This window comes from Lynx rufus, unplaced genomic scaffold (assembly GCF_022079265.1).
Source record: "Lynx rufus isolate CCGP_SWC_20201006 ecotype Redwood Valley unplaced genomic scaffold, mLynRuf1.p SCAF_7, whole genome shotgun sequence".
Classification (NCBI taxonomy): domain Eukaryota; kingdom Metazoa; phylum Chordata; class Mammalia; order Carnivora; family Felidae; genus Lynx; species Lynx rufus.
In genome coordinates, this window is record NW_025814889.1 from 72,440,687 (window position 1) to 72,729,044 (window position 288,358).

Below are 288,358 nucleotides of genomic sequence, written 5' to 3' on the forward strand. Positions count from 1 at the left end.
AAACCACATTAAAGGGACAGCCTCCAAGAGATTGCAACTTCCATGCAGGATGCCCTTAGGTAGAGGATGGGCAAGAGGCTCACTCTCGCTGGTCACCCAGCAGGTGCACCGTGGCACTGCCACTCTAGGGCAGGAACAGCTGCCATCCTGCCCCACCTTACGACACCATGGATGCACGCACATGACCCCGACCTTCCCTATGCCTGTGCCTACGTCCTCTTGGTGCTAGTGGTCCTGGTCTTGGGTAGGGCAAAAAGGAGCATGGGCAAGGCTGAGACCCTATCCCTGGGAGGCAGAGAGGCAGTGTGGGGCAGGACTGTATGAGAACTAGCACACTTCTCTGTCTCACTGAACTCCAGATATAAAACAAAAATTCAAGATAATGTTATTAAGAATTTTAAGCTGGCAACCACAGAGCATTAAGACCCCAAGCATTAAATCCCTTTGAGCGCAGGAACCTCTGTAATTGAACTGTTCCTATGCCCATGAAACTGGCCCTGTTTGGAAAAGATGGTAAACTTGTAAGACTGAATGGCTTCAATAGGGAAAGATGAGAAGGAAAAGGGACAGGATCAAACCCAGAGAAGCAACAACATTTAAGAAATGGGCAGAGAAAGGGCATCCTGTGGTGAGGCAAAGGTTATAATTAATCAGAAGACCAATGAAGGAGAAAATACTCGGTCTACCTCCCCTGATTTGGAAAAGCTTTGCAAATCCAATAACCTGGCCACATATTATTAGGCACATTTTATTTCACTAACTATCACAATATAATGATAGTTTTTCAGGGTCAAGGGTGTGGTTCTTACATAGGCCTATTACCTTGATTATGTTTGAAGCATATATTATTCAGTTGGGAAAAAAATATTGCATGAGAGAAGCTACAGGAAATAAAATAGATTGATTGAAAGAATGGAATTTACCAATGATCGACTCATAGGTAACCTAAGTAAATAATTAATTTCCCTTCCAGCAACAACAGTTACCTTTACATGTAAGGCCAGCAATGTCTCTCTGCAACATTTATAAAGTACCAAAAATGTAAACCCTAAAATCTATGAAGAATTTCAAATGACTCATGGGACCTGTTACAAAATCTACCACAAGAGTTTTATAACTACTAATGGAATTTGAGCAGTCTTAGGCCATACAAACCAGACCATTTGGGGAGAGAACTATGGCAGAAAGTTGATGAGACTTTAAAAGCTTACAATTGGTGGGAAAAAAAAGTGATTTTTTTTTTTAACGGATTCAGAATGTCTCTGGAAGTGGTTTACAAAATGGCCAAGAGCCCAGATTCTAGATGCTTGGGTTAGAACCCCAGCTCTGCCACTTACTTCCTATCTGTGACTGATTTTGGATTATTCAGTCATCCTGTGTTTGAGTAAATGTGGTAATAGCTCCTAGGGTTGTTATAAGGATTAAATGCATGAATATAAAACATTAAAAAAAAAACTATGCCTGGCACATAAAAAGCACTATGTACACATTTGTTAAATGGAAATTGTGATAACTGATCATGTCACTAAAATGTGTTGGGAATTTCTACTTTAGTAGGTCCCATAAAGCTTTGGGGAGAGAGTTGACTAAGAGAAAACATTCTTTTTTCCCTCCTTCTCGTTCTTTTTTTCTTCTTTATTCTCCCAGCCCTCCCCCCTTCAGATACTGGATATTTTCTTAACAGTAATTTCCACATGCCTTATGGTGCATATTCATGGCTGTTCTCCACTTATGATTGCTCTCAATGCTTTATTTCTTTCATACAGAAACTCAAAAAATAAGTATATGCGAGCATATGATGCACAGTAGACTTAGTGTTATCATAATAATCATAATAATTCTGGTACATTAGTGGAAAAAATATAACAAGTTTCTATGGGAAGTGTTAGACAATGAATGCAACAAGGATCTCAAATATAACTTCTAGCCCTTTTGACAAGTCAAAATGGACCCATCTGAATTCGTCAGCTTCTTTGAAAACAGTTCTGCAGACTCACAATCCCAGACACCTGCAGTTCAAAGTACCCCCGTGTGTCTTAAAAGTAGAAATCCCTTTGTATTTGTCTTATTGCTTCCTTTGGTCTCCGGGAATACATTCTTCCACTCTGCCTCAATTTTACTTTAGTACTTTCTTTGTTTCCTCTGGTTATTATAGTTCCCTCCCCGCCCCCCCCCCCCCCCCCCCCGCCACCTTAGAGTTTCCACCTAACCATTGTCGAGTTCTTTGGCCTCGTTTGCATTTTTGATACGGAGGACTGCGCATTCATGGTCCAAACGGGCTGCAGGATGATCCTCTTGCGACCACTCCCTGCGTGTGCTCCCGCGGGCGGGGGTAGGGGGCGCTTTTCTCGACTACTACCTCTCTATGCGGAAATCTTCCTGCCTTTTGTGAACACGCTTCTTTAGATCCCTCTCTCTCACTCTTTGTCTTTTTTCTTCTGTTGCTTATTCTCTACGAGTTTGCCTCTTTCCTGTATAATCTCCCTCTCCCTTGCCCCCCGTGGAATACACGTTCCCTCACTTTGGAAGCAGAGTAATTGATGCTTGAAGATCCTCCATTGGCTCCACGGAGCCTTTAACCCCGTTCTGGCGTGCTCGTCTTCAGGGTTCTTCACCTGAGACGTGGTGGCGTTTACTGCAGAGGCAGTAACACACGTCAAAGAAAGCAAGCCCCAGTATGTGTCCATATATGACCTTAGAGCAGAATTCGGGGAACCCTGTCCACTCCCACCCTCGTGTGCTCTCCCCCCTCCGCCCTTCCCCGAGGTCACTCGCGGGCAGAACGCGAGCGCCGACTACTCCTTTTCGCGTCCCGACTTCCTTCTGAGAGCCCAATAAACCCTGGGGAAGTTTAATCATTCCGCAGCGAGCCCGGGCTCTCTCACTGGGCATGCTCAGTGGCCGGGCCCCGCTCGGCTGGCGAGTGGTTCGTCTGGGGCGCAGGGCTCGGGTCGGCGGCCGCCTCGGCTGGCTTCCAGGAGCGCGGGCTGGGCACTGCGGGCCCTGAGCCGGGAGCCAGAAGCACCCCGCGGTCCTCGCCGGGACGCAGGGCCCCGCCAGAGCCGCGGCGTTCCGGAGCCCGGGGGCACCCAACTTCGCGCCAAGTTCGGAACCGCCTTCTGGGGGAGCCATGCAAATGATGACCAGGGACGTTCTGCTAGAAATGGATCAGGAGGAGGAGGACGACGACGACGGGGATATCGGTGAGCGGGGGGTTCTTCGGCGTGGGCCGGGGCCGGAAGAAGTTGGGGACTGCGCGCGGGCGCTGCGCTCTGCGCGGGGGCGGCAGCGGGGACCCGCGGGCGCCGGGGAGGTGGGAGCCCGCACCGCCGTCCCGGGGCCGCAGTGCGGCCGCTTCGCCGCTCGGCTCTCAGCGGGCCGGCGCCGGGTGGAGGCCGGGGAGGCGCGGGGCGCGCACGGGCCCCCGACCGCAGGATCTGGGCGGGCCGCGGACGCAGCGCCTAAGCACTCGTGCTGGATACCGGGAAGTCTGTGGACTCTGAAGCGGCAACTCTTGGGTCATTTCCTTCGCCTGGAACCTGCACTGGGGACCCGGCCCCGTTCAGAGAGCAGGGGTGTGACCCACCTGCATCCGCTTTAAAGTGAAAGCAAGGAGCCGCTCTGGGGGGAGGGTGGGGCGCCTCGGTAACAGATTTGTGGCCGCGGGTGGCAACCCGGGATCCTTTTTTCAGCCGCAGAGCCCGCGGGGGAAGTGATTGGAGGAAGAAGCCCTTGTCCCGGGTGGGGCTGGGGGGGATCTCTGAACATTTCCTGCAAGTCCAGAGGGCCCTGGCGCTTGGCGGGGTGGGGAGTGGTTGGGTGGGGCAAGCCTGGGGTGTATCATTTCTAGTTTGAGTTAAAAATGTTTAGAAGTTGTAGACGGAACGAAGGGAGAGCTGTTTAAGAGTGAAATAACTACAGCAACAAAAGGGATTGGAGGAGGTGGGGAAGGGGAAAACAATTGGAGGAGCAGGGAGAACATCACTGTCAGGGAATGATGACATATTGGGTCTCTCCAGAAGACTGGCAATTAAATTACCGTGCTGGTCTGTTCAGCGACTCCGAGTCTGTTTCCTGCACGCCAAATCAGTTTAAAGCGAAACAGTTCCTGCTCAGATCCTGAAGTCCTATTCTTCACTAATAACAACTTTAGAAGTAACTTAATTCTAGGAGCTAGGTGTGGTTTTTCTTTATCATTTTATTTTTTTTCCAGCTGTATTGAGCTACAGTTTACATAGAATATTTTGCAAGTTTAAAGTGTACAACACGTTGAGTTGATACGGTTACATGTTGCAAAATGATTACCACTATGGCTTTAACCAATACCTCCATCAGCTCACAAGTAACTGTTTCCTTTTTGTGGTGACAACATTTAAGGTCCACTCTCTTAGCAACTTTCAACTACATGATACAGTATTAATTATAACCACTGTGCTGTACCTTTCATCCCCAGGACTTGTCTTATGGCTGGAAGTTTGTGCCTTTTGACCAACATCTTCTCCCCTCCACCATTCAATTTCACCTATAAGTATTTGTCTTTGTGAGACTTATTTCACTTAGCATAATGCCCTCAAGTTCCATCCATGTTGTCCCAAATGGCAGGATTTCCTTCTTTCTCATGGTTGAATAATATTCCGTTGCCCACATGCGAGGGTGAGGAGGTTGAGGAGGGTGCTGGTGGTGGTTATTATACACACACACACAAACACATCTTTATCCATTCGTCTATAGATGGACAGTTGTTTTCATATCTTGGCTATTATAAGTATTGTTCACTTAAATCAAGAGAACGTGGTAATTTCCTTGTTGATGAGGAACAAATTGAATAGAGGAGCTTATGCTCCACGATTTAGCATAATTGTTCTCATTTGAGAACAATTTATTAGATGGAGGGAGCAAGTAGTGTTTTTTTATTAGAAAGCTGAAGCTCACAGGTTGATCTGCCTAGCTTTTCACATAGCTAGTAAAGATTCAAAACCAGGTTTTCTGACTTGCAAGACCTATGTGGATTAATCCCCTTTCCACCTGGTCACCAGCAGTCAGATAATATATAATGCTACTATTTAACAGACTTTACTGGTAAATCATAGTTACATAAAAATATAAATCATAGGAGCAGACTGTAAAAAGTTACAGTAAACTAGCACAGTCTATTTCATAGGAAAATACTCTTGCCTGTTATGGTGAGGTATCATCACTGTTTATACTGAGTATTGTGAAGAAATAGGGTAAAAACCCAAATGGTAACTGAAATAAGAGACTCTGATCTTTGTTTGTTCCACTGTGCCATCAATAGATCTCAGTTTAGAAAAAAACGACTTTGGTCTAGTCTGTGTTTACCAGATGAGGCATCATAAAGTTTATCTTAAGTGTGTGGCAATAGGTTATTTTTATTTATTTAAGTTTATTTACTTGAGAGAGCGAGCACACGCACATGACCAGGGGAGGGTCAGAGAGGGAGTCAGAGAATCCCAAGCAGGCCCCACACTGTCAGCACAGCGCTCAACTCAGGGCTTGATCCCAGGAACCATGAGATCACGACCTAAGCCAAAAATCAAGAGTCCATTGCTGAACCAACTGAGCCAACCAGGTGTGCTGGTTCTTTTTATTTTTTATTTAAAAAAAAATTTTTTTTAAGGTTTATTTATTTTTGAGACAGAGAGAGACAGAGCATGAACAGGGGAGGGTCAGAGAGAGAGGGAGACACGGAATCTGAAACAGGCTCCAGGCTCTGAGCAGTCAGCACAGAGCCCGACGCGGGGCTTGAACTCACAGACCACGAGATCATGACCTGAGCCGAAGTCGGACGCTTAACCGACTGAGCCACCCAGGTGCCCCTTATTTTTTTAATTACAGATGTAATTTATGCTGGTTCTATCAAGTCAACCAGTAAATATGTTTTAAAAAGTTAAATATCTCGGGGTGCCTGCATCTGACTTCAGCTTAGGTTCATCTCGTGGTTCGTGAGCTCGAGCCCCGCGTCGGGCTCTGTGCTGACAGCTCGGGAGCCTGGAGCCTGCTTCAGATTCTGTGTCTCCTTCTCTCTCTGCCCCTCCCCTGCTTGTGCTTTGTCTTTCTCTCTCAAAAATAAATAATAAACATAAAAAATTAAAAAATATTTAGAAAGTTAAGTATCTCTATCCCTCCATCACCCCTCCCTCTGTGGGCTACTGATGATATTACTTTACTGTGTGTAGGGGTCAATTCAACATTATGTTAGGCAACAGATATCATTTAAGTAGGTCTCCACAATTTTTGTTTGTTATACAAGCTCAATGTGGATTGCAGTGATTTTATATCAAGTGGAAATGTTTACCATGTCAATAGAAAGTTTATGACATTGTAAAGTAGGTAAGTCTTTTTTTTAAAGGTAGAAGTAGGCTGATGGTATATAGTCTTTTACAAAATAATTGTAATTTCAACTTAGGGGAGGTTGTGGTGAAATGACGATTATAATTTTAACTTGTGCCCCTAGTTTCATATGCAGAACTATGGTTAAGCTGTTGACATCTTTCTCCTAGTACTTGATTGTCATTACTGATAGTTGTATAATTTAAAATCCACTCAGGTACTGAAGATTTCTACGTAATCCCTCTATCAATATTAACTTTATAATTCAGAACAATAGAGTTATTTTTGACATAGTTCCTGAGTAAAACATTTATCATCGGCTAATTTACAAAGGATGAAAAGAGAATCTTTTTAAACTAGATGTGGTCCCTGGTTATATCATATGAATGTTTTACATACATATATGGAAGTGTTCCTGTAGTGGACTGGGACTTAGCCCCCCCCCCAGCCAGTGGGTTTCTGCTTACCTTTACCTTTAAAGCACTATTCAGTGCTTTAAGTGTAAGGATTACCTCCTTGTTTGACATGAACCTGTCTAAAGAGTCAAAGATGGTAAATGTTACTATGAGCGTCTTTTCCACATTTGCTTAACTCCTTGCCACCAGAAATTGGTCCCAGAGGTTTGTGAATGAGGCAGCCTGTTGGTATAAGAGCATTTTTTCAAAAGACCACTTATTTTCTAAATCAGCTCCAGCAACCGAATGCAGTTGTGATCCCTGGGCACTGGTGGCAGGAAATATGTGACTTTTAGCCCTTATTTCACTCATGCTGGTGGAGATCACATGGCAAGGCAGGTTTTGTGCACTTGGTGTGCAGAAGAGCATTCCTGGCTGCCTTTCTCCCTCCTCCCGGCCTTTAATCAGTGAGTAGAACGCAACATTTCTTCCTGTTCGTGTAGAAAGTGACAGAAAACTCTTTTACGGCCAAAATGTAGATATTTTGTGTGCTGTTTTATTTTGCGTATGTGTGTGGTTGTTTTGTTTTTGCATTTCTATGGTTCAGACTTCGCTTAGAGAGAAAAAGTGTTCTCAGGAATAAGTCATGTAGTTCAGGCAAAAAGATTTTGTTTAGATGCTTGGCTGGTTGCTTTGGGATCCCAGTCTGTTTATGATAGAGTTTAACTCTCTGATCCCCACAGCTGATGGTCATGTCATTGATTTGGGGAGTTGTAGGAAGAAGGTCCAGCTGTATCTCTCAAGTGTCCTTATTGGCTCCCTTTTCGCTTTTGCATTTTTACAGAGACTTCTTCATGATTTCTATCCCTTCACTATAAAGTTTGTTTAATCACCTACAAATGTGGTCCTAGCCTCAGTTTTGCTTAATCAGTATTAACTGAGAAAACTTTCTGTGCCGGGTCCAGGATTAGGTGCTGGGCTGGGTGTTGGGAAACTAAAAATAAGTGTTGCACCCCTTGGCCGTGGAGACGTAGGTTCGATGGAACCAGCCACTTGCAGTAAGTGCTATTACTGAGGTATGTACACAGCTGTGGGAGGATAATGGGAGACATTTTCACAGAAGAGATTGCTGGGCTGGGTACTGAAGGACCAGGCGGGTGCAGTGGCATAGCAGAAGGAGAGTCTGGATTTCCACGTAGTTAGTTCCCTGTGGTGGAAGGCAGCCGCTACAAGGCTAGGGAGGCAGGCAGGGGCCACACCATGAAGAAGCCTCTGTATGTTTTAAGGATTTAGGATTTGGAGCTACTGAAAGATTTTAAGGAAAGGAGTGATGGGATCAAACTTGCCTTAGGAAAAGATCTCCCTGGCAGCATGTTGGAAAATGGGATTGGAGAGGGGACATTGTAGAAGTAAGTCTTTCTAGCAGTCGGGTTTGGAAATGCCTGTAGTGGCCATGGGAATAGAGGGGAGTGGTCTGAGAGTTTAGGAAAGAGGTGACATCTCCGAGGCATCAGACCCATGGCTTCCAGAAACAGCGTGACTCTTAGACTTCAGCTGAGTGATTAGGTAGAAAATGGTGGCAGGTGTGCAGGGGGGAACTTCTATTGTTCCAGTAAGTCTTAATACTTTTCCCCTCTGCTTTGGCTCAGACCAATTCCTTTCTTTGGTAATACCAGACTTACCTCCTCTGTTTTTCAGGAGGAGCCTGTCACAAAACCCGGAAAACTGTTACTGATCTTCATTGTCCAAAGTGCCCACTAATGAATTGTCGCACCCCTTCTTTTTCTGTGCTACACAATCAGCACTCACTTTGTACTTTGTCTTTGTTGTTCATTATCTTTATCTGCACAACTAGAGTGTAAATTTCTTGCATTGGAACTAGGTCATCTGAGCCTTCTAGAGATCATGCAAAATATCCCAAACATTGTAGACATTCATTGCTATAATTAAAAAACAATTTCTCTTCCTCACCTGCCTCTAACATATCATAAGCTCCCTGAAGGCAGGTGTCGTGTGTTTTGTGTTCCAAGCTATGTCCCTCATGCCTAGAATGGTGCTTGCTATTGAGTAGAAGCCAAGCCAAGCATTATTGAAAGAATCAAGTGAATTGCTCTTTTTAAATAATTTGATTAACATTCTGCTGAGTGGTTTTATGGCCCTAGTAGAATTCCCTTCCATGGCACTTTGAGATTCCCTACTATCTGTTACAACAATGTTGATTGTACCTACTCTGCCAGGTTCCTGGGTCCTTGACCCACTAGTACCTCACTATCTCAGAAGGAGGCAGAGACATGAATAGATAATTGCAGTAAGTCTGTGATTAATGCTGTAATCAAGATGTGTACCCGGGTGGTGGTGGTACCAAGGAGATTCTCGCTGCAGGGACTCCAGATACCAGCCCTGGGAGGGATGAGAAAGAGATAAGGGGCTGGGGCTAGGACAGCGTGGCTCCAGCATTCTTAAATGTGATTTCTTAGAAAGTAAGCTTTGGTGCTACCTTTGCCTTATTTGCTGTGGCAAGGGGATCATAGATATATTTTCTACCAGGAGAATGATAGTTAACAAACAAAACAAAGTAAACTATCCTTACACTTTTTTCTTTGAGTATAGTTTTGTCCTTTTTTTTTTGTTTTATAAACCTGTTACTTTCAGTTTCAAGTCCTTAGTCACAATTTATCTTATGTGTTCTAACTTTCAAGTCCAAGAATTGCTTTCCAAAAGGTTTCTCGTCTCCTTTTATAATTCCCATTGTTCTTTAAACCTGACACAAACACAGCTCTAAAAAAGTTCCACATGACATTCCTTTCTTTTTTATCCAGTAGTTTCAATAGTCACTTATGTTGATTGCCGTGCGTGTGTGTGTGTTTGTGTGTGTTTTCCTTTTGGAAACCAGTAAATGTAGACCAAAAGCTCCTGTGAAGGTTTCTGTCAGATACTATTTAAACTCTGACATTCTTGAAGGGAGATTATAATACATTATTAAGAATCTCACAATCTAGCTTGAAGTTAAAAGTTGGCCTTAAACATTCAAAGGGTGTTTGTAGCAGTTTAGATTAAAATGATTACATTTTAATAAAAGTTTCTACTCCAGCTAATAATTGAGGTTTTCTTCTGTTATCGGTGCTTATCAGTTTTGTGTTTTGTATTCTAGCTGATTCAATCATACATCTGAAGGTAAAGCTTATATAGTCTTAGAGGGAGAAGTGCTGTTACCTTTGTACTTCACAGCCTGCATATCATAATGCTTTTCACATAGTAGATACTCAACAAACATTTGCTAAGGGACTGGTTTTAAGGTTTTAATGGAAGCTTTGTATGCTGTAGATTAAAGCTTGATCTGCTTTTTTTTTTTTCCTTTAACATTTATTCATCTTTGAGAGAGAAAGAGGGCAGGGGAGGGGCAGAGAGAGGGAGACAGAGGATCCAAAGCAGGCTCCGTGCTGTGAGCGCAGATCCTGATGGTGGGCCCCAACTCATGAACCCTGGTTCATGACCTGAGCAGAGCTCTTATGTGAGCCACTCAGCCCTTTGAACCACCTGGGCGCCCCAGCTTGATCCGCTTTTGATACATTGATCCGCTTTTTGATACAGGCCTGAGTCTGTGGAAAAATCACCAGTTTTAGAACAGAAAAACATCATTTCCAATTACTTTCAACCAAGGAAATGTACTTCTTGACTGGTAACTCATGTAAAGACAGAGATTGTGAAAATTTCATGCAATCAAGTGATTCTCTCAAGTCGTTATCATTATTACTGCTCTTCCTTTAGTTTTGCCTTGCTTTATAATACTGCAGCTAAAATTAATTAGACTCCATCCCAAGAAGTAGCCTATTGAAGAAATACTGGATGCAAATGTCAACAATAGCATATTGTGGATGTGTACCAAAGAGCAGTTCAGATACTCCTCAGCCAAAATATCAGATGGAACGTTTGCATAGGAGACTAGTCGAAGGGTTGATAGGCAACTTTCTCTGCCATGGTCTTTACTACTGCTCTGGCTACGGGTCCAAATGCTGACTGGGAGAGCTAGCTGCAGGCAGTTATTCAGTAGGTAAAAATCCGAATGAAAGAAAATATATTCTTTGGTGAAACCCAGATGTTGTTTTATATTTAATGCTTGTAATCTAGGACATTGAAACTATACTGTTTCCCACATTATTTAAAAATACAAATACTTGAAATTGGAAGGAAAAGGATACGGATCTTTAAAATTATCTTTTTTATAATTTTAATTTTAACCTTGGCAGAACGTTAGCCATTGGTCAGGCGTGCAAATAGATGTTCTTTTGCAAAGTACAATTATGCAAATTATAGGCTTGTTTATAAAGCTTGTTTTATATAAACTGAGATTGTATTTGTATAATTGAATTTATCACAATTTCTCCAGACATTCTATCTAGATATTTGAAAAATAATCTTTGGCTTGGCACAGACAAAATGATGGCTAAATTTTTCTTGTGGCATTATATAGACACAACCTTAAGTATGTTTTTTTTTCTCTGATTTGTGCTTAGATTTTAAGAAAACTAAATTCTAAACAAGAATTATACACCCTTCTGACATATAGAACTCAGACCTTTAACATTATTTTACAAGTTTATATATAATAGGTATATTATACAATAATTTTTTTCGTTTGTATCATTTTATTTCTTCCTACTGTTACTTATTAAATAAACAAGTCTTAGATGCTTAATTTGTGTAAAAGGTCCTCTTTTAAGAAAAAAGATTTTTTTATTTATTTATTATTATTTTTTTTATTTATTTAAAAAAAAAATTTTTTTTTCAACGTTTATTTATTTTTGGGACAGAGAGAGACAGAGCATGAACGGGGAAGGGGCAGAGAGAGAGGGAGACACAGAATTGGAAACAGGCTCCAGGCTCTGAGCCATCAGCCCAGAGCCTGATGCGGGGCTCGAACTCACGGACCGTGAGATCGTGACCTGGCTGAAGTCGGACGCTTAACCGACTGCGCCACCCAGGCGCCCCGAAAAAAGATTTTTTTAATGTTTACTTATCTTTGAGAGAGGGAGAGATAGTGAGTGGGGGGAGGGGCAGAGAGAGAGGGAGCTACAGAATCTGAAGCAGACTCCAGGCTCTGAGCTGGCAGCACAGAGCCTGATGTGGGGCTTGAACTCAGGAACTATAAGATCATGACCCGAGCCAAAGTCGGAGGCTTAACTGACCAAGCCACCCAGTCCCCCCATCCTCTTAGTAATAAAAGAAAAATCAACAAACAAGACTGACTATTGTTTTTAAGTGATACAAATAATGAAGAAATAGCATAAATTGACTGATGGTAGATGCTACCTAGGAAAAGTAAGAGATTTTAAAGAGAAAGGGTGGAAAGTGAATCCCTGAAGAGGAGGGCAGGGGGAGGGAGAGTTTGTGAAAGCAGTGTCGATGCAGAGTTGGGAGATCAGGAGAAGAGAAATGGGGAGTGGGAAAGGAAGGGCTGGCAGTCAGAAGACCTGAATTTGTGGTTGGCTTTGCCAACCTGAGGCAAGTTTCTTGGCTTTTCTGAGCCTGTTTCTTCAGCCCCATGGGGTTGCTAGAAGGATGCAAGGTATATGTACAGTGCTAGGTATTTCCAGTCACACTCCATGAGTGGCACTTACAGTGTCACCATCATAATGAATTCATATATTTAAAAGCAGTCATGGAAATGGCTACTGTTTTAATTTTTTAAAAAAGATAATCTTATTTTATTTTATTTTAATTCCAGTGTAAGAAATGGCTACCCTTAACGTCAGAGATCTCTAAGTCCTTTCCTCATAAACATTGCTGTCTGTTCTGTGTTGCTTGTGTCACATTATGCGTGCAGAAAATGCCCCCTAAGTGTCAGGTTAAGGATGATCGTGACAGTGGCTGTGCTGCAGGCACATGTGTTTAAAGATAAAGGAGTTGAAGAATAGCATGTGGGTTCTGCAAAGAGATAGTTATTGTGTGTGTTTTTTCCTCTCACAGATCTTCAGACAGATGGACAGTGTCCTCCAAATTCTCTCAGGGAATCCTAGCAAAAAATCCTAAGGGCTGACACTTAGTAGGCTCCCAGTAAATGCTTCATAAATTTAGGAATTGTTTTTCCATCGGGAGTACCTGTGGCTTATCCCATTCTCTAATTGCTGTCAGGCAGTTCTAGCCCACGTATGTGTGCTCCTGTGTGTCACCAGATAATTGTATGTGCTGTAAGTGAGGAAGGAGACATTTAAGTAGGAAGTAAATAGCTTTTATTACCAATTGAATATTGTAGAACAGAGGAGAGGAAGATCAATGATGAGATTCTCAGTGGTCAGGGTTCTCCATGACTCTGGTACTACTACTGAGATGTGGAAACATGGAAGATCATTCAGAGATGTTCTCCATTCAGTGAAGGGAGGGCAGTCATGTGGCACATGGTGGGCATGGTTGTTGACTTTATATTAAAAGCCCATTTGACATGGGGCTCCTGGGTGGCTCAGTAGATTGAGCATCTGACTCTTGATTTTGGCTAAGGTCATGATCTCACAGTTTGTGGGATTGAGCCTCATGTTGGGCTCTGCACTGACAGTGTGGAGCCTGCTTGGGATTCTCTCTGCCTCTTCCCTGCTCATTCTCTTTCTCCCCTCCATCTCAATCTCAAAATAAATATTTAAAAAAAATTTTTGACTCTACATCCTTCCCATTGCCCTCACCCCAGTTCTTGACCATTGTATATGCAGGCAGTCAGTATTGGCCCCTCATTTTCTAAATGTCTTTAGAATTGGAAATGACCTTGTGTCCTGAGCGAGGACCTTCTCAGCTACCTTGTTATTCCAGCACACCCAAACCCCACTCTCTGATGGTTTTGGGGATGCCTTGGGAAGCTACATCCATGTGGGTCTGAAGGGGAAGGGGAGAGACCTGGCCCTTTGTTTCCCTGTCTGAGGGATCCACCCTCTCCCCTCAAAGCCCTGGATAAGTCTAGGTATTAGGGATCAGGTGAAAGTGCTTATTTCTTTTTTTATTAAAAAAAAATTTTTTTTAATGTTTATTTTTCGGGAGGGGGGAGGGGCAGAGAGAGAGGGAAACACAGCATCCCAAGCAGGCTCCAGGCTCTGAACTGTCAGCACAGAGCCCAACATGGGGCTCGAATTCATGAACTGTGAGATCATGACCTGAGCCTAAGTCAGAAGCTTAACTGATTGAGCCATCCAGGTGCCCCAAAAGTGCTCTTTTCATGCCTTTGGATTTACAGGTGAAAACCTGAATTTGATTAGAGGTAATTATACTGGAGCTTAAAAGAAAAGGATGACTCTTTCCTATGTTGAAAGATTACTTCTGCCATCTGTCATAGATTGCCTTACGTTGGCCGAGGGTGTGGACTGGCATCTCATACCGTGGCTGCCTATGGTGAGGAAGGAACGGGCCTCTCTGCTGGCCTGTGTTCCTTTTTGTTCATCTTCCATTGGCTCCTCCTCCTGCTCCTCATTTGACCATCCTTCTCCTTAGAGTCCTGTGTTCAACCTCTGGCCCAGTCTTCCCATCGGACAGATGGGCTTGCACAGAGATAAAGACCCCTACCGTTTACACTTCAGTTTTACACAGAGGTGATTCAGAGTCTAGCCCAGTCATTCACTAGCTGTGTGACCTTGAGTGATTAACATAATGTTCCCTTCTGCACAGTGGAGCTACTGTTAGAACTGACTTCTAGGGTGACTGTGTCAATAATGACACAATTAAAAAAAATCTTACTTTATAGGGTTGTGATACTTGACACACTGAAAGCCTCCATAATTAGATGCTAATGATGCCAATATTATGGGGAGCTGTTTTTACTCATATCTCAACCCAGGTTTACCTCTCTTGTTTTCCACTAGAGGTTTTAACCTTTCTCCCAAGGCTGTACCTTCCATTTATTATTTTTTTTTTTTTTAATTTTTTTTTTTCAACGTTTATTTATTTTTGGGACAGAGAGAGACAGAGCATGAACGGGGGAGGGGCAGAGAGAGAGGGAGACACAGAATCGGAAACAGGCTTCAGGCTCTGAGCCATCAGCCCAGAGCCTGACGCGGGGCTCGAACTCCCGGACCGCGAGATCGTGACCTGGTTGAAGTCGGACGCTTAACCGACTGCGCCACCCAGGCGCCCCTGTACCTTCCATTTATATAGCTCATTGTATTTGTCTTTTTTTTAAATGTTTATTTACTTATTTATTTTGAGAGAGAGAGAGAGAGAGAGAGCGCGAGCACAAGTGGGTCAGGGGCAGAGAGAGGGAGACAGAGAATCCTAAGCAGACGTCACGCTATCGGCTCAGAGCCTGATGCGCGGCTTGAACTCACAAACTGCGAGATCATGACCTGAGCTGAAACCAAGAGTTGGACGCTTAATTGACGGAGCCACCAGGTGCCCCTGTTTTTGTCTTTTTCATTAAACTGTGAGCATGTTGAGAACTGTCCCCTCATTGAGCAGCACAGTGTTGGGCACATGCCAGGAGATCAGTAAATTCTTACTGAATGACTAAATGGATGAAAGATATTTATTTTTTATAATAAAAATGTATTGTTGAGGGTTTTTTTAAGTTTATTTTGAGAGAGAGAACGTGAGCAGGGGAGAGGCAGAGAGATGGGGAGAGAGAGAGAGCAAGCTAGCGAATCCCAAGCAGGCTCCACACTGTCCACACACAGCCTGACGTGCGGCTCGAGCTCACAAACCATGAGATTATGACCTGAACTGAAATCAAGAGTCGGATGCTTAACTGACTGAACTACCCAGGCACCCCGAAACATACTGATTATTGAAGGACTGTGCTAGATTGGAAAGGTAGGCCTTTGTATATAGACTGATCCTTGGGCAGGTCTTTATAACTTTGGAGCGTTGGTTTCCAGATCAGAAAAATGTCATAGAGATAATATAGAAGGGGGAATGATACTTATATTATAGAATTGTTAGAAGGTTTAATATATTAAATATATTAATATACTGTATATGAAAGGACAAGGGACAGTTCCTGGCACATAGTAGACCAACAATAGAGTCATTAAAAAACAACCAAAAATGGAGAAATACAGTATAAATGACTGGCGTAACTTAAGTTAGATTTTCCAGTAGATATGTGTCACAATATAAGTGTATCATCCCTTGGAATGTATATAATTTTAGTAAGAAAGGTAAAAGAATATACTATAAAGGTTCATAATGGAAATTTAAATGCCTTTGATAGTCTTTACACTAGAGAAAATGTGAAAGAAATAACATTTCTTAATCTAGCAAACTTAAGATTTTAAAAATATCTTGTATTACAGTCTAAAGAGTGGTGTTCTTGATATTGAGCATGTGAAATTTTGATAAAATAAACCTTTAATAAAATATGTAGTTTTAAAATATGTAATATCACTTGAATGGTCAGTTATTTTAAATGGAGAAATTCTAAAATGTCTAATTTGCCCACAGGGCTAAAATTTCTCTTCATTAAGTATTATTAGAAAATTTGAAGTCAATAAAAACTGTTAACATATAAATGATACAGAGCAAAATGATACAACTGAAGACAAGAGCACACAAAGAAATCATTAACTTTATGGTTTGAATTGTTTTGAATTTAGTGATATAAAATAAAATAATCCCTACCTAATTTGCAAAATAGGTATATGAAATAACATTTTTCTTTTTGTGTTTTTGAGGTTTGGGAATGATTCAGCCTATATCCAGTTGTCAGAACTTAACCCCGTCAGACCCCTTCCAGCAGCATCAGCCCTAAAAAAATTAGATATGCCATTTCATCTGGGTAGACCAAAGCAAGATGAAAGGAGGAAGCCTGTTTTTTTGTTTTGTTTTGTTTTGTTTTGTTTTTTGAGAGAGCATGAGTATGTGAGAAGGGGGAAAGGCAAAGGGGTGGGGGGAGGGAGGGAGGGAGAGAGAGAGGGAGAGAACCTCAAGCAGGATCCACACTCAGTGCAGAGCCTGGTGTGGGGCTCCATCCCACACCTTGAGATCATGACTTGAACTGAAATTGAGAGTCAGATGCTCAACCAACTGAGCCACCCAGGCACCCCAGGAAGGCTGTTTTTATCCCCAACCAGAGTTAAAATTTCTTTATAGTTAAGTGTTGATAGAATTGACTTTCCAATTAAAGTTAAAATTTCATCTTTTGGTTACTGCACTTGGAATTGCAGTTCTTATTGCCCATGGATTTCAACCTATATTCCATCCAGAAGATTGCCAGACTGTCCCATATTTCTTTCATCTGTTTAAATTTAAATAGTATATAGTACCTGTGGGGTGCATACTTCTATAATGAGTACATTGCAGCTTACAAATCACAGAGGAGATGTGAACATTTCTAACAGGCCTTGTCATCTACTCTAAGGGCAAGCAACACAGCAAATGCCTTTTGAGCAATGGGGTAATCATGGTTTTCCTGAGAGTTACAGTTGCCTAAACTGTGGCTAGTGGCTTGTTTCATACTCCAGGATACTTATTTTGAAGAGTTCAATCACAATCTTGGCTAAGTTATTTGGCACACATACAAAAATCCCTTTGAAGGCTGATTGCAGAATTTGCTACTAGTGGTCTTCATAAATCAGGACTATTGCTCTTTTAAAAAGTCATGTGCATAGAGATTTCATTTAACTCAGAGCACTAGATTGATCTCTTCTCGCAATCTTTATTAATTCAGAAAATATTTACTGAAGACCTCTTGTGGGTCATGTACTATTTAAGGTCGGAGGGTACAGAACTAGATAGAATTCCATCTTTAATGAAGCTTGTTTTCTAGTAAGTGATAAAATAAAGCCCCAAAATGCATGCAGAAATTCATTCATTTACCTAATGTCTATTCAGCACCGTCTACATGCCAGGCATTTTGTTCTGTGCTAGGAATTCAGCAGTACACAAGCCAGAAATGGCCTCTGCCCTCAATGAGTAGGCTGACTGGCAGGGAAGACAAACATGCCAACGGATTACCAGCAAATTATATTTAAAGATTGTGAAAAGAGACTCAAGCAGGATGGCACAGCTGAGAACAGGACTTGGGTGTTTCCAAAGCCAGTTGCCGTCACTGGGGGATGACATGTGCAGCTGTTATTCTCATAACTCTAAAAATAACATGGCCTTAGACTGGAATCTTCGGAAAGTAGGTCTATGAGAAGGCTCAAGATGTACATTAGATGAATGTGTAAAACACCACAAATGTTTTCAGGCTCACAACTCCACTTGTGCTGTGCTGGGGCAGTCCTCCCTGAGGAAGCTTTGTTCATTACTGATTTCTGCAGCTGTTAGTGCACTTGAAAAAGCGAGCAAGTAGCTTTGTTGCTGTTTGGTCCTGTGCCCCTTTATTCTTGGTACATTGGCCAAACTATTAGCACTGGGTTGGAAAGCCACAAAATCCAGTAGGTCACTCCCAGTTCCTTTAATTCTTCCTTTATAGCTCAATTTAGCACGCTATTCTCCCTTTCTTAAGTTAAAGAAGGGGCTGAGAGGTTGGGCTGCAGCGATTCTTCGCAGTTTCCCTGTGTTGACAGAGGAGGAGGAGGAACAAGAAGGAGCAGGTACATCCCCCCCCCCCCCCCCCCCGCCCCCGTGCTCCACCTATTCCTCTCCTGACTGGAATGGGTCAGGGAGCTAGCAAAGAACACCTTTCTTGGATTTTCAGCCAGGAACTGGTTCTCCAGCCATCCTGCCCTGCTTTGCTAAGGGATGTGACTCATTCAAAGTGACTGGCTTTGGCTGGGAGTTCTAACCAAGTCCCTGAGACATGAATCAGAATTTCTGTGAGGGTGGGGAAGCCCCACAGGGACCCTGGTGTGCTCCCTCAGGGATTTTCCTCTTGAGAAATCCTAATACCAGAGAATCACCCTCTACAAGTCCTTCTCTGTAAATAGCCAGAGTACCCTGGTAATGGAGTAAGTAATAGGGAATATGCAAATGAAAACTTGTTTTGTTTTCAGTTGCTAGGGCAGAAAGAAATGGATGTGAATGCTGTTTTCATTTACTATTTAAAAATCCTGTTTCTTCTATGTGTTAGGATCTTTCATACATGACTGAAGTCCAGCAGGCACCGTGACTGCATTATTAAACTGTTTTAGCCATTGCCTCTCATTCCTTCCAAATTGGGAATATTTTCTTTATAAATGCCACAGAGATCAAGTAGAAGAGATACTACCATTAACCCTTTGCCATGCTTTTACCTGAGCCCTCCGTTCTTACTAATGTTTGTTTAGTCCTGTGATATTTTTTTAACATTTAAAAGGCATATTTTACAGACAGGAAAATGCATAGTTAACTGTCCAGCTTGCTAACTTTTGACATACTTTTATAAGCACCACCCACAACAAGATAGAGGACACTTCCTTTGCTCTTTCAAGTCCTGCCTTCCTCCCCCAGTCCAGGTGAACACGGAATGACTTCTACAATAAATTGGTTTGCCTGTTCTTGACATGCATGTAATGAAACCCTATAGAATGTGTGCCTGACTTCTATTATTTTTGGAGATTCATTCATGTTGTGGCTATCAGTCATACTCCAATATATTTTACATATAAGAATATCTGGAAAAACATTTTGAATTAAATTGTGAAGCCGTACATCTCTCATAGGTGACTACCTAATGATTCTTAACCTTTTAATTCTGTCTTTGTGCTCGCTTCGGCAGCACATATATTAATTCTGTCTTTAATGTCAAGTATTTTTTTGGTCTTAGTTATTTTTATAATTCTTTTAGCAGTTCACACAGTGCCTTGCCCATGATAGGAAATAAGCAAATGTTTTCTTAAGTTGGAAAGGAATGTGTGAGGAAAAGTAACTCATATCTCATTTTATAGAAATTTAGATTTTAATTGCTGTGTTGTGATTGTGCAACAAGAATGCACATTCATTCTGAGCATTAGCCCACTGACGATTTTACTGATGAGTGTGATACCATTCCAAAGTGGACTCTTTGTGGATGCTTTCCTTCCATGCAAGGAGTTCAGGTGTAGTCATTTGTTTTTCCCAAAGGTCAGCTTTTATTGATGTTTTTGACTGGTAAAAATATTCCAAACAGATATTATTAGCCTCAGTTGGTAACTGAAAAGCTCTGAGAATAGAAAAGTAACGGCGACCTATCCAAAATGAGGGAGTGGTTCAATGTTGGTACAAGATATTAGATTCCAAATATTTGTTTGCGCACATGTGCTCCAAGTTCCCAGAGAAGTTATTGACGCTGACGTTGTTTCCCTTAAGGATGACTCATAATTTCTTGGGCCTGGTTTCCACTGTTAGTCATCTTCACGGCTTGGGTTAAAGCAGGCTTTCTGCCTGGATTCCAGCCTTCACAGACCCCACTCCCCACCCCCTTGATTTCCACCTCCTGGCTCAGCCAAACAGCAGTCTCTGCAACCAGTTCTGACTCTAGGCAAGAAGGATCTTAAACTTCAGCATTTAGTAGCAGCCCAGCACTAACCTTGTGTTTGTTTTTCCATTTTGATCATTTGGCCTGTCTTTTTTTCCGAGTTGCCCAAACTCCTATCTCAGAAACATGCTTAGGATCCCAGTCTCTATTCTTCAGGTCCTGTTTTATTTAGCAGTGTCATCTAATTGCCCTCATTCCCTGGATGTGAAGGCCTCCTCACTCCCTGGGGGGTGCTACCTGCCTGTGCTTGTACAGACCCTGGTAATGGCCTGCCTGTCTCCCCAGGTGTTTTTTATTTGTTTATTATTTTTGAGAAAGAGAGAGCCTGAGTGGTGGGGGGTGGGGAGGGTGGTGGGGTGTGGGAGAGGAGAGGCAGAGAGGGGGTGGGGCCAGAGGATCCAAAGCAGGCTCTGTGCTGACAGTAGAGGGCCTGATGCGGGGCTAGAACTCACAAACCATAAGATCATGACCTGAGATGAAGTCAGATCCTTAACTGACTGAGCCACCCAGGCGTCCCTGTATCCCCAGATTTAATGACTCAAGCTCTACTTCTGTTTTCTTCTTTAGCTGCTATACTAGTGGTACCTTAAATCTTAGGCCCTAAATTGTGAACAAAGTGCTGTTTATTTTCATGCCACTAACTTAGTTATGCTGCCATGGCTGCTGAAAGCGGGGCTGTAAGAGTGGGATACAGTTTCCCACAGTAAGAGATAGGAGACTTCACTTCAACCTGACACATAAGAAAGATCAAGTGTTTACTGGAATGTGAGAGAACCGCCTCCCGGGCATAGTAGAAATCTGTGCCTCCAAGTAAACAATTTTATTCAAAAGCAGTTCCCCAAGGTTGGGGAGTGACCTAGTTGAGCAGCAGGGTATCTGAGCAAAGCTAGCTCTCAGGAGGGCTGTAAGCCAGCCCTCCCTGTTATTCAGCATGGGAAATAGATATTTTCTCAATCTTGTACAGACACAACTTAAAAAAAAAAGGCCCCTATTTAGAATTTCCAATATTTGAAAATGTGCAGGGAATCACACAAGGAGAACCATCAGTCTTGCCTTTTTCCTTCTCTCCCTGATGCTGGTGTTGTTCCTGAACTAGCCTGCCTGTCTCTACATTTCTCGGTTACCACATCCTCTCTCAGGTGGCCTTCCTCCTGGCTCCTGCCCTGGGTTTATTCCCAGGCCCTTGGTCTGCCCTTGAGGCAGGCTTCATTCCTCCCAGGCAGGCTCCAAACTGTAGATCTTAACTAAAGTTCTCATTTTACCTGGCCAGCCCATCTTGGGAAATGAAAGACTGTATACGAAGGGAAGAGAGATCTTGTAATCCTTGAGAGAGGGAAATCAGTTCTAAGTGATTGCACAGGCAAAACAGCCCTAACCTTGTTGTGATAGAACCTAGATATCCGGTTTAAATTTTAAGGGGGAAAAAAATGGTAAATGCTCTGCTTAGGTGAACTGTAGGCTTGTTGTGCAACTAGAGCGAGCATATGCCACTATCATTTGTTTTACTAAGCTTTATGAACTCTTCAGAATGGATTCAGAAAAGTTCCCTTCTGAAAATTTTACTTTATAAAATAAGTAAGGTTACAGTGTTTCACATGTCTTTCAGTAAAGTTGATTGTAGTGGCTCAGTCAGTTAAGCATCTGACTTCGGTTCAGGTCATGATCTTGAAGTCTGTGAGTTGGAGCCCTGTGTCAGGCTCTGTGCTGACAGCTCAGAGCATGGATCCTACTTCAGATATGTTTCCCTCTCTCTGCTCCTTCTCTCTCTCCCTCTCTCAGAAATAAATAAGCATTAAAAAAATTTTTAAAAAGATGAAAAAAAAAGTCGATTGCGACTTCTGACTTTTAGTTTTTTTTTTAATGTTTACTTATTTTTGAGAGAGAGACAGACAGAGCATGAGTGGGGGAGGGGCGGAGAGAGAGGGAGATACAGAATCCAAAGCAGGCTCCAGGCTCTGAGCTATTAGCACAGAGCCTGACGTGGGGCTCCAACCCACAGACCATGAGATCATGACCTGAGCCAAAGTCAGACGCTCAACCAACTGAGCCATCCAGGTGCCCCATGACTTCTGACTTTTAATCTGCAACTAGTGTATCAAAAATATACGAATCAATATTTTACAAAATAGGTAGAAGGTCCATTACCTGTGCCTTCTGTGTCCCATGTTAATTTATCCAGTAGGAGTGAGGGACAATTTAAATAATAAAATAATTGTGATAAATTGCTTTGTAGCTTTTTAAAGTCTGAGTGAATTTGTTGCACATAGGAGTTACCTTGGCCATGCATTCTGAACTTTTAAAACCACCACTTTCTAGGGCACCTGGGTGTCTCAGTCGGTTAAGCATCTGACTCTTGATCTCGGCTCAGGTCACGATCTCAAAGTTGGTGAGATTGAGCCCTGTGTGAGGCTCTGTGCTGACAGCACAGAACCTGCTTGGGATTCTCTTTCTCTGCTCTCTCCACCCCTTTCTCTCTTGCATGTGCACACATGCTCTCTCTCCTCTCTCAAAATAAATAAACTTTAAAAATTAAAAAAAAGCTAAAACTACCCCTTTCTCAGTCTTGTCTAGCCATGACAACCTGGACTAAAGCATTTAATTTTTCTACGTATCTCGCTCCTGATATCTAAAGCCGTGATTGAATTTACCTGCTTTTAGGTCTTATTAGAGATGTTTACAGATAAATTTTTAGTATAATTAATTACTGCTGATTAAATTGGAGAGATTCAGACATAGTACAATTGCCTTCTCCTTTGTAGCAAGTTACCCACTGGAAATGTGCAGTACAGAGAAAATAACTTAAAGCTCATTTTCTCGTAGGAATTGTGTATAAAGGGAGATTATACCAAGGGCCCTTTGTCCTTTGTTTTATAGAAATAATTACAGATACTTTATATAGTATAATATAAATGCTATGCAAAGCTTTCCCAGGAACTTAAAAATTGATGGGACAGGGAAATATAGTAGTAATATAAAATCACATTTGATTTTTTGAATAGTAAAAGTCTCTGTTCATGTTCTTCATGATTCCTGCCTTATTTTTATTATAACCGTTAGAAGGTGAGTAGATGAAAGACTTTTTAGAGGCGAATATCTGTGAAGCATCTTTGAGGGGACTTGTGGGAGCTTTAGACATAGAGGATGACCTTTTTGAGAAACTGATCAGAAAGACGCTGGTCACTCCACATCTGTTTCTCATAGCACCCATGCACTGGTCCTATGTGGGTTCTTAACTGGGGGTCTGTAGGTCTTCATGTGTAGGCTTGGGGGCAGGAGAGTTTTTCAGTCCCCAGACTGTATGGGAACCGTATTTATTTGGATATTTCTAGGTCTCTGGTGAAGAGAATCCATCACTCTCCTCAGATTCTTTTTTTTTTTTTTTTAAATGTTTATTTCTGAGACAGAGACAGAGCATGAGGTGGGGAGGGGCAGAGAGAGAGGGCGACAGAATCGGAAGCAGGCTCCAGGCTCTGAGCTGTCAGCACAGAGTCCGACGCAGGGCTCGAACTCACAAGCCGCGAGATCATGACCTGAGCCGAAGTCGGACGCTCAACCGACTGAGCCACCCAGGTGCCCCTCTCCTCAGATTCCTAAGGGGTTCCTTGATCCAAAAGGACTGAACTGCCAAAACTGGGACAATTATGGTACAGATCTCATGAGCTAAGGTTTGTCAGCTGCAGAGTGGTGTAAAATTGTTAATCCACACTGCTGCCTTTGAAACTGAAAGCCTGTTTTCGTGTGCTGTCCTCCTCAGCAACCACACTGACAATTCCTGAGGCCCACCACCTGCTTTACAATGTGTGCGCTATAATGGATTTCCTGAGGTGGTGGTAGTGAGGGAAGACTAGAAAAGGAACGGAGAATGCTGTTATGTTTTTCTGTTTCTTGATGTGTGCATTGCTTTTTTAATTTGGAGTCTTTGGTCACAGGGGACAGAAAGCCAAGTCGAATGGCCTTGATAATGAGGGAATTTATTAGTGTAATAACTGAAAGGTTCAGAGGTACTTTGAGCTGCAGGACCCAGCTTTGCCCTCAGGTTTCATGGCAGGGATTCCCCCTGGCTCCGTCGTTGTACTTGCCGCTAAGTGGCAGCGGTGGTTTCCCACCTGTTAATTCCCTTTCACCATGTCATCCAAAGGAAGAAAGAGTTCTGGTAACTCCTCTTCCCTAGAAATCTCAGCAAATAGCTCTCATGGGATTATAAGCCCATCCCTGCATCACCATCCTGATCATGAGTTGCAGGTGTTGTAGAAGTCACTTTAACCACATCAATGACAAAGGAGACTGTACACACTTCTTTTGAACTTTTGTATTATTACCTTCTAAAACTAAAATGGCAGCGAAATGTATCTGTCAGTTCACTGTACTGAAATGCAGCATTTAATATTCAGAATTAATAGTTTTATATTTGCTTTTTTAATGTAAACATTGGAGACATCAGATATATTCTGTTGCTCTGTCTTAAAAACAAAATACCTGGGGCGCCTGGGTGGCTCAGTCGGTTAAGCGGCCGACTTCGGCTCAGGTCATGATCTCGCGGTCCGTGAGTTCGAGCCCCGCGTCTGGCTCTGTGCTGACCGCTCAGAGCCTGGAGCCTGTTTCAGATTCTGTGTCTCCCTCTCTCTGACCCTCCCCCATTCATGCTCTGTCTCTGTCTCAAAAATAAATAAAAAATAAATGTTAAAAAAAAAATACCTGATTTTTTGGGTGGCCCTCATTAGAGTCCTCTTCTCTCATTAAATTGGTGGTGTTGGCAGCTCCTTCTAGAAAAGTTATGGTTAAATCTGCTCTGTCACTGTTACCACAAATGTTTTTCAATTATTTCACTAATACAAAGCAGTAGAAAAGGCTTGTTGGGAAGGGTTTCTGATGTTAGCATGAGAAAATTAAAATCTTTCCTCTGATACGTACTGGTTGTGTAAACTTAAATGAGTTGTTGAATCTCTCTCAGCCATTCGTTCTCATTATAAAGATAAAATGAGATAATGCACTTAAAGGACTTACTATAGTGCCTGGGAATAGTAGCTGTTTCTACTAGCCAAACTATGCAAATCTCATGATTTCAAATAACATTATTATAATATGTACAAGAACTTAATTACAGGCATTCATGAATGGCCCCATGGCTAATTACTATGGCTATAGAATGAATCTATTCATAGTAGTTTTCCATGGATTCTCTTGGGTAGGATTCCAGAAGTTAGATTGACATTTTAGTCAAAAAAACCAAGAAGATTATTAAGTTGACAGAGATGGCATATGGTACATTAATATTGCTAATAAGCATTACTTGTGGTAGTGAATTAGGTCTGAAAATATCAAGAGGGAAATTAGCTTAAAGCACTGAATTTCCAAGTCTGTCTGAATGTAAGTACACAGTACGTCTTTAATTGATTTTATTCCTCAGGTGACTTTATTCAGTTTATACTGGGGCTCAATTTTCATAATTTTATAATATGAATGAATAAAAATGAATATATTTACTTTTTATAATAAATAGTTCCGATTAGAATTGTTGAATTAGAGACCTTCTTTGGAGCCACGACTGAAACCTATTGAAAGTTTACTTTGTGGTTTTTGGTTTTCTTGTACTTTCCAGTGTAATCCTTTTTGAATTCTTCAGGATTTTTTTAACCTGGGTCAATATAGTGCCTGAAATATTTCTACACTTGGGAATTCAAATCAAAATAAATATTGCTGTTAGGAAAAACTAATGGGACCAAGGTTGCTGGGCTTTGAAAAAGAAAGTTGACTTGTAGACTATAATGTAGAGAGGCCAGCTGTGGAAATGGGTAGAGAGGGAATCCTAGTGGAATTAGGGAATTCATTCTTATAATTAACCTAGTGGTACAGATTGTTAAACACTTGATGAAGTCCAAATATAGACTTTTTCCTAAGAATGTTTAAAAATAGATAAGGCAGTGATTGGTCTGACTTTGATACAGTGCTGCTTCAACTGGGGCTAGACCAGATGGCTTCACATGGGTCAGTTCTATTCTTTCTGTTTTTTTTTTCTTTTTAAGTTATTTATTTTTTATTTATTTATTTTTTAGAGAGCGTGTGTGTGCATGCAAGTAGGGGAGATACAGAGGGAGGAGGAGAGAGAACCTCAAGTGCTCCACACCCAGCAAGGAGCCCATCATGGGGCTAGGTCTCACTACCTGTGAGATCATGACCTGAGCCAAAATCAAGAGTCCTGCACTCAACTGACTGGCGTCCCAGTTCTATCCTACTTTCTAGTGAAATCCATTAACCCAGGATTTAGGCATCTGCTGTATGTCTATCAGTGATAAAAACTTAAGAAGGTGCCTAAAAAGAGTAACCTATATTAAGTGCCAAGTATAATTATAAATATGTCATATGTATTCACATGTTTAATAGTTGATGCAATTAAGTAGGTGCTAATAACCTTTTTATGGATGATAAAAATTGAGGGTCAGGAAAATTAGGTAACTTGCCATAGTCCCACAGCAAGTAAATGGTGAAGGCAGGATTGGAATTTTGGCTCAATCATTAAGCTGATTCCTAGACAGTCTAGTCATGGGTACAAACATGAACGATAAGAGCAGTGTAAATATTTGATTAATAAACTGGGGATTATGAATCTTCATAATCTATAGAATCTCATTGCCATTAATTTTGTTTCATCCACTTGAAAATCCTACTAATTTTTCCTAGGCAGAAGGCTGATTTAGATATGACAGTACTCCTTAGAGTTAATGGAAGGAAAAAGTTTGATAAATACTACTGTAGAGTTACTTTTTTTCTGACGTGTGTATATAATGGTAATAACTTCATTTTGTATGGCTGTGGTACTTTACAGTTAACAGGGTACTTGTGTTATTTGATTCTTATACAACTACGTACAGCTGGCAGGACATCTGTTTTATGGATGACGAAACTGAAATGCTAAGTCACCCTGAACTTTTGCTATTACACTCTTCTGTTCCCCAGTTTAGAAACTTTCCACCAAGTAGTACAGTTGAATTTTCTTTGTGTCTGTAGGGAATATACATGAGGTGATAAAGCAAGTGTATTTCACGATTATGAAACTTTTTAGAAAAAAACAAAACCAAGAATTTGGGAGTCAGTTGACCTGAAGGAATATGGAGGAAGACTCTGGCAAAACTCATTTAAACAAAGCGTTGTGCCACTAACTAGTACATGGTCCCACTGACTCAGTCTTAGAACGCTATTCCAATTCAAGGACATTTGGTTTGGGCCCATGTGGCCAGCCTTAGCCAAAAATAAGACCCACCATGTATAATACCTCTTTCTTTTGGGATGAGTCTGCTGCAGAATTGGAAGCTGTTACCCTGAGTCAGGGTTGTAGTCTGGTGATGTAGCTTAACCTTTCTTGTCTAAAAGTTGTCCCAGGGGCGCCTGGGTGGCGCAGTCGGTTAAGCGTCCGACTTCAGCCAGGTCACGATCTAGCGGTCCGTGAGTTCGAGCCCCGCGTCAGGCTCTGGGCTGATGGCTCGGAGCCTGGAGCCTGTTTCCGATTCTGTGTCTCCCTCTCTCTCTGCCCCTCCCCGTTCATGCTCTCTCTCTGTCCCAAAATAAATAAAAAACGTTGAAAAAAAAATTTTTTAAAGTTGTCCTAAAATCGTAATAATATGTATCAGTGGTACCACAAAGGACTTTTTGTAAGAACAAAATGATAAAGTAGATGTTAAATTGCTTTGAAAGATTTTGAATTGTAGGCTGATAGAGGACGTCATCCCAACTGCGATAATGTCCTGGTCTTAGAATGCTTTTTTTTTTTTTTTTTTAATTTTTTAAATGTTTTTATTTATTTTTGAGAGAGGGAGCGAGCAAGCGAGAGCGAGTACAAGTGGGGGAGAGGCAGGGAGAGAGGGAGACACAGAATCTGAGGCAGGCTCCAGGCTCCGAACTGTCAGCACAGGGCCCAACGTGAGGCTTGAACTCCTGAACTCCAAGATAATGACCTGAGCTAAAGTCACTTTAAAGATGCTTAACCGACTGAGCCAGCCAGGCACCCTGGTCATTGAATGCTTCATAAATACAATAACTTAGTTTCTGAAGCTGCAATTTACATATCAGAGAAACAGAATCACAAAAATGCATGATTAAAAAGTGATTATCTGATAATAGGAAAGAGTACACTGTATCATAAATTTGCTTAATTTGTATCCTGTTCATAAGATGTTCACAAATACCATTTTTTAAGTTGTGATCAGCATTTCATTTTGAGCAGTTCTTCTGAGCTGTTTATTGCTTTGGATTACAATCTGCCATTTTGAATTTGGTTTATTAAATATTCTGCAAGTGTATAAAAGGTTTCCAAATTCAGAAAATCCTTTGTAATGTAATAGAACTCTTCCAGTTCTCAGGAGTACAGTCATGCATTTGAAAAATAAATTTTTTCTGAGGGCAAATTTATTGGCAGGACAAGCCATTCCTATTGTGAGGCGTTTCAGGGGTCTCTTTTTTGTGTGGAGGATAGGATATCAAAGGTATAGTTTTGTTTAGGGAAGAAGAGGACATCCATCAGGTAATAAACTTGTTTTTTCAAAAATCTTGATAATATTTCGTGTAAATTTAGAGTAAAGCTTCTGGTGGAAAATGTTAGACATTGACAGTTCTCCAAATCATTCAGGCGTTTGTGGTCATCTGACCTTTAGATACTTACAACGTGCTAGTTGCCTGAATGCCTATATCTTAACCACTTTTATTTTTAAATGTTTGCTAGAACTTGTTTCTTGATCTTTGGAATTGTCATCTTTTATTTATTAACAGTTTAATGAACACGGTATCCAAAAGACTAAGGTACTTAACGAGAAAGCTTCTTACCTAGCAGATCATTAATCTGCTATTTCAGGTTCATATGGAGCCTAACAGACATCTGAAACATTTCCTGTAAACATTCACACAAAAGGCTTGGGAAGCTCGGTGTTGCTTTTAATATGTATTTCAGCTAACTAAAGAAATGAAACTCAAGAACCGTGTTACTAGATCCAATAAAAGGTCATACTTTTTTTTAAAGAAGCTGGGATAAAATATTGATTGTGTAAGTACTGGAGAAAGTAACACCAAAGTTTACCTGAAGATATTTCATGTGAAAAGAGAACAAAGAGGTGAAATCTTATGCATAGGGTTTGAGGTTAACACTGTTTTCCACATGACTGCAGCAAATGTTGGTCAGAACTTTTATTCATGCTCTCCAAACAGTAATTCTTCCCCAGTTCCACTGAAGGAAAGTGTTTAAGATAAAGGCATAAGAAAGAAAATAGGTCAGAATTATCCTTAACTTTTATTTTTCTAATGTTTATTCATTTTTGAGAGAGAGAAAGAGACCGAGCATGAGCACGGGAGGGGCAGAGAGAGGGAGACATAGGATCCGAAGCAGGCTGCAGGCTCTCAGCCATCAGCACAGAGCCTGATGTGGGGCTCGAACACAGGAACCATGAGATCATGACCTGAGCCGAAGTGGGATGCTTAACCAACTGAGCCACTCAGGTGCCCCTCCTTAACTTTTAAAAATAAGTAGAAGAGGGGCATCTGGGTGGCTTGATTGGTTAAGCGTCCACCTCAGATCATGATATCACGGTTTCGTGAATTCGAGCCCCACATTGGAGCCCTGTGCTGATGGCGTGGAGTCTGCTTGGTATTCATTCTGTCTGTCTGTCTGTCTCTCTCCCTCCCTCTCTCTCCCTCTCTCCCTCCCCCCCTCCCCTGCTTTCTCTCTCTCTCTCTCTCACTCTCTCTCTCTCTCAAAAATAAATACATTTAAAAAAATAGGTAGAAGAAACAACTTGTAAGAACATGGACTGGTACTTTTTGAGTTCACGCATAACAATAAAAAGGTGGAGGTGGTTTGTGATGAAACCCAAGATGGACTCTTGAAAGAACAGAGCTGGGAGCCTGGAGACCTGGGTTCTAGTTTTATCATGATTGCTAACTAGTGACCGTGGATATTTAACCAGTTTGGATCATAGTTTCCTCAAAGCAACCACTGTTTCACCAGCAGATCTTGAAAGTCCCTTTCAAATTCTGTGATTCTCTGTGTTGCATAGCAAACTCTCTTAAAGCTTAGTGACTTAAAGCAACAACGATTTTATTAGATCTCTTGATTTACACAAAGATTTAGCCAGGGTTTGGCTGAGTAGCATTGAGTTGGCAGGAGGTCTCGTCCAAAAAAGCTTCACTCATGTTTCTCTGACCTAGGTAGAGGTGTCTAGAAGGCTGAGCTTAGCTGGGGCTGTTCATCAAGGCCTACTTGCAGCCTCTTCAGCATGCTGGCCTTAGGGTAGTGAGAGTAACCCATGGCAATTCAGGGCTCAGAGAGGAGCATTCCAGGGAACAACACAGAAGCTGCATGGTCTCTTAATGACTTAGCCTTTGATGTCACAAGCACCATTTCCATTGTACTCCATTGAAGGAAGCAGTCGTAGGCCTGTCTGGACTCAAGAGGAGGGGATATGAGCCTCTACCACCTAAGGAGAGGAGTTTCCACGAATTAATGGTGATATTTTAAAGTTGCTGTAGTCCTATTCACCATGTATGGTGAAGTTTGTTCAACTGTGCTGTGTAAAGCGTGCTGTTTTAAATTTAGCCTTCTAAACTCTTAACAAGATGGAAAAGTCATCCTTATTCTCTAGGACCAAAATTAATATCCTTCTGGTCCTTCTTTCTTGCCCATTCTCCTGTAGTCTTTGCTTATTATTTGATATTTTAAACTTTTATTTGTTCAGCCTGTGGCTCAGAGTCCCCCAACCACCACTTAAGCTTTTTAAAATTGTTATTTAATATAAAGAATACTGAGATCTTGAAAAGTACAGTTTGAGATCATTTTCTTTTTAAGTTTATTTTTTTATTTTGAGAGCGAGTGTGTGTGAGCAGTGGTGGGGGAGAGAGACAGAATCCCAAACAGGGTCTGCACTGTCAGGTTGGAGCCCAATGTGGGACTCGAACTCATGAACCATGAGATCATCACCTGAGCCGAAATCAATAGTTGGGCGCTTAACCAACTCAGCCACCCAGGTGCTCCAATTTAATTTTATTTTAATTCAAGTGTAGTTAGCAGTTAACATACTGTGTTATATTAGTTTCAGGTATACAGTATAAGTGATTCAACAATTCTGTATATTATTCAGTGCTCATCAAGATAAGGGTACTCTTGGGGCTCCTGGGTAGCTCAGTTGGTTAAGCGTCTGACTTCGGCTCAGGTTATGATCTTACGGCTCATGGGTTTGAGTCCCATGTTGGGCTCTGTGCTGACAGCTCAGAGCGAGGAACCTGCTTGGGATTCTGTGTCTCCCTCTGTCTGCCTCTCCCCTGCTCATGCTCTGTGTTTCTCTCTCTCTCTCTCTCAAAAAAAAAAAAAAATAAATAAACATTAAAAAATTTAAAATAGAAAAAAAGATAAGAGTACTCTTACCATCTTTTATTTCCCCCATCCCTTCACGCACCTCCTCTCTGGTAACCTTCTGTTCTCTATAGTTAAGAATCTGTTTTTTGGTTTGTTTTTTTTTTCTTTGTTTTGTTTCTTGAATTCCATTATGACTGAAATATGGTTTTTGTCTTTCTCCGGCTGACTTATTTCACTTAGCATAATACTCTCTAGCTCCATCCATGTTGTTGTAAATGGCAAGATTTCATTCGTTTTTATGACTGAATAATATTCCATTGTATGTTTACCAAATCTTCTTTATCCATTCTTCTTTTGGTGGACACTTGGGCTGCTCCCATAGTTTGGCTATTGTAAATAATGCTGCAGTAAACATAAGGGTGCATTATATCCTTTCAAATGGATATGTTTATATTCTTTGGGTGAATACTAAGTAGGGCAATTACTGGATCATTCTGTTTTTAATTCTTTGAGGAACCTCCCTATGTATCCCATAGTGGCTGCCCCAGTTCGTTGAGAGCGTTTTCCATGACCTGACTTGGGGTGAAGCGCATAGGACATTTCCCAGCCTTTTCATTTCCAGTAAGTGGTTGCTTGAAATAAAGAAGCTGATAATAATGCTGACATCAACTGGCAGAGCACGTAGACAATCGCACAAAAAATAATTTCAGTTAGAAAACAGTAATTTATGATTAAACAACCAAACTGCCTGATGTGATTCATCCTCTCTTTCCATAATTTTGAAGTTATGTGAAATGCTTTGAGCTAATCTCTCCTGGAGACCTGTATTTATCTTGACTATAACAGGTGGTGGTGTAAAGGTTTTAAAGAAATTATTAAGCAGATATTACAGGAAAGTGGTCAGAAAATTCTAAACATAAACATATCTGCATCTCCAAAGACGCTTAATCGTTTTTTTGAAGCCTAGGGAATTTTTTAAACTACTGTTTTTAATAGCTGCAGTTTATAAGAAATGACATCTCTCCATTGTTTCTTAGGGGCACATGCTGAAATTTGGCTGACAATCGGTGTTCTCATTAAATTCTCATTTCACTGCTGTGAAGGAGTTTTGTTACCCAGGTCCATCAAGCTTAGAGTTGCTAGAACATAATTACATAAAGCGGTATACTTGGATACAGGTTGGGAACAGCCTTCACAGTAGGTAATTTACCCTTCTATTAGGTCAAAACAATTCTCACATTTATGTGAATCTCAATGTTAACTATAAGGAGGTGGTGGGGGGAAATCAGCATTTATTTTATTTTTTTTAATGTTTTTTTTTTTTTTACATTTCATTATGTTTTAAATATATGTTTTAAATATAGTGGTTTGGTCATTGACACATTTAAATGTAAATATAAATTTCAGCTCTGAGAGTTAAGTCACAGTAAGGATAAGATCTTTATAATCTCTGTAACTTTGGAGATTCGTGGAAACGTCACACAATAGGGAACTTTAATTCTTGACTCATTTGAGAATCAATGCCTTTTTTGTCTTTTTTTCCTTTTTTTTTTTTTGAGAGAGAGTGTGTGGGGGGGGGGGGGTGTGGGGAGAGCAAGCATCCTGGATGCTTAACCAAATCAGTCACCCAGGCGCCCCTCGGTGTCTTTCCGCTGAGGCTTCCTCCAGGAAAAAAGTTACCACTGTATTGTTTTTGCATACTCTCTGCAGGTGCTGACATAATTAATACTGCTTTATTAAAGGCTTATTGTGTCTATTTTTTAAAATGATAGCTTTTCCTTGTTCTGTGAAAAAAAAAAATTCTTCACTATATTGATAGTGAGATATTCCAGAGGCGTTCTATAGACATTCTGTAGATTGAGGCATAACCTCAATTAAGATCCTTACAGGAAGTAGTGAGCATTCTATAATTTGGCCTGTTTAACATCACATTTATTTAATTGCATAAGTATTACATAGGCACAGGTTTATATCGAGAATGAAATAAAAAAATCTTTAACAGTCCATATGGTGCCAATACAGGCACCAACTAATCAGAATGAGCTCTGGCCTTACATAACACCTACTGTCTGGTTAAAATTGGTCTGGGGTTGTATCCCTCTGAGTGTTTGCACATTTGTAGACTTGCTACATATATTTTAAACAATCATCTTTATTACCATGGCCCTCCCTACCCCCATAAAATGTTTGTAGGCTTCGTAGGCTGATTCCACCAACTAAATGTATGTATGAGAAATAGAAGTTGAGTCTACAAAATTGAAAAAAAGATTATTTACTTACCTATGAATTTCCTTTTCACTTATCGTGTTAAACATATAAGCATGGAAGATTTCCATTTAGTAAATGTAAGGTGACATGTTCATCCTTTTAAAAGCAGAGCACATTTTAGGAAAAGAAGTTTAGTTTTACAGATTATCCTCTTCCTGCTCATTCCTACTGGGCATTCCCATTTGAAGTCAGTGGGAGTCCAGAGCTTGCTTCTCATCTCCCTCCAAGCCTCCTGCCACAGCTCTAGTTGCAGAGAAGAAACAAATAGAATTCAGAAATCTTTAAATATATAAAATTATTCGTTGTTTGAGCTAATTTATGAAAGGCATGTTGATGCCATTAATAACAATGAAATGTGAAATCGAGGTCCATGGAAGAAGCTCAAGATTTAAAAAGCTTAAATATTATCCCAAGTCTGTTCATGATTGTAAGTTAGAAGATATAACAATATCATTAACAACCTCAATGGTTAACCTTTTGTTATATTAGAACATGAAAATGTATAATTAAGGTGTTATTTTCAAGCCACATGAATGCATTAGATTACTTTGAGTCAATTGTTATTAAAAAATTTTTTTTAATGTTTGTTTATATTTGAGAGAAAGACAGAGCCTGAGTGGGAGAGAGGCAGACAGGGAGGGAGACACAGAATCCAAAGCAGGCTCCAGGCTCTGAACTGTCAGCACAGAGCCCGACGTGGGACTTGAACCCATGAGCTGTTAGATTGTGACCTGAGCCAAGTCAGACATCCAACCGAGCCACCCAGGTGCCCGAAGTTAGTTGTTATTTTAGTTATCAGTGATCATCAATATCCTAGTTCTTTTATCTGTGAAATGAAAGGTTTGGACTACACTATATCCAAGAGCCCTCCCCAACTTGCTCATTCCATAGTTGTACATTAGTAACCCTGACAGTGAGGCTAGAAACGTTTGGTTTATGCTTTAGGTATTTGCAAAAGATTTTCAGAGATTTCCATGTAATAATTCCAGATATCTCATCAATCTTATAAGTGATCATGGAAATTAATAGGTGCTGGATGGTACAGACAGGAGAAGGCAGTAGGGAAAGACTTATGAATTATAATTTGGAGAGCTAGGGAAAAGTTATTCCAGGATTCTGGAAACCCAAATTTGTAACACATTCGTCCACGTCTCCTGACGGTGAGTCAGTAAGGGAGAGAGGAGGATGAGGGCATTGTTGATGATTATTGCTGGGGAAGCAGTACCTGCTAGATCATGACTTTGGCCCAGTGAGGATGATTTTTTTCTGCCATGTTTTCACACCAGTGTCATGGGCGTCCAAGGAATCTAGGCCACAACACTACATAATTGTATGTTTTGAATATATCTTCTTTGTTTTGACTGTCATCTATGGGGAAATATTTACCTTGGTGGGTTATTTATTTATTGGCTTATTTTTGCAGCTGTTGTAGTTTGCTAAAAGCCTGCTAAAATTAGGGGTCACCATGAGAGGGAGCATCAACATGAGTCAGAACACTCATACGTGGGAATTTCCTGGTCCAGTCCTGTGTCTACCCCTCACTAGCCTGGGGCTAGTAATTGTCTTTTTATAGTTCACCAAAAGCATGCGTAGGTCTTACATTTTAATTACGGTATGCTGAAATATGGTATTATATTATTATTGGTTAGCCCTGAGCACTCAGGCATGAATTGATTTTTGTTGAATGGAAAGCCCACGAAATAGATGACAGCTATAATAATGAGGATGATGATGATAATAGTTATAATCAGACAATATTAGGCCAAGCCTTATTGAACATGTACTGTGTGCCGGGGCTCTCCTAAGTGCTTCACATTCATTCGTATACTCCTCACAACAACTTAGATTGGTATGCACTGTTATGATCCCATTTTTACAGTTGAAGAAACTAAGGCACAGAAAGACTAAGTAACTTGCCAAAGTCATATGATTAGCAAGTGGCTGAGCTGGGAATTGAACTGAGGCCATCTGTCTCCAGCATCCATGCCCTTGACCACAGTGCAGTACCCTGTCCTAGCAGACAGGTCTACAGTGGACTGGGCAAGTTTGTTGAAGGCATCGTCGATACCAACAACTGCTTGTAGTTATAGAACCAACTCTATCATCACATTTCAAGTTTGTTTTTGGGAAATAACATTAGTACGGTTTAGTTTGCATAATTTGTTTTTGTTTTATTAGAGGGAGCATGAGCTGGAGAGGGGCTGAGGGAGAGAGAGAGAGGCTCCACATGGAGCCTGATGTGGGCTCAATCCCATGACCAAGAGATCGTAGCCTGAGCCAAAATCAAGAGTTGGACATTGAACCGACTGAGCCACACAGGTGCCCCTGTTGTTCCGTTTTTAATTTGGCTAATTAAGTGTTTATCACACTTTGGAGGGAGCATAAAATGGTGATACTTAACTTTTTTCGTTAGGTTTACTTAGAATTAAATGAGTTGTGGAAATTTTCCAGAATCATAAATACAGAAGGTTAGAACTAGTTATCATCAGTTGAAAGTGAGGTAGAAATATGCATTATGACCAAGTTCTTCTTAAAGAAACTCAACATATTTGTTTTTTTTATTTTTCTTATTTTTTTATTTATTTAGAGAGATAAAAAGTACAGCACAGGAAAGGGCAGAGAGAGGGGAGAGAGAATCCCAAGCAGGGTCAAGGCTGCCAGTACAGAGCTTGTGTCAAGGGGGCCTCATCCCACGAACCGTGAGACTATGACCTGAGGTGCAATCAAAAATCAGACGCCCAACCTATTGAGTCAACCAGACACCCCTAAACTCAATATATTTGAATGCATAAAGCAAAGTTTCCTGGTTCTGTTGTTTAATTATGTATTTTTACCCGAATGTGATGCCATAAAATAAATCACTTTTTAAAATAACTCTGATTAAGATTTGAGTCATCAAGTTTTTAATTCCCTAACATAGTTTGTAATTGAGAATAAGCTAGTTTGTTACTTAAACATGCCATATGTAGTGTCTCTTACATTGTAAACACTGACAAATTAAGTGATCATAGTTTTTGCATGTCTAGATTACCAAGCTCAATAAGACTTTACTCCTATTTACCACGGTTTTCTTAATTTTCTAGTATCTACTTTGTGTCATTTATTTGTTTAATCCTTTTTTCTCTCCTTCCTTTCCTGCTTTTATTATTCCGGTCATTTGAGTGTTTGATGTATTGGAAGCCCTTCCTGTTGTTCACCTTTGAAAATGTAGAGAAGATTAGCCATCATTATCGCATTCTCTCTCTTCCTTGGAATTCTCTCCTCCAATAAAAGCAGAAGTGTTGCTGGAGAAGGTTGAAATGGACATTACTCATTGGATACCACCATCCTGAAACCGTAGGATTCTCCTCAATTTAGAAAGAATCACCCCAAAGTCATTTTCGTTTTCTTGAATTATAGTCTCTCCTAGTAGTGACTCCCAGTTCTGGGTGATCGTTAAGAAGTGAAATTGTGACTCCATGACTTCCTCCTGGATAAACATCTCTGGCATCTCCCTCTGGCCCAAGTCTCTCCACTGTAATCTGGAAGTTCTTGTGTCTCATCTTCTGATTAGGATGCTGTCAGTAGGTTTGTGCACATGCACATGCATGCACAGTGTTGAGAAAGATGACAAAAAAGGAAGAATCCACAGTATTTTGCCTTTCCTGGCTTCATCAAACTCTGCCGCAGTAATCATTTCAGATTCTGGTGCTTTCCTGGCTTTCTAAACCACATTTAGAAAGGTCATTTATTTTCATATCTGTCTGTCATTGCACTGGTCCTTTGGAAGGGCTAGTGTTTTCCATTTATTTGTTACTACTGTTAATCATTACAAAATCTTATTATTACTGCCCATATATAAATCAGGAAAAACAAATTTGATTTCTAGCATTTTAATGTGGTTAAAAAAATTCATGAATAGAGGAAACTTCTTATGCAAATATAAGCAACTGACAGAGAATAAATATGGGCACAAACTCTTGCTATTATAATCATCTTTTGACCTCAGCCACCCTCTGGATAGCCAAAGTAATGACTGTTTGATATTTATTATAAAGCATATTAAATTCCTTGATTAACTGAACCTTTCATTCCTCTTTTTTGTTTCATGTAGCAGTGAAAATAGATTGTTCTATTATCATTCTTGCCAGGACATTTATAAAATGTATAAAATTATTCATAAATGTATTTTAAACTGGAGATATATTAATGTATTATTGGGTGTACTGAGCAGAAAACATTTCTTTTCACATTTGAATGGCAGGCACCTGATTATAAATTCACTTCCTACTGAATATTAATCATCAACTCCATATGGCTGGTGGATAAAACTCTAAGAGGCACAGCCAAGAGATGTAAATTCTTACCCTCATCATGGACTTTTTATGTGATTTTGTTTAATTTTTAAAATAGACCGAGTGACCTTTGAATTAAAAAAAAAAAAAAAAAAGTCATTCCTCCCGAGAAGTCCAAGGGCAATATGATCTCAAGATGGGTTGTTATTTTCTTCCACTCCCCTTTTGGCTTCTGTGATCTGGCTCTCTTGGCCCTCTTCCTACATCTGACTGTTCCTTCTTGGTCTCCTGCTTCTTCTGCTCTGCTTAAAATGCTCGTGTTACTTAGAGTACGAACCTCAGTCCACTTCTCTTCTTGCCCTTGTTTTCTCAGGGCTTTCCCATTCACACCTGCAGTTTAGAGGTTCTGGCCTGTTCTTCGACTCTGGAGACCTCCCTGCCCCCAGGCCATTTCCACTGGGATGCCCTCCCTTCTGTACTTCCTTCTTTCTCCTTCACTCTGTTACCCCCACTCCACCTGTCCTGTGATGACCTCAGTGGCTTGACTGCCGACTCCCCAGGACTCAGCCAGGCACTGGCATAAAGTCGGCACTCAGAATGTGCTCAGTGATTTAATGTCCACGGTTGAACCCCTTATCCTCCTGTGTCCAGTAGGCCCACACGCAAAACACATGTCTTCCTGTGTTCTCTTTCTGAACGAATGGCATCACCATCCAGTTTCCCCTCCGACCTCTCTCTTCTCACACCACCCTGCTGCTGCTTTTTTTCCACATCCAGCCCTTTCGATTTTTTTTTCTTTTTTTGTTTATTCATTCTGAGAGAGGGAGCATGTGTGGGAGGAGGGGCAAAGAGAGAGGAGAGAGAGAATCTCAAGCAGGCTCCATGCTGTGCTGTTAGTGCAGAGCCTGACACGGGGCTTGAACCCACAGACTGTCAGATCATGACCTGAGCCGAGATCAAGAGTCAGACACTTAACTGACTGAGCCACCCAGGTGCCCCAAGACCTTTAAATTCTATCTTATGTGTTTCTGAGTCCATTCCCTTCCTTCAGTCGCAAATATCACTACTGTGGTCCTTGGCTTTCCTCTCTCTCACCTGGACTGTGGTCATATCTCTTTGTATTTTAGCCTTCCAGTCTTCTCAAATCATCTTTCTTCAGAATACTATTGCCAGATTAATCTGTCCAAAGAACCTATGTGAACATGCCACCCTCCTACACTTACAAACCTACGAGGAAGAAAACTGCAAACTTTACCAAGACTACAAAAAGAAATAAATGCCGGGCGTTTTCTGTGCTCCCCGTATGGGGTGACAGTAGGAAAGTGTTGATGCTTTGTAGGCTTGTTTTTTTTTTTTTTTCAGTTTACTACAGTGCTAATCAAGAACCCAAAGGGAGTTTTCTGAGAAAATTGGATAAAGTGATTCACTTATCTTATAAAATAAATGTGTGAGAATAAATATGAGAAACTAAAGTATAATTATCGCCTTTGAGGTAAGGAAACTTGGCGTTGAACCTCAGCTCTGGTACATATGGTCTTGTGCACTTACCCCCTGCCCTTTACTATGTCTTCTCTTGAAAATGGCATTATGGTAGAAACCACCTCTAAGAATTTTTGTGAGGATTAAATGGCATAGTGGCAGAATGCGGGTAGCATATTTCACACAATGTCTGGTACCTCAGAAATGCTTCATAAATATTAGCAGAGGCAAAAGAACATGAAAACCACAGCCACATACACATACATACATGTTTACATAATATATAAAGATGAAAGAATAGTAATAGTGGTTGTCTCCATATGGTGGGGTTACAGATTTTTCTTATTTGTACCTTTTCTCCATTTTCTATAACTATCATTTGTCACTTTTTTAAAAAAAATTTTAATATTCATTTTTGAGAGACAGAGTGTGAGCTGGGGAGGGGCAGAGAGAGAACGAGACAAAGAATCCGAAGCAGGCTCCAGGCTCTGAACTGTCAGCACAGAGCCTGATGCGGGGCATGAACCCACGAACTGTGAGATCATGACCTGAGCTGAAGTTGGAAACCTAACCAACTGAGCCACCCTGGTGCCCCTGTCACTTTTTAAACAGAAATCTCTCAGTGACTTTCCACCTTTATGCAATAAATCCAGATTCCCCTACACTTCATTCAGTGCCCTCCATAACCTCATTCTGTTTTACTTCTCTCTCCTCATTGATTATGACTTTTTCCTGCCTACGTTTGAAGTCACCATGAATCCTGAATTACCTTACTCCCTGTACATATGGTTTCTTGCCTGCATGCCTTGCTCTCTCCTCTGTCTGTAATGTCCAATCCTGGTTTTGTCTTATTTGCTGTAGCTTCTCCTTGAAGATTTAGCTTATAGTCACTCATCAGATGAAGCATTAGGAGCACCGTGTTAAAAGTATTTGATCTCGTGTCTGTTTTCCTCAGTGCAGTATTTTTCTCCTGAGTGAGGATTTTACTGGAATCTGGAAGCAAAAGTTGATTACATTATAGTCCGTACAGTCAGGTTGCTTATAATTAGCAGGAGGAGAAAGGGATAAATACACGAAGGCAATAAATATTGTAGGATCTCTGATACAAGTACTTGCAGAGTTCAGTAGGGCAGAAAGAAGGGTGCAGGTAGTCCTTCTGGGGGCAGGTGAATTAGGGTGAAGAGTTCATGAATGTGTTCATTCAAGAGGTGATGCTTAAGTGGCTGAATAATGTTTCCTGGGCAGAACACATGGGGACAGGTGTTCTAGGCAGGGTGTGGGAGAATGATGACGAGTTGTGTTTGAGGTGGGTCACCATGGTGCTTGGCACCGTAGAAGCTCAAAAATATTCAAACTGAACTCTATGCTCCCTCCTAGTATCCAGTGATTCGGAAGTTTGTGAATCCCCAGAAGTTGGATACCATATTTTATGTTTATGTGCTTCTGAGAATTTTTCTGGAGAATTTCACCTGATTTTCCCAGACAGTTGCACGGCCAATGAAAGGTTTAAAAATGTTTGACAAATATTATAGCACAGGAAATAGGGGAAGTGAGGGGTGGAGGATAGAAAATGATGTGCAGATAAGCTGACTCATGCTGCAGCTGGTGGTCATGCCCCTGGCATCTACAGGGCAGTTACCTGCTGGAGCCACTGATAGCCTGGTCATGCAGGCACTTCTTGTAATAGTCCCACACACTCTCTTCTCGCTCCTTTCACCAAGCAGGCTCATTCCTGTCTCTTCATTTGCTCCCACTGAGCCATTACAGTGTTGTCTCCCTGAGAGTCAAAGCAACTCTCCAGGGCAGGAAACATTATGGGGTTGAAAGACTGGGGAGAGAATGGAAGCACCATATGTTTTATTCTGAAAATAAAGTAAGGAGGTGAATATGTGAGAACAAGAAAGCAAATACAGTAACCAAAGCAATTTGGAGGAAATGGTATTAAATAGACTGCATTAAAAGACTGCAATGGCATTAACCCCCCAGAGACACTGTGGGTCAGCTCATTCATTCCTCAGAGCTGGCCAGTAAAGAGATGTGTGAATTATCCAACTCTTAGAATCCTCTTAGAATCCTTAGAATCCAACTCATAGCAGATCCAGGGTCCTCCTTCTCTACCCCTCTGTGCAGCTATAATAAAACCCTCTATTATACCTTTGTTCTAGAACATATTGCACCATGGTGGTGTAATTGTTGATACTCTTTTCTTGTATAAGGCATGACTGTCTTATGTTTGAATGCCCAGCATTTAGTGTTGGGCTCAGTTCATGTTTGTTAGAAGAATGAACTTGAGCTTTCTAGCCTGAAGGGAGTAGAGTTCATGGTTTAGCCTGCACACACCCATACACACAAACCCAAACAGCTGAAGATTTCCATTCCTCCTTTGCCTAAGGAGGCCCTCAAGTAAAAGCACTAATCAAGGAAGGGAGCAGATCTTTTGCAAAGACAGGGGCTGTTCTTTTGAAGGGAGGTATTTGGTGCAGTATTGAGTCTGATGCAATATCAGATGCCGTCAGCTTGCTAACCAGTTTTGGTCAGCACAGGCAAAGCAAAGGACAAAGGTTACTGGAGCAGACACAGCGGGCACTGTTGGTCACACTTGGATCTGCCTCAGGAGCACCCACACACCCTCATCTGTGGCCCAAAGTCAAGTAACCTTCAGAAGCATAATGATTATGTAGTTGTATTTTTCAAAGCTCAGCACTCCAGGCATGAAGCAGGCGGCTGGTTGCCTTGCATGATGCTCAGCTCTGTTCAGAGGCATTCAGAGGATCCCCAGCTAACAGGGTGTGTGGGGAGCTTGCCGAGGGCTCAGGGGAGTCACAGATGTGTTTAAAGGAATGGAAGATTTAAAAATTAGAATGTCAAAGAAGGAACTGAAGGGGCGCTTCATGGTCTCAGGCGTATGAAGTACACAGAGAATAGTGATTAGTATTTTCCAATTACTGAGGAACAAAGAACAGGAAAATTGTTCTGAACTATATCATGAGGGCTTCTGAAACGATGGAGTGTATTTGAAGATTATTGAAAATATCTTGATATATCTCTATCATGTTACCTTTATTAGTTATAGATAGCTGGTCATTTTAGACATTCAATTCATTTACACTGTTGCTTTCCCAGATTAGACACTTGCTGTAAAGAAGGAAAGGAAAATAAACTAGGGGTACTGCCTGAGCATCTCCTGACAACAGGCTCTGGGTTTTCCAACATCTCTGATTTACAGACATCGTACAATTTTAATGCCTGAGGGGTAGGTATTACCATCCCCATTTATTTATGGGGAATCTGAAGCCAGGAGCATGCAAGGTGACAATCAGAGGTGGCAATCCTCAGTCTATGTTATATGGTACTTCAGTCCTAAGTCTGTGTGACTCCAAAGGCCTTGCTTCTAACTTGTCTGTGAGATACAATGAGTCTAGTTTTCCTGAGGCTGTCTGGATGCCTCATTCTCCATGAGGAGAGACCTGGCCTGTCCCAGGTCCTGAAAACCTTCGCCTCGGAGTATAACTGTGTGTTTGTTCCAGTTTGGCATTTACATGTCCAAAACAAGCATCTATTGCCATTTCTCAGCCTAGGCAAAGGATACTTACGGAGTAGCAAATCTGTAGTGCATGTTTTCTGGCATAGCAAAAAGAAAAAGAAGAAAAATAAATCTAATAAATAAATATCAAATAAATAAATCTAATAAATATCAAATAAATCTAATAAATATCAATAAATCTAATCTAATAAATATCAAATTTTGCCTCCACTGGCATGCCTGTGGATGATCTCCACCGTGAAGGCAAGCAGAGGTGGTATGTGGTATGTAAGTACATCAAGGATCTTAGCAAGGTGAGTGATTCCCATGGACGTTGAGTTTGCTGGTGAGCAAACCTTCCTATCCCTGACGCTTGCTGTCCATATCTTTTTCTGATTGTATGCATTATACATGGGCATTTGTGGATATTTTGGAAAACACGGAAAATTTTAAATAAAGCAAAAATCCACCCCCCTAGTGCAACCACCCTAGGATAAACCAAACATGAGTACCTGAGTATGCTACTTTCTAGCCTTTTAGAAACACAGATGTAATTTCATGTCGTTTAGACCTAGGGTACCCCACCTTTTCATTTAACTTGCCTCATAAGCATTCCCTAATTATTTTATTTTTCATCATGGTAAAATATACATAACGTGATATTGGCCATTTTATCCATCTTCGAATGTGTAATTCAGGAATATTAGATAGTCACTGTTCTGTGTAACCATCGTTGCTGTGCATCTCCACAGCTTTTTTTTATCCTTGGTATTCTCTATATTTAAAAATGTTTCACAAACCACACTTAAAACTGCATAATATCCAGCCATAGATAACTTACTTGAAAGCATTTACTACCAAACTTTGAACAGATGCTGATTTTTGTGCTCACTATGATGTAGACTTTATGGCTAAGGTAGTGAAGCAAATGTGGTTTTTGCCTTCTTCTTGGACCTTAAGCCTGGTGAAGGAAGTAGCCAGAAGTGGGCAGTTGGAGTCCTGCACAGGGTGAGCGTGGGGGCCGGGGGTGCAAATGGGAAGAGAGCCCCTAACTTAGGTATAATTTACACAATCTTTCCTTGATTATTGTAGATCTAGTGTGTAGCAGATTTTTTTTTAGCTGTTATAAGTAATATTGTGAGATATTTGTAGGTGTGTAGCAGATTTTTTTTTAGCTGTTATAAGTAATATTGTGAGATATTTGTAGGTGTAAATATTTGTTCACATTCAGATTATTTTATGAACGTTTTGAAAAGTGGAATTACTGAACTACTTACTACAACAGCAAAGTAAGAGGTATTCTTTTGGAGCACTGGTTATTGTTAACCCAAACTTCACCATTCTAAAGGTTGGGAGCTGCCACCAAGCATTTCCCTTGCCTGTTCCATCTTGTGAGCTCTACTGACCTTTTTAAATAAATGTATGTCTGACTTGTAGGATTATATGAAGAGTTGGGGCTGAGAAGTGAGTGTATCCAACTGGGAAGAGCTAAGGAGAACAGGGGCAAAGGGAATATGGCTGAGGTTGACATTTAGTGTCACAGGTGACATTTGAACTGTCCAGCTGATTGACTTCCGTCAAAGGCCTTGGTCTGACTCCTGCTTTAGGGCTGTGCTCTATGTGTGTGCTGACAGAGTTTGGCTTCCTTCTGTGAAATTCAGACTTGCAGACTTGAAGCTCATTGTGAAGTAAAAAGCGTATAAAAAAACAAAGTATCTGTTTATCATCTAAACAGAAATTTTTGGTCTATTATCAGCTGGAAGAGACTTTTGGATAGTATATAATCTTCCCTGTTCAGACCATAGATGAAGCTTCTGAGGTTTTGAAAACTTAAGAGACATTCTGAAGGAAACCAGTTGGGTAGATAGAGAAATCTCTCTTGAGTTCTCTTGTGGTTTACTCCATAACCTGCCCCGTGTTTTCTTAGCCTTTGTTCTTGTCCTTGGAGTTCTTCTCTTCTGTCTTTTAAATTCCTGATTTGGCTTTCTGCCATTTTCTTCTAAGATGCTGTTCATCTTCAGTGTTGCATACATATATGTGTTGGTTGCTGTCTATCAATAGTCATCACGTTCTGCTGAAGTGTTTGCATGCCTTTTTCTGTGTCGGTCTTAGCCTACTAATTTGTTTGCCAACTGCCGTCTTCATCTTGGCCTAGGTGTTTATTGGAAAGTCCCTGTTGGCTCTGGCAAAAGTACCCAGTGATGTTTTATTTTTCTCCCTTTGTGTTAGCCCTTTTGAGTAATTTTGTAGGGTTTTGTTTTTTTTTATTCATGTTAAGTAGTACAACTTCCGGTGATGTAGTAAATATGGAAACCTGGTCTGGGGCCAAAGAGTAAATAGTTTTTAAATAGATCATTAATATTGAGAATCAAAATAGTACACAGATCTCTGATGTATTTATTTTATGATGACCGATAGATAACAATTAAGTTGGTAAAGCTTTACCACAAATACACATCGTTATATACATGTGCATATACTTTTTTATGTATAGTAAATCTTGTAAGGTCAAACTTACAAAAAAGTTAACATTGCTTTGTGTTTGACAAAGTGCCATTATCTTCAGTAGAGCTTCATATCTAATGACTCTAAATATAGGACCAGAGGCCAGCCCCCTGACAATAATTAAAAAAAAAGAACTTGAAAAGCCAGAGCACCAAATTTGGGCTGAGGCTGTCAGCCCCAGTATGAAGTGATTATTATGTAGTTGGAAAATCTGTAGCTTAGATCCTAAACAATTTCTCGTAATCCATAGCTCAAAATAATTCACAGAGTTATCAGGATCTTTCATTTTTGAGAGAAAGGAATGATTTCTCATTTATCTTAAGTCTTTTATGTTGGCAATTCCATCCTTAATTAAAAAGGCGTTGGCATTTTCATTATGAAAATGGTTTTCCTGGACTTATAGCTGAGTCCATTAATTTAGTGTTTCAAAACTGATTGGCATTAGCCTGTTAGTTACTTTTATATAAAAACAACTTAAAAATTCATTTTCGAGTGTCTTGATTTTAAAGACCATTCCAGACATCTGTTCCTCCTGGGTCTACTGGATCGATGTGTTAAGTTCTGGAGAACTAGGGAATAAATATAGCACACTCCACTTCCAAAAAAGATGACAGCCATTATCACTGTTTAAGGCACTTGAGGAGAGCCTAAGTAGACGCACCCTAGATGAATACCTTACACTTGTTCTCTCTCTCATTTTCTTCCATATCTTTCAGTGTAGAGAGATAAATGTAATAGCAATGATATTTCCTTAAATGCTTACTGTCAAGCCATGTGTTATGTCCTGTTAGCATTCATAACAGTCCTATGAAGATAGGTAGTATGATGCCCATTTCACACATTGGGAGGCTGAGACTCCCCAAGAGGTCACCTGATTAACCCCCTGACACCTCTTGATTGATCGATCCTTGTCATTCCCTTACCACCTCTGTTCCCTTCTGCACATCACTGCTGGTCCCATCTGTGTTCTTTATAACATTCTCCTCCAGACACACCTTCTAAGAGTCCACACTGCATAGGGATAAAGCCCAGATTTCCACATGTGTACAGGTTGACCCCGACTTCTTTGACTTTATACCCCACAACCTCCTTACAAGAATCTGCACTAGATTCTTACACAAAGGTGTACTTCCCCAGCTGTTTCTCCTGCAAATGGCTATTATTTGCCAGACACTCCGTTAGGATCGTAGGTAAAGTTCTTACCTTCAAAACTTTAGACTAGTAGCAAGGTAGATGTGCACATACATCACTTCTCCTTAACTTTTATGTATCTAATCGCAGATTGGCTTACAGCATTTGCCCTTGGTGAAAGTTTCCCGTACCATTCAAGATAAAAGTTGATTCCACCTTTCTCTGAATGAAGCCTGAACTGACTGTACCAAATATTTATCTTCAAGTTTTAATCTTATTTTCATGTGCCTGGATCTTAGCCCACTTCTCGGTTATAGACTCTATAGACAAAGTCTGTGATTTTAATATATCTTTGATTTTTAAATTCTATTTTTAAAGAAAAGATTAATTTGTAAAAAAATCTATAAAATGTAATAAAGAAATTTCAGCATTGGGCCACCATATTTTTAATATATTGCATGATGGTCTGAGACCACATGTGTTAAAGTATAAAAAATTAGGTTGGCACACAAAAGTGGCATGTCATTTGTTTTTCTGGATGTTTAAAAAAAAACTCTGGCACCAAGGTTTTTTTTTTTTAATTTTTTTAATTGAATTAATAATATTACTGTGATACCTTCCTTTTCACTAGTTATCAGCACAGGAAGAAAGCCTTTTGAATATGAACCAGGCCTTTAAAAGACGCTAATAAATATCTTGAGTGCTAGTCCTTCAAGTTACGGGACTTGTTAAAAATACCATAAATGGTAAGTGAATGAGCAAATGGAGTCCTGACTAGGGAGTTTGGAAACCTGTTCTATTCCTGACACAAGCCACTTAAAGGGGGGTGACTCTGATGTCAGCGGCACAGTGAGCCCCGATGTCTTTGTGTGCCAAATGTGGCCCCGATTTCTTTGTCCGCTATGATGCATGCCAAAGGATGCATCATAGCAGACATTGTGGGTTTTTGACACATTAAATACTTTTATGGGTGCCTCTCCCCATGTTGTGTTAGTTGAACTTCATTCATCTGTTGGTTTACAGATAAATTTATTTTCTCATAGTTCTGGAGGGTGGAAGTCCAAGGTCAAAGTGTTGGCACATTTGTTTTCTTCTGAGGCTTCTCTCCTTGGCTTGCAGCTGCCACCTTCTCGCTGTGTCCTCATATGGTCTTTTCTCTATGTGTGCATATCTTTGCGTGTGGGGTCTCTCTGTCTGGATCTTCTCTTTAAAGCCAGTCAGCTTGGATCAGGGATCACTCAAATGGCCTCATTTTAACTTCATCACCTCTTTAAGGTGCATACAGTTATATTCTGTGTATGGGGAGTTAAGGCTTCAGCATTTTGAGGATTTTGAGGAGACACAATTTAGCACATAACATCTATTTAAAATAACCTTCATTTATTTTATATAGAGACTAGTAAAAAGAAGAAACCAAAAATAGCCTTCTACCTAGTTAGTGCCTATTGTTAAAGAGGGAGGGTAAGAACATGAAAAGATAATTCAAACTGTATTCAAGGTTATAAAAGGAAATTGAATGCTCTCCTAGTCCCTTCCTTCCACACTAAGGCAACCTCTTTAAATATATTTACACAAATGTTTACTATGCGGAGTCCAGGTACATTTTTTCTCTGATCTTAATGTATCACACAAAACACAGATCTTTCGGTATCTACACACCCTCTGTATGACTACATTGTATTCCATTGTATATGTCCTGTATTTTAATGTAACTAGTGACCATTTAATGGGCATTTAAGTTGTTTCTAGGTACCTTCCCCAACCCTTGCCTCCATTACAAATAATGGATTTGGATTCCTTTTAAATACACATTATGGAGAGAAGAGGGATGAGCTACCTAATAAAAACAACTGGCATTCGGTTTGGGTAAAGGCAGCCTTTTTTTTCACCTTCCAGTTTATTGGCCCTTATTAGTTGCTGTGAAAGGTATTTCAGTCTTTCTTACCCTCCAGCCCCTGACCATATGCCACAACGTCCTTCCTGAATAATGTGGAAGGAGGGGCTTCCCCTGGCAGCATTAGGTCATATCACGCCGCTGTCCTTCCTCCTACAGAAGAAAGGTCTATCTGAATCATGAACAGGCAGAAACTATTTTTAGTTAAGTAGAACAGTTTTTCTTGTAAGAATTGCTGTTTCCGTGCCCACGATGGCACATGAATCCTTTCTGGCTGCTTCTACCCTTTGGAGAGGGGCCAGCTTTCTAATGGAATGTAAGCAGTCTTACTGCTAATCAAGATTTACAGCTGAGACTGAGATGCCCGGCCGCTCATTGGATTTGCAGACCCTCTAAGCTAGCAGCAGCGACTCAGACGAAGTGCAGTGCAGAGGCCACCCGTCCTGTTCTCCAGGCCCTCCCTCCGTCCTGAGGCCCGGCCTCTCAGCCACGGGTATCATCTGGCATTATTTTGTAAGCTGTGCCACGGTGCAGATGTTCTTTGCTGAAGAATTACTTTCATTTCTGACTCATTTCAGGAAATGAGGCAGTCTATCAGAGGTGTTCTTCATTTTCAGACCCATGGAGAATTCATTTTCTCCTGGGATTTCTAACCACATGTGGGCAGTGCTTTATTTACCCAGATGTGAGAAATAACAGTAATGAACAGCCCTCTTCCAAAGCAGGCCTTCCTTCCCGGCAGAATCCAATGTGAAGACCCACAGGAGCTTATGCTCTTATTAATGTAAATATTTCTGAGGTTTTGGTTTTGTGTGATGCTTGTGGACATGCTGTGTGTATGGGCTTCGGTGCAAGAAAAATATAATTTAGCAACAGAGTTAAAAGGTAGTCTGGAGTGTTTCTAATTACTGTTTGTTTAGTTCACCATTGCCCTAGTAAGTGGATTTAAGTAACCTTGGGGGTAGGGAATGTAATGTTCATATTCTAGTCAGCCATGCAAATCAAATTCTAACTCAGTATTGCAGAGAACACGCCATGGAGTCATTATATATGTATTCCACTGAATTTTAAATTTAGAACTGAGAGCATTTTGGAATGGGCATTTTCTACCTGTCCTGCATCGGCATGAATTGTGTACAGGTCCAAAATCAACTCTACTGTGTGCTACAACCTTATTAAAAATTTTTTTTCAACGTTTATTTATCTTTGGGAGAGAGAAAGAGAGAGAGAGAATGAATGAATGAATGAGCAGGGGAGGAGCAGAGAGAGAGGGAAACATAGAATCTGAAGCAGGCTCCAGGCTCTGAGCTGTCAGCACAGAGCCCGACATGGGGCTCGAACCCACAAACTGTGAGATCATGACCTGAGCTGAAGTCAGATGCTTAACCGACTGAGCCATTGAGGCACCCCACTACAACGCCATTTAAAATCCATCAGTGGTCTTTGACATTCAGTTCTCTTTTTAATTTGAAACAAAAGAGAGGGAGGGACTTAAAAGTTTCTCTTTCCTTTTTTTCCCCATCCTTCAGTGGCTGTAATAGGAAATGGAAGTATTAAGGGGACCTAGAGCAGTGGTTCTGTCAACCTTGGCTGCACCTTGGAATCAGCCTGGGAACTTTAAAAACTACAGATGCCTGGGTCCCACCCGCAGAGATTCTGGGTTAACTGTTTGGCATGCAACCTGCCTTGGGATTTTTCAAAAGCTCCCCAGTGGATGTTATTGTGCTCTAGATGCTGAGAACCACAGACATGAGAGACCTCTCATCCAGGGGTTCCCAGCCCTGGCTGCAGACTAGCATCACCTGGAAGGCTGTTGAAAGAAACACAGATGCCCCCCAGTTGAAACCACATTTCTAGAGGAGGGAGCCAGTATTGCTAGAAAGCCCCCAGATGATTCTGATGCACAGCAAGGGTTAAGGCAAGCTGACATAATCTAACCATCGCATATCACAGGTGAGAAAAACATGGTCGTATCCCAGTTGTTGCAGGAGCAAGTTTGGGACTCAGGTCTGACCCTCCAACTGGTCTCTGCTGCTTGACACCACCCCCTGGTATTTGTCCGTTGTATTTATTGATGCTTCCTCATCCTTCAGGTGATGTTCCTGCCTCCAGGAGGCCTTTTCTGACTCCTCATACTCTCCACTCATCCAGTCGGGGTAAGATGCCCTTCTTTTATATTTGAACAGTGCCTCGAGCTCTCCTCTAAGACTGTCAACTCTGGGATGACAGGAGTCGTCCTTTCTGTAACATGCTGGCAAGGTGTAGGCTCCCAGATAATTTGTTGAGTCGAGGTTCCCTGATTCTTTATTTTTCAGTTAGTCCACATGGACTGCTAACAAGAATCCATTTCTATATGTTAGCTTCTGAAAATAGCTTCTGAAAGCAAAAGTCATTTATTTTTCTAGGGCCCACTGTCCTGTGGGTCAAGATCTCATACACAAGGACTCCCCATCCCTACCTTCCAGAACAGAGGTTTTGGAGAAAAAAGAATTCACGGGGCTTTTGATAACAATGAAAATAAAATTTCAGTGACTTCACAAGTTGTTACTTAAAACATCTGGGGACTTTTGGATAACGTACTTATGAGTGTGTATGGCATCAGTGGAAGGGAGTGTGGCATTTATTTTAAGACAAAAAGTTGTATGACGAAAATAATGCTATTTCGTGGAAATATGTTTTAGGGATTAAATTATGTCCTTTATCATACTGCATATAAAACTCTGAGAAGCCACGTTCTGTTAGCATAGCTGAATTAAATCCTTTGGCTTCTCTGGATTCATACATTAAATTCTTTTCAGTTGATTTAAAAAAAAAAAACTGTCTTCTGTCATCCCACTTTACTTAAGGTCATGCTTGGTCAGTGTCTTATTTTTATTTGAAAAACATTTCCAGGTTTGCAGTATTTGTGTTTATTCTTGTAGCTGTACCAGAGATTTGTCTCAGAAAGCAGATTGCAACTAGTATCTCTTCAGTTGAAGAGGCCAGGAGGCTGCACACAGGAGTAACGGAGAATTTGAGGCTTATGTGGAGAATTTGAAGCTTTTGGAGCCTAGACTATAAACTGGACTGAGTTATAGGGTAAATGTGAAAATGATGTTAAGACGTTGCAGCCAGGAGAGAATGATGGGAGTGTGTGGGCTCGTTCTGAAGTCTTAGACTTCTAGGCTACTGCTTTATCCATTCAGGTCATGATCTCATGGTTTTGTGGGTTCGAGCCCCATGTCAGGCTCCGTGCTGACAGTGCAGAGCCTGCTGGGATTCTCTGTCTCCCTTTCTCTCTACCCCCCCCCCCCATTCACAATGTCTCTCTCTCAAAATAAATAAATAAATAAAAACTTAAGAAAAAGGAAAGTGGCAGTGTGGCAGCAGGTAAGTGAAGCCACCATATAGTCGGGAATCTTCCTTAAACAAATATTCTTTTTTAAAAATTTTTTTTTTCAATGTTTATTTATTTTTTTTGGGACAGAGAGAGACAGAGCATGAATGGGGGAGGGGAGAGAGAGGGAGACACAGAATCCGAAACAGGCTCCAGGCTCCGAGGCATCAGCCCAGAGCCTGACACGGGGCTCGAACTCACGGACCGCGAGATCGTGACCTGGCTGAAGTCGGACGCTTAACCGACTGCGCCACCCAGGCGCCCCTAAACAAATATTCTTAAAAATTTCAGGAAAAAGCTAAGTCATTTAGCTGGAGGGAAATGTAAAATGGTTTTACATTAAAATATTTTTGATTATACTGTGGAATATAAAGTGCAACCTTTTGCATGACTTTTTTTTTTTAAAGGTGAAATATGAAATTTTAGAGAAGCACTTCTGTCCAGTCTCTCCTTTGCTGCTATTTGGGTGGAAAATGAATAGACTGATACAACTTTGCTAAGGAACCAGCCTCTATCATGCTAATTTCAGAGGCTCAGCAGTATACTGTGGAAGAGAAGGGGAATGGGGGAGAGGAGATTTATTAAACACATAAGACACAGTGTTCAGTGTTTCAGCCATGTTGTGTCATCAAATCTTTAGGACTACCCTGCAAATGAGGACTTAATTCACACCAGCTTTTATGTGCGAGGACATATATATGCACCTGTCCACTACGGAGCAGAGCCAGAATTTAAATCCAGGTCTGTCTGATTCCAGAGTCCCTGTAATTTTCTTACTAACAGGACCTCTTAGTCATGAGAGTGGAAAAGTCTCCAGAGGACAGTATTTACTGGTACAAGTGGGCTGACTTTCAGCTTCCTTTACAGTTGTTATTGAACATTAATAGGTTAACATTTATAAGCTTCTGTGACATGGTTAAAAGCACTTCTTCATAATGTTCTATAAAGTTCTGACTTTAAAACGGCATGCCGTTGCAGTGGTGTAGAGTTCAGGTGTATTCATCACCATGATTTGAAGAGGGGAAAGGAATAGTCAGCAATGACCATTTTTGGTCCAAACACAGGCAGAATTTTGTAAATTCATCTCTCAGATGTCACGCATTTGACTTGAGGGAGGCAGCAAAGCAAAATGGTTGATAGTTTGCACTTTGCCATGTGATTCCTGGGTTTGAGAGGCCTGGCCCTGTTGCCTGCTAGCTGTGTGATCTTGGACAAGTCACCTAACCCCTTGGTGCCTTAGTTTCTTCATCAAAAAGGCAGGGATAATAATAACTTGATTAAACTTGCTGTTTTGAGAATTAAATAACATAAGGCATATAAAGAGCTTGGAACATTGTGTGAGAGAAAGTAAGTGCTCAGTAGATGTTTAGCTATTCTCAGTGGACAGAAGCTAGATGCTACATGACCCAGCAACCCCACTGCTAGGTATTGACTTGAGAAATGAAAACCCGTGTCCACAAAAGACCCTCTAGTGAAAGTTTATAGAAGTTTTATTCATAATTAGCAAAATGTGGAAATAACTCAAATGTCCACCAGCTGGCAAATGGATAGGCTATGGTACATCCACACAATGGAATAGTGTTCAGTAGCAAAAAGGACCAGATTACTGATCCAGGCCAACAACATGGATAAATCTCAAAAGTGTTCTGCTTAGTGAAAGAAGCCAGATAGAAGAGGCTGCGTATGATTTGATTCCGTGTATGTGACATTCCGAAAAGGCAAAACTGTAGGGAGACATCGGATGGTTGCTTGCCAAGGACCAGAAGCAAGCAGAGAAGATTGAGTGTGGAGGGGCAGGGGAAGGCTCTTTGGGGTGATGGAAATACTCTGTATCTTAATTGTCCTGGAGGTTACATGAGTACACATTAGTCAAAATGCATCAGACTTAGGGTAAATTTTTTCCCGTGTATAATAAGTTAAACCTTAGTAAACCTGATTAATAATAATAATAATAAAAAGTCAGGTGCTGCATCATATGACAAATAGTGGGAGAAAAGGGATTTAGAAACAGTAATCGGAAGTGGCAGAAACTGAAGATATTTTGCAGTTTCAAGGACTATGGACGATGGGTGGAATGATTTCATTAATTTTTCTCTCACAGGCTGTGAGTTAGAAAAATATAGAAACCTGTGGAATGGTTCTGTCCTACCCAAGCACACCTGATTCTCTTTGCTGTGCGCACTGGTCTGCTACCCCATTTCTTTTAAGCCTACCGACGAGAGCTGCTTGTATTTCTCAGGCCTGGGGATCTCCTGGGTTGCTTCCCAGGAGAATCCTGAAGGAGAGAGGGCTGGCTGTGTGATGAGGCATTCATGCAAACAGAGCGTTGGTGTTCTAGATGAACTGAGGGTTACTATTCTAGTTTATTAAGTAGTCTGAGTGCATTTATGGATAAGATATGTTATCTCAGCGCATTGTTCATTCATCATGAGTCATGGAGGCCCTGGCCCTTGATCACGGAGCTCATGCTTATCGTTAGCAGCACTGGGCACAGCTGACCACTCCCTCCTTCCTGAAATTCTTTCTGTGCATGGCTTCTGAGGTGCTGCTCCATTTTGATTCCGCTTGCAACCGCGCTTTTCTTTTCTGTCCCCTCTGCTGGATCCTTCTCTTCCCAGTCCTGGCCTCTAAACGTTGGAGTGCCAACAGCTTTGTGCTCTGGCCACTTCCCATCTCAGCTCACTACTTAGGTGATAGTCATTTCCATCTATTTGGTGATGACTTCCATATCTGCCGCCCTGATCACTGTCTCTCCCTGGCTTTTCAGCTGCCTGCTTTACCTCTCCACTTGGCTATACTCTTGCAAACATGGCATCTCCAAAACCAACTTCTGGTTTGTTTTCTAAACCTACACTTCTTCCTCTTTTCATCATCTCGGCAGTGACTTCACCCAGTTGCTCAATCCCTCAAACCTAAAGTCTTCCTGGATGGCTGCCTTTCCTTCACACCTCATGTCGGACCCATTAGCATCTATCCCAAGCCCAAGCACTCCTCATCTCCCAACTCGTACCTGAGTCTAAACCCAGGCCTTCACCATGTCTTGTTGGGACTTCGAATCACTTCCTCAGCCCTCTTCCTGCCTCTATTCATTACCTTATGGTCTGAGTTCACACAACAGCCATGGGGATTCTTCTGTATTATACTTTTATACTAGGTGCAGTGGCTTCTCTACAAACAGTATGAAGTGCAGGCTCCTAACCGTGTACCGTAAGACCCCCGCCACCTCCTTGTCCCCATGTCTTCTTGCCATGCCTGTCTCTCATGGTGCTCCAGCTACACCAGCCCCTCACTGTCCCTTGATGTGTCCCCCTCCTTCCCGGAATGCTCTTCTCATCCTCCTCTCCACCTGCTCTCACCTCCCAACCCTTTTCTGTCTAGGATTCTTGCTCTTGGGGCTTCATTCAGTTCTCCTTCAGATGCCACCCCTTAGAGCTCGCTGTCCTCCCTTACTCATCGATCCCAAATAGCACTGTTAACTCTCTGTTCCCTTCACGTGCTTTATTTGACTTCAGAGCATTTATCTCTACCTGAAATTAACTTTGTGTGTTTTGTTTATTGCCTCTGTCCCCCAGTAGGTCATAAGCTGCATAGGAACACTGTTGTGGTGCTCAATAAGTGTCTTTTGAATGACTGAAGGAATAAGTGAATTAATGCTCAGATACCCCTATATTAAAAATTAAAGAACCTTCCTCAACCCTAATATCCCTCTCCGTCTCTCACCCCATTTCTCTGTCTTTGTTAAGGGAGAATCCCTAAATGTTGTATAGGTATACTACCCATTTCCTCTTCACTCTGCTGCGATCTGGGGTCTTTTCCCTTCACTCTGGTGAAATTTCTCAGGGTCATTCAAGCTGTATGTGTTGCTGCTTCTAGTAGATACATTCCTATCCTGTCTTACATTTAGTTTTTTTTTTTTAAGTTTATTTATTTTGAGAGAGGCAGAGATGGCACGAGCAGGGGGAGGGGCAGAGAGAGAGAGGGTGAGAGAGAATCCCAAGCAGGCTCCGTGCTGCCAGCACAGAGGCTGATGTGGGGCTCGAACTCATGAACCAGGAGATCATGACCTGAACTGAAACCAGGAGTTGGACGCTTAACCAACTGAACCACCCAGGTGCCCCTTACGTTAAGTTTTATTATGGAACATCAGTTTCCTGAAAAGGGACTTTTTCTGTGTTGTTACCTGTTAATGTCTTCTGCATCTCGCGCAGTGTCTGGCACATAATAGGTGCCAGAAGTGGTGTTCTTGTGTTTCTACGTGTCGTGTCCTGTTGTGAGATGTTTGACATGAGTCCTCACTTCCAGTTTTTGTAAATGGAAAAAAAATTTTTTTTTACTTTTGGCAAAGTGTTGTATAGAATTATTTTTTAAAAGTTTATGTAAGTAGACAAGTGAATAATACAAGATTTGTTGTGAAAAAGAACATGTCCCCCTCCAGTTTTTGTTCCTGAGAGGCAAGTATTTTTAACTGCAGCTGATTATGTTAACAATCACTTCTATATCTTTAATTAACATAAATTAACGTTTCAGTGGTTATCTACTGATGAAAAAGTTTAACCCGGGTTCATCTACCCCTGCTCCTCTCCCCTCTCATGCAAATTTCCCAACCCCCATCCTCCCAATATTGTAATTGCAATTTTGGTAAGATCAATATGCAGCATTTACTTTGTTAGAACTTTGTCGTACTTTCCACAGAGGAGCCCTGGAATGTAGTTTGATTACTTTTCCTCACAAAACTACACAGTGAATACTGTACTGACTTTTTTTTTTTAATCTCTTCATTTTGGATGTACTTAGGAATATTCAACCTGAGACTCTACCCCAGTTGTAAATCTCTCAGTCGACCACATAGTGAATGCACCAAGTTCATCTGTTTGGAGTCAGTTCCTCTCAGACCCTTCTGATCTTGTCTCTGTCTAGGTTGCTTTCTTGGCCCCCAAACAGCTAGGGCTTCCACTTCACTGCTCTCCTGCAGACTCCTTTTGCCTCTCTTGTATCGGAGCCACTGGTCTCTGGAACTTAATGACTTACTCTTTGTTGGTTCACTGCTTCACACAGTCTCCAGTTCCTTATGGAGGAAAGGTGTAAGAAGAGCTAAGTTTTTGAGACTTGCAGGTCTGACAATGCCTTTGTTCCCCTGGCTTTTAACTGACGGCTTGACTAACTTTATAATTCTTGAGCAGAAATCATCTCTACTGAGAATTTTGAAGCCTCTGCCTTCCAGTGTTGTTCTTGAGTAGTTCCTGCCATTTGGACTTAAAATCCTTGGTATGAAAAACTCTTTTGGGAAATTCCATTATGATGTACCTTGGTATAGTTGTTCTCTTTGCATTTAATGTGCTGGAAACTCAGCCTCCTCGCTGTGGAAACCCGGTCCCCTTCCCTCTCCTCATTCTTGTCTTATCTTTAAAGGGAAAACAGCGTCCTTTAGTTTTGGGTGAAAGATGTCCTCCAGTCCTGGGGGGAAAAATGCCCTTTGATGCTGGGAAATTTCTTTCCTTTGCAATCACTTCCCCTTCATTTTCTTTGATGATGAACACTTTATTTTTTGGACTTGGCTATCCTGAATTGTTCCCCAAACTTTCCAGCTTTCCAGCTTTCCATCTCTGTTTTTTTATTCACCTTTCTTGGCCATTTGCTGAATTGTGTCTTTCAAGCCTTCTATTGACTTTTCAATCTGCCATCATTTTAATTTCTAAGATTTAATATTTTTATTTCTCTTTCTCTCTTTCCGATAATATCTTGTCCTTATTTCATGAATGTACTTTTTCTCAGATATCTGAAGATGCTAGAGTTTTGAATTTTTTTAAACTTTTTTCTTCCTGTGATTTTTGTCCTCCAAGTTGCTTTGTTGTTTCTCTGTTAGGTGTTTTACCTAATATCCAGAAAGTCTTATTGTTCCCTCCTGTTTTAGATTAGATATCTAAAAGGATGACTGGAGGTTCTTTGATAGCATATTGTGTTTAGCTTCATTCTAGGATGACGTGGCTGAGGTATTTGTTTTTGTTTTGTTTAGGAAATCCTAATGTTAGTATTTTTACGTTTTTCATTTTTCATTTTTATTTGTTTATTTATTTTTTGTTTGTTTGTTTGAACTGACCAGATTCTCCAGAAAAAAAATGACTAGTGAGAAAGCCAAGTACAAGGCTAGGGTGTCTCAACATTCAGTAACAATTGTAGCGTGTAATCTCTCTTCAGTATGGAATCCCAATCCTCATTTATGCCTAGAATCCTCTAGTCCAAAAATCCCTTACTTACTCTTTTCAGACCAATCTTCTAGGTGGGGCATGGGGGGTTGGAGGCAGTTACTTCAAGGAGTGAGGGAGAGAATTGGGTCTCTCTACTTCTTAAATGGACTTTAGCCAATTCTGTGCCCCACCTCCACCCCCACTTCCAGAGGAACCTGATGCTACCAGTCCCTCAGCCCCTTTATGGTTTATAATTTAAATGAAATTGCTTCTAGATAGTCCTGGTTTTGGATTGAGCTTTCTCCAGTCTGCTGAGCCATTGGCCATTAGTCTTTTTGTTCTCCGGCTTCCAAAATTGTGTTACTATCTCTTCTTCCTGTTCTCTTTATATCTGTTTATTTTCCAGTGGCGTTGAGGTTGAAGCAGGACTCTGTGCAGGTGTTTCATAGTCCACCTTTAAATGAAATCCTCACTTGACGTGTTTTTCTTTGTTGTTTATGAGGCATTTGATCACACTTGTGAATCTCTATTTTCACCGACTCTAGTTCTTTTCTTACATACAGTTGGGGTTGAGTGTGGTGCAACGCTCCCTGGACCATGAGTTAGGAAGCTTGGGTTCTGTTCCCAGATTTCATACTTAATCCTGTGCATTCTCTCTCATCATTGTTTTCTCGTCTGTCATTCCAAGGCATTGAAGTAGATGATTCTGAGATCTCTTTGTACCCCAAAATTGCTTTTATTTGTAAGTTGAGATAATCATGTGTAACTGAACACCAAATTAGGAAACAGAGTTGCAGTAGCCAGCTGAAGAAATGCACGAGTTCAGCCTTTCCCTGTATTAGTCTCTGTAACTCTGGTATCTTAGAAGTCTCAAGTAAAATTGCAAGCCACATTTCATGAACAAGAAGCTGTTAAAAGGTTAAAAATTCTGAATTTTGTTTTCCTCTGCACTATTTTCAGCTGATACTTGGATCCATGTTCTCGATAGGGAGATAAAGTGTCAGTTTTGAGCCAGAAGAACAGGGAAGATAATAGAGAAAGAGGTCTGCTTTTTTCCCTTTTACGTTCTAGCAGGGATGGCCATTCTTGGTAGCACCCCACCAGGAAATTGTCCTTCCTATGGAAGCCATGTGTGAGTACATGATAGCCACATCTGTATTTTCTCTCTCCTCCATGTTGCTATTTCTTGTTAGATGGAAAGACAGAGTGGACATTGCATGTCACTGTGGTTTTGACTGGCTGCTTCGATCAGTAACCCAGTGTGCTCAGCAGTGGTCATTACGGTGACTGAGGAGAAAATGTGATCTGTGAGGCCAGTGACCCTGTGGGCCAGAGACCAAGGCGAGGCTCCTTAAGGCAGTGCTTCCCAAACTGAGTTGCACACCAGAGCCACCCCTGCCCCCTGTTACTAACACAGAATCTCTGTGGGGTGGGACACAGGAATTGTTTTGTTAGAGTTTCCCAGGCTTTTAGGATACGCTTAATTCTTATACTGACTCTGGGGAACTATTGTCTTAGGGACAGGAGGCCAAAAAGAAAATCAGACTCTTGAGCGTTTGCAGAGCTCCGGAAAAAAACCACAGAACAGAACCTGAGCCCTGCACACCTAGCCAGCTGACACTCGTATCAGTCCTGGAAAGGATTTCCGACTCTCGCTGCTTTTCTCATGTTCATATTTCACACTCTTTTCCCTCATTCTTTGTAGATCATCTTGCTTTTTAAAGCGCAAAGGGAATAGAAACCCTCAGGAGATGCTGCCTCAACTTCTTTTCTTCCCTCAAAAAAGAAACTGTGTGTGTGCAATGTGTAATGCACAGATAAATTTATGTTTACACTTAACTTTGCTTCCCCGATTAAGGTTAACCCCTCTGCCTGTGCCTCTCTCCATCAGTGACCCCTCCTGTGTATTTTTCTTTTACTCTTTCCATCAGTATTTGTGTGTGTGTGTGTGTGTGTGTGTATGAGTATGTGATATATGTAATATGAATACATATTTCATCTTACAGGACAATGTGCAACAACAAAAATATGCCTTCCTCAACTCTGTGGCCAGCCTAGGTTTATTCATTCAGTCATTCATCTGGTTAGGCCATATTTATTAGAGCCAGCCATGTGCAGAGACCTGGCCAGGCACTGGGCTTCAACATCAGACTAAACAGACATAACCCCGGCTTGCACGATGCTTATGGTCTCTTTGTAATCAGAGTCCTTTAAAAATTATCGTTCTTGGGGTGCCTGGGTGGCGCAGTCATTTAAGTGTCTGACTTCGGCTCAGGTCATGATCTCACGGTTCGTGAGTTCGAGCCCTGCATCGGGCTCTGTGCTGACAGCTCGGAGCCTGGAGCCCGCTTCTGATTCTGTGTCTCCCTCTCTCTCTGCTCCTCCCCTGCTCACGCTGTCTCTGTCTGTCTCTCAAAAATAAATAAATGTAAAAAAATAAAAAAAAATTAAAAATTGTCGTTCTTACTTTCCCCCTTTACAGAAAGAACACATGCTTGTGATCATAAATTTGAAAATAGCTTCCTAATGGGAAGCCACGAAAGGGTTTAAAGCAGAAGAGTACTGAATTTCGTTTTCAGAATTTCATTTACAAAGGTCACTGAGGCTACCGAAGGGGGAAAGGATTGGGAGGGGGTGGAAATTGCTGGCAGGCGATCGGTCAGGGAATTTCTGCTCCAGCCCAGATCAGAGCTTGGCATTGTAAGGAGAGAGGAAGACAGACTCCAGATCTGTTCAGCATGATAGGTTGGTGAATATTTGGTTGTGGGGATGAAGAAGGGGGAGTCCAGGATGACACCCAGGTTTCCGGCTTACCCAGCTGCGTGGGTAGTAGCGCCATTTACTGAGACAGGAAATAATGGAGAAAGAGTAGCTCTGTGCGTGTGTATAGACCTAAGTCCTGTGTGAATGCTCCGTGAGTCTGACATGTCTTGGAAGTTTCTAGGTGGAGGGGTCACATAAGCAGCTGGATGTATGAATCTGGAGTTGAAAAGAGACCACTTGAAATAGAGCAGTGCATTTGGAACCTTTAGTCCAAAGCTGCCAACAGATGCCGTGGGTAGATTACAGAGGAGCAGGCCACAGGTGGCCACCTGAATATTTTCAGAAGTCAAGCTCCAACCAGGAAGGATGCACCAACAGAGGGGACCAGAGAGATGAAAGAACCTCTAAGGGAAGAAAAGCAAGAGAAGGTGTCTTCAAAAACGGTTACAGTCAGCTGTGGCAAAGGTTGTTGTGATGTCAAATAAGGCACAAATGTAAAGCAGATGTTAGGTTCAGCCACGTGAAAATCGTGGATGATCTTAGCCAGAGTCAGGTGGCAGGTGGTCACAAGTGGAGTCCCTGGGAGAGGGGTGCCAGCTCATCTAAAGCCCTGGCAAGAGTATTAAGGATTTTGGACTGTGTTGTAATGTAGTAGGTGCAGTGGAAAGGCTGATTAAAGTTGTTTTTCCTTTCTATGATAGCCTCTTATCTTTATTGTTTTATTTTGGTTATCAGAGCAATATGTACTCATTGTAAAAGTTTAAAACATGTAAAATATGACTCACAGTGGAGCGTCTGACTCTTGATTTCAGGTTGGGTTGTGGTCCCAGGGTTGTGGGATCGAGCCCCATGTTGGGCTCAGTGCTGAGTGTGGAGCCTGCTTAGGATTCTCTCTGTCTCCCTCTGCTCCTCTCCCCTGCTCACATGTCTGCTTTCTTTCTGAAATTAAAAATAAAAATTAAAAATTAAACACAAATATGACTGACAACAATCTTTATAATTGCATTCCCTCATATATAACCACCATTAATAGTTTGGGGTATATCCTTGCAGGTTCTTCTGTGAATGTGCTATCACATACATACATTGATACACATTTACTTTCCAAAAATTTGACTTATTGCCATATAGTCTGCTAAAGCTTGTATTTTTACCTGTGTATTCCAGACCTTTCTTCACATAAAGCAGATGTATGTAGTCTGCTATTGTGCTGTAGTATATTCTCCAAATTTTTGAGTTTTATTTGGAAATCTTTGCTTTCTCACACTATGCTATACTGAACATACTTGTACATATTTACCTGTGTTTTCCTTATATATGTGTGTGTGTACAGGAATCTTTGTAGAATAAGTTCCTAAAATGGAATTGTGGAGACAAAGGACATGTGCATTTGACATTCTGATAGTGTCACAGTGCCCAAGGAGAGGGGCTTTTTCTTCTTTTCTTTTCCTTTCCTTTCCTTTCCTTTTTCTTTGCTTTGCTTTGCCTTGCCTTTTCCTTTTCCTTTTCCTTTTCCTTTTCCTTTTCCTTTTCCTTTTCCTTTTCCTTTTCCTTTTCCTTTTCCTTTTCCTTTCTTTCTCCCTTATCTTAGTTGGAAGAATTTTGAGCATGAAAAATGTCAACAAGGAGCAAATGAAGAGCAGGTTGAAGTCACAGGAAAAAGTACTGAATGTCTTCTAGGAAGAAGCCAGTGGGAACGGGAACCAAAGTGTGGGAGGAATCTTCAAGCCAAGGAGGAGAGGGTGGGAAGCAGGGTCTTCAATCACCGCAGCAGCCCCAGAACCTTGATGGGTGCTGGCACCAAATACTTGGTGGTTGAATGAATAAATGAATGTAGTTTGGTTGATTTGGCAGTGGAACTTCATGATGTTTCTCTCTGAAAGCATCTAGTTTTGTACTTTTTCTACAAATCAGAAGGTTAAGATTTCTTACTGAAACCGGTAAAGGAGAAGTTGGAGATTTGAAAAGCCCTTCTTGCTTAGCGAACCCAGTTGCCCAGGTCAGGCAGGACTCCCAAGACAGGGTGTCTCTAACCTTCCTTCCCAGTCGCCTGCAGGGCCTGTTGATTTTAAGGCCTTAATATCCCTGGACTCCGTCTAATTCTGTTCATCCCCACTACCACCATCATTATATTAGTTCCAGCCTGGATTTTCTTAGCAGCTTCTTAGATGGTCTCTTATGTCTTGTACATGGCTCAGAACTTGGTGTAGGGACCACCTACCTCCTCCAACCCCCCAGCCAGGCTGGCTCAGGAGCACCTTCCGAGCCTTGTGTGGCATCTCTTCTCCCTGGATGGTCACTTGTATGTTGCTTGCTTGTTTGGTTTTTTTAAATCTAAAACCTTCATATGTGAATGTCTTAACATTTTTACATCTCTAACACCTATAATGCTTAGCTCATGTTGCATGCTGCAAAAATGATTGATGTTATTTTGTGTGAAAGCCTGATGCTTATATAAACTTGGTACACAGAAAAAGGGGAGGGGATAAGGACAAAAGCAGGCTTGAGATGAACTCACAAAGGACTGGTAATTTAAGACATTTGATCCTGGAACCATCCTCAGGATTATTACTCCCTAGGGAAAGGCAATCTGCTCTAAGAGTCATTTGTATTAGTATTTCTGTAATTAGCATGTTAAATGCAGATTTTGAAAAATTGGAAATACCTCACATCTCTAAGGTGATTTAGCTACATTCAGGTGATCTGTTTAGTTTTACAATCTCAAATAACTACTGTGTGGTATTTTCTAGAGTAGAAACACTTGAACCTCTTTAGTTGCATCTGGCCAGCTGGAGGATAATCACATGATTGAAGTCCCTGATGGGATTCTAAAAGAAATGGCCTTCCAGCCCATTAAATTAAGAGTTTCCAAATTAGGATTGGAATGTTCCTGTTTCTGCCTGCTTCCCCACCCCCATCACTGTGCCCCATGTCATCTATGGGAAGAGTACTGGGAGATCCTTACCAGCTGGTATTTCAAGTTACAGAATCAGAGTGTAATGAAAGAAAGAGACACACAGAGTTGGTTATTTTTCTGTGGAGCAGAGGGCCTGGGTTCATTCCCTAGGACCGTCTGGAGGGCGCTTGTCTGAGGGGTGCTTCTTGCTGTGATTCCTCTCTCCCCATCCAGGGTCTGTTTCCCTCAAACGGCTACCTACTCATAGCACATTCCCTGCATCCTCTGCAGTTAGGATGGCCATCCCTCCCACCACTGCTTCAGCAGAAGGGCATGACTGGAGCAGGGTCTGAGTGCTCACTTCCCCGAAGGCCACTGGGCTGTAGAAGAGTAAAAAGCAAGAGGATGAGGTCTTTGCTGCTAGGGTTGCACTTGACTCTGTCGTGTTTCTGCTGAGCAGTGGCAGCACAAGGGACAGTGGCCAAATATGAATTTAAATCACCTTAACCATATAGACATTTGGGTCTCTTTAGCCTAAAATAATATGTGGCACTATTAAAACTAATCCATTTGGAAGGAATTTTTGTCCTCCCAGTTTCTTATTTAACCGGCAGCTTAAAAAATATGCCCATACATCCAAAATTTAAGTTAGGAGCATGATTTAGAAATATTTAATAATACAGTAGAGAATGCATAAAAATGGATTTACATGTTTCTTGAATCCTCTTTGTTTTCCATATTAGACTAAATTTACAGACACTTAACCAATTTTTTTCACGTTTGTTTTTTTTGTTTATTTATCAATTATTTGAGAGAGAGAAACAGAGCTCGTGTGCAAGCCAGGCAGAGGAAGAGAGAGAAACATGCTCAGTGCAGAGCCCGACACGGGACTTGATCCCATAACCCTGAGATCCTGACCTGAGCTGAAAGCAAGAGTTGGACGCTCAGTGACTGAGCTACCCAGGTGCCCCACTTCCTAATTTTTGATGTAACAGAACATTTAATAAACTGCTGTCAGCATTCTAATTTCTTGGCATAGTCCAAAGGCTGTAACCCTTTTTAAAAAAAATGAAAACTTCAGGAAGGTTCAAACATAGCATTTTCCCCCCTTTCATTATATAATACGTGTAGCTAATATTCATCTAGTATTTATATGTGTAGGTACCATGCTAAACATTTCACATGCCACAACTTATTTCATGTTCAAAACAACCCCAAGAGTAAGTACTGTCATTCCCATTCTTCAGGTGTAGACTTCAAGGCATAGAAAGGTTGAATAAACTTCTCAAAGTCATAGTTAGGAAGTGGTAGGTCTGGGATTTGAACTCAGGTCTGTCTGACTCCAGCAGCCAGCTATATAGAAGTTATGCATCCATTTGGTAAGTCATTCAGCAGGTAACAATGGAGTACCTAACGTGGCCGAGGTACTGTTCTAGGGAATTCGGCTGTGCTTGGGATTCAGTTAGAAACAAGGTGAAGTCTTTTCCTCATGGAACTCTCACAATATATAATAATGAAGCTATTGTTAGGTACTAAAGGAAAGTACAGCAGGGCAAGGTGGCAGAGAACAGTGGCTCTTCTTTAGAGCTGGAAAAGTTAGGATTTCAGGGACAGCCTTTCTGAGGCAGGGATATTGAACAGAGACCTGCGTAATGCAAAAGAGCAACTTCCTAAGACCACAGGGCAGTGTCATATGGCTACAGGCATAGTTTATGAGCTTCTAGGTTCAAATTCTGATTCTCCTGCTCATCAGCTGTGTGATCTTGGACAAAATATGCAACTTCTCTCTGCCTCTTCATTGGTGATGTAAAGGTAAATATAATATTTATTAAAAGAACTTAGCTATAAAACAAGCACTGGAATGTAACACTCTTTAAGTGTTAGCTGGTAGTCTCTAGGCACTATGGGAATCGTGAGAAGTAGCTGCTTTCTGGGTCTGTTATTTAAGTAACTTAAATCAGGGACGCCTGGGTGGCTCAGTTGGCTGAGTGACTTTGGCTCAGGTCATGATCTCATGGTTTGTCAGTTCAAGCCACCCTTATGGTTCTGTGCTAACAGCTCAGAGCCTGGAGCCTGCTTCTGATTCTGTGCCTCCCTCTCTCTCTGCCCCTCCGCCACTCACACTCTGTCTCTCTGTCTCTCTCTCAAAAGTAAATAAACATAATTTTTTTTAAGTAACTTAAATATTAAAATTTGGGTAGTCTTTGAAAATTCAGCTGACAGGATTTATTGAGGAATTAAATGCAAGGGTATGGGGGAAAGGAGCCAGGGATGACTCCAATAGTTTTGGTCTGATTAATTTGGTTGATTTGGGGGCCATCTACTGAGATGGAGGAGATTTGGGTATAGCAAGTCTTTTTTGGGGGGGAGAAGGTATACTGGAGGGTGACAATCAAGAACTTGGCTTGTAGTTAAGATTGAGTAACTTCTTAACACGTTCATGTTTTTTATTCACTGTAGAAAATTGGAAAACGTAGACAAATAATAAGAAAATGAAAACACTTGATATCTCATTACCCATTATCTTTTGCTTAAATTTATTCTTACCCCACAGAAATTTAGATCATACAGTATATATAGGGTTTTGTTTGTTTAAAGTTTATATATTTAGAGAGAGTGCGAATGGGGGAGGGGCAGAGAAAGAGGGAGAGAATCTCAAGCAGGCTCATCTCGGCTAGCATGAAGCCCAGTGTGGGGCTTGAAATCATGAACCATCAAAAATGACCTGCACTGAAACCAAGAGCCAGGAGCTTAACTGACTGAGCCACCCAGGTACCCCTTTTGTTTGTTTTATATACACTTCAGTTTATTGGAAAATGGCCCCTGGCAAAGGGGAGAGGTAAAATATAGGCAAGGTGATAAGAGCCCTAGCCCTGTGAAAGCCCTCTACACCTGCCATCACAGACAGCAGGTATGGACTCAAGCCTTCAAAGAGCTCTCCAGCTAAGGAGGGTGGAGCATATGATAGATCTTGTTTCTGCTCTTCTGTCTTAGGACCCCCAGCACCTGCTAACCTGTACAGTTTCATCCACAATTGTTAGCAGGTTGTTGTTGTTGTTGTTGTTTTTAAACTATACAGTACTTTGTTTTCACTGTGGAGAGGGCACATCACCTAAAACTTACCATTGTGGCTATTTTTAAATGCACAGTTCAGCGGTGTTAAGTATATTTACACTGTTGTACAACGGTCACTAGCATCCATCTCTGGAATTTTTTCATTATAGAAAACTGAAACGCTATACCCAGTAAACACAATTCCCCATGCTTCCCTCCTCTTAGCCTCGACAACCACTGTTTTACTTTCCGTCTCTGAATTTGACTACTCTAGGGATATCAGATAAGTATTTGTTCTTTTGTGACTGACTTATTTCTCTTAGCATCATGTCCTTAGGATTCATCCATGTTGGAGCATGTGTCAGAATTTGCTTTTTAAGGCTAAATAATACTGCATTGAATATTTTGTTTATCCATTCATGTGCAGGTGAGTACTTGGTCTGCTCTTACCTATTGGCTGTGGTGAATAATGCTGCTGTGAACAGGGTATATGGATATTTGTTTGAGTTCCTGCTTTGAATTCTTTCGGCATATACTATATGCAGTTAAAAATGTTTTTTAACGTTTTTATTTATTTTTGAGAGACAGAGAGAGATAGAATGTGAGCAGAGGAGGGGCGGGGAGAGAGGGAGACACAGAATTTGAAGCAGGCTCCAGGCTCTAACCTGTCAGCACAGAGACTGATATGAGGCTTGAACCCATGAGCAGTGAGATCATGACCTAAGCCAAAGTTGGACGCTTACCTAACTGGGCCACCCAGGTGCCCCTAAATGCAGTTTTATAGTCTGCTTTTTTTTTTTTTTACATTAAAGTATATTGTTAGAATTTTGTGTGAATATTTTTCTACAAAATTATTTTAAATAATTGCACTATATATTATCAGTAGCTATATTTTCTTTTTTTTTTTTTAATTTTTTTTTTCAACGTTTATTTATTTTTGGGACAGAGAGAGACAGAGCACGAACGGGGGAGGGGCAGAGAGAGAGGGAGACACAGAATCGGAAACAGGCTCCAGGCTCTGAGCCATCAGCCCAGAGCCCGACGCGGGGCTCGAACTCACGGACCGCGAGATCGTGACCTGACTGAAGTCGGACGCTTAACCGACTGCGCCACCCAGGCGCCCCTCAGTAGCTATATTTTCATTGACTTAAGCAAGAATTGTTTCCTGGAGATAGAATTGTAAGGCAAAGAGTATGACTAATATTAAAGGTTTTGCTACATTTGCCAAATTGCCAACCAGAAACTCATACAACCTGACATTAGCAAAATCTGTATGTATTCCACGCTCCTTTGCTAATACTAGGTATTGGTCATTATTTTCTGTCAATTTGATAATTTAAATCCTGGTTTTCCTTTTATGTAAAGTTAAGGTTCACTTTCTGAGTTTTTTTTTTTTTTGTAGCCGATTACTGGGAAGATACTGATTTGGTAAACGTTCAACTTGTGAGATGATGACAGATGATGGCCACCCATGGGATTCTTCCTAGTCCTTAATTCTCAGGCAGTTGCAAGCCTTTTGCTCTGTGTATATATGACAAGCTGTGTAATCAGGTTTTGAGTTCTTCTGTTTTGTGTGCTAAATACATTCTTAATAGTTAAAATTTCACGGTTCCTTATTTAGAATTCAAAAATCTAAAAAGTGCTGAAAAGAGGGCCACCTGGGTGCTCAGTTGGTTAAGCGTCCAACTTCAGCTCAGGTCATGATCTCGTGGTTTATGGGTCTGAGCCCCTCATCCAGCTCTGCACTGAGAGTGTAGAGCCTGCCTGGGATTCTCTCTCTCTTTCCCTTTTCTCTCTGAACCCCTCTCCCCTCACTTTATCTCTCTCTCTCTCTCTCAAAATATATAAAAAACTTAAGTGCTGAAAAGAAATTTTTTGGTAATTCATTTGGTTATAAAACCTAACAGATAATAACACTGTGTGTCAGCTATACTCAGAAACAAACACCTGACAGATCTGAACTCATTTGGTGGAGAAACCCGACCTCCACCAGCATGAGACTGTTAATATATTTTATTTATCCCATTTAGAGTGACTGCTCATATTTTTGACTGCAAAACATGACTTTGTTTGAGTAGGGGTGCTGTCCCAGATCCCACTGAGAGTGCATATAGTGTATACATATTGGTTATTTTGAAACACAGTGGTTTGGGCATCAAAGATTTTGGATAAGGGTGTATGGACCTATATATTTTTTTTCTTGCATTTATATGTTCTTATCCCTCCTAGGCTTCAGAAACTGATTTTGAAATCAGACCTACTCTGGTAGGTTAAGCGTGGAGTTACAACTCAATGTGCTTTAAGTTTAAGGACAATAGAAATTTAAGTGGGGTATCTTCTTTGATCCCCAGGGCATGTATAATCACTATAATCTGGGAACTGACAGGTCAGTGACTAGAACCAGGTTTTAGCTGAACTATAACTAACTGCAAACTTAGGGTAGCATTCAGCTGGGAACCCTGAGGGTCTTAGGAGGAGACCAGTTGAACTGTGAAGTGACAGTAATAGCTTTCCAAGATTGGAACTTTCCAATTGTTGGAACATATTTCTATAATTAATACCACTTGTCCTTTATAGAACATAAACCGTCTTAGCCAAGCTTTTAAAAAACAATATCAAATTGGTAAAATTAAATAAAATCACTCTTCAGTTATATGATTATTACTCATGTTCTTAAGTCTACATTTTTAAAAAAGTATTTATTAAAATAGTGAAGGTTGCAGAAATGGAAAAGCTGACTTGAATTCATATGGAATTGTAAGGAGCCCTGAATAGCCAAAACAATTTTGAAAAAGAACAAAGTTGGAGGACTCACATTTCCTGATTTCAAAATTTACTTCAATGCTACTATAGTAATCAAAACAGTGTGGTAATAACATATGGGTAAACATCTAGACCAGTCCAGAAGTAAATCTATACATCTACAGCCAATGGATTTTTGAAGTGTGCCAAGTACATTCAGTGAAGAAAGAAGAACCTTTTTATTTATTTATTTTTTAAATTTTGTTAACAGGTTGGTGTTCTTCCTGGTTCGTATTTTTATTTATTTTTTATTTTTTTTAACGTTCTTATTTATTTTTGAGACAGAGAGAGACAGAGCATGGACAGGGGAGGGGCAGAGAGAGAGGGAGACACAGAATCAGAAACAGGCTCCAGGCTCCGAGCTGTCAGCACAGAGCCCGATGCGGGGCTCGAACTCACAGATCGTGAGATCATGACCTGAGCCGAAGTCGGATGCTCAACCGACTGAGCCACCCAGGCGCACCAAGAAGAACCTTTTTAACAGATTATGTTGTGACATCTGGATTTCCACATGCACAAAGAATGAAGTTGGACTCAACCTTACATCATATACAAAAATTAACTCAAAATGGATCAACAACTTAAATATAAGAGCTAAAGCTGTAAAACTCTTAGAGGAAAACAGGGGTAAATCTTTATGACCTTGGATTTGGCGGTGGATTCTTAGACATGACACCCAAATCATGAGCAACAATAAAGTAGATACATTGCTGATGGGAATGTGAAATAGTAGAGCCACTGTGGAAAATAATTTGGTGGTTCCTCAAAAAGCTAAACATAAAATTATTATATGATTTAGCAATCCCATTACTAGGTATATACACAGAGGAATTGAAAATGAGACTCAGATACTTGTATGCCATTGTTCACTGCAATATTATTCATAATAGACAAAAGGTGGAAACAACCCAAGTGTCCATCAACAGATGAAGGAATGATAAATAAAATGTGGTTTATTACACACACACATACACACACACACACAGTAGAATATTCAGTCATAGGAAGGAAGGAATTTCTGACACATGCTGCAACACGATGAACCTTGACATCATCATGCTAAGTGAAATAAGCCAGAAACAAAAGGTCAAATATTATATAATTCCACTTACATGAAATATCTAGGAGGCAAATTCATAGGGTCAGGAGTAGATGAGACATTATTATGGCCTGGGCGCAGGGGGAAGTGGGAGTTACTGCTTGGCAGTTACAGAGGTCTCTGATGTGATTAACAAAAAGTGTTGGAAATAGCGGTGATGGTTGCACAATTTGTGAACAGAATGCCACAAAATTGTACACTTAAAAATTGTGAAAATGGCAGTTTTTCTGTTTTTTGTATGTTACTACAGTAAAAATTTTTTAAGATGGTAAAGGAGCTGAGTTGGAATCTGAGAGGTTTGTGACATACATTGGGCTTTTCTGTAAAAGCATTAGCTAATCTGGGTGGGATGTGAGAATGAATAATGTGATGATTGTTCCCAGCTCTCCAAAAGGAGACAAGTTTAACTTCCAGGTATATTTTTGGGGCTGAATTATTGAGGGAGGGTTGTGGGAACAGGGAGAGGCAGTGCATAAGAGGAGCTAAAACACTAATCCTAGAAATATAACAAGACGAAGAAAATTATGCTTATCAGAGCTCTTCTCGGGGATAATATAATAATAATATGTGTCGATGGAAGAAATCCTTAGGGCTGCCACCAGGATAGGGCTGGAAGGGTGAGATGCCCTAGCATCAGATGCCCTCACTGAACTGTGTGAGAAATAAGTCCACCGACCCAACCAAAGAAGGGACATGGAGACTCGGAGCACAGTGAAGTGAGGCTTAATCAGTGTTCTTGCAAGAGCGGGTGTCTGATGATAGGCACACTCGGGGCAGTTACAGCAGACAATATATCTCCTAGTGTGCAAGCCTCCCCTCATTGGCTGAGTACTACAGAGGTGACAGCCTTGCCCGGAAGTTGCCTATGCCCATGTAAGGCAAAAAGTAGTCTGATTGGAATAAATGTACATTCCTGTGAGGTGACGCAGGGACTTCGGTTCTTTGGTGCCTGCTTATTTTAAAGCCCGTGAAAATAAGCCTGTGAAACAGAGAGGGGAAGAACCAGGAAGTGAAATGTCCAAGGGTTGGGGACTCCGTTGTGGGGTAGCGGTGTTCGTACATATTTCCAATAGGTTGTAAACCTATTGTTAGCTAGACAGCACAGCTTTTGTTTGGTATTTCTGAAATTGAATCATCACCCTTTGTCCCTCTTTTGTTTTTCTGTGGAGTCCCTTGTCCTGTGGGAAGAAGCAAATTCCTGTTTGATGCATTGCTAGAGCAGTGGGCAGGTTGGAGGAGAGGCAGAGATCCTCCTTTTCATAAATATCATCAAAATATTTGCAGAATATTATCTTGGAGGGACAGTATGTTATTAGCCTGCTCTGAGTGTGAACATACCTCCCTGTGGCCCAGTGCACTATGTTTCTGGAAGTGCAAAAACTCTTTTATCATTATGTAAGTAATTATATTACATTCTGAAGAATTGAAGAACACTAGTAACTTTTCTAGAATGACAAAGAGTTTATAATTCATTCCATTATTGGTTCACTCACTTATGGAGCCTCTGTTATATACTAGGTATTGTTTCAAATTCTGAGGAGACAAAGTAGAATAAGACCATGACTTTTTGTCTAGGAGCTCATGGTCCAGTAGTGAAGAAAAACAAGTCAGGACCATACACTGTGATGGGGGGGGGGGGTGGACCCCTATGTTTTCCCCAGATTTTGTCTTCTGTGGTGGTGGCCAATTGTGAATGAGTAACTACTATGTGATTATTTAATACCCTGTTCAGTGTAAGCTGCAAATTTGTTTATAATCATTCATTTTTATTTCTCTCTCTTCCATAGTCTAGAGGTCCAACTGAAAAATACTGTATTTTAATAATCAGCAGTTGAGTTTTTGGACACCTATAGTGGTCTGACGGGTTTTACTAGATAATGCAAAGTACTATAGGAGCATGAAGTCGAGGCAAGTAACTTAACTTGGTACATAAATGGTGACATTGAAATAAAAAGGTAAAGAAAGGATAAAATGTGTATATGGGTCAGGGAGAGGGTGAAAGGATGTGCATATCCTTAGGATAGAATATCCTTAGGATGAGGTTAAGTATAAAAAGGATAAAATCTGGTGACCCACCAAACGTCAAGTGACGGAAAGAGAAAAGTGAAGAATGGCTCCCGCTCTGGCTTAGGCAGTTGAATTGATGCCAATACAATACATTAATCAGAAAAGGCAAGCCCAACAGAGGGAACCTTCAGAACAAGGCCATTTTTACCATAATGTAGGAAGAATATGTAGTAATTTTCTAAATCACCTGATGGATAGGACTGAGTTTCAAACAGAGTCAAAATTTGCTTACCCTAACAAACTTGGCATCTTCATGAATGACTTTTTTCCTTTGCCTCTTTTTCTTTCCCCTTCAGCTAATCATCTGAGAGGGAGAGCACTACAAGAGAGCGAGGGAGCGCACTTTTGCCTTAAGAGGGGAAAGGTAGAACTCTAATAGAAACCATCAACTTGAATTTGAAATTGCATTGCAGAAATGATTTGAGGATAATGTCATTTTTTCCCCCATTAAAATATTACCATCATTGAGTGGAAATGCCAGTAATAAACTGGGGTAAAAAAAAAAATGATCCATCCAGATTCAGAAAAATAAGGAAACATTTCCTGAGTCCTATCTCTTTTCATTTCATCGTAAGTAGTAGCCAACAGTGCATAGGACATTGAGGTCATTAAAAAAATATTTGCTGAATTAATGTTATCTTTTTTTACATTTGAATTTATTTTATTATTAACAAAAGCAAATAGTCCAGATAAAAAGTGAGGAGGAAAAATTGGTGCCTAACAAGGTTAAGAATGCCAGAATTTATTAAAGATTGAAGTAAAAAAATAATAATAGCCAATATTTATATAGTACTTCACACTTTTCAGGTCACTTTTATATATGTATCAGTTAATTTGTTCTCTACAATGACCTTGTGATGTAGGAATTATAATTTGCACTTTTATTGATGGGGAAAACAAATTTAGAGTTAAGTGGTGTGCCTGAAGCCACAGAGTTATACTGTGTAGAGGTCTTACAGTTCAAGTCTACTCTCCTGTGTGGTAAAACACAGCCATCTTAGCCTTGAAAGAAACTCTTCTGTCTTTATGTTTTATGTTTCATTATTAACTTTCTTTTCATTTATGGTGACTCTTTGGCCTCATTTTAGAATCTCATTTAACACAACAGGGTCTGTAAGCTACAGGCTTACAACCTCTGGATAATATGGGAAATAGATTTTCCCCTACCTAATTGTCACCAAAATACAGTAGATCCCGCTAGACTGAGGCCAGAGAAAGAGGTACTGGAACCTGGGCACCAACTATGGCTACCACAGGATGACGGTGATGTGGGTTGTAAGATGAAGTGGGTCCACATAATACCTGGAAAGTATGAAGTGATAGGAAATGGTGGCTCAAGTGTGTAGTTAACTTTAAAAATAGTGGTGGTTGGGTAGTAGCATTCAGGTCAAATATCAGATATGTGCTGAGACCAGTTTTCAGAGGCTTCTAGACAAATGGGAGAAGAGTTTCAGGTACAGGACTGCCTGGCACATCATTAGGCATCCTTCCCAATCAGGATGTATGAATATATCCTCATTTTCTAGGTGAATGGGCCATTCCTTTGATATTTCTTTAATTGTACATTGACTAGATCGTGGAATTCCTGAAGACAGTTTCTGTACTTTTTTTTCATCTTGATGTTTGTACTCCTGTCACCTGGTTCCATCCTTGACACATGCCTGTCTTTAGCCATTTGCCTGAGTATTGTATCTGTTTTCTTATTTTGTGGAGCTTTTCCATTAGTTCTAATTGTGCTGGCTATATCAATAAATTTCACTATTCTGTCATTAGTTTTTAAGATACGTTAGTCTGTTATTTGTTAATACTTAGTTGACTTATGTGTGCAATACTATCTTAATTCCTTATCAGGTTACATTTAGCAGTGGTGAGCCCCTTGGAATTATTCACAGCAGCCCAGGAGACAAATCAGTATATTCAAAAAGATGTTCAATTGTGGAAGTGGACAGATTCAGATTCTCATTGTGTCATTTCTGGTCTATTCTGGTAGTTGACTTTAGGCAACTCATAACCTCAAATTTTCATCATCTGTGAAAACAAAGACAAAAATAGGATTAAATAAGATCAGACATTTAGAAGTGCCAGGCACAAAATAAGACACTCAGGAGATTTCTGTTTACATTTTTTCATATCTCTGAGTCTGTGTACATGAACTTAATTTATGGTTATATGCTGCTGTATTTTTTTTTTTACAACATGCTTTTGAATTGTCATTTGTATCCTTTGCACAGCCCCGTGAGATAACAAGGGAAAGTAATTTTACTACCAGCTCCATATAAATAAACTGAGACTAAGTTAATGGCTAGGGGAATGTAGTTAAATTGTAGAATCAGGACTTGAACTCAGTCTGTCCCCTTAAACCATGTCCAGTGCCCTTTGCACCAGATTCATCTATTTTTATCTGCCGTCTCTCTTACGTTCATTGTGTGTCTGATCCTTTCAGTGGCAGCGAATCACCATTTAGACCCACTGACTTCCATGCCTGTCCTCTTAGATAAAGTGTTGAATGCCTAATTCTGATTACTTTTATTGCTAGGGCACCGCTTATCAGGCACTTTGTTTTTTACTTATTAGTTTCCTGAAAGGCTTTTTTGTGTTTTCTGATGAATAATAGATGGTCTATGTTTTAAAATTATAGATAATGGCTCCTTTTATCCCTCACTTTAAATAAGTCTCCAATTGGCTTTGCTGTAGAAGTTCTTGATTTTGCATATGAAATAAAAAGTGTTAGTTACTCCATTTCTTCTAATTGATAGACAAATACTCCTATGAATTGCAGCTTTCTGGTGAGGTTTCCACTGTGTTGTTAGGAACCCATTAATGTGACTAGACTTCTAGATAGTGGGCCCTTCATTTTGTTCTGCCAAATAAGTCAGGACTGGTACCACCAATGACCACATTGCTTTAACCTTATTATTACTAACTGTATTGATAGTTTTTAAAATATGCTATTCTTTTGCTTTTAACTAATTGTGATGTGATTATAAAATTTAGGAAAAGTAGAAATTTAGTGGGTTTCTTTTGCCCCAAACCCTCAATTATTTGACTTGTACCTACACAAACCAGTTGCTAAGTGTGTGTATAGTATTTTCTATAGTATTCCTTTGGCACTCCATAAATCTGTCTAGCTTATAATTAGCTTAAAATTAATATTCATCATGTCTCCATTTCTTTTTCTCAAGAAGAGGGAAACTTGCTTGCCTGGTTCTTCACCAGGGCCTAACAGCACAACGGCTGTGTAAAATTATAAACAACGTAGTGAATGTCAGTTGAACCTGACTTTCAGCTGTCTTTTCATTGTACATCCATACAAAATTCCACTGACAGGTCAAGACTAAAGTTTTTTCACGATACTGGAATAACTAGTTTTTAGTTCTCCAGTCAACTTTTTAACGAAAGTTAGATACAATAGAGGTCCCAAAAACATATTTTTATGTTCCAAATGCTTGAAATTAAATGAACTAATCACGAAGCCATTCAAGTGGTACTTGGGTTGTATAAAGTGAGTCATGGTGACAATACTAAAGATACATTTCAAAATAGTGCATGAAAAATGATTGACATAAGGAAAAAAATAAAATTAACATTTTTACCTTATTAGAATGTTTTTTCCCTGATTCTGCCCTATTTTTCACAAAAAGCCCTCAAAGTGTCACCTTGATTTTGACTATTTTTGCTGAGAAATGAACTTTTTCAGCTGTGTTAGATTACCAGAAATGAGACTATCAAACAGTAACGGGAGCCCTCAGTAGTGGAGGTATAATTATCATATTAGCATCATAAATCATTTGCTTCTCAGCACTGTATTAGGTCACGAGAGCAGCAGCTGCATCTTTGTTCTACCTAGATGATGTTTCACTAAAGCCATTTCTGTTTTTATTCACTCAAATTTACAGTTTCTCCTTTGTGTTGACAGTGAATCTATTAGTTTCCATTACCAGCAGAATAGCTAAAACTATAAATAGTTCTATATTTTCTCTCACAAACCCTTTCACACTGCATAGATACCTTTACTTTGATAGAACATCTGGGCAAATACATCTTGTTTCTTCTCTGTCTTTAGGCAAATGCAAACTTTCTTAAGCCTGCCCTTAAGAAAAAAAGAAAAAGGAAGAAAAGAAAAGAAAAATCCATAGCAGCTCCATCCTATCTTTTGACCTCAGATTCCTGATAGATAAATTGGGCATCTAATTGTAAAGTAATCCAGATAAGATGCAAAAGTCCGATCACTCCATCAGATTTACAATACTCCTTTAAAAAATATCTGCATTATTATGTTTCATTGACTTGCTGGCTCTCCCAAAACACCAATGTATCCTAAATACCACATACATAATTTTTCCATATCTAAATATTATAAAAAGGTTAGCTTTTTTTCTCAATGTAGACCAAGCTGCAAAACACCAGTTTGAAAGAGTGTCATAGCCACTAGTATAAACACATTTTAGCAAGTTCTAGAGGCGGCTTTCAAGAAGGTAATTATCTTGGACCACTGTTGTTCTGATGTTGGAATAAACCAGTTTGCTATGGTACAAGTTGTCTAAGTGTGACAGACTGTGCAGTAACTGCCATAGTTCTCATAGGGTTCTCAAAGGCAAGCACCCTAATTCTGGCATTGCCTGAAGTTCTGTAAGCCTTGGTTCACCTGATCTGTTTCTTGTTTCTGCCTTGGTTTACTTTTAGGGATCCTGTGATGAAGTCAGTTTTTAATCACTTGTTTATGTTGTCTTTATCTACTGGCATTTTTTTTTCCAGTGCATAGGTATACAGTGATCAGATACAGTGGGCAAGATTCTGAGTAAATCTGAAATCTAATCTAGATATTGAGATGTGCCAAACCTAAGATGTGCCATCTTAATGATGTGCCAAACCTAACTATTTGGTAGCTGAATTGTTGGCTGATGTTTTGATTATGTTAAACAGTCACTTAGAAATCTTTTAATCAATCTTCCTGGTTAAGGTTTCTTTTGGGCCACTGAAGGGAATTTTTCTGGATTGATAGGGACTCAACCTTTTCCTTCACAAAAGCCTCTAGTGGATTTTTTTAAATTAGTATGCATTAAAAAAAAGTCACTACAAAGCCAAGATTAACATCACACTTCATAATATTAAAAGTAATTTCTTAACATAATTTAATGCTTATTCCATACTCAGTCTTCCTATTTTTGATAAATATGTCCTTTCCAGCTGGCTTGTCCAAATTAGGATTCAGTTGAGTATCCCATATTGCTAATGGTTTTTGTGATATTGTGATTTATAGTAAGAAATATATATTTGGTCTTCCTCAGTTCCTGGCACAGAGCTCCTACAACTCACATAATTTCCTAAGTGATGAAGTAGGTAACGGTGCCTTTTGTTATGTTGATGAGGTGACTTTGGGAAAGCCTCAAGGTAGCCCCTGGTGGAGGCTGGTTGCTAAGGGAACTCATCACAAGATTAGAGGGTTGAACCTTTCAGTCCCACCCTCTGACCTCCAAGGAGGTGAGAGAAGAAAGATTCAGTCAGTTGCCAAAGGCCAGTGATCAATCAATCATGCCTAAGTAATGAAGCCTGAGTAAAAACCCAGAAGGACTGGATTCGGGGAGCTTCAGGTTGGTGAATGTGTACAGGTATGGGGAGAGTAGTGGCCTCAGAGAGGGCACTGAAGCCTTGTGTCTCTTCTCACATACCTTGCCCTTGTACCTCTTTATCTGGCTGTTCATCTGTGTCCTTTATAATTAATTGGTACATGTAAGTAAATGTTTCTCTGAGTTCTGTGAGCCGCTCTAGCAAATTAACCTGAGAAGAGGGTGGTGGGAGCCTTTGATTTATAGCCGCTCAGTCAGAAGCACAGGCAGGTAACCACCTGGGACTTACTGGTGGCTGTCTTGGGGGACTAAGCCCTTAACCTGTGGAATCTGGTGCTATCTTCAGGTAGATAGCATCAGAATTCAGTTTAATTCTTTGGTGATGTGGGGGGGGGGGGGGAACATACATTGGAGTTATATTCTTTTGGCTGTTTAAATCTCTGCCTTTTTTATGTGGTTGATTTATTGAAGAGGCTAGACCTGCTGATAAATTAGAACATTTATTTAATTTACTTAAATGCTTAAGGTTTATTTAAACACATTTACATATTTAAGAATATTTAAGTTCTTTTAATTAAGAACATTTTCCTACATAGCCCAGATTACATTGTTACACTTATTGATGAGGTTTGGGGTGATAATGAGGTCCAGAGCTGACAGCCAAGAAAGAATCCTTGAAGAGGTCATTGGTGCAAAAAGGTGATTTTATTAAAGCATGGGGACAGGACCCGTGGGCAGAAAGAGCTGTGCTGGGATTGTGAAGAGTGACTGGTTTTATACTGTGGAATTGAGAGAGGTAAAGACCAAAGGGAGGCTTCCAAAGGGACTTTGATACAGTAAAGAGGACTCGGTAAAGAGGACTGGAAGATACCTCAGGCCTTGCTGTTGTCAAGCTAAGGTTGTTTTTCCTCTAGTAAGGCCTTAACATCAGGACGGTAGGGGGTTCCTGGAGAAACGTTTTACTCTGTCTGCCAGAAGTATTTGTCAGTGGGCTGCAGGTTATAAGGAAATTTAATGGTTTCTGCCATTTCCTTCTTGCCTTTGTTCCCCATATCACTATGGAGGGTGATGTTGGGGCTCCAGGAAACTGAGTCTACAGGTTACTGGAGATTAGTCTATTGATAAGATTACCTTTTTCTTATAATTTACCAAGACATTTGTAGAGAGACAAATGGAGACTCGTGGAGAGTCATGGAGACTCATGGCCTGCATGACTGTGATCTCTGTCAGTTAACCATTTGTTTCCTTTCCTTTCCTTTGTCCTTGGGCAGCCAGGAGTGCCTGAGGAATATCACCATATCTCCCCTGGGGTGGGGGGTGGCTGCTGTTAGCTTGTACTTTGCCCTTAGGCTGCCTTATGCTCCCTCATCACTTATCAATACTAATAATTCCTGAATATAATCCAACACAATCAATATTCACATTTTTCTAATTTGTTTTTAAGTCTTCTATATCTGGTCTGTTTAAACCAGGATACAGTCTAGAAGCATGCACTGCAAATGGTTGTTTTGTTTTCTCCATATCTTTTCATCTGGAACAGTCCCTTTTATTTATATCAGGAACTTGTAGACAAGGTGAGACCGGTGTCTCACAGAACAACCCAGCTTCTGGATTTGCTTCCTTTATCCCTTCCACAGGGTGCAGTGACCACTAATCACATGTGGCTGTTAACCTGTTGAAATGTGGCCAGTCCAAATTGAGATGTGTTGTGGGTATAACATACACATTGGCTTTCTAACACTTAGTATAAAAAACGTAAACTATTTCACTAATAAATTTTTATATTGAATACATGTTTATTTTTTTGCTATTTTTTTTAATGTTTATTTAATAATTTTTGAGAGAGAGAGAGAGAGAGAGAGAGAGTGAGTACAAGCAGGGGAGGGGCAGAGAGAGAGGGGAGACACAGAATCTGACGCAGGCTCCAGGCTCCGAGCGGTCAGCACAGAGCCTGACAGGGGGCTCGAACTTGCAGACTACAAGATCATGACCTGGGCTGAAGTCAGACACTTACCTGGCTGAGCCACCCAGTGGCTCTTCTTGAATATATGTTTTTTTGTTTTGTTTCGTTTGTTTTGATATATTGTCAAGTTGGCTAACATATAGCGTATACAGTGTGCTCTTGGCTTTGGGGATGGAGTCCCGTGATTCATTGCTTATATACAACACCCAGTGCTCATCCCAACAAGTGCCCTCCTCGATGCCCATCACCCATTTTTCCCTCTCCCCTCCTCCTCCCCATCAACCTCAGTTTGTTCTCTGTATTTAGATTCTCTATGGTTTGCCTCCCTCTCGGTTTGAAACTATTTTTTACCCCTGAATACATGTTTAAATGTTAATCTGGGTATATCAAGTTACAGAAATCATTTTGCTAAAATTAATTTTACCTGTTTATTTTTCATTTTCTTGATATACCCTACTAGAAAATTTTATTTGGCTCCCAGTGTATTTCTATCCGTGCTATTCAACAGATTTTAAAACAGAAAATTGCTACCCCAAAATGACTCCACATCAGTTCCCTGAGATGTAGTTGAAAAAAGAATATCAACAGGCTGAAATGTTCCTAAGCTAGAGTTTTGTGACATAGTTGTAAACATAGTTGCTGTGTCCTTCCATGTAGAAGGTAAATGATTTTGCATAGATTGAGCCTACAGCTTTTTAAGACTGAGTATCCTAGAAACATGGCCTTGTCCAGTGGATGAAATAGCTACTGAAGATTTTGAGTGTCCCTGATAACTGAAAGTGTTAAATAATGTAAACTTAGAGGTGTGCCATAAATGCTAAATACAGTTGTTAAGCCTGTACTGATGATTTAAAGGCAAAAAAAGTGTATGAGCCAGTGAAAGTTATGCTTTATTTATTTGTTTATTTTTAGTGTTGGAAAACCTTGAACAGACAGTTGTCTCCAGTTTTGGAACACTGGAAAGTCAGCCTGATTTCCAAACCCCAGAATTTGTAAGTACTCCTACTCTATCTTAAATTTGAATTGGTTAGCGAGAGATTTCTCACAAAATGGAGAAAAGGGTTTTTTGTGAAATCTTGCCTTTGGCGCCCATAGATCTGGCACTGTCTCACTTGCAGTGGCTGTGTATTTAAAGCTCCAGTTCTCTGGGGGACAAGTTACTGAACTACATACAGTGCCTTGGCATCATGCTCTGTATGCTTGTTCTTCATACTGCTTGTAAATAGCAAATGGGAACTCTTTCTGCAGGAAAGTAGCATTGTTACTGCCCAGACTCCTCCTTCGTTCGTTAATAGCCTTGGTATCCGTTTCTGCTGTTAGCAACTCTGGAAACCAGTGTTTACTGAGCACATATAGGTGCATTGACCAGTCTGATTCCCATTTCACTCTGGAGCCTACAGTCAGATGTATCTTCTAGGGCTAGGAATATTTTATTGGTTGTTCCTACCAAGAGGGGAACTAAATGCTCTCACTAAATTAGACTCATTAAAGATTAGCCATGGTTCCTACCCTCGAGGAATTAAAAATCTTATTAGATGCTACTGTGGTTTTATTAATGCCTTGTTTAAAGAAAATTAAGCACATAGGATGCCTTGTGCAGAATGTCCTTACTAAATAGATTTTATATTAGGCTCATTTGAAGAGGGGGATGGGAAGAAGTGTTTCTCTGACTCATGTACCATATTATTGCCCCAAATGTATAGGAAAAGCATGCCAGGATCCACCTAGATTTACTTATTTTTGCCCCTTGCTGTAAATGGTTCAGCTACCATGTTAGTAATGCAAAAATCTTTTTTTTTTTTTTTTTGCTTTCTTTTCAAAGTGTGATATACGGTCGCCACTCTAGTAATTGGCAGATCACAAGTGTATTATTGATAAAGACACACAAAAAAAGAACTCATTATGTGTTTTTCCTCTTCTTACTCATTCTTTATGGATTACCTACTCAATTGAACCAAGAGTAAGGAAACTAGGCAGTGCTCTGGACTGAAAAGGGATCGCCCATAAAACTATATCCACAATGCCACTTTATTTCACAGTGTGGGACTCCTGTGGTGTACTAGCAGATTGCCTACTGTGAAAAGCACTTGGATATAATAGAAAGACATAGTATTCAATGACTTCCCTGTTATATTCAATGAGATTTTCAGTGAAGGAAAATTGTGAACGCTCACCAATATTCCCGTATCTTAAAGTAGCAGAGCGACTTTGCAGTTTTTCTAACTTCTACAGTTAGAGCCCCTAAAGCAGAATTGACACAGATGTGTCACATTTGAATGTGAAATTGGCACAGACTCGTGGAGCTGGCCCTTTCTTGTTTCATTTTCTAACTGCTTCTTATTGGTACTCTTTAAACACTATAGGTAGTCTAAAAAGAGCTGTGTGCAATAAAGTGTCGATGTGCTTGGTAAACACCTATTTAGTTCACACTGATTCCCTGTGCAAAAATAAAAGTATTTTTCTCAAGAACAGCTTTTAGTAGGTGATGATGTTTGAGATTGGCGTGCCTCAGCAAAGCCTTTGCAATAGATAGTCTACACTGGTAATTACACTGGTGATGTTATTCAACCTTCAGCATTAACTTCTTGACTCTACTGCATTTTCCTTTCCAAGGGTGAAGCCTAAGCGAGAATAGTCAGGCGTCAAACTTGAGGAGTGCAGAATATACTTCTATTTTGAGAGATTTGTCCTAACAATGGGTCTGAGAACACCCAAGCTGAAAGGAGATTTTTAAGTTAAATCCCCATATTTTTATTTTTCCTTGTCATACTTCAAGAATATCTAGAATCATTAGACCACATTAGTGCAGGTAAAGCTGTTAATAATGGTTTCCTTATATGTGTGGTTGATAACAAGATTTCTAAATGCAGCTATTCTCTTTCTCTAATTGTGTGTCCTACCATGTGTAGTAAGGAGTCTGTGATTTTCTGGTGCTTTATAGATGTTCACACATCCCAAAGAGGGGGAGAGAGGGAGAGGGGGAGAGAGGGAGAGGGAGATGCGTGCCACATCTTTGGGTTACATGTACATGGCTGCTGGTATTTTCTCATCACATCACTGGAGCCCCTGCACTTCCAGTTCCCCAGTAAACGTGTATTTCCCAAACTGCTGTCTCCTTGGAAAACAAACAGGAGATGTATAAAGTGCCTTGGGAACCGAGTACTCTAGGGAATCCAGCATGATGTTTAAGGGTAGCCTTTTTTGTAGGCAGAAAGTTGCAGCATCAGTGAGAACGGGTCGTTCCAGCGTGTAGGCAGGTGGATTGGGCAGATGCCAGGACAAAACCAGGTAAGCTGATCCAAACCAAAAAATTTTAATCAGAAACAGGGGCAAGAGTACAAACCCAGGAGCAGAGGGAGCCTGGCGCAAAGCAAAATTGAAAACAGAAAGAAGGTGGGGAAGGTGGTAAAAGGAGCTGAAATATCAGTGCTGTTTCTCCGTCTGGCATTTGGAAGGTGCATCTTCCGTTTGCGGAGGTGAGCTGAAATAAAGTGAGGCACAGACCGTGCTTGTTCAGACCTTATTCTCAAGTCGTTCAGATTTTAGAAGGATGTTTTCATACAGCGGAGTGTATTTATATAGTCTGGCCAACGTGGAGAACAAAATGCTTATCATTATTTGTTTCCTTCAGGATTTCTGTTGTTCTTTCATTTAAAACAAGGCCTAAGTGAGCAGTGCTGGTCAGGGCGCCTTGGTTACCGGCGTGAGAAGCACATTAAAGCTTTCCTTCACAGCTCAGGTGTCTGTAATGTGACTAGTCAGGCAAAGCCATTGTTGCTGATAGCCTGCGTGAATCATGGGTAAATAAATGCCACTGTGAAGCTCCTGGGTGTCTCCAAGACAGACAGCAGGCCGCCTTTCTCGGAAGGGCCCACCCCGACGCTCCTTCTCAGGGTCCCTGCAGGGTTTGTCCATCGATGACAGGTCCCCTACGTACCTGTGTTGTTCCTCTCCGCCTCTCATTCCACTTCGCAGACCGAGGAGAGTGAGTTTTGCCAAAGTATCTGAAACGCTAGGCTGTGAACAGAGATGTGGACCTAAAGTGCCTGTGTTCTTGCTACCCCAAAGCTTGTGACGTAGCCCCACCTGGAGGTGGGGTGGGTGTGTGGGTGGGGCTCAAGGTGTAAGGGGCCTGGCTGAATGCTGACTTTACAGAGAGTAACTAGCTGATCTCGTTGTGGTAGGACACCATCTTGATCCTGGTTTGTTATTTTGTTCAAATCCAGTGGAAACCTGTTTATAATCTGCTTTATTAACTTAATATTTTATCCTGAATATTTCCCACACTGTTGTTTTTCCAGTTGTATTGGGATATAATTGACATGTAGCACTGTATAAGTTTAAGGTGTTCAGCTCCATGCTGTGGTTTTTTTTTTTTTTTCTCTGACATTATTGTTATCTTCTCTAACATCTGTTCTCTTTTGTTGATGAACTATAATTAATCAACATTGTAATTTTCAGAGCAATTAGTTCAAGGGAGATCTAGTCAAGGAAATGGTGACATAGCCAGATGTTCTGGAACCCTGTGATTGGTGGCCATCATTTAGGGACATGTGTCCTGAAAATAAACTGGCTTCATGATGACAAGCATCAGCCTCTGGAAAAGGAATTTGGCCAAAGTGAGGCTGGGGAATGGTTACAGATAACCTTGTAGAGTTCAGACTTTGAAGTAGAGTCTGCAGAACTAGGCAGGCTGAACCAAGAATAAAGAGGGGCATCTGGGTGGCTCAGTCAGCTGAGCATCTGACTCTTGATTTCAGCTCAGGTCATGGTTCCAGGATCATGGGATCAAGTCTCACATTGAGCCCTGTATCAGACTCCATGCTGAGCATGGAACCTGCTTGAGATATATTCTCTGTCTCTGTCTCTCCCTCTCTCTCCCTTTCTCTCCCCCTCTCTCTCCCCCTCTCTCTCCCCCTCTCTCTCCCCCTCTCTCTCCCTCTCTCTCTCTCTCCCTCTCTCCCCCTCTCCCTCTCCCTCTCTCCCCCTCTCCCTCTCTCCCCCTCTTTGGCCCTCTCCCTTGCTTGTGTGTGTGTATTCACTCTCTCTCTCCAAAATTAAAAAAAAAAAAAAATGAGGATGGGAGCACCTGGTTAGCTCAGTAGGTTAAGCATCCAACTCTTGATTCATGGTTCATGAGATCAAGCCTCGCATTGGTCTGTCTGCTGTTAGCACAGAGTTTGCTTCAGATCCTCTGTCCCGTGCCCCTTGGCCCCTCCCCTGCTTGTGCTGTCTCTCTCTCAAAAAATAAACATTAAAAAAAAAATGAGGATGAGGAGCCATCCACATGGTAATGGAACAGATAAAGGTTTTTCTGCATTGTGGTAGCATTGCAACCTAGGTTTCCCCTGGTACTGTTAATTTCAGGTCTGCTTAAGAGCAAAGGCAATCTGAGGGGTTAGTCCAGAGGCTCATCCGTCATGGCTGGCCCAGAGGACCCCAGGTTCTCTCCAATCCCCAAGGAGTGGGAAAAAAGTAGGGGGAATGTAGGGGAAAGGTTGAGTAATGGTCAAGGCTCTTTCTAGAAACCCTGACTCTGCTGGTACTGACTCAGGAATGCTAATGGGCATGATTGACTTGAGTACACAAGGAGTGAAGAATGTGATGAGGGGAGGAACTCTGTGGACCGGTGAGGAATCTGCTTGTAGCTGGCTGGATGGAAACTGTGGTCCACACAAAAGCACAGAGAAGGAAAGGCAAGGCTGTGGAATTATATTTTATGAGCTGGTTCTCACTAGTAATATCCCCTTTTCCAGCCTTGCCAGAACTTAAGGTTTATGTATAACTCTTCTGGCTTTTTAGAGGCAGGACGATTCTTAACCAGCTCTTGTTTCATACCAGTTGATGAGGTTTTCCTTGGTTTAGCTTCTGCCAAATTTGGAGTAGATTATAGGAGTTTGGGCTGGCAAAAGAATATTAGGATTATCATGGAATAAACCAGGGAAGATGATGAGAGACCACAGGATTTAGGAAGACTAAGCTAAAACATAGACTCGGGAAGATGAGGATCAAAGTGGAACAAAAATACGTCCCCTTCATTTCTCACCTGTGGTTATGTAGAGAGAAGGAGGTCTGAAGAGTCATTATCCTATTTGGGATTTTGTGTAACTGGCTCCCTTTTTGAGGGAATATACTACTTTACAAAAAATACAGTTGATTTCCTGAAATTCAAGTTTGATTGTCTTTAACTAGATGAAAAGACATGTGATCCTTAAAGAGTAAAATGTTAATCTATTTTAGGCACTGTAGTGAATAACAAAAAAATCCCTATACTTGTGGAGCCTACATTTTGGTGGGAGAGACGTAAAAGACAAAATAAATAAGATATATAACATGCCATAACAGGGTAAGTCCTTTAGAGAAAAGTAAGGTAAGGATTATAAGTGTGTGTTAGGGGTGTGGGGGTTGGCTACAGTTTTAAATAGAGTGTTCAGGTGATTTCTCACCAATAGAGTGGTCAGAAGGTGATGAGTCAAAAGACCCGAAAGCAGGAGTGCTGAAGCAGACTATTTGGAAATCTAGATGAAGGGCATTCCAGGCAGAAGGAAGAGCATAGACAAAGGTTCTGAGGTAGGAGTTTGAGATATGTTTGAGGGAATGGAGGGAAGCCAACATGACGAGCAGAATGAAAGGTGGTGAAAATCGTAGATACTGGGGACTTCACTGTAAACACTTTGGTTTCACTGTGACTTGGGAGATCATTTGAGGTAAGCTTTGGGAGGATAAACTGGGGGGTTTTGAGCAGAAGAGGGCCTTGACCTGCCCTGCCCTGTGTTTTAACAGGACCGCTTTGGCTGTGTTGAGAATAGACCATGGAGGAACAAGAGCAGAAGCAGGGGGACCAATGGGACTTTTCAGGAACCCAAGTGAGAGGTGGTGGTGGCTTGGCCCTGAGTGTGACTTATATGGCATTAGTGAGACATACTCAAATTCTCAGTATGTTTTGAAGAACCAATAGGATTTGTTGACAGAGCAGGTGTGAGGTGTGTGAGAAAGAGCAGTCAAGCATGACTCCATGGGTTTTGACCTGGGAGGGGCTGGGGAAGGAGCACTCTGAGGGGAGGGGAGGCGGCGGAAAATAAAAATTCTGTTTTCAACATGGAAGATTTGAGACATCCAAATAGACATGTCGACGTGCAGTAAAATATATGGGTCTGGAGTTAAAGAGAGCTAGAGATGTGGGAATTAGCGCACAGGTGGTGTTGAAAGCTGTGGACTGAATGAGAACAGCAAGAGGCAGGGCGAAGACACCCCGGACTGAGCCCTGGGGACTCCAGTGTTCACAGGTCAGAGACAGGAGGGAGCAGCAGCAGCAGAGTCTGAGAAGGAGGAGCCAGTGAGGCTGGAGGAAAACGAGGAGAGTCCTGGAAGCCAAATGAGGGAAGTAAAAAGTCCGGGGGGAGGGGGGGGGGAGAGTGACCAAATCTGCTGATGAGGATGGGAAATTGGATTTCGCGGTGTGGAGGAGACCTTGACAAGAGAAGGCTCAGCTGAACGGTGGGCTCCAAAACTAGGGAGGATTGAAAACAGGATGGGAGAAAAGGGACTGGATACATAGCATTTAGATAACACTTTCCTTTTTTTTTTTTTTTCTTCTGAACACAAATGCAGAGCAAGAGGTTATTATGGATTAGGATGAAGAGAGGTTTTGTTTGCCTTGTTTTTTGTTTTTGTGTATAGTTAGTGTTAAGATGGCAGGAATTGCCCCTGCCCCACCAGCTGGGTTAGATTGTAGGGCCAGGATGGCGGGCAGAGCTGGTTCCAGGCCCGTGCTCTGCCTGCCTGGGAGCCCTACCAGAATATCCTGTCTTCCTCGGTAAGAGCTGTGGCAACATGCTGTTGTTGGATGGTGTCATCCAGTGTACAGAGGAAGGAGTTCTCCTACCAGGAGATGGCAGCCAGCCTGTGCCTCCCCTGCAGCCATCCCAGCCCATGCCAGGTGCTGACCATTGTGTGTGGGGATGGGGGTGCCCTGCAGGCTGTGGTGAAGCGTTCCTCTGGGGAGTCCGTGGTCCGGTGTGAGATTGACGAGGATGTCATTCAGGTCTCTAAGAAGTTCCTGCTGGGCCTGGCCGTGGGCTCCTCCAGTGCCAAGCTGACCCTATACATGGGCGACGGTTTTGAGTTCATGGAACAGAACCAGGGCACCTTCAATGTTATCCTCACAGACTCCTCAGACCCCATAGGCCCTGCCGAGAGTCTCTTCAAGGAATCCTATTACCTGGACCTCATCGAGGAGATGCGGCAGTTCTGTAGGTCGCTCTTCCCTGTGGTGGCCTATGCTTACTGCACTGTCCCCACCTTCCCCAGTGGCCAGGCAGTCTTCATGCTGGGCAGCAAAAATCTGAGCACCAACTTCTGGAAGCCCATGCAGCAGCTGACACAGAAGCAGGTAGAACAGATGCAGCCGAAATACTACAACTGGGATGTGCACCAGGCAGCCTTTGTCCTGCCCGAGTGTGCTGCCGAGACCCAGGATGATGTAAGCTGAGCCCAGGTGCCACTGCCCAGGACGTTGGGCCAGGGAGCCTCCAGGACTCCTGGGCATGACCAAACCCTTTTGCCCTGCCTGTGTGCCCACCAAGCAAGTGTTACAAGCCCCAGAATGCTGCCCGGTGGGCCCGGCTGGGTGGACGGTCTCTCAATGTGGTGTTCAGCCTCCAGGCTTATACCAGCTGTATATAGCCAAAAACAAACAAACAAACCACAGGAATTACTGTTTGTAAGGTGATGGGAATAATCCAGTAGGGAGAGAAAACCTGACGATGCAGGAGTGAGAAGGAAAAATTTGTGGAATGACATCCTTGAGAAGGCAAGAAAGGAATGGAATCTGGTCCATAAGTGGAGAGGTTGGACACCCTTCATTGCCGTAGAGACCATTCATTCTTATAAAAACACCATATGGGGACCCAGGTGGAATTAGTTCAGTAGTTTTGCTAGTAGGATCTTGTTGCTTTTTCTTGACTGCTTCTTGTTTACCCGTGAAATGAGAAGCAAGACATTAGCTAAGATTGAGGAAGGAAGAGAGGAAGAGACCTGGAGAGAGAGGAGAAGGTGTGACACAGTCATCTGAGAGTGAATGTTCTGGGAAATGTAGTATAATTTCCTGGCAGCACTGAGAGCCCACTTGAGGTTCCTGGTCATGATGAGTGCATGCTTTTCCCATTCAAGTCCAGCTTTGGGGAACAGGTGTACAGTAGGCAACGAGTTTGATTTCACCAACTTGGGGGTTTCTCCCAAGTCAGTTCAGTGAAGCAAGACAAGGTTAAGAGAGTTTCAGGGTGTTTGCAAGAGAGCAGAGGACCAGGGACAGGAGCAGGGTGAGACAATAGGATCAGGAGAGTTAGACCTTAGTGGGGCTTGATAATTTTTGCAGTTGGGGTATTGGAGAGAGTAAACTGGAAAAATAGGAAGAGTTGGTTGGAGAATCTAATCTTTCTCACTGAGGAAGGAATTACAATAACCAGTACAGACAAGGTCTGGGATATGAGCATTGGAATGAGGGGCTGGGGCAATGTGGAGTTGCAAGGACAGGGTGGTGGAAGGATCACATGTGCATGTGGAAATCCGCAAGAATTGTGTCAGGAGAGATGTCTTGGAGAGGTTAACAGTGAGGCAGGGCTTAAATCTTTAAGGAATGAGGGGTGGTGACTCAGGAATGAGTAGATGGCTGCCAAATGAGATGACCAGAGGTAGGAGAGCAATCTGAAGAGGGGCAGGCTAAAAACCAAGAAACAGATGGAAGTGGTGAGTAGCTTTAGGAATTCAGTCTTATCAGGATTTCTCACCCTCAGCACCAAATTTTGGGCTGGATTTCTCTCTGTTGTGGGAGCTGTCCTGTGCATTGTAGGCATTGTAGGGTGTTTAGCAGCATCCTTGGCCTCTACCCATGAGATGCCAGGGTTCTTTACCCACCTGTGACAACCAAATATGCCCAGACATTGATAATGTCCCTGGGAGCAAAATTGCCCTCATTTAAGAACCAGTGAATTACATGAATACTGAAAAAGCATTGGGGTCCCTGGTGTCCTTCCCTAAAGCTCTTTCTAGGGAGTGCCGGGGATGCCATTCTAATCCAGATTAGAGCAGATTATGCAATGAGCAGGAGAAAAAACAAAGTACCTCTCTTTCTAGGAGTTTTACTGTGAAGGGCTGGAGGATGAGAGCGCAGTAAGCGGAGGAGACTCTGGAGAACCAGAGATGATTTCCTTCTGTGGGTCAGATGGAGCCATAAACAGATTTAAATATTGATGAGAAGGATCCATGTGAGGGGAACAACTGACCTAGAGAAAAGAGCGGTCTGAAATGGGCTGTGGAATGGTTTGTAGATGTGGAGGAGTCAACGTTAGATCAGAGGAGCAGCATCTCCAAAGATCCAGGAGCAGCAGGTGGATGCTGCTGGTTTATGATTTGTTGGAGAGAAGCAGAGGGAGTTCTCATCCAACAGCTTCCATTTTCAGCTGCTGAGAGTGAAGAGAACAGTGAGTGCAGGGGCGGAGGTGGGGGGGAGTTGGCACGTTGAACCAGTTGTGAAATAGGAGACCAAGCTGGCTTGGAAAACCTAGGAAAAGTTCTAGGATGTCTGGGCAGTGGCGAGGGCCTGTGTGGGGCTAGCGACCTGAATTTACAACTAAACCAACCTGTGCTGCTGTGCTTTCTCCAGCATCACTCAGACACCACGAAAGCAGGTAGCAGGATTCAGCCCAAGTTAGGGCTTTGCTAGATGGTTGTGATGGAAAGAGCAGAATATTGGCAAGAGTGCTATTAAAATGATGAGCTGGGAAATGTAACTATACAAAAGGAGGGGAGGGAAAGAAATGCAAATCTGCAGATTGGTTAGAAAATGTCACAGGGCCTCTGAGGTCATTGTGCAATTAGGACAGGATGTTAGTGGTGGTCAGAAAGGGGGATTCCTGAGTAAGTGATTTTGGAAAGGCAATTTGTCAAGTAATAACAAGGTCTAGGTTGGGACCGTGGAAGTTAGTGCATGAAAGGGAGAACATCATTGGTGATAAGAAGTCAAGTTACTAAGGGGTCAAGGTGGCCCAGTCATGTCTGTGGATGCAGATGTCCTTCTGGATGAGGGAAAACTTGGAATGGAGAGGGAAATGTGAGCCAGGGGCCAGATTTTCTGTGGGCCGGGAGCGTCAGCTGGCAGGTAGGAGACGATAGGCTCTAGGAAACTCTGGGGTCATACTCTGCTTGCATGGACCTAAGGGGAACTATTTTCATCCCAAGAACATTGAGGACTAATGGTCTGGAAGCAACATATAGAATGAGGTGAATGTCAACCTTACTTTCTTGCCCCGAGTGTGAAAGGTATAAAAGAATAAACAGAGCCAGCTCCCCATATGTCTGCATATTTTTGTTTGCAGGCTTTGTTTCAGAGTGATTGATCAAGTTTTATTTCAAGGTGGGTTCCCACCTTCATCCCCTCCCACCCCCCCTTCCAAATCCAGACGTCATTTTGGTTATTTCTAGCCTAAATGGCCCTGAGGCAAATGAATTGATGCTGGGGCTATTGAGAGATTATAGTTTATTTTATGGGCTGTCCAGAGTCTTTCTGGCTAATCCCAGAAATCCAACTGAAGTACCAAGATCTGCCTCAAGCTCACAAGATCTTCTGGATCTGGAAGACTGGGAATAAGGCAGGGAATCAAGCATTTCTTTACTTGGATTTGTGCTCTTGTATCTTCTACAAAGAAATAGGATGGCTTTGCCTTGTACCTTTTGGCACTAAGTTCACCAAAATAAAAAAGAAAAGGAACTAAACCAAAAAAGGAAACCAAACAAAGGAACGGTGATTTGGCAAAAGGAACTCTCAAAAGAAGAAAGGAGACCAAAGATAGGCTAGTAAGAACTGCTCAGTTGGCCCATTTGCTATGGGAGCAATTCACATGGCATTTCAACTCCGAAAGCATTTTGTACATTTAAGAGCAAAGGGTGAGGGAATGTGTACTTTGCCTGAATATGGAGGGAAGGGGATGTACTCTTTTGCTTTATGTGGCTGATTCCAAAGCTACATTTGTTGATTTGTTAGGATTGGAAGGTAGGAACAAGAATAGGCGGCAGTCCAGCATACAAAATCTCAGTCAAAAATCTTTCTGACTCACTTCTTTGGAATGCAGAATGTATTTTCCCAGAGAAACAGTCATAAATGGTGATTGGACTTCTGGGTCCAGCCAGCCAGACTAGCTAAAGCCAGTTTAACTCAGAGTGCTAACAAAACTGTCATCCCATAATAATAGTTCGCTGAAACACTCCAGTCTTATTTTTTCCATTATTATTAAAATTTTAGAATAAACCTCAAGTCCAGAGTGAGTGCATGAGTGGAACCTTGTGGAAAAAAATGCTTAGCATGATGAGTGGAAGAGAGGATTGGTTTTGAGTTATTTAGATTCTGAAGCAGTGTTCTGTCCAGAATTTGAGGAAGACAGTGTAATGGTATAAGATAACAGACAAGAGCTTATCAGCTTCCATATTCCTTTTGTCTTTTCTGCTAGTGAAGGTGAACTTTAGATTGAAAGGTTCAAGTCCTGGGAAGGAGCTGTAGAAGTCCATGCTAGAGGTGCCTGGGTGGCTGTCTGTTGAGTGTCTGACTTTGGCTCAGGTCATGATCTCACTGTTCCTGAGTTTGGGCCCCATCTCGGACTCAGTGCTGACAACTTGGAGCCTGGAGCCTGCTTCAGATTCTGTCTCTCTGTCTCTCTAAAAAATAAATAAACGTTAAAAAAAAAAAAAAAAGAAGTCCTTGGGACGCCTGGGTGGCTCAGTCGGTTGAGCGTCTGGCTTCGGCTCAGGTCATGATCTCATGGTTCGTGGGTTCAAGCCCCGCATCGGGCTCTGTGCTGACAGCTCGGAGCCTGGAGCCTGCTTCGGATTCTGTGTCTCCCCCTCTCTCTGCTCCTCCCCTGCTCATGCTCGCGCTCGCTCTCTCTCTCTCTCTCTCTTTCCCCTTCAAAAATAAATAAAAACATTAAAAAAAAAAAGTCCATGTTGCGTGAGACTGTTGTAGGAAGGTATATCATTATTCCAAATGAGTTTAAATTTCTTAGCTAGAAAAATTATGTATCAACCAGGGTATTGAAAGAGCAGGTGAATTCGCTCGTGGAATCACAGTTGCTAATGGAGGTGATATGAGGGCTGGGGCAATTACCAGAATAATAGAGGGACAAATGTGACAATTTTCCAGAAGGGGTAGGGTTAGGGTAGAAGTTGGACATAAACTAAATTCTGATAAATGGAGACATTGACACCGGAGTATTACTCTCCAGGAATATCACAAGATGAGATTTTTAAGTGGGTGGTTTGTGAATGTTAGAAAAAGGAAAGGTCATCAGGAGCCAGTGCAAGTTCAATATAAATAAGTCATGTCAGAGCACATTACCTTTTTTTTGTTTTTTAATGAGGGTGATTATAATGGTAGAACAGGAGAAAGCCACAGACATGTTTGTGTTTTTTAAAAATTGGAGTATAGTTGACACATTTTTGTGTGTTTTGAGTTTAGCAAATGGTGTGAACAAAATTGGATTTAAATACAGAATGAAGAAATGTGGACCTAGTGAGAGTATACTTATCTGGGCAATTGATCTTGGTACCAAGACTGTGGAACAATGGCTGGAAATCAATTTCTAGAGGAGACAAAAATCAATATGAATTAAAGTAACGGCCTGCTCCTGATTCACAAATATGTGCTGCCTAAGTACAAATCATAAGAGCTGAAGCTAATGACTGATTATGTGAAAAGACTAGGTGTTTGGCTAATTAAATCTTAGTATGAATCAAGCATGTAATAACAATGTCAAAAAGTTTATGCAAGTTTAGGTTGCATTTGCACCTATGTGTCCAAGACAAAGAAAGTACTAGGCTTCTCCCATTCAGTGTTGGTAAAGCCACTTGGGCCCTCCATTTTAAGGAGGGGAGGCCATGTTGATTGGGGAAAAACAAGTGGTAGATCCTGACACTTAGGCAAAGCAGGACATCAAGTTTAAATATTTGATAATAGCAGTTGGTGGATGGAGTTGCAAAATCTAGTATTAAGACCTATGAATCGGAGGTATAGATAGGCAGACATTTCATTTTAGTGGAAAGATGTTTAATGCTTCAGAGGAGTTTAAATATAGACAGACTGGATAACAATCTAGGCAGATGATGTATGCCTTAACCAGGATGTATCAGTGGGGATGGGAAGGAAGAACATACATGTTTTATGTGTAGCAGGACTTGGTAGCTGATGGCAAGCAGGGAATGACAGAAAGACAGGATGTTTCTGGGAATATAACACCCTAGTAAGTGACTCACTGATGAATCTGAGTTGCTTTTGTTTTATTCCCCCCCCTCTTTCAACCTATTGTCATCATCAGCCACATTTCCTCCTTGTAACAGTGTTCATTCTACTGTTTTTTCCCCTATTTTCAGAAAGCCTCCACTGAAATGCCTTGTGAATTCTTGCCCCACGCAGTATCCCATTTGAAATTCAGTGATCTATCCATTATCTGGGGAAATGTCAACATTAATTTGACAAAAACAGGCATGAGGAAAGCAGGGAGCCCTGGGCATTCTGAACAAAGATGTAATATCAGTATTTACCATGGAACTCATTTGATTATAAGTCATCTAGAAGCATGCCACGATAATGGCCAGAAAAGCCCACAGAAGCGAAAGAATCAAGTTAAAGTTGAGAGTCTGCTGGTAAATAACCTGACTGCCGTGACCCAAAAAACAGCACTAATGGAAGAAGTTGTAATAAAAATTTAAAGAGAAACACAGAACTTGGCAGAAATGTATACACACAATGGATTCACAGGATTCCTGAAAATTGAAAAGGAGAGAGATCTGTAGGATTTCAACTATAGCTATCCCTCCCCCTGTACCCCAAACCCCCATATTTTGAATTTGTAATTAGTTTGAAAGGCTTAAGGGCTCTGGAAAGATCATTTAAAATCCCTTTATTTCTGAAGTCCTACTAGCTAATTGCAATTTTCCTTGTTTTGACAAATTAATAATAAAGTGCATCTTTACTGTAAGTCTCAAATGTATTCCTTAAATCTGTCTCTGGTTAAAAAAAACAAAAACCTGTAAGATAGGTTTTTAATCAAAAAAAAATTCTAATGGCCCCTTCAAAAGGAAAATGCATTTACAGTTCCTTCTCCCAAGGCACTTTTTGAAATGTAGATTAATGTGACCTGATAGATTGTAATAACGACCAAAGAGCATTTTCATTAATTATAATGAGCAAACCAATAATATAGATCTTTACAGTGTTAGTATGAATTAGAATATATCAAGACAATACTTGCAGCTGGAGTAAAATTTGACTGCTAAGTCCAAATCCCTTAAAATAAAAACACATAATGAAAATTTTGACAGATTATTCAGTGATGCTAATGGTATCACCACCATTTCATAATTTTTAACACAGTCTTAAGTGTTTTTAAAAAGTAAATACACTGTCTTGTGACATAAGTAGTAAGAAGGTTGAAGAAGAGAAAAGTGAATGAGAGGAGGTACTTCTGAGACTTTGAAAAGTGTTTTTCTGTTTTTTTTTTCTTTTTTCTTTTTTGTTAGAGTCATTTCTAAAGGTCCCCTCCCCCCCAGGAAGTTGAGCATGAGGTAGAATTCGAGGGATTTAGAAGCCCTCTTCCGGTTCTGCTCTCAGTCCCCTATGGGCTTTTTCTTTTAGGACCTCAGTCTCCTTATGTGAAAAAGCAGAAAAATCAGCAGATTTCCTCACTGGGGTGTTGTTCAGTGACTGCATGCACAGTGATTGAAAAGCATTTTAGCTATCTTAAAAGCATATTCATAAAATAATAATACAGTGAGAAGCCTTATCTAAGATTTATGGATGCTTATAGCCGGCAATACAGATTGCAGGCACGGGGATAGCCAACCTTCAGATGACCACAGCCCCACATTGCTCACCCCAGCTGTACCCCTTCCTGTTTCCTTTCAACTGAAATCGGATGGTGTTGGCATCAGAAATTGGTTCTGTTCTCCATAGAAGAGCACACGGGCATTTGTGACTCAGTGCTTCCGAGAAAGTAGTTACAGGCATTAGATATCTACCAAGTTTTCAATGGGTTGAGAATTAATCCTACTCAGCAATATTGTAAAATACCAACAGTACAATCTTATCAATAAATAAATATGTTGGGCACTTACTAACACTTGCTAATAGGATTTTCAATTGAACTAGAAATAAGAGCTATTTAAATTATGCACTATTTTGAATAAACCGCTATCAGCTTCACTAAATTTTGCCGTGAAATTTTCATGTATTCATTCATTCAATATTTATTAATCGAAGTGCTTTGAGGAATACCAAGCAGTATATCTCAACGTTTCTCCTCAAGGCCAGGAGTGGGTATACTGTTGCCTCTGGCCCCCTGCACAGTGTCTTTGTATCTGACAAATGTTAGTCCTGCAACCGCTGCTGGTTAGTTGGTTGAAGGAGAGAATATCAGGCAGTGTGCAGTGTTTGGTGACTTCCAAAGGCACACACAGCAAAAGTGCTGGAGGAGTTCGGTTAGGATGGCAGTCCTCAGCTCTGTTGTGCATCAGAACTCCCCAGAGAGCTCTTTAGAAAAGTGAAGGTCCAGGCTGACCTTTATGTGCTAATCCTGCTCTTGGTTAAAACCTGAATGTGTTTAAATAAAGTTTATGAAGGTGACTCTAATGTACAGCTAGTTTTAAGAGCCATTTTCTTTGAAAAATTTGTAATTAAAATTTTTTCTTTTAATTTTTTTAATGTTTGTTTATTTTTGAGAAAGAAAGAGTGCAAGCAAGGGAGGGACAGAGAGAGAGAGAGATACACAGAATCCCAAGCAGGCTCCAGGCTCAGAGCTGTCCGCACAGAGCCTGATATGGGGCTCGAACTCACAAACAGTGAGACTATGACCTGAGCTGAAGTCGGATGCTTAACCGACTGGGCCACCCAGGCGCCCCTAGGTTTGTAATTTTAAAGGAGGTGGTGGTATATAGCTCAACCTTGAAGGGTACATTTCACTAGGTACTGAAACCTGTACCGAAAGGTGTACCAATCCAGAAAACAGAATCAGTAGTATATATATATATACATAGGTACACAGAGGTGCACACACGTTCAAATGTGTATGTATCTATACATACACAGAGATTTATTAAACAGATGTATTTATTTTTAGAAAGAGAAAGCACAAGTGGGGGAGGGGCAGAGGGTGGAGAGCAGAGCATCTGAAGCAGGCTCTGTGCTGACAGCAGAGAGCCTAATGTGGGGCTCGAACTCACGAACCGCAAGATCATGACCTGAGCCAGACGCCTAACCAACTGAGCCACTCAGGTGCCCTTGATTTATTAAACAGAGTTAGCTGAAGGAATTGGTTTATGCAGCTGTGGGGTATAATCCACAGAGCATGCTGGCAGGAAGGGCACGGGCGGCTGCTGCAGTCCATAGGTGGAACTTCTTTTTTTTTTCAGAGAAGCCTCAGGATTTTTTTTTTTTTTAAGACCCATCAACTGATTAGGTGAGTCCCACCTAGATCATTGAGAATAATGTCCTTTCCTTTAAAGTCAACTGACTGTACATGTTAACCACATGTATACAATTCCTTCACAACAACACTTAGATTAGTGTTTGATTTCATAACTGGGTCCTGTAGCCTGGCTAAGCTGACACACAAACCTGACTGCCACAGTGGATATATTACAGAGGGTATCCTACTTGCATGGGCAAATGAATGGAAGTGGAGATGAGGAAGATGTATCCAGTTTGTATCCAGTTGATCTAGGGTAGTGGGAGGAGATGAAGTTAGTTTAAGGCTAAATGTAGCTGTATTGGACTTTTGAGCTGAAAAGACAAAGCAATGCTATAGCAGCACTGTCCCAACAGAATTTTCGGTATGATGGAAATGTTCTGTCTCTGTGGTGGCCACAGCACCATAGCCCCTTAGCCACGTGCGGCTGTGGAGACACCTGAAGGGTGTTAGTTCCAAACCTCCTTGGGACCTTCCTGGGTAAAATCTGAAAGTGACGCCGTACTTGAAGAGAAGGAGAGACTAAAGAAAGAGGCCACTCCATATCAGGAGGTGGACAGTTTAATGAGCAAGGAGCCTCTGATTGTTGGAGTCCAGCTCCTGGGTCAATCAGCGGTCATGTCCTCTCAGTGACCTACCCTAACATGTGATTAGTGATACAGAGGAACTGAATTTGAATTTTTTAAGGTTTATTTATTTATTTTAAGAGCGTGAGAGAGAGAGAGTGTGTGTGTGTGTATGCATGCAAGTGGGGGCAGAGAGAGAGAGCAAGAATCTCATGAACTCACACACCATGAGATCATGACCTGAGCCAGAATCAAGAGCCTGACACTTAAGCTACTGAGCCACCCAGGCTCCCCACAGAGGAGTTTTTAATTAATTTAAGTAGCTCCGTGTGGCTAGTAGTTACTGTTGGACAGTGCAGCAGTACAGAGGTCAGTCTGGCAGGGGGTATACAGGATGCACTGGAAGGAGAGAAAGAAGGCAAGCAGTCCAGTTAGTAGACTAGTCGTACCATCCCAGGCAGGGCGGGCAGTGCAGGAAGAGGGAAAGAAGGGAGAGTGATGGGAAATGGAGGAGAAGGGAACCAACGATGATCTTAGGGTTGGCCACTTCTACACCTTCTTGCTTTCCCCTTGTCCACCTAAACCCTTCCTGTCAGGCAGATGTCCGCAGCTCCTCTTTTCTCGCTGGCTGTCCTCACATGGGCTTCCCTAGCTTCAGTTACCACAGAACTCTGTGTTAACAGCTCCCAAGATTCTACTCACAGTCTTAGCTCTTTCCTCTCAACCTCAGGCCCCTGATATCTCCACTGGGAAGTCTCACAGACTCTTATTGGTCTCCCTTCCTACCCATACTGCTTTTTCAGTGTTGTGCATTTTGGTACATGCACAAAATATAATCACCATCCTCTCAGCTGCTCAAGCCAGAAACCTCAGACTCCTCCTGATACTGTTCCCAATCTGCTGTTTCTTTAAATTTATTATTTATTTATTTATTTATTTATTTATTTAGAGCATAAGTGGGCGGGGCTGAGACAGAGAATCCCAAGCAGGTTCTGTGTGGTCAGCGCCAGCGCCCGACTTGGGGCTTGAACCCACAAAACCATGCTATCATGACCTGAGCCGAGGTCAGGAGTGGGACGCTTAACCGACTGAGCCACCCAGGTGCCCCTAACCTGCTATTTCTAAGTGTAAGTTACAGCTTGTCTGTCTCTGTGTCTTCATTTCTGTTGCTCCCCCCTCAGACAAGGTCACTCCCTGTCTTCCCTGGACTCTCACAGTCCCGTCGCCACTTTTGCCACCCACATCTCTGTTCTCTAACCACTTCCTTGAAAAGCAGAAATCAGATACTTTCTTCTGTGATGTGTAACGTAATCCCCCCCCGTTGCTTTATCTGTAATATTACAAAATATCACAGGATAAAGGGTTAATTAATTTCAGTTGATTTATTTAATAATATTTATCCATTTAGTATTTCTATAACCCTATTAAGCAGGTACTATTGGGAAATATCACTGAAATATCCCTTGGGGCATATATTCTAGTGAGAGAAACAGACATTAATCAAATAATTACACGAATAACTACACAATTAAAATTGTGACATTTAAGGAGGAATATAAGGTGCTCTGAGGGTATATGAGGAGGAGAGCTAAGCTAGCCAGGGAGCTCAGGGAAGGGCTCCGTAAGGAGGAGTTGGCTAAGGAAAGGGAGAGATTCTAGGGAGTGGGGGCCACATGTGTAAAGAGAGAAGGGAAGTACTTTATTTCAATGGAATACAATGTAATGATTAAAAACTTCAATGGAATAAAGAACCTGACAACTGCATAGGGATGGAATGTGGTCTTAAATTTTTCAAGCCATCTGGAGCAGCTTTTGGAAACCAACCAAACTTGTATAACATGGTTCTGTTAAACACTTTTGACTTGAATGTGATCTCAAGTCAATATAGCAAGTATCTGTCTGGTGGCTTACTTTCCTGGGGGTTATAAGTTAAAAAGAAAAAGCAGGATTTTTTTTCTCTTTATTGTTATAATCCAATAAAAATGATAATATGCATACATAAAAATAGATGACATACTCTATAGGTATTGTATCATACTATTATTATAATTTATATAATGGAAAATTAAGAGCCAGAATGAATGGTATGAAATGGTGGTTCTAAAGGTTTTATATTCTTACACTTTATACTCTTAAAAGTATGGACCCCAAAGAGCTTTTCATGTGGGTATATTGATATTTACTATAGTAGAACTTAAAACTGAAAAAAATTAAATGTATTAATTTACTTAAAACTAATAAACTCAATATATATAAACATAAAACATTTTAATAAAAAATAACTTTTTTTTTAAAACAACATAGAAGAGTGGCATTACACATGTATTTTACACATCTCTTTAGGAGAAGGCAGCTGGATTCTTAAGATCTGTTTCTGTAGTTAAAAGTTCCAGTGTGTTGTTTTGGTTGAAGTATATGAAGTAGACCCAACCTTACACAGATAGGTGGTCAGAAAAGAGAGTTTATGTCTTTTCAGGTAATTCTAGCTATTCTTTGATACCACATTGAAACTTGACAGGTAGTAGCATCTTAAAGGTTCATTGTAATATGAAATGTGAAGCCATATCAACAAATTTTTGTATATTAAAAACCTGTCTTGCATTTTGAATGGATCTTTACCCAAGCCTAATTTTTATCACTATTCACAGGGCAGTTGAAAACATTGGTTCACTGAGTTAAGTAGCTCTTACAAATGTTGACCCATTTTGTTATACAAGGTGAAAAAAATGACGTTTGTTAACACAGCCCCAGTCTCACCAGTGAAGCTAAGGAATATTGGGAAGCTGTGAAGTGCACAGTGGTGAATACAAGTTGTCCTAAATTCTAATACTTGTTTGAAAACTTGAATTTTATCATAGGCAATAAATATTGTCAGTTGTTTCTCCTGAAATGACAGTTGCACTTTGTTCATTTTCTGCAAAATATCTACCAAATATCCAAGTCTATACAACTGAATTTTGTTAGTAATCTGTCAAGTGAAGTGGTATCTGTGAAAAAAAATTGGCAACTGGAAAATTATATAAGCACTTTTCCTCAAGACAGCCATCATACTACAGTGTGCATCAGAAGTGCTTTATGGGTACTTCCATTTCTTCACACAGAATGTTGAAAAGCCCGGTACTCAAGGGTCAGGATTTAATAACGTTAGTCATTGTTACAGCTTCATCAAGAACATTCTTAAGTGGAGTGACTCTACTGTATGCAGTGGTAAAGAATACAATGACAACTAGGCCAGTTTGGTGCCACTGCTGAGTTTGCTAAGATGCTGGGAATTTTACCCGCCATTGTTTTTGCACCATCATTGCAGGTGTTAACACAGTGAGGAAAATAGATAACATCTTAGTATTATAAAAATGGTTGTGACCCTATGGGCCCCCTGAAAAGGTCTCAGGAATTCCCAGAGGTCCTCAGAACACACATGCGTTGCCATAGACAGTAGTGTAAGAAAGAAAGAAACAGAAACCCATTGTTAGGAAGGCTTCATGAGCGAACAGACTTAGACCTTAAAGCAGAATTAAGATTTTGATTGGTGGGAAAGAGAAGGGAAAGGGATTTTAGGAAGGCAAATCATGTGAGTAAAGGAGTAGAGGCAGGAAGCAGCATGATGTGGCCAAAACACTGATGAGAAAGAATGGTTGGGTTGGAGGGTTAGGAATGGAGAGTGAGTGATTATTTATAAAATATGGGATATGATGATATTACGGGGGAATCTTGAATACCTATCAGAAAAGTTTGCATTTTTTCCAGAAGTCACAGGGAGTAATTGAAGGTTTTTGAATCCTGTGACATGAACATGTTGGTTTAGGACCATCCATACGGCGAAAGTGTATAAGGTAAATTTGACAATCAGGACAACTGGATGCAAGGAGACTGATTGGAATATTAATTTAGTTTGTGAGCGTCAAGAATACAGACGAGAGAGGGGTGCCTGGGTGGCTCAGTTGGGTAAGGGTCCGACTTAAGCTCAGGTCATGATCTCCCAGTTTGTGGGTTCGAGCCCCGCGTCAGGTTTTGTGCTGACAGCTCAGAGCCTGGAGCCTGTTTTGGATTCTGTGTCTCCCTCTTTCTCTGCCCCTCCCCCGCTCACGCTCTGTCTCTCTGTAAAAACATTGGGGGAAAAAAAAATACAGGCTGAAGAGATGGCAGTAGATGGACCAGAGTGAAATGTAGACCAATTGCTTCAAAAGTAGAAGTGATATGAGAACTAAAGAAGAAAAAGTCAAAGGTTACTTGCATATTATATCTTATAACCCCATTTCCTTGCCAAGGACATTGTTAGGGAAATGAACAAAACTGGGTGTTTCTGTATAAGGTCTCACTTGAGACTTTTTCCTCTCCCCAAAATCAGAATGCTTCCCTTTTTTCTGATAGCAAGAACTGGATCATTGAACACATTTCCTTTTTGACCTGGAGCCAGGAGGCTTTGTGCCAAATATCATATTAAAATCATAACAATTACACTTGTCCCAGTGGTTAGTACATTTCTTACTTCTTCTTTCTCTGGCCTGATTCTCTTCTCTCTTTCTTTATAAATTCATTAATCTTACTATTTTCATTCTATTTAATGCCAGATATCAGAAGACCTTTTTTGAAAGAGGTTGACAGTGGGAGAGTCTTTTAGGGTTCCTAATACCAATTCCAATGTGAAGGGTTATTCCCCAATGCCCAAACACTAAGTGCTTCTTGCACACCAGTTGGGTATCAGAGAATTCAAGTCAATTCTGACACTGTCTACCAGGAGATACCATCAGATTGCACAGGTTAAGGACTCAGTCCTACAAAATTGCTTTCCACATTCCACTTCAGACTCCAGTGGCAAACCTCAGGCTGTTACCGGTGCTTCTGACCAACTGGCTACAGATTGGAGCTTCCAACAACCTCCTTTTTAGGTTCAACTAATTTGCTGGAGCAGCTCACACAACTCAGGGAAACATTTACTTATATTTACCGGTTGATTAAAGGACATGAATCAACAACCAGATGAGGCGATACATAGGGCAAGGTAGGGAGAAAGAGCATGGGGCTCCTGTGTCTTCTCTGGGTATGCGACCCTCCTCTCATCCCCATGTGTTCACTGACCCAGAAGCTCTCCAAACCCAGTTCTTTTGGTTTTTGTGGAGACCTCATTGCATGCCCATGATCGACTAAGTCTTTGGCCATCGGCCAATTCAAACTCCAGCCTGTCCCCCATCCTTGGAGGTGATGGGGGGGGGCCTGAAAATTCCAATTCTCTAATCACATGGCAGCCAGTCCCCCACCCTTGGGTGGGGTCCAAAAGTCACCTTCATTAATAAGATACCCATTTCGCCTTTATGCCTGTGAAGCATTTTCAGGAACCGTGGATGATTCTTAAATCATTATATCACAGGGAGAAGAATATAATGTAATGATAATCTATTAATCCTTCACATATTTTGTTCATTGATAGGATAGGACTCTACATCAGTCGCATTTTACTGAGAACCTTAAGAAAGCTAAAAAGACTCTGACATTGAAAACCAAAGTACCAAGGTTAAATTTCAAATTAAATAAATTCAGTTATTCTGGTTTCCCAATTCAAAGCAGATGAGAAGCAGCAAGTAAAAGGGTAGTGAAATATCTACTAAAAATAGGTAAAATGAGAGTGTTTCAGTCAGTTAAGCCTCTGACTTCGGCTCAGGTCATCATCTCACGGGTTTGTGAGTTCAAGCCCTGTGTCAGGCTCTGTGCTAAACAACTCAGAGCCTGGAGCCTGCTTCCCATTCTATGTCTCCCTCTCACTCTGCCCCTCCCCTACTCTTGCTCTGTCTCTCTCTCACTCTTTCTCTCAAAAATTAAAATAAAAAAAAAAATAGGTAAAGTGATACCAAACGAAATGACTATTCATAACCAGAATAATGTCAGAAAAAGCAAGATGCGGGTGCAAATTCCTCAGGATTATAGATTATGTGAATGCACGCAACACAGCTAGTAATTAATAAAGAACTGTCACATGTTAGAGAAAACTAACAGCTCACATTTCTTGTGCTTTTACTATGTTCCAGGCTCTCTGCTATTGCTTTTCATGTATCATTGTACTTAATCTTCACAATAACCATGCATTTCTATGATTTTCTCCTCTTCACAGATGAATACTTTTAAAGAAATAAAATATATACACAAAGGTACACTGCTTTGTATGTGGCAGAGTTGTATTTTGAAATGGGCTCAGCTGGATAACAAAGCCTATGTTCTTTATTCTTATTTGGGGGCTTCCTTCATGTTTACCTCAATAATAATAATAGCTAAGTTATGTTCAATATCCTTTTAAAAGATCTCAAAAAATACTGTTACTGTGTTTGAGAAAATTTAGAGCACAAAAAGGCTAAAGTAACCTTTTTTTAATTGGTATAATGTTTATTTAAAAATACATTTCCTCAGAGAACTTTATTTCTTGAAAATTCCCAACAATGGGCTGGAAGAAGTTTTGTAAAGTGTTATTTATTATCTACAGTCAGTTTCAAACTTTTGTGCCATTGTTTTATTATTTTTAAAATGTTTTTAACGTTTTTATTCATTTTTGAGAGACACAGATGGAGTGCTAGCAGGGGAGGGGCAGAGAGAGAGGGAGACAGAATCCGAAGCAAGCTCCAGGCTCTGAGCTGTCAGTAGAGAGCCTGACACAGGGCTTGAACCCATGAATGGTGAGATTATGACCTGAGCCGAAGTTAGATGCTTAACCGATTGAGCCATTCAGGTGCCCCATTTGTGCCATTGTTTTGAATGAATCCTGTGGTTTTTTAAATTTTGTTTTGGAAACCTCTGTGTATCCTCATTTTCATACCACGAAGAACAGCCATTCTTGTAAACTACTAGTGAGTTAAAGGAAAAAAAAAAGTTCTATCTCTATAAAACATTAACCAGCTGATAGGCAATGTCACAATTCTTTGCTTTGCTGGGCACTAGATGCTCTGATTTCTTTTTCTTTCTCTCGCTTTGAATGAATTTGTAAACATCAGTTGTCAGAGAAGTAGTCTGAGAAGATTATGGACATGGGACATAACAGTCCATGGGGGAGTAACTGTTGATGACAGGACTCTAGTGGTGCAAACTCAGAGCAACTGAAAAGCTAAAAATAACCTGGGGCAATTCTTAGACTAGAAATGGAAACATCCTGTGAAAGATGAAGAGCCTCTGGGAGTGACGGATTATAACTTTAAGGGAGTCTGCAAAAGAAGAATTATACATGATCCTAGTAAAGAGTATGATTCATTGCCTCAGTTACACCCTCGGTGATACCTTTGTTAGCTTCCTCAGCTTGACAGTCTGAATGGCCAATTTGAATCTCCATTTTCTTTTCATTTTCAGATTATAATCACCCGCTAGGGGATAAGGTTTTCATTCACAAGCATGCATATTCAGGGACTGGTCACCCTGGTCACATGTGACTCAGGTGACTAAGAAAGGAGAGTAGTTCATAGCCATGGATATGGTAACTACCAGTAAATATTTTTTCATCATAACTGGGTAGTTTTCCAAGTACTGAAAGTACTTACATGTGTGAAAGCCAGTTGAAGTGTGTGGTTGACTAAGTGGAATAGGAGGGAAGGTGGAAGGAAACCTGTGATTACGAAGTCACGTGAAAACTATTTTACCTTGAGACTAATGATCTGAACATTGTAGATGGAATATTGTGAAAGTCCGCTAAATCATGAGGGATCTGGTTGTAGCAGTATTATTTTGGTTCTGATTCCAGAATAGAAGATAGGGAGTTATTTCTTAAAGGTCCAAAAAGTGTAATTTAGGACAGCCATCCTGCCTAGGTGGGAAACCTATACAACATTTTTCCTCAAGAGGTAGTACAAACTGAAGATGCTAACAGATTCAAGACATATTTAAGAATGTTAAATACATAATGTGGTATTAAAGCAAAAGCAGGACACTTTGGGGATGTTGAAACCTTAAGAGGTTAGCCTCTAGGAGGATAATCATTCCCTTTCAGAAATATCCTCATACATCACTTGTCTTGTTTTATCATGTCTATCACTTTATCTAAGACTTTATTGGGAATATTTTGCAGCTTAATCTCTCCCACAGTTCACCACTGCTACCATTATCAGATGAGAACTGTGCAAACAGGTGATGGCTTCTTCTAGAAAAGGAAGAATATGAAAATAACCACTATAGGCATTTTCACACTGTTTTTTTTTTCTTTTGTGACTTTTCTTCTTCTTTTCTGCAGATCACCTTTAAAGAAGGCTAAACAGGGGTTTTAAAATGGTGGGAAAACAGGAGAGCAAAAACAAACCAACCAACCATCCGTGTAGTCTTGTTAATAAAAAATCCCAATCCCCTGTCTCACATTTGACTGTGGGGTTGAGGAAAAGGTTCAGGCAGAGTCCCTCCCCTAGGAGGACCCTGCTAACTGAGGGACCCTGCTAACTGAGCATCTTCCTGCAATCTTCCTGAAACCCTAGTTACTTAACTCCTTTTAAGGAAGTCTTATTTTAAAGGTCATTACAAGTTCTATTTTCATATTTTGTCAAACTTGCTTCAAAAATTTTAAGAATATTTAAAGCCATATGAGAACTTTATTTAATCAAACTACTGTTTCCATGTCATGGCCTGCAGGGAAATACTTAACAATAATTATGCTTCAGGTATTACGGCCTTTATACTCACCCAGCATCTTAAATGTGATGTTCTAATAATAGAACTCCAGAGTTTAACACAAGCAAAAGGAAACAAAAGCAAAATGCATGTACCAAATGAAGAGGCTGCCGGCATGTGAACATTCCCTTGTGTGTATAACCAAAAAAAATAAAATAAAAAGAAGCAGCAGCATCTTTAGGCACAATCTAATGATATTTATAAGTGAACCATATCCCTGTGGACAAATTATGGAAACTAGTAAGCTCAGCTATTTGGGAACTGGTTATAGCCATGCAAGACAGTTTTTTAGGAATTTGTGCATCAATTTTTGACTTTCAACAAAAATCGCTTATAAGCTAAATAAGTATTAAGTTCTAAAAAAGCTTTGAGGAAAGATATATAACTGATATGTGGTAGTTGCAAAGGTGGCATGGAAGCTGTAAGGGAAAGTATGTCAATCTGGGGCAGTGATCTCTAAAATTTGTATCAGCACACTCCAATTCCATGTCTGAATTTCAGACATGTCTACGTTGTTGAACCCAGGACTGATTGACAGTACCCTAAAATATTTGTCCCTTTTCCTTTTTGGGATTTAGTTGGTAATTTTATGGACCCCCTTTATATCGCCATTCATCAACTCGCCCCATTTGCCTGCATGGTTTTTAGGATCTCATCAGTAAAACCCAAGAGAATCTACTGAATAGAGATTAAATAATGAGATAGTTCATTTAGGTCAAGAATGGTAATTGGCATTTCACAAAAGCAGTAATTCATTTGGGCAGTACCCATAAAAATGTTGGTGCTCCCTAATTAAAAAGTACAAATGAAAAAAAATATTTTGACTCTCAAGGAGACAGTGAAACTAACAGAAATCTGGTAAGGGTGGGAAAGGAGACTTTCATGTGCTCTGCTGGTGGAAGTGTTCATTTATTATAAATATCACGGATGAAAATTTGGCAATGTATACATCAAAAGCTCTTGAAAAAGCCGTGCCACTTAAAATCTGCTTCTAGAACTTAGCCTAAGGAAATAGTAATTGAACATGTGCACAGATACATATGTACAAGGATGCTCATTGCAGCGGTGTTTATAAAAGCAGCAAATTGGAAACAATTTATGTGTTCATCAGTGGAGGAAATGTTTATATTGTAGTGATTAAGCATGACTCAGAGCTTTAATATGAAGCTAGAAAAATGTGATAGATGTTTATAAAACAGTATGTAGGGTATGGTACCATTTTGGGGAGTGTGTATGTGAGAGAGAGGGAAAACCTGAAAGGATGCAAAACATTAAGCTCAGCTCTACGAGGTTGGATTACGTATGACTTCTGGTTTTTCCCTTTCTTACTTTGCTGCATCTTCAGAATTTTTTAGCAGTTAGTATATATTACTTTTATTATTGGGGGAAAAAAGAGGTTATTTTTATTCTAAGAAAAAAGTAAACTGAGCTCCTGCTACCTGCAATGCTCAGCAGAGAACTCAGGGTTGGAACAAGACCCGGCCACTAGTCTTCAGAAGCTAATAGTGTGGATAACAGAGTGGGGAAAGAGACTGTGATCTGTACAAATATTCTGGGTCACTCTTGAGTACACCTTGATCATTACAGAGTCACCATCAAGGGATGTTCATGGAACATTCTGACATGCTTGACTCTAAAACCAACCTAGAGTCCTCGCTTCTGGATACCCCCTCCTCCTTGAATGGGCCCTCTGTCCACTGCACTTCCCTCCCATCAACATTCCTGGACGCCTGAGTCCAGTCAAAAAACACGCTTATTCATCCCCAGTTACTGAGCTGGTTTCCTCCTTGGCTCCCATGTGTGTCCACATATGTCTCTTTATCCCTGTTAACAGGTTATTTCCTCTTCTTCAACCCTGCTCCCCACAATACTAGTCTTTCTACCTTCAGCATCAATCCTTGTCATTTTTCTTTCTACTTTGCATTTTCTCACTATTACATGTTCTTACGGGCTGAGGAGGAGCTCTCCTCAAAGGAACAAATTGGTCCTGGTCTCTTCGCTTTGTGCACAATTGTATAAAGTAAAAATGTCCCACGATTACTTATGCTTTGAATCTGCCTGCACTCTCCCACAGTTAGGGAAAACAGAGTATATCTCATTTATAACTGTATGGCCTGCAAATAAAGTTTCATTGTGCTCTGTGTTTTGTGAGATCTAAATATTTACACAAAGGCTTTTGCTTCAAAAGTTTGGTTTCCCTAGAACTTGCTACATGCATGGATTCAGGGTTTACTGAAAAATCAAAGATCCGATATTTTCACTTTAGTTCTCTGCCATGATTAAAGTTTGCTTTTTTTCCTGTTGTGTCCTTCTTGGATTTAGTTAGTTTTGTTTTACTTAAGGAGGTGTTAAAGACTACAGAGAGCCATGTGTTTTTTCCACATTTACATATCAGTTGCTCTTTAATTGTGTGAGTGTTTTGATATTGTTTATTTTTCGTCATGTAATTCCTCAACTATTATCGTTAGATCTTAAGCCTTTTTTGTATCCTGCTTTGTATAAAGGTCGACACCATTGCCCAAATGAGCTTGGACTACTCTCCAGTATCATAGTAAATGACAACCATATCAGATCAGGAGTAGACTATTTGAAAATTCTGGAGATACAATCAGAATATCACTTGCTGTCCAAGGCAAGTTTCAAACACCCTCACACATAAATAAGAGTTTGAGCAAAAATACCAATTACACTGCTTTTTATGCAGATCTTGGACAAATAACTTAAGTTCAGCATTTTAAGCTCTCGAAATTAGATGCCTCTATTGTGAAAGGGAACTTCCAGTCTTGTGTTTTGCAGGGTTATTTGGGGACCTGATTTTGTGGACACTTGAGAAATATGAGATTGAACAAATGTTAAGCAGCAAGTTATGTTGTGGATTTACCAAGTGCTGATATCAGGGATTCCAGGAGGGTGCTTAGTGAGACAGGCTGCTCACCTAGAACTAACCTAAATGCCACAGAGCAGTGACACTCAGGAAACAGTGACGCCTGTTTCCTAGGTCCTCTCTTACCCTGGTCCTTCTTTCCCCACCTAGAAGAGAGACCTCATCATGTCACCCTTCATTTGCCTGAAGCATCTATTCAAGGAGAGGTCTAATGCCTCATTTCATTCAGAGATTACTTATGAGAAATTTTCCTACTAAGTAATTACCATCTTTGGATCTGTCTTTGTGTCCACTAGGACATTCTTTCTCAATCGCTTGTCCTATACTATGGAGGTCTGAACCGGGCTCCAGGTACAGGACCAGCACCCACTCGTACTTCTTAGCCAAGAGCAAAAAATTTTCATGTTCTTAAATTCACGACTGTAGCTTGAAAGCACTGGGCACAGTATTTTGTTGCTTGCATTTTTTATCCTGATTTGGTTAAGGAGGATCCTGCCCTGTGGGGCTCTTTTGTTGAAGGAGCCGCCCCATAAATAAAAGGAGGAGAGAAGCCAGCTGAGAGGAGGGAGGCCTGGAAAACATCGCTTGTATGAATCACACCTGACCTCCCTACTTATTCCCTCTCCTGCTCTCCTCAGCCAAGCTGTTACTGCTCAGACCTGTATGTCTCCTCTGCATCCCAAGTGTGAAATGTCAAAGGCAGCAGCCAAAGGCAGAGGTAGTCAGGTCACTATTTCACAGTGGTTGCCACCAGTTCTGGTGTACTGACAATGAACGTGGGTGTTTGTTGTTTTTTTTTTTTAACCTCTGTAGCCTTTAACTTTCAGTGCAGCGTTAGGTCAAGTGGCTACCCAGGAGTAACTGAATGCTAGGTGGGTGAGATCTAGCATCTTCGGAACCAGAGAGGGCATTGGGTATAAACAGGTAGAATATAGTGTAGACTCCAAACTGTAATTGGATATTTATTTGATATTTTTCCAGAAAGACATGAGTATTAACAGCTAGAGACTGTTTACTTCCTCGACATTTGAGACATTTGCCTAACACCCTAGTGGGGTCGTCCAGGTGGGGAAGTCAGTAACCATACAGAAGCCATGATCTCTAAAATAATTTTACCTGATAAATTTTCAACCTCTCTTCAAGTGTTTTTAAACTTAAGCTGCTGAACAGGAAAGATTGGCCTTCAGGGTATTTTTGTTTTTGTTTTTCCAAGTTTTTATTTAAATTCCAGTTAGTTAACACAGTGTAATATTAGTTCCAGGTGTAGAATTTAGTGATTCATCACTTACTTACAATGTGTGGTGCTCATCATAACAAGCGCCCTCCTTATTACCATTCCCCCCCACATCCCCTCCAGTAACCCTCAGTTCTCTTTAGTTAAGAGTCTGTTTTCTGGCTTGCCTCTCTCTTTTTGTTTTCCCCTATGTTCATCTGTTTTGTTTAAATTCCATGTATGAGTGAAATCATACGGTATTTCTCTGACTTATTTCACTTAGTATAGTACCCTCTAGCTCCATCCACGTCATTGCAAATGACAAGATTTCATTCTTTTTGATGGCTGAGTAATATTCCATTTTGTGTGTGTGTGTGTGTGTGTGTGTGTGTGTGTGTGTGTATACCACATCTTCTTAAATTTTTTTTTCAACATTTATTTATTTTTTTTGGGACAGAGAGAAACAGAGCATGAACGGGGGAGGGGCAGAGAGAGAGGGAGACACAGAATCGGAAACAGGCTCCAGGCTCCGAGCCATCAGCCCAGAGCCCGACGCGGGGCTCAAACTCACGGACCACGAGATCGCGACCTGGCTGAAGTCGGACGCTTAACCGACTGCGCCACCCAGGCGCCCCTGTATACCACATCTTCTTTATCCATTCATCATTTGATGGACATTTGGACTCTTTCCATAATTTGGCTATTGTTGATAATGCTGCTATAAACATCGGGGTGCATGTATCCCTTCGAATCAGTATTTTTGTATCCTTTGGGTTAATACCTCCCTAGTAGTACAATTGCTGGATCCTAGGGTAGTTCTATTTTTAACAGTTTGAGGAACCTCTATACTGTTTTCCAGAGTGACTGCCATCAGTTTGCATTCCCAACAACACTGAAAGAGGGTTCCCCTTTTTCTGCAGCCTCACCACTTGTTGTTTCATGTGTTGTTAATTTTAGCCATTCTGATAGGTGTGAAGTGGTATGTCATTATAGTTTTGATTTGTATTTCCCTGATGATAAGTCATGTTGAACATCTTTTCGTGTGTCTGTTAGCCATCTGTATGTCTTCTTTGGAAAAACGTCTGGTTCAGAGTTTTTGTATTTCATCTTGATGCCATTTGACTTGGTAGAAGAGTAAAGATAAGGTTTTGAGTAGGTATCAAGAAAGGCATAGAGGTCAGGACTTGAATAATTCATCACTGAATAATCAGTCATTTAAAGAAGTGTATCAGTATTTATCATGAGAGACTATTAAAATTTTACTTCATATAAAGCAAAACTGTAGGAAAGGAATTGCTTTTTAGTTCTCTATTATTTCAGTGTCCTGATGGGTGAGTTAGGCCTGGAGTAGAATTACTACTGAAAAATCCATCCCTAAAAAAAAAAAAAAAAAAAGTCTTGTTTATAAGTCAGTCTTTTAAAATTCAGACCAGGCCAGATTTCTTTTTTGTTATGTATTCTTTCCAACCCTACATTGAGTTTCTCCCTTTCTCCCAGTTGCCCAGCAGGGCCTTCTGCCAAGCAATGGGAAACCTGGATTTCACAGCAGCACAAACCTGGTGCCCTTTTCCCTAGCATTGCATTCCAGTAAAACCATATCAGAGTTTGACCTAGTTATTTCACACAGACAACTGTTGCCAGGTCATTGAGGCTTTCCTCCAAATAAAGGACCATGGTCTTCTGTCACACAGGAAAGACGTGCACGCAGACCAGACTATCCAGGAGCTGCCAGCCAGCCTGTGTGGCTGAGCAAGGGCCATGCAAGGGAGAGTGCCTAGAGCCGTGTGCAGATGTGGATCTTATTCCAGATCTCCTCCTTCAGACCTTCGATGAGTCCTGCTGGATGCCACCAAAGGCAACAGAATGTGGGCTACAGAGAACAAGTGGCTTTTGTATACTTTTCAGACATCTGTAATGATGACCAGGTTTTCATGACTAAATTCCACCCCAGTTCACCTCCCCCTTTGTCACTGCAAGGAAATTTTTCATTTTTTCCCCCTTCTATGTAAAAGTTTCCTCTAGCAACTGCCCTGATTGTCACCAATAGTAACATCCTCATTGAAAGGAAGAGAAATCGGGGCACCTGGGTGGCTCTGTCAGTTAAGCGTCCGACTTCAGCTCGGGTCATGATCTCACGGCTTGTGGGTTTGAGCCTTGCATCATACTCTGTACTGACAGCTCAGAACCTGGAGCCTGCTACGGAATCTGTGTTTCCTTCTCTCTCTGCCCCTTCCACACTCATACTCTGTCTCTCTCCCTCAAGAATAAACATTTAAAAAATTAAAAAAAAAAAAGAAGAGAAATGGAAGGAGCCTGAAGGACTTTGTGGCTGAATTGAAAAAGACAGGGCTTAGCATTTTTGTATAGCTTTAAATACTCTTCAAGTTTATGGGTGTTAAGTAGCTGCAATTTTAAATAAAAAAGTTGGGGAGTGGCCCCAGCCTAACACACTGTTGTGTCTGTTGTCCTGGCCCCTCCCTGCTCCCAGCTATAGGGTCTCAAGGCAAAGTCACACTGTTTGTGATTGGAATCCTTGGTTAAATGGCACTGTGATGGGGAGTGTTCTGAGTTAGGTCAGCAGCATGCACTCCACAGGTGAAGGAACCTGCTAAATGGGATATGTTTTGAATACTAGCAAGAAACCTGCCCCCACTCCGTGGTGGAAAAGACAGGAATGACAAGTATCAGGCTGTATACCCTCAGCAAAAGATCTGTCTTTTCAAAAGTGTGAAGTAAAGGAGGAAGGAGTGATTAGGTGATTTTTTTATTAATTGATGGTAAATGCAGAAAAGAATTAATCGCATTTAATGACTAAGTGTTTCCACCAAAGGACTGCAGAATGCAATCTCCCCATGAGTTTTTAATGGAGAAAGAAGTTAAAAATTTTTAAATATTACCTATCAGTTAAAAAGTAGTCTGATTCTTAAACAACAGCAACAAAATTCACATGAGCATCCTGACAAGCTGTGTGAGAAACACAAACCCAAGTTTTTGCTTAGAGCAAATTAAAATAATTCTGTCCAAATCCACATGGTAATAAAAGTTGTTTGACTCTAGTAGGTCCGAGTTCTGCCATTATTTCTTTGTTTTTAAGCCATAAAGCTTTTATGCTCTGAACTAAAGGCTTATTTATTTATTGTTGCTGCCAGGGTCATTTGTTTATTTGTTTTGTTTGCTGGGAGTGAAGGGGTATCTTCTGTGGATTCAGGAACATATACCAACAACCATTGTAGCTTTTGTGTTTATCAAAACACAAAATGTGTTTATGCATCATCTGGCATATGTTTAGGGTTATACAGTGGTACCTTCTTAAAGTGGTGAGGTCCAGAGAGAAGCCATGAAAATATGGCTTAGGAAGGATGGGATTTTCATAAATAGTGCTTTGTCTTAGATTTTTCTTCTTGCTAAATGAACCTCCGTACTTCAGATAGGCACCTCTGGTTATTGTGTTTATTTGCAAACATTATTCTCCTTTGCTGTTCGAGGAGGGAATAATTCTGAGATGATTGTGTTTACATACATAATACTGATAGTTTCCCATGTGTTTGTAGAATAATCATAAACTGCTTAATTCAAGGACTTCTTTCACCCAGAACAAACTGTGCTCGCAAAGATCATGGTGACCGCGACCTCTTAGTTAAGTAACTAGCAGTGGATTTCTTTTTCTCAGTAAACACGATGATGTATCTATTAAAGCTAGAAAATAAACACTTATAATTGACACTTTGAAAAAATTATATTAAAATTTGTTTTCCCACACAGGAAGAATTTAATGGAAAACCCGACTCCCTCTTTTTTAATGACGGTCAGCGAAGAATCGACTTTGTTCTAGTGTATGAAGATGAAAGTAGAAAAGAAACCAATAAAAAGGGTTCAAATGAAAAACAAAGGGTAAGTTTTTTGTGTGTGCTATTTTCCGTTTTATTTCTTATAATATCGTGAAATGAAAAAAAAGTGCTATTTTTATGTAAGCAATAAAGTGAAACTGGTATTTGAAATATGATATACCAAACATACTTTCATATTTTCTCTGCTCATCATTCCCTCAAGGCATGTTAACAGATATATATTTTTTTAAATTTGAAGCAGAAACTTCCTCAGGCTCTTAACCTCAGTTGGTTTCACAGCCAAAGGCAGACTTTATTCCAAGGAATTGCATTTTCTATCTGTAGAAGAGATTTACATTAAAATCATACTTGGCTATTTGCAACTAGGTTGGGAAGGGACGCTGATGATTAGTGATGACAGCCAGTGTAGTAACCACTAGCCTTCAGTGTGCTCTCACTCATGGATGCTGGGTGCCTTTTGCATGCATTGTCTCGCTTAATTTTTACATAACCTACGGAGGTGCCTTCTGTTATCGGAGGTGCCTTCTGTTATCGTACCATTGTAGATGACCGAGTTGACCCTTAGGTTACAATGACTGCCCAAGGTCACCAACAAATAGTGGAGCCATGGTTCAAATTCTTGTCTTGAATTTAGAACCTGTGCTAGTCACCTCTTCCATTTTCTATCACTTACTTTTCCTTCCTTTTCATCCGTTGCCATTCAAGCTGCTCCTCCTTCCCTTTCCTCCTCTTCAAGTTTTCTTAAGTAACAAGAAACATTTTTATCTTGAGATATTAAACCATTTAGTAGCCTAGGGTTATAACATACCTGGATCTCCTTTACCTGAACCCAAACTGTATTAAGCTGAAACAGGACAAAAAGAAGAAAGCATACATAGGTCACTTTTCCCCCACTTTGAAAACAACTCCCTCATTCTTTGTTTGTTTTTCTCACATCTATGCTATTCATATACACAGCTTAAATTATTCTCTCTGGACTTTCTCTCTGAAATACATCATTCTTAAATCTATTGATTTCTGCTCATTATTTCAAACCAGCTGATGAAACCTGCTTAAAACGAAGCAATCATGCCTGTTTTCGTGTGTTTATTTTGGAAGGGGTAAGTTTCGTGTTTTGCATTCACATGGTATCACAGAGTAAACGCAGGCACTGGAACTTAACATTCACATTCTAATTCTGCCACTCCAGTTATTTGGAGTAATTCTAGCTGATATGATAAACTAGTTCTGAATTACAATGTCTTAACATAATAGACGTTTACTTATTTCTCATGTCAAATCAGAGGTAGCATCCCTGTTTGGCAATATGGGTGTAGGGGTACGGGTAAGGCTAGGTCCCTTGCAGTCATTCAGGGACCCAGGCTGACACAGAAGCTTTGCTATATTCAACCAGGTAGTTTCTAAAATCATCCTAGGAATCAACATAAATAATAATTTAAGAGGATGGAGAGGATGTGCTTCGTTACCACTTTGGCCTGGAAATGACGTCAATTTTGCTACATTCTATTGGTCCGAACTCTGGAAAATGGAAAATGTATTTTCTGGCTGGACAGCCATTTCTCTGTAGGAACTCCACATTGTAGAAGTGGAACATGAATCTTTGGTGGACAGCAGGCTAGTCTTGGCCATACCTATTAACTGGCTATATGACTTGAATGAATTTTCTGGTCAGTATCATATTTCATTATCATTTTTGAGATGCATATTATTTTTACATTTTGACATCTTTCAAATCAGGGTATGTCTTACAAATGGCATATCATAATTTCATTGGCTGAATTTTTCTTATGGATATGTAAAATATTGGTTCATCACACACTAATGGCTTCTTAGATTCAGGGAATGGGAATTCCAATACCTAGTCCATAGGCTTATGGTAAGGATTAAGTAAAATATTATGTAGAAATGTGATATAAATTGTTAGCACATATTAAATCATATTAGATAATAGTAATTCCTATGCCCTTACTCTTATTTGTGGCTTTCTTAAAACAGTGTGCTAGCATGAAAGGCATGACTCCTCTTTTGTTATTATATGATTTCATCACTAGAGGAATGTAGCTTAGAGTGTTTTATCATTTTCCTGTGGACACTAAGATATATTCTGTGCAGTCATAGTCACCGTCATCAAATATTCATTAAGCACCCCTATGCCAGTGGAACTGCACTAAGCACTATGTAAAGTAAGTTAAACAAATCTAATCCATTAAAGTGTAAAGGAAACAGTTCTGGTTTTAGACAAGAGCTTCACTGCCATGGTGAAGGGGCCCTAGAGCTGCTTACATTATTAATAAGTGCTGCATTTGCTTTACCCAGAAACAGGTCCCAGGGTAACTCTCATAAATCAGGAGAAAAAAAGTCATTAATTTGGCAGTCTCTGAACTCATGGATAGATGTACCATGATGTTGGTTTTTCTAACCCGTGCTTTGAAGTGCTTTGAGACCGTGTTTGTACATATTCCTTAGACTCCACCAGAATTTAAAGCTCAGCTTTGGAATCACATTTTTATTAATCAGAAACACATTTGTGAGTTCCATCATACCCTCTGTCAGGCCTTATTCAGGATTTAGGACTCCACCAAGGAAAGGCAATTCGAAAATCCTGTTTTCTTTGAGAGAAAAAAAAAATTATGTGTAAATCATACTGATTTCCTAAAGCAACACCAAGGTTGACTTTGTCAGTGGCTGATCTAAAGAGTATTGTTAAATACTTTTCTAGAAATGGAGAAAGAAGTAATAGGGCCACAAAACATAGAGGAGTAAAAGGCTACATCTTCCCATGAGCAGAAGAGAAAATATTTTTTCTAGCTAAATCTCCAAATAGCATGTCACTTTGTCCCTTGATATTAGTGAAAATACCTCAGGAACTTCACACCTTCCTTTAAAAAGTACAAATCAGGGTACCTTGGGTGGCTCAGTGGGTTAAGTGCCTGACTTTGGCTCAGGTCATGATCTCATGGTTTGTGAGTTCGAGCCCCATGTAGGGCTCTGCTCTGACAGCTCAGAGCCTGGATCCTGCTTCAGATTCTGTGTCTCTCTTTCTACCATCTCTTTCCTGCTTGCACTCTGTCTCTGTCTCTCTCTCAAAAATAAATAAACATTAAAAATATTTTTAAATAAGATCAAAAGTGTTAATCATTTAGGCATGGGGAATTATTATAAGTTGTTTCAATAATGCATGCCCATTTAGCCTACACTATCCTGGGCACTGAATCAGTTTGAAGGGTTTTTGTTTTTGTTTTTTGTTTTTCTGCAAGAACTCAAAATGTCTTAAATGCTAAAGGAAATAATTTTCTCACTTAAGAAATAGCCCTCCATAAAAGCATCTGGGCACCTGGGCAGCTCAGTCAGTTAAGCATCTGAATCTTGATTTCAGCTCAGGTCATGATCTCACTGTCGTGAAATCAAGGCCCAAGTCGGGCTTTAAGACAGAGCATGGAGCCCACTTAGGATTCTCTCTCTCCCTCTCCCTCTGCCCATTCCCCATGTGCATGTGTGTTCTCTCTCTTAAAAAAAAAAATGTAGCCTAGAGGTAAAACCATTTCTGGGTTGGATAATTTATTGACTTTAAAGAGGTCGTCAGGAATTGAACTCATAACATCCTTTGCCCTGCCGGCCTCATTATGTTTCTGTTCTTAAACTGACTTCACTTGGTTACAAGATGGCTCTTGTACTCAAGGCATCTGGAGGTGAGAAGAGGGAATGCCCTTTTTTAAGGGGGAAGAAAGCTCCCCTAGAAGGGCCCTAAGCAGACTTGCCTTCACAGTTCATGGTCTGTCACAGTCTGTTCCAAAACTTCTTGTTGGCAAGACAATGGAATTACTACTTCCCATCATTACCACAGACACATGAAGATTAGCCTTTCATCTTTTATTTATTTATTTATTTATTTATTTATTTATTTATTTATTTATTTTTAAATATTTATTTATTTTTGAGAGACAGAGCGAGACAAAGTGAGACTGGGGGAGGGGCAGAGAGAGAGGGAGACACAGGATTGGAAACAGGCTCCAGGCTCTGAGCTGTCAGCACCGAGCCTGACGCAGGGCTCGAACCCACAGACTGTGAGATCATGACCTGAGCTGAAGTTGGACGCTCAACCGACTGAGCCACCCAGGCGCCCCTAGCCTTTCATCTTTTAAATTGCCTGATCACCCAATACCTGGAAAACCATCAGGCTTTTCTTAGCAGTGAAGAAGGGGGAAGTGACTGACTGTTCAGTAGGTAGCCAGCAGTGTGTGGCATAGTACATGATTAGTGATATCTAAATATGTTCCATGTACATTATGAAGAGCAGAGATGTCCTAAATAAAACAAGTTTCTGTATTTTTCTCCAACCCCTTCTGCTTAGTTTTGTTAGCAATGCTTCTTCCACTTCCTTTTGCTAGAACTGCGAACAAGTGGCAGAATCGATCTATTTTGAATTGTGTTTCATATGACCCTTGACTTCCCTTCCAACATATGAGTTTATGACCAAGTAAAGGTAGAATTCGGGGGATGGTAAAGAGGGTGGAGGGGTCTAGGTAGCATAAAGACCATATAAGCAATCCTGACTAAGTGTTTTATTCATTTAATTTTTTATCTGCACAAGCCATTCCTAAAAGTTAACAGAAAATTCATTTCCTTGAAGTTAGATGAGAATTTTTGTATGGAAATGTAAATTTGTATTTCATATCTGACTTTAAGAATTCTTTAGTATGCAGCAGAAGAATCTGGCTGGTGGACACCATAGAATGTGAGGTTTTTGAGAAATGAACAATCGAACTAAATTGTATCCAAACTTTAAAATAATGTGAGACAGCTAACTAATTGGTTCCAGATCCTGTGATCTTTTTAAAACTGTTATCCATTGTTTTAGATGAGTTATCATGAGGCTGGAAATGTTTGCCTAGAAGCCGGAAGAGATCTCTTTGGACATGTTTCAAAGTTCATCAAAAAGTTCTACTACAGTGAACACATTATATCTCTCCATTTACTGAGGTTTTATACATTTTTTTAAGTTTTTTTTTTAATGTTTATTTATTTTTGAGAGAGAGAGACAGAACATTAGCTGGAGAGGAGCAGAGAGAGAGAGTGGGAGACACAGAATCTGAAGCAGGCTCCAGGCTCTGAGCTGTCAGACCCCGATGCAGAGCTCAAAGTCACAAACTGTGAGATCATGACCTGAGCTGAAGTCGGACGCTTAACCGACTGAGCCACCCAGGCACCCCTGAGGTCTTATATTTTTTAGTAAACTTTTATAACAGTGTCCATGAAGATCTTGTCCATTTTTAATTTCAGGTGTACAATTTAGTGATTCAAGACTTAGATACCACACCTGGTGCTCATCACAATAATTATAATCCTTAATCCCCATCACCTATTTAACCCATCCCACTCTCCTCCCCTCTGGTAACCATCAGTTTGTTACCAGTTTGTTCTCTGTAGTTAAGAGTCTGTTTCTTGGTTTGTCTCTCTCTTTTTGCCCGTATGATCATTTGTTTTGTTTTTTAAGTTCCACATATGAATGAAATCGTATGGTATTTATCTTTCTCTGATCTTGTACATTTTTACTATTCTTTTTTAAAAAAAATTTAATGTTTATTTTTGCAGACAGAGGATGAGTGGGAGAGGGGCAGAGAGAGAGGGAGACCCAGAATCTGAAGCAGGCTCCAGGCTCTGAGCTGTCAGCACAAAGCCTGATGCGGGGCTCAAACCCACGAACCATGAGATCATGACCTGTGCTGAAGTCAGACGCTTAACCTACTGAACCACCCAGGCACTCCTTAACTATTTTTATTTTAAAATTTTGTTGATATTGTCAGAAGCACTTTAAATTGTGGTTTGTGATTTATTGTGTATAAAGTCCATTGGTTTTCCTAAGTTCTACCAAGAAACCTTGATAAACTCTTTTTAGTTCTAACAACTTGCAATGGATCTTTTAAGTGTTCTCAGAAAAAGACCACATTATCTATGAATGATGAGAGTTTTGCTCTACCTTTGCCATCTTTATACTTCTTTCCTTTCCTTGTCTAGGTGCAATGGCTAAGACCTCTTGAATAAAACCAGGAACACATAGTAGTCGCTATTATAGGGTTCCTGATTTTAATGGGAATGTTTCTAAAGTTTCCCCATTAAATATCACAACTGCTATCAAGTTTTGGCAGTTTTCCTTCAAAAAAGTTAAAGGAGTCGCCTTCTAGTCCTAGATTGCTAGGAGTTTTATAACTGGATTTTCAATTTTATCAAATGCTTTCTTTTGTATCTATTGAGGGATCACATGGCTTGACTCCTCCTTAAGTCTTATGTGCATTAAATATATGGTCATTTGTGGCCAATAGATGATAACAGTATAGATAACTCAAAAATCATTTATTATTGACTTCAGCTCGCAATGTACGTTTTTCCCAGTCATTAGCTCCTTACTTATGCTAATACTACATTAACATAGTTTATTTATAATTCATTATAAAGTATTTGAGGTCACTTACAGAAATAATATCAAGAATGAAAAGTAATTAGATGAGAAACACAGAGTGACAAATGTAAAGTCCAAGAAAATAAAATGAAGCCAGGTGTCAGAGTAATAAAGTGACTTTTTAAGTAACCATAGGTCCTGTTCAGAAGTTAGTGTTGAGCTATAAATTTGCCTCTGAGTTTCCTAGTAGCCAAAGAAAATGGGAGATGTTATTAATAATACAGTCTAATGTCTTAACACAATAAAAATAAAACTGTCCAAAAGAAACATAATGTTTTGATAATCTCCCAGAAAGAAATTTATTCCATGGAGCCTCATAAAAGGGAAGCCATGATTGACTAGACTTAACATTGGCCTATCTTCTCCAAATTGAAGAACCAAAGGGATGGCAGAAGGGGATTATGAAGAATCAGAACAGTATAAATTAATTCCTGGAAATGACATGTTCACCACAGATAGTCCATGAATTGGAAACCTGAGGCTCATCTTAGGATAGGTTAAGAAGAAATGATGGTAACCATTGTTGGCTGGTTTTACCTTCCCAGATAACTTTTGGTAAGTGTCCTCTCTTCTATTGTAGGGAGCAAAATCAGGTTTAGCTTCAACTCGTTAGCATTTTAGACTAAGGTAGGGAGCCCTTTATATTTTTATCTCCTTTCTTTACACCCTTCTTGCTTATACTAGGATTGTAGGTTAAAAGGAATAAAGTAAACTAGAATCAGCAGTTTCACATCACAGCTACAAAATGTGTCGCCTGGTATAAGCATGTTTGGTTTTATTTTTGAGTACTCAGCGTAAGAGCAATGAACCCAAATCTTCTTATTCCCAAAATGGGAAGTGTCCTTGGGCCCAGACTGTCCTTAGAACAGAAAAACAAAAAGGACCGTGAAATCCTAATAAGTAAAACCTGATTCTTCCATTTCATCTCACAAAGATGTGGAGAACAGAAAATGCTTTCCTTTCCCTGCCTGGTCCTTCTGAGATCTGGCCTTAGGTTTGAAGGAAGAAGCTGTCGTTTGCCCTGTCCCAAACATACACATGTGTCTCACTTTTTAAAAGGTATAAGATGGGGAGAAAGAACTATGCTGAATTTTCATAAGGATTAGGCTTGAAAGGGCTAAACCATCACAAAAGAATAGCTGCTGTATATACATAGAGAAGGCGTGTTTTAAAAGCAGTGTTTCTTAATTTTGTCTGAGAAGAGGCACTTGTTTTGCTCCTTGAAAGTAGATTGTTCAGACAGCATTGTGTACCTACTGAGTCAGAATCTCCAGGAGAAGAGCCCAAAAATCTGCATTTGAAGCCAGTGCTCCAAGTTGTTTGTATAAGTAAGTACATTTGGAAAACCTTGCACTAAAATGTTACAGTAGTTATCTCATCAGTGAGATGTTATTAGATGATAGTTTTCCCCTTCTCAAAAAATTTCTGTTTTCTAAGTTACCCACAAAGAGCATTTGTTTCTTTTATAATTACACCTAAAATGTTAATTTATAAAGAAAATTTGAAGTGAATTTCAGCTAAATATTCGCTTCCATTCCATGCTTATTATTTAGAATGCTCATCTTTTTTCTGTCCCCTAGAGAATACACACTACCTACTTGAGTAAATTCCTCATCAGATCAGTCCACTCACATTAAATATTTTATCACCAACATGTGAACTTAAATTAAATCCCAATTAAATAATTTATTCCACTTACCAAACCTTGAGCACATGATATATAACTAATAAATAGCGTTTAGAGTAATTAGACGGTAATTTTTTTTGTACAAATTAAGTACCTTTAACTTATTCCTCATTCATCTTTGTAGGCTTAACCAAGATTGGCAAGTTGAAAAATACACTGACAGCATCATCAGTACTTTGCCTAACAAAGCTGTAAGAATATGTGAAATTAATCTATGCATGTGTTTCATTAATCCCAACTGATTTGCGCTTTATTATCATTACAGTGTGTTCAGTAATTTCACTTTGTAGGCATTACAACCCCTATTTTTTTTATCCTGAAAAAGCTGGGTGACATAAAGAAAATAGTAGATTGGTGTTTACAATCAGTATTATTGCTGTGTAATTCACAAGCCAGTCTTCCCCACAATGACTTTATTAAGCCAAATGAGATGTGTAATCTAAGGTGCTTAGGGACAGAAAGCTTCCTTAATTATGCCCGTCTGTCCTTTGTGATTTTGATTGCTTTTATTCTTCATTTCTCTGACAGCTGTATTAACCTCTCAAAAGAGATACGAATAAAATTCCAGGTTCTGGGGTGGAATAGAGGTTCTTATCCCCCAGCATCATTCTCCACCAGTAGTAATAGAATCACATCCATCTTTTTCATGATGTACACAGATCCTCAATGATTACAGTCATTTTGGCTTTACTAGAAGTAGGTTAAAAAAAAAAAAAAAGATCCAGGTTACAATGCCGCTGAATTTGTTCCCCTAGAGACAGAAGAATTTATAGCACAGTCTGAAGTATGACTGGGCATTTTTCAGAGCCAAAAGAGTCTAGTTTGGTTATTTTGTGCTGCTAAATACAAACTGTAGACTATAGAGCATGGCACATAGTTTAGGTTCACATATGTAAGGCTTTCCAACAAGGCACATAGATCACTTTTAGTTAGAAATTGTGTGACCTTATATTTCATTTTTTCAACAAGTATTTATTGAACAATGGCCATGTCAGGCAGTATGCAATATTAACTTTCTTTCATTTTAACATGGAGGACAGCGCTACCTTAATTTTTTTTTAAATGTCAAGAATGCTGTTGCTTATCTAAGTGTAAATTCTATGGAGAAGCAAAGATGATGATTTTATATTAAACAGATTTAAGCAATCTTAAGTAGTCTTTTCCTGATATGTGTCTGTTTGACAAATACTGTGCATATGCTAATTTACTTTAGCTTCCTGACAAACCCAGAAAACTGGTTTGATCAATTTTTAAAATATTCCACTAGTTCTTTGTGAATTGCCTTGCCAAAGGAAAATAACAAGAACTGTCTTATTAAAGTAACTCCAAGGTGATAGATTAACATGTTTAAGCAAATAAAAATGTCCTATCCTTGATTCAGCTGTTTAAGTATTTATAGTGAGTGGTAAAATAGAGGGCATTATAAACCAACTCCAAGGTCTACCAATTATCTTGAGAGAAATCAGGTAAATATCTCAGGAGTTCTTTGTAAAGAACTAGATAAAAACTAAAATAGGATAAATTAGTACAACCTTTCTGGAGGGAAGTATGGCAATACATATTAAAGAACTTAAAATTGCATGCGTTCTTTGATTTAACAATTCTGCTTCTAGGACTTTATCCCAAGGAAATAATAATGGATGCACAAAGACTGTTCTACAATGATTTTCATAATAGTGAAAATTAGGAACAACCTAAATATCCACCAATTTGAGATTTGTTAAATAAATTACAGTACATCTCTCCAAGAGAATATTACCAAGTCATTAAAATGAGACTGAAGAAAAGTATTTCTAAGGTTTTCTGCATCTATAATATTCACATGTGCTGTATACTCTTATCAGTGACCTCCCTTATTATACACAGAAATGAGGGAAAAGCAAGGAAATGTAAAGATGTATTCACAACTTTCAGAGAGTGAAGAGGACACACACACACACACACACACACATATTCTCTTACACACATATACACATTCATCAGATATCAGAAAAGGTAGTCTGAGGACCAGGATGACCAAGCAATACAGGAGAGTCAAGAAGAGGGCTGAGTAATTCAACATTAAGGTCCATTTCTTGGAGTTCCAGTATAACAGTGTTATTGGCGACCCACTGGAGGATTAGGGGGTCACTGGTGCACACAGTGTGGAGGCCAAGTGGATTGAGGTTAACTAGTTTTGTTTAGATATTAAGCATTAAAAAAGAGAGATGGACCTCTAAAGCCTGCAGGGGAAAGAGAGTTTTATTATTTATTTTTTATTTATTTAATGAAATAAGGGAAGTTGAACAAATTTAAAGGCAGAAAAAGAGGATATGGCTAACATGTCTATAAGGTTTATTATGGGTCAAGCATGATGCTGAGGACTGTTTACTCATGATCATATTCAATCCTTAAAGAAACCTGGGATAAAGCTATTTCTTGTCCAATTTTTGAAATGAAGCCACTGATACTGGTATGATTTAGGTTATTTGTCCAATGTCACAGAATCTGGGTTTGAATTTTGACTCTGCATCTAACCATTATGTCATTATTTTCCAAATGGAAAACCAAATTGGTAGGAGCTAAAGGGGCGATTTGGTAGAGTAAAATCTGAGAGGAGAGAGTCCCATGAAGCCATTAAGGAGTTGTAGCGTCAATTTAGGCATTCCATAGAGGAGGAGACATGTCTTCTGCAGTTCAGCATGTTACCACAGTCATGGTGATACAGCTGATACAACCAAGACAGGAGTGGTTTGTGTTTGGTATGTTGGATGACAGAACCGCTCTCCTTTGAGGTTGGTTCATTTCCAGTTCTCTAAACCATCCCCCTTTGTCATCTAATAATTCAGACTCCAAGGTATCTGGAAATCACTTGATACTCTGGATGTCCCTGAGCTATCTTGTGCTAGCACACTCCAGAATTAAACTGTATCTCTTCTTTGTTATACTCTATAATAATTGTAAGTAAAAGTTCGTGGAACATTTTGCGGGGGCTCAGGAAAGGGGAGCTCAGTTGCTACAGTCAGTAGCAACTCAATCCATTCCTGTATAATAGGCAGCCATCGATCCACCATCCACTCAATTTATTCATTCATCAAGCATTTATTGCAGGTTTTTTATAGGTCTGTTCTAAGTGCTGAGGATCTCAAGATTAAAAGACACATCTCTAGAGGCAGGGATGGTAATCGAAGAGTAGGTAGGGCCATGGAAGGATTTAATATTCTTTTATAATTTTTTTTTTTTCAACGTTTATTTATTTTTGGGACAGAGAGAGACAGAGCATGAACGGGGGAGGGGCAGAGAGAGAGGGAGACACAGAATCGGAAACAGGCTCCAGGCTCTGAGCCATCAGCCCAGAGCCCGACGCGGGGCTCGAACTCCCGGACCGCGAGATCGTGACCTGGCTGAAGTCGGACGCCCAACCGACTGCGCCACCCAGGCGCCCCGGAAGGATTTAATATTCTTAAGGATGGGAAACGTTTAAAGTGTTTGTTGGCTGAGGAGTAAGAGCAATGAAGAGGAAAGAATAAACAGAAAGAGAGAAGATATTGCTGAGAGCTCAAAAGAAGATAGGAAAAGGATGTAGTCTTGTTACTGCAGGAGAGATGGCAGCTAGCTATTGATAGGTAGAAGGGAAGACACTAGCAGGGGTTCACGTGAGTGGCTGCCATTTTCTCTGCAAAGAAGGAGGCAGGGTCACTTGCAGAGTGTGCAAGTCTAGAGTTAGGTGTGGAGTGTGAGGATTACCTTGAAAGTTTGGAACAGCTCCCTGGTGGATGAGTAGGGGCCAGGAAGGAGTGGACCTAACTGTAGTGGTAACTGTGAATTTGTAAGAACGCCAGTTAACACAGGTGATTTCGTAATGCCAGCACTTATTAAAATAGCCATTTAGTCACCAGGGAAGTCCCTCTTTTGACGGATTCTCCTGCTCTTCTAACTAGAAAGACATTTGTCTACAAGAGTGAATATCTTTGGGCCTGAGCCTTCACGTTCTAACTGAAATTTTTCCTGACTGACTTATAAGGGATACAGAAGACACAGTCATGGATCCTGTTAATGAGACAGTCTGGGTTGCCCTTTGTACAGCTTCAGGATGAGTCATCTTCCCTGAAGGAGAAGAAGTCAGAGTGTCTGGTCTACTCAGAATACCCACCCCCTCCCCTGTACAGTGATTTAGGTTTTAGGCTAACAAGTTTTCCCTAGTTATGGTTACTGTATCAGTCAGGATTCTGCCGGCAAGTAACAGAAATGAGCTCTAACTTAAGCAGACAATGAGTTCTTCCGAAGAATGTTAGGGAGCTCACAGGTTCTTCTGAAGGGTTAGACAAATAAGCCTGGAAACCAGGTATTCAGGAGCAGCACTGACCGGCAATGATGCCCACGATCTGCCATAACCTCTACTTCTGTTCTCTCTGGGACCGGCATTCACTCTCCCAATACCCAGCAAGATGAGTTCTGCTTGGCCCAGCTTCTTTGTGTTGCCAGCTTCAGAGTGAGAGTCTGGAGTGCTTGGTCTGATGGACAAGGCCTAGCTCGTATGCAAATAGCTGAACTTCACAGGAGACCAGGAAGGAGAGTGTCTGAGTTTTTATCTACTCTAATGGACATGGGCTCTGGGGAGAGTTGAAATGTTGGGTGGCCATAAAGAACAACAAATGCCCATTACAGTATCATGAAACACATGAAGAAATGTTTCAGCCCTTCCATATTGGAAGGTCGTAGGTCACTGGGTGCTGGTTTCTCTATAGTCCCCCTATAGCAAACTATTTTAGATTCTTCTTTTACTCTTCAGTACTTTACAGGATGCCTCTCAGGAGTGTTTGTAGAATGAATTAAGAAGCATTTGTTGAATATGTTCTTTCAACAAGCATGTATGGAGCAAATACTCTGTGGCAAGCACTATGTTAAACATTGTTTACAGGATCGAAGAATGCTTTTAAGCAATAGTAAAGAAAGGTGCAGTCAGGTACAAGGACTGGACCACCATGCCAGAATGAAAATGTGGGTTAGGATCTAGACTGAAGAAATACTGCTTAGGTAGAAGCAGGATGAGTCTGAAGGAGCTTCCCAAGTTGAAGCTGGGGATATGGCAGGTCAGGTCGCTTGTTCATATTTAGGGAAGTTGGTAGCACTTGCTGGGTTTTCTCTAAATGACCATTGCACGCTCAAATTGTAACAAGCAATTAAAAGTATTACATTTGGAAAGCCCTTAGACCGGTCTCTGCCATGTTGTAAGTACTGTATAACCGTTTATTAAATAAATAAAAATTAAAGCAATGTTCTGTTTCCATACTTCCACAAAATATGTTAGGATTCCATTTGGACTCAAACTTAGCCAAATACTAGGTATATTTTTTTCACCTTTGGTCTTTGTCATACAGCACCCTCTCTTTTCTATTTATTAGCCACTTTCCATGTTCTAGGCACTTTGATAGCACAGCAGCTCAGCCACTGCTCTGCCCCTTCACAATTGGCAAGTTGTGAACAGTGCTCCCTGGGCAAAGTCGCCTGACTGCTGGATTACCAAGGCCATGATCCACTAATTCCCCTATCTTGTTAACTGCTGAAATAAAAAAATGTCTATTTTTAAAATATTTTCTTAACGTTTATTTATTATTGAGAGACTGAGAGAGACAGCATGAGCAGGGAAGAGGCAGAGAGAGAGGATGACTCAGAATCGGAAGCAGGCTCTAGGCTCTGAGCTGTCAGCACAGAGCCTGACGCGGGGCTCGAACTTACAAACCATGAGATCATGACCTGAAGTTGGACACTTAACCGGCTGAGCCACCCCTAAGAAATATCTTTTTTTTTTTTAATCTAGCTTTTTCAGTTGTCTTCAGTGGGAGCATTGGTCCAATTAACTTTCTGTGATGACTAGAAATGTTAATTCTAGTATATGTGTTTTGGGTGGTTTAAATCATACAATCCTCATGAGACCCTCAAAAGGAAGAGTGAGGTTTTTTTTTCCATTCTAAAGAGGAGGAAAATGAGGCACAGAGAGTTGGTTTCCTGCCAAGGGTCAAGGAGCTGATAAGTAATGGCACCAGGATTTGAACACAGGCAGTCTGCTTTCAGGGTTTGTATGCTTCACCCCGTCTTCACTCATTTTCCTGCTTTCATGAAGCACTATAGCTGTGTCATCCTCACAAGTGTTCTTTTAAAAGGTTAAACAAGTTTCTACCTCGACATGATTTCCTTACAGCTTAGGACACAGCTTGACAAAAGCCTAGCCAGGTACAATTTAATATCAACAAATACAGTATATTCTGCATCTTTTCAAATAGCTGTGTAACATGGATGGAGTTGTTATTGATGAATTAGTTCCCAACTTTTGTAGATTTAGAGGACTGTATCTTCATGTGCATTTCAGTCTTGCAGAGAAACATTCCTTTGAATTTTGTCAAATTTGTTTGTGTTATTTTATTGAATTTGTTCAAGGCATGTAGAGATGAAATATACATATCCAAAAATTGGACCATTTGAATGTCTGATATGTCTAGAATGTCAGATCTGGGCTAACTGGTAAATAACATCAGTGAATGGGACTCAAACTCCATTTGTGTGCCAAAACGCTTATAAGTTAAAAAAAAAAAAAAAGTTTCTGGAATTGTGCTGAAGCCACAGACTTTTATGCATCCCAAATAGCCAGAAATCCATGGAGACAACCAGGGCCTTCCAGAGTGATAAGTGAGTCTAAGTATACTCCGTGGCATTTCACCTTGGAATCTAATACCCACAAATCACCAACAGCCAGAGCACCTTCATTGCTTATGTGCCATTTTGAGCAAATATATCTCTTCCTCAGATACAAACTGGTTTTGTTTTTTTCTTCTTTGTAAATTTATTTTGAGAGAGAGTGCATGCATGCATGCACAAGCTGGGGAGGGGCAGAGAAAAAGAGAGAATCCCTACCAGGTGCTACGCTGTCAGTGTAGAATCCGATGCCAGACTCAGTTCCACGAACCCTGAGATCATGACCTGAATTGAAATCAAGAGTCCAGCACTCAACCAGCTGAGCCACCAAGCCACCCCTGGTTTTGTTTTTCTTAAAAAAGACTTTTTCTGCCCTTGGTAAAACTAAAGGGCCTAACATAGTTTCCAATTTCTTTTGACAGAGAAAAAGAAGAGCATATGAATCTAACCTCATCTGTGGTGGCCTGCAGTTAGAAGCGACAAGATCGGTAAGTGTTGGACCCTTCCCAATCTTTGGCTGACTTTTGCTCTTGGGAACCTGCGTGTGTTTTGCATTTGAAACTTGCAACTCCAGCCAGGCCCTAGTTGTAGGCTGGGACAGAGAGTCCGTTAAAATCTGCGTTATAGAAGGTGTGTTTGTTTCTGATCAAAGTCAGCACATCTTTTTTAATAGCCAGAGAATGTAATACTGAATGCATGTATAAGTGATTGTTTTCTTCTTTTATATACAAAAAGCAATCATTTACAAAAAAAATAGAAAATGTAAGAATAGCAAAAATAAAAATCCTTTGTATTTTAATCATCCATAAATAACCTTGTGGTCCTCCTAAATTCTTTTATTACCCAAAATATATACATTTTTCCCTTTCAAAAAGGAATTATTTCATGGTTGTATAATTTGCTTTTCTTCCTGTTAATGTGTAGTAAATGCATTTCTACATCAACATCTTTTTCTAATGAACACATAATATGATATTTAACAGATATATAATACATTGAAGAATCTTATAATAGGTTAGAAATTTTTAAATTATCATTAAACTAACACTGCAATGAATATTCTAGTGTTTTTCTTTTTAGTCACCAATTTGGATGGAATGATGGGCAAATTAACAAGTTTGTTTTTCTTTACTTAAAATAGTAGTAATTTGGGGACCACCTGGATGGCTCAGTCGGTAGAACATCTGACTCTCGATCTCAGGGTCGTGAGTTCAAGCCCCACATTGGCATGGATCCTACTTTAAAAAACAGTAATTTTATGAGGGGAGTATGATAAGGAGTGTTTAATTACTTGCTCAATAATTTGAACCCAGAAATTATCTTTAAGGCAAATATGTATGATGGCAGGCAAGACGGTTTTTATTTTATCTCCACTTTTCCCAGTGTCCTGTGTTTTAACTGCCAGCAACATAAGAAAAATCCGTGTGTTTTAAAATTATGAAAACAATTGTTTGGTTTCCTGGTTTGTGTGTTTGTTTTTCCAATGTAGATTTTGGATGATAAGCTTGTATTTGTAAAAGTACATGCCCCATGGGAAGTGTTATGTACGTATGCTGAGATAATGCACATCAAATTGCCTCTGAAACCCAATGATCTGAAAACGCGGACCTCAGCCTTTGGTAATTTCAGCTGGTTTACCAAAGTCCTCCAAGTGGATGAAAGTATCATCAAACCAGAGCAAGAGTTTTTCACTGCCCCATTTGAGAAGAACCGGATGAATGATTTTTATATTCAAGATAGAGATACTTTCTTCAATCCAGCCACCAGAAGCCGCATTGTAAGTCTAAACCAAGTTCAGTTGCTGTCTTGGAGTGATTTGGAACATGCTGTTTGAATAATTAGTGGTCTGGTTTGCTTGGTTTATTTTTGTTTTTAAAAACTGCCCCCCGCCCCCCAAAGAAAACAGATTCTAGTTACAATAGTAAAAAATGGTTTGTTAGTTACACAGAATAAAGCATGCATTCTATTTTGGAATTTTTTTTAGGTTTACTTCATCCTCTGTCGGATCAAGTATCAAGTAAGAGACAATGTTAAAAAGTTTGGGATTAACAAACTTGTCAGCTCTGGGATCTACAAAGCTGCTTTCCCTCTCCATGATGTAAGTCAAATGGCAAAAATGAAATGAGAGAAGGGCTAATCTTCTTGAGCTTGAGTTTCTTCTTCCGTAAAATGAAGATAGTATATTGCAAGACTACAAGCTCATTTAGGGCAGGAACCAGGGTGTTTTGTTCACAGCTGAATCCCAGGCAAAGAGAAGGCCCTTGGTTTAAATGAGTGAATGAACGAAGGAATGAAACCATAGCTGTCCCATAGTTCACGTGGAAAGCAGTGCAGTTTAACAGTTAAGAGCATGGACTCTGGGCCTTGCTCTCCCACTGTCTAGCCAGATGACCTTATAAAAGTCATTTAGCGTCTCTGTTCTTCAGTGTCCTCATCAGTAAAATGGGGATCATAATCATACCTACCTAATAGGGTTAGTTGTCATGAGGATTAGTGAAATTAATCCATGTCACATGTTACAGCCATCCTTGGTGTAGAGTAAGTACAATGTAAGCGTTGGCTACTTTCCTAATTACTGACAGATGTTATTATCAACCAGAAAAGTATTCAGTTCTTTTAAAGCAAAATATGTGTTAGATCTTCTTGTGTATCATTTTCTGTCACAGACGTTTTCCCCCTGAAATATCTTCTCGCTGTGCCCTGGAATATCACAAGGCTTTTAAAAAGGCATCTGTCAGAGTTCTTGTCGTGATGGCAGTACTGCATAGTGTTGACATTTTTTAAGGACTGCGCTCGGAGATGACAGCAGCTCCTCAAATTCAAGAGCACTTCTCTGGCCGATAACATCGTTCATGAAATGAAAATTTTAAAATGTGGCTGCTTCAGACCCTTAATGATTCCATAAATGCAGGGATGTTCTATCGAAGCTCTTTAAATAAATTCTGTCATTGAAATAAATTAAATACAATATTATAGTGCACGGTTGCCTTGTTACATTCACGATCATTTTATCTGAATCTCTAAGACCAAGAAAGCCAAGAGTGAGGTTGATCATTGCTACCGTGTAGTACATGTTCTTGTGGATGAAGACATTATTGAAATGTACTGTATATGATAATAAACTAGGACACAAAAGAGCCACATGATACACATGTGTAAATAGAGAACAGCGAGCTGAGTGGAGAAGGTTCTGAGCTTCCTGGCTAAGAGACCCAACATGGCAGCCCGGCCTGACAGTCCACGTGTTTTAAATTTCAACCCAGAAAAATTAGTGATTATAACATGACATGAACTTTGGGGACACTTGCAAATAGCTGTCATGAATATTAATCAGGGATGCCAGAGTTCAATGGTATTCAGTTGGTATCTGCCCATGCCCAGTTCTTTTCCACAAAAGCTTCTTTTAGGTGCAGTGATCCCAAATCCAGGCTAAGGAATGGCCTCCTGTAGTATTTGGAAGGGAAGTGAATGGTAGTCAGGACCCATGTGAAGGCTTAGCTGGTACAAGAGGAAGGAAAATGAGTCAGATTGGAAGAGTGACTGAATTTATGTAGACGCAGGAATCTTTGTTTCTTTGAATAAGCTAAGTGTGTAACATGTCAAAGTTCTTTGTGTTTTATATTCTACGTGTTGTCACAGAATAACTGCTGAATTGGGGGGGGGGCGGGTACAAAGATGCTGGGGTTTTAGAATTGACCTTGGCACTAACTAGTTAAGGCCCTGGTTCCCCCGGGCATCTAAGGAGGGTGCTGGATTATCAGGTGTTCCTGCACTGTGGCAATTTGGGCATTTGAATAGCCCAATTTTTAACTGTTTAGGAGTGGCACATTTATAGGACATAAAGCCTCTCTGGGTCTCCCACCAGGTACCTGAGGTGTTCTCCAGGATTGTAACAACCAAGCATTCCTCCCCACCCACATTTTCAAATGGCCCTAAGTGATTAATAATACCATTGGTTGAAAAACACTAAAAATTAGATGATCTTCCAGTAAGTGAGTGCCCCTTATTCAAATAAATGCCTGTGAAGTCTGAGTGCCACATTGACTGAACAGATTTGTGAACACATAGTGATTGTATGTTCCCTTGTTTGCTTCTGCTTCATAGTGCAACTTCAGCCATAAGTCAGAAGATCTCAGCTGCCCGAACGAACGGTACCTTCTGTACAGGGAGTGGGCTCATCCTCGAAGTATATACAAAAAGCAGCCCTTGGATCTTATCAGGTGAGGTGTTGTAGAGAGCATGCCAGTGGGAGGACTCAGGATTGCTCTAATGGCATCTAAGGATGACAGTATACAAAGAGTATGGCCAACCGGGGAAGCTCACCCGCTGAGCTTCATTGCCTAGGGTTTTTACTGAAGCTTCATTATGTAGGCATGACTCATTGAATCACTGCCCATGTGGCTCGGTCTCCAGCCCCTTCCTCTTCCAATATGCTATGGCTCAAAGCTCCAACTCTCTAATCACATGGTTGGTCTTCCTGGCATGGCCAGCCTGCATCCTGAGTAATCCCATTAGCACAAACTAGGGGCCCTCCATGAGTCACCTCATTGGCATAAACTGTTAGGTGTAATCCCAAGGGTTCATCATGAATAACAAAGATATTCCTATCTTGGGAAAATCCAAGGTTTTTTTTGTTTTGTTTTGCTTTTTAACATTTATTCATCTTTGAGAGACAGAGAGAGAGAATGAGTGAGAAAGGGGCAGAGAGAGGGAGACACAGAATCCGAAGCAGGCTCCAGGCTCCGAGCTGTCAGCACAGTGCCTGACGCGGGGCTCGAACTCATGAACTGTGAGAGGAAGCTAAAGTCAGACGTTCAACTGACTGAGCCACCCAGGCGGTCCAGGAAAATCCAAGGTTTTAGAGGTTATGTCTCAGGAATTGGGAATGAAGACCCACCATATTCTTCATTACACAGGAGTAGATGTTAGATTTAGCTTAAATTGTATGGTGAGGTATACAAGTTTTCATGGCTTTCCTGTATCTGCTATTAGAAACTATTTCACTATATCTAACAAGGTGTAATGACTAGCTCAGCGCTTGTTTTTCTCAAAGCACTAATGTCAGCTGCTCTCTAGAAGTTTTTGATGTTCGGATAAGGCTGCTGGAGATAGACCAAAAATAACCAATAAATAAAAATAAGGAAGTAAACAAAATTTCTGATTGCAATGAAGAAAATAACAGTGATGAGGTGAAGGGAAGGGGGTGAAAAAAGTTCTGTTTGAGCAGGTGACATGAACGGACACATGGATAGTGAAAAGGATCCAGAGTTTTGTGGATTTAGAAGAAGTCATTCCAGGAGTAGGGGCAGCTTGTGCAGTGGCCCAAGCCACAGGGACATCGGCAAGTTTGAGGAGATATTGCAGACCCGTGCTACTTGAGAAAAGAGAATCATGAGACACAGGTTAGAAGGGGGTAGCAGGAGTGTGGAAAAGCATTTAGACATTAAGTACAATGAGAAGCAGTTGTGATATTTTAGATATTCAAATAATTTTACCTGATTCACATTTTGCAAAGATGGTGTGGAGAATGGATGACGGGGGCCACAGGAAGCAGGGAGCCCAGGGGGTAAGCTGTGAGGGTGGCTAGTGAAGAGCTTTTGGGAGCACAGTTGGAATGTGTTAGAGGGGGAGAGTTGACAGGTCTTGGTTATGGGTCAGATGTGGAGAGCGAGGAGAGTCTGGTTTCCCCCAGGTTGGCCTAGGGCCCAGGGCCTATTCTTTCTACCATACGTCAGTACCCACCTACTTGGGAAAACCACTTGACCTTAAAAGTGAGAGTTTCAAAACACTGAATAGTTTTTGTTTTGCTTTGTTTTACATTTTATTATGGGAAATTTCAAACATCTACAAAAGGAGAGATAATAATATAGCAAAACTGCATATGTCTCCCCCAGCTCTAAAATTGTGAACCCATAGCTAGTCTTGTTTCATTTTTATCTCTGCCTCCTTCCCATGCCTTTCCATTGAAGCATGTTGAAGAAAATCCCAAATATTGTTATATTTCATTAGTATCTATTTCTAAATGGCAGGGTCTCTTTTAAATGCAACCTGAATATTTAAAGTCATCAAATAATCAGTGTTCAGATTTTCCTGATTGTCACAAAAACTATTTTTTTAAACAGTTTTTTTTTTTGTTTAAATCAGAGATCCAAACAAGGTCCAAATGTTGCAATTAATGTATCTCTCAATTGTCTTCTAATCTATGAGTTTCCCCTATTTCTTTCTTATTTTCTTATACTTGAGGAGGTTCTCCATTCTCTATATTGCTGATTTCATTCTCCCTTGTGGTGTCGTTGGATTTGTTCCTGTGTTCTGTGCATTTGCTTTCGCTAAGTAATTTGAGCCTCATTTAAAAGTTTGATCTGGGGGCGCCTGGGTGGCTCAGTCGGTTAAGCCAGTTAAGACAGCTAAGTCGGTTAAGACAGTCTCTCTCTGTCTCAAAAATAAATAAACATTAAAAATAAATAAATAAAAAGAAATAAATAAAAATTTGATCAGATTGCGGTTTACTTGGTACAAGAATACTTGGTGTGGGAGTTTCATACTTATGCCAGAAGGTATATAAGATCCTGTTTCCTTTTGTGTGTGATGATAGCAGCTGTTAATGGTCATTGCTTAGATTCATTTCATAAAGGATTTTATTTTGCTATTTCATTTGGTCATACTCGAACTTCTTCATTTTTTAACTAGATTACAATTATGAAGACGCACTTTGCTCTCAACTCTGGGTATCCTATAGAATAAAAATTTAAAAGAAGATGATTGTACATGTGTAAACATTTGAAGCTGACATTCATGTGAGATTAGTTTGCTTTTTTTTTTGTTTAATGTTTATTTTTAAAGCGAGAGCATTCACAGAAGCGGGGAAGGGACAGAGAGAAAGAGAGAGAGAATCTCAAGCAGGCTGCACACTGTCAGTGCAAAGCCCAGCCTGGGGCTTAATCCCACAAACAATGAGATCATGCCCTGAACTGAAATGGAGAATCCATGCTTAACTGACCTAAGCCACCCAGGTGCCCCAGATTAATTTTCTTTTACGTTAAACCTGTAGCATTGGCAGGGTGATGGGTTTGATGGGTTTTTAATCATTCTTTATGGGGTTGTTGTTTTTGTTTTTCTGGTAAAAGAACAATTTCCCCACTATTTTAAGTATATTTTGCTAAGAAAAATACATTTTTTAACTATTCTGTGTCCCTGGTCCACATGCTCCGTTCATTGCTTCTCCCTAATAACCCCTGGAGCATTCAGGCTGTTAAACCTTCATCTATGGTCTCCAGGGATTACCAGAAGGGAAACGAGTTCTTTCCCAAAAAGCAAACCAAACAAACCAAAAAAAGCAACCTGGAGGAAACAAGATTTAAAAACAAGAAATTTTTTTAATGTTTTACTTATTTTTGAGACAGAGAGAGAAAGAGCATGAGCAGAGGAGGGGCAGAGAGAGAGGGAGACACAGAATCCAAAGCAGGCTCCAGGCTCTGAGCTGTCAGCACAGAGCCCAACACGGGGCTCGAACTCATGAACCGCGAGATCATGACCTGAGCCGAAGTCAGACGCTTAACTGACTTGAGCCACCCAGGTGCCCCTGGAGAAAACAAGATTTTGCACAGGAAAAGAAAAAATTTCCCCCCAAACTGCCATTTTTACCCTCAGAGTGAGAAAAGAAGCTGTGATATTCGTAATGCAAAGACAGGAGTTGTATAGGAAAGGGTCATTCCAAAGGTAAAATGTAACTCTTGAAATTAAAAATGTGATAGATCGGAAAAACCCCAATTGCAGTGTTAGAAAATGAAGTTGAAGAAATTGTACAGAATATAAAGCAAACATATAAAGAAATAGAAAATAAAGGGGTAGGTGCAAAATTAAAAGATCAGGACGTGCAGTGAACAAATAATAGCAGTAGGAACAAGAACAGAGATAATGTAGAGAGGAAATCAGGTGTCTGAAGAACTGTATTAAAGAACTATAGAGAGCATGATGGGGTCACTCATGTTAAGCAATGATGTCGGGAATCAGGAAGACAGCCAAAGGTGATGAGCTGAGGATAGACAGCACCAGGACATGCTGGTGGTACCAAGAATCAATAATTAGCAAAGCCAAGAGATGATGGAAGAACCAAGAACTGATAATCACTAGAACCAGAAGAGGCCTGGAAAGGCTAAAAAGACTGATTATACTCCTTTAAAAAGGGAAAACTTCTGCAGCGAACTGTCAGATTCTCCAGATTTGGACTCTTCCTTGCCTGACCACATTTGAAAGGCAATGGGCCCATTGGTCTCTGAACATAACAAAGACCCTCCTCGGCTTGCATATAAGAAGCAGTAACTGGGGCGCCTGGGTGGCGCAGTCGGTTAAGCGTCCGACTTCAGCCAGGTCACGATCTCGCGGTCCGTGAGTTCGAGCCCCGCGTCAGGCTCTGGGCTGATGGCTCGGAGCCTGGAGCCTGTTTCCGATTCTGTGTCTCCCTCTCTCTCTGCCCCTCCCCCGTTCATGCTCTGTCTCTCTCTGTCCCAAAAATAAATAAACGTTGAAAAAAAAAAATTTATAAAAAAAAAAAAGAAGCAGTAAGTGACTCGAAGGGGCTGGGTCCACATCTCAACTGTGCGCTCATGGACTGACTGCATTTGGTTCATTAATTTCTCACCCTCATTGTATCTTGTTTGTTGTGTGATTTTGTATCGTATCTTGTCCCATGTGGCATGTATGGAGCCAAATTAAATGCATAGTGAAATGTCATTGAGTTTGGAGTCCTGAACCTGTTACAATTGTGCAAATCCTGCTTTATAATGAATAAAGCTAACAGTAGGGAAAGACACAACTCATGTGTATGTGGCTTTATAGCACGCTCAGGACAAGAAGTAAATGTGATGAGTCTCCAGGTGGAAGGATCCTACTGAGTACTGAGCCCAGAGGATAAAAATAGAGCCAGCCAGTCACCACACCATAACATCTCAGGACACTGACGACAAAGAGAAGATCCTGAGAACCTTCAGAAAGAGAAACAGCCTTCATTTGAAAGAGCAGGATTCAAAATAACACTGAACTTCTCAATGACAACACTGCAGGTAGAAGAAAAGAGAGCAGTAATTTCAAATTTCCAAGGGAGTTGATTTTTCACTTTACAGTTCCATGTATGGTCAAGCTGTTAATTAAGTGCAATGAATTTTCACAATTTAAATGTGCAAGGTAATGCTCCACCAAGAAAGAGAAAAACATGGCTTTAGTAAACAGAGATTCCCAGCATGAGAGAGGAACAGAGAGATCCCAGGTGACAGCTCTGTGGCAGGGCTAGAGAATCATTAATCCAGATTGGAGAGGATCTGATAGGATTTATTCAAGGAGGTGAAACTGATCAACTACCTCATATGTTTGAACGTGCTGAGAAAGTTACACCTTAGGTCAAAGTCTAGGGCTGAATTGTTGGTAAGTACACAGAAAATTAAGCAATGAACCGCCATGACAATTACTAGAACAATTTGGCCCTTACTGAATATATATTTATAACTCTGATTAAAAATCAAAGCTCAGTTTTTAGAAATTGGTGTTAAGAATTGGGATGTTTTTGGCAGAGAGAGATAATGATCAGAGTATCACATTTGAAGGGATCCTTATTATACCCAGCCTTTCAGCAAGAACTTGGAAGCAGGTTTCTGTTTGAGATTAAAAAGTTCTTTCTGATCTTTTTTCCTGCAATATAATGTGGATGCCTTTAGAAATAATGAACTCCCTGTCACGGTAAGTATCCAAGCAGGGACTGCCTTACTAGCTCTGTATAAGGCAGAATATTTTTACTACCAAGGGACCAGTAACTTCTAAGATTCTTTCCACTTTTAAATGTGGCATTTCCAGTGTGAATGGTTGATAAGAGCATATTTCAGAAAGCCTAACAGCCAAGATGTTGCAAACCCATTGCCAAGCTTTTCTTTCTCAGGCACTACCCTGAGCCTGTCATTTGCCTGCAGTCTCTGAGCCAGACGGCAAAGCCCCAGTCACATAAAAATGGAACACTTTGTTCACCCTGACTCCTGATTCCATGTCTGTGTCAGCCCTTCCTTATCCCCAGGGATGTGGCCTACACTCAGGCAGGCTACAACCTATGGAGCTAGTTTCACAGTTTCCCTGTGACCACGGGTTCAGCCCAGAGATGTTCCTGTGTGAAATCCCCCAAGACTCCAGGTTATTCTCAGAGCTTAGTCCCTACCAGGCTAAGTCCAAGGACCTCAGCCCAGCTCCATACTGAACAGGAAGTCTCACATAGGCCTCTAAGTAAGCTAAGAGCTTAAGTAAATCTACAGCTTGTATGGGCCAGTAATGAGCCAAGAGAGAATCCGTCTAAGAAAGCATCCGCAAGAGTCACCAAAACAATCACCTCGCTGTGCTCTTCTCACCCCTGTGCACTTTCTTTATGCCTAACTGAAACTGTCTCCCTCTCAGGAACAATGTGGCAGGCACTACTTCATGCCCTGCATCCTTTCTTCCAGTTGTGCCTCCCTGGCCTCTTTTCATTGACCAGTTTTTAAAACCTAGAAAAAATGGAAGTGCTAGATGTAAGGAGTCCAGGGCAGGGGATTCCTCAGTCATTATTAGTGACTGATCAGTCACTTTCTTGTTATAATTTGTGATTTACATTACATTTGTTCCAAGGAGGTTCCCTAGATAAGCAAAAGCCGGTAACTGGGAGCAGATTGTTCATGTTTACTTGTTTCATGCATATTAAAAATAATCTCTTGGAGAACGTGTCAAATGTGATAGTCTTTACAAAGAACGACGGTAACGTTCTCTATTTGCTCACCGTTTAGCAGTTTTTCCTTCCTTTGCCCTATTCTAATTAACTTGGCTTCACCAATCTGACCAGTGATCAGTACTTCTATGATATGTAAAATACTTGTTTCCTAGTGGAATTTGGGGTCTCTATGAAAATGAATATTTTTTTAAGCATGAGTCAAGTAAGAAGTTTGAGCTTAAAGCCTCCTGTATTTAAAATCAGACATTAATATTAGAATGAACCTGCAGAGGGGTTCCGTGTGACTTCTAAAGCCAATTTCTGTCTTCAGGAAATATTATGGAGAAAAGATTGGAATCTACTTTGCATGGCTGGGATATTACACTCAGATGCTCCTCCTGGCAGCGGTAGTGGGAGTGGCTTGCTTTCTCTATGGATATGTTAATCAGAACAACTGTACATGGAGGTAAGTCGTGTTTATTCCTTGTTACCATGCTGAAAAGTTGATTGGACATAAAATTAGTTTCAGGGTCTTAGACTGTTTTTGGTAAAAGAAAACTCACAGAGCACTTACTGCCTTGGATGATCTATCCCTTTTGTCCTGAGCATAATAACTAAGTGAAGTGGAATTTTTTTTTTTTTTTTTTTTTTTTTTTTAAGATAATGCAGCCCAGTTTCTGACAGGAATATTACCCTTAGGAAACATTCCAATTTTTTAAGACAATACTTTGTTTGAAAAAGAGAGGCGGTCTGGAAGGAGAATTGTCCTTGAACTTCTGGCCCCCAGAGGAATGCTTCACTCAGCCCTACAGATTGTGAGCCAAGAGCAGCTTTGATTTCTTCAGGGTTTCAATAGCAAAACTTGATAAAATTGGTGTTTTTGTGCTTTTTTAGAAATAACTTTTTAATATATATTAGGAAATAGATGTTTAAAAATTCAAGTAAACAGTACTTTTGTTTCTGTTTTACTTTTTGAAAATTAGCCCTTACAGTGTTATGGAAAAAAAATAAGTGATAAACAATTAGTTTATGCTTGATGTTAGAATTAAAATACCAGCTGCACTGTTTAAAGGGAAATGGATGCCAGAACACTGAGTATCACCATTACTATTCTGAATTGTGTCATTATTCCTCTGCTTTTGGTAGTCTCAACCTTTAGAAGGGATGCAGCACTGAACCAGGCGTTTTCTTGTGTTCACCTGGCCTCTCTCCAGCTCTGACAGCCAGATCAAAATTTCTGGGCACCAGCAATGAGCTAGCTGATGACCAGATTTTTCTAGCCCCAAGCATATCAGCCTGGCTCCCGAGACAGGAAGCTTACATGGCAGCTCTTATGTATAGGCATAATTATCCATTCTATTTAACAGCGAATTCTGAGCATTTTGTACCTATTATGGCTTCTTAGCTAGAAAGCTGCAGATGGTCTTTGAAGTACTCTTATCTCTTCACTGAAAATAAGAGTTCAGGGCCAAAGGCTGAATTTTGATACCTTGTGCCTAAATTTGTCTTTGACTTCTCCATTGTTTTATATACTGTTCCAACCAAAAAAAAAAAAAAAAAAGAAAAGAAAGAAAGCCATCTCAAAAATATACTTTCAAAGTGCAAGAGTAGCATTTTTACAAGGTTCTTGCATTGTGGCTGTTCTCATTACAATTCATTTTATAAAATCACCCTGACAGTCACACCATGTGTTTCTTACAGTTTCACACAGTTGAACTTACAGAAATCCAGGGGAGGGTCTTGGGGATAACTCCCTGTGCTCAGAATTATTGGGGCTTTAATTACTTACATGAAATATTTTTAAAGTATTCTAAGTATGTGCATTTAAATATTTTCAGTTAAGTTTATTGCATGCTGAGTAGATTCCCAGGAATAGAAAATGTATTGAAGGTATAAGGAATAATGATCTCTTACCAGTTTAAGAAAAAGAATATTACCATTACCCAAGCAAAGTGCTTCCTTTGACTGCAGTCCCTCCCTTTGCACTTTGCAAATAAGAACTACCCTAAATTTTGATTTTTATCATTCCTTTACATAGACTGTATATTCTTTATCACATATATTTGTCTCCCTACCAAATATATTTCTGTGTGCTTTTGAAAATATGTATGCGTAAGTGGAGGACACTATAGGTATTTCCTCTTGTATAAAAGGTCTGTTTGAACTTTATGTCCCCTTTAAACATAACAGCTTTATTGCAATAGAATTCACATACCGTAAAGTGCACCCTTTCAAAGTGTACAGTGGTGTTAAGTACATTCACAGAGTTGTGCACCTATCCCCACTATCTAATTGTGCAACATTCTCATCACACCCAAAGGAAATCAGTACCCATTAACAGTCACTCCCTAACCCCCTTTCTCTCAGCCCTTGGCAACCACTAATCTACTCTCTGTCTCTGTGGACGTGCTTATTCTGGACATTTCATCTACGTGGAGCCATACAGTAGGTAGCCTTTTGTGACTGTCTTCTTTCATTTAGCGTACGCTTTTTAAGGTTTATTCATGTTGTAGCTTCGATCAGTGCTTCATTCCACTTTGTGGTCAAATATGCCATTGTGTGGATCATACCATATTGTTTACCCATTCACCCATGTCAGTTTAGGCTGTTTCCACTTTTTGGCTATTATTACTAATTCTGGTTTGGACGTTCATGTACAAGTTGTTGTCGAAGAATATGTTCTCAGTTCCTTTGAGAATATATTTTTAAAGAAATGGAATTGCTGCAACAATGCACAGGAACTCTATGTTTAACATTTTGAGGAGCTGCCAAAATATTTTTCGAGGTGACTGCACCATTGTACATGTGTAATAGCAGTTTATGAGGATTCCAATTTCTCCACGTCCTCACCAACACTTGTTTCTGCTGGGTTTCAAAAATGCATATGTATTAGTCATCCTGGTGGGTACGACATGGTTGGTCATTATGGGTTTGTTCGTGTCTCCCTAATGCCTTCTGATGTTGAGCATCTTTTCATGTGCGTATCTGCCACTTGTATATCTTTGGAGAAACGTCTCTTCCTCCTCTGCTTCTCTTAGTTGTGTTGTCTTTTTATTGTCTGTTTTTAACTGTTCCTTATCCTGGATAAAAATCCCATATCAAGGGGCGCCTGGGTGGCGCAGTCGGTTAAGCGTCCGACTTCAGCCAGGTCACGATCTCGCGCTCCGTGAGTTCGAGCCCCGCGTCAGGCTCTGGGCTGATGGCTCAGAGCCTGGAGCCTGTTTCCGATTCTGTGTCTCCCTCTCTCTCTGCCCCTCTCCCATTCATGCTCTGTCTCTCTCTGTCCCAAAAATAAATAAACGTTGAAAAAAAAAATTTTAAAAATCCCATATCAAATACATTGCAAATGTTTTCTCCCATTCTGTGGATCGCCTTTTTCACTTGCTTGGTGGTGTCCTTCGAAGCACAACCGTTTTTAATTTCAATGAGTTTAGTTTACCTAGTATTTTGTTCCCTTACTGTTTGTGCTTTTGGTGTCATATCTTAGAAAGCTTTTGTAATCCAAATTCATGAGGATTTTGTGTTTATCATCTATAAGTTTTATAGATTTAGGTTCAGGATTCATTTTTTCTGGGTGTATATCCAGGTGTCCCAGCACCATTTTTAAAAAGACTGTTCTTTTCCTATTGGATTGTCTTGGCTCCATTGTCAAAAAACCAATTGGCTATAAGTGTAAGAGTTTATGGACACTCAATTCTTTTCCATTGATCTTTATGTCTGTGTGATCTGTATTTTTGCAAATACACACGAGATCGATTACTGTAGCTTTGTTAGTAAGTTTTGAAATTGAAAACTTTTTTTTTCTTTTTCAAGATTGTTTTGGCCATTCTGGATCCCTTACATTCCATGTTCATTTTAGGATCAGCTTGTCCATTTTTTTAAAAAAGCAAGAATTGGGGCGCCTGGGTGGCTCAGTCGGTTGAGCATCCGACTTCGGCCCAGGTCATGATCTCGCGGTCCGTGAGTTCGAGCCCCGCGTCGGGCTCTGTGCTGACAGCTCAGAGCCTGGAGCCTGTTTCAGATTCTGTGTCTCCCTCTCTATCTGGCCCTCCCCCGTTCATGCTCTGTCTCTCTCTGTCTCAAAAATAAACGTTAAAAAAAAAAAAAAAGAGAAGGAGAATAGCCAACATTTATTTAAAAAAAAAAAAAGCAAGAATTGCATTAAATTATTTTTAATTCTATTAACAAACTGTTTTGTATTTTTCAGTGTATAAGTTTCACACTTCATTTCTCAGATTTATTCTAAATATTTTATTCTTTTTTGATGCTATTACAAATGAAATTGTTTCCTAAATTTTTGGATTACTCATTGCTAGTGTATAGAAATATAATTGGTTTTTGTATATTGATTTTGTGTCCTGTAACCTTGATGGGCTGGCTTATTAATTTTAATAGTTCTTTGGTACATTTCTTAGAATTTTAATACACACTATATGTCATCTGGAATTGAAATAGTTTAACGTATTTCTTTCTAGTCTGGAGGCTTTTAGTTTATTTTCCTTGTGTAGTTGCCATGATTAGATTCGCCAGTACAATGTTCATCTTAAAAGGAAAGCATTCAGTCTTTCACCAGTAAGGATGACACTTGCTGTGGGTTTTTCATGAATGTTCTTCATCTAGTTGAGGATGCCTTGTTTTTCTTGTTATTCTGTTAAAACGGTGTATTAAAGGAGTTGATTTTCATGTGTTGAACTATCCTTGCATTTTGGGATACATCTCACTTGATCACAATCCTTTTTATATGTTACTGGTTTTGATTTGCTAGTATTTTTTTGAGGATTTTTGCATTTTTATTCATAGGAGATAATAGTCTATAGTTTTCCTGGGATGTCTTGGTGTGGCTTTGACATCAGTGTAATTTTGGTCTCACAAAATGAATTGGGAAGTGTTCCCACCTCTTTATTTTTAGAAGGGTTTGTGAAGCATTGGTGTCAGTTTTCTATAAATTGTTGATAGAATTAGTGAAGCCGTGTGGGGCTAGGCATTTCTTCACTGGAAGTTTTTGTTGTTGTTCTTTTAAACTACTAATTTAATCTCTTTCTCTTGATCCATTCAGACTTTCTGTTTCTTCTTTTCTTCTTGAGTCAGCTTCAATTATTTATGTCTTCCTAGGAATTTATTCTGTTTCATCTAGATTAATTTGTTAGCATATAATCACTCATAGTATTCCCTTATAATCTTTTTTACTTTTTTAAGGTCAATATTAATGTCTCTCCTTTCACTTTCACTTCTGAATTTGAAACTTTTTTCTTTTTCTTGATTAGTCTAGCTAAAGATTTGTCAGTTTTGTTGATCTTTTCAAAGAACCAACTTTTGTTGATTTTTCTGTTGTTTTTCTATTCTCTTTTTTTGCCTTTTGTTGGAATGTTTAATTCATTTAAATTTAATGTAATCTTTAATAAAATTGGATTCACATCTATTTTGCTATTTTATATTTGTCTCAGGTCTTTTCTTCCCTATTTCTTTATCACTATCTTTTTTTGTGTAAAATAGAGATCTTCTAGTATACCATTTTAATTCCTATTTGTTGTTTCTTTTACTCTTTTGTTGTGATTGTTATTTTCTTAAGTGGTTGACCTGAAGATTATAATTAATATCTTGTTGTAAAGCAATTTCATTCAGTTTTAATGCCAGTTTATTTTCAGTAGTATGCAGAAACTTTGCTTTGGTATGGGTCCTTTCCCTCCTCACTCTTTTGCGCTATTATTCTCATAAAAATTACATCTTTTATGCATTATAAGCCCATCAACATAGTTTTATAATTAATGTTTCATGCAACTGTCTTTTACATCAGATAGGAGAGAATGATTACATGCAAAAATATATTTATACTGTGTTATTTGCCTGTGTAGTTACCTCTGTCAGTGTTCGTTATTTCTCAGGTGAGTTTGAGTTACTGTCTAGTAATTTTTATTTGAGCCTGAAGGACTTTCCTGAGTAGTTCTTGTGGAGCACATTAGCTTGCAACATGTTCTTTCAGGTTTTGTTTATTGAGGAATGTCTTAATTTCTCCTTCATTTTTTGAAGAATAGTTTTGCTAGATATAGAATACTTTGTGGACAGTCTTTCAGCACTTGGAGTATAACACCCCACTGCCTTCTAGTCTTTATGGTTTCCAATAAGAAGTCAACTGTTTATCTTACTCAGGACCCCTTTGTACATGCAGAATCACTTTTCTCTTTCTGCTGTCAAAATTCTCTTTGTTCTCCTCTTTGGACACCTTGAGTCTGATGTGCGTATGTTTGGATATCTTTGAGTTTATCCTACTTGGAGTTTGCTGAGCTTCCTGGATATACAAATTAACGTTTTCATCAAATTTGGGAAACTTTCAGTTGTTATTTCTTCAGATATTCTTTCTAACTCCTTTCTTTCCTTTCCTTCCCTTCCCTTCTGGGACTCCCATTATGTGTATATTGGTATTGTTGATGGTGTCCTGTCTCTGAGTCTGGGTTCATTTTTCTTCATTCCTTTTTCTTTCTGTTACTCAGACTGAATAATCTCAGTAGACCTAGTTTTGAATTAGCTGTTTTTTTTTTTTTCTACCAGTCATCTGCAGAGGAACCTCTCCAGTGAACTTTTCATTTTAATTATACTTTTGTATCTCTAGAATTTCTACTTGGTTCTTTTTAACAACTTTATTGATATTCTCTGCATGGTACAATGTTCACGTAGTTAATTCTTTAGCAGAGTTCCTATCAGTTCTTTGAACATACGTTTAATTGCTTATTTTAAGTTTTTTGTCCAATAAGTCCAACTTCTGGATTTCCTCAAGGACAGTTTCTATTGACTCCTTTTTGCCCCCGTGTTATGACCAAAATTTTCTGTTTCTTTGTGTATCTCGTCATTTTCTGTGGAAAAGTGGGCATTTTAAATTTTATAATGTGGCAGATCTAGAAATCCTATTTTCCCCTCTCTTCGCAGTTGTTGCTTCTATTGTCATCACTGCCACTGTTGCTGTTCACTTAGTTACTTTCCTGGACAAATTCTGTAAAGTCTTCATTCTTTGTTGTGTATGGCCATGAAGTCTGTATTCAATAAGCTTAGTTGTCAGCTAAGGGATAGTGATTCCTTTAAATGCTGGGAACCAGTCATCTGAGCCTTTGCCAGGTGACTCTGTGTATGTCTGTGGGGAATGCCCCCAGCACTTTAGTGGGCAGTTTGCACTTCTTCCTTAGCCTTTATTTCCTGCTTATGCAGAACCTCAAAGCCAACCAGAGAGGAGGGATTAAGGTTTTCTCAGGTCTTTCCTGGCCACCTGCACGGTCCTACATGTGCACATGGCCTTCTACAATCCTAGGAATTTGTTAGAACTTTTTGAAATCTCCCATGGATACCTCATTTCCCAATTTTTCCTTTTAGGTTTTTTGGTGGGCACCTTGTTAGCCCTTACTGGTGTTGCTGTCTTGGGCAGCTGTAATGTTAAATAATTTCTGCTAATGCTTTCAACAGGCCCTCTGGGGATAGGATTGCTGGCACAGTAGGAGCTCTGAGACAGGTCAAAAATGACAAATCCTGAGAATGGAGTTTTTCCCGGGAGCTTCCAGACTCATCAAATAGTGACAGTTCTCTGGGGATGGGTTTTTGGTAGCTTCAGATCACTTCTGCCTCCTTCAGTGGCTGCTGTGCTACCATGGTCATGGGGCTATTGTCTAATAACACCACCTTTAGGCCAAGGATATGGGGATGGGGATAGGTCAAGTAAAAAGGTGACTAAGCTCACTATTTTTATGGAGATTTAGCTGTTTTTACTCCTCAGATTTCTGTAAGCCCTTGTTTAATTTCCAGAGTTCTGCAGAGGTTACTTTTGACAAATTTTGCCAGTGTTCTCATTGTGTTTATGAAGGAGCAGGTTTTTTCCAAGATCTTTATTCAGATATCCTAGAAGTGTTTTCCTTGCCCATTTGTTTTTAACTGAGTTATTTGCAAGGCTACCAAATTCTGCAACTCCAGTCCCATTCACATAGGAGTCCATCTTAATGACTTCTCCTAAGGGGAGCAGTTTACAACCTGTTGTAAGCTTGTTAGTTTTTTTTCTTATTTGTAGGAATTATTTAAATACTCTAGTGAAGAGTCCTTTGTCATTTTTATGTGTTGCAAAACTTCTACCAGTTTGTGGCTGTTTTTTTCTTCTCATCCATTATCCATTAACGGTCTTTTAATGAAATTCTCACTTTTACACGACTTTGAACCTATCACGACTTTGAATATATCAGTATTTTCCTTTATGATTTATACCTTTTTGGTTTCTCATTAGTGAAATTTCTTACCCCAACTCCTTTTTTTTTTTTTTTAACAAGTTCCTACTGCTACATTCCTGTTTTCTACTTGGAGTTGATTTATATGTGATAGGATTTAGGAGTTCAGTTTCACATTTTTCCATATAGATATTGGATTGCAGCAGCCCCATTTGTGGAAATGTCACTTCTCACCTTACTGGTTTGCTGGACCAGCCTTGCCCTAAGTCAGTTTCTGAATATGTAGAAGATTGTTTATGAATTCTATTTTTTTTTTCTTGCTCAGCTTTTCTTAACTTATGTCAGTAGCACTTTGTTCATTAGGAATGTCTTGACTGTTCTGAGCCTTTTGCCCTTCTATTGAATTTATGGCTCAAATGGGGGACGAATAACATCTTCAGATATTGAGTCTTCCAAATTATGAACATGATGATGTGTCCATTTATATAGATCTTTTTCACTCGTTCAGAACAGTTTTATCATTTTCCCCCTATAAATCTTATACATCTTGAATTTGATTTATTCCTAGGCTCTTTATTTTTTTAAGCTGTTTAAACATAGTATTTAAAACGATTAAGTCCATGGGGCGCCTGGGTGGCGCAGTCGGTTGAGCGTCCGACTTCAGCCAGGTCACGCTCTCGCGGTCCGGGAGTTCGAGCCCCGCGTCGGGCTCTGGGCTGATGGCTCAGAGCCTGGAGCCTGTTTCCGATTCTGTGTCTCCCTCTCTCTCTGCCCCTCCCCCGTTCATGCTCTGTCTCTCTCTGTCCCAAAAATAAATAAACGTTGAAAAAAAAAATTTATATATATATATATATATATATATATATACACACACACACACACACACATATATATATATATAAATTTTATATATATATGTATATATATATATACACATATATATATATATATATGTGTGTGTATATATATATAACGATTAAGTCCTTATTGTTGCAGATCTCTAGGGACATAATTCCTTTTACTGGCCCTATGTATATTTTGAATACCGATTCTGTGTCCAGCATCTTATCTTTGGTTTTCTTGACTTACTGTGCTGGCAAGGCCCTAACTGAAAAGAAGTAGTGATAACAGGACACTTCATCCTGATCTAAAGGAAATACTTTTAGCATTTTACCATTAAGTATAATGGGGTTTTTTTATAGGTTTTATGTAGCAGCCTTTATTAGATTAATGAAGTTCAATTCTTTTCCTAGTTTTATGAGAATTTAGTTTTCTTATCACAAATAGATGTTTGATTTTATGCTGCTAGAAAGGAAGTCATATTTATTAACATTTTTAAAAATTTTATTTTTCTCTTTAGCAAAGAAGTTTGTCATCCTGATATTGGTGGCAAGATCATCATGTGTCCTCAGTGTGATAGGCTTTGTCCATTCTGGAAACTCAATATTACTTGCGAGTCCTCAAAGGTAATTTTTGTTATTCCAAACATTTGTAACTAATGAAAGATTTTTTTTTTTCTAATAATTTTAGCATGGCCTGGAATTATTTTATTTCTCTGTGAAATTCAGAAAGGTAATATTCAACTAAACCTCCAAACATTCTGAAAGGTAGATATGTAATGCATGTGTTTATTCCTCTTTTACAAATAGTAAATTGAGATTAAAAGCCTTATCTAAAATCTTCAGGCAGGTCACTGAGGAGCTGTGGCATTGAAACTGTTAGAGTATTTGAAGTAATCAAAGCAGAAACCTCAAACCCACCTTATCTCATGAGTACTGTTTCATAGGTTTACTTATTGTAAGTATCTTCCTTAGTTCAAATAAGTAGAAACCTGAAATTTGTACTAGTGTTTTCCCACTTTCAAAATGTACTGAAACTAGCTTGTTTTTTTGTTTTGTTTTGTTTTTTAAACCTGCTCATCAGATTTAGGCCTTATCTATGAATATGCATAAGAAAGGCTTTGTATGTAAATGATAAAAGATATTCACTTTGTCCCAAAACATTCCCACAAAAGGCAAATGGTTCCCTTAAGCATGCAGATGATCTTGAGCTAAGGACTTCTTAAAATCCAAGAGGCTTAGGACAAGTATTGAGACTGGAGGTAGCTTAAGGAAAGGCATGCCTGAAACTCTAGCTGGGAAGAAAGATGGTCATCTTGCTTTGGAGAATTTTCCTGACAACTTTGACCTACTGTTCTCCCATGTTGTGATCTTTTCTCTATCCCCTTGTTCCACCATGAAAGCTTAGGAATCTTTAAATGATGTTAAAATATTCTGACCTACTCCATCTAAGTCTTATTGTAACTAAATATGTTCCTATTATAATGTCACTTTAAATTTTATATTTTACAAAATTCTTGAACTTATATGATCACTTTTTTTATGTTATTACTTTTGACACAGTAACCCTGTGAGATAGGCAGAACAGTTATTACATCCATTTTACAGATTAAAACACTGAGGATCTGAGAGATTAAATGATTTGCTCAAGTTACCTACCTAGCAGATGACAAAGCCAGAAATTGACAGCAAATCTGCGTTTCTTGCCATTACTGTGTTCTTCACCAGCTGACGGTAGTACCAACCACTTCACTCACAAATTGAGTGCTATGTTTGAAAAAAATTGTTCTGCTACTTAATTAAGATGATTGCAGGGTATTGTCGACACATGGATTTTTACACTTAACTTATGAATTAAAATAGATTTCAGTGCCTCTCCCCTAGAAACCAATGCAAGTCTAGACTATAAAAATCTGCCCTAGATCACACAAAGTAAGACTTAAAGGTAGCAGGAGGGAAGCTGCCTTCTGGCGATGTTGACTCATAAAGGTCACTAGTTAGTGCATATCCTTGGACATTGGATTTAAGGCAAATGCCAGTGATAATACCAGAAGCTAACTATACTCCACAGAGTACAATTGGAAATTCCATTTTCCTTAAGAAATTCTCTTTCACTCACCACACCCCCATCTCTTCTCTCAGTTCTTCTTTTCCACCAACCCATCCTTAATTAAGGACATGACTTTCAAATCTGTCCCTGTGCACAGTTTTTTCCATTGTTTTGGAAAAAATGAATCTTTCATTCTATCCCAATTTCCTGAAGAATCCTTTGAGTCTTGTTAGAGTGACTTACAAAGGGAAGGAAACACATAAAAGAATATGAGTTAAAAGGATTACATTTTTAAATTGTTAAAAAGGAGAAGAAAAGAGGAGCTTTTCATGCTTCTCTGTTGGCTGATTCAATCATCTATCTCATCATTCATACACTTATTTATGTATTCATTTCTACCTCTTTCTTTTGGAAAGAGCTGGAGTATTCACTAATTAACATGAGTGCTAAAAGGGTTAATAGATTAGAAAAAGGAAATTAGGATCAGGAAAGTGAGGGAAAAGTTATGGAAGTAATCAAGATTAATGTTGTTTTTGTGATTGAGCATTAAATAAGGCTCTTAGCTTTTTGGCTGGCAAGATAAAAGGGAAATGTAACTTAAAATATTTTTTTTATAAAATACAGTTATAAAATTTTGATTTTGTTCCTTAGCAGGAAGAAAGCATAACAAATGGTCACTTTTCTAGATTTTCGTTGATTCTTCTGCTTAAAATGGTCATGCCCTGCGTTATGTAACCATCTCTTCCCTTCCCTCTTCCATGTGACTTAAGCAGCGTGCTGACTGGGGCTACTCAACACAGCTTTCCTTCTCTGTGCCATGCTGGCAAGTAAGCTAAGCTAAACTTTTTGCCGAGAAGGCCCCTTGCTTACCTGCTCCTCTGATTCCTGCCTATGGGGCAAATAGAGGCCAGTCATCTTATTTTTTCTGCTGGGTCCTTGATCCTCACAAATATGGCAAAAAATGGTAACTTAATGCAGGCCACCTAATTCCCTCTCGTAACAGTACAAAGCACATCTCTTGTCTTGAGCTGGGCGACTGGAGTGAACTCGGCATAAGCCATAAACCAGCTTTTTCTTGCTTCTTTCTTTCTTTCTTTCTTTCTTTCTTTCTTTCTCTTTCTTTTTTTCTTTTCTTTTCTTTTCTTTTCTTTTCTTTTCTTTTCTTTTCTTTCTTTTCTTTCTTTTTTTTTTCTTTCTTTCTTCTCTCACTGACAAATAAGCTTCCACTGGCTTTTTCTCAGCATACTAGGACAAAGAATTCACAGGTAGGATTTTTTCTTTCTGGAGTAGGTAGTTAGAGGTGTCAAGGCAAGTAGGGAGGTATCAGATAGAGAGAAGCTTGCAATGATTCCTAAAAGAGTAGGGTTTAACAGAATCTGCAGTAATAGCCCTATAACACACAGAATAGTTTTGCATAAGATTTTTCTTATAATAATTTTCGCTGAGGGTAAGGCATAACATTAAATGACAGTTTTGGTTCCATAAGAGTCAAAACTGAAAGATTTGAAATACTGGTCCATCATGGAATGCCAGGACGAGGAGAATAGGCAGAGAGGGGTGTTCCCCAAATGGCCACTCTTTTATTAATTCTGTCTTCCTTGAGCTGATTTTTGGGAGGAACCATTGGGTAACAGACAGTCCAGGATTATGCTTTCTGATCAGGGTCCAGATAGAGTATTGAGGGGCATTTGTATGCTTTGGAAAACACATGTACAAGATGATGGTTAGGTGGATATTCTTTTGAAAATAACATAATATTTTGACATAGATGAACATTTACCCACTTGACATCATTATATAAAGGGCAACCAAAAAAGTTACTTAGAGTTTTCCTTAGAAGCAACTTTGAATTTTCTTTGGCAATTGAAGAGTTTGGGTTTTTGTTTTTTTTGTTTTTTTTTTCATCCCATAGCTTCATTTTCTATGCAGTCTTCTTTACTCTATGATCTATTGTAAAGTTGACATTCTGCACATTTGCCACTTTTTCCAGTACATTTATACTTTATATATAGAGTTTTTAGGAGATGTAAAAATGTTCGCTAGTGAAAAATTAGTAACTAATTGAAGGATTTTCCAATAATCCATATAGGGAGTATTTAAATACTAGCAAAAAAAGAAAAAAAAAAGAAATTTAGCAGAATGAGTGAATAAAGCCTTCTTTGTGTAGGTGTATCATCTATTCATTCATGGTTGTTGTACCCACTGTAATGTCAGCGAAAGCCCCTGTGCATCCTTAATCTAATGGAAACCTCTGTCATTGATGGTAGAAAGCCATAATTGGGTTTGGGGAAGCAGAGCTGTCCTTGGGCAGAGCTGTCTCAGAATAAACCCCAGCAGTGTGCTTTTCTCAACAAGAAAAGCAAGAATTCAGTAACTTACCCTCTGACCAGGATGAGATGATGATAAGATGCAAATTGTAAATCTAAAAGTTGCTTTGAGTTCACTGTATTTTTAGAGCTATCCTACTTCAAGTTCACTATGACAGCTTATCGGGAGAGGCCATTATTCAGAAGTCTGATAGAGACTTTAAATGAAGTGGAATCTTAGCAGCTATGCCAATTTCTTTATCATGATGGGGAAAGATTCCATTGGAAAATGCACTGTGATAAATGCGGCAAAGGCTGTTTGCTCTCAAAACAATAAGAAATCCCATCTGTAAGTGTATAGTAGTATCTGCTTTAAAAGAAATTCAGACTAGAGAATACACAAAGCACTGCGTATTTGCTGAATTCTAGTGAGTAGAAAACATAATTAATTTATATGTCGTTATTGTATTTTCCAGAAACTGTGCATCTTTGACAGTTTTGGAACCCTAGTGTTTGCAGTATTTATGGGAGTATGGGGTAAGTTATTTTCCTTTTTTTTTTTCCAGTTTACTTTTACATCTTAACATTAAAAAAAACAAACCTGAGATCTTATAGGCATCTAATTTAATAGCATTTCACAATTTTATATAAGCTATCAAAGTAACCTACTTTTAGGACCTTGGATTCCCCAAGTTTCAGCTCCCTTAGAGCTCCATTTACAACTCTAAAGACCAATGTATGAATTACTGCATAAAACACTACTTGAAAATATGGTTACTTAAAACACACATTTATTATTTCTCATGATTCTCTACGTCAGCTGGGATGTTCTCCAGTCACATGCTGGCTCAGCTGATATCTGCAGTAAGCTAGCAGCTCCGCTGGGGTAGATGGTCTGGCAGTCGCCAGTCTGGTTTGGTCTGTGGGGCTCAGCTGGGCTGGCTAGTCTTGATCTACATGGTGTCTCATCCTCCAGTGAGGGTTCTTCACATGGTGGTTTTAGGGTTCCAAAGAGAAGCAATAGAGGGCAAACCCCAATACACAGACATTTTTTGAGTCTGTTGTTGCATCAAGTTTGTGAATGTCCCATCAGCCAAAGTAGGTCATGGCCAAGCCAACAACAATGTGAGGAGGTCAGAGGACTGACTGTCCAAGGACTTGGATACAGGGAGACATGGTTCATTGGGAGCTATTATTGTAATAGTCCCCATAGCTGTGATCCACCCTGACTTTCATGGGGTTGGGGTTTTGGGGGAAGCCACAACACAGAGATTACAGGTAAGCTTTCTTCTCTATACTCTTTTATATGAGTGAGTATTTAATAAGTATATGTTACTATTATAATAGTAAATAATAATAATAAACTATTTAATAAATATAGTCCTAAAGAATATAATTCTTCTGTAGGTGCTTTAACACTATAGTTGTATTATTTACTTTGAATAGCATCATTAATATAATGAGGCAATTACCATTTTCTTTAAATGCAGACATTTAAATGTTTAATTGACATACATGTTCTACCATAGAAGAAAAAAATTCCATTTTCACAGACAAATGTGCTTCCAGTTTTATTGTGTAAGTCAAGGGGGAGCTAGAGCTCAGGTTATATCGATAGCTGGGAGAGGAACATGACTCGGGTCTCTTAGTCTTGAGAAGACGACACATGAACACATGCAGCTCACGAAACAGTTCTTCCTCAGTGTCCTCGAGAGCGTTTCTCTTTCACAGTGGTTATGCCTATTAGAAGTCACCAAATGGATCCCAGAACAGATGATCCAATAGTTCCGGGCACTGTTTACAGATTAGTTGCCGCTCCTGGGGAAAGTAAACTATAAGATGGCCAAACTTACCTACAAAGTTATTGTCCTGCAGACATTTACCTATGTTTTGGCTACAGACCAAACACTAGCTAATATTTGACACATAGAATAAAGATCAAATTCGTGCATCAAGATCCTCTTTACCCCTCCATTGTAAAATATGTTTCTTTTGGGGCACCTGGATGGCTCAGTTGGTTAAGCGTCTGACTTCGGCTCAGGTCATGATCTCGTGGTCTGTGAGTTGGAGCCGTGCGTCAGGCTCTATGCTGGCAGCTCGGAGCCTGGAGCCTGCTTCAGACTGTGTCTCAGTCTCTCTGCCTCTCCCTGCTCACGCTCTGTCTCTCTCTCTCCCTCCCTCTCAAAAATAAATAAATGCTAAAAAAATAAGTTTTTTTAAATATGTCACTTTTATCCTCCCCCTAGTAAGAGCAGAGGTACCGAACACCTGGGTGATGGTCCTTTTAACAAACCAGCACTGATTTGTAAAGTATAAAATTCTGACACATCTGTTGAACTCCATAGATATCCTAATACATGTTGACAGCCCTAATTTAGAAATACATTTTAAATAAAGCAAAAATTTATAAATTAATCTTGGCACTGCAAAGATAAACCTCAAATTTCCTAGCTGACTTTGCTTTCTGTGACCATCAACTCCACCATGTGTGTAGAACTGACTTAAGCATATTCAGCTGACTTTATTTCATCAGATTTTAGAATGCAGAAAACATTTCAACACTGCTTGTAGCAGCATATGTGCATCATTAAGGATATGTATGTATGATGAAGTCTTTATTTTTAAAGTGTATCATATTGCTTTTCCTGTTACCTCTGCCCTTATGATAACCGCTGCTGTGAACCTTGTTACAGGAAATCAGAAATTGCAGAACCAAAGAGGCAGGAGGACCATGTGAAGTCTTTTTTATCACTACCATTCATATTCCTCTAGCATCTCTTGTATGCCCAGGTCTATTAGAGTATTGTTAGTAGTTTTGGCTCCCTCAGAATTCTAAAAGTTGAGGGCTGTAAGCCTTTTGTAGTAAATGTAGCACCGACCATATACTTACCTGAAAAATGTCCACCCTTTTAGGCCAAGCCAGCCCACCCGTTCATACTGACTTGGAGTCCTAAACCCATGGCGGAAGTACCAGTTGCTAACATATCTGCTCCTCCTCATTCCTTATTGCTCCTTACCTCCTTCCATTGCTCCTTACCTCCTTAGCCAGTTCGTGATTCTCCCTGGCTCCAGGCTCTTGGCTGCATGGCTGCATGGCTGCATGGCTGCAGTTTTTAATTTTCACCTTGGAGTACTGGGCTGAGCCTAGTGATGTCCAGAAAAACACCAGACACTTGGCTTATGGGGGGGCTGGGGAGTCAGGAAGGCATTATCCTAACCAGCTACACTTGGGGATCAGGAAACAGCTATAGCCAGTTAGTTGGAGAACTCACTCTACTGTTCACGCTGCATCCACACCAGCACAATAATGCCGCTCCTGCAGCCATCTCTGCCTCCATTCAACTCCGTTTCGGATTTAAGTGACACATAAATGCATCTGATGGGCATTTTATAAAATCATATCAGGAACCCCAGCTGCAAGAAAGTCTGAAGCCATGTGGTTTTTAAGCTAGTCTTAGGAAGTTGGAATAGAGGCTGAGCAAAGCTCATCTATCTTACTACCTTTGTGAGTAAAGAGGTCTAACTCATTTCAAGGCCTCATAAAATATCCCTGCTCTCCAGCAGTAAACGTCTAGTGACTAGAACACTACCACGTGCTACAGTGTACCCCTTGTCCTTGGACACCGCTGGATGGCACCACCAGTGCTGTATATGGCTCTCTTCTTCATGTGATGCATACTTTCTTTAGATGTAGTAATATCTTGGTTAAGAGGACAAGCTGTTCTTGCTTCCCAAGGTCCTAGGCAGCCTTCCCTCTTCTCCATTACATGTCGATGTAAGAGCCCTGTGTCTCTCTAATCAATAAGTGCCTCATGGTGTGTGGTTTGCCAGAGAACATAGGTGCAGTGCTCCCCGCCAGAGGAAGAGCGATCCAAAGACACAGGACAGGAAATTCCTTTCTGACATCATGCACAGTCACCCGAGGCCCTGGTGCTCTGGGCTCCCCAGCAATGTGCATCGGCAGTGCTGTGGCCCATGAGCAGTCTAAAACCTTGAGTGGTTATTATACGTTACCAATGTCTCCATGGGCCCTGAGAACTAATGCCCAAGGGTTTTGTAGACTTCACCCTCCAATGTCCCGCCTAGCTAAGGAGCAGGCAGCTTGAGGCAATACCACATGGTGAGGAAGCAGAGCTTGGGTTCTGGAGCCAAGAATGCCTGGGTTTGATTACTGCCTCCAAAACTGTAACCTTGGGCAAGTATTTTAACCTTTCTGTGCCTCTCTCTCTTTGGTCTAAAATGAGGAGAGTGATAGTTACCGTAGAGGGGTGTGAGGGCTTTTACCTATGTCATTAAGTTCATAACAGCCCTGTGAGGTAGGTCTTCTTGCCCCCCATTTTACAGAAAGGGAAGGGGGGGGGCTCAGAAAGTTGGAACATTTTGACCAGGAGTCACACATCTGATAATTGTCGGAACCAGAATTTGAACTTGATTCCAACATCTGGGTTATTTCTCCTTTACTCATTGTTACTGGAAAATTAGTAAAGTTAAAACAAACACCACTGGGAAGTGAGTGCTTTCCCGATTTCGGTTGTGTTCACCACTGGGGAGTGCTCAGTTCATGCCACTAGCAGCCACTTCCCAGGGTCTCCTTCTTTATCTCTGGCTGCCCACCTGAGTTGTGCAGGATGTCAGGCCAGCCTCTCTCTGCTCTCCATTCTGGCGATTCTCAACTCTGACTGATGTTAGACCTTTGAGACAAAACAAAACACAATGTTCATGTCCCTATTCTAGTCCAATATAATCAGAAACTCAGGGATGGTGCCTGGGCTCACTGTTGTTTTTTTTAAAGCTCCCAAGTGCTTCTCATGTGCAGCCAGGATGAGACCCACCCCTCTACACCTCATTTAGTGATCTATCTCATCCATGCCTGGCCTCAGTTACTACTATAAAAAGTATCCGGTTCAGGGGCACCTGGGTGGCTCAGTCAGTTAAGCATCTGACTCTTGATTTCAGCTCAGGTCATGATCCCATGTTCGTGAGTTTGAGTCCTTCATCAGGCTCTGCGCTGACAGTGTGGAGTCTGCTTAGGAGTCTCTCTTTCTCTCTCCCTCCCCCTCTCCCTCTCTCTCCCTCTCCCTCTCTCTCTCTGCCTTGCTCACGCTCTCTCTCTTTCAAAATAAATAAACTTAAAAAAAAAAAAAAGTTCCTGGCATACCCTAGATCTTTCTCCCAAGTTGTAGACTTTTACATACCTACTAGACATCTTTTCTGTGGCCCAGAGGCACCTGGTTAGAACCAAACCTGTTGCCTTCTTGGACTCACTCCTCTTATAGCCCTTCGCATTGTGGGGTATGGCACTAGAATTTAGGACATTGCCCAAGCCAGAAACATGGCTGGCATCCTAGACCTCTTCCTTCCCTTTACATACCTGCATCTTTCCAACCATTCTTCCTGCCAAATGTGCTGTCTTCTCTCACCTCCCCACCTAAGCAATCAGGTCTCCCTGCCTCTAGTCTCCAGACCACCTGCAATATCCCCTCTTCCTTTAAGTTACAACCTGAACTTCTTTCAAGGCATAGAGTCCTTTGTGATGTGCCCCGGCGATCTCTCCACTGTCTGCCCCAACCTTCCTCATTATACCTTGCACTCACTTCCAGATATTTGCAGTTTCTGGAAAGTATCTGAGTCTCTGGCTTCCTTGCCTGTGCATGCACAGCTCCCAGGGGAGATGACTTTAATATCCAACCTTCACCTGATCGAATCCAAGTCGGTCATCTCAGAGCGGTTGCAGTGGCCCCTTCTCTGGGAGAGCCTCGACTACTTGTTGGTCACTCACCCAGAGCCACCTGTGCTTTTATTCTGACCCCCCCCACTAGTCTCTGATAACTATCATTTCACCATCATTCCTACACACCTATGAGCTCCTTGAAGCACAGCCTGTATCTTGTTTCTCTTTATTCTCCACACATAAAAATACTTGTGTGTGGAACAGTGGTAAATCCAGAATTTCTATATAGGAAGAACTTAGGGGTACCAGTCTGATTGAAAGAAGGACACCTGGGTGGCTCAGTCGGTTGAGCGTCTTGACTTCGGCTCAGGTCATGATCTCATGGTTCATGAGTTCGAGCCCTGCATCGGGCTCTGTGCTGACAGCTGAGAGCCTGGAACCTGCTTCTGATTCTGTGTCTCCCTCTCTTTCTGCCCCTCCCCTGTTTCTCTCTCTCTCTCTCTGTCTCTCAAAGAATAAATAAACATTAAAAAAAAATTTATAAAAAAGAAGGGTCTATGGGATTTACCCTGAAACTGTATTTTCAATCAACATTTAATGTTGTTTTTATTTAGTATTTTAAGTTTCAGGTCTTAAAAATAGTAAAGAGTTCTAAAAATTATTTCATTCATATTTCACACAAGATTGAGAAAAGCATCATTTTTGCATATTTAAGAATATTGTTTTAATCCGGGGTGGCTTGGGTGGTGGTAAATAGAGATACAGGGACTACTAAAGTTCCCCCCCGCAACCAGGCTCTTAGGAAAGAAGAGAGGGAAAGGGATGTAGGGAAGAACAGGCTGAAGGATGGATGGACCATGAACTGTTTTTGAATTATGGCAGTTATTTGTGTTTTTTAGTTGGCAACAACATGCTGGTAGCAGATGTTCTAGCGTTAGACACACTCACGTGCCTTCGGACCATCGTGTTGATGTTTCCTTTCCAGTGGCTATAGTCTGTTTTCACAAGCTGAGTAAATTATCAAGATCATCTTTAAAAAAAAAAAAAAAGTAACTTGTTTTTCTCTTCTAAATCGTAGTATCACCTACTAGATTAGGTTTTATTGACCATGTACAAAAGTGTTATGAGTAATTACAATGATTAATAATTCAGGACAGCTTTGTTGACGGTCCCCATGCTCCTGTTCTCTCTCTGTTAGTAACCTTGTTTCTGGAGTTTTGGAAGCGGCGCCAGGCAGAACTGGAGTACGAATGGGACACTGTTGAGTTACAGCAGGAGGAGCAAGCCCGGCCAGAATATGAGGCCCGGTGCACTCACGTGGTGATCAACGAGATCACTCAGGTAAAGTGGACGTTAGGTCGATGCACTCTAGCCTGTTTATTACAGCAGTTCTCAGCTTTGGTGGCATATTGTAATCACCTGGGTACCTTAAAAAATACCGATGCCCGGAACCCATCACTGCGTGCCCTGATGGTACTTGGTGGCCTGGGGTGTGTTCCAGGCACAGGAATTTTTTTAAAGCTTCCCTGGTGATTCTAATGTGCAGCCAAGCCAAAGAAGTATGGCTTAGAACAGTGGACATGGGAGATAAATGTGACCCTTCTTTGTTGTTACCTTTCCCGTGGCCATAGTCTGTTTCCACAAGTTGAGTAAATTATCAACATCATCTTTAAAAAAAAAAAAAGTAACTTGTTTTTCTCTTTTAAATCGTAGTATCACCTACTAGATTAGGTTTTATTGACCTAATCTAAAGTAAAAGTGGGGGGGAAAAAATTAGACCCTGACTTAAAATCTAGAAGAAAAGATGCATTGGTTTGTGTCCTTTCATTCCGGTAAAAAATGCAGAAAAGAAAAATCAGACTCCATGAGCTCGTTGTATAGGGAAGGATGCATTGGATTTTTTGGTTGATTCTCAGTTTTTCACATGCACCTTCATTATTACAGCCCCTTTTTCATCCTAGACCAGCCACCCTTTGTGCTGCACTAAAGCCTCAGCCACTGCTCCACCTTCTGGTTGGGACGCACGCGAGACTGTGCGGCTGTCATCCTCAAGTTGTAGAAAGACTAGAGGAAGAAGGGAAACAGTTGTTGAAGTCCAACTATGTTTAGGCCTGTGCTAGGCATTTTATATAATTGGAAAGGTAAATTCCTTCTGCTACTGCAAAAATAAAAATAAAACAAAGCTATACCTCTCAGTAGAAACATTCCAAAGCCAGTGAAAGATAATTTTTGAGTCATCTGCATTAGTGCTCTTTTCCATCAACACAGAAAATTTAGAGCTGATTGTTCTTGCAGTCATCAGCATAAGGACAGTCAGTTCTGAGTACGAATAATTCTTGGAAAGAAAATGCTTTTAACAAGAGCATCTGAAAATGTCCCCAAGTATAGATTTTATAAATTGAATCAGAGATTTACAGAAGGCCGACACTAAAAGGGACTGGAGGGAGCAGTTCAACCTCCTCATTTTATAAATGGAAAAAAAATGAGTTTCAGTTATCAACAGAAGGTGACGTTTGTCTTTTACAACGTAACAGGCTTCCAGCGATTCCCATTTTGTATAGTTCTCACTGTTTACTATGGAAGAGGATGGGGTCAAACCATGTGCTGTTGAAGGACAGCACATTCAGAAATGAAGGCAGAAACTTACATAAAATTAGATGTTGAAAACACCTTTTAAATACTAGGGTAGAAAAAGCTTATAATATTGGCAACAGAAAAGGTGCTGAAGAAAGACAATTTGGTAATTTAAAATTGCCAACGAGTAAGTTAAATTTCCGTTGAAACATAGCTTGCTAAAAAATTAAAGATGAAGTTTCATTTTTCTTTATCTTTTTTCCTCATTTTACTTTCATTGCTAATGCATACTCAGGCTGTAGTGTGGTAATGAAGTCTTAGGAATGAGACTGCAAATCTAAACAGCAACTTACTAGCCGAATGATCTTCGACAAATTATTTAACTTCTCTGTGCCATAGCTTCCTCTATAAAACGGGATTGATAGAGTTGCTTCCTCACACGGTTGTGGTTAGGATTAATTGAGTTAATGTGCAGAACCTACTTAGAATAGTACCTGGCCTAGAGTAAATGTAAGTATTTGTGGCTACTATTATACTATAGCTACTCTTACAATCCAGATAAATCTTGAGAAGTACTGATCTCCAGTCTTAAAAATTAAATATATTCTTATGAGTTATGGAAACTCTTAAAATTCATAGCTATGCCAAATCAATATATAAAGCTCAACCAAGAAACACATAGTAGGTACCTAGTATTTGCAGACACCGTGGAACTCACTGTCCTGCGTGGGCTCTGTGCCATCATTGCCACCATTTCTAGAATCTGAGACAAGCTCAGGAATGTAGTTTACAGCTTAGCGTTGTCAGATAGACTCCTGAGCTGAGATCACAGCAGACAAACGGTTCATTGTTCATGCTCACATTTTCAAAAACCATTAAAATGAGCACGTACTTGTTATGTGCATGTTTGAAATCAACAACAACAAAATGCAGTTATGAGTAAGGAGGCTGTTTGAAAACTAATTTTTAAAAAAATTAAGCTTAGGATTTAGAGACCATTCAGGACAAAAATCATTTCACCAGAGTATACCTTTGATTGACTAAACTTTTTTTTTTTTTTTTTTTTTTTTTTTTTAGGAAGAAGAGCGTGTGCCCTTCACTACCTGGGGAAAATGTATCCGTATAACCCTCTGTGCAAGTGCTGTCTTATTCTGGGTAAATCAGTCACAGACTTTTTAATATCTAATTTTAAATATCCTGGAAACTGAAGGTGCACTGGAAACTGGTAGTCTGATAGAAGTGTTTCCAGAGAACCACTCAGCCACCATGTGGAACAACTCTCAATATCTATCTGCTCACAGTGGTTCTTTCAGTTCCTTCCATCTCATCTTTTAGATCAGATCAATGGTTCTGGATTTTCCATTTTCTGGTGAAGAGACCAAATGGGAGGCATTAAGAATTCTAAAATTTTCCAACGGTAATAGCTAAAATAAAATGTCTAGGAATAGCCTTAAAAGGATAATAGGAATTATCAGAAAAAACGTAAAAACTACTGAGAGATACAAAAGAAGACTTAAACAAATTATTGTAGATAAAAAGATAATATACCTAGATTATCAGGACTTTTGAAATTAATTTGGGGTTTATCATTAATAAAGTCATATTAGTAATATAATAATTAGTAATATATCAAGAATTTTATTGGCTCAAAAATAGCCGAATTAGAAAATAGGACATGAAGCCCAGATATGGGACCTCCTATCATTAACAATACACAAGAAGGAAGGCATTATAAATCAGTGGGATAAGTAAAGATTATTTAATAAATGGTGATGGAACACTTGTTAGCTACTTGGGAAAGATGGAAACCATACTATTAACATATATTGTAATTCCAGAAACAATCAAAAGGTAACACCATAAACTAGAAATAAATATTGGTGAATATGTAATCTCTAGATATAAAAAGACTTTCTAAACATAACAGCAATGGAAGAAGTTTCAGAGGAAAATATTTAAAGATTTCCACACATCCGGGCACCTTGGTGGCTCAGTCAGTTAAGCGTCCTATTTTGGCTCAGGTCATGATCTCATGGTCCATGAGTTTGAGCCCCATATCAGGCACTGTGCTGACAGCCTGCTTCTGATTCTCTCCCTCTCTCTCTGCCTCTCTCCCACTTGCACTTGCTCTCTCTCTCAAAAAAATAAATAAATAAACGTTAAAAAAAAAAAAAACCTTTAAAGATTTCCACACATCAGAAATGTTCTAAGCTTAAAACAACAGAAGAAATTTTTGTTAACCAATAGGGCAAAGGTTTACTACATTCAATACATAAGAAGTCCAGATCACTTGTAAGATAACACCAAAGATCTCAAGAGCTAAGGAGGCAGAGAACATGAATACCCTTTCACAAAAGAAAAAACACCGTGGCAACTGTCAAGCCTCAATCCTAATTAAATCAGTGCACACTAAAATGAGATACAGTGTTTCACCTATCAAGTGATAAGGCTCAGTGTTTGTGAGGATGAAGTGCAGTCATCAGCTGCTCTCATACCTAAGCTATGAAAATTTTAAGCTGCTTCTGGCCTTCTTAACAGTATGACAGTAAGTATCAAGAGTCAAAAATATTCATGTGCTTTAATCCACAATTCAGCATGTAAAAATTTTTTTTTTTTTTAATTTTTTTTTTTTTTTTCAACGTTTATTTTATTTTTGGGACAGAGAGAGACACAGCATGAACGGGGGAGGGGCAGAGAGAGAGGGAGACACAGAATCGGAAACAGGCTCCAGGCTCTGAGCCATCAGCCCAGAGCCTGACGCGGGGCTCGAACTCACGGACCGCGAGATCATGACCTGGCTGAAGTCGGACGCTTAACCGACTGCGCCACCCAGGCGCCCCGAACATGTAAAAATTTTTAATCAGGAACTCTTTCAAAATGGTAAAAGTTAGTAAAGATTAATTACATACAGATTTATTACAATATATATATATATTTATTTATGTACATTATTATCCAGTAAAATCCTGGACTGCGAGTAACTTGTTCTGCAAGTGTTCCACAAGATGAGCATACATTTCTAACTTTAACTTGATAAACGAGGGATGTCTTGCATTATGAGTAGAACGTGATGCCAAACATCACATGATCACAACTGAGCCAATGGTTCTTGAAATTCGCTTCGATATGCAAGTGCTTTGAATTACAGGCACGTTTCTGGAACAAACTATGCTCTCAGACCAAGGTTTTACTGTGTATATATAAAATCTGAGCCAAAATACTCTACTTCTAATCCTTCATACAGTAGAATATAGTGCGGCCATAAGAAAGTATGTCCATGAAAATATTTGACAACATGTGAAAATGTTATGGTTATGATAGGCTTAAGGAAAATACATAAAATATTTTTTAATATGCAAACAATGCATAGTTCTGAAGGAATTATGCCTGTATATAGTTAGTAGATACATTTTTTCTGTTTCTTTTTTTCCTTTATTTAAAAAAAAATTTTAATGTTTATTTATTTTGAGATAGAATGCATGTGTGGGAGGGGCAGAGAGAGAAGGAGAGAGAGAGAATCCCAAGCAGATTCCACACTGTCAGCACAGAGCCCAATGTGAGGCTCGAACTCACAAAACTGTGAGATCATGACCTAGGCCAACCAAGATCAAGAGTCCAGTGCTTAACCAACTGAGCCACCCAGGTGCCCCTATAGTTAGGAGTCTTTCAATTATAGGTGACAGAAAATCAGTCTCCAGTTGGTATAAACAACAATAATGACAACAAAATGAACCAATAAATGGTTCCTGTAACTAAAAATCTCAGGTCTGAGGTATGACTTCCATTAAGGATAGATACTGCAGCCCAGATGACATCAAGGGCTGTGTTTTGTTCTGTCATCATTCTCTGTTCACTGGTCTCCTGGCTTGGTGGGTGTAGGCACTACCTTATAGTCTCAAAATGGCTGCAAGATTCCAGATCTCACATCCCATTCAAAACAAGAGAGGTCTCTGTTAGCAGCTTCCTTTATTGACAAGCAAGCTTCTCTTTCCCATGGACCACTAGCAGATCTCTCCTCACATCTCACTGAATTTTATTAAGATATTTCTCAATCGTTGAATCACTTGCTGAGGCCAATAGGATGAGACACCTATTTGCCTCAAACCAATCAGGATCTACCTGTAAACCCTAGGGGAGGAGGGGGTCAATCCAGCCCAAGCCATAGGACTGAAAATGGAGGAGAGATTATTCTCTCAAAGCACAATCTGGGTCTGCTTGTAAGTCTGGGAACAGATTCAGGGCAGCAAACACAACCAGTGTCCAGTATAGAGTAATTTCAAATATTCCCTAATAAGCATATATTGCTTATATTGAAGTTATAGCCGGAAAGATTCGTAAGGAGCTTAAGAATGAAGATTCATAAGGACTTCCTTCTATGAAGAAGTACTGAACCTGTCAAGTACCCTGAAGAAGTATGAAAACATACCAAGTTTACAAAAGCTCTGAAAAGAATGAGAATTCATTTCATAAACCATGTAGGAAGCAGTGCCACGTAGAGTTTAGTGTGACTCCAGAGTCTTGGAGTAACTCAGTTCTTTTCACTTATTAGTTGCTTAATTTGGGTCAAAGTCTTATTCTCTGTGTCTCTTTTTCTTTGTAAAAGATACAATACTACTTACCTCACAGGGCTGTTGAGGATTTTAAAAATATGTGCTGAGTTGAATAGTAAAATTAAAAATCTCAGCCATTATAATTAATAATTTAAAAATTATTATGGAGATCTTTTAATTTTTTTTAATTAATTAATTTTTTTTTTGAGAGAGAGAGAGAGAGAGGAAGAGAATCCCAAGCAGGCTCCGCACTGTCCGCACAGACCCCAATGCAGGGCTTAAACCCACAAACCGTGACATCATGACCTGTGCCAAAGTCAGGAGTCAGACACTTAACCGACTGAGCCACCCAGGCACCCCTATGGAGATATATATTTTTTAAATATGTACCATTTAGGGGCACCTGAGTGGTTCCGTTGGTTGAGCAGCCAATGATAATTTCAACTCAGGTCATGATCCAGGTCATGGGATGGAGCCCCATGTCGGGCTCCGTGCTCAGAATGGAATCTGCTTGGCATTCTCTCCCTCCCTCCCTCCCTCTCTCTCTCTCTCTCTCTCTCTCTCTCTCAAAAAATAAAATAAAGTAAAATATATACACATTAAATGTCCCGCATTTGTTGTTCTCAGAGAGGAAGACTGGATATACCTACTCTAATACATTTTCTTCAGCCTTGGCAAATTTTCACATATACTCACACACATAAACATGTCATTCCTTTCACAAGCATTAAACCCTAACTGTAAGAAAGGAGATAATGAGCAAAATTATTGGAGGAAATATAATGCCTTCTGTACAAACTTTAAAAGTAAGAAAAACATCTTGTTAACACTTCAGCCTCCATAACCACAGCTCACATGTATATAGTACTTTTCGTTTGCGTGGGCTTCGTGTTCTAAGTGTTTTTACCTGGAGTAATTCATTAAATCCTCACAACAGTCCTGTAAGTTAGTTCCCATGAGGATCCTTCATTACGTGGGCAAAGAATTTGAAGCCCCAAAGGTTAAGTGATTTGCACAAGGTCCCACAACTAGAGGCATATCTGGGATTTGAATGCAGGAACCCGGTTCCAGGACCCTGCCTGTTAATCACTCCCTTTACTGCTCTCCACAGGTGAAAACCAGCCTCTCTGTGTTGCTGTAAACAACAGGGCAGGTTTTACTTGGCCCTGAAATTCACATTTTTTGTAGCTTTTGTCTCTGGTAACAGTCTTCACAAGCAGTCAGACACATCGAGTACATGCTTTGGAGTAAGTCCAAGAAAGTAGCTGTAGGGAAAATAGTTTAAACACGGAATCTTTAATGTGCATTACCCAGTGGCCGGAGAAAACGTGCCTAGGGAGGAAGCGACATCTACCAACCGTGTACAAACCATGCTTCAGACCCCCTCACTGACACTGGTCTATGCAGTCAAAAACAACAGATGAGTGAAATGAATCTTGTGCAAAAGCAGGTAGGAATAACTGCCAGTTTCAGATCTTAAGATCCAAGGGGAGAAGTGTGTGAAGCTTTCATCAGCAGATACCTGTGGCCATTTCCACATTTCCTCAGGGCACCTCTGCAGGCTCCCCATCCTGTTCAGAATCTCACCTCCTGCAGGTGACCAAGACAACAGGTAGCACCTGCTGACCCTTGAACCAGGTGATCTGTTCTCTGCTGGAAGGAAACCTATCCCCTTCATGGATTATAACTGAGCAAAAACTGGAATGCATATCCTAAAGAATATCACTTCAGGATATCCCATCACCCATCACTTCACACGTGCACCTTGTCCATTTGAGCATGGGGTTAATTTTTAAGTGTAAAAACACTATTAGTGAAGTAATAGTGCTGTGTAATTAGTGAAGTGCTGTCTTTATTGTGCTTCCAGATCCTATTGATCATCGCCTCAGTTATTGGGATCATTGTCTACAGGCTCTCAGTGTTCATTGTATTTTCTGCAAAACTTCCCAAGAACTTTAATGGGACAGATCCAATCCAGAAGTACCTGACTCCACAGACGGCCACGTCTATCACTGCTTCCCTCATCAGCTTTATCATCATCATGATTTTGAACACCATATATGAAAAAGTAGCAATCATGATTACTAATTTTGGTAAGGTCCTATTATAGCTTAGGTCATTTCTAAGACATTTTTGGAACCTGGTGAGAAATAGAGACTGTCTCTTTTAGGCATTTCAATTTCCATATGTTACAAATTTTAGAAAATTTCAAGTGTAAACATATTTTATCTAACCTGTGTGGGAAATGAATTATCTACAGCTTTGCATTAGTAAAAGGGACAAAGCAAAGACAATCATTATAATGTCCAAGCTCTGTGTAAACAGATCAGTGCTGAATAATATTTTCAATTACATTAGATCACGTACCCTATTGTTGAAAGTAAATAGTCTCTTTATTACAAATAAGTGGAATAGGGTCATGGTTCCAGTGGCAAATATGCTCCTTTTTTGCTGAGAGGACAAGTAATCACAGTGTTGTGTGGCTTCCCCCCATGCTGTTCATATTAATATAGCTCTGTTCTCATCAGCTCCAGCTTTTGTAATAAATGTTTCTCTCTCTCTCTGGCTTGTATCCCAGGCAGCTGCTTCCTGGCCAGAGTTAAGCGCTCCCCACATGCTGCATATGCCTGGGTCATTCTCCGAATGGTCTGCTCAGTGGTCATCTTCTGAAAATGATCAGACTGATTTAAATTCTCAACTAGGAGGATGACCTGCTTCCTCTTCCCCAAATTCTCGTAACAAGTTCCCCCTTGTTTTGTTTGTTGTTTCAACAGTCCTACCTTATTGCAATTCAGGAAGACAAGAATATCATTTAGCAGGCTGTTCAAAAATAATTTTTTGTCCACTCAGACCTGAGAGAGAACAGCCTTTGCCCATTTGAAAACATTGGGCTTGTAAATTTTAAGGAACCCTTGAAGATTTTTGCCATGTGGGATATTGCATTCTTGGGGGAGGGGGCGGACTCTTGTAACAATGTGTGAACTTAACACAGCAGCTATATTAAGGAATTTAGAACAGCTTAAATGAAAACAGTGTGAATTGTATTTTTTTAACATGTTAACTCATGTATCAGTGTCTTCGATTAGGGTCTCAAAGCTGTTCACAATTCTAAAATCTTGCCTTTATTTAACTACAGAACTCCCAAGGACCCAGACTGATTATGAGAACAGCCTGACCATGAAGATGTTCTTATTCCAGTTTGTCAACTACTATTCTTCATGTTTCTACATCGCATTCTTTAAGGGCAAATTTGTAGGTTATCCAGGAGACCCAGTCTATTGGCTGGGAAAATACAGAAATGAAGAGGTATGAGTATAGAACTGCAATCTCTTGACCATTTAAGCTGCTTTGTGTTTTCTCCCAGTTGCCCAGTGAAGAGTTTCTTCACCGTATGTTCTTCAGATTCTTTTTGCCTCAGCAGAATAAATATCAGAAAAAAATAAAATTAATCCTTCTCGATTTCACGTTAGACCCATCTAAAATTTAAATGAGATTTTCTTTTTAATATTCCAGTGTGACCCAGGTGGCTGTCTCCTTGAACTGACGACACAGCTGACAATAATCATGGGAGGAAAAGCAATCTGGAATAACATACAAGAGGTGTTACTTCCGTGAGTATTAAGTCGTATAATCTTGGGGATATGATAGGGGATGGGAGAGCCCACCCATCCAAATCATTTGCCTATGTGTTCACACAGCTGCATGCCTACCTCTAAAATGGAGTAAACTGTATTTAGTAAAAGTCTCCAGACAAGATGGTCCAACCAACGGTGTGAACGTATCCAGTGTTTAATAATTATGTTTTTAAAAAACCTACTTCTCTCTGTTTAACTTAAATCTCCATCTGCTACACTTTATGTGTATTAGCCCATTGTTGGTAGCTGACTGATCCCAGTCCATGGAGAGTTGGCCTTTTTTGGGACTGTGAACTATTTCCCTCACTTCTCAGGACTTTCTCCTCCCTTTATAGGATGGTTTAAAAAATCAACAGTTGTGATTTGTTGAGTTCCTAGTGTGTGCCAGCCACTTGTATTGTGCTTTGTAGATCTCTCTCATTTAATTTTTCAAACAATTCTTATTTTTATCTCCCTTATGCAAATGAAGAGTCTTTGGCTTAAAGAGGTTAAATGATTTATCCACATTTGCCTTGTCCATAAGAGGCTACTGTGGGATTCAAATCCAAGATCCTAGGACTCCAAATCCATGTGCTTTCAAGAAGAGTGGTTCTCTTGTGGTCCTAAGGCACCAGGATTACATAATGTTTTAAGAGATAATCATCTAAAATGATAACCACAAATGTTTTGACTTACCATTCTTTCCCTAAGAAATGAGAACAACAGATGTTGGTGTAGGTCACACTGTCCTTTTCAATTTTCACTGAAGCCCTATCTTGTATCAAAGCGAATAGTCCAGGGCCATCTCAATTTCTGCACCTTTTCAGGGGGCTTATTATATTCATCTTTTATTGCTAAGATTGCCACCAACTTAATGGTAATAGGACAATGAAAAAAAAACCACAAAACAACACAGATTTAATATCTCACAGTTTTAGAAGTCACGAGTCTGACAGTGGTTTCAGTGGGCTAAAGTCAAGGTATTACCAGGGATGTGTTCCTTTCACAGGCTTCTAGGATGGATCTGTTTCTTTGCCTTTTCCAGCTTCTAGGTGTTGTCCACTCCTTGGCTTAGGGCTTCTTTTCTCATCTCAAAGCCAGAAATATTGCGTGTCTCTGACTCTTCTGTAATCTCATCCCCCTCCCTCTCTCTTCCACCTTTATTGGCCCTGGTGATTACATTGGGTCCACCTGCATGATCCAGGAAACTATAAAAGTCTGCTCATTTGCAACCTTAATTCCTCCTTTCCATGTGACTTTAACATATCCATATGTTGTGGGGAGTGGGACGTGGACATCTGGGGGGGGTACATTTTTCTGCGTATCACACTTAACCTTTTCAAGATAATTTCTGACTCTGAGTTTCTGTGCTCACAAAACTTTTCATCTCCTTTCTGTGTCGCCTTCCACATCTGTACTTTTTGCTCATGCCAACCCAAAGGCAGAGTGTGGTCCCTCTCCTCAGTGTCCTCTAAAACCACTCACACAAGCAGTCTTTACTGACATTTGGGACACGGAGGCAGAAAAACAACTTTATTTTGAAATAAAAAACCTCCATCTTTTAAAAGTCTTTCACCCCACTATATAACTGGATTGTGTGTGTGTGTGTGTGTGTGTGTGTGTGTGTGTGTGTGTGTGTGAGAGAGAGAGAGAGAGAGAGAGAATGAAAGAGAGCACACGAGTAGGGGAGGGGCAGAGGGAGAGGGAGAGAGAGAATCCCAAGCAGGCTCCGTGCTGAGCATTGAGCCCGACTCGGGGCTTGATCCCATAACTGTGATGAGATCATGACTGGAGCTGAAGTCAAGAGTCAGCCGTTCAACCAACCGAGCCACCCAGGCGCCCCAGGCTTTGTAGGCTTCAGGCTCTGCTGCCTGTCTTTCCCCCACCACAGACAACTTCCCTCTCTTTCTTTCTCTTCCCTCCCCTAACTTCTCCTCTCTGTTCCCCATTACCAAGTTCCTGTTCTTTCTCTTTGCAGAGCATTTAACCTCTTTTTTTCTTTTCTTTCTGTATTTGTAGAGCAGGAACCTTTAGGTATCAATGTGTCCTTCTAGATTTCTTCACCAGTCTCATCCTCCGCCTTCTGCATGTGGAGAAGTAAATGTAAAGTATCAGGGTCTGTCTCTAAACAGACACCCCCCTTTCCCACCCTAGCTCTCCCTTCTCCCCTCTCCCCCTCATAAAAAAAGGGATTCTGGTCTTAGCTATAAAATTACTATTTTAGAGCCTTACAACTCAGTAAACAACCTTACCTTCACCGAGTTCATATTCAGATTTTTCCAAATGAGTAAAAGTAGGTCATGCACAAATATTGGGTTTATATATGAGAATAAATATATCAAATAGAGGAAAGGCTTAACTCAGATTATTAAAAAGCATTTTTCTGAAGGAAGTAGGCTAATTATTTAACACTAAATTTTGATGACTAATTGGTTGTCAGTGAGCTATTTTCTGATTTCAAAACCATAGTGGCTGGATGGCAGCGGGGGTTGGGGGGGGAGTAGATTTCTTAAACTGGTACTAAGAAATTGGTATGAAATGAAACTTATTCACATGAAATATTTAAAAATAAAGGAAGTATTATGTATCCGTGGTCTCTTTATACCTGCACTTCAAGTGAGTCTACTGTCGCACATTATCGCGACCTGAACTTTTCATTTGGATATTTCTACTCCTGTCCTAAAATACTTAAGGGCAGTGTGTTTTGAGTTATCTTTCCCTTGTCTGAAAACTGGGAATGCTAGATGTTAGCACTTGAGAGAGCAACAGGGGCTCTTCTCATCTCTGCCTCTTTGCGTCTGGCTGCCAGCTTCCTTCTTTCTTTCTTCACACAAAGTGAAAGATCTATCAGTTATCCCTGCTACCCACAACTACCCTCACCCCCAAAATACACAGGGATGGAGAGAAAAGCCTTGTTAGTCGGTGACTGTTTTCACACTGTTAAAATATGTCAAAACGAGCACAGTGAAATGAATGTCACCACAAACTTAACCTTCTTCCACCCCCACACCACCTGAGGTCCTTGGCAAGGACCCTTGGAGCAAACAGAGCAGCACATCTGGCACTGTGACCCAGCTTCCTTTTGGGGTCCCACTAGCACCTAAATCGGTAGCTCGTATTTAGTGGGCGTGCTCTAGTGTGAATGAGTGACTCCCATCCTTCAGATACAGCACATCAGCAAAGTAACAGAGTTGTTTGTTTGTACCCAGAAAGCAAGTTCAGAGCCCTTTGGCCTTCCCAGCCTCACTTAGTATTTTGATATTTGAGGCATTCCTGGGAATTCTGTTCCGTATTTGACAAAAGGCTGACACAATCCCTGCATTAAGCCATTCACTCTGGAGAAATTTATATGCTAAAATGTTAAGTAAAATAATTAAATATCCAGAATGCCAGTAGCATTGTTCTTTGGCATTTACATGATGGAGGGCTGTAATTTTCATCCTTTATATGTTTTCTGTATTTTCTACAATGGGTATGCACTACTTAAAGCAGGAAAGTGAGCTATTACAAGGGAAACTATCCCTTCTCAAGATCTGATTTGGCTAGAGGATGAACCAAAGATACACTGAGAGAACTCTAAATACAGTTCTCCCTCACTATCCATACTCACTCTTTTTTTTTTTTTTTTCCAACCTTTATTTATTTTTGGGACAGAGAGAGACAGAGCATGAACGGGGGAGGGGCAGAGAGAGAGGGAGACACAGAATCTGAAACAGGCTCCAGGCTCTGAGCCATCAGCCCAGAGCCTGACGCGGGGCTCGAACTCACGGAACGCAAGATCGTGACCTGGCTGAAGTCGGACGCTTAACCGACTGCGCCACCCAGGCGCCCCCTTTTTTTTTTTTTTTTTTTTTTTTTTTTCATACTCTTTACATTCAGGAACAGTAAAATAGATTCAGATAGTGAAGGATGCTTATAATCAAAATTAGCAAATGGAAATACTGTAGAATATTCTACACAGAAATTGTGATTATCTGTAGTATGTGGATTAAATATGATAGTAAAGATACAAAGAGAAAATGAGGTGTAAAGTGCTTTATACCATGCTTTACACATAATAAGGACTTATGGAAGGGTAACCTTTTACAATGCTGTTATTGCTAATGTGCATGGTAAATTCCTAAGAAAATTGTGTTGTAAACCCTGCTAGCAGAAGAAAGATCCTACCCTTGTCTAGCATCTGTATTTTTAAAAAGCTCTCTAAGTAATTCTCGTGTGCAGTCAAGATTGAGATCTCTGCACTAGAATCGGTTATAGCCCACTAGAAAACCCAAAAGACCACCAACAGTGATGGATGGATGACAGCCCAAGATTTCCTACTACAGATGAGTGGTTCAACTCAGGAAGACTGAACAAAAGGCTCAGCCTGGAGCTCAGAAAAGAAAGCTAGTCAGAAAGACTTCTAATATGACCTATTACAGGTGGAGGAAGGCAGTATCTTGAGAGAGGGAAGTACCAGCCGAGCCAGTCATGCGAGTGGTTGCCGGGACAGAGGTTCCATCCTCAGTCCAAATTGTAATGGATTTGGGGCCCTGATAGCAAAAGACCTGCTTCTCTGGGGCTTGGAGACGGTTCAGTCAAGAGGCTGAGGCTGGAAGTGTGAGGCAGAGCCAAAAACAAAACAGTAGAAACCAGGAATCTCGTTGGATGTCCTGAAGGGTGATGGATGTGTCATCGTTGATGCCACCTGCCTCACAAGGGTTCTGTCATGTGTAAAACTGCAGGTTCCCAGGCCATGCTTTAGACTTGACTGATGCCAGAGCTTCGGGTTGGGATACAGGAAATAGCACCAGCAACAAGCATTCTGGGCCATTCGAAGTGCTGACGTGAGATCCACTGATCCAAGCATTTTCGTCCCCTAGTCAGAATCCTAAGTAGCTTACGCTGTATTTACAGTCATCCTGGCCTCAGCCAGTTAGCCTGTACTGGACAAAAGAAAATCCCGTGAAGGGGGTTTTGGTGTGTTAGGAAATGTGCTAAATATTTTACCTGTTCTGAATTAGTTAATCCTGACAGAATTTTATCCTGACAGGGTTTTATCACCCATTTTATTTGAACTTGACTGAAGTTAAATAGTAAGCATTGAAGTGTAGATTCACATTCAGGGGTGTCTGAGACCATGTCCCCTCCACTTTCCACAGCCGCCTCCTGTGTCCGTCATGTCATAGAAGAGAAAGAAATGGGAAAAGATTGTGAAGCCAGGGGCACCGTCTGTTGTAGAGAAATCTCCCCTTTGTAAACCTCGGGGAGTGGTCAGTGAAGTTGACACAGACCAGCCAGCAGTGGGAAACCTAATAGCATAATGAGCTATTTGTAACGCATATCTCCGTGGGGGGCAAGGGGAGTGCACACCCACACAGGTGCGTGTGCAACACACACAGTTGTCTTTACAGTAGCGTGAGGCCTTCTTATTTCCTGAATTTGAAATCTGTACAAATATATTGTTTAATCAGCCAAAGCTTGGCCCAGACATTTGTATTTGACGTTCTTTGCTGCTGTTGTGCCTCTTCTGGTGAACTCCATGAGTAGACCACAAGCCAGCTGTTGCCTTAGGGGACAACGGTTCTTCAGGCTACAGGTGCACACCTCATTTCACTGCCAGACTTCAATTTATTTTCAGCAAAAAGAGCCATAGAAAAGGGGGAAACATTTATTTGGAGGCTTTGAGAAAGAAAATAACATATAAGACAAGAGACGACTCTGTGGGGCCAGTGTCTGATAGAGCAGAGCACTAGGCTGTGTTTTCAGCCAGCTGTGCACTGACTTCGGGGAGGCATTTTGCGTCTCTGGTCCTTGATTTGTTCAGCTTAAACTAGGGTCTTGGACCTGTTTCATCTAAAATGAAAATACATCACTTTTCTCTCAGAGCCCTTCAATGGCTCCCTGTTTCCCCCAGAGTAGAAAATGCCCAGATCTCCACAGTGGTCTCTTAGGCTCCCCACTCCTCAAAACTTCCAGCCTGGTCTCCTGCTAGGCCTGGACCACACCAGGCTCCATGCTGTCTGTCAGATGTAGGAGGCCTGTTCCTGCCTCTGGGTCCTGTAGTTGCCGTTCTCTCTGCCTCTTCATATTTTTATTCAAATGTCACTCTTGGTGAGAGCCCTTCCCTGCCACCGCCCCACTCCCCTACCACAAATGCCAACACTCCACTCCTTACCCTGCTTCGATCTTCTCCAGGGCACTGTTACCAGCTCGCGTACCATGTCCGTCTTCATTTTATTTTCTCTGGTGACTTCATTCTGGAAAGACCATTGTGGATAATGGTAGGGAAATGGGGGAAAAAAATAAAGTTGATCAAATGAAAGTCTTTTTAAAAACTAACTGCCCATGGGGCACCTGGGTGGCTCAGTCATTTGAGCATCCAACTTCAGCTCAGGTCATGATCTCATGGCTCCAGAGTTCAAGCCCCACATCAGGCCCTGGTGTCAGTTCAGAGCCTGCTTCAGATCCTCTGTCTCCCTCGTGCCCCACTCGTGTACATACATGCGCTCACGCTCTCTCTCTCTCTCAAAAATAAAAACATTTAAAAAATCAACTGTCCACGTGGAAAGGAGCTGGGAGAAAAAAATAATAGCAGTTACGATCTTAAAACTCAGTACAGGGGCGCCTGGGTGGCGCAGTCGGTTAAGCGTCCTACTTCAGCCAGGTCACGATCTCGCGGTCCGGGAGTTCGAGCCCCGCGTCAGGCTCTGGGCTGATGGCTCAGAGCCTGGAGCCTGTTTCCGATTCTGTGTCTCCCTCTCTCTCTGCCCCTCCCCCATTCATGCTCTGTCTCTCTCTGTCCCAAAAATAAATAAACGTTGAAAAAAAAAAAATTTAAAAAAAAAAAACAAAAAAAAAAAACTCAGTACATAGTGCTGCTTTTCAAAATACTTTCGGGTAAAGAGGAAGGAACAAAAAGAAATTTAGCATGAAACCGAGAAATTAATTTCTTGGGAGGATTATGTGCTTAGCTTGAGATATCTGCAAAGTAATTGGATAATATTCTAATTGATAGTTTGATCTTTTTGACAGCTGGGTCAAGAACCTGATTGGGCGATGCCGCACAGTTTCCAGAGCAGAAAAGATAGCCCCACGATGGGAACAAGACTACCACCTGCAGCCCATGGGCAAACTGGGATTGTTTTATGAATATCTTGAAATGAGTAAGTCCTTACTGAAGTTTTAGTTGATATAAAAATTAGATTGGAGTATGTTTTCGATCCCACATAATTACCTGGCATATTGAAATGAAGAGAAGCATGTTTTTCTCCACTAGATCAAAGTGCACAATCAGGCTTTCAGATAAGGTGACTGTGTGGATCCTCGTCAATCTGTATGTTGTACAAAGCTAAAGATTTATTACAAAGCAGTGGCCTGGAATATTCGTTGAGATACCTCCTCACCATACTCAGAGCACTCTAACCATGTTGTCTGAGAATGAACTCAGAACTATTATTAGAGGTGATTCAGCTTGTGCTGGAGTCCACGCAGGCACAGCTGTTGGCCGATACACTTCTGAATGAGTCATTGAAGCAAGCCTGGACAGAGAACCTGTAGGCACATGCTGTTTCGTGGCAGGCAGGATCACAGGGTTCCCCTCTGACACCTCCCACCTGCCTGTAACAGCATCTCTATTTCTTCTGGCCCACGGTTTCTGCCTGGTTCTTTGACCTCATGGATAATCACTGGCTTGAATTCAGAACCATTTTGCTGGTTTGGGATTAAGAAGTTAGCACAGGTCCCCTCCTTCTTGAATGCTTTGTCCACTTGTGCAGTATTTGCTTGGGCTCTGTTTCTGTTCATTGGACTTGACCCTGAGCTCTTAGGTGCCTTTAAGTGGACACATCTCAAAACAGATTTCCAGAGGAAACACCATCTTTTCTATTATGCATAACACACTTACATCTTATTAGGAGGCTAACGATTTATGTGTTTTATATCTGTGCCCTTTCAGCTAACCGTTGCACTGAACTATAATTTTTTTCAGCTTAGGGGATTAGGAAAGGAGGCAGAACATTTTGGTTGACAGGCTGTGCATTTATGCAGAGGGGTTTGTGTGTTTGCAAAGATACCCCTTTGCAGTTCCTGTTTACAAGTCTGCAGATAGAGGATGGTTTTTATTAAATCACATTCTATATATAAAATAATTGCTTTTAAAAATATACATGAAACATGGAAACACATCTGCTGCTTTCAGTGATTGAAAGGTTCATCTTGTAGCACCTTCAGTCAACAATACTTTGCAGCCTGGAGTTAGATTTAAATTTCATTTTTGCTTTTGTTAGGTTTCGGGACCAGGTTCGTATAAGGGTGTAGCTTCAGTACATGACGTAGAAGCTCTATTTATTTATTTATTCTGTTAATTTTCAAAAGAACTGTAAGAAAATTACCTCTGATTCCAAAATGAGTCATAATTGTAAATATTTCTTATTGGAGCTATTATCAGCATTAATAACAACAACATTCTGGGGCAGGATATCATTTGTTATTTTAGCACCGAAAACATACCTTGAAAAAATAGAGTTATTTTTCTGTAGTTGATTAGTCAAATAAAGAGCATTGTGAGAAAAAGTTGTAGGAAAAGGTTGTGCTTTGGGGAGAAATTGGTATGACTTTTAGAGTTTCATAGTCTCATTAAAATAGTTAACCAACAAAATAATTCGGCTTCATCCCACCCTACAGGAAAGGATAGAATAACGACTATTACAGAGATATTTTTTAGAATTATTAAATTGTTTTCCTATTATCTAAATAATACCTAATGAATTAGAAAAATTAATTTTTGAAAGCAGTCTGTTCCATATTCAATACCAGAGTGAAACTATTTTTTGTTATTTTACTTTGTGAGAGAGAATTTCCAAGTGCCTCTTGAATTATTTTTGTTCCTCTAAAATAAATATAGAGTGCCTTTGTCGATGGCCTCATTATAGTTTCCTCCTGCTTCTTCCCATATTCATTAATGACACCACCATCTACCTTCTTAATTATGCCTCCTAGCTGCTGAAGCCAAACATCTTCTGGCAAATGAGCCTGGAGCCTTGTATCCAGCCACCAGCTCTAGTCCCCTCTGCCCAGTGGAGGGGACTAGATCTCCCTTCTGCCTGAAACACCATTCTCTTCTCTACCTGAAGAACTCCTGCCAAGCCTCAGTAGTAACCCTCAGCTTTTCACACAGATTTGCCGCTCTTTTCTGTAGGCATTAATAGTACTTGATGCCTGCCTTGATGGCATCTGGTTGTGGGTATGCCTGTCCCCTGGGTAACTAATCCTGTTCGAGGTAGCTACAAAGCCTTTGCATCTCTCAGTCTTCAGCTGGAGCACCACTGTCTGGACCTAATACTCATAGATATTTATTCAAGTGACCTGAGCTTGGAGTTTCAACACATACATACAACTGCTAGTTGAGTTTACGTTAATATTGCCCCCACCATCCTAGTGAAGTTCTTTGTTTTTTTTTAGTTTTATTTATTTTTTAAAATTTATACCCAAATTAGTTAGCATATAGTGAAACAATGATTCCATGAGTAGATTCCTTAATGCCCCTTACCCATTTAGCCCATCCCCCTTCTACAACCCCTCCAGTAACCCTCAGTTTGTTCTCCATATTTATGAGTCTCTTCTGTTTCGTCCCCCTCCCTGTTTTTATATTATTTTTGTTTCCCTTCCCTTATGTTCATCTGTTTTGTCTCTTAAAGTCCTTATATGACTAAAGTCAAATGATTTTTGTCATTGTCTAATTTCACTTTGCATAATACCCTCCAGTTCCATCCACATAGTTGCAAATGGCAAGATTTCATTCTTTTTGATTGCCGAGTAATATTCCATTATATATATATGTATATATATATATATATATATATATATATATACACCACATGTTCTTTATCCACTCATCCATCAGTGGATATTTGGGCTCTTTCCATACTTGGGCTATTGTTGATAGTGCTGCTATAAACATGGGAGTGCATGTGTCCCTTTGAAACAGCACACCTGTATCCCTTGGATAAATGCCTGTAGTGCAATTGCTGGGTCGTAGGGTAGTTCTATTTTTAGTTTTTTTAGGAACCTCCATACTGTTTTCCAGAATGGCTGCACCAGCTTGCATTCCCACCAACAATGCAAAAGAGATCCTCTTTCTCTTCATCCTCGCCAACATCTGTTGTTGCCTGAGTTATTCATGGTAGCCATTCTGACAGGTGTGAGGTGGTATCTCATTGTGGTTTTGATTTGTATTTCCCTGATAATGAGTGACGTGGAGCATTTTTTCATGTGTGGGTTGGCCATCTGGATGTCTTCCTTGGAGAAGTGTCTGTTCATGTCTTTTGCCCATTTCTTCACTGGATTAAACTAAAAGGCAACCAACAGAATGGGAGAAGATATTTGCAAATGATATATCAGATAAAGTGTTAGCTTCCAAAATCTATAAAGAACTTACCAAACTCAACACCGGTGAAGTTCTTTATGGCATATGTTTTTTGGGTTTTATTTTTGAGCGAAATTTCTGTTATCTTTAGTGAATTCCCCCCATCCTTTGAGATTATTAGAGTAACCCTGGTCTGTTAACCAAATTGCTTCCCCGGGTGTCTGGTCTTAACATCTGAGAATTCAGACACAGGACACAGATAGTCTGTCAGTCTAAAATCTAGCTTCAAAACCAGAAGATACCATTTTGTACTTACAGCACAGACACCCAGTCTCTTGTGAACTTGGTGAGGCCTTCCTAGGGGGCGGGTGACATAAATGAAATGCAAGAAAATGATGGAGTGGGCCCTGTTTGTCTCTGGCCCTGCCTCCTCTATCCTTGTTAATTTGACCTCACCATCCTCCATCTCCAAGTTAATTTTCAAAGATCTATTCAAACAGTGACCTTCATATATTATTTTCTCCACCTAATTTACTATAATTAGTACCAACTCTTCTTTAGCATTTCCTTGTGCCCACCCGTTTTCCTCTTTCTCCAGTGCTAACCCCACCTCAGCACCCCACTATACTTCTCCAGGACTCAGGCCTGTGTTCTTCCATTTCCTCATCTCCACTGTTTCCTCCCACTACCTGCATTGGTATTTCCTCATTTTTGCAGGCCTCCTACCTCTTTATTCATTCATCTGATAAACATTTATGGAGTACCTGCTATGCCAAATACTCTTATCAATTGCTGGGGATACCAAGACAAGTAAGACTTGGTGCCTGCCTTTACAGAGCCAAGTGAAGGGTGGTCAGTATTTGGTGGATTGTTAAGAAAGTAAATGCAGATGGGACTTTCTAGAGCACATGAGATTTGAATTGGATTTTGAAGAGTGAATGGAAGTTGTTTCAAGTATGGTAAAGGGAATGGACATTTCATGTAAAGAGGTGGACATTTAAAAGTACAAGGACATGAAACAGCTTGGCCAGTTCAAAGTATGGCGAGAACAAAGGATCCATAGGTGGGAATGTCAGGTAAGCAAGGACTGTGTCATAATGGGTCTCGTGTGCTCATCCAGGGAACTAGAACTTCTCCTTAATGAACTTATCCTTACCCATGGGAATATTTGTAAGCAAGAGAGCTATATAATGTTTATGTTGACAAAGATCAGATCATTCTGGCAGCAGAATGGAAGATATTTTGGTAGGAGAAGGATATTTTGGGAGGCTACACCAGGTAACCCACACAACTAGGTAATCCCCACACCTAAATAGAGGCAGTGGGTATGGGCATAGAGATCAGGGAGACAGATTGGACAAGTGCTAAAGAGATAACTAGTATGGTAGGTGAGGAATAAAATTGGTGAGATAATTTCCAGGAGATTGAATGTGCAGATAGAATATGAGGAGAGGAGCTGGTGTCAAGGAAATGGTTCAGTGTTGAATATTTCAAGTGTGAGGTGTCTATAGGATGGATCCGTAGAAATGTCCATTAGAAAGTTGGATTCCCCAGGAGCTCAGAGAAGCTGCAGGTAGGACCCTGGGGGTGATTCAGGCATGCCCGACACAGAATTGATGATTAGGCCCTGGGGAAATGGGGCATTTAAAGGGTAAATGGGGAAAGAAATCTACAAAGGAAGAATAGCAGAACAGTTGGAAGAAATATAGCAGAGAGTTACTCCAACATGGAAAGCTTAGAAGGTGAGAATGTTGCTTAAGAGGAATTTGAACACTGACTAAAAGGAGCATAATGCAAAATAAGCGGGCAGGGTGGGGAGGCAAGAGTTGAACCCACAATTAATTGCTGGCACAGGGGGAAAAGGTAGAAGGAGCACTACAGGTAGTGTTTAAAAGAAATTATGTGCGTGCATGCATGCGTGTGGACGCACGTGCACGCGTGCACACACACACCTTCGCTTTTTAAAATTATTTAAGTAAAACAGAAGTCAGGGGGAAGGCATTCCACTGAGAGGGAAATGTTTGGCCATATCAAAAGCTGCCTAGCAATCAAACAAATAAGGACTGAAAATGTACCCTGGCTTTGAAATCTGCAGCTACTGCATAGTGAGCATAGGGAGGGCCGTGGCAGGATGTAGGGCTTTGAGGAGGGAATAAGCGGAGAAATAGTTGAGGTACTTTTTCAAGAAACTCAAAGTGAAGAAGTAAGCATAGAGCATATTAGCAATATAGGGTTATGGAAAAGTTTTAGACAAGGATTATTTTTGTTTTTACATTGGGTATTTATTGCCTTGCAGAATCGGTAGGTCTTTTTTTGTTCTTCATTTCAAAGCTTAGAAAGTTCTTCTCACTTGAATATCAAAACCATGATGCCATGTTGGTTTTTCTGGTGCATTATTTTTCAATGAATCCATCTCTCTTTTGATGTCAAAAGGGAGGACTCCATACCAGTTTTTTCCAGTGATGTAGCTGATGGCTCCAACACTTGAATCCACTGATTTGAAGCATCACTTTTTATAATATAGTAAACTCCTATGAATATCTGCATCAATTCTGTTTAATTCATACTATTAATGCACTAGTTCTAAACTGTTTCAATTCCAGAGTATAATAATATACATTATTAGAATCTCTCAGAGGTAGACCTATTGTATCCTCTTCCAGAATGTCTCTCCTGTCAGTTGAAGCATTCCTTTTCATTATTTTACTTGTGTACTTGTGTATATTTCTTGAAAAACTTTAGCATCCTCTTTCAGCTTTAAAAAAAAAAAATACCCATTTGGGATCACTAACTGAATTTGTATTGGAATTCTAAATTATATTTTGGAGAAAAAAATTGATATAAGTCCCCCCATCTTGAGTCTGCCCAATTAAGAAGCATATGGTACATCCTACCATTCATTCATTCATTCATCATTATTTGTTTTTATTTTTTAAGACCATTATTATACCTTGTTAACATTTCTCACTAACTTTTTCCTAAATAGTCTATACTTTTGTTGTCATTATAAATAACATCTTTTCTGTTTTGGATTTTTAACTGGGTTGACTGCTTGCATAGTCCTCATTTCTGGCTTCTCTTGAATAATAAGATCAGGCAACATTGGACCCTCATTCCAACATGGCAACTGTATGCAGTTCTTTCCATTTTATTAGGCTATGCACTTGCCAGTTTACCACATTTGACTGCACCCACTCCACACATTTCTATTACTTGCCTGGCCCCTAGCAGGCAGATGAATTCATTTAGGGGTAGGTGATGCATAGACACAGTCAGCAGCATAATACCAAGCATTGGTGTCAACATCTATGGTATCATCAACTCCGGTAATTGTCTGTCTTCCCTGAAGACGGTGGCTCTTGCCTGGCCTGTGGACCTGCCAGATCTTTCCAGCCCTCTCTGTTCTTCTGCAGCATACCCTGGCTTCTCAGACCAGAAGAACATGCCAGCTCCTTCTACCTACATACCCCTCCACAGTCTTGCCCTTCCTCGCCTGATTGGTCCCTGCCCCTGTTCTGAGCAGTAGCTGTAAAGGGGCTGTAAATCTTCCTGGCATTCACAGCCTTAGTCCCATATCTGTACTCGTTTACTTGAAAGATTTCTTTTAGATCTCTGGCCTTATTTCTAACCTTTACCTCCCTGTGGTACAGCTTGCCCCAATCTCTGCCGCCCATCTATAGCAATGCCACCTAAATTACAAGGAGAAAAGTACTTCTAACCCCTCACTTGGATATTTACTTAATATGACCACATAGATGGCAACCACTTCCAGATAAAAATTCTTGAAGGATTATATTTTGCCTTATTAAGATAATTTTGTCACATACATTTCTGTGATTTGTAATAATATTACAAATTCTCTGAAGGCATGGCAACTTGGCGTTTGCAGACTCAGGGAAGGTCGCTCATTTGCCTATTTGCAGCATATTTCCTCTAACATTCTCTACACATAGCCTTCCCAAAAGTACATTTCTTATTTCTTTTGAACTTGTTAGATACTTCCACAATACTCCTTTTCTTTTTTTAACCCAAAATCATGAATCATCTTCCAACATTCTGTTATTTCAACAGAGAATGAGTAACATACTGAGAGTGTCCCAACTTTAATACCAGCAAATAACTTGAGTTGATTAAAGATTTTAGGTCTGTTTTTCCTGTTAAGTGTATACATGTGATAGAAACTGGTTATAATTAGTCTTCTTTCCAGATATTTCATATTTGTCTTTTGTTGAACATTGTTATTACCATGGATGTCTTTTCTCTTTGGGATTTAGTTTGTTTGCCTTTTTTCTTTCTTTGTAAGAGTAAAGGAAAATACGTTGTCCTTCCATCCATCCACCACTCCATGATGTGTGTCCATTCCATTGACAGTTATTCAGTTTGGGTTCGTCACCTTATTTGTGGCCTCTTTTCCACTGGCCCCCCTGTTGGCTCTGGTGAACAATATATTGGAAATAAGAGTGGACGCATGGAAAATGACTACCCAGTATAGACGCATGGTTCCAGAAAAAGCCCAAGACATCGGAGCCTGGCAGCCCATCATGCAAGGAATAGCGATTCTGGCTGTGGTGACCAATGTGAGTAAACATAGGCTTCGCAGGGTAAAGACCTTGAAAAGTCCAAAATGCATTAGTGTCGCTACCTAAAGAATCAAATGTTTGATATTTTTTTCTAATGGGAGGGAGATGCCGGTACTATCATCTGTATAAAAACAGTTGTTACAACTGTAATTGTTATTATTTTTTTAATGTTTTTAATTGTTTGTAATTATTAATGATTTACAAAGTCAAGAGCTCTTACAGAGGCAGTTGCTAAGAGTGACCATGATACTATCATTGCTCATTTGCTAACGTTTTTATTTAACAGGAACATAGTAATAGTAATAACAGTACGTACCAACTCTCTTAATCCTGATGCGACTATAAAAAGAGCTATACAATAGTGCTGTTGTAATAGAGATAGACATCTGCCCACTTACAGTGTTTACTGCCCGCAAATAAGAACTATCCTTCTACCATATTTTACTATATATTCCAAACTATCAATTTAAAATATTGACTATTTGATGATGAAGTATGTTCACGCACTTTGTGTGTTCCAATCATGTCTCCTAGGGTTCTTCAAGGAGGGGGGGCTTTAGGGTGGGTCCCATCTCTCCTCCCCACCCCGTCTGTCCCCTTGGCCTTTGCTGGCCACCCTCTAGTCATTAGCTAAGCAGCCTCATACCCTGCATGTGTCCCAGCTCTGAGGGAACAGAACAACCTGTATAGATTTTGGACCAATCTGAACAGTCTCTCTTTGCCCACCCCCGCACCCTCCTCCCCCGCCCCTTTTTTTTTTTTTAAAACACAGGCCAGCAGGGAGTTTTCAGGGAGAACAATTTCCATGCCAGCCCAGCAGGGGGATGAGCACTTTCCTTAGAAATATGCTTACAATTAGGGCTATTTCCTCCCTTAGTTCACTACCCATTTTACTCCTGGGTCACTGACAATCCCCAAAAGATGATATCCCAGTTTTCATTTCTTAGTTAAGCCACACTTGTCCTGAGTCCCCAGTCTTTTCCCACAAGCACCTGTAGAAACAGAACAGAACTCAGTGCCTGTGGGTCAGTCTTCTGGATGAGGGAACATACTCAACATTGCAGTCACAGGCCAGACTCTCAGTCCACCTGTCAGTATTGTAGCTTCCCAGCTGCATGACCTTGGGCCAGGCCTTAACACTTCACAGCTTCATTTTATTGTTTGTAAATTGAATTATTCCCTATCGCATATTTTAAGAATATTATATACCATAAAGGATGACCAAGGACTTCAGTGAGTTAATGCATGGAATGCACAGAGCCTGGTCCTCATGGAACGTTAGCTGCTGCTGTTTTATCATCATTATCCATCATCAGTAATAGTGACTCTGTGTAGACTTCCAACAGGTGTCTAAACTAAAGGCACAAGAATTTTACAGTTCTTGTGGTTACAGTTTTATACAACAAAGCAAGTTATCTGGAACCCAGCTGTCACCACCCATCAAGAACCCTCAATTTATCTGAATTGTATGTTATCCCTACTTTTTGGAGAAAGTTACAAATTGCACACACACACACACACACACACACACACAAAAACAACTGCTAGGTTGTATCATTTTCCATTCACCCAAGTAACCCACACCTTCAACGTCCACTGTGTTACAATCATGAAAGAATTAATCTGTCACATTAAATATGCTATACAACACTAAGCAAGGCAGGAACGTGGAATTGTGTACGTTAGGAAAATTTTAGCAACAAGGTTTGAAACTAAAAGCGTTTTTGTTTGACCTTCAGCTAGCCAGAAAATTCAAATGACTCTTACTGCCCAGTCCTCAGCACTCTGGTTTGCTTGTGTCAGGCACCTTTTCCTAGTATCCCCAGGATGGCTCCACTCCATTAGCACAGATGGGGTACTGGCTGTGTTTCTATGTCTACTCTGTGTGGATGTGTCTGTGTATACACACACAGGCACATGCGTGCTTGCTAATTGGTGCTGCTGGTTCTTATCCAGTAGTTGTTTCTTCTTACAACTTAGGCATCGTTTCATTGTACCGTAGGAAAACTGCTTTTTAGATCATTGATTGAATGATGGACAATCCTTTTCTTTCCCATATTATTAGGATTTGTTACAGCTTCCAAGATGCAGGTTCTGTGTACGTTTGTATATATGCCTATAAGAATGAAACATGTAAATTATCCCCTCACACTCCTAATATGTGCCTCCAAAATGTACTGGGCACTCAAGTGCTAACTTTCCATAATAGGGGAGCTTTTAACTGTAGGAAGAAGAGAATAGCCACCAGGGATGAGAATGGACATCGAATCATTCATTTTAAAGCTGCTAGTCCCCAGCAAAGAAGCTGAATTGACACGGTTGTATCAGGCCACAGTATCTGCCGTTGAAGACCAATTTTAATTTAGTTTGATATAAATGGAAAATTGTATTCAGAACAGCATAGGAAATGAAGCACACTGCATTTATTTGTACTCTTGCAGCGTGTCTCAAAGCAGCTCAATTCAGGAGGAAAAATATCTTGTCAGAAGACAAGAGAATTATCTTCCTTGTTGGAATTTTTGCAGCTTCCTGGAGCACATCTGCAGGTGATTCTGTAAAAAGCTATAGTTAAATGATAACAGGAAATTTTAAACTATTCAAATCTGGTAAAGTAAAATATTCTTGCCTTACCCCCTCCCCCCTCCACCAGCCAGAAGCAGACACAGGCACACTTGGGAGGAAATGACAAAGCTGGTCTACTAGTGGGGGTCATTTTGCAATAGAAAAGCCCCTTAGTTGTGTTTCTTGCTCTGAGATCTTGTTTGTTGGCTTGTGGTCTCTCTGCATCTAAACCACATGTTCAGATGAATAGTATTAAAAATCACGTTGTGCCAAAAACCTGTCTTTCTGCCTCATAAATGACTGAATCGTTTAACTTTGTTTATTCACATAGAATATGGATTTAAGTATATTCCTTACTTGCTCCTTCCTTCAAGCCAGTTTTACACATTGGAGAGTTTAAAGCCCAAATTAAAGAATTTTAGAGAAAATTCATGTAATTCATAATAGCTTTGCATCCTAATAGAGGTCTGCCTGACACAGGCCCACGTTTAAAATTGACCTATATTTATTCCTTTAATTTGAGAACATAACTATGATAATGTTCATAACTTTGTCCAGTTAGCCTTTTTGAAGCTTAGAAGCTTAGACACTAGATCTTTTTTTTTTTAATTTTTTTTTCACATTTATTCATTTTTGAGACAGAGAGCATGAATGGGGGAAGGTCAGAGAGAGAGAGAGGGCGATACAAAATCCGAAACAGGCTCCAGGCTCTGAGCTGTCAGCACAGAGCCCAACGTGGGGCTCGAACTCACGGACTGCGAGATCATCATGACCTGAGCTGAAGTCGGACGCCCAACCGACTGAGCCACCCAGGCGCCCCTAGACACTAGATCATATAAAATAGGCATACATTTGACTATATGAATGAAATAACTCCAGTATACTTTCTTGCTTCCTACATTTTAAAGTTAATTAAAAAAATTCTTGTTTTCTAATGAAGCAACATACGTAAGTATATACTGAGAGTTTAAAATCAGACTATGGGTTGACTTGTATAAACAAGTCAAGACACTCTAGGGGAAAAAGTGTGAATTTGAAGACCATTATTAGATCAAGGAAATATATTTTATTCAATTTATATTCTATTTTTAAGAGTCAAGGGATTTAAAAGATCAGTTTTATATCAATTATAAATTCTACAAAGGAATTGTATAAGGCCAAATTATTATAATATTGACCCTAGTATTACTTCTACAAAACGGTCTTCTAAATCATAAAAGAGAGCTGAAAATTATATCTAGTAGAGTTCCAAGATTGATTGAATCGTATAATATTCTAATTTATGAAAATCTAATTTATATATAATATATGCAAGCAACTCGAGTTATCCAGGATACGATGGTCTACAATTATTCTTGCTGTACTTAAGAAACAGGCAACTTGGGGCACCTGGGTGGCTCAGTCGGTTAAGTGGCCGACTTCGGCTCAGGTCATGATCTCACAGTCCTTGATTTCAAGCCCGCGTCGGGCTGTGTGCTGACAGCTCAGAGCCTGGAGCCTGTTTCAGATTCTGTGTCTCCCTCTCTCTGACCCTCCCCCGTTCATGCTCTGTCTCTGTCTGTCTCAAAAATAAATAAACGTTAAAAAAAAAAAAAAAAAAGAGGCAACTTGCCAGCTTTTGCTTTCCAATTGTAGGTGGACTTCTGGACAGCCCTTATTTGAACTGAAGACAAGAGGTAGTAACTATTCTTTAAAGCAGCTGCTCAAAGACTTTAGGACATTCACTATCTATGTCCATTAGACAGGAAAGAAAGTTTCTGAATCTTTCAGTTTAAAAAAAAAAAATCAACTGATGAAACTATAATTCTGGCACATTTGTTAACCATAGCTATAAAGGCTCTAAAATAATGTCCCCTTACTGTTTTCCTCCCAATATAGGCCATGATCATCGCTTTCACATCAGATATGATCCCCCGCCTGGTGTATTACTGGTCCTTCTCCGTCCCTCCCTATGGGGACCACACCCACTACACCATGGAGGGATACATCAACAACACTCTTTCCTACTTCAACATCGCAGACTTCAAAAACAGAAGCAAAGGAAATCCATATTCTGGGCTTGAAAAACATACCACATGCAGGCAAGTTCTGCTGACGTGTTTAAAAATGCACTTCATCTTTTAAAGGACTTTTATTGTAATGTAATTCTAAATAAAATTGCTGGAGACATTTTTTTCAGCCAAACTTAAAAAAGGAAAAGATCTAAAAGTTAATACAGACAGAGGTCAGAACTTTCAAATGAAACAATAAAACATGATATAAAGATGAGGGTTTCAAATGATTACAGGGATACTGATCCAAGAGAAAAGTTTTGTTTGTATCTTAGAAATGAAGAAATGCAAGGAGTGCCAAAAAACAAGTTCATTCAGTTGGTATGACGAATCTGTTATCCAAGCACAACCTGATGTATTTAGTGATGACAAGCTATCACTCTCACTTCAAGAAATACAAAAATGAGAAATGTAAATACCTCAGCCTAGCCCAGAAGTATTCTCTGGAAAGTATTCCAGAGCTCTCTGCATTGATTGTAATGGCCGGTAAGGTCAACTGTAGTCAGTAGATGTCAAGTAAAGCACTAATTGATAGTTTGTTCACTATAGGTCATAGAGTTTGTTTTTTAAAATCCTTTAAAAAAAATTTTTTTTAATGTTTATTTTTTGAGAGAGGGGCAGAAAGAGGGAGACAGAATCCAAAGCAGGCTCCAGGCTCTGAGCTGTCAGCACAGAGCCTGACATGGGGCTTGAACTCATGGACTGTGAGATCATGACCTGAACCAGTCAGATGCTTAACCAACTGAGCCACCCAGGTGCCCCAAGAGTTTGTTTTTTAAATCATAGTCTTAACCCAGAAGAGGCTCTAAATACTCATTTAGCTCAACTCCTCAAACCCTTTTCTGGTTCAAATTCTCAGCAACACAACCAAGAAACCAGAAAAAAGCCCCAAATAAGTGTTTCAAATTTACACACCGTAGAGCCTCTTGAGAATCCCACGTCGAATCTGCTTACTTTTACTTGACATAATTCTAAACAGTTGTTAGACTCTTCTAGGTCAAATAGATTATAGGTAGGAAATTTGAGATGTGCTACCTGAGGGAAGACACCAACAGCAGTAGCACGTGACATCTCATAAGGACAAGAGTTTGAAAAGTGTAACAAGCAGATGGGTGCTACTCTTTACAGAGAGAGATCGCGTGTGGCTGAGTGAAGCCTGAGGATACGTTATATAAACAAATTTATAAACCTGTTTCTGAAAATACGCTGAATCGTTTTAGTTATACTCTTTTGAGAAAGCAAGGATGAAACTGGCAAAAAAAACGTTAACACTTTTGTTTGTTTTCACATAGATGGAATACATCATTACCATCTTATGTTAAGTGAAGTATTACGGGAGTAGTTATTTCAGGATTTTGTCAGCAAATTAAACTCTGAGAAAATTTATATGATGTCCAACTTAAAAGAGCATTGTATTAAATATGACCTCTTTTGAAATGGGCCCTTGCTTACAGTAGTTAGTCAAGAAGAATTATCTCCTTATATCCTTCCATTTTGTTTCCAGGTATCGTGATTTCCGGTACCCACCTGGACACCCACAAGAGTATAAACACAACATCTATTACTGGCACGTGATTGCAGCCAAGTTGGCTTTTATCATTGTCATGGAGGTAGGAGACGTCTACTTTGAAATAGTCGATAAGGTAGTAGTATATTTGCAGACCTTTTGTTAGCATTCAGTGTTGCCAACTCTGACTTCAAATACATTCTTATCTCTTGCTAATAATTAGTTTAGGACATGTATTAATCAAATTTAACATGAGAATGCCCATAATGCTCTAATAAAATGAAATTGGCTATCTGCTTGAAAAGGTGAGCGCATGTTTGCTAAGGGGATTCAGTCCCTCTCAATTCAGTATTGAGTGCCTTTTTTTTTTTTTTTTTTAATTTGGGGCACAGGGGCTGCATGATGGACTGTGAAGGGTCTTATTTAAGACTACTAAGATGTGATCTCTGCTCTCGAGAAACTTTCTCAGGGCACATCACATTATGGCAGCAGCATGGGTGCTACAGCTCCAGAGAACACATTTGTGTTCTAGACAGTAAGGAGAAAGAAAGGTGAGGCTAGCTGTATCTGTTCCTCTGCATCAGCAAAGAAAATGCTTTTCCAGAAGCCTTCAGAGCAGACTTCCACCTGTATCACACTGGCAATAACTAGAGCTCACGGTTCCTCCCAGCAGTAAAATAGGCTGGGGCAGGAGGTATTTGGTTTGCTCTGAACAAAATGAGAATCTGTTAGCAAGAAAAAAGTGTGGGATAGGCTGCCTGCCTGGCTTTGACAATTTTTCTAGTATTGTTTGGTAGCTATTAAACAAACATCAACAGAAGAAGAAACAATTCATCATTAGCTCACCAGCATCAGTGGTTTCCTGTAGTATCTGCTATATCAGCAAGAATCACTGGTTTATATTCAAATATGGAGTTGCCAAAGTATTTACACTGCTTCTTCTGATATCAGGTTTGACTAGATACCGTGAGGGGCCATTTCACTACAAGACATTTAGAATAAGCTTAAATCTCCCAGAAGGGGGAGAGCAGGGAGGACAAGGAACAGGAAGAAGGACAGAACTTTGAGGAGGGGCCGTGGTGTGGCTCCGGGGAAGAGCCATTACACGATGTCGGCATGTGGGAGGGCCCCCAGCTGGACGCACGCCGCCAGGGAGTGTGGGAGCAAGCGAGGGTGCAGGTGGACTCAGAGTCCCTGGACGAGGAGGACCGCTGAGCCCTAGCAGCCAGGCCCACCTGTCACACGTAGATGCCCAGGCCTGCCTCCACCCCCACTGGCCACCCGTGGAGCAGAGACCTGTCGGGGAAGGACTGCCCTTCCCCTTTGTGTCTGTCCCCTGGGCTGTTATTCTAACTCCTGTGATTTCCAGCTAATAATGAAATGAGTATAAAGGGTTTTTTTAATGAGAAAAGAAAATGTCCTTTGCACTTTTGAACTCACTGGAAGGAAGGAGAATCCACAAAGAGGAGGCGGAAAGGTGTGGTGGTCAAAATAGAACAAGTGCGGTTATCAGTGATGCCATGTACAGGCTCAGGAGACCCAGCAGTGGGTCAGAAGTGAGGTGGACCAGCTGAGCTAGAGACTCTTGGATTCATCCAGGGGCCCCCAAAGGGCTCAATTTGCCTCATCGTAGAAGGAAATGTGTATATTCTCTGCAGAAAAAAGTGTCCTCAATTTAGACCACAGTTTTTTCTCAGATTGAAATAATCAAATATGAACTTCCAAAGATCAACAATAACCAGGGGAAATAAGAAAAACCAGGAGTGAGATTCAGCCAAAAAAAGAAAAGCAACTAATTTGGACCCTCAATAACTTCAAGAGTATCTGTTATCAGATAAGGAATGACCACGTTTAAACAAAGAAATGAGAGATTCAAAAATGAGCAAACAATAAGAAACTAAAAAAGTACTAGGCAATTTTGAAAAATATATAGTTGAAATGAAAAAAATTAACATATGCATTAAACAGAAGTTTGAAAACAGAATGAACTGGGAGATAGGTCTGAAAAAAAGAGAAGAAAGTGGAAAATACAGAAAAGAGATTAAGCAATTTTCAAAAGATTCACAGAAGAAAAAATGGATCATAGAGGAGAGGCAATTTGAAGAGTTAATGGCTCAAATTCTTCCCAAATAAATGACAGGTGTCTGTGAACAGAGCAGAAAGCACAACAGACATCAAGAAGAATACGGAAATCCGTGCTTCCACAGATTGGGACAGAAGTGCAGCTCACCGAAGATAAGATCGTAAAAGTGCCCAGAGAACAAGGACAGATGACTGATCAGGAAAATTATAATTGGAGTGAGAGTAGACTGTAACAGCAACACAGAGGTGAGAAGAGAGTAGTCGAATCTCTTCAAAATGCTAAAGAAGATAACTGTAAACCTAGAATTATAGCAAAACTCTGAGTTACTGAAAAATCTTTCCATAACGAAAACACTAGGCCATATGGTTTTACAGGAGAGCAATACCATACTTCCTAGAACAGATCGTTTTCGTTTCCTCCAGAGATTAGAAAGCGGAAACACTCTCCAACTCCTTATACATCTTAAAATCAGACAGGAGAAAGAGAAAGGGAAATTCTAAATCAGTCTCACTCATTACATAGACGCAAAGATCTTCCTAAAATGCACCAATTGAATCTAGCAATATACTTTTTTTAAGTTTATTTATTTTGAGAGCGAGTGAGAGAGAGCATGCGTGCAAGCAGGGGGAAAGGCAGAGAATCTAAAGCAGGCTCTGTGCTGCCAGCACAGAGCTTGATGCAGGGCTCAATCCCACAAACCATGAAACCATGTCCTGAGCCAAGGTCAAGAGTCGGACACCTAACTGACTGAGCCACCCAGGTGCCCCAGAATCTAGCAATCTACTTCTTAAAGATGACATCAGACCACATTGGTTTATCCCAGAAATATCAGGATGACATGTAGAAAATCCACCTATCTATAAATATTACCTACCTCAGAAATAGATAGAAAATAAAAACCTCTCTTTCCCACAATATCGTTTGCCTCTTCACTATAATTTCTATAATTGAGACACACTAGTACCTCTCATCTCGAATATTCTCCACCCTCATATTACCTAATGTATCAGAAGCATTTGACACAGAAGCTGATCATTCTCTCCTCCTTGAAGTTACTGTTACTCGTCACTTGGCTCCCAGGAAAACTTTTTTTTTTTTTTTTTTTTTTTTGGCCTTTTCTCTTACCTTAAGTCCCTTCTTAATTGCATTGCTAGTCCCTTCCTTCTCTTAGTGATTCTGGGGCTCATTCCTTGGTTGTCATCTTTTCTGTCTCTTCACAGCCTTGATGATCTCATGCAGTCCGTTGGCTTTAAATGCCATCTATATGCCAGTGACTCACAATATATGTATATAGATATCTCCGGAACACCTCTCTCCTGAACTCAACCCATGAATCCAAATGCCCACTTGACCTTTCTGCTTGGATATCTAACACATAAATCTACTGCCCCAAGTGCCCATATTTTCTTAAATTCAGTTGGAATGTTCTCTCTGTCCTGCCCTAAATGTTCTGTCCACAGTGAGTCTGCCCCCTCTCAGTCATGGCAGTTCCATGTCACTGCTTGCTCAGGGTAGAATTCTTGGGAGTCCCCCCACTTACTCCACATACAGTCCTGTTGGCTTTTCCTTTGAAAGTACATCACAGATCTGAACACTTCTTACCAACTCTGCTGCTACCACCAGGTTGGTAATTAGGCCATTTTTGGCCTGACTTAGGGCCGCAGTCTGCTAACTGGGCTCCCTACTGCCTTCATATGTCACGGAGTAAAAGCCAACGTCCTCACTGTGACACGCAAGGCCTCACACAGTCTAGCCAAGCTCTGTTATCACTCTCAAGTCACCTTTCCTCACCCGCTCCACTCCTGCCTTGCCATTACTTGAAATATAGCCTGTAGGCTTTCGTCACATAGACTCTGCACTGGCTGTTCCCTCTGCTTCGAATGTCTTGCCTCTTGATTTCTGCATGGCTGTTTCCCTCACCTCCTTAAAGTCTTTGCTCATTGAGGCATATCCAGACTAATCTGTATGAAATCTATATGAAATTTGCCTCCCATATAACACAGAAACTCTTACCACTTTAACACCATGTACAACTTATTTATGTTTAACTCTGTTTATTGTATCTTATCTATCTCCTTGCTAGGTCAGAGACTTGTGAGTACTGAACAAATAAAAAACGTCTTCAACGTCATTAGTCATCAGGGAAATGTAAAGTAAGACCAAAGTGAAAGCCCATTTTATAATCTCTGTGTTGGTTTAAAAAAAAAATTGATGACAAGTGCTGTCAAGAATATACAGCAAGGGGCGCCTGGGTAGCTCAGTCGGTTAAGCATCTGACATGGGCTTAGGTCATGATCTCACAGTTCATGAGTTCAAGTCCTGTATCAGGCTCTGTGCTGACAGCTCAGAGCCTGGAGCCTGCTTCAGATTCTGTGTCTCCCTCTCTCTCTCTCTCTCTGCTCCTCTCCTGCTCGTGTTCTGTCTCTCTCAAAAATAAACATTTTTTAAAACTTAAAAAAAAAGAGAGCAAATGAAACTATCACACACTGCTGGTGGGTGTGGAAGCTGGTTTAACTGGTTTGGAAAATACTTTGGTACCATCTTGGAAATTTAAACATTCATGTAACCTAGAGTCTTGGCAGTTATACTCCTAGGTCATGCCCTCGAGAAACTCTCACAGATATCCTCCAGAATCCAAGTGCACAAACATTCCCAAGATCATTTCTCTAATACAAACACTAGAAACAAGCGCAATACGTTTTGATGGGGGAATGGATAAATTATAGCGTATGCAAACAGGAGAATATTAAGCAGAATTGGTAATGAATGGACTATAGTTAATGTACAATAACACTGATGAATGTTAGAAACTAGTTTTAAAATGAAAAAACAATTTTCCAAAGACTGCCATACTTTTTTATAAAGCTCAAATCAAACAAGACTAAACAATATATTCCTGTGGGATATATACATATTTGTTAAGCTCGTTCTCAAAAATAAGATGATACAGATATACTCACACATAGGGTAGTGTTAACCTTTGGGGAAGAGCTCCCGGAATGAGCTAGGAAAGGAACGTCTCCAAAAATACTACAGCATTGGCAGTGTCATGGTGAGTGTCAGAGACATTAGACACATTATCTTCTACATATCAAATAGTATTCTTGCAATTTTTAAAGTAACAATGGAGCTCGTGGGTGGAAGCACATCGCGTGGGAGAGATTGGATATGTCTGTAGAATGCCCAGCCCCGTGTCCAGATCCGCTGCCAGATGACCTGCAATGGAAGGAACTCTGGGTTCCCCTCCATTTCGTTGCGGCTGACCTTTTTCTTCTTCTCTCCCACAGCACATCATCTACTCTGTGAAATTTTTTATCTCCTATGCAATTCCAGATGTATCCAAAAGCACGAAGAGCAAGATCAAGAGAGAAAAATACCTAACGCAAAAGCTTCTTCACGAGAATCACCTCAAAGATGTGACAAAAAATATGGGGGTCATAGCTGAGAGGATGGTGGAAGTGGTAGATAACAATTTACGACCCAAATTAGAATAAGAGCTTTATGTTCTGAGAAGCACTTTACAGAATTTAACTCCGTCAAAATATATTATGAATCACTAATGAGGATGTCTGAGTGAAAACACTTTGGCAAATAGGAGTCTTAGCTATTGCCATTTTCATATAGATTATTTTTCGGTTTCAGCCAGCCACGCAGGAACTGGAAAGTGCGAAACTTAGATCAAGAAGTGCATAAAACTAATCACCTGGAAAACCAGAAATGTTACCCTTTTTTGATAAATTTGAATTTCAGTAACACAGAAAAAGTCTCTTCGTGTGCTTAAAAACTACCCCTTCCGAAGCAGAATGGATTTCTGTCCCTCTGTCTGATTATTTTCATTTCTTTCTGTTCTCAAGCACATGGTCCCCTTTAAGGCAGTGTTTCATTTCTTCACTTAGCCAAATCTGTGCCAGAGTTCTCTTTCCCTTACAGTACTTTTGTTAAAGATGAGACATGCTTCCCTTTGTGTGATTAAAAATAGCTAACTCAGAATTTCAGTTTGAATGCCATATTAAGTGGCAGATAGACTCAAGAATTCACAATATGTCGGTGTGTTAGCACATCCCTACAGAAAACGAAACCTCACTTAGAGGAAATAGTTTCTGTCTCCAATTTGGCCTATCTTTTCATCTCAAAGAAACACACTTAATGGATCGGAATAAAGATAGCAAGGTTCTGAAGTGTATTTGTGCTAATCCGCAGTGACACTTTTTATCTTCCAGGAGCACTCTTAGAACATTCTGTGCCTAATCAGTGTTGACTGCTTTGCAGATCTCAAGGGAGTCAGATGACAAAAGTAGGGAAAGTTATAGATTCAAATAGAATAGTAACTCATATTGACCAGAATAATGTACCTCTTCTAAAGATACGTAGTTTCTTAAAATTACATTTTTATCAACATAATGGTCCGGAAGGACAAGCCCATCAGTTTGCCACCAGTTTCCTTTTATGCATTAGATCCAGGAGGTACAGCATCACAGATCACCGGCATCGCCAGGAACCGCTCACTGTGCAGCCACTGTGACATGAGGGCGCTGTGCACACGCACTTAACAGTACAATCGGTGCCCTAATTGTGGGGCGCTCGGGGTTCCCTGCGTGGGGAGCGCCTTTTCCACAAGGATTCCGGGTATCCAAGTGATGAGCATACCAAAGCATGTGCCATGGTGAAGGTGGTTCCCTGCAGCCTCCATTCCCTTGTTCCCAGCCCAGTAACTTGTCTGTAACTGCACGCACCAGGAGAGTGGTGGGGAGAGGAGAGAGGCAGGGATAGACCCGCATCACTCCCAATCCGGAAGAGACACTCTGGTGTTGATTTGAGCTTCCAGCCTCCCTCAGGCCGCGGTTTGGTCACAACCCCTTCCCTGAGCTGCACGTAACTTCCCGCTGAATGCCTGCACCACGCACATCTTGCCTTCAGGTGGTTCAACTCAGCAGTCTTTACTGTGCTTTACTGCCTTTCAGGTGCAAGGCCCTCTGGTAGGCTCCGGACAAGATGCGGGGCCGCACCGCTCACCCTTGACTGGTAACGGGGGAGTGCCGGGTGTAAGAGAGGGTGTCTGGCACTGGGTTCTTACCGGGTGGACTGCCACCCACTGGGGTGCTGCTACATGCCCAAGTGCCATAGGAGCCGAGCCACTCCATCCCAGCAGCAGAGGAAAAGGAAACCTGTTGCAGCGAGCAGATTTAGAGGCTCGATATAAAAGAGCTGCTTAACTCAAGGTCACGATTCTAAGTGCCTGCCATGAATGTTCAAACAGACCCAGAAACCAAAATCACTATTTATGTAGGATTCATAAAGCAGTATCCTGGACTTTTGCATTGTCCCAATGGACAAGGGACAACATTTCACTAACTTTCTTGATCATGTTAACAATGTGAACGAGTGCTCACAACAGGCCGCACGCGCTATGCACAGGAAGTAAGAAAGGAGTTTCGTCCCGGCTTCTCGTCCCGCCCAGACTGGGTGCAGCTGTTCCTTTCCCTGCTCACCTGTGACACTGCTCCTGAAAGTGGCGTCACTTCTGCCCCTAGTACCTCAGCTCTTTGAAGCGCAGGACTATCTCCTCGTGTTGGATTTGCCAACTACTCACTGTTTATGGAAGCGTAGAGAAGGAAATGTTTTTTGCCTTATCTCCTTGTATATAAACTAGAACTTTAAAAAGTGTGCATGTGTGTTTTTCATAAACCATCTTTCGTAAATTGCCTTCATAGTTTAAAATGTGCTTTTGTGGACAGGAGGGGAAAAAACTACATTTTTAAAGGCAGAAAATACGTGTGACACTGCCAATAGTCCCCTAAGCGGCGAGGTAGTGGGGATCTGGGGTCACCTGTGACACCGACAGTGTTAATGGAACTCTAGTGCTGACTTGTCAGTGTGAAGACAAATGTGGGACTGTGTCTGCAGGCAGTCACTGGGCTGGGTCTGTAAATGTAAGCAGCAGCACCCCAAGAAAAAGGGGGTGTGCAACAGTGCCCCTGTGAAAGGAATACCTGGCCCTAGACCTGCCCAGTGTTAACCACTAGAGAACGTTTCATTGTATATCCTTTTGTAATGCCTGTGAATTTTAACAGATTGAAGCATTAGACCAAAATACTCAGGAGATTTTCCTTTAAGTATCCCTCAGATATTTTAGATGTGTCAATAGAAAGGGAAAGCTATCGTTTTTGTTTGAAAACTAAGCAAGGCCATCTTGTAAACCGTCACCAAATGCCTTCCCTTGTAATTATCCGTGGGTGCATCTTGGATTTGAGAAAACATTAATTCACGGCGGGGGGGGGGGGGGGGGGGGGGGAGGGGGAGGGCAGAATGTGCTCTGTTATTGAAACACTGCTTGTACCATTTTCTCATTGTGCCTATTATATGTTAAGATGTTTGAAAACTTAAAATGAGCAGCTTAACGAAAGTAGAACTGAAATATACATGATGCTTTCATACACTGTGGCATAAGATGTAAAGTTTGTAATGTTTTGTGAATTTCTGTGCATTTTAATATTCTTTTATAATTATAAGCATTTTAGTAAATTCATTTTTAAAAACAGCACTGTGGTCTACTCTGTCTTCATGTTTTTAAGGAGAGCATATATATCTCAATCATCGCCTAGATAACAAATGTGTGCTTTTGTGTAAATGATATTTTTCACAGCCTACACTTACTTTAAACATGATTTTTCTGGGAAAAAAATTGGGTGTGGGTTTTCAGCCACAACTGCTAAAAACCAGTTGTTGGGATTGAGCCCTGCCCAGGATACCAAGCCTGAGACCAGGTGGGAGCTGAAAACCAGCCCACCTCTGCTCACCACACCAGGTACGCCGGAGTCAGGCTGCGTCAGCAAGGAGGAAGAGGCATTTTTCTCTAAATACATAAAGTTGGCTTCTGTATGCTAAACCATGATTGCAGGGGACAGTGCCCCTCAGAGAGGGCAAGTCGCTAATAATCCCAGAAAGGCTCTGAACCTGCTGTGGCCCTGGGTACAGAAAGGGAAATTACGGAAAAGAAAATGAACATCTCATTATAAAAATCAATGTTTTTATCCTGTACAACCTACCCAGATTTTAACTCATTCCATGTGTATGTGTATGTATTTGATTTGTTTAATTAGCCAGCTTAAATCTCATTGGGCTTCCAGGAAAACTCTATAACTAGACCAACAGGAAGAAGTCTTTTCTGATCCTTATGTGACACTCTTGAGACCAGCACTAATGTTATTCTCACCGTTAAGTCTTTTAAGTTCAGCAAACGGCTGACCAGAAGTTCATTTCGTAAGCTAAGAAACCCCTCTCATTTGCAGGGGATGAGGAGATCTTAAATACAGTTGACCCTTTAACAACTCCTGTTTGACCTTGATAGGTCCACTTATGTACAGATTTTTTTATAATTTTTTAAAAATACAGTACTATAAATGTATTTTCACTTCCTTATGATTTTCTTAACATTTTCTGTAGCTTACTTTAAGAATACCATAACATACAAAATCGTTGTTATTTGGGCTTGGCGTCCTGGTCCAAGATGGCAATATGGGAGATCCTGAATTCATCTCCCTCCACAGACACACCAAACCGACACCTATCTTAGAGCAATTTCTCCTGAAGAACAGGACTGATGGAACGAACTTTTGCACAACAAAAGACCACGAAGAGAATAGCAAGAGACCCAATGACCTGGTAACAAATGGAGCTGCCATCCTCATTGCAAACCGTAGTGAGGAGGGATAGTTCAGAGGGACCCTGAGTAGATTCATCTGCCCTTGGACACGAGAAAAGGCCACGGTTTACAAAGGCAACAAGAAAACACAGGAACCAGCCCTAGAACCCTGTCCAATAGCAGGGGAGCTGCTAGAACTCTCTCTGGGTGAGAGGCACTGGTGAGCCCCATGGTTTGCATTCACCCTCCACCATGACAGCACAGACAAGAGCAGTCAGGGTGTCCTAGCCAGCCTGCAACGAGGCCCAGACCCCTAGTCCACCAGCCTCAAAGGCCAGGGGGCACAGAAAACCACTGCTTAAAAGGGCAACTAGAATATAAAGGATCCAGTCCTAGATTTCTGCCCAATAATAGAGTTGCTGCTGAAACTCTGAGGTGGAGAGGCTGGTGAGCACCATGGGTGGCATTCCTCCTCCACTTGACAATGTGGACAGGGATGGGGTCTGGGTACATTAGTGAGCCTACCATATCGGTGAGCTCCAAACCTACCCCAGCCCCAGATGTCCCACCAAAGTGGCCCCCTTCATGGAGCACAGCAGGACACTGGTCAACACCCACTCCAGCTCCAGCCATCTCACAAAGGTGATACAGGTGCAAAGCACCCCAGAACACTCCCAGCTCACACCACTCTGGTTCTAGATGACTTGCCAGGGCACCCCCAGCTCTCACTTTGGCTCCAGACAACTCACCAGGGGGCCCTTTGTGCAGAGTGCCCTGGGACACCCCTCCCTACCCAGCCATGCTCTAGCTACACTGTAGTGCCCCTGCTCACCAGAACACTCCGATCCACAGCCACCCTGGCACCCTCTACATGTGGACTCCCCGTCTTGCACCAACTTTAGCATCAGCTCTTCTGCTGGGACACCCTCTGTGCAGAGAGCCCCTGGACCCCCCCCCCCCCAACTTGCACTCGAGCTGTTCAGGTTATCCCTCTACAGAGAGGCCCCAGGACTGCCCTGGTTTGTGCCCACTTCACCTCTGGCCATCCCACCAGCATGGTCCCACTCCAAGGCCACAAAAACCACAATCCCCACCAGCCAACTAGCCAAAGTCACCAGGCATACAGTCTATACAGGGATGACCATGTACAAGATCATTCCTTGTAGTTCAGGAATAGTAGTTCTAGTATTGTTCTTGAAAGAACAAGACAAAACCTCAGGAAAAGAACTAAATGAAATCAGATAAGCAATATGCCTCATAAAGGGTTTAAAGTGATGGTCATAAAGATGCTCACTGGACTAGATAGAAGAGTTGAACTCTGTGAGAACTTCAACAAAGAGAAAATGTAAATACTTGAAGAAAATATAAATCTTAAAGAATACAATAACTGGAATAAAAAATACAGAGAGGGAACCTCTGGGACATAGCAAAGGCGATCATAAGAAGAAAGTATATAGCAATCGAGGCCTTCCTAAAGAAGGAAGAAAGGTCTCAGATACACAACATAACCTTACGCCTTAAAGAGCTGGAAAAAGAACAGCAAATAAAAACCAAGACCAGCAGAAGACAGGAAATAATAAAGATTAGAGCAGAAATTAATACCATTGAAACAAACAAAAAACAGATCAATGAAACCAGAAGCTGGTTCTTTGAAAGAATTAACAAAATTGATAAACCATTAGCCAGTTGGATCAAAAAGAAAAAGGAAAGGACCCAAATAAAATCAAGAATTAAAGAGGAGAGATCACAACCAACACAGCAGCAATAAAAATAATAAGAGAATATTATGAGCAATTATACACCAATAAAATGGGCAATCTGGAAGATATGGACAAATTCCTAGAAACATATACACTACCAAAACTAAAACAGGAAGAAATAGAGAATTTGAACAGACCCATAACCAGTAAAGAAATTGAATTAGTAATCAAAAATCTCCCAAAAATCAAGAGTCCAGGGCCAGATGGCTTTCCAAGGGAATTCTACCACACATTTAAGGAAGAGTTAACACCTATTCTCCTGAAGCTGTTCCAAAAAACAGAAATGGAAGGAAAATTTCCAAACTCTTTCTATGAAGCCAGCATTACCTTGATTCCAAAACCAGACTAAGACCCCATTAAAAAGGAGAACCAGAGACCAATTTCCCTGTTGGACATGGATGCAAAAATCCTCAACAAGACATTAGCCAACCAGATCCAATAATACATAAAAAAATTATCCACCACAACCAAGTGGGATTTATACCTGGGATGCAGGGCTGGTTCAATATCTGCAAAACAATTAATGTGATTCATCACATCAATAAAAGAAAGGACAAGAACCACATGATCTTCTCAATAGATGCAGAGAAAGCATTTGACAAAATACAGTATCCTTTCTTGATAAAAAACCCTCAAGAAAATACGGATAGGAGGATCATACCTCAAGATCATAAAGGCCATATATGAAAAACCCAATGCTAATATCATCCTCAATGGGGAAAAACTGAAAGCTTTTCCCCTAAGGTCAGGAACAAGACAGGGATGTCCACTCTCACCACTGTTATTCAACATAGTATTGGAAGTCTTAGCCTCAGCAATCAGACAACACAAAGAAATAAAAGGCATCCAAATCGGCCAGGAGGAGGTCAAATGTTCACTCTTCACAGATGACATGATACAGTATATGGAAAACCCAAAAGATTCCACCAAAAAACTGCTAGAACTGATTCATGAATTCAGCAAAGTTGCAGGATATAAAATCAATGCACAGAAATTGGTTGCATTCCTATATACCAACAATGAAGCAACAGAAAGAGAAATCAAGGAATCGATCCCATTTACAGTTGCACCAAAAGCCTTAAAATACCTAGGAATAAATCTAACCAAAGAGGTGACAGTCTATACACTGAAAACTATAGAAAGCTTGAAGAAGACACAAAGACACTATAGAAAATTAAAGAAGACACAAAAAAATGGAAAAAGATTCCATGCTCCTGAATAAGAAGAACAAATATTGTTAAAATGTCAATACTACCCAAAGAATCTACATATTCAATGCAATTCCTATCAAAATAACACCAGCATTCTTCACAGAGCTAGAACAAATAATCCTAAAATTTGTATGGGACCAGAAAAGACCCTGAATAGCCAAAGCAATCTTGAAAAAGAAAACCAAAGCAGGAGGCATCACAATCCCAGACTTCAAGCTGTATTACAAAACTGTAATCATCAAGACTGTATGGTACTGGCACAAGAACAGACACTCAGATCAGTGGAACAGAATAGAGAATCCAGAAATGGACTCACAAACATATGGCCAACTAATCTTTGACAAAGCAGGAAAGAATATCCAGTGGAATAAAGACAGTCTCTTCAGCAAGTGGTGCTGGGAAAACTGGACAGCAACGTGCAGAAGAATGAACCTAGACCACATTCTTACACCATACACAAAAATAAACTCAAGATGGATGAAAGACCTAAATGTAAGACAGGAAGCCATCAAAATCCTTGAGGAGAAAGCAGGCAAAAACCTCTTTGATTGTGGCCACAAAAGCTTCTTACTCAACACGTCTCCGGAGGCAAGGGAAACAAAAGCAAAAATGAACTATTGGGACCTCATCAAAATAGAAAGCTTCTGCACAGCAAAGGGAACCAATCAGCAAAACTAAAAGGCAACCAATGGAATGGGAGAAGATATTTGCAGACAATATATCAAATAAAGGGTTAGTATCCAAAATCTATAAAGAACTTATCAAACTCAACACCCAAGAAACAAATACTCCAGTGAAGAAATGGGCAAAAGACACGAATAGACACTTCTCCAAAGAAGACATCCAGATGGCCAACTGACACATGAAAAAATGCTCCACATCACTCATTATCAGGGAAATACAAATCAAAACCACAATGAGATACCACCTTACCTACACCTGTCAGAATGGCTAACATGAACAACTCAGGCAACAACAGATGTTGGTGAGGATGCGGAGAAAGACGATCTCTTTTGCATTGTTGGTGGGAATGCAAGCTGCTGCAGCTGTTCTGGAAACCGTATGGAGGTTCCTCAAGAAACTAAAATATAATAACCCTATGACTCAGCAATTGCCCTACTAGGTATTTATCCAGGGGATACAGGTGTGCTGTTTCAAAGGGACACATGCACCCCAATGTTTATAACAACATTATCAACAATAGCCAAAGTATGGAAAGAGCTCAAATGTCCACTGATGGATGAATGGATAAAGAAGATGTGGTATGTATATATATATACATATACATATATATGTATATATATACATACATATATATATACATATATGTACATACATACACACACACACACAATGGAGTATTACTTGGCAATCAAAAAGAATGAAATCTTGCCATTTGCAACTACGTGACTGGAACTAGAGGGTATTATGCTAAGAGAAATTAGTCAGAGAAAGACAAATATCATATGACTTCACTCATATGAGGACTTTAAGACACAGAACAGATGAACACAAGGGAAGGGAAGCACCAGTATATAAAAACAGGGTGGGGATGAAACATAAGAAACTCTTAAATAAGGAGAACAAACAGAAGGTTACTGAAGGGGTTGTGGGAATGGGCTAAATGGGTAAGGGGCATGAAGGAATCTACCCTTGATATCATTGTTGCACTATATGCTAACTAACTTGGATGTAAATTTAAAAAATTAAATTAAATTAAAAAATAAAATAAAATGTTATTCATAGCACAATAAGCACCATGCATGTAATTAAATTAATTATATATACATAATTAAATTAAAAAATACACAGAAGGAATCAACAGATCAGTGGATGCAGAAGAGATTAGCAATCTGGAAGATAGGGTAATGGAAAGTGTCCAAGCTGAACAACATAAAGAAAAAAGAATTTTTATTTTTTTAAGAAAAAAGAATTTTTAATAATAGGCCAAGATATATCTTGGACAACATCAAGTAAACAAACATTTGCATGATAAGGGTCCCAAAAGGAGAAGAAAGAGGAAGAGACAGAAAATTTATTTGACAAAATAATAGCTGAAAATGTCCTTAACCTGGGGAAGGAAACACACATCCAGGTTCAGGATACAGAGAATTCCAAACAAAATGAACCCAAGGAAGTCCACACCATGAGCTATATTAAATGTTAAAAATTAAAGACAAAGAGATAATTTTAAAAGCATCAAGAGAGAAGCAACTACCTACATACAAGGGAAACCCCTAAAGCTATCAGTTAATTTTCAGCAGAAACTTTGCAGGCCAGAAGGAAGTGGCATGACATTTAATGTGCTAAAAGGAAAAAAATTACAACCAAGAATACTCTACCCAGCAAGGTTATCATTAAGGAAAAATTAAAGGAGAGATAGTGTTTCTAAAGACAAAAACAAAACAACACAGTTAAAGGTGTTAATCATCACTAAACCATCCTTATGAGAAATATGTAGGGACTTCTTTAAGTAGAAAAGAAAAAGCCATATTACAAACAAACAAAACTATGAAAGAAAAAAATGTCATGAGTAAAGCAAACATACAGTAAAGGTAGTAGAGCAGACACTTATAAAGCTAGTATAAAGGTTAAATGACAAAAATAGTATAAACAATTTTATCTAAAAAATTAGATAAGGGACTAACAATAAAAAGATGTAAAATATGACAACTAATATATAAAAATGGAGGCGGAAATAAAAATGAAATTCTTTTAGAATGTGTTTGAACTTCAGAGACACCATCAACTTAATAGAGAGTGCTATGTACTTAAGATGTTATATATGAATCTCACAGTAATTACAAACCTATAATAGATACAAAAAACTAAAGCAAAAAAGAAAAAAAAGCAAACCATAACACTAAAGAAAGTCATCAATCACAAGAAAGGAAGAAAAGAAAAAAGGAACAGAGGAGAACTACAAAAACAACCAGAAAACAATTAACAAAATTGCAATAAGTACAAGCCTATAAATAATTACTCTAAATGTAAATGGTCTAGGAGGAGAGACCAACATGGCAGAAAAGTAGGGGGATCTGAAGTTCCCTTGTTTCTCAAACAAAGCAGTGTTGAAGCCAAAGGACTTTGAACTCCAAGAGCCCAGGAGGCAAAGACACAGAGTTGCTTCCAGAAACTCACCAGGACAACCTGATGGGCCATAGGTGTGTTATTGCAAATGGGGAAAGATAAAATGAATAGAGAGGGATCCCCTTCTGCAGAGAGATAAAGAGAAGAGAAAGAGAGGCTGGGGATGCACAGGACTGTATATGGACAAGAGAAAAACCTCGGACCAGGATGGAGAAAGATCCAATCTCTTAACTGCACAGCTTTCTCCAAACTGGGGCCATCTGCCAGATCAAGCACCTGGGGAGGAAGGCAGCCAGCCCCAGGCTCGGTGGCTAGGTCAGGGGTGCAGTCCATAATAAGAGAAAGCGATCCCCTCCCTGGAGTGATGTGGAACAGGACAAAGACTGTCTGCGCCCACCAGCCAGAGACCATATATTGGGAGGCACGGAGCCTCACTCCTCCAGTACCAGGGCACACAGAACAGGAGTTTGAAACCCAGCCAAGCCCCAGGGTCTGGGAGTCAGCAGAGCAGGACAAACTGCCTCATTTGAGCCACGGCACAGTTGGGACAGCTTAAACAGAGTGGTTTGGGACACCTGGTCAGTGGAGGAGAGACTGAGGTGTTGCCATTTTTCTCCCCATGGCCACCAAAGTGGGGCTTCAGACAACAGACAGTGGTCCCACAGTGGAGGCGGGACTGGCCTATACCAAACCACACTCCTCCATGCCTGGTAACTGTGTATGTACTGGAGCGGGATGGATGCTGAGGAACCAGACAGACCCTCCCGCAGACCAGTGCTGTTGCATTGTCTGGTTTAATTCTCAGACAATCCTTATTATATACATATATTCTTCCTTCCTTTTCTCTTTCTTATCTCTTCCCTTCTCTAGTCTGGTTACTCTAGTTGTTGGTTTGTTTAAGCAGACATGTTTAATCCATTCTCTCAATACATGTTCTACAGCTCTTTTTTTTCCTTTCTCTCTCCCTCTGGATTAAGCCATATAGTTTCCCTGTCTGGTCAATTTTATTTTCTTTTTCCCCACCTCCTTTATTTTCCTTTCTCTCTCTCTGGATTAAGCCATATAGTTTCTCTGTCTGGTCAATTTTTATTTTTTTTCTTTTTCCCCACCACTGTCATTTCACTTTTTATATGGGATAAGGGCTCTTCCATAAGTACTACCTCCACCCTGTTTACTTGTAGCTGGTGTTCCTGGTTTTGCGTTTTTGGGGTTTTTGTTTGTATGTTTCTGTGTTTTTGTTTTCTGTTTGTTTGTTTTCCTTTCCAGGGCTACTTCAGTGAACAAATCAAAGCACACCTGGTAGAGGGTCCAAAACATCACTACTAGTAGGGAGATAAATTAACCAAAGTCACAACAGAGAGAAAGTAACACTCTCCAAAACACACCTCCTGAAGGGCCAGGCCCTGGGCAGTGTATGATCCCCTCTTTAATATAGTAGTGCTTGCAGGTGCAGGCCACATAACAAGCTTTTAAAACACACAAGGGACAGAAAACTAGCCAAAATGACAAAATGGAAGCATTCTCTTCAAAAGAAATTCCAGCTAAAGAAGAAACGACAGCTAAAGATTGCTCAAAACAGATATAAATAATATAACTGAACAAGAATTTAGAGTAATAGTCACAAGATTAATCACTGAGCTTGAAAAAAGCATAGAAGACAGCAGAGAATCTATTGCTGCAGAGATCAAGGAACTAAAAAATAGTCATGATGAATTCAAAAATGTTGTAAACGAGGTGCAAAATAAACAAGAGGCAGTGACAGTGAGGGTTGAAGAGGGAGGGGGAGAATAGGTGAAATAGAAGATAAAATTATGGAAAAAGATGCAGCTGAGGAAAAGAGAGATAAAAAAATTCTGGATCATGAGGGGAGAATTAGAGAACTAAGTGATTCAATGAAATGGAACAATATCCGTATCATAGGAGTTTCAGAAGAAGAAGAAGAGAGAGAAAGGGGCCAAAGGTGTACTTGAACAAATCATAGCTGAGAACTTTCCCAACCTGGGGAAGGAAACAGACATTGAAATCCAGGAGGCACAGAGAACTCCCTTCAGATGTAACTTGAATTGATCTTCTGCATGACATATCATAGTGAAACTGACAAAATACAAAGATAAAGGGAGAATTGTTAAAGCAGCTAGGGATAAACAGGCCCTAACCTACAAGTGTAGACACATAAGGTAGTAGCAGACCTATCTACTGAAATCTGGCAGGCCAGAAAGGAGTGGCAGGATATTTTCAATGGGATGAATAGGAAAAATATGCAACCAAGAATCCTTTATCCAGCAAGGCTGTCATTCAGAATAGAAGGAGAGATAAAGGTTTTCCCAAACAAACAAAAACTGAAAGAGTTCATGACAACTAAACCAGCCCTAAAGAGAACCTAAGGGGTACTCTGTGAGTGGAATGTTGCAAAGACCACAAAGGACCAGAGACATCACTACAAGCATTAAACCTACAGATGACACATTGACTCTAAACCCATATCTTTCAACAATAACCCTTAATGTAAATGTACTAAATGCTCCAAAAGACATAGGGTATCAGAATGGATTAAGAAAAACAAGACCTGTCTATTTGCTGTCTACAAGAGACCTATTTTAAACCTGAGGACACCTTCAGATTGAAAGTGAGCAGATGGAGAGCCATCTATCATGCTACTGGAAGTCAAAAGAAAGCTCGAGTAGCCATATTTATATCAGACAAACTAGATTTTAAACTAAAGGCCTTAACAAGAGACCAAGAAGGGCATTATATAATTATGGGGTCTATCCATCAAGAAGAGCTAACAATTACAAAAGTTTATGAACCGAATTCAGAAGCACCCAAATATATAAAACAGTTAATCACACACATAAGCAACTGGTAAGAATGTGGTAATTGGAGGGTACTTTAATACTCCACTTACAACAATGGACAGATCATCCATTGGCCCTGAATGATACACTGGACCAGATGGGTTTGACAGATGTATTTAGAACTTTTCATCCTAAAGCAGAATACACATTCTTCTCTAGTGTACATGGAACATTCTCCATGATAGATCACATAATGGGTCACAAAACAGCCCTCAATAAATATAAAACACTTGAGATCATACCATGTACACTTTCAGATCACAATGCTATGAAACTTGAAATCAACCACAGGAAAAAGTTTGGAAAACCTCCAAATACATGGAGGTTAAAGAAATCCTACTGAGGAATGAATGCATCAACCAGGCAATTAAAGAAGAAATTTAAAAACACATGGAAACAAATGAAAATGAAAACACAACAATCCATACCCTTTGGGATGCAGCAAAGGCAGTCCTAAGAGGAAAATACATTACAATCCAGGCCTATCTAGAGAAACAAGAAAAATTCCAAATTAAAATCCAACAGCACACCTAAAGGAACTAGAAGCAGACCAACAAAGAAACCACAAACCCAGCAGATGAGGAGAAATAATAAAGATCAGAGCAGAAATAAACAATGTAGAATCGAAAAAAAAAATAGCAGAACAGATCAAAGAAACTAAGAGATGGTTTTTTGAAAAAATAAACAAAATTGACAAGCTCTTAGCCAGACTTTTCAAAAAGAAGAGAGGACCGAAATAGATAAAATCACAAATGAAATGAATTTATCACAACCAATCCCTCAGAAATTCAAGCAATTATCAGAGAATATTATGAAAATTTATGCCAACAAACTGGACAATCAGAAAGAAATGGACAAATTCCTAGACACCCACACACTACCAAAATTCAAACAGGAAGATATAAAAAATTTGAACAGACCCATAACGAGCGAAGAAAATGAAGCAGTTATCAAAAATCTCCCAACAAATGAGAGTCCTGGACCAGTTGGCTTCTATCCTTCTCAAGCTGTTCCAACAAACAGAAATGGAAGGAATACTTATGGACTGACTCTATGAAGCCAGCATTACCTTGATTCCCAAACAAGACAGAGACCCCACAAAAAAGCAGAACTATAGGCCAATATCCCTCATGAACATGGATGCAAAAATTCTCAACAAGATACTAGCAAATCAAATTCAACACCATGTAAAAATAATTATTCACCATTATCAAGTGGGATTCTTTCCTGGGCTGCAGGGCTGGTTCAATATTCGCAAATCAATCAATGTGATACATCATATTAATAGAAGAAAGGATTAGAACCATATGATTAGAACCTGCATAGATGCAGAAAAAAACATTTTCAAAATGTTCAAAAACAAAATACAGCATTGTTTCTTAATAAAAACCCTCAAGAAAGTCAAGATAGAAGGCACATACCTTAACATGACTGAAAAGCCCACAGTTGATATCATCCTCAATGGGGAAAAACTGAGAGCTTTCCCCCTCAGATTAGGAATGCAACAGGGATGTCCACTCTCACCACTGTTGTTTAACATACTGTTGGAAGTCCTAGCATCAGCAATCAGACAACAAAATGAAATATAAGGCATCGAATTGGCAAAGAAGAAGTCAAACTTTTGCAGACGACATGATACTCTACATGGAAAACCCAGAAGACTCCATCAAAAGACTCCTAGAACTGATACATGAATTAAACAAAGTCACAGGGTACAAAGTCATAGTGTAGAAATCGGTTGCATTCTTATACACCAATAATGAAGCAACAGAAAGAGAAATAAAGAAACGGATCCGATTTTCAATTGCACCAAGAATGATAAAATACCTAGGAATAAACTTAACCAAAGATGTAAAAGATTTGTATGCTGAAAACTATAGAAAGCTTATGAAGGAAATTAAAGAAGACACAAAGAAATGGAAAAACATTCCATGCTTATAGATTGGAAGAACAAATACTGCTAAAATGTTCAATAGTACCCAAAGCAATCTACACATTCATTGCAATCCCAATCAAAATTGCACCAGCATTCTTCTCTGAGCTAGAACAAACAATCCTAAAATTTGTATGAAATCACAAAAGACCCCGAATAGCCAAAGTAATATTGAAGAAGAAAATCAGGGCAGGAGGCATCACAATCCCGGACTTTAGCCTCTACTACAAAGCGGTAATAATCAAGACACCATGATACTGGCACAAAAACAGACACATAGACCAATGGAATAGAATAGAGAACCTAGAATTGGACCCACAAATGTATGGCCAACTAATCTTTGACAAAGCAGGAAAGAACATCCAATGGAAAAAAGATAGTCTCTTCAGCAAATGGTGTTGGGAGAACTGGATAGCAACATGCAGAAGAATGAAACTGGACCACTTTCTTACATGATACACAAAAATAAACTCAAAATGGATGAAAGACCTAAGTGTGAGACACCTAGAGGACCTTGAAGACCCTAGAGGAGAAAGCAGGCAACAAGCTTTTTGACTTCAGCCACAGCAATTTCTTACTCAACACATCTCCAAAGGCAAGGGAAATAAAAGCAAAAATGAACTATTGGGACCTCATCAAGATAAAAAGCTTCTGCACAGCAAAGGAAATGATCAATAAAACTAAAAGGCAACTGACAGAATGGGAGAAGATATTTGCAAATAAAGAACTTAACCAAACTCAACACCTGAAAAACAATCCAGTGAAGGAGAGGGAAGAAGACATGAATAGACACTTTCCCGAAGAAAACATCCAGATGGCCAACAGACACATGAAATGATGCTCAACATCACTCATCATCAAGGAAATACAAATTAAAACCACACTGAGATACCAGCTCACACCAGTCAGAGTGGCTAAAATTAACAACTCAGGAAATAACAGATGCTGGCAAGGATGTGGAGAAATGGGAACCCTCTTGCACTGTTGGTGGGAATGCAAACTGGTGCAGCCACTCTGGAAAACAGTGTGGAGGTTCCTCAAAAAATTAAAAATAGAACTACCCTATAACCCATCAATAGCACTACTAGGAATTAACCCAAGGGATACAGGAGTGCTGATGCATAGTGGCACATGTACCCCAATGTTTATAGCAGCATTTTCAACAATAGCCAAATTATGGAAAGAGCCTAAATGTCCATCAATTGATGAATGGATAAAGAAGATGTGGTTTGTATAGACAATAGAATACTACTTGGCAATGAGAAAGAATGAAATCATGCCATTTGCAGCAATGTGGATGGAACTGGAAGGTATTATGCTGAGTGAAATAAGTCAGTCAGAGAAGGACAGATATCATACGTGTTCACTCATATGTGGAACTTGAGAAACTTAACAGAAGACCATGGGGGAAGGGAAGGGGAAGAATAGTTACAGAGAGGGAGGCAAACCACAAGAGACTCTTAAATACAGAGAACAAACCAAGGGTGGATGGGGGGTGGGGGAGAGGGGAAAATGGGTGATGGGCATTGAGGAGGGCACTTGTTGGGATGAGCACTGGGTGTTGTATGTAAGCAAATTTGATAATAAATTATATGAAAGAAAAAGAGAAAGAAAGAAAGAAAGAAAGAAAGAAAGAAAGAAAGAAAGAAAGAAAAAGAAAAATGTATATGTTCTAAATGCTCCATCAAAAGACATAGGGTCACAGAATGGATTTAACAAACAAACAAAAAAAGACTCCTCTTTATGTTGCCTACCGGAGACTAACTTCAGACCTAAAGACACATACTGACTAAAAGTGAAGGGATAGAAAATGACTTTCCATGCAAACGGGAAGGTGGGAGTGGGGGGAAAAAAAAAGCCAGGGTAGCAATACTTATGTCACATAAAATAGACTTTAACACAAATACTGTAACAAAAACTGTAACTGTAACTGTAAAAGAAGGTTATTATGCAATGATAAAGTGATCAATCCAACCAGAACATATAACAACTGTAAATATCTACACACCAAACAAAGGAGTACCTAAATACAGAAAGTAATTTTTGGCCAATAAAAAGAGAGAAATTGACAGGAATACAATAATAGGAAGAGACTTAAATACTCCTTTTACATCAATAGATAGATCACCCAGGCAAAAAGGTCAATAAGGAAAGAGTGTCTTTGAATAACACATTAGACCATATGACCTTACACTTATATACAGAACATTCCACCCCTCAAAAAACAGAATAAACATTCTTTTCAAGCCCACATAGAACATATATCTATATGATAAATCACATATTAGGCCAGAAAATAAGTCTAAATTTAAGAAAGTTGAAATCATATCAAGTATCTTTTCCTACCACAACAGTATGAAGCTAGAAATCAATTACAAGAAAAAACTGGAAAAAACACAACCACATTGAGGCTAAACAACATGCTACTAAACAACTAATTGGTCAATGAAGAAATCAAAGAGGAAATCAAAAAGTATGTGGAGACAAATGAAAATGAAACAAAATAGTCCAAAATCTTTGGGAAATAGCAAAAGTAATTCTAAAAGGAAAGGTTATAGTTATACAAGCCTACCACAAAAAATTTTTTTCAATTAATCAATCTGACTTTACCACTAAAGGAGCTAGAGAATAAAGAGAAAATAAAGCCCAAAGTTAGTAGAAGAAAGGAAATAATGAAGACCAGACTAAAAATAAATGACAGAAGACTAAGAAAAAAAAAAAGAAAAAGAAGGATGGAAGGAAGGAAGGAAGGAAGAAGGGAAGAAGGGAAGAAGGGAAGAAATGAAAAGATCAGTGAACCCTAGGGTGGGTTCTCTGAACAGATAAATAAAATTTATGACCATTTAACCAGACTCAGTAGAGGACCCAAATAAATAAAACCAGAATGGAAGGGAAGTAACAACAGACACCACAGATATACAAAGTATTCTAAGAAGCTACCATCAGAAATTATATGCCAACAAATTGGACAACCTAGAAGAAATGGATAAGTCCTAGAAACATACAATCTCCCAAAAGGAAATTAATAAGAAGCAGAAAATCTGAACAAATTACTAGTAACAAAATTGAATCAGTAGTCAAATTTCCAAAACAGAAAAACAGAAGTCCCAGACCAGATGAATTCACAATTGCATTCTACCAAACATTTCAAGAAGAGTTTATACCTATTCTCAAAGTATTCCAAAAATAGAAACAGAAGGAAAGTTTCTGAGTACATTCTACAAGGCTAGCATTGCCCAGTACCAAAACCAGACAAAGATACAACAAAAACAGAAAACTACATGCTAGTATCCCTGATGAACATAGATGGAAAAATCCTCAACAAATATTAGCAAACTGAACTTAACAATACCTTAAAAGAAACACTCACCGTGATCAAGTGGCATTTATTCTGGAGGTGCAAGAATGGCTCAATATTCACAAATCAATCTACATGATATACCACATCAACAAAAGGAAGGATAAAAATCATGATAATCTCAATAGACACGGAAAAAGCATTTGACAAAGTTCAACATCCATTCATAATAAAAACTCTTCAATAAAGTGGGTTTACAGGAAGCATACCTCAACATAATAAAGGCTGTCTATGAAAAATCCACAGGTAACATCATATTCAATGGTGAAAAACTGAGAGCTCTTGCTCTAAGATTAGGAACAAGATGAGGGTTTCCACTCTCACCACTTTTATTCAAGATAGTACTTGAAGTCCTCACCTCAGTAATGAGATGAGAAAAGGAAATAAAAGGCATCCAAATTGATAAGGGAGAAGTAGACCTGTCATAATTTGCAGATGGCATACTATACATAGAAAACCCTAAAGAATCCACCAAAAAAAAAAAGCAGTAATCAATGAATTCAGTAAAGTTTCAGGATACAAAATTAATATATAGAATTCTGTTGCATTTCTATACACTAACAACAAAGTAGCAGAAAGAGAAGTTAAGAAAACAATTCCATTCACAACTGCACCAAAAAGAATCAAATATCCATGAATAAACTTAAGCAAGGCCTATACTCCAAAAACTGTAAAACATTGATGAAAAATAAAATAAACAATCATAAATTTTTTATGGAACCATGAAAGACCTTGAATAGTCAAAGCAATCTTGAAAAAGCAAACAAAACTGAAAAAGCTGTGACACCTCCAGACTTCAAGTTATATTATAAAGCTGTAGTGATCAAGACAGTATGGTATTGGCACAAAAATAGACACATAGGTCAAAGAAACAAAATAGAAAACCCAGAAATAAAGTCACAATTATATGGCCAATTAATCTTCGACAAAGAAGGAACATATATATAATGGGAAAAAGTCTCCTCAAGAAATGGTGTTGGGAAAACTGGACAGCTATGTGCAAAAGAATGAAACTGGACCACTTTCTTTCACCATATACAAAAATAAACTCAAAATGGATTAAAGACCTAAATGTGAGACCTGAAACCATAAAAGTACTTGAAAGGGATGCCTTGGTGGCTCAGATGGTTAAGCATCCAACTCTTGATACCCGCTCAGGTCATGATCTCATAGTCATAAGATCAAGCCCCATGTCGAGCTCTGCATCAAGCATGAAGTCTGCTTGGAATTTTCTTGCTCTCTCTCCTCCTGCCCCTCCTCACACACTCTTTCTCTCTCAAAATAAATAAGTAAATATTATTTTAAAACTTAAGAAATCAAAAAGTCCTTGTAGAAAGCACAGGCAGTAATTTCTCTGACATTGGCCATAGCAACTTTTTTTCTAGCTAGGTCTCCTGGGGCAAGGGAAACAGAAGCAAAAATAAACTAGTGGAATTACATCAAAATTAAATGCTTCTGCACAGTGAAGAAAACAATCAACAAAACTAAAAGGCAACATAGGGAATGAAAGAAGATATTTGCAAATGACACATGTGATAAAGGGTTAGTATCCAAAAAATATAAAGAACTTCTAAAATTCAACACTCAAAAAATGAATGATCAGATTAAAAACAGCAGAGGACACAAATAGACACTTTCCAAAGAAGACTTACAGATATCCAACAGACACATGAAAAGATGCTCAACCTCACTAGTAATCAGAAAAATGTAAATCCAAACCAGAATGAGATATGATCTCACACCTATCAAAAATGGCTAAAACCAACAACACAAGAAACAACGTGTGTTGGCAAGGAGGTAGAGGAAAAAAGGACCAAATGTGAGACCTCATGAACTATTGGTAGGAATGCAAACTGGTGCGGCCATTGTGGAAAACAGTATGGAGTTTCCTCAAAAGTTAAAATAGAGGGGCGCCTGGGTGGCGCAGTCGGTTAAGCGTCCGACTTCAGCCAGGTCACGATCTCACGGTCCGTGAGTTCGAGCCCCGCGTCAGGCTCCGGGCTGATGGCTCGGAGCCTGGAGCCTGTTTCCGATTCTGTGTCTCCCTCTCTCTCTGCCCCTCCCCCGTTCATGCTCTGTCTCTCTCTGTCCCAAAAATAAATAAACGTTGAAAAGAAAGTTAAAATAGAATTCAGGAATTGCACTACTGGGTATTTACACCAAAAATACAAAAACAGTAATTCAAAGCAACACATGCATTCCTATGTTTATTGCAGCATTATTTACAAAAGCCAAAATATGAAAAGCAGCCCAAGTGTTCATTGATACATGAATGAATAAAGGAGATGTGGTATATATATATACAATGCAATACTATTCAGCCATAAAAAGGAATGAAATCTTTCCATTTACAATAACACAGATGGAGCTAGAGAGCATGATGCTAAGCAAAATACGTTAGTGAAAGAAAAATAGCATATGGTTTCACTTATATGTGGAATTTAAGATACAAAACAATGAGCAAAGGAAAAGAGAGAGAGAAACCAAGAAATAGACTCTCACCTATAGAGAAAAAACTGATGGTGGAGGGATGGTTGAAATAGGTAATGGGGATTAAAGGGACACTTATGAACATTGAGTAATGTACAGAATTCTTAAATCACTGTATTGTACACCTGAAACCAATATGACACTATATGTTAACTATACTGGAATTAAAAATGAAAAACTTAATTAAAAAACAAAACACTAATGAAAGAAATTGAAAATGTCACAAACAAATGGAAAGATATTCCATGTTCATGGATTGGAAGAATTAATATCATTAAAATGTCACACTACTGGGTGCCTGGGTGGCTCAGTCAGTAAAGCGTCTGACTTCCGCTCAGCTCATGATCTCAGTTTGTGGGTTTGAGCCCCGCGTCAGACTCTGTGCTGACAACTCAGAGCTTGGAGCCCGCTTCACATTGTGTCTCCCTCTCTCTCTGCCCCTTCCCTGCTCAGGTTCTCTCTCTCTCTCTCTCTCTCTCTCTCTCTCTCTCTCTCTCAAAAATAAAATAAACATGAAAACAAAATTTTTTAAATGTCCACACTACTGAAAGCAATCTACGTATTTAATACAATTTATATCAAAACACCAATATTTTTCACAGAACTACAACAAACAATACTAAAATTTGTTTGAAACCACTAAGACTCTGAATAGCTAAAGCAATCTTGAAAGAAGAACAAAAGCTGGAGGTGTCACAATCCTAGATTTCAAGACATACTACAAAGCTATAGTAATAAAAAACATTATGGTACTACCACAAAAATAAACATGTAGATCAATGATACACAATAGAGAGCTCAGAAATGAAACCATGATTATATTGGTCAATTAATCTATGACAAAGGAGGCAAGAATATACAGCGGGAAAAGAGTCTCTTCAACAAATGGTGCTGGGAAAACTGGACAGCTACATGCAAAAGATTGAAACTGGATCACTTTCTTACTCCATACACGAAAATAAATTCAAAATGGATTAAAAAACATAAATGTAAGACCCAACATCATAAAACTCCTAAAAGAAAACATACACAGTAATCTTGGACATCAATCTTAGCAACATTTTCTAGAGATGTCTCCTAAGGCAAAAGAAACGAAAGCAAAAATAAACAATTGGGACTTCACCAAAATAAAAATCTCTTACATAGCTAAGGAAACCATCAACAAAATGCCATGGCAACCTACTAGATGGAAGAAGATATTTACAAATAATATATCTGATGAGATGTTAATACCCAAATATATAAAGAATGTATACAACTGAATACCAAAAACTAAATAATCTCATTAAGAAATGGGCAGAGGACCTGAACATTTTTCCAAAGAAAACATAGAGATGGCTAACAGACACATGAAAAGATGCTCAACATCACTCATCATCAGGGAAATTCAAATCAACACCATAATAGGGTATCACCTTACACCTGTCAGAGTGGCTAGAATCAAAAAGATAAGAAATAACAAATGTTGGTGAGGATGTGGACAAAGGGAACTCTCATGCACTGTTGGTGAGAATGTAAATTGGTGTAGCCGCTATAGAAAACGGTGTCAAGGTTCCATAAAAAATAAAAAATAGAAATACTATATGATCCAGTAATTCCACTACTAGGTATTTCCCAAAGAAAATAAAAACACTAATTCAAAAAGATATACCATACCCCTATGTTTATTGCAGCATTATTTATAATAGCCAAGATTTGGAAGCAACCTTAGTGTCCATCAATAGATGAATGGATAAAGAAGATGAGGTGTATGTACAACAGAATATTACTCAGCCATAAAAAGGAATGACATCTTGCCATTTTCAGCAATATACATGGACCTAGAGGGAATTATGCTAAATGAAATGATCTGATTCATGTATATGTGGAATATAAAAAACAAAATAAAGCAGAATCAGATCTATAAATATAGAGATCTGGTTGGTTGCCAGAGGGAGAGGGGGAAGGGGATGGGTGAAATGGAGTGAGAGATACAGGCTTCCAGTTAGGGAACAAATAAGTCACAGGAATAAAAGGCACACCATAGGGAATAAAATCACTGATGTTGTAATAGTGTTGTATGTTGACAGATGGTAGGTACCCTTGTGGGGAGCATAGCACGATGTATAGATTTCTCAAATCAGTTGTAGTGCACCTGAAAAGAATATAACAATGTATGTCCACTACATTTTTAAAAAATGTGTTGACTGCTTTTATGCTTTCAATAAGGTTTCTGGTCAATAGCGGGGTAGTAGTAGTTAATTTTTTGTTGACTTGAAAGTTATATACGGATTTTCGACTGCACAAGGTCTTGGCACCCCTAGCTCCTGTACTGTTCAAGGGCCAAGTGTAATTGGTGGGGGTCAGATAAATACCAGGAACTATGCCAGATGTTTATTTACATTTATCTCACTGCCAACATTTTATTGAAGATAAATGTTAAGTAGCTCTTAAAAAATTATTCCAAAGGAAGTATATGATTATAAAAGCAGTGCAACATGTTGAAAAATCCCAAGCTACTCACAGAGGCTGGGCGAGAAAACCAAGTCCTACTCTCACCCAGCCCAGCCCAGCCCACTCCAGAGGTCCCAGGAAGTGTGAGTTGTGGCCATTGGGGTAGTCTTTTTGCCCAAAAGAGACTTCAGAGATTTGGGTTTAATAATTATATTTAGTGTATTAAAGTTACAGGTCATGGATGCCTAGGTGGCTCAGTTGGTTAAGCATCGGACTTTGGCTCAGGTCATGATCTTATAGTTCGTGGGTTTGAGCCCCATGTTGGTCTCTGTCCTGACAGGTAGGAGCCTGGAGTCTGCTTTGGATTCTGTGTCTCCCTCTCTCTATGCCCCTCCCCAACTCACACTCTGTGTCTGTCTCTCCCTCAAAAATAAATAAACATTAAAAAAAATAATATAATATAAAGCTACAGATCAGAAAAGCTACTTCTTTCCTTACATTTTTTTTAAAGTAGGCTCTATGCCCAGCGTGGAGCTCAACGTGGGGCTTGAACTCACGACCTGAGATCAAGACCTGACCTGAGATCAAGAGTTGGCTGCTAAATGGACTGAGCCATCCAGGCACACCTCTTTACACTTTTTTTTTTTTTAAATTTTTTTTTTTCAACGTTTATTTATTTTTGGGACAGAGAGAGACAGAGCATGAACGGGGGAGGGGCAGAGAGAGAGGGAGACACAGAATCGGAAACAGGCTCCGAGCCATCAGCCCAGAGCCCGACGCGGGGCTCGAACCCACGGACCGTGAGATCGTGACCTGGCTGAAGTCGGACACTTAACCAACTGCGCCACCCAGGCGCCCCACCTCTTTACACTTTTAAGTTCAACCCAAATCCTATTGTTTTCATAAACTTAGCAAATTTCATCACTTTTTAAGGGAAATTTGAATGTCTGGTTTCACTTGCAAACTTAATGAAATGCTTTAAAATATCTGGAAAAGTAGTTATAAAGTTTATTCCAGTTCCTTTTTATGTACTCCAGTTTTCTGACCTACTGAGGCCAAGAGGCCATAAGTGAAGGAGTTACAAACTCTCTCTTTCCTGTTCTTCTCTTTATTTTATTTTTCTTATTTTATGATTTTTTTTCCTGCTTTTCTCTTTAAAGGATACCTTTCACAAAGGCATTGAGGCCATATTCTCTCTTTACCCTTTGTTACTAGGACACTGACTAGAGAGTGGAAAACGGCCAGACCATATATAGAAATAGAATTTTGACCCACAACCTGTAGCAAACAGCCCAGGAAACCAACCCCTTAACTACAATAATCAGACCAGGAAGCCAGACAGGCTTATAGGATGTCAGACTGTTTTATCTCTAGTGACAGTCCAGGAAGCCAAACAATAACCCCTAAAACAATCAGCCCCAAATGGCAGGAACTTGATTAATAACTGACAGCTTTTCTATTTTTGCCCTTACATCCAGCTTAGAACCAATCAGAGAAAGCCAAATATGTACCCTAACCAATAACATAAGACATCCTACTTCTAGTTAGCCTGCCTCCAGCTTTCTCACACCAACCGCCTCCAACAAGCACACCTGAAGCCTTCCTTTTTTTCCACTATAACGCTTTCTCACTCCTATTTCTACCATTGAGTCTCAGCCAATTGGTAGTGGCCAGCTCCTTTGCTATATAGCAAACTCAGAATAGACTTTACTTATGCTCTCTTGGTTGGTCTTTGTTTATTTTATGTTACTATCCAATACAAGTTGTTGGGGGAAGTGTTTGCTGGGTGTGTAGGACAAAACACAGTGAAGTGTTACTTTGGCTGACCCCAGCCCTTGAGTCATATTGGGATGGATTGGGGAGGAAGGGTTGGTAATTATGGAAGATGAGTCTTCTGGAAGAGTAGATCGGACCACCAGGTGTAAAGCTGTGAACTTAACACACAGGAGTTTTGCCTTTATAGGAAATGGAGAACCTATGAAAGACTTCAGAAGGGAAAACTGGGAGCAAGAATCTCATCTTTGCCACTGGCAAATATTCATTTCCTTTCTGTCTAAACTCTCACCCCTCTGAGATGCTCTTTGAGCTGAGGCACCTTGAAATTCAAGGAGTTTGATAGCAGTTCTCAAAGTAGGGAAGCTGTTTGACAACATTCCCAAGGTAAGGGAAACAGGAGGGTTGACCTCACCTCAGAGACTTCAGATTCCACAAGGCATTCAAGCATAAGTTGGAAGGAAAACAATCCTGGGGTAATAAGCTGTGGCTACGATGACTTCATTTTATTTGGGGACATGGTTTCCTTTGGTTATGAAACAGATTTTGCAAATGCTCTTAAAAGACCAGCACTTCCATTTTCTACCAGAAAACAAGGTAGATGGCCCTACACACCCTTGCCCCATTCTTAAAACTGCTCAGTACATGGGATCTTTTATAATGCTGGCATGATTTGATTTATTTTGTCATTTAATCTATTGGGAGGGACCCCTAAGATCACCTCACCCTACCCTTCATTTCTCATTCACTCATGTGGGCACTTTGCTATGATCACACCTGGTTCTTCCAATTAGAGCCACTGCGCCAAGAACTCTGAAGCAGATAGACTGTGATCCCTAATCTTGTTCAGCATGGATAAGCACGTTTATGACTACAAAATATCTTGCCATTACGCCCTCTTCTCTCAGTATCACTTGTGGTGAGTCAGAGTGATGAGTCTCTGTTACCAATAAGGAAACCTCATATAAGTTGCCTACTCAGTGGTACAGACCAAGCTGCAAGTGCCAAGCACACCAAGATTTACAGGCTGACCTCACTACTGGGCCTTCTGTCCTCTGTTTTTAAATCAACAAATCATATTTTTACCCTCAGTGTTTTGGGCCCTTTGGAGCAATCAGTATCTACTATTCTGGGGCTCCAGCTTCAAAATCAAAATCACAGAGCAACACTTTTTCCAAAACTGGTTAGAAGAGGAGGTGGAAAGCAGTCTAATGAGTACAGTGAAGTAAACAAAGAAAAGAGCAAATCTCATAGGAAATCCAGCAAGTGGTGGGAGGCTCCTGGTCCCTTATTTCTGCTACGAGAAAGCTGCTGGATGTAACTATGAAAAAAACTCCGTTTTGGTTGTACCTGAAAATAAAAGTAAACATTAAGGAGCAGCTCCCAGGATATTGTTTAAATTGCCCATTTCACTGGGGGCAGTAAGGCAGATATAACACCAGGAGCCTCACTGGGACCCAGAACAAACCATCACATTAATGCTCACCTTCATTAATAATAAGGCAGAGTAACATATTCTTGGGACTTCGATCTTCTTCCCAAGGATAAATCACTTCATTACCATTCTTGTTTTAATATAGGAGATTGCCCTGAAAACCTAGAATAAAAGTTTTCCCAGATAATACTTGTCCATACCAGCTTTTGAAGTTCTATCACTCATTCAATGTGAATAGTAGAATCCCTAACACTTGATGGTGAACTCCTAAGAGGAATGAGTCCTTGCACGTTTCTTTAGAGCTTTCTCCCTGGGTTTTCCTGTTGTATTTACAGCTCTAAACCTTTATAATTTGTTAGCCTCCACAATACCATAGTATCATTGTTTTCCAAAACTTGTCCTGTTTAACATCTCCATTCATTCACAAGCACCTAATTGATTAATATTAGTTTCTCTGTTTTCTGCCACCTGCTGCACCTGATAGAAAGAAAGACACAAACCACCTTTAACGCAGCCGAGGAATACAGCCTGGATGACCAGTCTCTTACAAACATTTATTTTCAGTCTCTCATTTCTCAAGAACTGTCTTGCCATGCTAGACCATCCCAACTAAACCAAATCTTTGTCTTCTGTGAACCAGGGCCTGGGGCAAATTTATTACCCTACCATCTCTTCCCTTCCTGGGCATTGTAAATGATGAGAGAAAGGAACAGAAACTTTGCCTGGGGTATAAAGTTAGGATTTTAATCTAGTCATCAAAGTATCTCAAGAATATAGTTGACATCACCAAAAATATGTTTTATTAGAGACAACAAGTACCTTTAGAATATAACAGAAAGTCACCGAAACAAATGAAGGCAATATTTGTGTACAAGATACTACTGATTATTTTATCTGGATTCCAGGAAGTCCACGTGGGGTATGGGAAAGCAAATAAGATTTAGATATAGAGGACCTTGGTTCAAATCCTGGATCTGCCATTGACTAGCCCTAGAAGCTTCATCAAGTTGAGAGACTGAATGTACAAATAGACAATGGCCAGGCCATATATAGAAATAGAACTCTGACCCACACCTATAACAACTGGTCCGGGAAACCAACGCTTTATCCACAATAATCATACCAAGAAGCCAACCACACTTGTAGGAAGTCAGACAATCCCTAGTGACAGTCCAGAAAGCTAAACAATGACCCCTAAAACAATCAGTCCCAAATGGCAGGAAATTGATTAATAACTGACAGCTTCTCTAATTTTTACCCCTACATTTAACTTAGGACCGATCAGAGAAAGCCAAATATGTACTGTAACCAACCACATAGGGTGCTCCACTTTGGGTTAGCTCACCTGCAGCTTCCCCATACCAACAGCCTCCAATTAGAGCACACACACCTGAAATCTTCCCATTTTTCCACTATAAAGCTTTCTTACACCTATTTCTGCCTTTAAGTCTCTACCAAAACACAAGTAAACAGTGGCTGACTCCTTTGCTATAGCAAGCTCTGAATAAACAAATTTTGCTTCCTTTCATTTGGTTCATCTTTATCTCACTAAGTTATTTAACCTCTTAGGTTCTAGCTTCCTAATTCATTAAATGGGGTTATTTGTTCCTAGCAGGCAATGTCACTTTGAAGTCCCTAATGTCTCACACTGGATTCAGTGTGCCAGGCAGTATAAAAAACCACAGGATGAATACAAGGCATCTTCTTTGAGGTGACGGTATCAATGTTTAGGGAAGAAATGGCCATATTAAAACAAACACAAGTATGTTATAGAATTGCATGTAAAATGCGAATGAATTTGTTTTTTTTTTTTTTCAACGTTTATTTATTTTTGGGACAGAGAGAGACAGAGCATGAACGGGGGAGGGGCAGAGGGAGAGGGAGACACAGAATCGGAAACAGGCTCCAGGCTCTGAGCCATCAGCCCAGAGCCTGACGCGGGGCTCGAACTCACAGACCGCGAGATCGTGACCTGGCTGAAGTCGGACGCTTAACCGACTGCGCCACCCAGGCGCCCCAAAATGCGAATGAATTTGTAACGGCAAATAACAAAATTCAGAGGAATTTCACACTTTTGTTGAGCTGCTTCATCTAGACCCCTGGGTTATGCCTTTCCTTTTCTCTCTTCATTAGAACTTGGGTGGAAGAGTCTGAGAAGTATTGATATACATTGAAAGTATCTTGCCAGCCTTGAGATTCTACAACAGTGGTTTTCAAAGGGTAGTCTAGGTTCCCTTAGGAGGGTCTGAGACCTTTTCGAGATGTCTACAAAGCGAAAACTACTTTTACAATAATACAGACACATTATCTGCCTTTTTACTCTCATTTTCTCGGTATGCAATGGAGTTTCCAGAGGCCACACAACGTGAGATACGGCCGTAGATTGAACACAGGAGCAGTTATGAGCATCCAGCTGCTTTCTATTAAGTCAGACATTAAAAATATAAAACAATGTACTCTTCTCACATTATTTTGAAAAATAGTTATTTTTCATTAAAACATGCAGTGAGCTTATTGTTATTTTGAAATTAAGGAAAAAATTTAATTTCTCAGTTTTGGTTTCTAATACACTAAATATTAACAGATACAATTCACACAAACAAAAGTTTTTTGGGGTTCTCAATACTTTTTTAAGAGTATGAAGGGGTTTGGTGACCAAAAAGTATAAGAATCACTGTTTTATAAAAGTAAAATTTTGAACCAGAGCCAACCATGGCATTCACATTTAACTTGGGCAGTACAACTCGAAGTGTGAGGGTGGCAGAAAAGACCAATGCCAACTTTCTCCTCTCAGTGCATGTGAAATCCATCTTCTGGTCAATGTCAAGGCCCCTCACTGAAGCTTGGGCTCCAACACAAGTGCTGTATTGGTGCTTCTGCTCAGACAAACCCCTCATCCCTGACTGATACCTGCTGAGTTCTTGATCTTTATTTCCTAGCTGTCTGTCCTGGGCTGCATGGTTAGATAAAGCCTGGTGTAGTGTCCTCTGTATATCCTGCCACATTAAGCACATATTTGTGTATATATGTTGGATTCCAGGCTGTTTTACTTAGAAATTCTGGGGTCCCAAGGGACAAAATCTGACCATTAATATACTGAACTAGCATGCAAAAAGTGGTCAGAACTACAAAACCTGATGCTGTTTAGAGGCTCACTGTCAAAACATAGTATACGTTGGTCCTACAAGCCATACACAGGGAACAGTCTCATGAAATATATTTCCTTCAAACAAGGAGGACAATGTATTTATTCATTATTGTATCTATAGCAGACCTGGCAGAGAGTAGATGTTCACTAAACAGTTGTTGACTAAACACATGAATGAATGAATGAATGAATGAATGCCTTAACCTTCCCTGGTATCAGATTTTTCCAGCCAAGAGATTTAGAAAGCATACTTAAGAAAGTAAAATAAGGTTAAAGTGGAAATGACAGTTGATCGTGCAAGATACTAAATCAAGATGGGTAGAGCAGGAGATGTTGGCTTGGTACAATGGCTGAGCGGGTAGAAGTCCTAATTGTGAGCTGAGAGAAAATGTCTTTACTATAGATGTTGCTCCTCTCCACCAATGAAATGAGTCACAGTCCAATATACAGCTACAGGTGGGTTCTGAGGTAAGTTGACACAATGATTTTTTTTAAAGGACGTGTAGAGGCCAAAGTAAAAGGCTAATGAAGTGGATCTGGGAAGCTCTTAACCCCCATGTACAAATGCTTTATTGAACAAACTCCTGAACACATCTGCTGTGTGGTTCTCATGACTGAATCCCACTTGGTCCCTCTCATTGGAAGCAGATCCAACCAAAAGGTAGCTTAAGCAGGGCTATCATGATTTAAGCACCTTGTTACTCCCTATTCACAGGAAAATGGTAAAGGAGAGTCTTTCTGGGCATATGGGCACTTTAATTTAAGCTTTTCTCTATCTATCTATCTATCTATCTATCTATCTATCTATCTATCTTTTATTTTAGAGAGAGAGAGTGTGTGTGCAAGCAGGAGAGAGAGAGAGACAGAATCTTAAGTAGGCTCCACACTCAGAGCTGAACCCGACATGGGTATTAATCTCATGATCCTGGGATCAGGACCTGAGCCAAAAATCAAGAGTCAGATGCTCAACCAACTGAGCCACCCAGGCTCCCCTGAATTTGGGCTCTCAAACAAACTCTCACTTGATCTTAGCCAAAAGGCTGAGAAGCGATTCAAACAAACTCTCAAAGGTAAATGCTGACTCTCATTTTCATTCAACCTAAGTGCAAACAATAAGTACCAGGGTATGCAGGAAATGATTTGACTGCCATTTTTTGACATAGGTTTGTCCATGAAATTAACTTTTGAAAGAACCAGCTTTTGACTTTGCTGACTCACTCTATGATGTCTTTATTTTATATTAAATATATCTTATTGCTATTTTCTTTGAGTTTAGTCTGTATTTTTCCCTACATAATTTCTTCACTTAGATTCATTTGACAATTCACTCAACAAATTGTGTATATTGTATGGAAGGCATCATTTTACATACAATAGATTTGTGTTGCTTACCTCACTAATTAAAAAACGTTTTTTTAATATTTATTCAGTTTTGAGAGACAGAGAGACAGACCATGAGCAGGGGAGGGGCAGAGAGAGGGGAGACATAGAATCTGAAGCAGGCTCCAGAGCTGTTGGCACAGAACCCTGACATAGGGCTCAAACTCATGAACCATGAGATAATGACCTGAGCTGAATTTGGCTGCTTAACCCACTGAGCCACCCAGGCACCCCTTCAGTAATTTTTTAATATTGGTATTTAAGACCATAATTTCCCTGGCCTTATTAGGAGAAATCTCCCTCATGGATCCAGTCAGCAAAGACTGGGAGAAGTGGCTGTTTTTTAAAATGCCCAATTTTTAAAAAATATAATTTATTGTCAAGTTAGCTAACATACAGTGTATACAGTGTTCTTTGGCTTCAGGAGTAGATTCCCATGATTCATTGCTTACATACCACACTCAGTGCTCATCCCAACAAGTGCCCTTGTCAATGCCCATTACCCATTTTCCCCTCTCTCCCATACCCCCCCCCACCAAACCCATCAACCCTCAGTTTGTTCTCTGTATTTAAGAGTCTCTTACAGTTTACCTCCCTCTCTGTTCAAAACTATTTTTCCCCTTCCCTTCCCCCATGGTCTTTTGTTAAGTTTCTCAAGTTCCACATATGAGGGAAAACATACGATATCTGTCTTTCTTTGACTGACTTATTTCACTTAGCAGTTCCATCCATGTTGTTGCAAATGGAAGGATTTCATTCTTTCTCATTGCCAAGTAGTATTCAATTGTATATATAAACTACATCTTCTTTATCTAGTCATCAGTTGATGGATATTAGGGCTCTTTCCATAATTTGGCTGTTGTTGACAGCACTGCTATAAACATTGGGGTAAATGTGCCCCTGTGAATCAGCACTCCTGTATCCTTTGAATAAATTCCTAGTAGTGCTATTGCTGAGTCATAGGGTAGTACTATTTTCAATTTTTTGAGGAACCTCCACACTGTTTTCCAGAGTGGCTGCACCAGTTTGCATTCCCACCAACAGTGCAAGAGGGTTCCCATTTCTCCACATCCTTGCCAACATCTGTTGTTTCCTGAGTTGTTAATTTTAGCCACTCTGACTGGTGTGAGCTGGTATCTCAATGTGATTTTGATTTGTAGTTCCCTGATGATGAGCGATGTTGAATATCTTTTCATGTGTCTGTTGGCCATCTGGATGTTTTCTTTGGAAAAGTGTCTATTCATGTCTTCTGCCCATTTCTTCACTGGATTGTTTTTCAGGTGTTGAATTTGATAAGTTCTTTATAGATTTTGGATACTAACCCTTTATCCAATATGCCATTTGCAAATATCTTCTCGCATTCTGTCAGTTGCCTTTTAGTTTTATTGATCATTTCCTTTGCTGTGCAGAAGCTTTTTATCTTGATGAGGTCCCAATAGTTCATTTTTGCTTTTATTTCCCTTGCCTTTGGAGATGTGTTGAGTAAGAAATTGCTGTGGCTGAAGTCAAAAAGCTTGTTGCCTGCTTTCTCCTCTAGGGTCTTCAAGGTCCTCTAGGTGTCTCACACTTAGGTCTTTCATCCATTTTGAGTTTATTTTTGTGTATCATGTAAGAAAGTGGTCCAGTTTCATTCTTCTGCATGTTGCTATCCAGTTCTCCCAACACCATTTGCTAAAGAGACTGTCTTTTTTCCATTGGATGTTCTTTCCTGCTTTGTCAAAGATTAATTGGCCGTACATTTGTGGGTCCAATTCTAGGTTCTCTATTCTATTCCATTGGTCTATGTGTCTGGTGGTTTGTTTTTGTGTTTTTGTTTTTCTTTTTTTTTTTTTTTTTTTTTGCCCACACCATACTGTCTCGATGATTACCACTTTGTAGTAGAGGCTAAAGTCCGGGATTGTGATGCCTCCTGCCCTGATTTTCTTCTTCAATATTACTTTGGCTATTTGGGGTCTTTTGTGGTTTCATACAAATTTTAGGATTGTTTGTTCTAGCTCAGAGAAGGATGCTGGTGCAATTTTGATTGGGATTGCAATGAATGTGTAGATTGCTTTGGGTACTATTGAACATTTTAGCAGTATTTGTTCTTCCAATCTATAAGCATGGAATGTTTTTCCATTTCTTTGTGTCTTCTTTAATTTCCTTCATAAGCTTTCTATAGTTTTCAGCATACAAATCTTTTACATATTTTGGTTAAGTTTATTCCTAGGTATTTTATCATTCTTGGTGCAATTGAAAATCGGATCCGTTTCTTTATTTCTCTTTCTGTTGCTTCATTATTGGTGTATAAGAATGCAACCGATTTCTACACTATGACTTTGTACCTTGTGACTTTGTTTAATTCATGTATCAGTTCTAGGAGTCTTTTGATGGAGTCTTCTGGGTTTTCCATGTAGAGTATCATGTCGTCTGCGAAAGTTTGACTTCTTCTTTGCCAATTTGATGCCTTATATTTCATTTTGTTGTCTGATTGCTGATGCTAGGACTTCCAACAGTATGTTAAACAACAGTGGTGAGAGTGGACATCCCTGTTGCATTCCTAATCTGAGGGGGAAAGCTCTCAGTTTTTCCCCATTGAGGATGATATCAACTGTGGGCTTTTCAGTCATGTTAAGGTATGTGCCTTCTATCCCGACTTTCTTGAGGGTTTGTATTAAGAAACAATGCTGTATTTTGTCAAATTTTTTTTTCTGCATCTATTGATAGGATCATATGGTTCTAATCCTTTCTTCTATTAATATGATGTATCACATTGATTGATTTGCGAATATTGAACCAGCCCTGCAGCCCAGGAAAGAATCCCACTTGAAAATGGTGAATAATTCTTTTTATATGCTGTTTTTTTGTGTTTATTTTTAATTTTGAAAGAGAGAGCAGGAGTGGGAGAGGGGTAGAGAGAGAGGGAGATATAGAATCTGAAGCAGGCTCCAGGTTTTGAGCTGTCAGCACCCCCCCCACAGATGTGGGGTTTGAACCCACAAGCTGAGACATCATGACATGAGCTGAAGTGGGATGCTCAATTGACTGAGTCACCCAGGTGCCCCTCTTTTTATATGCTGTTGAATTCTATTTGCTAGTATCTTGTTGAGAATTTTTGCATCCATGTTCATTAGAGATATTGGCCTGTAATTCTCCTTTTTAGTGGGATCTTTGGTTTGGGAATCAAGGTAATGCTGAATTCATAGAATAAGTCCAGGAGGGTTCCTTCCATTTCTATTTTTTTGAAAAGCTTGGGAAGGGTAGGTATTAAGTCTGCTTTAAATGTCTGATAGAATTCCCCTGAGAAGCCATCTGGCCCAGGACTCTTATTTGTTGGGAGATTTTTGATAACTGCTTCAATTTCTTTGCTGGTTATGGGTCTGTTCAAATTTTCTATTTCTTCCTGTTTGAGTTTTGGTAGTGTGTGGGTGTCTAGGAATTTGTCCATTTCTTCCAGGTTATCCAGTTTGTTGGCATATAATTTTTCATAGTATTCTCTAATAATTGTTTGTATTACTGTAGTGTTGGTTGTGATCTCTTTTATTCATGGTTTCATCTATTTGGGTTCTATTTTCTTTTTGATAAGTCTGTCTAGGAGTTTATCAATTTTCTTTATTCCTTCAAGAAACCAGTTCTTAGATTCATTGATATATTCTACTGTTTTGTTTTTTGTTCTCTTTTTGTTTTTTGGTTTCTATATTGTTTATTTCTGCTCTAATCTTTATTATTTCTCTTCTGCTGGCTTTGGGGTTTCTTTGCCTCTCTACTTCTAGTTCCTTCAGGTGTTAGGTTAGGTTTTGTATTTGGGATTTTTCTTATTTCTTGAGATAGGCCTGGATTGTGATGTATTTTCCTCTTAAGAATGCATTTGCTGCATCCCAAAGGGTTTGGATTATTGTATTTTCATTTTAATTTTCTTCCATATATTTTTTAATTTCTTATTTAATTTCCTGGTTGACCCATTCATTCTTTAGTGGGATGTTCTTTAACCTCCATGCATTTGGAGCCTTTCTAAATTTTTTCTTGTGATTGATTTCAAGTTTCATAGCATTATGATCTGAAAATATGCGTGGTATGATCTCAATTCTTTTATATTTATTGAGGGCTGTTTTATGACGCAATATGTGATCTATCTTGGAGAATTTTCCATGTGCACCAGAGAAGAATGTATATTCTGCTGCTTTTATATGAAAGGTTCTGAATATACCTATCAAATCCTTCTGATCCATTATATCATTCAAGGCCATTGTTTATTTATTTTCTGCCTAGATGATCTGTCCATTGATTTAAGTGGAGTATTAAAATCCCCTGACATTACTGTATTCTTATCAATAAGAATGTTTGTGTTTGTGATTAATTAATATATTTGGTGGTCTAAGTTGGCATAAACATTTACAATTGTCAGCTCTTCTTGATGGATAGACAGCATAATTATTATATAATGCCCTTCTTCATCTCTTGTTACAGGCTTTCGTTTAAAATGTAGTTTGTCTGATATAAATATGGCTACTCCAGCTTTCTTTTGACTTCTAGTAGCATGATAGATGGTTCTCCATCCCCTCACTTTCAATCTGAAGGTGTCCTCAGGTCGAAAATGAAACTCCTGTAGGTAACATATATAGATGGATCTTGGTGTTTTAGCCATTCTGATACCCTATGTCTTTTTCATTGGGGCATTTAGTCTATTTACATTCAGAGTTATTATTGAAAGATATGGATATATTGTCATTGTGTTATGTGTAGGTTTAATGCTTCTGGTGATGTCTCTGATCCTTTGTAGTCTTTGCACACTCACATAGTCCCCCTTAGGATCTCTTGCAGATCTAGTTTAGTGGTCATGAACTCTTTCAGTTTTTGTTTGTCTGGGAAAGCCTTTATCTCTTCTTCTATTCTGAATGGCAGCCTTTCTGGATAAAGGATTCTTGGCTGCATATTTTTCCTATTCAGCACATTGATTATTTCCTGCCACTCCCTTCTGGCCTGCCAAGTTTCAGTGGGTAGGTCTGCTACTTCCCTTATGTGTCTACACTTGTAGGTTAAGGCCTGTTTTTCCCAACAGAATCCTCTCTTTATCTTTGTATTTTTCCAGCTTCACTATGATATCCATTGTGAAGACCTATTCTTGTTGATTGTAAAGGGAGTTCTATGTACCTCCTGGATTTGGATGTCTGCTTCCTTCCCCAGATTAAGGAGGTTCTCAGCTATAATTTGTTCAAATAAACCTTCTTCCCCTTTCTCTCTTCTTCTTCTGAAATTCCTATGATGTGGCTATTATTACGTTTCACTGAATTACACTTAGTTCTTTAATTCTCCCCTTGTGGTCTAGTATTTTATCCCTCTTTTCTTGGCTTCATCATTTCCCACAATTTTATCTTCTATTTCACTTATTCTCCACTCTGTGGCCTCCATTCTTGCTGTCACTTGATCTAGTTTATCTTGCCCCTCATTTACAGCACTTCTTAATTTGCCATGACTATTTCTTAGTTCCTTGAGCTCTGCAGCAATAGATTCTCTACTGTCTTCTATGCTTTCTTCAAGCCCAGCTATTAATCTTATGACTATTATTCTAAATTCTTGCTCAGATATATTGTTTGTACCTGTTTTGAGCAATTTTTAGCTGCCATTTCTTCCTGGAATTTCTTTTGAGGAGAGTCCTCCTGTTTTATTATTTTGGCTAGTTTTCTGTCCTTTACATGTTTTAATAGCTTAAGTTTTTTAAAAATTTTTTTAAAATATTCAATAAGAGAGAGACAGAGCATGAGTGGGGAGGGGCAAAGAGAGAGGGAGACACAAAATCTGAAGCAGGCTCCAGGCTCTGAGCTGTCAGCACAGAGCCCGAATTGGGGCTCGAACTCATGAATCATGAGATCATGACCTGAGCTGAAGTTGGCCACCCCATGTTTTAACGGCTTGTTATGTGTTCTGCACCTGTGAGCGCTAGTATATTAAAAAGGGGTCACGTACTGTCCAGGGTCTGGCTCTACAGGAGGTGTTTTTGGAGTGTGTTGCATTCTCTCTGTTGTTGTGACTCTGGTTGCTTCATCTCCCTACTCGTAGTGGTGGTTTGGACCTTCCATCAGGTGTGCTTTGATTTGTTCATTGAAATAAACTTGGAAAAATTTTAAAGGGGGGTGGTGGTGGAAGAAGCCTTACCCCATACAAAGAGAGAAATGAGAGGGCTGGGGAAAAAGAAAAGAAAAAAAAAATTGACCAGGCAGAGAACCAGGAAAACTATATGGCTTAATTCAGAGAGAGAGGAAAATAAAGGAGGTACAGAAGAGAAGATTCAAAATGTCTGCTTAAACAAACCAACAACCAGAATAGAGAAGAAAGAAGGGAAGAAATAAGAAGAAAAGAAATAAAGAAAATTTATATATATATATATATATGTATATATATATATATATATATATATATATATATATATATATATAAGTTTATATATGTACACACACACACACACACACAGGAATTAACCAAGAATCAAATCAGAAAATGCAAAACTGCTGGACCGTTATCTGATGATGCCTTGGAACTGGTGACTGCACAGGTCTGGAGGAGGGGCCATCTGGTTTGGTCAGTGTCACTCTTGCTCTGTTAGATGCGCAGTTACCAGGCATGGAGGGCTGTGGTTTGGTGTAGGCTGGTCCTGCCTCCACTCTGGACCTGCTGTCCATTCCCTGAAACCCCACCTTGTTGGTGATGGAGAGACAGAAATGGTGACACCTCAGTCTCTCCTCTGGATCTGGTGTCCCAGACCACTCTGTTCAGGCCTTCCTCACAGTGCCCCACAGGCTCTAGAAGGCTGGTTTGTCCTGCTCTACAGTCTCCTCAGCCTCCCAGGAACTTGACTAGGATTCAAACCCCAATGTCTTAAAGGATCCCACTTCACACACCCTGGTTCCAGGGTTGTGCCACTCTGCCCAGCTGACAAAGGGCCTCTCTGTCTCACAGGCACCTGCAGGGTCTTTTGTTCTTGGAGTGACTATATACCTTCTTCCTATAGCACTCAAGGAGGGGACTGCTCTCTCTGACTGCACTTCTGACCTTGCTACCCAGCCAAAGGCTGGCTCCCCTGCCCCCCAGGCAGGTGTACAGAGCAGCCAGCCCCAGTCTGTAGAAAGTCCCACAACCCTGGATCGTCACTCTTAAGGCTGTTTGCAAGCTATAAAATTGTTTTTTTCTATGGTTTTTCTATTCCCTGGTTCATGGTCTGGAGAGGTTTTTCTCTTGTCCAAGTACAATCCTACACTTCCATAGCCTCTCTTTCTCTTCCTTTGTCTCTCCACAGAAGGGGATCCCTCCTCTCCATGCCTATGGCACCCATTTTATCTCTCCCAATTTGCAATCATGTACCTGTGGCCCGCCAAGCTGTCCCTGTGGACCACTGGAGAGGTTTCTGTCACTCTGTAGCCCAGATTCTTGGAATTCCAAATTTTCTGGCCTCAATACTGCTGTGTTTGAGGGACTAAAATGCCCAACTTTCAACAAAATTCCCAAGGCATGCAAAAAACAGGGAGGTGACATCACCAAGATGGTGATGTAGGAGACCCCAACCTCCAACCCCTCACAAAAATCAATAATTAGACAGCTATCCATGAACAAAACCAGGAACTTTGGAGTCCACTCAAGAAACCTTAGCAACAAAGTGGAACAGAAGTCCTGAAAATAACTACACAAAAAGTGAAGGAAGACAGAGTTATTTTGTCTGCATCATCCCACCCCCAAGCCAGCATTGCTCAATGCCAAAGGAGAATTTCACAACCAGAAAGAGTTTCTCCCACTGGAAAAATGTTAATAGGGTGACTGACCAGCTTTTCTAGCCTTTTGAGACACCACATGAAGGTCTCACTTCAGTTTTACCCCACATAGATGGGGTATAGGATGAGTTATATAGGGACGGCTAGGAACAAGGAGGAAAAGCAGTAGCAGTCACACAAAAGGAATGATCACAGTTCACAGTGACCTGCTTTATGGATAAACCTTGAAGCCTTCAACATGGAAGAAGGAACCAATGGCCAACGCTTCTGCTGTGGGCCTCTTACAGATTTCACCAGTTTTCATCCCACATGTATTTGGATTCACTGGTACCAGTCAACTGAGTCCCTCCCTGATCCTTTCTCCTGCCCAGGAACAGCACTGGCAGCCAATCAAAGCCCCTGTGACTGCAGGAATACCAAACACCAGCCTAGATTCCCATGGCTGACCCCCCCCCACCATGAGTGTATGTGGGGCTAACCCCTCCAGCTGTACACTTGCACACTGCAGACCTGATGCACATCACTGGCCTCCACTGCAGTGTACATGCCCAGGGGGAGATCGTGCAGCCATAGAAGGTCACACTGATAGCCAGGGCAGCCTATAGTTTTCCCTGACTCTTGCTCCTACCACTGTGTGTGTGTATCTGCAACCTTCCCCTGACACATTATGGACACCTGCAGCTGGTCCCCACAGCTGTGTGTGCACACCACTGGCTCTAGCCACCACTGCTACCTGCTCTGGTCCCTAGCCATGGACAAGAAGGCATCATTGAGGACTCCAATGGTCCTTGTAGCCACTCCATATTACCAACAGTACTTGCCAAGGACCCCACAGTTCTCAAAGCTATTGACCCCACTGGCTTGAGCCAAAAAGATATCAAACCTCCTTAGACCCATCGCCACCACATGCCCCTGCACCACTAAAGCTAGGATTACAGCACACTTCAGTGTGTCCTCACATGCAAATGAAAGTCCTGCCTTACCCCAAATAGTCCACAACGTCTGGAAGAGGTGACTTCTTCTTCACATGTGCAGCGCCCTACACAAAGCTACAGGAATTACAAAGAATCAGGATAAAAATGACATGGCCAAAAGAAAAAAGTAAACCTCCAGAGAGTGGCCCTAAATGAATGAGAATCTAGGAATTGTCCAACAAAGAATATTAGATAATTCTTCTAAAGATAATCAGAGAATTGCAAGATAATACAGATAAACAATTAACAATATCAAAAAAACAATACAAGAACAAAATGAGAAGTTTGGGAGATTTAATAAACAAACAAACAAAACATAAAAAAGAATGAAACAGAAATTGGAACTGTAGAATATTCTAACTTGAGAATTCAATTGATCAGCAAAACTAAAAGGCAACTGACAGAATAGAAGATATTTGCAAATGACATATCAGATAAAGGGTTAGTATCTAAAATCTATAAAGAGCTTATCAAACTCAATACCCAAAAAACAAATAATCCAGTGAAGAAATGGGCAAAAGACATGAATAGACACTTCTCCAAAGAAGACACCCAGATAGATGACTAACAGACACTTGAAAAGATGCTCATCATCAGGGAAATACAAATCAAAACCACAATGAGATACCACATCACAACTGTCAGAATGGCTAACGTTAACAGCTCAGGCAACAACATGTATTGGTGAGGATGTAGAGAAAGGATCTCTTTTGCACTGCTGGTGGGAATGCAAACCGGTGCAGCCACTCTGGAAAACAGTATGGAGGTTTCTCAAAAAATTAAAACTAGAACTACCCCATGACCCAGCAATTGCACTACTAGGTATTTATCCAAGGATACAAGTGTGCTGTTTCGAAGAGGCACATGCACCCCAAATGTTTATAGCAGCACTATCAACAATAGCCAAAGTATGGAAAGACCCCAAATGTTCATCGACAGATGAATGGTTAAAGAAGATGTGGGGTGTGTGTATATATATATATAGTGGAGTATATGGAGTGTATAATGGAGTATTACTTGGCAATCAAAAAGAATGAAATCTTGCCATTTGCGACTACATGGATGGAACTAGAGGGTATTATGCTAAGTGAAATTAGTCAGAGAAAGAAAAATATCATAGGACTTCACTCATATGAAAAATTTAAGATACAAAACAGATGAACATAAGGGAAGGGAAGAACCAATAATATGAAAACAGGGATGGGGGACAAGACATAAGAGACTCTTAAATATACAGAACAGAGGGTTGCTGGAGGGGTTGTGGGAGGGGGTATGGGCTAAATGGGTAAAGGACATTAAGGAATATACTCCTGAAATTGTTGTTGAACTGTATGCCAACTAATTTGGATGTAAATTTAAAAATTAATTAATTAATTAAAGAAAAAAAAAGAATTCAATCAAGAGCTTCAACAATAGACTTGACCAGGCAGAAGAATAAGTGAGGCCCAAGATAGATCAATTAAAATTGTCTAAATCAGAGGAGCAAAAAGAAAAAAGAGGAAACAAGGAAAGAAAGCCTGTATGATCTATAGGATACCATCAAAAAAACTATTTGAGAATTATTAGAGCTCCAGCAGAGGAGAAATAAGAAGAAACCAAGAAGGTGCAAAGCTTATTTAAAATAATAATGGTCAAGAACTTTCAAAGTCTGGAGAGAGATTTGGATATCCAAGTCCATGAAGCTCACAGGTAACTAAACAAAATCAATTTAAAAAGATCTTCTCCTAGACCCATTACAATAAAAATGTCAAAAATCAAAGACAATGGGAGAATCTTAAAAACAGCAAGAGAAAAAAAAACACTTGTAACTTACAAAGGACCCCCCTATAATGCTATCAAAAGATTTCTCAGCAGAAATTGTACAGTACAGGAGAGTGTGGGAATATATTATCTAAAGAAAAAGGAAAAAAACACCTGACACTCAAGAATACTTTACCCAGCAGAACAGAAATGAAGGAAAGATAAAGACTTTAAAAGACAAACAAAAGCTGGGGAACTTCATCAACATTAGACCTGCCTTGCAAGGAAGGCTGAAAGGAATTCTTCAAGCTTAAATGAAAAACACTGATTAGTAAGTGAAAACATATGAAAAAGTACAAAACACACATACCAGTAAGTGTATAGTCAGATTCAGAATATTTAAATGTTGTAATATGATGGAATGTTAACCACTTTAGTATAAAGATTAAAGGACAGAGCATTAAAAGTAATGATAGTGACAATAATTTGTTAATAGATACACAATATAAAAAGAAGTAACTTGTGACATGAAAACATAAAAGGAGGAGAAATAAAATGGCAGAGATTTAAAATGTGGCTGAAGTTGTTAGTGTAAACTGTTAAATCTATCAGATGCAATATGTAAGACATAAAATAACCATGAGGCAAAAACCTACAGTAGACTCACAAAAGATAAAGGAAGTCTACCACTCTAGAAAATTATAATTCAGAAAGGAAGCCAGTTCAAAAAAAAAAAAAGTCTGGGGCAGCAAAACTTATATTAGACAAAATAGACTTTAAAACAAAAACTGTGACTAACAAAGAAGAACATTACATTACATAATGATAAAGGGATGAATCCAACCAGAGGATATAACAATTATAAATATCTACACACTCAACTTAGGTACACCTAAATACATAAAGCAATTATTGACAGATACAAAGGGAGAAACTGACAGTAATCATTAATAGTAGGAGACTTTAACACCCCTTTTAAACCAATGAATATATCACCCAGGCAGAAAATTAATAAGGAAATAGTGGCTTGGAATGACACATTAGACCAGATACACTTAAATATATACAGAACATTCCATCCAAAAACAGCAGAATGCACATTCTTTTTAAGTGCACATAGAATATTCCCCAGGACATATCACAGGTTAGGCCACAAAATAAGCCTCAATAAATTTAGGAAGAGTGAAGTCATCAAGCATATTTTCTGACCACGACAATATGAAACTAGAAATCAATGAAAAAAAAAAACTGGAAAACACCCACAAACATGTGCAGGCCAAACAACAGGCTACTCAACCACCAAAGGGTTAAAAAAAAAACTCAAACAGGGAACAAAAAAAATACCTGGAGACAAAGGAAAATGGAACACGATCACCAAAACTCTTTGGGATGCAGCAAAGGGAATTTTAAAAGGGAATGTACAGGCCTACCTCAAGAAAGAAGAAAAATCTCAAATAACAATCCAACCTGACACCTAAAGGAGCCAGAAAAAGAACAAACAAAGCCCAATGTTAGTAGAAAAAGAAAATTATAAAGATCAGAATGGAAATAATAAATAAATAAATAAATAAATAAATAAATAAATAAATAGTATCAATGAAACCAAGAGCTGGTCTGTGAGAATGTAAGAAAAATGGATAAACCTTTAACCAGACTCATCTAGAAAAAAAGGAAGACAACTCTAAATAAAATCAGAAATGAAAGAGGAGAGGAGAGCCTGGATGGCTCAGTCAGTTAAGCCCCCCGACTCTTGATTTCAGCTCAGGTCATGGTCTCAGTTTCCTGAGTTCAAGCCCTGTGTCAGGCACTATGCTGGCAGTGCAGAGCCTGCTTGGGATTCTCTGTCTCCCTCTCTCTGCCACTCCCCCACTCGTGCTGTTTCTGTCTCCCTCAAAATAAATAAACTTAAAAAAAAAGAAAAAAGAAATGAAAGAGGAGAATAACCAAAACCACATAAATATAAAGAATTATAAGACATTACTACAAAAAATTATATGCCAACAAATTGGACAATCTAGACAAAATGGATAAATTCCTAGAAGATTTGAATCTTCCAAAACTGAAACAGGAAGAAATGGAAAACATGAACAGATTAGTAAAACAAAATTTAATTGATAATCAAAATTGTCCAAATGAACAAAAATCTAGGACCAGATTGTTTCACGGGTGAATTCTACCCAATATTTTTTAAAAAGTTAATATTTATTCCTCTCAAAATATTACAAAAAATAGAATGAAAACTTCCAAATTCATTCTATGAAGACAGCATTACCCTGATACCAAAACCAGACAAAGACACCATTAAAAAATGAAAGAAAACTACAAGTCAATATTCTTGATAAACACAAATGCAAAAATACTCAACAAAATATTAGCAAATCACATTTAACATTACATTCAAAGGATCATTTACCACAATCAAGTGGAATTTATTCTGGGGAAGAAAGAATGGTTCAATATCTGCAAATTAATCATTGTGATACATAACATTAAAAAATGAAAGATAAAAGTCATATGATCATCTCAACAGATGGAGAAAAGCATTTGACAAAATCCAATATCCATTCGTGATAAATTCTCAACAAAATAGGTTTAGAGGAAACATACATACTCAACATGTTAAAGGCTATATTTGAAAAAACCCACAGCTAACATCATATTCAATGGCGAAAAATAGCTTTTCCTCTGAGATCAGGACCACCATAAGGATGTCCACTCTCACCACTTTTATTCAAGATAGCATTGCAAGTCCCAACCACAGCAATCAGACAAGAAAGAAAAGGCTTCCAAATTGGTGGGAAAGAAGTAAAAGTGTTACTATGCAGATGACATGATACTACACTTAGAAAATCCTAAAGACTCCACCAAAAAACAATTAGCAGTATTAATATATTTGGTAAAGTTGCAGGATACATAATAAATTTACAGAAATCTGCTGCATTTCTATACACTAATAATAAAGCATCAGAAAGAGAAATTAAGACAACAATCTCATTTACAATTGCACCAAAAATAATAAAATACCTCGGAATAAACTTAACTAAGGAGGTAAAAGACCTATATTCTGAAAACTATAAAACACTGATGAAAGAAATTGAAGATGTCTCAAAAAAATGGAAAGATAGTCCATACTGAAGGATTGAGAGAACAAATATTGTTAAAATGTCCATATTACCCAAAATGATCTGCAGATTTAATGTAATCCCTACCAAAATACCAATAGCATTTTTCAAAGAACAGTAACAAATAATACAAAATTTTATCAAACCACAAAAGGTCTCAAATAACCAAAGCAATCTTTATAAAGAACAAAACTGGAGGTATCACAATCACAGATTCCAAGATATACTCCAAAGCTATAGTAATTGAATTAGTATATTACTGGCACAAAAATAGACACAGAGATCAATGGAACAGAATACAAAGTCCAGAAATAAACCCATGATTATATGGTCAATTAAGCTTTGACAAAGAAGGCAAGAATACACAATGGGAAAAAGATAGTCTCTTCAACAAATGGCATTAGGAAAACTGGACAGCAACATGCATAAGAATGAAACTGGACCACTTTCTTACACCATACATAAAAATAAGCTCAAAATGGATTAAAAACCTAAATGTGAGACATGAATCTTTAAAAATCCTAGTAGAGAGAACAGGTGGTAATTTCTCTGACATCAGCCATAGCAACATTTTTTCTAGCTTTATCTCCTGAGACAAGGGAAACAAAAGCAAAAATAAACTGCAGGGAAAACAACAATATAAAAAGCTCCTGCACAGCAAAAGAAACAATCAACAAAACAAAAAGACAGCCTGCTGAATTGGAGAAGATATTTGCAAATGACATATCCAATAAAGGATTACTACCCAAAATATATGAAACCCCACAAATAATCCAAGTAAAAAAATGGGCAGAAGACATGAACAGGCATTTTTCCAAAGAAGACATACGATGATCAACAGCCACATGAAAAGATGCTCAACATCACTCAACATCAGGGAAATGCAACTAAAAATCCCAATGAGTTATCACTTCACACTTGTCAGAATGACTAAAATCAAAAACACAAGAAACAAGTATTGGTGAGGATGTAGAGAATGGGGAAACTTCATGCACTGTTGGTGGGAATTCAAACTGGGGCAGCCACTGTGGAAAACAGGATGGAAGTTTGTCAATAAATTAAAAATAGAATTACCATATGATCCAGTGATTCTACTACTAGGTAATTAATGAAAGAAAATGAAAACACTAATTTGAATAGATATATACACCTCTATGTATATTGCAGCATTATTTACAATAGCCAAATGATGGAATCAACCCACATGTCCAATGATAGATGAATAAAGAAGATGTGGGGTGCATACACACAATGGAATATTATTCAGCCATAAGAAGTAATGAAATCTTGCCATTTGCCCCAAGGATCCTGAGGGTATAATCCTAATCTCTCATATGGAATTTTAGAAATAAAACAAACCACGAAAAGAAGATAAACTAACAAAAGCCCCCATACTCTTAAATATAGAGAACAACCTAGTGGTTATCAGAGGGCAAGTGGGTTGGGAGATGGGTGAAATTGGTGAAGGGGATCAAAAATACACTTATCACGATGAACACTGAATAATGTATAGAAATGTTGAATCGCTATAGTGTACACCTGAAACTATATAATATTGTGTGTTAATTATATTGGAAGTAAAAAAAAAAAAGGAAGAAGAAAGCATACCAATAGCTAGCAGAAGGAAAGAAATAATAAAGATCAGAACAAAGATAGAATAGAGTCAAAAAACTAATGAAGAAAAATCAATAAAACCAAGAATTGATTGTTCTAAAGGTTCAACAAAATTGACAAAACTTTAGCTAGAGTGACTTAAAAAATGGAAAAGCCTCAAATAACTAATATCAGAAATCACAAAGGGGACATTAGAGATTTTACAGAAATAAAAAGGATAAGAGGATACTATGAACAATTATACATCAAATTAGATAATCTCAGATAAAGTGGACAAATTCTATAGAAACACACAGAAAAATTAACAATACTCCTCAAAATCTTCCAAAAAATTGAAGAAGAGGGATGATTTTGTATGGAGAAAACCCTAAAGATTCCACAGACACACAAAAAAATTAAAATATGTATATTTAGCAATGTTATAGGATACGAAATCAACACACAAAAATCAGTTGCTATTTGTAAAACAAATAACATACTTGACTAAGTATGTTGTTGTTGTTGTTATTATTATTATTATTATTATTATGTTATTATTAGTAGTAGAAGTAGTATGTTATTATTTAGGAATAACCTTGACTAAGGAGTAAAAGACTTATACACTGAAACCCAAATATTGCTGAAAGAAATTGAAGAGAACACCAGTAAGTGGAAAGGCATAGTTAGAGGTTTCATACATCTTGAATTTAAACGTACAGTAACCAGTGTTGTACTGGCAAAAAGACATATTAAAATCTACTTATATCCTGCATGTAATAATTACATATTAGAAGGTCTTGGGTGTCTAGTTTTGCTTTTGTTGTATCTGCTAACATTGTCATACATAATGGTCCATTTCCTATGTGTTTTGAAATTTTGAACTATGAAGTCTTATTTGGGATTTAATCTGTAAGAATCCTGTAGAATCTGAGTAAGGAGACAAACCTTCACGGGGAATGTGAATTTGCTTTTGCCAGGTGCCCTGGAGTCCTCTCGAACACGAACCACTTTAATTCCTCAGACTAGGATTTCCTAGATATTCAGGTAGTATAAATTCAAATCCCACACCCACATGTGGGAAGGCCTTAATTGCATTTTTTTCAATCTGGAGCTTAGGCCATAATAAACAAGTGTCATTTTCATTTCTGTTCGCCAGCAGGTGGATTTTTTCTTAGTTCATTTCTTCCTTCAGAATGTATCCCTTGAGGTCTTAGCTGTGGAGAACTCTCTAAGTTTCATTTCCCCAATCCTGCATGGCTCTGAAGCCTCATCTTGTATCTCCTGTCCAACCATTAAAATGAAAGCCTACAGATTATTAGAACTCACAGACACTCCCTAGGAAGTCAGTGTTTCTTCAGGACAAACTTCACGATGAACCACACAGGTTTCTAGTCCCTGTTTGTTTTTGACCCTGGAGATTTCTTTTATATTCTTACGATTTCAGCTGTGTGTTTCAAGGATGTTTGTTATATTTAAGCTAGGATTTCTAGGAATTTTGAGTTGGGTGGGTTTTCAGGGTATTAATCTAACACGTTGCCACATGTTACTGTTGTAATAAGAAAAAAATAAGTTTTTTTCAAATGAAAATGAAAACATGGAGGAGTCTTAGAGCAGGGTCAACTATTATCAGATCTTTATCTTATCATATAAACTCCCAAGCTCACTTCTGTTAGGTCTTGTTTCCCAGGCTGCTTTAGAAGTAAAGCACATAAAATGTGATGGATGTGGGCCCACAAGGATGCCACTACTGGGCGGTGAATGTTGGGGTAGATGGAAACTCCATCTTGCTTGGAGTCCAGACTTGAAAAAAGAAGAACTCCATGGATTACAATGGAATAGGGCAGATGTCAGAAGAGAGGGGGAAAAAACAAAAATGAAAACAAAAACCTAGGCTGAGTTCTTAAGGTCTATCTACAATCAAGAGAAAATACAAGAAACTCATCAAAGGCTGACAAGGAACACCGGATTCACAAGTTGAAAATACATAAATGTTCAGGCAACAGGGGAGAATTCTTAGCACCCCTAAATCAGGTTACTCTTACCCTGCCTATTTGTCAAGTATATTTACCCAGATTATCTCCAAGATTAAATAAGGACTATCTAGCCTTAGATAGATGTTTTCTGATCTCTTCAGGAAACAAAACAACCCATAGAGAATTGAAGTAATTGGCACCAAAGCCAGTTGTTTGTCCGTCTTTCAGCCAGGAATGGAACTCAGGATTGCTAGCTTTTGCATCTCTGTCCCTTGGACTTTTCCTCTGTCCCCACAGCTCTCTCCCACCATCACAAAAGAAAGAAGTTCACACTGTAACATGAGGTGACAAAAAAATTTCCCAGAGGATGAGAGCATTTCAGAGGACAGTTGTGGACTTTCTGAGTAGCTCTCGGGTTTTAAATTGTTCGGTACAACTCTCTCTAGAAGAGGGAAGATAATGCTGGGCATCTCAAAGACAGCAGGTCAGCATAGCTTTTCTATATTCACAAAATTAATTTACTTTTAGGAAGACAAAAGGAAAGAAAATCAAAGTAAAAACTTCTTCAACCAAGGCTTTAGCAAACTATGGGCCATAGGCCAAATCTGTCTGGTCACTGGCTTTATAAATAATGTTTAATTGGAACACAACCACAGTCATTTGTTTATGTATTATCTATGGCTGCTTCATACTACAATGACAGAGAAGTTGTGACAGAATCAACGTGACTTGGAAGGCTAACATAAGTATTTTACAGAAACTCTGTCTGTACTCTGATCTCTGTCTAAACTCACTATAGCAGTCTTCTTGTCTAATCATGATCTAACATGGCCAAAGATAATGAAAATGTCTCAAACGAGGTTTCCTCAGTATTTTGCTAACAACATCCCAGTCTTTATTTTCTTCCTTGCCCCCACTATACTGCTCTTCTACTCACTGTATCTCTAGCTATGGTTTTCCCATTTCTAAAAGAGAACATATGTAATACCTTCTTCACCAGATTATTGTCAGAATAAAAGGAGAAAGGGTCAATTGCTCCATGTAGCATTTGACACATTGTAAACATTCAGTAAATGGTGGCTTTGATTTAAATCTACCCATTTGTTCAGCACGTATTTATTGAGTTTGTTATGAATTGAATTGTGCCCTCTTCCCAAATCCATGTGTGGAATTATTAACCCCCAATCCTTCAGAACATGATCTTATTTGGAGATAGGTAATTTTTTTACAGCAGTAATCATGCTAAAATGAGGTCACTGGGGTGGACCCTAATCTAATATGACCGGTGTGCTTATAAGAAAAGGAAATTTAGACACAGACACTTACAAAGGGAAGACAATGTGAAGACACAGGGAGACAATGGCCATCTACAAGCCAAGGAGAGAGGCCTGGAGCAGCTCTTCCCCTGACAGCTCTTGGAAGGATCATCCCTGCTAACACTTTGATCTTGGACTTCTAGCTTCCAGAACTATAAGACAATAAAATTCTGTTGTTTGAATGCTATGGACTGAATATGTACATCCCAAATTCATCTGTTGAAACCCTAGCCCCCAGTGTGATGGTATTTGGAGATGGGGCCTTTGGCAGATAATAGGGCACAAGAGAAAAATCCTCCGTGGTAGGATTAGTGCCCTTATAAGGAGAGACACGAAAGAATTTCCTTCCTTTCTCTCTCCCTGCTGTGTGAGGACACAACCAGAAGGTGTCCATCTGCAAACGAAGAAGAGGGTTCTCAGCAGGAAACAAATCAATGGTCACCTTGATGTTGGATTTTCCAGCCACCATAATTGTGAGAAATAAATTTAAGTAATGTATGCCACACAGTCTATGGTATCTTTCTTACAGCAGCCTGAAGGAAGACATTAAGCCATCTGGTCTTTGATACTTCGTTACAGCAGCCCTAGAAAACTAATATAGATTTTAATAAGAAAAACAAACAGAAGTTAAAGTAAGAGGTGCTACTTTGGATAAGTAACTCTTCTCTCTGAGATATTTGTATTGTGACCTCAATAGTTACAAGGAGCAAACCATATGCAAATCTGGGGAAAACATTCCAGCAGGAGAAATGATAAGTGCAACGGCCCTGGAGCAGGAATGGTTTTATTGTCACAGCTTCTATCTCTTCTACATTTTTCTTGCTTTGAACATGGATGAAATATATGTGATGTCTAGAACTACAAGAGCCATTTGGGGACCATAAGAGAATAGGCACAAGATCAAACACCACCATACTAACGATGGGAGAAAAAAAAGAATCATTAAACAGCTGCACCAATACCACCAACTGCCTACTCAGGATTTCTTGTTCTTTGAGAAAAATTAATTACTTTTTGTTTAAGACACCATTAATTCGTTTTTCCCTTTCTTGGAGCCAAAAATATTCTTAACAGACATAACATTGTACAATGTGGTAGGGATTACTAAACTTTGAAGGTTTTTAATCTGGGGAATGACAAAATCTGGTTTAAGTTTTTAAAAGAACATTCTGTAAAATTAAGAATTATAGATAATATGGTCATGGAACTCAGAAATAGATCTCTTAAGGCTTTGTAGGCTATGACAAGCTCAAGTTTTATTCTAAATATAGTAGGAATCTACTATAGGAAATGTAAAAATTTAATTGTTTTTTAAAGGACCCCTTTGGTTGCAGAGTTAGGAGGTCAATTAAAAGGTAATTATAGTAGTCAGGAAAAATATGATGGTGATGGACAAGGGTGATATCAGTAAAGATAGAGAAAATTGGGGGGGAAGAAAATTACTACTAGATGGAGACAAACCTGGTAGCTGTAATAGCTGAAGGAAAATGGAGCTCAATGGATTAGGAAACATTTGGGTGTAGTCTTGAATGGGCTTGCTAATGAATTGAATGGGCAATAAAGAGAATGAAAGACAGGAGTTGAGAATGACCCATATTTTTTTGCCTGAGCAACTAGATGGATGGAGAGGATATTGTTTAAGAGAGGTAGGTATAAATTTAAGAGTTCTGTTTTCATCACATTTTAAATTTCAGATTTTAATAGGACTTTCAAGTTAGGATATTAAGTAAGCACTGGATATATAAATGTGGAATTCAAAGATGCTTTTAGACCTACATGTGTAAGTTTGGATTCATCTGCATGCATGTATAGGACTGGATATGATCTCCTAGAGAGAGAAAAGAGGATTATCCCAAACCAAGCTCTGGCACTTGTCAATCATTTAAACACTGATCAGGATGGGAGGAGGAGGAGAAAGCTGAGAAGAAATGGTTGTGAGAAAGGAGGAAATTTACAACTGTGTGTTATTGTGGAAGGTAAGAGAAGATGTTTCAGGTAGAAGGCAGGGTGTTATCCATCTCCAATGCTGACAGGTCAAGATAGGTAAGAAGGAAATTTGGATTTGTCAGAGTGACAAACCTTGAAAACACAGTTTCAGTGGACTGATAGGGTCAGACGCCCCCATTCAAGTGGGGTGTAGAAATCATTAGCCATAAAAAAGAAGAGACAGTGATCACAATTATAACGGGAGAGCGGGGCGAGGTGGTGGGGGGACACCTGGACTTTGCTGGAGGACTACATTCTTTACACTTGATTTTTTTTTAAGCTGTTTTTCCCTGCTGTTTCCCTTTCTGCTATGTGGTCCTCTGAGTTAGTGTCAAAGCCCAGAGAGAAGTGGTCTGGGAGCCCCAAGTGTGGTGGTCCAGGACAAGGAACAAACACAGTTCTTCCTCTTGCTGCCTTTCTAATTGCATGCCAGCACTGAGAGTTATCTGATCACAGTCAAAAACCATGAATTCTGAATTTTCTGACTCTATTGTATGTCAAATCTTCAGCCTAGCCTCACCTTCATTTCGTTCTCTCGTTTAATTTACTTAGTTTCTCAAAAGCAGCAGAGAACGAGTTGTATTTGTGTCAGTTTATTTTAATGCATAATGAGTGATTCAAATGATTGCACATCACACATTCAAATTTTGTTGAATGTGTAATCATTTAAATGAACACAGGTGCCACGCTCCTGTGTGCGCCTGGAAAAACCACCCTCTGTGCTTCATGTGGAAAGAAGATGATGTACTTGGCTGTACAAAGCTCATATCTTAATTTCTTTTTAATTTTGTTCTTCCTCAACTGCTTTGTTTTTTCCATCCAGTAAAACATCCTGAACCCTGGGTGTTGTAAGGTAGATATTTGGCCCAACAGCTAACCTGAAACCATTCTGAAACCACACGAAACAGCAAGCTTGCAAAGGTAGAGTATATTTTTAACTTGGGGGATGAAAAATTTTAAATCTGTGCTCTTTAAAATTAGCATTTTCGGGAAGGTATGAAACCCTGGAAACAAGGATGAAAGGAATTAAATGATCCTCTCTGATGATGCTCCTGTGAGGTAGGAATAATGGTGCTGCAAGTTCTTTTATGTCGCTCCTGACAGTTTAGTATCAATCCTCCCAGGCAAGCTAATGTAATCAACCCTGGCATGTTTCACCATAGTGCTGACTGGTATGGCATTATTAATATGACCATGTTATTTCATAATTAACTTACTTTTTATTTTTCAGACAGGAACTACATCTAGGAAAATGAAAGCACTTGGGTTTTCCCTGAATAGGCTGCTGAACTGTTTATACACAGATATATCACTAAATCCCAGTCAAAGCTCAGACGCAAGACACAATTCATTCTCACTACCTAACCTGTTCCAGTCACTATGGGAAAGTCAGGTGTCTTTGTACATTACTGTAACTAAGTGTCATCAAAGAAATTCTTCACCGCTAACCACTTGTTACACCTGAATGTGTGTTAATACTCAGCTGAGCAACCAGGGCTTCTTAAACTGAGGTATGTGGACCACTTTCAATGGACTCACCTGAAGAGGTTTTTAAAAAATATTGATCCCGGGGTTGTGGAATCAAGTCCCATATTGGGCTCTGTGCTAAGTGTGGAGGCTGCTTAAGATTCTCTCTCTCTCTCTCTCTCTCTCTCTCTGTCTCTGTCTCTCTCTCTCTCTCTGTCTCTCTCTCTCTCTCTCTCTCTCTCTCTCTCTCAAATTAAAAAAATAAAAGTAAAAATGTATTGATTCCTTCTTGCTACCCCATGAAATCAAGATCTCTGGAGGGAGCTGTGTCATCTGCATTTTAATAGACTCTCCAAGGGTGAGAAGCCTAATTCATTGCTTAGAAGCCAATAACTATTTTATATTAGCCATTTTTCACATATGATACCACTTTATTGCCATTAAGCCTTTTCCAGTGTGTGTGCATATATATATATATGCACACATTTTGGATGCTACTATATCACAATTAGGATGGGTGACTAGGTGCCCAGCCAACACTCTGTTTCTTGGCAGTGCTGCTTTCATAGACTCTGCAAAAGTAAGTAATGTATTTAGTAGTCATGGTGCCATCACATTTCTCAAAACTGATTGGGCATGGGCTGGACCCCTGACCCAAGCTCAGTCAATTAGAGCCTCTCAATTTAAACTGAGATAGCAGAACTGTAATAATTAGTGGTAGTCACCGGAACTGGAGAGTCATGTAGACCCTCAAGGCTGGGAGTTTGGGGACTGTGTGGGTGAGCACGCACAGAGAACCAGACCACGGTAAAAAACAGAGGTCTCAAAAGAAATAGAAATGAAATACACTGTGGAAAGAAAGACAAGCTAAGCATGGGTGAGAGAGAGAGGACAAAGAATGGCAGTCTTGGTTCCTGAAGACTTCCCAGTCGATAATCCCAACCTCTCATAATATTCAGCTATACTTCCAGTTCTTAGATTCCATTGACTTAACCTGGTGGTTTATTGGCTTTTGTTCTTTGCAACCAAATGGCTCCTGAATTCAACGTGGAGTTTTTGCTTTTCAGTGTTCACGATAAGCTAAAAGAGTTCCTAGTCTATTACCAGGACCTTCCTGGCTTAAATTAAATTAAAATAATAATAATTGTAAAAAAGGTAAGCTCTCCTGGTTTTTTCCCTTGCAAAACTGCTCTTTTATGCTGCTAGGCAGAGGACAATTAAACTCACAAAGCAGCATGCTGAATATGTGGGTCGCAAGGCCACCAGCCAGAGTAGCTTTTCTCGTTCCCTGCCCTGCCTTTGGAAAAGTTGAGGGACAAGCTGGCAGGAAAAAGTCCAGTTGCCTTCAAGGGTCATCTATCTGCTTCTAAGCCAACAAACACATCCATAACTTGAAACCCCGCAGCTGAGATGAACTAAAAACAAACCAAAAGAAAAAACAAACTCTGAAATCTTTGCTTACAATACAAACAAAGGAAAAAAGCTGCCAGCACTGACAGCGGCCAACACCTGGCTGGCTTGCTAATGGGGTACTGGGAACTCGGGCTTCTGTCCACTTACTGTGTTCATTAAGCAGAGAAGAGTCTTCACTTCCCCTCCAGATAGACTCCAGTGATTGGCGGAAAGCTCTGAGAAGAGCCAGCACTTTGCTCTTCCCCCATCCACTCTCCTTTTTCTCCCCTCTTCTACTCCTCACTGCTGGCAGCTGTTCCAGAAAGAGGAGCCTGGAGCAGGAGGGCCCCAGGCTGGTCTGTGTAACAACAGGCTGTGCCAGGTTTTCAGCTGCAATTAATTTTCCAGATAAGCTCTAAACCTCTGAAACACGTTTGAAATTGAAATACTGATACAGTCATCAACCACCACAGTATACAACCATAAATCTTGAGTACAGATAGTTGTTCGTTGGTATTAACGAAGTACAATATATGTTTAATTAGTGTGAGATTTAAGAAACGTGCAGCATAATAAAAAATATTCTAATTAGGGTTGGGGAAACTTGTTTGAATACAATGTGTGCAGTACCATCAAAGGAGGCCTTATAAAATACACTGAAATCTGTTTTACTAGGCAAAAAAAAAAAAAAAAAAACAGAAAAGACAAGCTCTTAGGCTATTGAATACTAGTCCCAGGGACAGCACCAGATTAAAACCAAATGCTTGGGGGAAGTGGAGTAATGAGCCGAGGGGGATAAAATGGAACCCCAGGGTGAAAGTCTTGGCTTGACTGTTAGTAAAAGTCCAGCTTGTCCTCACACCTTAGTTTATTTTCCTGTGAATTTATGCTCTAAATTCCCTGATTTCCTGTTCAAAACCTATCATTTGTTACCTGGGAATGTCACCTGTGCCCATGGCCAAGGATGCTGTGATTGTTAATGAAGCATTTCGCCAGAGTCCCCAAATCCTGCTTCCAAAGGAGACAGTAACCTAAACCCTCTGTGAAAGAACAGCAGCCTAATGGGAAAAAGGCATCTGGGTCAGGAAATTTAGATTCTAATCCTAGCCTTGATTGTAACACCCTGTGTGACCTTAAGCAAGTCAATTAACACCTCTGTGCTTCAATCTCCTTATCTGAAAACTGAGGATAGCTGGGTTTCATCTGGATAACATTTTATAGATCTCAGATAATTCCTCGATTCTAATGAATGTGAGTAAAAAGTGACAGGAGAAAACAAAGTTATATAGACTCTTCCTCTCTGTCACATACATATACATACACACACAGACACGTAGACACATACATAGATGGACATATAAGAATTGGAAAAAGGGCGCCTGGGTGGCTCAGTTGGTTAAGCAGCCAACTCTTGATTTTGGCTCAGGCCATGATCTCATGGATGGTGAGTTGGTGCCCCGCATGGAGCTCTGAAATGCTAGTGCAGAGCCTGCTTGGGATGCTTGCTCTCTCTCTGCCCCTCTCCCACTCTTGCTCTCTCAAAATAAATAAACTTTAAAAAAAAGAATTGGAAAAAAAACAAGGAGATTTTTAGCTTATTGGTTTTTGCTTATCTTTTAAAGGAAAAATGCACAGATTCTTTAAAGTTAGGGTACTTACTATTTAGAAATAGATTATTTTAATTGTAAATCAGAAAACGTCCCTTGGATCTAACAACCCACTTTAAGAGGGTAAGAATAATTTTAATACCTGCTAAAGTAAAATCTAGATGATAGGAAACTTTTGGAAAAATAGATCTATATATTTTTTTATTTGGATTCAAAAGACTAAGTACAAAGTTTTTGTGTGATTTGGGGCAAGTGAATTAACCCTTCTGTGGCTGTTTCCTCATTTGCAAAATCACTGCCTTATTAAGAGAGTGTTGAGGAACAACTTGGCCAGGCTAACCTCGTTTTTTTCTCTTCATTTGGAAATATTATTATATGAATATAAATTATATCATAGAATTTCATATCTGGTATAATCCTTAAAAGCCACCTAATCTAGGGGCGACTGAGTGGCTCAGTCAGTTAAGCATCTGACTCTTGATTTTGGCTCAGGTCATGATCTCATGGTTCATGGGATTGAGCCCCATGTTGGGTCTGCACTGACAGGAGCCTGCTTGAGATTCTGTCTCACCCACTCTCTCTGCCCCTCGCCCACTTACGCATGTGTGTGCTCAATCTCTCTCTGTCAAAATAAATAAACTTTTTAAAAAAGCCACCTGTTCTAAATCCTTCCTTTTATAGATAAGTAAACTGAGGTTCAGAGAGATTAAATGACTTCTCCAAGGTCATATAGGTGTCCAGGTCTTGCCTGTCCATGTGCAGTCCATTTCTGTCACATCACAGCTTCCTCATGGGGAAGGAGTTAATGCCCCTCCAAACAATAATCAGGGGAGTCTGCTCATAGCCACCTGGTACAATTTGTCTCAATTCCGCAGTACCTCATATTTATAAAGATATTGCCAATCTTTTTTTAATATTGAAAATATATCAGGTGATATTACCATTATTTTTGACAGTCAGCTAGAAATCCCAGAAAGAGAAATTAACAGCTTATCATTTTAGAACACCTCATAACACTATTAGGAAGAGTGATTTTGACATTTTTATATGATTAGGTGCGGTTTGTTGTAAACACTGCATTTGCTTAGCTAAAATCTATTTTATCCATCCTTGATTTCTGCGGAGAAGCCTCACCAATTTAAGATGAAGTTCACAAAACAAGCAAAACCAAAACTGACGACAAAATACAGCCTTGCAGCATAGCACCTGATTAGTATGGGTTTCTCATAGGACATGCTCTGCTGTCCTATCGGCCACTGGGCAGGGCCTTCGACTACAGATTCGTTTAATCCTCAGCTAATATTCATCTTCTTCTACATTTGACTTATGTGCATTGAGTGAAGTCAATGGATTGTAAAGGTGGTTTCCTAGCGTGTGGATTCTTATGCCATGAAAATTCTGCACCTACGCCCACACTCCACCAAAATTAGGAACCTACATAAGATTTCTAACTTTCAATTTTCCAACTAAGTAAGAAAAAAAAGTAGCTAACCAACTATCATGTCATTTCCAAAAAGAAACAATTGAAACAAAAAAAGGGAAAATATCACATTCTCAAAATACAGAAGTTTCCAAACTGAATACTTCGAATTTATAAACCACTAACCGTCGTGTCCTTATTTTACAATTCAACAGTGATGCCTCCACCATAGAAATCATCTGATGAAGTATATTTCAGATGTGTAATTGATTGAGAGAACTTAAATGTATTGGACACAATGCATCTACATTATCTGTTTCCCTTTCTAGTCCCCTAAGCTGGGAGGTCAGCGCATTACCTGTGTTTAATATTTAAAAATGTCTGAGCTGTACCCCAGTCTCCTGGAGGTGAGTCAGAACCCGTGCTATCCTGGGTGTGATCTTATTGTGGAATGGCAGCAGTACGAGAAGCCAAGCAAAATACTCGAGAACATTGAAAGTCTCTGCATTGTGACACCCCATTGGTCCAGCCCGACATCGATGAGAGGAGGAAATATGCTGCTCCTACTCTTGTGAAGACATTGCAACATCAGCACAGCAAACCGCCTCATCTTCCACACACTTAGGCAAGATTTCTATTCTTCCAATTAATGGTTTCCTTAGGAAATCCTTTCCTGAGAAAGGTGCACAGTAGTGGGCCCACTCTTGGGTTTCCTTCTTCCAAAGAGGGTGGTCTGTCATATTTTATATCAAGAACAAGGTTTGCTTTTTGTTTTTCTTTTTAATAATTTTAATGCTAAATCCTTACTAATATGCACTGTACCATCTTATCATTTAGATGAAAAACTTCTCAAGGACAGACCTGTCCTAGATGTGCTGTGTAGAACAGAACAGCAATTTAGGCACCTGTTTTACTTCATTGCCTAGGGCTGTAGTTCATTAAATTTGACTCTCAGAGAGTAGGTCCTGGGCACTGGTATTTTTTAAAAGCACCTCCAGGTGATTCAAAAGTGTAGCCATGGTTGAGAACCACTGGCTAGGGCCTCTGACCCGTACACAAATAAAAACACCACAAAGAAGTTGTGCTCACGCCAAACCTCCTCGTGCAAGAAAAAGCTATAAAGCTAGTTTGCAAGAAGGTAGGTCATTTCTGAAGTTTCCTCTAGGGCCCACTCAGACCAGCAGCATCACCTGGGACCTTGTGAGAAATGTAGACTCTACGGCCTCTCCACACACCAAGTGGATCAGGAAACTTCAGTTGAAAAACGTCCCAGGTGACTCATATTTATGTTAAAGTCTGAGAAGCAATGCTAAAAATCCTCAGTCCTAACTGGGCAAGACAAATCAGTTTCTCCTTAGAAAACGTTCTTCCTATCAGCTTCCTGAGATTCAAGTCCAGGATTCATCATTGAGAATGCTGCATGTGAATTAATTACTATAGTGATATATAGATAGATATAGGTATAGATGATATAGATATAGACATACATATATGTGTATGTAATGAAATATAGTATATAATAATATAATGCATCACATAATTTATCTTCCTTTCCAAATAAATTTATTTGCAGAGGAGGAAACCTTAAGTTGTGTTAGGAATAAAAAGCAGTAGCATCAACTATCCGTAACTACCCTGCATTTCATTGCCATTTTATTTCACTGTGGTGGAGAGAAAATAAATAAGATCTAGTTCTTGCCTTCAGGCTACTTATATTCTAATAAGAGATATTGACAAGTAAATAATTAACCAGAACTTAGTGCAGCCTAAAATCCTAAACTAGAAATACAGCAATGTGCTAAGGCAAATGTTAATGTGCATTACAATCACTCAGAAGGCTTGTTCAACCACAGACTGTCCCCGCTCTACCCCAGGTTTTCAGTAAGTCTATGGTGAGACCTGAGAATTTTCCTAACAAGTTTGCTACTGGACAGGGACCATTCTTTGGGAATCACTGGGCTACAGAAACAGAGTAAAAAGAACAGAATGGGATTCTTGTGGGTAGCAAAGGATTAGCCAAACACTGACAGACAAGGGAAGAAAGAGAAGAGCTTTCCTGTCACAATAACCAGAGTGGGGAATATCTGAGCACCTGGTATGTGGGGGAAGTCTGCTATGATTGTAGGTGGGGATACATGAACTGAAAGATGACACTAGCAGAATGGGTCAGAGCCAATTCATGGATGACCTAGATCGGCAATAAAGGAATTTAAAGTTTATTCCGTGGGCACTGAGGAGTGATGGATAGTATGTGAGGGTAAAAAAAAATTTTTTTAAAGACATGATCCAAATTTCACTTTAGGATAGTATTTCAGGCAGCAGTGAGAAGGATGGAGTGGAGAAGCAAGAGAACAGAAGTCAGGAGAGCATAGCAGGGAAGATTCTTTCCCAATGATCAAGGAGAATGATCCACAAATAGGGCCATTGCTAGACTATCTGGTGACCTCCACACTTCTGGGAAGCACTAGGGGAGCCCATGATTAGATAGTGGCAGAAAATGAGGGGACATTCATTTATTTAACACACGTATATTGAATTCTTGTTATATTCCAGGCTCTGTGCTAGGCACAGAGGAACAGCGATTAAGGAGACAAAGTTCTTACTCTTATGGAGCTCTTGGGCTAGCAGGGAAAACAAAAGCAATAAATAAGTTCAGCAAAGAAGAGGAGAGGCTATGGAACAATGTGTGTGATGTCAGAGCTGGGGGAGTGGGCTGGTTGCTTCACCCAGTTTGGGAAATGAAGGAAGGCTTCCAGGAGGAAAAGGCACTTAAGCCTAAATTTCGCAATGGCTAAAATGCTTAAATGATCTGGGCCATCTCTTTATCTTCAGTCAATGTCTTTCTCACTCTTCATGTTCTGGAACTAGACCCCTTTCAATTCTTTTTAGCCTTTGGACCTTTGTACATGCTTTCTCCTTGGCTTGGAATTTTCTTATTTCCCTTACCTAAGGAGTTATTGTTTATCCTATGAGGTTTATCTTAAATAGTACCCCCACAAAGTTTTCCCCGTGTCTCCAAGATGAGATCAATACCCCTACTTTACTCCCTTGAAATCGTCCTGCATTTCAGCTTCCTATCACTTATCACAATAGTAATTATTTGAGGATGATTTGTTTAATGCCAGTATTCCCTCCTAGATTATAAAGTTTGTTGGACAGGATTATGTCCTCTCATTACCTATATTCTGAGCAGTTAACACAATATATGAAACCTGATAAATACTCAGCATTTCATTTTGTAAACAAAAACCAAGACCTAAAGAATAAAAAAGAATAGTTGGGAAGAGGGAGTAATAGGGTAAGGAATAGCAGATATGGAGGCCCTGAGGTAGAACAGACCACTACTCAGCAAAGGCACTGAAAGGAGACCAGTCTGGTTGGGTTCTAGGCAGATAGATGTTAAGAGATAAGCCTAAAGAGGTAGTCAATGTGAAGACAATGAAGGGTTGAAAACCAGGGAATCTCTCACCAGACCTATGTTTTTAAAAGCCTACTCTGGCTGCTTTATGGAGAGTAATTTCAGGGGAGCAAGAGTAAATAATGACATCATTGGATGGCTTTTCCTAGAGTCGAGGTGCTAATAACATTGGGTGGGGAAGTGGTGGTAGAAAGTGAAACATAAGGACACTCAGGCAAGGTATTTAGGCTAGAACTGATGGAGCTTGGTGGTGGACTGAATGTGGGGACAAAGGAGAGGAAAGGTTGTCACAGTTGACATGTAGATTTTTGGTTTGTAGGTATTATCAGCACCATTTACTAAAGGTGGGAACAATGAACCCCCTGGGTCACGCAGAGCTCCTCTAGCAATGTTCGAGTCCTTCTAAGAACATAGATGCTGAGACTTCAAGGGCAAACTTAGAGCCATGGAACTTTAGAGACCACCAGAGGGACCTTAGCGACCAATCCAGAATATGTGTACTCATAATATTTTTGTATTATATATAATACCGCTGTGCCATGGTGCCAATGCCCCTATACCTCAGTAAACTGGCAGGCAGACAATCCCTATCTGGTTAGTGCAGTATATTAGTGTGATTATAGATTTCTTTTTTATATCCAGAGGTGGACTTTTTGCTTCTAAATCTGGGGTTGGCAAAATTTTTCTGTAAAGGGCCAGACAGTAAATATTTTAGGCTTCAGAGATGATACAGCTTCTGTTGCAGCTATCCGACTTGGCCATTGCAGCTTAAAAGCAGCTACAGAGTGTGTAAACAAATGAACATTGCTGTATTTCAATAAACATGTATTTGTGGACACTCACTTTTGAATTTCATGTAATTTTCATGTCACAAAAGAAGTCCTCCTTTTGAGTTTTTTCAACCAATTAAAAACGTAAATCCCATTCTTAGTTCACAGACTTTACAGCTACAGTATTTGGCCCATAGGCTGGAGTTTGTGACCTTCTAAATGAGGGACTTCTGCACAAACACATGGAATCACAAAGTACAGGTAAAGAAAAGCAAGTTTTAATGTCATGTCCTGATTTCATGTAATCCAATGAGGAAAAGGGGAGAAGATTTCTAGCCAAGAAGAGGTATTAAAGTTTCTCATGATTCCAGGGAATTGTGAGCTTCTGAAGCAAAAGGAAAGGGGGAATCATTCCATGTTGTCTGGTTGAGAGCAGCAGACCTCAGTGGCCCTAAAATGGAGTGCCTCACGCTGCCAGGTACAGTTCTGATTCACATTCTTTTTTTTTTTTTTTTTTTTTTTTCAACGTTTATTTATTTTTGGGACAGAGAGAGACAGAGCATGAACGGGGGAGGGGCAGAGAGAGAGGGAGACACAGAATCGGAAACAGGCTCCAGGCTCTGAGCCATCAGCCCAGAGCCTGACGCGGGGCTCGAACTCACGGACCGCGAGATCGTGACCTGGCTGAAGTCGGACGCTTAACCGACTGCGCCACCCAGGCGCCCCCACATTCTTTTTTTTAATGTTTATTTAGTTTTGAGAGAGAGAGAGAGTTTTGAGCGGGGGAAGGGCAGAGAGAGGGGTACAGAAGATCTGAAATGGGTCATATTCTTATTCTTACTCAGGGCTCAGGTACATCAAGTGAACCAGACATAGAAACTCACCAGTTCTGGGGCGCCTGGGTGGCGCAGTCGGTTAAGCGTCCGACTTCAGCCAGGTCACGATCTCGCGGTCCGTGAGTTCGAGCCCCGCGTCAGGCTCTGGGCTGATGGCTCGGAGCCTGGAGCCTGTTTCCGATTCTGTGTCTCCCTCTCTCTCTGCCCCTCCCCCGTTCATGCTCTGTCTCTCTCTGTCCCAAAAATAAATAAACGTTGAAAAAAAAAAATTTTTAAAAAATAAAAAAAAAAAAAGAAACTCACCAGTTCTTTTTAATGCTTATTTATTTATTTTGAGAGAGAGAGAGAGAGAGTATGCACAAGCAGGGGAGGGGCCAAGAGAGAGGGAGAGAAATTCCACGTAGTCTCCATGCTGTCAGCAAAGAGCCCAATGCAAGGCTTGAACCCAAAACTGTGAGATCATGATCTGAACCAAAATCAAGAGTCGCACGCTTAACCCACTGAGCCACTCAGGATCCCCAGTTCTTTTTATATATAAGTTAAATGTCAATCACATTCTTAGTTTTCAAGCATAACACTGGTACCTAAATCCAAACCACTGTATTATCATCAAGTTGGCTAAACTGGCCTCATATAAAAGACCTACAGGCTTCAATGACTTCAGGGACAATATAAAGATTAAAGAAAGATAGTATCATTACAAAGTGACATTTGCTTAATGAACTTCAAGTTATCTCTAAACCAATTTCTCTGGATCTCCTAGCAAAACCTACAAACTCAAAAGACTATCTGCAGACCAAGAATATGTACATCATCAGAGCTGGATGTATATATATCACCATATATGCTCATCAATGCTTTTTTAAATAAATTATAATTGTATGTATATAATTCTTTACATCAAAGTGTTTAACTTCTGGACTATGAACTACTTGAGACTAGGGATCTTATCTCTGAATTATCAGTATCTACCATAATTACTTCACAAAGATGATGCCTAATAAATGTTATTTGAATGAATTAATGAAAAGGTCAAAATATTATTACAATTATTAATGGGGAAAAAAGTAACATATACTTTTGTTGCAAAATACAAAACCTTGTCTTAAAATAGACACTGAGGAATAAACTTGTATATGTACCTATCAGAATTCTACTCTGGAGACAGAGGTCTATGATGAAATAAAGGCATAGAATTCTTGCTTACTTACCTGAGAACCAAGTGGGATTGTATTCATCAAATACCCCTGGGGCTACACTGCTGGATCTGCCAATCTCACCGGTTTCTCTCTTGCCACCTTCAGCAGCACAGGCTGAAAAATGTAGACTCACTTTCTCAGTTTCCGCTGTAGCAGGGAAGGTCATATGCCCATATTATGGCCAGTGTGCTGTAACTTGAGGTCTCTCAGTGCTTTCCTGACAGAGTCTGATAACTGGAACCAACTTGCCTCTTCTTTCTGCTTTGAATATGGGGCAGCAGGAACCAATCTGCAACCATAAGGGTAAGGCCAAAAGAATGCCCACACACATTCTGGCATTACTGAGCTGCCGAACCAATGCCTGAATCTTTCTATCTCTCAACTTCCTGTATGAGAAAAAGAAAATATATTAAACTGTGGATAGAATATATTCTTTGTCTTGCAAATAAACATAGTCCTAACTGATGCAAATCCTATTTTGCAAAATAAAAACTCTTAAGCACCAAGTAAGTACTTTATTTTTTTTAAGTTTATTTTGAGAGAGAGAGAGAGTGTGTGTGTGTGTGGGCGGGCATGTGTGCATGTGCGCGGGTGCCAGTAGGGGAGGGACAGAGAGGGAGAGAGGATCTCAAGCAGGCTCAATGGTCAGTGCAGACCCCAACCTGGGGCTCCATCTCATGACCATGAGATCATGAGCTGAGCCTAAATCAAGTGGGTCACTTAACCAGCTAAGCCACCCAGGCACCTCACCAAATAAGTACTTTAATCTCCGTATGTTAGAAGTCAGTCACTAAATATTATTACTTTATGTTTAATTACAGATTATTTGGAGGTCCTTTTTAAACTTCTAGTCCCCTAGCTCTTTAAACCACTGCCACTCATTGCTTGCTCCTTTAGCACCTCTGCACTTTTTCTGAGCACTAATCTCTCAAGAAAATCTTCCTTCTACTCAATTCTCTGAAGCACAAATACATTAATATTCTATAATTTGTTTCTCTCTTAAATGATGTGGATTTATTTCATCCAAATTTGTTATGACATATTTCCAAAAAGATATAAGGTTACTTATATCAAAAGACTTACATAGAAGAGTGACATCAGCCAGATGGCACACTAGTAAGATCTATACCCTCACTCTCCCACAGAAACACCAAATACACAGCAACTTACAGACCAAAGTAGCTTTGTGAGAATTCTAGAAATCAGTTAAAAAGTTGTAGCAAACAAGTGAATGACTAACCAAAGAAAGTCACACTCAAAAGGGTAGGAAATTTCAGGATATCTCTGCCAATCCTTGCCCCATTTCATCTCCAGGGCACTGAGGCACTATTGGAAAATGCCCAGTTGCGAATTCCAACCTCGGGGCTGAAAGAAACAAGAGGAAATTGCTTGTGATGTTCTGTCTTGTCTGGAGGATACCTGAGGGATTGGTTTCTGTCTCACCTTACTAGGGGACAGATGGGAATGGTGGCATAGTTTGGATATCAGGTCAGAGGCCTGTGGAAGCAGTGGTGGGCACTGTGACACATGAATGCTGCAGGAAGGCTACACACCAACAGATACCTGGGTCAAGAGATTATGGACAGAGGAATACAGCAGAAATCTGAGGCCTTGAGAAGAAGAGTAGGGGTGTGACTCATAGGAAAATAAGACATCTAAAAGCAAACAGGAAAACAGGGAAACTGGGGAAAAAACACACACATGGGACTAAGGAAGACACATCCTCAGAAAAGGCTTGAGAGGATCTTGAGCCTTCATACTGAACTAATTAGGGAATATTTACCCCTCCCCAGACCCAATCCACAAAAACCTAGAGAGGGGCTGTTCTTTTCAAATGTCCAATTTTCAATAAAATATCACAAGGCATATAAAGAAACAGGGAAAAACGGCCAATTAAAAAAAAATGATACACCAGAACTGAAAGTAAAGAATCATAGACTTACTTCACAAAAACTTTAAAATACATGTCTTTAAATATGCTTAACGAGCTAAAGGAAACATGATAGACAAACAACATCTGAAAAATGATAAAGGAACAAAATGAGAATATCAATAAAGAGATAGAAACTATTTAATGAGATATGAGAGATAGAAATTATTTAAAAGAACCAAATACAAATTCTAGAGCTGAAAAACATAATAACAGAATTGAAAAATTCTCTAGAGGGTTTCAACAGAAGACTTGAAAAGATAGAAGAAAGAATCAGCAACTTTGAAGTCAACTTATTTAAAATTATCAAGTCTGAGAAGAAAAATGAATGAAGAAACATGAAGAAAAGCTAGGAGACTTATGGACACCATCAAGTGGACCAATGTAGGCACTAAGACTGTCAGAAGAATGAGAGAAAAAAAGCAAAGGACTCATCTGAAGAAACAATGATTTGGAATCCCCCAAATTTGCAAAATAACATAGATATGCATATACACAAAATTCAACAAACTCCAAATAGGAAAATCCAGAGACCCACACTAAGACTCATTATAATCAAACTGTTGAAAGTCAAATAATTCTGAAAGCATCGAAAGAAAAGTGACTCATCATGTACAAAGGATCCTCAATAGCATTATTGGTGGATATCTCAGCAGAAACCTTACAGGCCAGAAGGCAGTAGGATGATATATTAAAAGTACTGAAAGAAAGAAAACTTTCAGCTGAGAATACTGTCCTTTGAAAAGGAGGGAGAAATTGAGACATTGACAGATAAACAAAACCTGAAGTAGTTCATTACCTCTAGACGTGCCCTATAAAAAAATGCTGAAGGGAGTCCTTCAAGTTGAAATGAACAGACACTATGCAGTTATTCAGATCCATACAAAAATATAAAGTTTTTTTTTGATAAAATTAAATACATGGACAAATATAAATACCTGTATATTGTATTTTTGATTCACAGCTCCACTTTTATTCCATTATAGGAATTAAAGACAAAAGCATAAAATATATTATGAATCTATATTAATGGGCACATAATATACAATGATGTAATTGGTGGCCTCAGTCAAAAACAAAGCAAAGTGCAGAAATATAAAGGAATAGAGTTTTTGCACTCAACTGAACTTGAGTTCATAAGAGTTTAAAATAAATTATTATAATTTTAGGATGTTTTGTGTAATCCCTTTGGCAGCCAGAAAGAAAATATCTATAGAATGTACCACACACACACACACACACACACACACGAGAGAGAGAGAGAGAGAAGAGAATCAAAATGTGTCACTACAAAAAACCAACAAATACAAGGGAACATAAGACAGAGAAAGACAAATACCATATTTTTTCTCTTATATGTGCAAACTAAAAATAAAAACAAGTGAATAAACAAACAAAAAGCAAAAGCAGACCCATAAACACAGAGAACTGATGGTTGCCAGAAGGGGAGTGTGTAGGAGATGGGCAAAGTGGGTGAAGGGGAGTGGGAGGTACAGGCTTCTAGTTATGGAATGAATAAGTCACAGGAATAAAAGATACAGTATAGGGAATTAACCAATGGTATTCTAAAAGCATTGTGACAGATGGTAACTATACTTGTAAGTATAGCATAATGAATAAACTTGTCAAATCACTATGCTGTACACCTAAAATGAATGTAACATTGTATGTCAAGTATACTTTAATAAAAAAAAGAAAAAGGACAATCATGATAATAAAATAATGTCACTTAGGAAAAAAAAGAAAGCAGTAATGGAAGAAACGAGAGACATAAAGCTGTAAGAAGTACAGAAAACAAATAATGCCAATAGTAAGTCTTTCCATATCAGTAATTATTTAAATGTAAATGGATTGAACCCCCCAATCAAAAGATGTAGATTAGCAAAAAGGTTTTAAAAAATAGGATCCGACTATACACTATTTACAAGAGACTTACTTTAGATTTAAGGACATGCATAGGTTGAAAGTAAAAGGATAGAAAAAGATATTCCACATAAATGGTAACAAAAATTGGGCAGGGGTGGATATACTAATATCAGACAAAGACTTTAAGTCAAAACCTGTTACAAGACACAAAGATGGACATTGTATAATGATGAAACTATTTACCAAGAAGGAATAAGCTGTACAAAAAATATGCACCAAACACCAAAGCTCCTGATAGATGAAGTAAACATTGACAAATTTGAAGCATGAAATAGAAAGCTCTACAATAACAGTAGGAGACCTCAATAACACATTATCAATAATAGGACAACCAGACAGAATATCAACAAGGAAATAGAGATCTTGAACATTATAGCCCAATTCGACCTAACAAGCACATACAGAACACTTCACTCAACAGCAGCAAGATATATATTTTTCTCAAGTGCACATGGAAATTTCTCCAGGTTAGACTATATATTGGGCCACAAAAAATGTCTTAAATTTTGTTTTTAATTTTTTTAATGTTTATTTATTTTTGAGAGAGAGAGAGAGAGAGAGAGACAGGGTACAAGCAGGGGAGGGGCAGAGAGAGAGAGGGAGACACAGAATCTGAAGTAGGCTCCAGGCTCTGAGCCATCAGCAGAGAGCCTGATGCGGGGCTCAAACCTGCAGACCATGAGACCATGACCTGAGCTGAAGTTGGATGCTTAACCGGCTGAGTCACCCAGAAGCTCCAAAAAATGTCTTAAATTTTAAAAGGTTGATCATATAAATGATCTCTGCAACTAAAATGGGATGAAAATATACATTAATAGAAGAAGGAAAACTGGAAAATGCAAGAATATTTTGAAATGAAACAGTACCCTTTTAAACAACCAATGAGTCATAGTGGAAATCACAAGAGAATTTAGAATATTGAGACAAATGAAAATGAAAATATATCAAACAGAGATTCAGCAAAAGCAGTGCTAAGGGAGAAATTTGTAGTTGTAAATGCTTATTTAAAAAAAGGAGATCTCAAATTAACAGCTTAACTTTATGCTTTAAGGAGCTGAAAAAGAAGAACAAACTAACACAAAGATAGCAGAAGAAAATGAAACGATTCAAGCAGAGATAAACAAAATAAAGAATAGAAAAACTATAGAGAAATATCAGTGAAACCAATAGTTGTTTCTTTGAAAATGTGAATGAAATTGACAAGCCTTTTGCTAGACTATGAAAAAAAGAAAGACTCAACTAAAATTATAAATGAAACAGGGATACTACAATAGATTTTACAGAAACAAAAAATATTATAATAGAGTATGAACAATTGTACACCAACAAATACCCCACATGAAATGGACAAATTCCTAGAAACACAAAACCTACCATGACTAAATCATAGAGAAATAGAAAATCTGAACAGATCTCAAACTGTTAGGAGACTGAATGAATAATCAAAAACCTTCCAACAAATAAAAACTCAGGACCAGAAAACTTCATATGTAAAGTCTACCAAATATTTAAAGAAGAATTAACACTATTTCTCCTCAAGCTCTTCCAAAACATTGAAAAGGAGGGAATACTTCAAACTCATTTTATGATGCTGGTATTACATTGATACCAAATCCCAACAAATACACTGCAAGAAAACTGTAGACCAATATCCCTGATGAATCTTACTGCTAAAATCCTCAAGAAAATACTGGCAGACAGAATTCAACAACATATTAAAAGGATAATACATCATCATTAAATAGGATTTATTCCTGGTATTCAAAGATGGCTCAACATACAAATATTAAATAATGTAATACAACTCATTAACAGAACAAAGGGGAAAAAACCAAACCAACAAACAAAAAGCCCAAAACCAAAAAACCGTGATCATCTCAACTGATGCAGAAAAAGCATTCGACAAAACTCAACACTTTTTCATGATATAAACACTCAACAAACTAGGAATAGAAGGTAACTGCTTCAACATAATAAGGCCATATTGGACAGTTAACATCAGTGGTGAAAGACTGAGAGCTTTTCCTCTAAGGTCAGGAATCAGACAAGGTGCTTACTTTCATCCTTCCATTCAACATAGTACTGAAGATCTTAGCCAGAACAATTAGGTGAGACAAAGAAATGAAAGATATCCAAATTGGAAAGGAGGTAGTGAAATTATCTCTGTTCACAGACAACATAATTTTATATGTAGAAAGCTCTAAAAGTTACACACACACACACACACACACACACACAATCTAACAGAATAAACGAATTTAGCAAAGTCACAGTATACACGATCAACATGCAAAAATCAGTTGCATTTCTCAGCATTAGTGAATAATTAAAAAAGAAATTAAGAAAACAATTCCATTTATGATGACATTAAAAAGAATAAAACACTTAGGAATAAACTTATCCAAGCAGGCAAAAGACATTTCTCCAAAGAAGATTTCTAAATGGCCAAGAATATGAAAACATGCCCAACATCACTAATTGTTAGAGAAATGTAAATCAAAACAACAGGATACCACCTCACACCCATTAGATGGTTACTAGCAAACAAACAAATAAATAAGTAGTGTTGGCAAGGATGTAGATATTTTTGGAACATTTGTACACTGTTGGTGGGAACGTAATATGGTTTAGCACTCTGGAAAACAGCATGGCAATCCCTCAAAAAATTAAAAAGAGAATTTCCATATGATCCAACAATCCAGCTTCTCAGTATGTACCCAAGAGATTCAAAAGCAGGCCCTTGGAGAAATATCTGTACACTCATGTTCATAGCAGCATTATTCAGTGGCCCAAATGTTGAAGCAACCCATTTCCATCAACAGATGAATGGATAAACAAAATGTGGTGTATGCATTTAAGCCTTAAAAAGAGAGGAAATTCTGGGACGTAGTGCAACATTCATGAAACTTGAAGACACTATAAGCAATATAAGCCAGTCACACAAGTACAAATACTATATGAATCCATAGGTCTGTACCCAGAATAGTCAAAATCATAGAGACTGAAAGTAGAATGGGAGTTACAAGGGACTGAAGGAAGAGGAAATGGGGAATTGGGTTGTTTTATGGGTATACAATTGCAGTGTTTTAAGATGAAAAGAGTTTTTTAGATTGGTTGTACAACAATGTGAATGCACTTAACATTACTATAGACTTAAAAATGGTTACAATAGTAAATTATATATATATATATATACATATATATATTTTGCTACAATTAAAAAAATTTTTAAGACTTATACAAAAAATCAGTAAAATAAATAAAGTAATTGACAACCAGAAACAACAGATGTAATAAAATTCAGATATTCTATCATGTTAGTTAGCATGACTCCAGTGCTTAATCATCATAGCTTCCTGTCACTCAGGGCAGAAAGAGAAATGTGATAGCTTTCATAACTCTTTTACTGAAAGGGTGGGAAAATCAGTTCTCTGGAAGAGGTATAGTTTTCCTTAGCATGAAATCCTGATTCTTACTCCTTTGTAGATATCTCAGTTATTTTGTTTGTTTTGTTCTGTTTTTACTGTTCACTGGAAACTTTTGTGATTTTTCTCTTTATCTTCAATATGCAAAATTTTGCTATGATGTGTCTGTCTAGGTCTTTTTCCATTTATCTAGCTTCTGGTGGGCACTATAATCTGATGATTTATGTCTGGGGAATTTCCTTCCATTATTCTTTTGATGATTTCCTCTCCTGGATTCTTTGTGTTCTCCTCTTCTGCCACTTCTGCCATTCTGCAACATCTACCATAATGATGGAGTTTCTGGGAACTATTTTCCATGTCTCTATTTTCCTCTCATATGTTACCTTTACCTTTTTGCTCTATAATGTGGAAGAATTCCTTAATAATTTTTGGGGGTGCCTGGGTGTCTCAGTTCGTTAAGCGTCCAACTTCGGCTCAGGTCGTGATTTCACGGTTCATGGGTTTGAGCCCCATGTCGGGCTCTGTGCTGACAGCTCAGAGCCTGGAGCCTGCTTCAGATTCTGTCTCCATCTCTCTCTCTGCCCCTCTCCTGCTCACTCTCTGTCTCTCTGTCTCTCTCTCAAAAAATAAACATTAAAAAAAATTTTTTTAAATAATAATTTTCAATACTCCTACTTTGTAATTGGATATTTAGTTATCTCATTCTTCTGACAAGTTATATATTATTTATGTATCTATTTAGATTTTTATAATTATGTTTATATTTCTAGAATCCCCAGCTGGCTCTATTTTATAATAGTATTTCTCATTTTGTGGATATACTATCTTCTCTTACCCCTCTGAAAATATGACATTATAAAGATTTTTTTTTGCCTATTAACTCTGCTCAGGTGTTGACTTTTGAATTTATCTGCTGTATCTCTTTCATGGTGTTGCTTTCCTAAGTGGTGACTTTTAGTTTGTGTTCATCTTTGTGGTTGAGACTCCCTATTCTCCTCTCTGTAGTTACTTCTTCTATTTACTGCATGTTGACAATTGCAGTCATGGGCAAAGATCTAAAAATCCATGTCCTCATGTCATGTCCCTGAAAGCATTTTCATATGCAGTTTCAAATGGTCTAGGCTGCAGTCCTCTGAATTGTGCTCAAGGCTTCAATAAAGTCTTATTAAACAGGCAGCCTGGACCTGGCTACTACAATGGGGAATTTAGGGATGGATGCCTGCACATCTGTGCCCATGCCTGAAGCAAAGTAGTGTAGGGAGAACAGCCGCAGCAGCTAGAAGAAAATCTATCTCAAGGCAGTGAGAGGGGCCTGCAGTGGAGCTAAGTAGAGGTCGAAGCCAGATGGCCAGCTAAAGTGAGCCAACCAAGATACATGGGTGGAACATGTAAGCATGAGAGAATATATTCTCAGAGACACCTGAAAGAAAGAAAGAGGATTTCTATAGGAAAAAGGAACAGGGATTCAGATTACTGCAAGTTGGACATTAAAGGGAAATGAAATGTGGAATATTTGGATTATGTAATAAATGACATAGAAATAAACTTGAAGTGTTCATATTCTTGATGATGTCAAAAAATGTTAATAAAGAAAGTAGATATTTTCACAAGGAAGTTCACACAATACCATTGGAAGAGAATAATAATCAAGATTCTGTATATCTCCTTGACAGAAAACCAAAAAAAAATCTTATTTCAGGAACAGAATGAGTAAGAGGCCCTGGTTAAGCACAGTAATGAACTACAGACTAGGTTATGTGGCAGGAAATATTTTGAAACATTTCATAAAATTTATATTAATCAATAGATACATATATCAATGAAGCAGAATGGAGAACAGAAATAACCTATACAGGAGACCCAACTGATTTTTTACAAAGGTGGAAAAGCAATTCAATGGAGGACAGTCTCTTTAATCAATGGTACTGAGACAACTGGAATTGTACAGAAGAAAATGAACTTCAACACAAGTCTCATACCTTATGCAAAAACTAACTCAAAATGAACCACAGACTTAAATTTAAAATACAAACTATAAAACTTTTAGAAAATATCATAAGAGAACCATTGGGACCTACAGCTTAGTGATGTTCTTTGAGATATGACACCAAAAGCATAAAGGAAAAAAATGATAAACTGAAATTTATCAAAATAAAAAACTTTTGCTATGTTTGCTATGTTAAAGAGCTTAAGAAGATGAAGAGACCAAGCTAGAACATGGAGAAAATATTTGCAAACCATGTACATGACAAAGGACTTGTATCTTAATGTAGAAAGAATTCTCAAAACTCCACAGTAAAACAAACAAACAAAAACACCGGATTATAAAATGGGCAAAAGACATGAAGAAACATTTCACTGTGGATATATGGATAGAAAATAAGCACATGAAAAGATGTTTGACATTACTAGCTATTTATGGAGGAAGTAAGCCTTAAGCCTGTCCTTAGATGAGTAGGGTTTTATAAATAGGAGTGGTATAAAACATAAGCTCAAGAGTCACTTTGCATCCCAACAACATTCTTTGGCAATATCTTCCTTTAAATTTTTCTGTTAAGTTATATAGCACTATGTCTAGAATAGTGCTTTTGTAAAAAGAATTATATATTATCTATCTATCTATCTATCTATCTATAATTGGGAAAATTTGAACACTAGGTGATTTGATGTCATTTAAGAGTCATTTATTAACTTAAAATATTTTTAAAAAGTTTAATGTTTATTTATCTTTCAGAAAGCAAATGAGCGGAGGAGGGGCAGAGAGAGAGGGAGGCACAGAATCTGAAACAGGCTCCAGGCTCTGAGCTGTCAGCACAGAGCCCAAATGTGGGGCTCGAACTCACAAGCCATGAGATCATGACCCAAGCTGAAGTCAGCTGCTTAACAAATTGAGCCACCCAGGCACCCCTACTGAAAAATTTTTGAGTGTGGTCATGTATTTTAAAAGTCCTTAATTTGGGGGCAACTGGGTGGCTCAGTCGGTTAAGTATCTGACTCTGGATCTCAGCTCAGGTCTCTCACAACCCTGAGTTGTGAGTGCAGGACCCACATTGGGCTCTATGCTGAGCATACAGCCTGAAGCCTACTTAAAAAAAAGAAAAAAAGTCATTATCTTTTAGAAATAAATACTGAAGTATTTACTAAGAAATGTTATTATGTCTTAGATTTGCTTACAAATAATCCAGCGAGGAAATGAAGACAGTGGGTGGGAGTATGGATGAAACAAGACTGACTATAAATGTGAAGTCGATAGGTTAATATTGGTTCAATATAATGTTCCATTTCTTTAAGTTTGAAATTTTTCATAATAAAGATTAAAGTAAACTAAAATATATTTACATATATGTTTCTATGTGCATAGAAAAAATCTAAAGGACATGTTTCAAACTGTTAACCCTGAGGATCTCTGGAGTAGAGAATTAGAGTGAGTGAAAGGAAGGGAAATTTATGTTTTTCACTTTATGCACTTTGAGATTTTTACAGTGAACATACAATTTTTAATTAGAAAAAATAATGAGGGGTGCCCGGGTAACTCAGTGAGTTGAGCATCCAACTCCTGATTTCAGCTCAGGTCATGAACCTGAGGTTGTGAGACTGAGCCCCATGTCAAGCTCTGTAATGAACATGGAGCCTGCTCAAGATTCTCTCCTTCTGCCCCTTTCTTCCGCTTGTGCCTACTCTCTGAAAAATAAGAAAAAAGAAAAAAAATGAAAAATTAAAATGTATGATTGCTTTTTTACATTTAATTCTTCTTTTAATTAGTTATACATTATAGAAATTTTTCAAAAGTATAAAATTTTAAGGAGACTCAAATATTGCTAGAAATTTATGGAAGGAGAAGCATGTAAAAAATGTTGTGAAGCTAAACTTGAGAATCTTCTTATATACAACTTGATACAGATCTTATGGCTTTTAAAAGCAACTAAAATAACCCAACTGCATGGACTCATCCATTAGATTTATATTTCTTGAAGGCATCAGAATAATGCTGAGCAAGTCACCTACTGGAAATTTAAACAATGATCTGGAAGGGTGACTTTACCTCAGGCTCAGTTCTTGAAATTTGAGTCTTAGAAAAATACTTATTCTATTCGTAACCACTAGGGCTCAGTGTCTTCTTTAAAATGTGAAATTAATTCATTTTAGAAAACAAAATAATCACAACACTTACTTTCAATTGATACTGAATAGAAAAGAGACTGTCTTTGTAATAGTCCCTGATCTTAAAATATTCCAGGGAAATTTTGAAAGATGGGGATGGGTCATCATTAAGACACTTCTTTTATTTTCCTTTCTCCTGAGATGAGTGAGGGGAATTTTTTTGTATATTAAAAAGAAAACTAGAGGTGCCTAGGTACCTCAGTTGGTTGAGCACCCAACTCTTGATTTCGGCTCAGGTCATAAACCGAGGGTCATGGGATCAAGCCCTGCATTGGGCTCTGCACTAGCGTGCAGCCTGCTTGAGATTCTCTCTCTCTCTCTCTCTCTCTCTCTCTCTCTCTCTCTCTCTCTCTCTTTGCTCCTCTCCCCCCTGCTTGCATTCTCTCTCTCTCAGAAAGAAAGAAAGAAAGAAAGAAAGAAAGAAAGAAAGAAAAGAATGAAAGAAAGAAAGAAAGAAAGAAAGAAAGAAAGAAAGAAAAAAGAAAGAAGAAAAGTAAGGAAAAAGAGAAAACTATATTGCCCTAGAGATGGATTTAAGTTTTTAGTCATTATTTGAATTTCTTCTTTTAAAGTGTTTCCTATATTGTGATAGGCAAACTCACTGAGAAGAACTGAGCAGAATTGAGCCTCCCATCATAAGACTGTGGGTAAATTGAGGCAAGTAGGTAGGGGCTCTGCATTTAGATGGCTGGCACTTTCTCTTTCCTTATTTATAGGCAGCCTTTCAACATAGAACTTCATATTTTTAGATTTCCAAGGGACTTCAAGGTAAACACAACTATTCGAATACACTTTATGGGGTGTTCAAATAGTTCTGCTGCCGAGTGGAAACCTTTCGGTTCTCACAGTGAATCTCTCATGTTAGCAAGCTTAAAGGTTTGTCACATCTATCAATAGTACTGACAACCTTGTCCTGTAAATACCCTTCCCCCAAAGCAGCATTTTAGGAAGTAATTATGTTCCTCTTTTCGTATTCCTGCGCTGACATAAAGAGAAGAGAAGGTCTGCAAATACTTTCTCTGTGACAAGACAGTGTTAGAGAGGCAGCATGCACCCCCACTTGCCCTGACTCCCCTCCCAAGGGAAAGAAGTCTGGTGGATCAGACCGGGCAGTTATCGGGCCACGCTCTCTACTCAGTGGCATACTCAGAGCCACAGCACACGTGATGCGTGTCCTCTCACTAGTATGGCACAAAAGTGCTCATCTGGTCTGTGGGCACAGCTAGCAGGGCCTGCCCAGGTGTCTATTCTTTCTCGGCATGAAGAGTGGGGATGTGCTCTGCAGGTCTGCCGCCTTCCTTTGAGATGGGTGGTGAGAGGCCTCCATCCCCAGGCTGGCCCTGACCAGAACGTCTTCCTGATATTTCATTCCCTCTGTCAACCCATCTTTTGTCTGTTCATCAGCCAAGATCCTGGGGAAGAAGAGGCGGGGGGAGATGAGTAAAAGAATGCATGTACAGAATCTCATCACAAACCCTCCAATAGCAATTTATACAGGGAATCACAATATACCCTAGAAACTCATATTGCCTTCACATATAGAAATAGTTCCACAATGTAGACTATGCCCAGTTCTGGCATCATCCGTGCAGATTCACAAGTGACTCCATCAGGGCTTGCCTTTAGCACAGAAGGTGCCTTCCCTTCCCTGGGTGATGTGAGTAAACAAGTACTTCTTTGGTTTTCCCTTAGATCTCTCTAATGGTCAACTTACTGATACGTGCATATAGTTTTAAGATTTTGAGGAATAATTGCATGAGAAAAGATTTTCAGAGGAAGGTTTTTTTTTGTTTGTTTGGTTTGGTTTTTTGTTTTGTTTCTTGTTTTGTTTTTTTAGTTTACCCCCACATCTCCTGACGGAATAATCTGTTTATAATAGAGCACTGTAGTGTTCTACAATTAGGATTACCAGATTTAGTAAAAACAAAACAAGATGCTCAGCTAAATTTGAAAAATTTTTAACATTTTTTATTTATTTTTGAGAGATGGAGAGAGAGTATGAGTAAGGGAGGGGCACACAGAGAGGGGGACACAGAATCTGAAGCAGGTTCCAGGCTCCGAGCTGTCAACACAGAGCCCAATGCAGGACTTAAACTCACAAACCGTGAGATTATGACCTGAGCCAAAGTCAGATGCTTAACCAACTGAGCCAGGTGCCCCTGAATTGAATAAAAAATACTATACTTAGTATAAATATGTCCTATGCAATATTAGGTTGCATACATTTACTTTGTGGGACATACTTACACTAAAAATTATTTGTGTTTACCTGATATTTGTATTTAACTGGATACCCTGTATTTTATTTATAGGGTTCTATACCCTATCTATAGTAGAAAACTTTCACCATAGAAGCCAAAGACCTTTAAGGTTTTTTTAGTTTTATTTTTTATTTTTTTTTAATTTACATCCAAATTAGTTAGCATATAGTGCAACAATGATTTCAGAAGTAGATTCCTTAGTGCCCCTTACCCATTTAGCCCATCCCCCCCCACAACCCCTCCAGTAACCCTCAGTTTGTTCTCCATATTCATGAGTCTCTTCTATTTTGTCCTCCTCCCTGTTTTTATATTGTTTTTGTTTCCCTTCCCTTATGTTAATCTGTTTTGTGCTCTTTAAGTCCTCATATGAGTGAAGTCATATGATTTTTGTCTTTTTCTGACTAATTTCTCTTAGCATAATGCCCTCCAGTTCCATTCACGTAGTTGCAAACGGCAAGATTTCATTCTTTTTGATTGCCAAGTAATACTCCATTGTGTGTGTGTATATGTGTGTGTGTGTGTGTGTGTATCTATATCTATATATCTATATCTATATCTATCCCACATCATCTTTATCCATTTATCTATTGGTGGACATTTGGGCTCTTTCCATACTTTGGCTATTGTTGATAGTTCTGCCGTAAACATTGGGGTGCATGTGTCCCTTCGAAACAGCACACCTGTATCCCTTGGATAAATGCCTAGTAGTGCAATTTCTGGGTCGTAGGGTAGTTCTATTTTTACTTTTTTGAGGAACCTCCATACTGTTTTCCAGAGTGGCTGCACCAGCTTGCATTCTCATAAATTTTTTTAATGTTTATTTATTTTTGACAGAGAGAGAGACAGAGCATGAGTGGGGAGGAACAGAGAGAGAGGGAGACAGAATCTGAAGCAGGCTCCAGGCTCTCAGCTGTCAGCACAGAGCCCAACGTGGGGCTTGAACTCACAAACCATGAGATCATGACCTGAGCCGAAGTCGGACACCCAATTGACTGAGCCACCCAGGTGCCCCGAAGCCAAAGATCTTTTAAAAGCCCAGATGTTTATTAAATAACTTCTTCTTTATCTTTAGGCAATTAATATTCTCTCTTTCTTTCCTTCCTTCAGCGAATGTTTAGTAAGCATTGACTACATGCCAGATACTGTGTGTGTGTGTGTGTGTGTGTGTGTGTGTGTGCTGGAATAAGAAAACAAGGAAGTCAGAGAAAAAATTAAATATAAATAATATTTTTAAATGATGATGAAAATAAAACGGGTGGCGTAATAAAGAATGTCTGAGTGGAGCTGGCTGCCTTAGCTCCAACTATCACGGAAGTCCCCCCAAAGAGGTACATTTCACTTGAGTCCTGGGGAAAAAGAAAGATGCAGACATAAGAAGGTTTCATAAAAATCAGCTATAAGCAGAAGGAACCATAAATATAGGAACCATGGTATATTAATTTTCTATGGATGCTGTAACAAACTACTATCATCTTGATGGTTTACAACAACAGAACTAATTTTCTCAAAGTTCTAGAGGCCAGAAGTCTGAAAACAACGTGTTGGCATGGCCACACTCCCTCTGAAGTCACCAGGAGAGAATCCACTCCTTGCCTCCCTCAGTTTCTGGTAACTGCCAGAATTTCTTGGTTTTTATTGGAATCGCTCCAATCTTCAAGGCCAGCATCTTCAAAGCTTCTCCTGTGTGATTGTCTGACTAATATTCCTCTCTCTCTTTCATATAAGGATACTTGTGATGGCATTGAGGGCCCATCTTAACCATATCTGTAATCCATCAATCAATCACATCCCTTTTTTGCCATATAAGGTTAACATCTGCAGGTTCCAGGGATTAAGATGAGGATATATTTGGTGGGTTGGTGGGGGAGGGGATAATGTTCATCCTACCACAGTGGGTAGGAGCTCGACATGTCCTAACGTTGTGTGTGGCTGGAACAGCATGAACCAAGGGAGAGGCGCAATGAAGAGGAGAGGTAGACAGGGCCTGTGGGCCCAGGTAAGGGAGACAGGTTTTACTTTAATGGCAATGGGCAGCCAGTGAGGGGTTTTAAGCAAAGAGCGACAAGATTTACATTTTAAAAGCATTTCTCTGGTCACTTTGTAGAGGCTGGACAGTAGTAGGGGCAAGAGCTAAAGGAAATGAAATTGTTAGAGCTGTGTCTCCTACCAGAGAAGGGCAGGTTGAAGCACTGGTAGCTTAGATTTGGGGAACAGCAGGGGAGGGACATTTGGGACAGAGGGAATAGATTTTGGAGACAGAACCATGAGGATTTACTGATACATTAGATAAGGGGGTGGGGGCAGAGAATACCATTCAATTCTCCTAGGTTTGGGGCTAAATGCTAATAAAAAGCCAAATGTTGTTGTTTGATGGAACTGGGTAAGAATCTCCAGTCTCCTCTGCAAAGAGGATTTCACACAGAGTTAAGAAAAGAAGGTTTTGTTTTGTCCTAAAATCCATTTGATGAAGTAAGCATGCTTTTGGGGAAAGAAATATTCTTTTTCTTCCTTCCAAAATTGAGTCTTAACAAAGGCATCACACTTCAGAGCACGGTTAAAAAGAATGAGAGCAGCGCTGTTACAAAGATTGATGACGACTTGATGTGCACCTGTTAAAGCTGCGAACTTCTCGCCTTCTGGGTCAGGTTCACTTGGCAGGTGGCATCTTTCACGTCCAGAGTGAAGAGTGGTTCAGCAACCAGGAAATCCTGTGTACAATGATCTTTTCCACCACAAGGTGTTCATCAATAAAGAGTGGATGGCAACAAATCAATTGCTTTGTTGCAAGTTGGGCAGAGATAAGAGTGATGGGGAGAACTCCTATCAGGTGTGGGAGTTAGTTCTTGTCTGTGTTCTGTCACCAAAGACCAGTGACCCATGACCACTGCAAGTCATTCCATCCTTCCGGCTTCAGTTTCCTCAACTGTAAGGGGTAAGAGTTGTTGAGAAAGTCAAATGAAATAACGAAAGTGCCAGAAACAATGCGAACTAACTACAACTTGTCTATATGATACCGTATCATATATCATACCATGTTGTATTATATATTTTATCATATCTGATTCCTCTAAAGCTCCTTGTACTTAATTGTTGCAATACTTTTTTTAGTCAAATTTAATTAAATAGATATAAACAACATGGCCATAAACCAGGTAGATTTGTTTGGCAAGTGCTGAGGAATTGATCATTACAGATTGGTACCATGGTTTCCTGACTCATATGCATGTGTCCTTTATCTGAAGAGAAAATGGCCAGCCCAGCTGCCATCAGTCTAACACAAAGGATTTCAGCCTAAAACATGATACATGAGGGTCAAGTAATCTCAAATATGTTGTAGGTGACTTCATTAAAATATCAAAGTATTAATGAAGGTCACTTGCAGCCCAGTTTTAGGACTTGAAAGAGTATTCATTATTTCCAAAGGCAAGTTGTTGGGTGAATTTGTCTGACTGAAAGAATAAAAAGTTTCATATGGTTAGAAAAAAAGTTTCATATCATTCTTGATGATTTTATTTGTATAAAATAACATTGTTTCAGGTTTTTATCAAGTAGATTTGAAGAGATAACTGTGACTGACTGGATTCCGCCATATCTGTGGCTACCCTGAGATCCCACAGTTTGATGTTGGAGAAAAGATAGAATTCTATGTCCTTCATATACAACATCATTTAAGAACAATAAAACATGAAGAATAAACTAAAATGCAATTTGATTTTCTCCACAACCTGTATCATTAAGATTGTTCACATAATTAAAAAGTTAGATTTAGGGGCCCCTGCATGGCTTAGTCAGTTTAGTGACCAACTCTTGATTTTAGCTCAGGTCATGGTCTCATAATTGTGAGATCAAACCCTACATCAGGCTCCACACTGAACATGGGGACTGTTTGAGATTCTCTCTCTCTCCCTCTCTCTCTGACCCTTCCCTGCTTGCTTTCTCTCTCCTCAAAAAAAAAAAAATAGACCTGTTTTTAAAGTTAGATTTATAAGCTAATATTCTAAAACATATGTTGTCTAAATTCACTAATTCATAAATGGGTTACCTTTTAAATATTTCCCATCTTATCTAGGAGCTATTGTCACATCTTTTTACATTTCTTTTCAAAAGTCCAAACTCTATCTTCCTTTTTGTTTTCATATGGCCATCTGTTTTGATTAAAAAGATGAAATGTCATACTTAATTTAAAATCGGTATGTTCTGAGGCCATGGTGCAGACAGATCTGGACTTGGACTTATAGTACAGTCCAATAGAGCATCCTTCCAAAAATACACCTTCAAAAATAATTTATCATAACTATGGCTTTAATAACAGGTTTGTGTGTGTGTGTGAATATTACATGTCAAAGTCCATCAATTTTATTAGCCAAGCCAGGATAGAATGTTATTGAAGAACTGATAAAGATATTTATAATAATTGTAACTGGTAGAAATAAATGGCAAAGCTCTGATTCAGTTTGGTCTTCATGTAATTATACAAAGTAGGAACCCCTTGGGTCATCTTGTCTATTTCCATTGTATTAAAGGTAACTGGACAGTATCTGGTGTCTTTTGCATCTATTTTAAAAATAAGGTAGATTGGGAAATATAAATAGAGAATAGGAGTAACCAGCAGCTGTTTAAAAATTCTATCAAGTAGTCTAGACTCACAGAAAGGTGCCCAGCCTGGTTCAGAGACATAATCACATTCTACTTAATAAACCAATGCAGATAAAAAAAAATCTACTCTGATCATGAGACCATTATTTATCCACATATTCCCACACCTTCAGAGAAATCACAAAGGTTTTCATGATAATCATCCACTATAAAAGAAAACGTAGCCTGACTTTCTACATATTTCATAAGATTCATGTTGGAAAGGAAGCCCTTAAGCATTTGTTACACCTGGCAAATTCTGTCTAGGGACCCTCTAGAATATTATCTGATAAGTGTGGTATCCATGAGGTCTGTGTCTAGGTCTGTGAACCCTGAACCATGCCCTTGATCCCCACATAGGTGGGCATGACTAGAGGGCATCATTATCTCTGACCTTATGAGTCAGTTGATTTTTCCAGATGTATAAGGAAAGAGGTACTTTTTCCAGAAGTTTCTCATTTTCTAGAAGCTCGGCTCCTTATTTATATCAATATCCCCTTCAGAGTGAATGGTCTTCCGGTTATAAATCCTGGAATGTCACTGTTAAACTATTTCCCCAAAGATTTCTATCTCTTCAAGCCCAGAACTAACCCACTCACACCCCTCCCATGGATGTTGCTTCCCCGCTCCTCTACGTAGTCTTTGGTCAGGTAGGGAAGACTCTCAAGCTAGTGCTTCTCAAACTTCAGTGTGTACCAAATCACCTGGAAAATTAGGACATTGCCACCAGAGATTCTGATTCATTAAGCCCAGCTTTAGTTCTGAGAATGTACATTTCCATCAAGCTCACAAATCACATTTTGAGTAACCTGCCTTAAGTCACAATAGCATCTGAATTGCTGAGCTTCAAATTTCCATCCCCTCAGTCACCATTTACTTTGCTCCAGCAGAGGAGCCTTTCCTCTATCCATAATGATTCCCACCTCTTCTGGGTGTTAATGATCTAATTTGCCATGACAGTGCCATTATTCATCATGCCATTTGAATACTATAGCTCCATCTGCACTGGTGAATGGAAGCTTCATCCAAACTTTGATCATTGGGTACTTGAATTGCCATTTTTCCACAAGTCTTGTACAGGGCTATCTTAGTGGAGTTCTCCATCAACTCTATCACTGGAGGAGCACAGGTCCTTTAGCTGCAGCTAGACTCAGAGTGGTCACCTTGCTCAAACTTCCACCTATACTATTTGCTATGGTCTGAATATTTGTGTCCCCCCACCCTGCCAAGATTCATATGACACATAATCCCCAAGGTGATGGTGTTAGGTGATGGGGCCTTTGGGAGGTGATTCAATCATAAGGCAGAACCTTCATAAGTGGGATTAATGCTGGGGCACCTGGATGGCTCAGTCAGTTAAGCATCCAACTCTTGATCTTGACTCAGGTCATGATCTCACCATTCATGAGTTCAAGTCCTATGTCAGGCTCTGCCTGACAGTATGAAGTCTACTCGGGATTGTCTCCCTCCTCTCTCTCTGCCCCTCCCTGCTCATGCTCGCTCTCTCTCTCTCCCTCTCTCTCTCTCAAAATAAATAAACTTTAAAAAATGAGATTATTGCTTTCATAGAAGAGACATCACAGAGCTCCCTATCCCTCCTGCCATATGAGAATACAACACAAATCTGTGACCAGGAAGAGGCCTCTCACCCAGCAACCATGCTAGCACCCTGATCTTGAACTTCTAGCCTCCACAACTGTGAGAAATACATCTTTGTTGTTTATATGCTACCAAGTTTATGGTACTTTATTTTAGCACCCCAAACAGACTAAGATATCATTATATCCTCTTTTACACATAACTCCTGCTGAATGGACAATGGGCTCCATAACTTCTCATCACAATTCATTGGGGAAGAAATGAACATTTGACTCGAAGAAAGAGAGGTCCACAGAGAAACCTGAGCTGATTAGATCCCTTTGTTCTATTTTACTGTTGTTTTTAGAAATTTTATTTTTTAGAGCAGTTTTAGGTTCACAGCAAAATTGAAAAGAAGGTACAGAGATCTGCCACATACCTGCTGCCCCCACACATGCATAGCCTCTCCATTATCAATGTACCACACCACAGTGGTATATCCATTACAACTGATAAATCTACACTGATATATCATATCACCCAAAGTCCATAGTTTACTTTAGGGCTCATTCTTGGTGTTGTACATTCTGTGGATTTTGATAAGCACTTAATGACATGCATCAACCATTATAGTATCATATAGAGTATTTTCCTTGCCCTAAAAACCCTCTGTGTTCTGCCTATTCATACTTCTTCCTACTTTGACCCTGACAACCACTGTTCTTTTAACATCTTCATAAATTTGCATTTTCCAGGATGTCTTACAGCTGGAATCATACAGCCCTTTCATATTGCTTTATTTCACTTAGTAATATGCTTTTAAGGCTCCTCCATGTCTTTTCACAGCTTAATTGCTCATTCCTTTTTAGCATTGAATAATATCCCATTGTCTGGATGTACCACAGTTTATCCATTCACCTAATGAAGGACATCTTGGTTGCTTCCAACTTTTGGCAGTAATGAATAAAGATGCTATAAACATCCATCTACAAGGTTTTTTCAAATACTTTGGGCAAATGGCAAGGAACTTGATTGATGGATCATATGCTAAGAGCATGTTTAGTTTTGTAAGAAACTGCCAAAATGACTTCCAAAATGGCTGTGTGATTTTGCATTCCCACCAGCAGTGAATGAGAGTTCTTGTTACTCCATATCCTCACCAGCATTTGGTGTTGTCAAGTGTTCCAATTTTAGTCATTCTAATAGGTGATTAGTGGTATCTTATTGTTTTAATTTGGATTCCCCTAGTGTAGAGGATATTTTCATATGTTTATTTGCCATCTGTGTATCTTCTTTGGTGAGGTGTCTGTTAAGGTCTTTGGTCCATTTTTTTTCTTAGGTTGTTTATCTCTTATAGTTGAGTTTTAAGAGTGCGTTATATTTTTCAAATAATAGTCCTATATAAGATGTGCCTTTTGCAAATATTTTCTACCAGGCCATCTCTTCTCTTTCATTCTCTTGATATGGTCTTTCACAAAGCAGTTTTACATTTTTAAGGAACTGAGTTTATCAATTATTTCTTTCATAGATTATACCTTTGGTGTTATATTTTACAAGTCAGGGCTATATTCAAGGTCATTAGGTTTCTTCCTGTATTATCTTTTACGATCCATTTGCAGTTACATTTTATGAAGGGTGTAAGGTCTGTGTCTAGATTTTCTTTTTTCTGTTGACTAGACATTTCTTTTTTTAATTTTAATTCCAGTATAATTAATATACAGCGGTATATTACTTTCAGGTGTACAAATTATTGATTCAACAAGTTGCTACATTACTCAGTGCTCATCATGATAAGTGTACTCTTAATTCCCTTCATCTAATTCACTCATTACCCCACTTACCTCCCCTCTGGTAGCCATCAGTTTATTCTCTATATTTAAGAATCTGTTTTTTGGTCTTTTTCCCCTTTGTTTTGTTTCTTAAATTCCACATGTGAGTGAAATAATATGGTATTCGTCTTTCTCTGATTTATTTCACTCAGCATTATACCCTGTAGATCCATCCACATTGTTGTAAATGGCAGGATTTTATCCTGATGGCTGATATTCCATTGTATATATAACACCTCTTATTTATCCATTCATCTATCGATGAACACTTGGGTTGATTCCACAATTTGTCTCCCACAAATAATGCTGCAAATAATGGTGCCCCTATTTTTAATTTTTTGAGGAACCTCCATACTGTTTTCCAGAGTGGCTGCACCAGTTTGCATTCCCACCAACAGTGTAAGAGGATTCCCCTTTCTCCACATCCTCACCAACACCAGTTATTTCCTGTGTTGTTAATTTTAGCCATTTTGACTGGCATGAGGTGATATCTCATTGTAGTTTTGATTTGTATATCTCTGATGATGAGTGATATTGAGCATCTTTTCATGTGTCTGTTGGCCGGCTTTGTCTTCTTTAGAAAAATGTTTATTCCTGGCTTCTGCCCATTTTTTAACTGGATTATTTGTTTTCTGGGCATTTGGTTTTATAAGGTCTTTATATATTTTGGATACTGACCCTTTATCAGATGTGTCATTTGCAAATATCTCCTCTTATTCCATCAGTTGCCTTTTAGTTTTGTTGATTGTTTCCTTCACTGTGCAGGAGCTTTTTATTTTGATGAAGTCCCAGTAGTTTATTTTTATTTTGTTTCCCTTGCCTGAGAAGACATATCTAGTAAGAAGTTGCTATGTCAGTCTGTTAGATTGCTAAGACTTCATTGGGGATTTTTGCATCTATGTTCATCAGAGATATTGGCCAATAATTTTTTTTGTAGTGTCTATAATTGGTTTTGGTATCAAAGTAATGCTGGCTTCATATAATGAAATTGGAAGTTTTCCCTACTCTTAAATTTTTGGAACAGTTTGAGAAGAATAGATATTAATTCTTCTTTAAATATTTGGTAGTATTCACTTGTGAAGCCGTCTGGTCCTGGACTTTTGTTTTGGGGAGTTTTGTTTTTTTTTATAACTGCTTCTATTTCATTGCTGGTAATTGGTCTGTTAACATTTCCTATTTCTTCCTGATTCAGTTTTGGAAGGTTATATGTTTCTAGGAATTTATCCATTTCTTCTAGGTAGCTCAAATTTTTGGCATATAAATTTTCTTATAATATTTTCTTATAATGCTTTGTATTTCTGTGGTGTTGGTTGTTATTTCTTCCCTTTAATTTCTGAATTGTTTATTTGAGCTCTCTCTCCTTTTTTTGATGAGTCTGGCTAAAGATGTTCAATTTTGTTGATCTTTTTTGAAAAAAAAAAACAGCTCTTGGTTTCTCTAATCTGTTCTATTCTGTTCTTAGTTTCTATTTCATTTATTTCTGCTCTAATACTTATTTCCTTTCTTTTTCTGGTTTTGGATTTTGTTTGTTCTTCCTTTTCTAGCTCCTTTAGGTATAAGTTTAAGTTGTTTATTTGAGACTTTTCTTCTTTCTTGAGGTAGGCCTGTATTGCTATAAATTTCTTTTTAGAATAGCTTTTCTTCATCCTAAAGATTTTGGACTATTATCATTTTCATTTGTCTCCGTGTATTTTTTTATTTCCTCTTTGACCCATTCACTGTTTAGTTTTATAACCTCCACGTATTGTGTTCTTCCCAGATTTTTTCTTGTGCTTGATTTCTAGTTTCAGGGTGTTGTGGTTGGAAAAGATGCATGGTATGACTTTGATGTTTTTAATTTGTTGAGACTGGTTGTGTGGCCTGAGATGTAATCTATTCCGGAGAAAGTTCCATGTGCACTTGAAAAGAATGTGTATTCTACTGTTTTAGGATGGAATGTTCTGAATATATGTTAGATTAATCTGGCCCAATGTGTCATTCAAAGCCATCATTTCCTTCTTGGTTTTCTGTTTGGATGAACTATCCACTGATGTAAGTGGAGTATTAAAGTCCCCTACCGGTATTGTATACTATTGATTACTTCCTTTATGTTTTAGCTGCTTTATGTGTTTGGGTCTCCCATGTTGGGCACATAAATATTTACAACTGTTGTATCTTTTATTTTTGAGAGAAAGGAAGACAGAGTGTGAGTGGGCAAGGAGCAGAGAGAGGGGGAGACACAGAATACAAAGCAGGCTCTAATCTCTAAGCTGTCAGGACAGAGCCTGATGTGGGGTTTGAATTCACAAACTGGGAGACCATGAACTGAGCCAAAGTTGGACGCTTAACTGACTGAGCCGCTCAGGTACCCCTAAAGTCTATTTTGTCCGATATAAGTATTATTACCTCAGCTTTCTTTATTTACACTTCCATTTGCTTGATAAATTCTTTTCCATCCCTTTAATTTCAATCAGCATGTGTCTTTGGGTCTGAAATGAGTCTCTTCTAGGCAGCATATAGATGTGTATGTATATGTATATAGATTGATTTTGTATCCATTCCATCACCCCATGTCTTTAGATTGGAGCATTTAGTCCATTTACATTCAAAGTAATTATTGATAAGTATGCACTTATTGCTATTTTGTTACTTCTTTTAATGTTGTGTGTGTTCGTGTGTGTGTGTGTGTGTGTGTGTGTTTGATAGGATGTGCGTGCATGCGAGCAGGGAAGGGGCAGAGAGAAAGGGAGACAGAGGATCTGAAGCAGGTTCTGCACTGACAGCAGAGAGCCTGACATGGGGCTCGAGCTCACCAACCAAACTGTGAGATCATGACCTGAGCAGAAGTCGGATGCTCAACCAACTGAGCCATCCAGGCACCCCTTTTTATATCTTTTATGGTTATTTTTGTAATTCTTCTCTATTCCTTTTCTTCTCTTGCTCTCTTCTCTCTTGGTCTGCTAGCTTTCTTTAGTAATGTACTTGGATTCCTTTCTCTTTATTTTTGCATATCTATTACGCTTTTTTATTTGGTTACCATTAGGTTATATATAACATCTTACGCATATAACAGTGTATATTATATTGATGGTTGCTTAAGTTTGAACCTATTCTAAAAGCACTAAATTTTACATCCTTTCTTTTTGTTTGTTTTTAATTTATCGATTTTAAGAGAGAGAGAGAGCATAAGTGAAGCAGTGGCAGAGAGAGGGAGAGAGAGAAAGACTCCCTAGCAGGTTCCACACTGTCAGCCCAGAGCCCAATGCGGGGTTCAAACTCATGAATCGTGAGATCATGACCTGAGCCAAAATCGCTTAGCTGATGAGCCACCCAGGTGCCCGTTACTTTACCTCCTTTTATTTTGTAAATCCTTGACTGATTTTTATAGATATACTTAATTTTACTGCTTTTGTGCTTCCTACTTTTCTTCTATTTACGGTCTTTCCCTTCCACTCAAAGAGTCCCCTTTAACAGTTTATAAGTTTAGTGGTGATGAAATTCTTTAACTTTTGTTTGGCTGGGAAAATCCTTATCTCTCCTCTATTCTAAATGATAGCCTTGCTGGATAGAGCATTCTTGGCTGCAGGTTTTTTTCTTTTAGCACTTTGAATATATTATGCTACTGCCTTCTGGCACGCAAAGTTTCTACTGAAAAATCCATTTACAGCCTTATGAGATTTCCCTTGTATGTAATTGTTTTCTCTTGCTGCTTTAAAAATTCTCTGTTTATTACTACTTTTTGCTACTTTAATTATTATGTATCTTGGTATGGACCTCCTTGGGTTGATTTTGTTGGGAACTCTTTGTACCTCCTGGATCTGGTTTTCTGTTTCCTTCCCTAAATTCAGGAAGTTTTTAGCTAATTTCTTCATATAAAACTTCTTCCCTCTTTTCTCTCTTCTTCTTGATCTCTATAATGTGAATGCTATTACACTTGATGGTATTGCTAAGTTTCCTTAATCTATTTCATTTATTATCTTTTTTCTCTCTCTCTCTTGTTCAGATTGATGTCTTTCCTTTACTCTCCTCGAGGTCACTAATCCATTCTTCTGCATCTTCTAGTCTTCTATTTATTCCCTCTAGTGTATTTTTAATTTCAGTTACTGAATTCTTCATCTCTGATCAGTTCTTTTTTATGTTTTCCATGTTTGTTGAGGATCTCACTAAAGTCCTTCACTCTTTTCTCAAGTCCAGTAAGCATCTTTATGACCACTGCAGGCATATTACTTATCTCCATTTTGTTTCACCTTCTGGCTGTGATTTTTTTCTGGTTTTCTATTTGGGACATTTTTCTCTGTCTTCTAATTTTGTCTAACTCTCTGTGTCTATTTCTATGTGTCAGGATAGTCAGCTACATCTCCTGCTCTTTAAAGTAGTGGCCTTATAATAAAGGGGTCCTATAATGCCCTGTAGTGCATGTCCCTGTTCACCAGAACCTGGTGCTTCAGGAATGTCTCCTATCTGTTTTGTATGTGCCCTACTATTGTGGCTGAGCCTCATTTGCCTTCAGTCTGATCATCTGCAATGGTTCTCTTTGTCTATCATGAACTGGATTTGGTTCTTTTGCTGTTAGAGGGCCAGCCTGGAGCCACTAATTTAGGCTTGAGTTGGGACAGACCAGGCATTTTCAGAGCTGCAGCAACAATGAACTGCAAGGAAGTCTCCTTGTTTTGTCCTCTGAGAAGATTTCATAGGTGGCAGAGCTTGAAGTCAGACGAGATATCTGCCCCTAGCCCGCTGCTGGAGCCACAGTTAAACTGGTGTGTGTGGTTTTCTTCTCTTGTCCAAGAGCAGGAGTCACTTTTGGGTTGGTGCTCATCTCTGTCAGAGTTGCTAGCACACTGCCACATTATGACACTGCTTTGGGTGGACTCCTGTTGATGCTGGGTTGGAGGGGGTAGATCTGTAGGAGAACTCGGGGGCAGATTGCATGGTGTTAGCAAGGTTTGCATTGTCTGCTGTGGGAGGGGACCTGGAACCACTTTGGAAAATTCTGAGCTGAGGTTGGTGGAGACAGGTCCACAGAAGAGTGTGGGAGCAGAGTATGCTGTTACCAAGCTAGGTGGAGAGTGTTCCTACTGTGATGGTTCCTGAAGTTGTCTGTGTATTTAGGCATGGGAGCAGGAAAGAGAAATGGCTCCTGCCAGCTATTTTTTCTTGGAGAATTCTCCCAAAGACCCTACCTCTACAGCACACACTCTGAGATTAGTAAACAAATCTCCCTCCTATATAACCCAGGCATTTTTCAAACTGTTGCTTCTATGCTGTATCTCAGCATGGCTATTTGTTACACTGTCTCTTTAAGTTAGGGACTCAGTTTCCTATTGCCCTCAGTCTCTCCTAGAGCTGAGCCCACTGATTTTTAAAGTTCCAGGTGTTAAGCCCCTCTGGTTTTCAAAGCCAAATATTATAGAGATTCATCTTCCCTGTGCAGGTCTCCCATGGTTGGGGTCCCTCATGGGGGGGGGTCTCCTCTTTCTTCTCCATGCCCATGGTGTCCCCCTCCCTCCTACAGATGGTCCCATAGGTCAGTGTGTCTCCTGACGGCATCTCTATCCTTTTTATACTCTTTGATATAGCCTCTTCTCCACATTTAGTGGTAGAGAATCTGTTTTGCCAGTCTTTGGGTCATTTTCTGGGTTACTTACATTGATGTGGGTGTTATCTAGGTATATCCACGGGACAAGGTATTCCTGGGATCCTCCTACTTTGCCATCTTCCCTGGAACTCTGGGCTTCTGTCAGTTTATTTTTAGCATGTGAGTGTCCAGTTTTTCCACCACCATTTGTTGTAAAGACTATCTTTCCGCATTGTATTGCCTTGTTCCTTTGTTAAAGATCAGTTGACTACATATATGTAGGTCTAATTCTGGGATCCCTATTATGTTCCATTGATCTGTTTATTCTTGTGCCAATAATACCACTGTGTCTTGATGACTGTAGCTTTATAGTAATTCTTGAAATTGGGTGATGTCAATCCTCCACTTCATTTTTCTCCTTAAAAATTATGTTGGCTATTCTGGGGTTTTTTCTCTCTATGTGAACTGAAGGATGTGTTTGCTGATATCCACAAAATAACTTTCTGGTATTTTGATTATGATTACATTCATTCTATAGATCACGTTGGGAAGAACTGATATGCTGACAATATTGAGTCTTCCTATCCAGGAACATGGAATATCTCTCCATTT

General features: G+C 39.7%; 2 protein-coding genes across 4 annotated transcripts; both read left to right on the top strand.

Moving 5' to 3' along the window:
* The first annotated feature begins 2,355 nt into the window (after window positions 1–2,355).
* On the top strand, window positions 2,356–199,045 carry ANO6 (anoctamin 6). Of its 3 annotated transcripts, none has more exons than XM_047064841.1 (21): window positions 2,356–3,203; window positions 50,594–50,656; window positions 81,185–81,264; window positions 114,836–114,964; window positions 130,160–130,225; window positions 131,227–131,514; window positions 131,722–131,835; window positions 133,842–133,957; window positions 140,789–140,923; window positions 150,013–150,118; window positions 154,324–154,384; window positions 160,717–160,859; window positions 163,170–163,247; window positions 168,510–168,735; window positions 169,779–169,948; window positions 170,156–170,253; window positions 177,271–177,401; window positions 184,973–185,178; window positions 189,622–189,824; window positions 191,299–191,437; window positions 196,672–199,045. In XM_047064841.1, the coding sequence occupies exons 1-21, from the start codon at window positions 3,131–3,133 to the stop codon at window positions 196,876–196,878; spliced, it is 2,832 nt and encodes a 943-aa protein (XP_046920797.1). In that variant the 5' UTR covers window positions 2,356–3,130; the 3' UTR covers window positions 196,879–199,045. The 3 variants fall into 3 exon arrangements, with proteins under 3 accessions (XP_046920797.1, XP_046920799.1, XP_046920798.1); XM_047064842.1 differs by having other exon boundaries at window positions 2,360–3,203; window positions 191,299–191,404; XM_047064843.1 differs by lacking the exon at window positions 50,594–50,656 and having other exon boundaries at window positions 2,358–3,203.
* On the top strand, window positions 85,693–92,905 carry LOC124501178 (spermidine synthase-like). The gene is given in 3 exon segments (XM_047065163.1): window positions 85,693–85,747; window positions 88,008–88,143; window positions 88,145–92,905. Coding segments are annotated over 3 exon segments (810 nt in total). The 3' UTR covers window positions 88,764–92,905.
* Window positions 199,046–288,358: the final 89,313 nt, after the last annotated feature.

Coding starts and splice junctions, on each gene's coding strand:
- ANO6 (XM_047064841.1), top strand. CDS start 3,131: ATGCAAATGATGACCAGGGACGTTCTGCTAGAAATGGATCAGGAGGAG. Junction 154,385..160,716: donor AGTATTTATGGGAGTATGGG/GTAAGTTATTTT, acceptor TCTCTCTGTTAG/TAACCTTGTTTCTGGAGTTT. Junction 163,248..168,509: donor CAAGTGCTGTCTTATTCTGG/GTAAATCAGTCA, acceptor TTGTGCTTCCAG/ATCCTATTGATCATCGCCTC.